This window comes from Notamacropus eugenii, chromosome 2 (assembly GCF_028372415.1).
Source record: "Notamacropus eugenii isolate mMacEug1 chromosome 2, mMacEug1.pri_v2, whole genome shotgun sequence".
Lineage (NCBI taxonomy): Eukaryota > Metazoa > Chordata > Mammalia > Diprotodontia > Macropodidae > Notamacropus > Notamacropus eugenii.
In genome coordinates this window covers 370,123,303-370,411,660 of record NC_092873.1, presented here as the reverse complement: position 1 = coordinate 370,411,660, position 288,358 = coordinate 370,123,303, and the positions used below count along the sequence as shown (strand labels likewise).

General features: G+C 41.2%; 5 protein-coding genes, 1 long non-coding RNA gene and 1 other non-coding gene across 21 annotated transcripts in view; 6 read left to right on the top strand and 1 right to left on the bottom strand.

Moving 5' to 3' along the window:
* The window catches only part of LOC140528721 (uncharacterized), a 7,907-nt gene extending 2,783 nt beyond the window's left edge, over positions 1 to 5,124 (bottom strand). Inside the window, exons 1-2 of the long non-coding RNA XR_011975280.1 lie at positions 4,474 to 5,124; positions 1 to 1,108 (exon numbers count right to left, since the gene is read on the bottom strand). The exon at positions 1 to 1,108 is cut by the window's left edge and continues 2,783 nt beyond it. This is a non-coding gene — a long non-coding RNA (uncharacterized lncRNA). The remainder of the gene's footprint in view (positions 1,109 to 4,473) is intronic.
* A 28,667-nt stretch (positions 5,125 to 33,791) lies between these two features.
* On the top strand, positions 33,792 to 40,913 carry SRSF1 (serine and arginine rich splicing factor 1). 2 transcript variants are annotated; one of them, XR_011975279.1, is made up of 5 exons: positions 33,792 to 36,587; positions 37,103 to 37,290; positions 37,880 to 38,052; positions 38,274 to 38,958; positions 39,898 to 40,913. XR_011975279.1 is itself a non-coding variant. In XM_072646814.1 (4 exons), the coding sequence occupies exons 1-4, from the start codon at positions 36,394 to 36,396 to the stop codon at positions 38,466 to 38,468; spliced, it is 750 nt and encodes a 249-aa protein (XP_072502915.1). In that variant the 5' UTR covers positions 33,792 to 36,393; the 3' UTR covers positions 38,469 to 40,913. The 2 variants fall into 2 exon arrangements, 1 of the variants encoding a protein (XP_072502915.1); XM_072646814.1 differs by having other exon boundaries at positions 38,274 to 40,913.
* A 21,064-nt stretch (positions 40,914 to 61,977) lies between these two features.
* VEZF1 (vascular endothelial zinc finger 1) lies at positions 61,978 to 76,588 on the top strand. Of its 8 annotated transcripts, none has more exons than XM_072646806.1 (7): positions 61,978 to 62,195; positions 67,096 to 67,790; positions 68,581 to 68,644; positions 69,482 to 69,683; positions 71,194 to 71,322; positions 73,628 to 73,672; positions 74,230 to 76,588. In XM_072646806.1, the coding sequence occupies exons 1-7, from the start codon at positions 62,163 to 62,165 to the stop codon at positions 74,655 to 74,657; spliced, it is 1,596 nt and encodes a 531-aa protein (XP_072502907.1). In that variant the 5' UTR covers positions 61,978 to 62,162; the 3' UTR covers positions 74,658 to 76,588. The 8 variants fall into 8 exon arrangements, with proteins under 8 accessions (XP_072502907.1, XP_072502908.1, XP_072502911.1 ...); XM_072646807.1 differs by having other exon boundaries at positions 61,980 to 62,195; positions 69,500 to 69,683; XM_072646804.1 differs by lacking the exon at positions 61,978 to 62,195 and adding an exon at positions 63,354 to 63,524.
* Positions 76,589 to 96,349: 19,761 nt separating this feature from the next.
* Positions 96,350 to 189,968, top strand: LOC140528719 (uncharacterized). Of its 2 annotated transcripts, XM_072646812.1 has the most exons (4): positions 96,359 to 96,687; positions 96,820 to 97,060; positions 134,482 to 134,533; positions 189,687 to 189,968. In XM_072646812.1, the coding sequence occupies exons 1-4, from the start codon at positions 96,430 to 96,432 to the stop codon at positions 189,796 to 189,798; spliced, it is 663 nt and encodes a 220-aa protein (XP_072502913.1). In that variant the 5' UTR covers positions 96,359 to 96,429; the 3' UTR covers positions 189,799 to 189,968. The 2 variants fall into 2 exon arrangements, with proteins under 2 accessions (XP_072502914.1, XP_072502913.1); XM_072646813.1 differs by lacking the exon at positions 134,482 to 134,533 and having other exon boundaries at positions 96,350 to 96,687.
* Positions 189,969 to 189,990: 22 nt separating this feature from the next.
* CUEDC1 (CUE domain containing 1) lies at positions 189,991 to 234,549 on the top strand. 6 transcript variants are annotated; one of them, XR_011975278.1, is made up of 11 exons: positions 189,995 to 190,346; positions 195,713 to 195,840; positions 204,573 to 204,699; positions 205,767 to 205,953; positions 206,333 to 206,416; positions 209,745 to 209,831; positions 211,392 to 211,485; positions 212,472 to 212,530; positions 214,069 to 214,139; positions 218,962 to 219,059; positions 219,613 to 222,834. XR_011975278.1 is itself a non-coding variant. In XM_072646799.1 (10 exons), exons 1-9 carry the CDS (start codon positions 190,050 to 190,052, stop codon positions 214,134 to 214,136), a joined length of 1,131 nt encoding a protein of 376 aa, XP_072502900.1. In that variant the 5' UTR covers positions 189,991 to 190,049; the 3' UTR covers positions 214,137 to 214,139; positions 219,613 to 222,834. The 6 variants fall into 6 exon arrangements, 5 of the variants coding, with proteins under 5 accessions (XP_072502900.1, XP_072502902.1, XP_072502903.1 ...); XM_072646799.1 differs by lacking the exon at positions 218,962 to 219,059 and having other exon boundaries at positions 189,991 to 190,346; XM_072646801.1 differs by lacking the exons at positions 218,962 to 219,059; positions 219,613 to 222,834 and adding an exon at positions 233,143 to 234,549.
* An 8,458-nt stretch (positions 234,550 to 243,007) lies between these two features.
* MRPS23 (mitochondrial ribosomal protein S23) lies at positions 243,008 to 247,154 on the top strand. Its single transcript, XM_072646798.1, has 5 exons — positions 243,008 to 243,280; positions 244,564 to 244,734; positions 246,020 to 246,097; positions 246,324 to 246,450; positions 246,839 to 247,154. Exons 1-5 carry the CDS (start codon positions 243,237 to 243,239, stop codon positions 246,860 to 246,862), a joined length of 444 nt encoding a protein of 147 aa, XP_072502899.1. The 5' UTR covers positions 243,008 to 243,236; the 3' UTR covers positions 246,863 to 247,154.
* A 23,447-nt stretch (positions 247,155 to 270,601) lies between these two features.
* On the top strand, positions 270,602 to 270,708 carry LOC140530506 (U6 spliceosomal RNA). The gene has a single exon (XR_011975944.1). It is a non-coding gene; the product is annotated as a U6 spliceosomal RNA (small nuclear RNA).
* The last annotated feature ends 17,650 nt before the right edge of the window (positions 270,709 to 288,358 follow it).

The following is a 288,358-nucleotide window of genomic DNA, read 5'->3' as shown; positions in this document are numbered from 1 at the left end:
TTATATGAATATGGGAAGGAAGCAAAGTTGACTGACACATTAGCAAATTACAGGGGGGCAGTCCCCTTGTCATAAGTATAGATACAGAGATTTAAATTAATGAACTGTCCATTTAGAGGTTCCATCTCATACAGCAGTCTGGGGAGAAGTATCATCTTATGCAGTTTTCTGATCTGGATGCTCCTTCAAACAGTCTTCAGCACAGCATCTCAGCATCTTCTTCTCTTCATCTTCTTGTAGAAATCCAGATGTCCACTCTCCTACAAAACTGAACTTAATACCATCTTAGATTACCATTCCTATAGCTCTTACAAAAATCAAAATTGAAACTTTGACAAATTGTCATTTTTTTTTAAAAGAAAAGAAAATTCACATTAAAATGCAGCTTCTACATTTCAGAGTAAGTCATTATTCATTCCCTCATGAGGAAGATGAGATTTCACTAAGGAGTAAATACCAGGCTCCAGTACTTATATAAATACAATAAATAATCATTTTTAACACAGTGCATATCACATCATAAAACAATTCCAACTTCTGATCATGTGATGCTTCTTTTAAAGCATTTACAATATAGTCCACAAACCATTTTTCATTTAACATTAACCAACTAAGACAAAATAATAACTATGCATGCTAGTCTCACAAGCCCTTAACGAATCATCTCCACACTATTACTAAGAATTAGAGGACCCTAACTTATTGTTGTTGGTCTAAAGTCCTAAACCTGTTAGCTCAATTTTAGACTTAACCTCAGATGTTCCCCTACCAACAATCTATTATTCAACAGATCTGGTATTATTACTTACAAAACTTCTGATTTTAGGAATTTGCCACTAAGAGTAGGGACATTGCAGGGAAACAACATCTCCCTTACTTCATGTCAGTTCCAGGCAGGAGTAGATTGTCAACTGGCATTCAGCCAGGCTTAAAGTCTACCAGGTGTCAGTGGGGAAATTGAGTCAGGAGAATCCTACCTCAGCCCAGGCTGAACAGCCGCTCTCCCAACCTTCCCATGAGATCACCTTTTTGCAGTTCATACCAGCATCTCACAGGCTTACTGGCATCATTGATCAGTGGTTCAGACCGCCTCTCTTGCTATCCACACCTGGAGTTAGATTCAGAAGAACAGTCAGTTAATAGTCCCACAAAAATCTTAAAATAACAAGCTCCAATAATCAGTTTCAAACATGACTAATTTCACATTGGCCAAGGAACATCTTTTGAAGAAAGTCTTAAGTAGCTTACATGCCTTTCTATACATGTTCTAGTTCCTGATTGAATAACAATCATAAGTCATTGCTCTAGTAGATTTATATCTGTTTCCCAAACTACTTTATCCCTTTCTAACCCTGCTCAATCTAAAAGAATGAGCTACACATGTGATAAGTTCAAACACTAACTTGAATTTTTATGTTCATGTAATGAATTCAAATCAAAACAATCATTTAACTTTCAATGCCAAATATTACCAGAGGATACCTTCCTCTAAGAAAATTAGACTGAAATTCTTTTTCCCAAACTGAAGATGTCTCTGATTTAGTCTCAATAATTAATTCAGTCAATTGTTTTAATACTAATTGCTTTTACATCATTTTGTAACATGTAAAGATCTCATTCCAAGTTGGGACCTTTATCCATTACCCCAAAAGAATTTTAGTCCCATTTGTCTAAAGGCCCTGGAAAACCTCACCTTGAAAACTCCTTGGTTTTTTTTTTTCCATGTGAACCAACTCTCCTAAGGTCCACTCTATCACTATGCCCAAGTCTATTCTACTTCTCACTCTTAATTCTATCAGTCCAAATCTCCAGTTTACTGGCCACTCCCATCAAGACCATTCCTGGAGCTCCCAGACCACCCGGGGCCACCCCCTCTTTTTTTTTTTTTTTAAGTGATTCCTTTCCCTGAATCCCCCTGTAAATAAAATACAATTACAGTTAACTTTAGATCCCAATCTTATTCTATGGAACAATGATACAACATCTATTTATTCCCATTAGATTTAGAAAGAATGTTCCCAGGGATTTTATTTACATCTTAGATCTTAAATTTGCCCTAAAAAGCCAATCACTGAAGATCATTTCTTATACATTTTCAAATTCTCACCAACGCAAGTTCTATATACAATCTCCTCAGCTGCTGGGGCTGTACTTGTTATTAGCCTGAGGACTGCTTCTTTCCCCCACATATTCACACAGTGTACCAGCTTCAGGTTTTTAGCATTAAAATTACAAATGGCAAACATAATTTTTTATAAGTGGTAACAAATTGTTTTAGCTATGAACCTGAACAATAAATTTCAGATGACATCAATTGTATTTTCATATCCTATTAGGGAAACTAAATTCTTCCCACTTTTGTAACTTACAAATACAAATTGGATAGGTAGGCCTTCCAAAAAAACATACGAAATATTTTACAAAGTATTTCTTAATACAAGAAATATTTCCTCTCTTATCAACAGTTTACAATTTATCACAATCCCCTTGAAACTAATTGACAGAAATCACAAGAAAAGACCTAAACCCAAAGCCTTTTCACATTTGCCCATAAACTTTCTTTTACAAACATAACTTTAGAGTAAATGCTTGATTCATGGCAAAAACAATTTTAGCTAAAATTTCCTTTTCAACAGCAGAAATAAACTTTTAACATAATACATGCTCAAATGAAACAGGCTTGAAAATCATACCTATATATATACCTATATATACCCTATATATATATATATACCTATATATATACCTATATATATAAAGTGTTCTCATTTTCTTAATAAGAATGCTACAACAAGGAAACTCTTATAAAAAAAATTCATAACAGCTCTTTTTAACCAATTCATTAATTAACTTAACAATGCAATTTCTAATACAATATTTAAATGAATTACCTAAAAATTTAAACTTATTTAAGTTTACTTAAAACTTAAAATAAGCCATTAATGTATTCAACTCCTTTTTTTAATGACAAATATAAGTTTCAAATTATCAAATTTCTATCACTTCTTTTTTTAAAACCCCAATCTATATGCAATAAATTACAAAATTTAAAATTGTGTAACAGTTACATTAGATTAATGTTGCATCTAACAAATACCTATCCTTTTGTTACTGGATCTAACATTTTTGGCAGAAATGCTACTGGGTGTCTCTGCCCTCCTCTTATTTGTGCCAGGATTCCCAAGGCCACCCCTTTCTGGCCCTCCCACTCTGCAAAGAAAAAGAAAAACCTAAACTTATTTTCTTTTTACTTCAAATACATTGTCTGGCATCAAATATATTTATCTAATTAAACCTAAATTCAAAACTCTCAGCTCTAAGTTGCTTACTTGAGATTTTCTTTTACTTTCTAATCTTCTGCTTACTTACACCAAACTTTAATAAATTCTAACCTGTCTTAAACATTAAATTAAGAATGACACATTCCACCTATTCACAATTCCAAATACAACCAGAATGAATTCAATTAACTTTCTGTTATTTCCCATTACACTAAAATTTCTTCTTTTGGGTAAGGCAGGAAATGGTTAAATGGTTGCTAGCATGCCTCTTTGATCTGAGAGAAAAAGATAAATTCCCTCCCTCCCTTTTGTACTTCTTCCAAGCCTTCTGATTACACAGTACCCCCGCTCATCATCTCTACCTGCTTAAATTCTCCTGCCTTTCCCTCAAGCCACTTTGAAACTGCGCATAACTTATTTCTTTCTACTTCTCCTACATTCTTTTACTTGCTGTTACCAACTATGTAAACTGAACAGTAAAATAATTTTTCTCTCCCTTTCTCTCCCTCCTTGTCCCTCCACCCCTCTGAAACTAATATGGAGGGGTTGAAGAAGGGGAGTAACAGGAATTTCAAGGACAGTTCAGCTCAGCCTTTCTGCTCCTGCTGGCTGGCTGGCTAAATTTACAAACTTATCAGATAAAAACAGAGACACACAGACTTTCATTCACACAGAAATACCAACACAACATATACAGACAAAACATTTAACAGAATAGAATAGTACATATAGGTTTAAAGTTTTGGCAAACCCAGTCCTCGGAGGCCAGATTGTGCCTCCTCCTCTGATATCTTTTCACCCCATATGAAACAACAATACTTAATCATCTTCTTCTTGTCCTTTCCTCTATAATTTGGTAACTTGTGCCAATTTTGTAATTGAGTTCCCAAAGGACTATTTACCGGTACTTCCTGACTCCATTCCGAAGCTCGGTGGGGTTTGGACTGCCCCTTCCCCATTCTTTTGGTCGAGGGTTGTCACCAACACATCCGAGTCTATGACTCAACAAATTTTGCTAGCTCCCTCGCTAGCTCTCAGTGGGGGTCGCCCACCCACCCACAGTCACCCAGCAAACTTTTTTTGGGGGGGCCCTTCACCCTGCAGTCCACCAATTTGGTTGGGAGTCGTCACCTTCTCCCCGAGTGTATCTAAGACTCAACGAATTGACCCCCAGGCCCCACCCCGAGCTTACCGCTGGGTCGTATACGCGAACAAGTTGCCTGACTGCAAACTTCAACACCAACCGGTTGGCATTTTTACACACTTCACAGCTTCGGAGTCTTTGGAGTCCCTATCTCTATTCTTTTCTGTCCTCACTGAGTTCCTCTGCTTTGGGTCGTTACCTTGCAGAGAGAGAGGCCCAGCAGCCCTTTTCAAGGACGATGGGGAAATCTCCCCACGGGCGCCCAGTCTTTGAACTGAGCTGTCAGCCGTCTCTCAGAAAGGTCACAGATCCCGGGCGAAGCCCCCAAACTGTGTGGGATGGCTCAGGTCCCTACATAAATCAATTACTCAGAGGCCTCTCAAAGTGATGACAGAAAAGTGATTTATTCGATTCTCGAGAAGCGGGGCTCACCTGTAGGAGTAGGAAAGCTGAAGACAAAGAAAAGGCAGTGATTTATATAGACTCCAATGCAAGTCCCTCCCCCCCCACTGACCATTATTCTCATTAGCTGAGAATATGATCTTACATTCTAGACATGAAATCTAACCAATCCCTTTTGAAATGAAGACATTGAAGAATTAGGTAAACTTTATCCAATCATTGAGACCCTAATGTACTACACAGTTTCATATCCTTATATGGAATTATTCTGTTCTAAAAATATAGTAACCTTGAGCCTCTCAGTCTCACCTCACCCCTGGGAGAAGAATTACAATCTGAGAAGTCTTCACTGAACCTATCCCACTCACCTTGTACAATGTTCTCCTGGTTCTGCTCACTCACTTTGCATCAGTTCATTTAAGTCTTCTCAGGTTTTTCTGAAAGCATTCTGCTTGTCATTTCTTATAGGACAGTAGTATTCCATCACAATCATATGCCACAATTTGTTCAGCCATTCCCCAATTGATGGACATTCCTTCAATTTCTAGTACTTTGCTACTACAAAAAGAGCTGCTATAAATATTTTTGTACACAAAGGTCCTATTCCTTTTCCTTTGATCTCTTTGGAATACAGACCTAGTAGTAGTATTGCTGGGACAAAGGGTATGCTCAGTTTTACAGCCCTTTGGGTATAGTTGTAAATTAAGCAGGGATTCTTCACCTTTTTTGTAAACACAATTTTGTAAATACCTTTTCTAAAACACAATTTTGAGAGGGGGTCCACAGGCCTCAATAACTGCCCACTGTGTCCCCTTACCATGCACCCCTCCCCAGGTGCCTCTTAATGGTACTTTCCCCCCAGTTCTCCTCACCCCTTTGGAAGATAGGAAGAGGAAAACAGATACTGGGATCTTTAAGGGCTTGAAATTAGTAATCCTATGAGCCAATTCCTTTCCTACAGGGTGCTTGGCTTCCTTGACCCCACTGTCCATTGTATTGTACTGGGGAGTAAAGCAAGCTACTTGGCCCCCATCCCAAGAGCCACAGGGCAGTGAGGTGGGGCAAGCAGTCTGGCTAGCCTGGCTAGCAGTCAGTTTGTTTTTAACTCCACCCCTCCCCCTCTCCCTGAAGTTGTGCCATCTCCGGTTATTTATTGCTGGGATGCCCAGTGGGACACAATAAGGTAGCCCTGGTTTGTAAGAAATTCTATATTGTTTTTTTTTTTAAGTCTTTGACAGTTTTGTGAAACCTCTGGAACTCTTCTCAAAATTGAGTTTTAAAACTAATAAAATATTTAGAATACAAAGAAAAGGGGCAGTTGGGTGGTGCAGTGGATAGAGCACTGACCTTGAATTAGGAAGACCTTTATTCAAATGTGACCTCTGACACTTACTAGCTATGTGACTCTGGGCAAGTCACTTAACCCCAATTGCTGCCCCACAAAAAATTTAAAAAAAGAAAAGAAAATAAACTATAGTGAAATAACAGAAATCAAAATACTCAAAAAAGTTAAAATATCCCAGATTAATAACTCCTTAAACGATCTACATTCTGTCTTCACATTTCCTCCTTAATCAGCAATAGCCTCTTGTCTCTTGTTTTCACCCTGCTCCCCCTTGTCTCCCTCCTTTCTGCTACACCAGGAGTTCTTAACCTGGGGTTTCCAGATCCTTTGGGGTTCAGATTTCAAGGGATGTTTAAAGAAATCTGTGAACTTAGATGAGAAAACATTACACTTTTATTTTTACTTTAATTAGTTTCTTTTGTATTCCTATATATTTTATATCTTTAAAAACATTATTCTGAGAAGGGTGCCATAGGTTTGACCAGATTTTCAAAGGAGTCTACAACACACAAAAAAGGTTAAGATTCCCTCCTTATGCCATGTAACTAAGGCTCATGGAATTGTCTAACAGAGTAAGGAGTAAGAGGTAAAGGCCTCCCTTAGCTAGCTCCCAGGATCAGTGGTGCAGAATTTTTCTCTTTTCTGGGAAAATAGTAGAGGTTCTCAGCCCTCTGCAATTTTCCATCCATATTTTTCTCTCTTTCCTTAAGAAATTGCTACTTTAATTACTATCTTTTAGGGACAGAGGCCTTTAGCTACCCACTGGTCATTTCTACCTGGATTATGCAGTGCTAGCTAAACATTCCTCACAGGAAACTCATCATCTTGTCCTTCAAAATCTTCTCATCTTCCTGACTTCTCTACTTTGTGAATGGCTCCGGGTCCCTTAAAGCATTTTAAAAGACTCCTCCTTCTCCCCCACAGCTTATATCCAATCAGTCACCAAGTCCTGTCTAATCCTGGTGGTATTGTCTGATGCCTAAATTGGGATCTTATCTCCTCATACCCAAATTACTCCCTTACTCTAGTCTTTCCCCTTTGTGATATTTTCCCCCAGACTAGTTTCAAAATGGGTGACTGGTGGCATAGTGGTGGCACAATGCTGAGCCTGGAGTCAGGAAGACTTCTCTTCAAATTCAGCCTCAGATACTTCCTAGTGGTGTGACCCTGGACAAGTCACTTAATCCTGTGTACCTCAATTTCCCCATCTGTAAAATGAGCTGGAGAAGCAAATGGCAAACCATTTCAGTATCTTTGCTAAGAAAACTTGAAATTAGGTTATGAAGAGTCTGATACAGTTAAACAGCAAGTCTCAAAATACTGCTTTTCTCATCTTGCTATCCTGATTCAGCAGATTTAGTAGATTCACTTTGGTCCAAGAAGCATGGTATAATGGATAAAAGGTTAGCTTTGAGATTAGGAATGTCTGGATTTAATTCCTGCCCCTGATTTCAATTTCTTCCTTCCTAATCTTGACCTTATATACCAGTTCAACTCTACACTATTTTCTACTATTGAATCCCTTCCCCTCTGCCCTTGTCCCATTTCTGCTTATTGTTTGCCCTTCATTTTTGAAGAGGACTGATGATATCACAAAGATGAAGGATGATGTTTTGACTTGTGTGTGAATTGGACTTAAATGAAGCAGAGTTGCACAAAGTCGTCAGCTTCACTTTCTCTTCCAGAGTCATTGAAGTTCAGTGGCAAGACAAAAATCAAGTCAACTGGTGATGGCCAAGGACCTATTGCTTCTCATGGCCTTGTCAATCCCCAGTTCTTGATTACTCCCACTCACATACTCCTAAATGGAACTACAAAAAATCAAACAACTGAACAGAATGAATATACTACAAATTTGTTACCTAACCTCACTGGGCCCTCACTATAGCAAGGTGATCTTTTTACTTCTTTTTAATTGACTTTCTCACCTAGCATCTCATTCAAGGCCCTTTGTAGGCTGGCTCCTACCCACCTTTCTAGAAGCTTTTTCTTACCACAAATCCTCCACTATGGTTAGACTAGTGTGTTCTGTGTCCCCAGATTCACTTCATTCATTCTTACCTTTCTGCTTCTAAATGCCCACCTGCCCCTAGCTACGGTGGTCTTCTCTAGAAAATAACAGACACCTTAATTATGTTGTAGGTAAGCAATAACAAGGATCTGAAGTGCAGTGTTAACCCTTTCATTCAGCAAATTCTTCAAATTCCTTCTAAAACAATTTAAGATTAATTTTGTTCTTTTGTTTGCCAGCAAAGATTATGTGCTGACTCTCAAAGTAAATAATAATGCCTCCCATTTTTATAGTACTTTAAGATTAACAAAGTATTTCCTGTAGCAGAGGGGACAGTATTTTTAATATATTTTTGGACTTAATTCATCAAAATGTGGACCTGAAGTCCCACTGAGCATTACAAAGGCACTTTGTTCCAGTCTACATTTGCCCAGGTCAAAGAAAGCTCCATTCTGGGTCACTGGAAAGTGGAATTTTAAATAAGGTAAAAACTGAATATGAACAGCAAAGATGGCAACCCTAGAAACCTTCAAAACCAAACTCGGGGAAATGTGTGTGTGTGTGTGTGTGTGTGTGTGTGTGTGTGTGTGTGTGTGTGTGTGTGTGTATGCTGTAATATACATACTTCAATATGGGTAACATATTACAAATGTAACATTTGAAATACATATCCTAAAACATGTTAATATTATATAAAACATCTATCATGTATAAAATATATTACATGTATAGTTAAAAAATTTTTTTGCTAAAGAATATCTTGTCTTCTCTCTTGGCACTCTGATGCCGGCAATGAGATTTTTCTGTCTCTTTTGCCAGCAAGAGGACCACTACTGAACTGATTCTTTGTTCCTGAATTCCTCTAAAAGTATATATAAGTGATGCTCTTTCATGTTCAAAATATGAGTGTACAAAAAGACCCTGATTTGGAAGTGTAGGATCAATAAAAAGTCAATCAAGCTTCGGAAATACATGGGAAAAGGATGGATTCAACATGTTTTATATAAAAGGGCATAACTAGACAAGTCACAACAGAGACTCTGATGGATGACTGGAAAAAGATGATCGAGGGTGAAGGAAAATGAAGATGCTTTTAAGTAAATGAGAAGACGCAATCCCACTGGATTACTAGAATGCAAAATCAGATCAGAAAGAGCATAAAGTTTTATTTCTTTTAATACTTACAACTGAAACAAATGTCAAAAGGCCCTGCAGACTTTGGACTCAGCCAGACTGGGTTCAATCCTGGGGTTATACTAAAAAAAAGTCTATCTCTTTTGGCTCATTGTCCCCACCCAGAGTTTATTCAGGGAAAATCCCCTAATATAGTTTATGTATTGCTCACATCTTGCTAGGTTTCCACAAATGTGGGTAGCAGGTAGTATAAGCACTCAAGGTAACAAATGACAGTCAGATATAGATCAGTCTGAATTTCAGCCTGAAGAAAATGCAGAAGGTACACAGGACTACTGGAAGCCTATAAACAGAGACAGAATGAATGAATAAATAAATGAATGAAAAAGCATTTGTTATTTACTTACTATGTTCCAAACACTGTGTTAAGCAATGGGGATACAGATAGGAAAGTTAAACAATCCCTCCTAAGTGGTTCTTGTGCTAATTGGAGGAGACATCACTAATTGGAAGTTTCAGCTGCATGTGAAATGGAAAAACCCAGTGATTTTGCTTCTGATTTTTTTAAAAAGACAATTGGAGTTAAATGACTTGCCCAGAGTCACACAGCTAATAAGTGTCTAAGGCTGGAGTTGAACTCAAGAGAAAGAGTTTTCCTGACTCCAAGTCCAGCACTCTATCCACTGTGCCACCTAGCTGTTCTTATCATGTGACTTCATTCTTATATCCTGATTACAGGGCTGATGTTCTATCCATTGTGCTACCGAACTGCTCTCTGTTTCTGATACTGAACCTGTTAAAGTCCTTAGCTTGAAAATGCCATGGTCTCTCTATTCTGGGCCATCTCCAGTTGTCCTGATCCATACCTGACCACTGGACCCAGATGGCTGTGGAGGAGAAAGTGAGGTTGGTGACTTTACACAGCCCTCCCTCACTTAAATCCAATTCACTTGCATGTCATGGCATTGCCTCCCTGATATCACAGTCCTCTTCAAGAACAAAGAACAAACAGTAGCAGCAAGCAATTGAACCATTTGACAATGCCCAAAACTTTGGTGATAAGAACTTTCTTTCGAAGCTAAGGCTGCAACACTTGCAGAAGCAATGGCTAGGTTGCATCTCCACAAAGGTTGTTTCCCTGGATGATGGCTGCAGGAGCCAGGCTGGAAGCAGGACCATTGGGGGATAGGGGTGGGGGAAGCAGTTAGTTACTGCCTATCCTGGAGTTCTTGGGCTCTGATCATTACTGACAGTTGACAAGCAACTGCAATTGGATGACAGAGGCCATTTCTCCTCAAGGTCTGCTAACAAAGATAATGACTTTAGGGGTCAAGCTGGAAGCAATGGATACAGTTCTCCTTCCTCTGTGGTGGCCCTTATTTTTCTACCAGGGTCCTACCATCCTTATGGCTCAGTGCCACTCACTACTTAGGAATCCTCTTGGAATGGACTAAACTTGGTTTTGCCAGATGTATGACACTGACATCCATATGAATTCCTAGCTCTCCTGCCATGTCTTACATAGCCCTTCTAGGGGCAGCTAGGTGGTGCAGTGGATACAGCACCAGTGCAGGAGTCAGGAGGATCTGAGTTCAAATCTCACCTCAGACACTTGACACTCACTAGCTGTGTGACCTTGGGCAAGTCATTTAACCCCATTTGCCTCATCCTGGGTCATCTCCAGTCATCCTGATGAATATCTGGTCACTGAATTCAGACGGCTCTGGAGGAGAAGTGAGGCTGGTGACCTGCATGGCTATCCCTCACTCAAAAAAATAAAGTCAAGTGCAAGTCATATCATCATTTCTCTGATGTCACGGTCTTCTTCGGCAACTAAGGACAAACACACATAGTCCTTTCCAATTCATGATGCTCCCTGGTGATTTGGACTGACTCAAGAAGTCAAATGCACTTTGAGACTGCTAAGTAGGTAACTTCTCATTAGTCTTGCACAACAACCTTGAGAAGGAGATGCTAATATTATTCCTATTTTACAGATGAAAAAAGCATGCAGATCACCTTTAGAAAGCTTAAACAATTTGTTCAGGGCTTTCTAACTAGTGCCTAGGTAGCATTTGAACCCAGCTCAAAGGATTTATCATTTACCCACTGTGCTATGCCTTTTATTTTCTCTGGGCCATAGTTTTTTTATCTGTAAAATGTAGTGGGTGGACAATAGGATCACTTCCAGCTCTGATCGTCTATGTCTCAAAAAAAAAAAGTCTGAAGATACTAAAATAAAGTGTTTATGAGAAGCCTCATAGAGCAATCATTAGAAAAAGCTTAAAAATTGAAAGAAAAAAAAGAAGTGAAGGGATTGCACTCATGGTAACAGACTTTCCCAGTGAATAAAAAGACAAGTTTAGTCAGGGGAAGAGTGTCAAATGAGTATGAAAAGGAAATTTTTACCTGGAACAGAGGAGGGGATCTGAGACTCAGAAAAGAAAGACTGGTGACTTCTCAATGATCTCATAAATAGCCATGAAATAATTATGAGTTGTATTGGGAGATAAGTAATGGGATTATCCAGTAAAGAAAACCTGAATAAGGCAAGAATCAGGCTAAAACTTTGGCAGATTTAGGAATAAAACCTAGAGTAACAGTTTTCAAGCAGAGGTTCTTTTTTTTTTTTTTTTTGTATCATGGACTCCTTTGGCAGTCTCATGAAGTCTATGGGTCGTTTCTTAAGAACAATGTTTGAAAACAATTGAAGGAAGTACTTAATTTTAACAGGGCAGAATGACCAGGCCTGGAGTCAGGAAGCCTCATCTTCCAGAGTTCAAATCTGGCTTCAGACACTTACTAGCTATTTGATCCTGGGCAAGTCACTTAACCTAATTTGTCTCAGTTTCTTCATCTTTAAAATGAGCTGGAGAAGGCAATGACAAACCACTCCAGCATCTTTACCAAGGAAACCTCAAATGGGGTCGCAAAGAGTCATGAAAGAGCCGCTGAAAAACAGCTTAACAACAAGAAAACTGAATTTCAGTTAGGTTTTAGTGAAAACAAAGATGTAATTTTTTTCCCTATCCAACCTCACAGACCCCCTAAAATCAATCCATGGAGTCTTTGGATTTCTGTAAATTCCAGTGATGCAATTCTAATAAAGCTGCCTCCATCCCTGATATTCTAACTTCCTTATAGGCCTCACTCAACAGCAGGTCCCCTGCCCCTACCTAATCACTGCCCTCAGATACAATTCACATATTTGAACAGTTGTGTTCTTTTACTCAAGCACAATCACATCATCCATTTAGCCCAAGACAGGACCACAATACCCAACTATCTGTCTTGACCAGACAGGACTACAATAGCTAGCCAATAGGAGGGCAGCATGGCTAGAATGTTTAACCACGGAACCATAGAAGCGACCCGTCCCCTATTACCTAATCCCTTAACCAACCCTTTTTTAATATTCATAATTTCTGTTATGTAATTGCATCTTTAACCTATAAATATCCATCTTGCTTTGTCTGAAGTTGCTGGTTGCTCTTGGAACTTAGCCTGTTTCATTAGAGGTGTCAATCTCAATAAATGCCTACACTTGGCTTAGAGGTGTTCGGACTGAATTCTTTGAGACAGTTCCACCACAACACATCATGAAACTACAACACCAGGTTAAGAGCCTTTGCTTTAGAGTTTTGTAAATTATGATCCTATTGCATCCTACCTCCTCTATCAGATGGTCCTTTCTGTATAATGGAAGTGCCTCCCATTATATCACTTAGTTTTCATCTCTATTGTCTTCTTCCTTACTACCTACAAATATACACGTCTCCTTCATCCAGAAAAAATCCCTTACTTGATCCTTTCATCCCTGCTATCATCTTTCTAGATTGTGCAGTTCATCTCCTCAAAAAGTCCTTATACAAGTATAGCCTCCTCTTTCAATATAGCTTCCAACCTTATCATTACATTAACACTGCTCACTTTCAAAGTCACCAACGATCTCTTTAGAGTTCTGTCCTGGGTACCCTTCTCATCTCCCTCTATACCACTTCACTTGGTGATCTTATCAGTTCCCATGAGTTTAATTACCATCTCCATGCATTTCATTCTGAAGTCTACCTTACTTGCCCCAACCTCTCCACTGACCTCCAATCTTGAATTTACAACTGCCTTTCAGACATCTCAAACAGGATGAATAGTAGACATCTTTTTTTTTTTTTTTTGAGGCAATCAGGATTAAGTGACTTGCCCAGGGTCACATAGCTAGTAAGTGTCTGAGGCCAGAAGATATCTTAAACTCAACATGTCCAAAACAGAACTTATTTTCTGTCCCACTAAAATTTCCCCTGTTCCTATCTTCCCTATCACTGTGAAAGCAATACCATCTTCCCAGTCTCTCAGGCTTGAAACCTAGAAGTCATCCTGGATTCCTCACTATCTCTCACCCTCCTTCCTCCTCCCCTCCCCATCCAAGCTGTTGCCAAGGCCTATTTATTTTGTCTCTTCAACATTTTTTGTGTATACTCCCTTCTCTCCTCTTACACCACTCTAGTGTAGGCCTTGATCATATCATGCCTAGGCTATTTCAATAGCCTACTGGTGGGTCTGCCTGCCTCAAGTCTCTCCCTTACTCCTTGCCATATACTCTTCAATCCAGTGGCATTGGTCTCCTCTGGCTGTTTCATGAACAAGACACTCCATTTCTCTTCTCCTGGCATTTTTTTTCTGGTTGCTCCCCATGCCTGGAATGAACTCCATCCTCAACTCTACCTGCTGACTTCCCTGGTTTCCTTTAAGTCCCAACTAAAAGCCCACCTTTTACTAGAAGCATTTTCCACTTCTTAATTCTAGTGCCTTCCCTCTGTTAATTACCTCTTATTTATCCTATATAGGACTTGCTTTATAAATATATTTGTTTGCTTATTGTCTCCCCCATTTGACTGTAAGCTCCTTGAAAACTTGAGAAGGAAAGAGAATGAGTCAGTTAATAAACGTTCATTTCAAATTTATCTTGTATATATCTTTTTTGTGCATGCTTGTTTGCATGCTGTCTCCCTATAATGTTAATGGGATTTAAGATCTTGCCTACCCATTTAGGAGACCTCACATGGGGCCCATTATGGGAAGCTTGTTGAGGGGAGGTTTGTTTGCTTGAAGGTTTTCATACCTTTTGGTAATTAGGCACTGAGCATGGGTTATGGTACCTTCTGGCTTTCTAGATATACTTTGAGGTGAGGTTTTGCTTTGGGGCTCACTCATTGGAAAAAGGTTTGTGTGATCTGACCAGATAAGACTCTGGGTAGCCATTAAGGAGCCCCCTGTCTTTGAAAACCTGTTTGTTGGTGCTTCTGTCTCTGGTAATTATGTATGGAGGTAATGATCAGACAGTTGGATCTGTCTATTGATCTGTGATGTATGTATTGTTTATGGTCAGGTAGTTAGAAGCCCTATCTGTTAGTCTTTATGTCATTTTCTCTGTTAGTAATTTCTTCTTGTAACTTCTGTCGTATTTTCTCTGAAGTTTATCATGCTGACATTTTCCCCTGAACTTGATATATGTGTTGGATTAAAGTAAGATAGATGATTGACTACTTAAAAGTTGCTTTCCTTTAAGAAAAGCAGATTCAAGAACCTGTACTAGCAGGTCATCCTGGATATGCTAGGGTACTTGCTCTTACACTCCCCAATTAGAGCTCCTTGAGAGCAAGGACTATTTTTTACCTTTCTAAAGATCCTCAGCACTTAACTCAGCACTTGGTACATAGTAGGCTTTTAATAAATATTGATTGATTGATTAGTTGATTGATTAGCTAAACTTCATCAAACTACTTCATGTACCCTGAAGTATAGGAAAATAGATTTGCAATTCAAATTGCTCTAGGAATTCAATTTGTAGGAAAAGAGAGAAATAAAAGAGGGAGGGCTTTGATTCTAAGGATTCAAGTCTTTAGAGGCAAAAAGCCTAATGCTCAGATTCTTTGGGGTACAACATATTAACAAGCAGAGGACTGAACTGTTTTCTCAGAACTTGTCAGTAAAACCCAACAAAGTGTCAAAGGAACAGAAGAAAACATGACCCTCATGGAAAGGTTTTATCGTCTTGCCAGTTTCTCCCCAGTTAAATCAAATCTCTCACTTTAGAAAAAAAATAAAACCAAGGGAAAGACAATAACCAATCATCCATTCAACTCAATAAAAAGCTTTCCAATTGAGCAAGGGTATGTCAGTTTCCATGTTATTGACAAATTGAGGGGACACATCATCCTTGGCACATGCAGGCAGTGCAAAAAGCTGTATATAGGCAACAGTCTTGTTTCAGCCTTTACCCCATTCTCCCATTTGTTAAAACTGTCAGGTAAGTAATAAAACTAACTATGATTTTATTTCTTTTCTTTTCCCTGGACAACCCCTGGGGATACCAATGTAACTATTGACCAAAGGTTAGAAACAAAAGAAAGAAAAACCAAGGACAAGTGTGTAAATGGGAATAGAGATCACACTGAGTCTATGGTCTCTCTTTTTTTTTAATTATATCTTTTTTGAAATACTTTATTTTTCTTCAATTACCCATAAAAACATTTTTTAACATTTATTTTTAAAAATTTTTGAGTTCCAAATTCTCTCCTTTCCTTTTAAACTTTTCCCCTCCTTGAGACAGTAAGCAATTTGCTATGGGGAACCTGTGATTTCATCAACCCCAGAACTAGATTCACTATGCCACCTAATGCAACACCAACGCAATACCTACAGTAGCCACTATGGATATGCAGGTGTATTTGCAGGGTAAATTTGTAAAACATAAACTCTCTTCTTCAAAGACAAAACCAAAACATTTATTCAGATACCAGAAAGCCAATTCTACCATGGTAACAAGAAGGTTTGTAGACATTACTAATAGAGGGAGGACTGACATCCTCAAGACTTCCCTCAGTCAGATCTCCCCACAAACAAGCTCCCTTAGGCAAAAATGCCCCTCTCTCATCCAGGCTAGCTGCTCCGCTTGCTCTTTCCCTCTCAGCTCCACCTCATTCTCGCCTCCTGATCTGTCCATTCAGCAAGCTCCCCCCACCATCAGCTTCATGTGACTCAAGCTGTGGGCTGGGTCAGAGCTTAAAGCAGGTCATATAAGGCTGTTACCAGGCAGGGAAGATCTTCAAATTACCTTAACATTATACCTAGCTATTTAAGGAAATCTGTAATGAGAAAATGCCCTCTAGTAATGCAAATTAACCTCCTTCTCTGCAATTTATAATCTTAGACAAGTCTAGAAGACAAAGTTTTGGGTCACACATAAGAATTTGAAACTAAGTATTCCTGAGTCCAAGGCTGGACCTTTACCCATTCTGCCAAAGGAAAGTTATAGATAATTCAGGAAAATAAAAAGTTGCCCCTTTGGAGATAGATCTATAAAGTAATGGTTCCTAAAGATACTAACACCATGGCAAGACTTAGGCACCAAATTGAGTCCTATCTTTCAATATTTTCTGAATATACAATCAAGATATCTTGTCAAAGAAATTCTGTTTCCTGATCTGTTCATTTATTTTCAAAATTATAAAAATTCAGTCACATGTAAGTTCTATAAAGTTAACTGATAACCTTTATTTAAAAACACACATACATTATGTTCAAAGTAATATAAAACTCAGCAGAAGATTTGTAATCCTGGAAAATTTGGGATATGTGGCCATCACACTTTGGGAAGAGGGTACAAAGCGCTTACTGGAATAATAACTTTTCTAGAATTCTTTGGAAATTGCCTTCAGAGTCCATTTATGAGCTAGAGGGGAAAAAAATCAGGCTCACTATTTTAGAGTCTTATCTTGCCTAAGCAGCTTTTATGAAGGAAAAATGGGACAATTTGCACATGGTTATTTTGGAAAACCATTACATCATAAGTCTTCAGTTATTTTTGAAAAGTACTATCCAAAAACTTCATATTTTTAAAAACTTAAGAAAAATAACATACAATATCACTTCCCAAAAGGTAGCTACCATGATCAGAAGAGCAGATTTGGGCTAGATTTGGAGTGAGGAAGACCTTAGTTCAGATTCTACCTTTGGCAGTAGCTGAATGACCACTCAAAGTTATTTTCTCTTATCTCTAAAATGGGAGAAATAAAGCTTGCAGTAGCTAACTCACCATTTCATTCTAAGGTCCAAATGACAATAAGGTATATAAAGTATTTTTTCAAAATTTAAAGTATGATTACAGGGGGTCTCTAACATCTTAATGTCATCTAAAGTTTCAACAGCTTACAAGTACAGGATGTCCCCAAAGTCTTAGCACAGTTCTTTTTTTAACTTCTTTATTTTTTTTATTTTATTTTTTTAAGTCAATGAGGATTAAGTGACTTGTCCAGAGTCACACAGCTAGTAAGTGGCTGAGGCCAGATTTTAACTCAGGTCCTCCAGACTCCAGGGCCAATGCTTTATCTACTATACCACCTAGCTGCCCCCTTAGTATAGTTCTTATACCTGCACTAAGGTATATAGTTCTTATACCTGTATATAAATATATAAGTTCTTATACCTTCACTTAAATGCATTAAAACCTTGGGGTTATCCTGTCCCCAACTAAGAGATTAAGTGACTTGCCTTGGTGTACACAAGTATGTAAGTATGTGTCAGGCGCAGAACTTGAACCCAGCTCTTCCTGAGTTCAAGGCTGGACTTCCACACATTCTGCCAAAGGAAGGGTGTAAATAATTCCAAGAAATAAAACATTGACCCTTAGGAGTTATGATTATGAAGTAATGATTCCTAAAACATTACCACAAAGGTCTTAATACCATTTGAAGCTTCAATAGTTTACAACTATGGGATGTCCCAAAAGTACAGTTCTTAACTCTTCACTGTGTGTATTCATCCTTCATTGCTGAAGAAGACCATGCCATCAGAGAAATGATGACATGACTTGCACTTGACTTTGTTTTGAGCGAGGGAGGGTTGTACAGGTCACCAACCACACTTGTCCTCCAGAGCCATCTAATCCAGTGACCAGATATTCATCAAGATGCCTGGAGATGACTCAGGATGAGGCAATTGGGGTTAAGTGACTTGCCCAAGGTCACACAGCTAGTGAGTGTCAAGTGTCTGAGGTGAGATTTGAACTGAGGTCCTCCTAACTCCTGTACTGGTGCTCTATCCACTGCACCACCTAGCTACCCAACTAACTCTTCACTAAGACTTAAATGAAGGGGCAGCTGGGTGGAACAGTGGATAGAGTGCTGGGACCAGGGTCAGGAGACTGCTCTTCCTTACTTCAAATGCAGCCTCAGGCACTTATTGGCTGTGTGACCCTGGGCAAATCACTTGACCCTGCTTGCCTCAGTTTCCTCACCTGTAAAATGAGCTGGAGAAGGAAATGGCAAACCACTCCAGTATCTTGGCAAAGAAAATTCCAAATGGGGTCACAAAGAATTGGCCAGGATTGGAAACTAAACTAAAAACAATCCACCAATTGATGAGTAAGCATTTATTAAGTGCCTACTATGTGCCAGTTATCATTATAGGCACTGGACAGAGCTTTCCTTCAAGGAGTTCACACGCCATTAGAGTGATATAACATAATTCAAGCATAGATTCAAAATAGATACACAATGATTTAGGGAAATGCTAACAAGTATGAAAATCAGGGAAAGCCCCTTGAAAGATGTGAAATTTATTCTGAGCCTTGAATAGAGATGGGGATTCCAAGAAGCAACAGCAATGCTTTAGGCACATGACTTTAGAAACTGTGGAAGATGGGATCAGAAAGGCATGGGACATGAGGGAGGAAGACCAGTAAGGAGGATATTGCAATAGTTTTGGCCAGAGGTGTTAACAGGGTGGCAGCCATATGAGTAAAATATTAGAGTCTCTTAAATTGTGGAAGTGTTCGTTTCAGGTGCCTCACTTGTGATTCTTCTCTTCTGAGAGGCAGCATGGCATGGTGGATAGAAAGTTGGCCTTGAAGTCAGAAGGGCCTGGGCTCAAGTCCTGTCTCTGACACATACTGGCTGAATAATGCTTCTCAGTGTTATGGGCAACTCTCTAAGACTATAAGAGGCAGGGAAAACACTAATCTGCATTAATAGAGGGAATTTTCCCATGTTCATTATGTGTACTAACAATCCTAGGTTCAGCCCCTATCTCTATGACCTTCTTATGAGGCCTATAAAGATACATTTGCATCTTTGGACTGGTAGGTGATGGCACAGTGGATAGAACAGTGGTCAGGAAGACCTAAGCTCAAATCTAGCTTCTGACACTTGCTAGCTGCACAATGCTGGACAAGATACTTAACCTCTATCTGCCTCAATTTCCTCATAAGTAAAATGGAGATAATAAAAATACCTGCTTCCCAGGGTAGTTTTGAGGATAATTTTTCTAAAGTACTTTGCAAACCTTTAAGTGCTACGTAAATGCTAACTAATATTATATCGACTGGGCTTGACTCTGTTTCATTTATGCTTAGGTAACTGAGTTCTTCATTGGAATCTCAATTTGTTTCTTCTTTTTCTCTTCAGATTGATAAATATGGATTTCTGACCACTGACTCCTCCATAAGAAAAATAGTCCTGGCTTCCCACTTATTTGGGATCAAGTCACATCTTCATTTGACAGTAAGTACATCCTTTGAGATCTTTCTTTGCTTAGCCCTTGACTAACTTGATTTTTCTGTTAATGTGAAATTAACATTGTTAGTCTTTACCATATTTTTTCAGCATAAATGGTTTAAAAAAAGATAACAGAATCAGATGGCATTTTAGCAACCAAAAAACCCACACAATTCTTTTGATCAATCAACATTTATTAAGTGCCTACTATGTGGTAGGCACTGTTTGAAGTACTAAACCCTTTAATAATTATAATATAAAACATTTTTATACAAATGAAGGTAGATTAGATAACTGTTTATGGGTGAGCAGGGCCAATATAATAAAAATGACAATTCTACCTAAACTGATATACTTATTCAATGCCATCTTGATGTATGCATAGTATGGTTTTATATATATTTATATCTCTATGTCAAATCATGGCCTTCTCTAGTGTAGAGTAAGGAAGGTGGGAAGGAGACAGTTTGGAACTTAAAGTGTAACAAAAATTAAATGAAAGAGAAGTGCTTCCTCAAATTAGGAAATATTAAACATTAATTCAGCCCTTGATTTTGGAGGAAATAAATTTTAAAAAAAGAAAGAAAGAACAAAGAAAGGGACTTGAAATAAAGGCCAGTAGTAAATAGGAATATAAAGACTTGATATTGAAAATATCTTTTTTTTGTAATAAATCATTACAGTACAAGTTTTCTAGCAGAAACACATCCTCTTGGTAATAATAAGACAACAGCTATGGGTAGAGATGATGAAGAGTGAGAAGAATCAGACATGCAAAAGATATTTCTAATAGAAGATTGCAAAGAAAATATATGTGATAATTTATTTAGTATTGAATTCTGAAATGAAAAAAAAAATCCTTATTCTAATCATTGCATCTACCTAATAGCAGCAGTGTGACTGATGTTTCCATAGAAACATGCTATTCGTTTAACCTCCCACATTTCCCAGAGAATAGTCAGTTGGGGAACAGTAATATTTATTTGAATGTTTACTCTCTCCAAAGCCCTATAACAGGTGCTGAGGGAAGTTGGAAGAAATAAAAGCAAGTTCCCATCCTCATGAATGTTTCCATTTCTGGGAGGAAAGAGGACAAATATTGAAGGGAATGAAAAGATAAATGATATTTACATATGTGACTTGTGGCTCAGGATCTCATATCTAAGCTCATCTGGACCAAGTTCAATCCTTGTAGCACCTCAGTATTTACTCAACAATGTTTTGACTGTTACTCCTGGTTGAGCCATTGGAAATATCTGAAATCTAGGTCACATCTCTCTAAGGATTCTGCTTCCTGCTCCCCATATAAGCACGTAGGTTCATGATATTATAATAATAATAGTAGCTAGTATTTATATAGTGCTTTGCAAATATTATTTTATCCTCACAACAACCCTGGGAGCTAGGTGTTGTTATTATCCCCATTTTATAGATGAGAAAACTGAGGTAAACAGAGGTTAAGTGGTTTGCCCAGGGTAAGTAAGTAAGATTCCTACAGCTAGTATCTGTGGCATCTTCTTGACTCCTGTCTAGCTATAGTACCATGGCTCTATCTTCAACACACCTAGCTACCTCAACTGACAAAAAACAGGCTTATTCAAAACAGGAATAAACTAGCAGGCCCTTCATTCTGGGTTCAACACCATTGGCTTAGAGATCACAGTCTAGGTACTTCTTCACAATTCAACACTTAACAAATGAACTCAGTGAAGGGACAGTGTCATTCTCAAGCTCATCTCTGCTTAATTTTGGAATTTACTTGCCTCCTTCTGCTAGCCCTACTCCAGTTGTGTCAACTATATCACCAAAGAGAAGCATGTCATCATAATGAAACGAAAGTGAGCTCTAGAAAGAGTTCATTCACCAAGGACTTGACCAAGTACCTAAACTGACAGTTTGGAGAAAAGTGTCCAAGTGCCTAGACTGGCCTAGATTGCATTCTGCAATTAAAAACCCAGGCCATGCTCCCAGGAGATGCTGAGTTTCACTTAAATCTTAAGAGTGTAACTCCTGGGAATTTTGAGCCTGATTGAAATCCATTCACCCTCTCGTTGCCTTCTTGAGAGGATGCCTTGCTGTGTGCACAGGGGAGAACAGCATTTCAAACCCAAGATAGGAATGGGTCACTTTCCCCTTGCCACACTCCTAACCTGGTACCACTCCCTCCTGTCAACATCTCCTTGATGACTACTGGTTATTATCTTTGGGAGAATTACTTCTTCCTCTGAGAAAAGAAAAAAAGGAGAAGCTGAAATCAGCTGCTCCATCTGCTCTTGAGGATGGATGATGTAGCATGTTACCCATCTTCTGACAGAGGGATATGGTGGATAATTGATAATAACTGAGGAAACAATCTGAGCTATACGATTTATTGGCAAAACAGGCATAATAAAGGAGTCAGTGAACTCCCCAGTCAGTTCAATGGCCTTGAATGCAGATTGAGACAAGTTTTTATGTATTAAAAACAATGAATCAAGTAAGACCAATTAATTAAAGATAAAAGCAAACAACTAGAATACAAAATAAGGTAATCTGATTTCTAATTGGAAGAAAGATTAGGGACTTTCCAAGTTCTCCTGGTTCTCCTCACTGCATTCATCAGTTCATTTAAGTCTTCCTGTGTTTTTCTGAAACTTTCATCTTTTCTTATAGCACAATAGTAGTCCATCACATTGAAAGAGTGTAACTTGTTCAGTCATTCTCTAGCTGATGGACATCCCTTTAGTTTCCAGTTCTTTGTCGCTATAAAGAGCTGCTAAAAACATCATTGTACATACAGCACTTTTTCTTCCTTCTTTGGTGTCTTGGAGCAGAAGACTGGTATCACTGCATTAAGGTTATGCACATTTTAGTAATTTGGGGGCCATAGCCTCAAACTTATTTCCAGAATGGCTGGATTGATTTACAGCTCCATCAATCAATGTGTCTGTATTCCCTAAGCTCCTCCAACACTGATCATCTTCCCTTTTTGGTCAACTTTGCCAAACTGATGAGTGTGAAGTAGAACCTCAGAGTTATCTTAATTTGTATTTCTCTAATTATTGATTCGGAGTATTTTTTTTTCATATAACCACAGTAGTTTGGATATCTTCTTTTGAGAACTGTATTTTCATATCCCTTCTCCAAGGTTTATTTGTTGCAAAGGTTTCTTCTATTTTGTTTTGTTTTTTCAGTTGGGGATGAGGAATATTTAAGAGGGGAGAGGTGTCAGCTGTAGTGTTGCCAAAAAAGAAAATAGAATCATTGAAGCATTTAAAAGCAAATGCACAAAAGAGAATAAAAGGAAGTTTAGAAAGAAACACAGATATGCAGGACAACTTTGAAAGTAATAATGTGTTACATATACTTTTTAAATGAAAAGCAAAATCTCAGCAATATAATGATTCAAGATAACTCTAAAGGACTTATCATGAAAAATGCTAGCCATCCCCAGAGAAATAACTGATGGTGTCTGAATACAAATTGGAGGATACTTTTTTAAACTTTTTTCTTGAGTTTTTTTTGGGGGGGGTCTGTTTTCTTTCACAATATAACTATTATGGAAATGTTTTCCATGACTACACATATACTATATCAAATTGCTTGCCTTCTCAAGGGTCAGGTGGTTGAAAAGGAAGGAAGGGAGAGAATTTGAAACTCAAAAGTTTTAAAAATGAGTATTAAAAATTGTTTTTACAAGTAACTAGGGAAAAACAAAATAGTAAAAAATTTTTAAAAAAGAAAAAAGAAAGCAAAGTGTATGCCATAAATATTCATTGTTTCTGTTTTACTTTGCATATGAAAAATATTGTCTTTGGGGGGGTATGAAGTGCAAAGTTTAAAACATTAAATTAAAAGTGAAAAGTTGTTGGGGTTTAGCCCAGGCAAGGCTCATCAAATCATCCTGTTGAAATGACCAGGCTGAAGCTTACCTGAGTCTTGACCAACAGTGTGGGACAGAGACCACCTATGACTGAGCTAAAGGAAGAAAAGGCATCTACTCAGTACTAGAAGTCTAAGGCAGCAGCAGCATACAAGTAAGAGTAAAACAGATGTGAAATCCAGAAGGACCCTCACCCATCATGGTCTATTTACCAAGTGCCTGCTGGACAAATTGTTCTGAAGCTCAATGAGTAGAAAAAGAAGATGCTTTTTTTTTCTGTTCATTTTATTCTTGTCATTAATAAATTTGTTCTTTGTTAAATGGTTTTATAAACCTCAGAGCTAGCAGGAGAAACAAGGAAGTGGAAAAAAGGGAAGTACAGCAATTAAGTCTTAATAATGGTTCCATTGCTTGTTAGGTAAAAACTAGTGTAGCCTATGTGTCAGGGACCTTGGCAGGAGTTCTTCCCAATACAGCCCCACAGGACATAAAACAGTGCCTTACATTCAGTGGCAATTTAACAAATATCTGTTGATTAAATGTGCTGCTTCAAAATTGTCCCACGTTCACCCAATGTGCATTACCATCACCCACCACAGCTTTTACTGGCTGGTTGTCAATTTGTCAATTAAATTTAATTTAATACTACAGAAAACTAACAGGTTTTTTTCCCTAGCTCTAATTTGTGATTTCATCCAACTGGTGAAAATGTGGAAATATCCTTAACCTTTGCCATTGTCTCTCCTCAGAGTAACTTACAGGGTTTTTTTTCCTCCTTCAAATTTATTTATTTATTTGTTTTCAATTTTCAACAATCACTTCCATAAGTTTTAAATTTTCTCCTCCTCCCTCACCAAGGCTGCATGCAATCTTATATGATCTCTACACATACATTCTTATTAAACACATCTTCACATTAGTCATGTTGCATAGAAGAATTAAAATGAATGGGATGAGTAAAAAGTAAACAAAACCAAATGTAACAAAAGAGAAAATAGTCTGCTTCATTCTGAGTTCCAACTCCATAGTTCTTTCTCTGGATGTGGATGGCATTTTGCATCATGAGTCCTTTGGAAATGTTTTAGGTCCTTGCATTGCTGTTAAGGACTAAGTCTATCAAAAACAGTCTTTGCAAGTAACATACAGTCTTAAGAGAGTTGTTTGAGGGCACTGGGATATAAAGTGACTTGTCTAAAATGACATAGTATATGTTAGAGGAAGGACCTGAACTCAGCTTTCTGACTCCAATGGCTGGCCTTTTGTCTACTATAGCACTGTCTGCCTTCTAACAAAGCTTATATTTTAGAATTTAGATATTTTTGTGTTCTAATAAGCATTTTCAGCTTAAGCATTTCCTACTTGGCTTCACTCCTTTGGATGTCTCCAATTTGCCCCCCCCCAAACCTGTCTCTTTTCAGCCTCCTTTTGTGTGTAGTCTTTCCAAGTATTATATTCTAAGCACCTTGAAGGCAAAAACTGTCTTTTTCCCCTCCATATGTATCACCAGAACTTAACACAATGCCTGGCACATAGTAGGCACTTAAAATAAATGTTTATTGATTGACTATAATTGCCATATCAAAATATGGGCTTCCTCTTTGCCTCTCTTAAAATCTCATCTTCTACAGGACACTTTTCCCAATTCCTCTTAATTCTAGAGCCTTTCCTATGTTATTTCCTATTTATCCTGTACATAACTTGCTCTGTATATCTTTATCTGCATGTTATCTCTCCTATGAGAGTATCGGCTTCTCTATGGCAGGGACTGTCTTTTGCCTCTTTTTGTATATCCAGCCTTTAACACAGTGCCTGGCACATAGTAGGTGCTTAATAAGTTTTTATTGGTTGATTGACTGAATTGAAATGAAAGCATCTAGAAAGTTTCATCTTCTGAATAAAACTTGTCCACAAGTGATATCACTTTCTTAATAAGTCTCCTAACTACTTGCATTTAAAGACAAAAGTAAATCTAATTGATAATGTTTTATTCACTCTAAAAAACCTACCTTGCCTTCCTCTTAATAGCAATAAAATCAGAAAATAAATTGTGATTACATTAAATTACATTGCCATGAATAAATCCAAGCAAATTCTTGATTGTTTTATTGGTCCTGAATGAAAATTTACTGAAATTAAAATTACTTATGCTTAAATTACTTTAATGATCCTTGATGCAATCAACATAAGTTGTACCAGAACAGGAAAATAATTTTAAAAATAGTAAAGGAGGAAGGGTGTGACTTAGGAAAATGATCAGAACAGGAAGAAACAAGGCATCTTCTAGATGTTTAGGAATTATGTGTTGCTTGGTTTAAATTTATTAGTGAATTTAAAATCATATAGGGGAAATATTGGGCTTTGTTAAGCACATAGCAGGTATTCAGTACATATTAGTTTAAAGAAATCAATCATTTGGCAAATATTTATTAAGCATTTACTGTGTGCTATGTATGTGCTATAGGTAACTAGGTGGCACAGTAGATAGAGCCCAGGGTTTGGAATCAGGCAGAACATCCTCATGAGTTCAAATTCAGCCTCAGACACTTACTGGCTGTGTGACCCTGGAAAGTTGCTTAACCTTGTTTGTCTCAGTTTCCTCATCTGTAAAATGAGTTGGAGAAGGAAAAGGCAAATCACTCTAGTAACTTTACCAAGGAACCCTGAATGGGGTCACAAAGAGTCTCAAACCACTCAACAACAACATACATGTGTTATACATGTACACAAAGCATACAAAGGAAAGGGAAAAAATAGCTCCTGCCTTCAAGGACCTTACAGTCTGTGGAGGAGACAACATATATATTAATAGATACATAAAAGCTCCACACAGAGTAGATGGAAGGCAATCTCAAAGGCAGATGGCCCTTGAGAGGCAGCATGGTACAAGAGATATTTGGCCGGCCTTGAAGTCAGGAAAATCTAGGTTGATGTCCTGGCTCTGACACATACAAACTGTACTATAATTCACTTAACCTATCATTGTCCCTAGGCAAATGATTAGTGCAGTGCCTAACACGTGGTAGGTGCTTAATACATGCTGACTATGAGTTTTGTGTGTATTTCATTTTCATTGTTAATCCTTTTTCCTCCTATTGATTCACAATTCAGCTTCAGCTCCACCCCTCCATCATCTCCTCTCTAATACTGTACACAGCTGTGCCACCATCCTCATCTTTTCCCATTCCTCCCCCATCCCCTCTTCCCCTGGAACCTTGACTCTGTCCATGGTTGCTGGGCTGTATTGGGTGAGTCTTCACCCTCTCTTGCCTGGAAACAGGACTACACTTCACTTCAAGGCATCTCTACACCATGCTGTCTTTACTCCCTCACCAGAACCTCATACTCCTCGGGAAACTAGACCTCCATGTTATTTCCAGGTCATCTGCACACCATTCCCAGCTCTGCTCTGCTTTCCAGCTCTCCTTTATGTACAGTCATCCTTCCACTCATTAAAATGTAATCTCCTTAAGGTTTATCAACTATGCCAATGATTCTCAAATCTACCTCTCCTCCCAATCTCTCTGCTGACCTTCAATCCTTCATCTCCAATTGCCTTTTAGACATCAAAAGCTGGATGTCCAGTAGACATCTTAAACTCACTATGTCCAAAATATGACTCATTTGTCTCTTCCCCTAAACCTATCCTTCCTGCTACCTTCCCTATTATTGCAGAGGTCAACACCATCCTCCCAGTCCCTCAGGCTCACAACCTAGAAGTCATACGAGGAGGATGCAACCAATGTGGTAGAGTAAAGGACTAGCCTGAGCTCTCCCCCAAACTACTCTAAATACCTTTGAAAAATGACTCTAAACAAATTCTAGAGCAGTAGAATCCACAAAAAGATGGAATGAAACAATTTTCCAACCCAAGACAACTTGGAAGATCTACAGGAAAGGTCTGTTGCATCAGGAGAAGGGAGGAGTATTGTTTAGTGCAGCCCCAACCCCAGAAAAGGAGCTAGCCTTGGGAGTGACTGAATCAGCAGTAGTGGCAGCTGCTTCTAGAGTTCTCAGCAAAGATAGTAAGGGGTCAAACAACTGGTCAGAAGGAAATTACAGGGGTCTTTTTGCTAGCATTGAGGCAAGACTCTGTGGCTTTGCCTATACTCAGATCCAGGTAACAGTCCTAGGGCAAGACGGAGCACTAGCATAGTGGAACTTGTGGCCACAGTAGAGTGAGACCCTCCTCACAGTTCCAGGACAGAAAAGAGTGCTTGTGGTTGCTCACAGACCAGAGCACAGGCCAGGAGAGTACCAAACACCTCTCCTTAGATCATTCCACCTTGGAAGAACTGAAAACTTACAGGTCCCTAGAAAACAGCTGCATAAAACCCTGGAAGCTTGAGATAGTGTGCCCTCCACCCTGGAAGCAGAACTCTACTTTAACAAAGAGTTAAGACACCATCAGCAGGGGCAGAGACAGTGACTGCTACTGGAGTTCTAGGTACACAGATTGTGGGGGGATCATGCAGCTGACAGTATACCCCCCACCCCCACTGGAAGCAGAGATCTACCTTGACAAAGAGCTCAAAAGTCAAGTAAATGGCTGGGGAAATGAGTAAAAACCAGAAAAAGAATCAGACTATAGAATCTTACTTTGGTGACAAGGAGGATCAAAGCATGCAAACAGAAGAGAACAAAGTTAAAGCACCTCCATTAAAAGCCTCCAAGAAAAATATGAATTGGTCTCAGGCCATGGAAGAGCTCAAAAAGGATTTTGAAAATCAAGTAAGAAAAGTAGAGCAAAAATTAGGAAGAGAAATGAGACTGATGCAAGAAAATCATGAAAAGTGAGTCAACTGCTTGCTAAAGGAGACCCAAAAAAATGCTGAAGAAAATAATACTTTAAAAAATAGACTAACCCAAATGCAAAAGAGATCCAAAAAGTCAACGAGGAAAAGAATGTTCTAACAAGCAGAATTGGCTTGATGGAAAAGGAGGTCCAAAAGTTCACTGAAGAAAATAATTCCTTAAAGATTAGAATAAGGCAGATGGAAGCTAATGACTTTATGAAAAATCAAGAAATTATAAAATAAAACCAAAAGAATGAAAAAATAGCAGACAATTTGAAATATCTCAATGGAAAAACAACTGACCTGAAAAATAGATCCAGGAGAGACAATTTAAAAATTATGGGACTACTTGAAAGCCATGATCAAAAAAAAGAGCCTAGGCATCATATTTCATGAAATTATCAAGGAAAACAGCCCTGATATTCTAGAACCAGAGGGTAAAATAAATATTGAAAGGATCCACTGATTACCTCCTGAAAGAGATCTGAAAAGAAAAACTCCTAGGAACATTGTGGACAAATTTCAAAGTTCCCAGGTCAAGGAGAAAACATTGTAATCTGCTAGAAAGAAACAATTTGAGTGTTGTGGAAATACAATGAGGATAACACAAGATCTAGCAGCTTCTACATCAAGGGATTGCAGGGCTTGGAATATGATATTCCAGAAGTCAAATGAACTAGGATTAAAACCAAGAATCACCTACCCAGCAAAACTGAGTATAATACTTCAGGGGAAAAAAATGGTCATTCAATGAAATAGAGGACTTTTAAGCATTCTTGATAAAAAGATCAGAGCTGAATAGAAAATTTGACTTTCAAATACAAGACTCAAAAGAAGCATAAAACAATAAACAGAAAAGGACAATCATAATGGACTTAATAAGGTTAAATTGTTTACATTCCTACATGGGAAGGTAATATTTGTAACTCATAAGACCTTTCTCATTATTAGGGTAGTTAGAAGGAGTATGTATAGCTAGAGGGCACAGGTGTGAGTTGAATATGAAGGGAAGACATCTAAAAAATAAAATTAAGCAGTAAGAGAGCAATATGCTAGGAGAAAGAGAAAGGGAGAAGTAGAATGGGGTAAATTATCTCATAAAAGAGGCATGAAAAAGCCTTTACAGTGGAGGGGAAGAGCGGGGAGGTGAGGGGGAGTGAGTGAACCTTACTCTCATCAGAACTGGCTCAAACAGGGAATAACATATACATTCAATTGGGTATAGAAACTAATTTTAACCTACAGGAAAGTAGGAGGGGAAGGGGGATAAAAGGGGAGGTTGATAAAAGGGAGGCAGGTTGGGGGAGGGGGTAGTTAGAAGCAAAACACTTTTCAGGAAGGACGAGGTGAAAGGAGAGAGAGAATAGAATAAGCAATGCGGGGTGAAAGGATGGAGAGAAATACAGTTAGCAATAGCGACTGTGAACAAAAATTTGAAACAAGTTTTTCTGATAAAGGCCTCATTTTTCAAACATAAAGAGAACTGAGTCAAATTGATAAAAATAAGAGCCATTCCCCAATTGATAAATGATCAAAAAATGATCAGTTTTCAGATGAAGTAATCAAAGCTATCTATAGCCATATTAAAAATATTACTTGCTACTGATGGAGAAATGGAAATTAAAACAATTATGAGGCACTCCTCATAGCTATTAGACTGCCTAATAGGACAGAAAAGGTAAATGACAAATATTGGAGGGGATATGGGAAAAATGAAACATTAATATGCTGTCAGTAGAGTTGTAAACTGAGTCAACCATTCTGTAGCGCAATTTGGAACTATGTCCAAAGGGCTATAAAACCATGCACACCCTTTGACTTAGCAATACTAGGTCTGTATGCCAAAAGAGATAAAAACCAAAAAGGACCCATATCTACAAAAATATTTATAGCAGCTCTCTTCTTGAGGCAAAGAATTGGAAATTGAGGGGATGCTCACCAATTGGGGAATGGCTAAATAAGTTGTGGCATACAATTATGATGGAATAGTATTGTACTACAAGAAATGATGAGCGGGATACTCTCAGAAAAACTTGGAAAAGACTCACATGAGCTGATCCAAAGTGAAATGTACTGTGTACAAAGTGGCAGCAATATTGTAAGATGATCAGCTTATAACTTAAGATACATATATATATGTGTGTATATATATATATGTGTATATAAGATAACTTAGCTATTCTTAGCAATACAATGATCCAAGACAATTCTGAAGAACTTATGATGAAGGATGCTCTCCATCCCCAGAGAAAGAACTGATGTGCCTGAATACAGATTGAAGCATACTTTTTTTAACTTTCTTCTTGAGGTTTTTTTCTCTGTGATTTCTTTTACAACATGATTATTATGAAAATGTTGTGCATGACTGCACATGTATAACCTATGTTGAATTGCTTGCCTTCTCAACGGGGCGGGGGGGGGGGGCTGGGGGTGGAGAAGGAAGCGGGGAGAGAATTTGGGACCAAAAGTTTTAAAAACAAAAGTGAACTGGGGAAAAATAAAAATGAATGAAATGAATGAATGAATGAAAAATAAAATGAATACAAATTTAAATAAAAAGCCATCCTAGAATTCCTCACTATCTCTAACCTCCACTATCCTCATATACCACATCCCCCAACCTCCCCTCTTGACTCTGCCCTGTATCAATGTGTTGCCAAAGCTTGTCAATTTGACCTTTGCAACATTTCTTGAATATTTCCCCCTCTCTCCTCAGACACAACCACTATTCTAGTGCAGGCCCTCATCACTTGATACCTGGACTATTGCAACAGTGGGTCAGCGTGCCTCAAATCTCTCCCCAGCTCATTCATTCTCCATTCAGCAACTCAAGTGAATTGCCTAAAACACAGGTCTGACCATACCATCCCTCTCTACTCAATAAATTCCAGTGGTTCCCTATCACTTCCAGAAGCCTCTGGTTGGTGTTCAAAGCCCTCCATAACCCTAGACCCCCTCCGACCCTTCCAGTCTTCTTATACCTTACTAACAAGTACAATTACTCTTCAAAGGATCCAGTGATACAGACTTCCTTGCTATTTCCAGAAAGAGACACTCCATCTCAGCACCAGGCAATCTCTTTGTCTCCCATGACTGCAATGCTTTTCCTCCTCCACTCAGATGACCGATCTCCCTGGCTCCTTTAAGTTCCTACTAAAATTCCACTTTCTACAGGAAGCCTTCCATTTGTCCTGCATATAGCTTGCTTTGGGTATATATATATATATATATATATATATATATATATATATATATATATATATATATATATATATATATATATATATATGTGTGTGTGTGTGTATATATGTATATGTATATGTATGTATACATATATATAATATATATTTGTCTGTAAGGTGTCTCTCCAATTATAAACTTCTTGAGGGCAAGGTCTCTTTTTGCATCCTCAGCACTTAGCACAGAGCTTGGAACACAGTAAGCACTGAAATGTTTTTTGATTGTCAAGTTATTCTATTTCTACTCCCTTTCATAGGCGAATTTATAGGAAAAGTTGTCTACATTCATTGCCTCCTCTTCTCTTACTCGTTTCTCACCACCCTTCAGTTTGGATTCCAAATTTATCATTCAACTGAAACTTGCTCTCCAGTTACCAACCATCTCTTAAGTGTCCACTCAAATGGCCTTTTCTCCGTCCTCATCATTCTTGATCTCCATCCTTTTCTCTTTGGGTTTTTATGCACTGCTGTATCTCCCTTTTCCTCTTACCTGTTAGATTCTTCCTCAGTCTCCTTTGCTTGATCATCATCAATGTCATAGGATTATAGATATAAATGGGGCTGAGAGGTCATTGATTCCAACCCCTTCATTTTTCAGAGGAGAAAACTGAGTCTGAGAAACATAATATTAAGTAGCATTTAAATGGTGTTTTAATGTTTGCAAAACCTTTTACAGATATTCTTATCATGTTTATCCTCACAACAACTATGGGAGTAAGTGCTATTATTATCCTCATTTTTCAGATGAAGAAACTGAGGCCCACAGAGGTTAAGTGTATTTATCAGGGTCACAGAGCTAGTAGGGCCTTTCAAACTCCAGACCCAATGCTCTCTCTCCTGTGCTACCTAGTTACCCGAGGTTAAGTAATTTGCCCAATGTCACACAGTTAATAAGTATCTGGTGGCAAAATTTAAATTCAGGATTTAGTAACTCCAAATGCAGTTCTCTGTCCATCAAGTTTACTATGGGTATACCTCAAGGCTTTATCCTGGGTCCTCACCTTTTCTATAGCTATACACTCTTTTGGTTATCTCATTGACTTCCATGAGTTTAATTAAGATAATATCTTTGAAGATAACTCTGGGCCAAACCTTACTGAGCTCTGGCCTTTCATTCCCAACTGCTTGCTCCACATTTCCAGTGTATGATTTGTAGACTTCTCAAATGCAACATGTCTAAAACAACATCCATCTTTGTCTCCAAACCTACTCCTCTTCCAAACTTTCCTCTTTCTTTAAAATGGACTAGCATCTTTCTAATCACTCAGGTTTCTGACCTCAGTTATTCTTCAGGTTTCACTTCCTTCTCACCTGGAATATTAAAAGACTTGCCAAAGCTTCTTGTCTCCAAAACATCCTTCTTATTATTCTTTTTTCTTCATTCCCATGGCCACCATCCCTTGTCTGGGCTACTGCAGTAGCTTCCTAAGTGTTCTGTTTCAAATCTCTAAATGACCCATCCTCCGCAGAGCTGCCCAATTGATATTCCCAATGCATGAGTCTGACCATGTCATCTCCACCCCTGCTATAAAAAGCTCCAGTGTTTCCAGCACAAAATACAAACCGCCTTTATTTGGCATTTAAAACCCTTCATCACTTAGCTCAGGCAGGTAGAAGGATAGACTCATCTTTAAGTTCAAATCCGGCCTCAGACACTTATTAGCTATGTGACCCTGGGCAAGTCATTTAATTCTGTTTGTCTCAGTTTCCTCATCTGTAGAATAAACGGAGAAGGAGATGACAAACCCCTCCAGTATCTTTGCCAAGAAAACCCCCCAAAACCATCTAGTTCTAATCAACCTTTCCAGATTTATGACATCATACAATCTGTGTTCCTGCCAGTCTACTTGCTCTTTCTCATCCATGATAATCCATTTTCCATCTCTATGGTTTTTTGCTGGCTCTTCTCTGTGCCTGAAATGTTCTCCTTCCTCATCTCTACCTCTAACAATCCCTTGTTTCCTTCAAGGGTTAGTTCAAGTGCCCCCTTCTAAAGTCGAGTTTTTCGAAGCTGTCATCCCACCCTGCTGCTATTACTGGGGCTTTGCTAAAATTATTTTGTAGCAATTATACACACACATATGTATGTATATGTGTATATGTGTTTATATACACATACTTCATGTTTACGAATGTGTGTATGTGCCTTTTCTCTTTAGTAGAAGCTAAGGTCCTCGACATCAAGAACTGTTTCTTTTTTTGTCTTTACATCACATTGCTGTTCAGTTGTTTCTCTTTTGTGATGCTATTTACAGATTTTGGGAATTTAATGTTGTGGTTTGCTATTTCCTTCTCTAGCTCATTTTACAGATGAAGAAAGCGAGGCACACAAGTTAAGTGACTTGCCCAAGGTCATACGGCTAATAAGGGTCTGAGGCCAGATTTGAACTCAGGAAGATAAGTCTTTTTCTTGACTTCAGGCCTAGCACTCTATCCCATGAGCAACCTAGTAGAGTTGCTTATATACTTAGCATTTAGTAAAGTACATGTTAATTAGTGCTTAATAAATGCTTGAATGACTGATGAGTTGCCAAAATGCTGTAGGGTGTTTCCTCACTGGTACTTACCTACAGAAATTACGTTATAGAAAAAACAATTCCCTCTTTGTATCATTCATCACATCCCTGACAGGGCAGTGATTTTTCCCATATAAAAATAACTTAAAAGGGGAAGGGGTAGCATAGTAACAGCTAGTGTCCGCCCTCCAGATTAATTCCAATTTATATTATGCCTATCTAGTTATTTACTTGTTGTTCCTGGCTCCACTCACATTAGATTGTAAACTCCCTGAGGGCAAGGATTATTTTTTCTTTACCTTTCTTTGTACTTAACCAGCCGACATATTGGTACTTTGGCTGTTCACCTTTCTGAGCTAGTTTCAGCATTTGTAATTAGCGGTGAGACTGGTCTCCACCCACAGTTTAGCACTGAAAGGGTCACAAATGGAAAAAGTTTAAGAAGTCCAGAACTAGATGACATCTAAGGCCCTTCCAAGTTTCCTATTTTTTGTTCTATATTTGGGGAGAAAGGTTGGAAAGCTACAAAAACTACCTCACTCAAGGATGGGAAAGCTGGCTAGCATTTCATAAATGTAAAGTCAACGTCCAACCCGGTTTTACAGATGGAGAAACTGAAGAGGTCAGAGGATGGGGAAGTAAAGCAACTTCAAGGTCTCTGTTCCAGGACTTACAGGCAAGTCTCCTGAATCTTAAAAAATCTTGTACTCTTTGAAAAAACACCAAACATGAAGTGTCTACTATATAATGAGCACTGGAGTTGGAGGGAAAAACTGAGCTACCTAGCTCTAAATTTCAACTCCCTATAGGCTGAAAGTGTTTTTTAATTATAAATGTTTTCTAGTCACAGTCATGAACGCAAAAAAATAATTAAATGACAATGTGTTGTCAAACTAAAGATTATCATGGCCACACACTTTTCATTAGAAAGTCTCGTTACATACTTAACACCAAGTCAGATGAAAATAATTTTTTATAATTAATAATAATAATATTTTTAACTCCCCCCCAATTATTTTAAGATCTTTTTACTGAAGGTCTCTGCTAATAAATCTACCTGAATTCCCTTTTTTCTCAATGACATGTAAAAATAACTTTTTTTTAAACATTTCGAGTTCCAAATTCTCTCCCTCTCTTCCCTCCTCTAAGTACATACACTGTCAAGCAAATGTGTTTTTCACGTAAATGTGCAGATTTTTTTAAGTTCCCAGGTAACAGCAAAAAATAGGTAGAAGAGGGTTCTGCCCTCAAGAAGCTTACGTTCGTCATCCCCTTATATACTAGCAAATCAACCTATTTGCGTAGGTGGGTGGGCAAAGCAGTTGGCGGCCAGGTGGGTTCGTGCCACACCTCCAGCTGCGTAATGACGTCAACGTGAAACACGCAAAGAGAGTCCGGCAAAGCCCCCTTCTGAGCTAGGAAATTGCCACGCGGCCCCCATTAAAGACTCCGCACGCACCTCTGCACACGCATCTCCGCCCCCAGACCGCGGCGCCGACTTGAAGCTCCAGTCCCCGCCCACTCCCCACCCCTGCCGCTTTACTCCACTTTTGTCCCCGCCCCTCAGCGTTTTCCCGCCAAGGGCCGTTACTGCCGCGCGGAATTGTGGGCCGGTGCTGCCCGCTGCCGGGTCTATTTCAGTCCTCCCCGAGGCGCCAAACCGCCCAGCAGACGCGGCTTCCTCAGTCCCGAGAAGAACGACTTGGCCCGACGTAAACTAGTAGCCCCCCACTAAGGATAACACCTGTCGGTGTTTTCATCCTACTACTGGGTTTTGCCACGCGGAAGTTCGACGACTCGATATATCCTACCGGCGCGGGACTTTTTTTTTTTTAAGTTCTCCTGTCGCCGCGGAGGGTGACGCCGGACGCGCGTGCGCAACGAACCCCGTAGAGGTGCCCGTTGCGTTCCTGCGCGTGCGCAGCGTGTCCGCGAGTCCGCCTGCTGTCTCCCCTCCCCCGTATCCGTGCGCGGAGCAGGCAGATAAGGGCGCCATTTTGGAGCAGCCGCGGGAGACGTGGTGTAGCTTGCAGGGCTTCCTCCGCTGTGTGTTTGTAGGGTGGGGGAGGGAACTCGGGCTCTCTAGTCCGCGCCTTTCTTCGTCGTCGCTACCGCCATGTCGGGAGGAGGAGTGATCCGCGGCCCGGCTGGGAACAACGATTGCCGCATCTATGTGGGCAACCTTCCCCCGGATATCCGCACCAAGGACATAGAGGACGTGTTCTACAAGTACGGCGCCATCCGCGACATAGATCTTAAGAACCGTCGCGGAGGGCCCCCCTTCGCCTTTGTGGAGTTCGAGGACCCGCGGTGAGGAGGCCCGGGACGGAGCTGGCTGGGGAGGGGTGCTGGAGCGCGCGGGCCCGCCCTGCAGACTGTGAAGAGGGAGAGCCGGGGCCTGCGCTGAGAAAACAGACGCGTGGTGGCGGACAGGCAGAGGGGAGCAGTCCGAAAGCCCTGGGGACAGCAAGGAGCGCCTACCCGTTCCTGGCTGGCTGCCCTGGGCCCCCCTAGGTGGGGCCACGTGGACGCCACGGGGGGAACCTGGGCTCCCGCCGACCTAGGGCGGGAAGGCGAGCCCACCGCCGGGGGAAGACTCGCGGGGCAGCCCGAGACGGCGTGCCCGGGTGGGGGAGGGGCCGCGGCCGGCCTTTCGATGCCGAGCCTGTGGGCTGCTTCTCTCGAATCCCTCCTCCTAAACTCCCCCCTCGTGGATCTTGTGCGCATGTGCGAGGCCTGGGCCGCGGCCGCTTTTCCGTTTCTCCCGACTTGGACTGCCCGGGATTTGCTCATGTCGCGTGTGTGCTTTATTTTCTCCAATTTAGGGACGCGGAAGATGCAGTGTACGGGCGTGACGGTTACGATTACGATGGATATCGGCTCCGTGTGGAGTTTCCCCGAAGTGGTCGGGGTACTGGCCGAGGGGGGGGTGGCGGCGGTGGTGGCGGTGGAGCCCCTCGAGGCCGCTATGGCCCCCCATCCAGGCGATCTGAATACAGAGTGGTCGTATCTGGTGAGTTTTCCTTTTCCTTTGCAGGCTAAGGGGGGGAGAAAATTGCACAATAAACGGTTTATTCAGGACTATGCTAATCGCTATAATTACCCCTCCCCCCCGCATATTTTCGTGGTGGTTTAATTTAGCTCCTAAATTATTCGGTGTTTCCAGATCAAGAAAAGCTAGGTTCATAAGCCCTGATTGACACATGCTGGCTTTGTTACCCTAGTTAAATCACTTCTCAGTCCCCTAAGGGACTTTTTTTTTTTTTTTTAAAGCTACGAACTGCTGACAGTGCTACCATTGCTAGAGCAATCTGTTAAATAGGGAGCAATCTTGCACCATCAAATCAGTCTTAGTACACAGTCCTAGATTGTTAGGAAAGTATTTTATCTGAAATAGGCTTCATTAGTGCAGTGTGGTATGAACACACTAAGATTTTGCAAATAATCTGTTATTTTTTTTTACTCCAGGTACTTAGTTACTCTGAGTGTACACTTGTGTTCCCATTAGTACCTCTGCTTAAATGGGTGCTTTCTAAATGGAAGATTTAAAAGAAAAAAACTGTAATTTTTGGGATTAACAGTTTTTACTTATTTTGATTCAGGGCTGCCTCCAAGTGGAAGTTGGCAGGATTTAAAGGATCACATGCGTGAAGCAGGTGATGTATGTTATGCTGATGTTTACCGAGATGGAACTGGTGTCGTGGAGTTTGTTCGGAAGGAAGATATGACCTACGCAGTTCGAAAACTGGATAACACTAAGTTTAGATCTCATGAGGTAGGTTATACATTTTCTCTTTTTTTGGGCCTGAGTTGGATACAAGGGGCTTAACAATGGGACTTGAAAGGTAAGGACCCAGGCAAAAATGTTCTTTGTTTTTTATGGATGGAGACAAAATAACATTCCTGGTTCTGTCTGATATTTTATGGCACTGTATTCAGTCAAGCATGCCTTTGAAGACATAGATCTTTCAATCGAAAGTTCTGTCTATTCAATAGGGAGAAACTGCCTACATCCGTGTTAAAGTTGATGGGCCAAGAAGTCCAAGTTATGGAAGATCTCGATCTCGAAGCCGTAGTCGTAGCAGAAGCCGTAGTCGAAGCAACAGCAGGAGTCGAAGTTACTCCCCAAGAAGAAGCAGAGGATCTCCACGCTACTCCCCCCGTCATAGTAGATCTCGTTCTCGCACATAAAGATCATTGGTGACTTTTTGTAGAACCCCATGTTGTATACAGTTTTCCTTTACTCAGTACAATCTTTCATTTTTTTAATTCAAACTGTTTTATTCAAAATGGGCTGGTGTTGAATTGCATTCTTGTGTAATATCCCTTTGCTCCTAACATCAACATTCCCCTCATGTCTTTGGTAAATTGTATTTTAAGTGATGTTGTAGGCAGGATTGTTTAAATTTAATTACCCATGCTCTTCAGACTGTGATATTGCTGTGTAAATGTCTGTGTTCCTATGGTGTGTATGCACTGGGATGTTGGGAATGTTTGGTTATCTTGTCTTACCTGGGGGAATTCTTATGTTTTATCTTGCCTTTTCATGTGTCTTTCTGTAGACATATCTGAAGAGATGGATTAAGAATGCTTTGGATTAAGGATTGTGGAGCACATTTCAATCATTTTAGGATTGTCAAAAGGAGGATTGAGGAGGATCAGATCAATAATGGAGGCAATGGTATGACTCCAAGTGCTATTGTCACAGATGAAATTGGCAGTATTGACCTTATACTAGAAGGCAGTGGTTGAAACTTGAGTATTTACATCTACCATAAGACATCTGCAATGTTTTATATTGTAGTTAACCTTGAGCTACAATTGCTCTGCTCCTTAAAACCCTGGCAATTGTGGCAGAGATTACATTGCCCATTTATAGCAATTTTGACTCATTTTGCTCCCCCTTTTTGTTTTTTTGTTTGTTTTAGTAGGGACTAATGTGGGAAGGACCGACTATATAATTTGTCACTATGCTTAGTTACAACTGTTAATGTAACCTGCTGTTGGTGTACATGTGGGTACAGGGTATCTTAATTCCAAACAGATAGAGTATAATATCAATACTGCTAAAACTGCATGTCCTCTGTGTGACTGATATAGCGTTGCTATTTCATTTTTAAGCATCGAAATGAAAGCAAAATATAGAACTCCGAAATGTTGGTGTAGATAACCTAGTTGGGAATAATATCTTAAATCTCACCTCACCCTTCCCCAGATATGTTTTTAAAACAGAGAATTTATTTTAATTTACAGATTAAATTGCAGATGGGAGCGCTAGCTTTAGTTTAGAACTAGGTGGGTAGCTATAGCAGTAAACTTTTTCAGCTACATAACTTTTTGCAACCACAAAACCTGTAATACACTGTACAGTAACAAATGTTGGCATTATCAGTTGAGCTGTAAATATACAATGCTTCTTCCAATTAGTCTCTATAATAATTAAGTTTCTTAAAATTTATCTGAACTTCACCATTCAAAAGCTTGTTTTGGGGAATTGATAGTTATTGATGTACATCTGTTAAATTGATGACAGACATAACTCATCATTCCCCAGAAACCTTTTTTTGATTACAGTATCTAACATTTTGCCTCCTCTTTTTTGGTTTTGCTGGTTATAAAGGTTTGGATTGGAGAGGGCTCACTGGATCCCAATCCTTGGAGCTGGATCATTGGATTCAAATCATAATGTGGATAGGATAGGGAGGATGAATTACAAGGATTCATGGAGCGGGATCAGATTACCAGGAACATAGGAGTGGATTCCTGCCCCAACCAAACCGCATACGTGTGGATTTTTTTTTATTCAACTTAATTGGCTATTCCAAAGATTTTTTTCCTATTTTTGACGATTGGAGCCCTTAAGATGCACGATGGAATTGTGTTTTGCATTTTTTGGTAAAAGGAGCAAAGCGAGGACCTGGAGAGGTACGCTGGAGCAATCTCCTTGGAAGGATTCAGCACGAGTAGATGGTAAACATATAAAGGGGAAAAGGGGGGGTTTGTTTAAAGTGAAATAGTAAATCAGTAAGTCACTTCTCTAAATTTAAAAAAAAAAAAACAAATTCGGAGTTGAAGAATAAGTAGGTTTCCAATTGGCTATTGCCATTTTTCTTTGAAAAATAAAACATTTTTTAAAAAACATGCATGGTTGTCCTTTTTCATCTTGATGTGAGACAGCAGTTTTTAGTAAACTGGTGAGAAGTCTAATTCCTTAATTTTAAATTGACCAGATATCATGGGTTTCAGTATTTTTTCTTCCCAATTGAGCAATTTCAGACCACTCCAAAAAATTAGGCTAGCATTTGTTGTACCTTCTTTAGTAACATTACTGAAAAGGCTATAGAGAAGCCAACCAAATGGTGGGAAATTATAGGATATGACTAATGAGAAGCCCTAGTGAGATAATCTCATATTATTTTGAAAGTAATAATTAAGTAGATTAAGGTAATGTAGAATTGAATGGTGATTGTAAATTGAATTAAACATTTGTTTACCTGTGACTCGCAGGCATTTTACTGGGAGGCTGCTATATAAAATGTTGATTTCATCATATTCTCTACCTTGGTCTTTTAAAACAAGTATTGATTTCATTTGAAAAATCAAGAGTTGAAAATAAAAGGCTGAATTTTGTTGGAATTTGGTTGTACTTTTAATAAATTAAACTGATCAGCCTGGGCAGACACAGTTTTGACATTGGCTAGCAGCTTTTTTTTTTTTTTAAACGATCATTAGAACTGTTCTTGAACTTCAGCTAGTTGTTTCCTGGCAAATTTCAGCATCTGTTAATAGTTATCGCTAAAAGCCATAGAGTAGCCTGGAGGGCCTTGGAATAAGAAAGACCTGGGTTCAAGATCTACCATTAAAATGACTTTGCTCCACATCCCAGGCAATTCTCAAAAGACTTAAGTAACATAAAATTTCCTTTCCCTGCTCCCCCCCCCCCCCCAATATTATTTTCAACTTGTTGACTAGCTCAGTTCCCACTTAGGGGTTCAATCTCAAATCCCACTAGTACCAATTGAACTCCTTATTCCTTTTATTTTGACTTTGGAATCAAAGGTTAGTTTATTGCTACAATGAATAATAGCTGTCATCATTAATGGCCTAACATAACCATTTGAAAGGAACTCTTAAATGGCTGGAAATAAGCTTTAAAATCAATCATAACCTACCTGAGATCACACAAGTAAGTGGCAGAACAAAGTTCTGACTCCAAATCTTTAGTGTTGTGCCACCATTCTGCCTTCTAAGTTTGGAACAGTTTGTCTGAAATGAAGTTCAAGTACAGTGTACAACTCAACAAGGATTAGTTAGCACCAACTACTTACCAAGCTGAACAGGAGTAGAAAGAATTACCAAGTTACTATTTGGAGAGAATATTGGTGGAAATTTATGTAAGCAACCAAGTACTGCATTTGCTTTTACTGACGATGCAGACAAAATCCTACTCTCAAATGAGTAATCTTTCCTACTCTAAATCCGTTTGATAGCATAATATGTTGAGGTCAGTTCAAGGCAGGCACTTGAGGTAAAAGTATTTCTAGTCTAGTAGTTACATTTGACCAGAGCAGTCAGAAATTGAAAGCTAAACTGAGAAAAACACAAGGTGCTCAATTTTCTGTGTTTGGAAATAGAATTAGGGTAAAGGGTACAAGGAATTCAATGAAAACACTGTCCTATCAAACTAAATTAATAAAAGCTTGTTATTTCTTCTTGGCCTCTGAATGAACTGTACCTGGATTGCTGGGGGGAGGCTATAATTAGTCCCAACATTTCTAACCTAGGAGAAATTTAAGAAGCATTTTATTTTTCATATGATTTGGGAGCAACCCACCCTGTCACAACCCAACTGGAAATTTAAAAGGTAAGAAGTTTAATTTGATTATGGTCTAGATTTTATTTTGTACTTGTATGTATATCTTCCAAATGAGTTAATCTTTTGATAAAAATTTGAACCATGTTTTATCCATATTAAGAGACAAGCTGTATTAAAGAAATAGTTTTGGTTAGTATGCTGAAGAGCCATATCTGTTCATTGTGTCCATTTTCATTTCTATTGATGATTTCCAGTTTTGATACCATATTTTGTGTGAGCATTGAGTGTTTGTGACAAGGCATATAGTTATCTTGCCTGAGTTAATGTTGCAAGTGGCACCAGTTGTATACTTCCTATGAGAGCAGAGCTCAATTTTATTACATCACTTTGAAAATGGAATGTCTGATTCTTTTATTTTGCCATTTTCACTGTCATCAGTTAGCCAAAACAAGGTTTTTACCCCAGACAAATAACCAATTGATTCTCTTCCGTGTCTGCTGGGGTTATTCTGTTATATCAATCAAACATCAAGCTTAGCAGAATTCTGATCTTAGATGTGAATACAAACTTTAAGGAATCAGGTCACAACCCCTTGCTATAACCTATGTTTTGAGATCCTAACTGTTATTAAAAAATAAAGCCCTTGAGAGGAAAAAAGCTGTTTTCATGTAACAAATTCCTATCTTACATCCTGCCATCGTTTTCCCATGTAGCAGTGCTATGATCTCAACTATCATAGAAAAATGAGCATTGTTATTGGTCACTGCTGATATTTGTTTTCCACTTGTGAAATTGGCACGCACACGTCAGATTTCAGATTTTGGTATTCCTTAGGTGGAATTGGATGATTGTGCAATCTATAGGAAAAATCTTGCTGTCTTTATAGTGCTTTTTAACCTACTTAAGGTGTTAATAGCATAAAACAGCTTATGTTTTAGGCTTAGGCCCAAGAAGTTTCAGCATACTGAAACCAAGCACTTTGGAGGTGCTTCTTGCCAGCTATGAAATTTGCCTGACAGAATACTTAGACAAAACTTAAGTCTTGTGATTCTTTTGGGGGAGGAAGAGTTTTTGTTTCTCTACTGACAAAACATAAATATCTATCCATAATGAGGTGATAGATATTGTGAAACAGACACGTTTGATGAGGCTAAAGATTTTTCATAAGGTCTTGTACTTTGCATCTCTGTAGTTAGGGCTGCTGTGGTTTATCATGTTTCCATTATATCTATGTCATCTTAGGCAAAGCATGAAATCTAAATGTATTACCTTATAGTCTGCCCTTCATTTCAAACTATGGCTATAGCTATAGTTTTAAGTCAGAATTTGAGTCATCTGAACGACAGATATATGACTTTTCAAATCTGATTCTCCATTACTCAGTAATTTTCACTTATATCAAGGAGTGGCTTGAAATTCTCTAACTTGAAATGTTAAGTTTGAAGTTACTTTCAGAACAATTTTTGTGGAGATCCACTCCAAACCACAAGGGGGAGCCAGTACTTTCTGTAAAAGCTCCCTACTATAAAGAAGTAAATTTGGTTTCCATACCACTGTTGCTTATTGAATAGAAGCAGAGGGAATATTCTTTACTACCATTCCTTTTTGTTCATCCTATGTTTTATTTGCGTATGAACTCTTAATACTAGTTCTGAGCCAACTCTTCTATTTCAATTTGGATTTGAATGGGTAATTTAGGGCCCAAATGTAATTGGACTGTTACGATGACATCCCCTTGCAACAAGTGACTTATTTGGAGGGATAAGTACAAGAATAACAGTGCTGTGAAGAAGGAATTTAGGAGTGAATTAGTCTTTTTTGAAGACCTTTTGTAAATATTTCTGTGATTTGAAGTTGAGGACAGGACTTCTTCCAGACCATTAGGATACCTGGTTAGTCAGTGACTATCCTTAAGGTAAGTACTGTAGCATCACCAGTTTCAGAAGCTGAGGCCTGCAGGCCAAATACATTGGTCCTTTGTGACAATTTTCTGTCCCCTTTGATCTAGAATTAGGTGTATACTATTGAATCATTGAACATTTTAAGAATGTCTTTTCAGAACAAAGCCCAAATCATACTTGAACAACCCCTGAATTATGCTTAGTTTTAAATAAGGCCATCTAAAAATGTTTTAAGGGAGTATAGTATAGGATCATTGAAGGGAATGGAAAGGAGGAGCATCTACAAGAAAAAAGAATTGTAAGAAATTTTTGTAAGATTCAATTGTAAGAAAATTTTAACTTTTGTATGCGAAGTTGGGGTGGGAACAAATCATTCCTTGAAAAACTTTGAATTGGGTTGGTTAAGAATGAACTACTGAGTTGTGCACCAATAGTGACTTTTTGCTAAGAAGGTGCCTTCTGTTACAAAAGTTAAACCTAGATGTTCACCCCAAGAATTGTGGTGAATTTCAATTTTCCAAGGAATGGAAATGACCAAATTTTGTTAGTTTTTGCAGGGTGCCACACAATTAAAAATATAGGCACATACAAAAGAAATGAGAAGGTGGGGTAAGCTGAAGATTTATATATAAACATGCCTTTTTCACATGTGCCTAGTACTCAACATAGTACTTTATTACTTCCATGTTAAACAACAGACATGTAATGTAGCCTTGGGATTGTGTCAGTGTGGCAGGAAGGGTCCATCAAGATTGGTGCTAGAGGCGATAGGTGTTCAGAAGGTAACTGAACTTAACCTATATTCAAGGACTGCCAATTTCCTAGTTTGTGGTCTTGGCAAATTGATTTACTAATAAGCAACCATATTGTTTTAAAGCACTTTTTTTTCTGACTCCCTCAAAAACTGAAATGTGAATTACTACTTATCCATTCTCATGGAGATTCTGGTTATGTGCTAAACTTGGGTTGTGACTTCATTTTTTTCCTCAATTGATAGGACCCAAAGATAGATGAGGAAGGTTCTATTTTTTATATCCATATCTCCTATGCCTTGCACTTTAGTAGCGGGAATTTAATACGTTTTTCCAAAGTCAAGATTAAAGAATTTTTGAGAAAAATTAATGGAGAGAAGGAAGGTTATGAATGAAAAGTCAAGGAAATGAACTAGCACTTAAGACACTTGCAGGAAAGGTAAGATTTAGAAAACCGATGATCTGGTGAAGGAATAAGGGGATGGCAATTGAAATCAGAACAAAATTAAGACTGTGTGGACCAGGACGGATCTTAAAAAGACAATCCACTTTTAAGTGGTAGAAGGTGGAAGGCCCTTAGTAAAAAGAGTCTTGACTTCACTGAAACAATGGGAAAAGGTATTCAAAAGCATAGTTTGGCATCTACTAAGTGACAGAAAAGTATAGGAAGGGAGGTAGGTCATTGTTGACCTTGGCAAATCAAGCTGGGAACCAGATTACATCCATTTAGGGGTTAATGGAAGGTTGTGGACTAAATTTTTTGTTGATAGCTTGATTCTTAAGGCATGTTGAGCCCTTACTTAGCCTCTTGCTCCTAGAGAGCCATCACTTCCTAACGGTGTTTCAGAAAGCAAGAAAGCAAAATTCATCAACACATGAGGGAAAAAAAATCGACATATTCAATGTGCCACACTTGTGGAACCTGACTTGCAAGAGTGGAAGAAGGTGTCTCATCTCTTTATAATTTAAAAATGTTCAGCTTAGGGGCTTTTTAGTTTGTTTTTAATTTTTTCCCCATTTACTAGTTAGATATATTTTCCTGACTTCACTTAATTTGTTTATAATTAGTTCATGTAAGAATTCCTGTGCCTCTCTAACATGTTTTTACAGCACAATATTTTCCTACATTCACATGCCACAATTTTTTTTTTTTTTTTTGCTGTTTCTCAGTTGTGACCTGGTTCCCAATTCTTTAATACTGCAAAATACCATTGGGTCTTATGCTTAGCATAAGACTTATGCATGAATCAAAGAATGTTGACATAATGTTTGCATGATTCCAGATTGCTTTCCAGAATAGTTAAACACGTTTGTTTTTTGTTATGTGCTTTAATTTTTTTTTTAATTCTCTGAAGATTCCATACCCTTTAGGTGCTTACCTCCATACATATCTGTAAAATATCAAGGACTTTCCAACACAGTTATCCACTAATTATTTTTAAAAACACATTTCTCCCTTCTAAAGCAATGTGTCATCATTGACTATTCTTCCAAACTCTTCAGTATCTTCAAAGGACTACCAAAATGCTATTCTCATTCTACCTTAATTACTTCTGCTACTTACCAGCTTCTGTTGTAATCAGGTTGGACCCACTGACCATTCTACCTTATATTTCTACCTTTGCACTTTTGCTTATGAGGATTCTCTCATCTAAATTGCCTTTCTGTCTCTTCATGTCAAGACCAGACTCAGCCTTGCTTTCCCTAGATATTAAGATTTCCTGTTTCTTTATCCTTTGAAATTCTGTTGTAGTCAGTACTAGCATAGATATTTCATGTTTTTTTTATACATGAGGCACTAAAAATCTTAAGCTCCTGTAACCCAGGAAATAATATTTTAACCTCTTGTAATCTACGTAACACCAAGCACATTGCCTAGGTATATAAAAAAGTTAAAGTTAAATTTTGTTTTTAGTTCTGAATCTGAGCCACCATTCAATCAAAATCTTATCCCTATGAAACAGGTTTCTGCTTCCATCTGCACTTTTTTTTTCCCCAAAATTTCTCTTAAATTATTGTTTCCAAATATATCAGTTTCCCTTCCTTTACCTTATACAGCAACAAAAACAACTCATGGGAACTAACCACATCCAAGTGTTGAAAGATTTTATGAAGTTAAAACGCTACCTCTCAAAAAAAAAGGTTTGGTTTTGTTTTGTTTTTGGAACCAGGTTTGATCATTAAAACTGCATGGCCTTCAGTTTGTCTCATTCCTATTTTCCTGATTCTGCTTTTTATCAAAACTCCAGGTGTTGTATTTCTTATTGCAATTAGTCCAATATCTAAACATACAATAGTTCATTTAACCATTCCCCAGTTGATGGATGTCTACTTTATTCCCAGTAACACAAATATTATTTTTTTGCTATGAACATTTTGATATATGTGAGTCCTCTCTTTAAAGAGCCTTCTCCACAAGAATTGTCTTATTGCACCCTTGCTTCCCCCAATGACTGACTTGGTGAAGTTCATTTAGCTACTTGTCCTTTTAGGTCTGATAATAATTCATGCAGAAGCCACCTACTTGAAGAGTGTTATATTCTTTTTCTGCCAGTGTTTTCAGTATATCCTTAAAGTCTAGACTTTCTGGGACTGAATGAGATTACTCGGTTTAGAGAAGATGGGAAGCATGTCGCTTAGGGATCTAGGGAAAGATCTTGGCAGAACCAAGTCATCACCCTTCTGCCCCTTTCCCTTGACCCTGCCCTTTATCCTGATAGAGCGTCAGCTTAGTTTAGCAAATCCTCCAAAAGCCAAGAGACCCGGTTCTTTCATGCTCCTGTTTTAATCGGATGTTTTGCTTGTCTTAGTGCTTCTGAGAACCCGTTCTTGAATAACCTCACAATATTGCCAAATAGGCACCACATTGTGCTTACTAGAGTAGGAAAAACATAATCAATACACCTGAGTTTAAATCTAGATTCTGACAGTGAACCTGGATAAATAACATTTCTCTGAAACAATTTTCTCATGCAAAAAATGGGAATAGCATAGCTACCTAACCTCACTAGGTTGTAAAGAGAAAAGTACTTTGTGAACCACTAAATGGAGAGGTGTTGTCATTAGTATCTACTTCAAAGAGAATCTGTGAAACAAGGTATTTCTAAAGTATTTTGCAAACTTTAAAATACTAAAATGTTAGGTGTTTCTTTTCATTGTTATGTAGTAGTATTTATGGTCTTAGTTGCCTGGGCCATCAAGAGTTAAAATGATTTGTTCATGGTGATGCAGCTAGTACATATCTGGTAGAACTGGATCTTTGATCTTAATGACTCCAAGGAGAGCCTTTTGTGGACTGCACTACAGTTGCCATCTGCTTATATGTTGATTTACGATTTTAGTTGTTTTTTGCATAGATATCTTGCTCCCCTGTTGTCTTATGCTATATTGTAGGCAAGAATTACATTTTTGCTTTTTGTATATTTCTCCATTCTGTCAGGTGCAGTGCCATCCAAAGATCTGCAGGAAATTCTGGTTGATTGAGATGCCAGGCAACAAAGTGCAGACCTGGGATGCAATTTCACCCAACAGTCTGATAAAGAGCCTTTGGTATTCTCAATGTCCCCCAAAATAAGAAAAAGTACCTTATTGACCTCTGTTTAGTAGCAAGTTGTAGGGATACCTTCATTTCTTCTTTCCCATGCTTTACTAAGCCTATCTCCCGTTCTCCCATACAGATCAGTCAAAGGACAGGGAAACACTGTCCAGGTCCCATGCCATGCAGGTCAGGGAAATTCTAGGAACGGAAGAAACCTGAGGTGCTCAACCCACCCAGTATGCCTCTTGGAGCTGTCTCCTACCCTGTGTAGCCTTCTGAGTTGCTTCTAGAAAATTGGCAATGTCTACATGATGCCACCAGGGTGTCCCATGGTGCTGTTTCTGATCTGCTTCCTTCCTGTCAGAACTAGTAACTATACTTTGTAGGCAGGGGGAGGAGATTTAGTCTGGGTAGGTTGGGTTTGGCACAGAACCCAACAGCAAGAAAAGAAATGTCTAGTTTTAGATATCCTCAGAGCAATGCATAGCCAGTTCCCTGTTCTTAATAGAGCCCTTTTATGACCCCTCTGGTCAAAATAATGCCAGGAAAAACTAGTAGGCATATGTATGACCCGGCCTTGCCTGACCACCCATATACTGACCCTAGGTAACAACCCCAGCAGGTGGCAGCAATAGGAGATCTGAGTACATGTCTGTGTATATGTAAGCTCCACATCATCAAACTGACTGATTTCTCTGATTCAGCTGAGAACTTGAGTCCAAATGTGCAATGTCATACCCTTTCCAATGTGAAATGAAAAACCCTTGTCGCTCAGTCTGACCCTACAGCTTAACAACTCAGGTGCTAATTTCCTTGTGCCTCAATCTATATCTTGATGAAATTGGACCTTTGTGATTCTGATACACATGTTCTTTGACATTTTTCAAATGAGTTATTTGATGAAAGGATCATGGTTTTTTCATCTTGTTTTCTCTCTTGCTGAAATCGTTTATAATCTCCCTCTATCTGCTTGAAATCTGTCCCTGACTTTCCTGTCTACCCTTATAACAATTTTCAGGGTCATTTTAATCTGGAATTATTTTTAAATTAACTTTTTCAAGTAGTATTTCTCTCCTACCTTCCCTCCCTTGAAACAGAAAAAAATCCATTTTTAATAAATGGGCAATTAAGCAAAACAATTTCCCACAGTAGCTATGTCCAAAAAAAAAAGTGTCATTCTGGGTATGTAACGCACCTCTTAAAAATTAAATAGCATCAGTGATCCTCTGGAATCATCATAGTTAAGCAGAGTTCTTAAGTCCAAGCTGTTCACTTTTACAGTGTTTTTCTTATGGTACAAATTGTTCTTCTGATTCTGCTTACCTTATTTCTGCATCAGTTCATGTAAGTCTTCTAGGTTTTTTCTGAAATTGCCCATTTCATAATTTCTTAGAGTATAAGAGTTCTGTTGCATCCATATACCATACTTTGTTCAGCCATTACTCAATTGGTGAACTTTTAGCTTCCAGTTTGTTGTCCCTACAAAAAAATGGTATAAATATTTTTATTCCTATTTATCCTTTTCTTTCTTTGATCTCTTTGGAAGAGAGGCCCTGTTGAGATGCTGATGGACCAGGCTGGAATTCTTAACACAGGGAACTCCTAGACAACTTGGAGTGTGATCCATATTTTACCACTAGGTTTTGGTTGTTTCCCCAGGGATCATTCACCAAGCCAAAAGGGGAAAGTAAGTTCGCTAAGGCAAAATCGAGAAAATTTTCTTGTCTCTCAATACCAGAAGAGTTTCCATCCTAAAGGTCCCAAGCCATTTTCTTGAAGAAATTTCTCCATGAGACAAATTACTGCTTTCCCAGAGAGCTAGGTTGCGCTGTATCTCTTTTACATTTTTGTATGCAAGATTGGGTTGACCTGGTTTCATAGAAAACCCAAGCTTCTAAAGTAGTAACAAGAGAATGTTTCAAATTTGCATGCATTAATATATTACTCTGTAAAATAAGAGAGTTCATATTTATATAGCTGTGGAATTTTATACACATGTATTTACATACGTTGATTTTATCTTCACAATGCTGTGTAATATAGGTAGCATAAATAGGCTTTTTACAGCTGAAGAAACTAAGGCTTGAGTGATGAAGTGAAAAAGTCATACAGCTATGATTTGTTCAGAGCCAACATTCAAATCCAGGTCGCCTGCCTCTGAGGACTGTGCATTTTCCATTCACTGCTCTGCCTCTCTGAGAAGTTCTGTTGTGTTCTGGTTGTGTTGTCCTGCCAACCAGTGTGTAAACCTTACAAAGGCAAGGTTTCTAGATCTATCCCTGCCTCTATAGTGTCTGGGTAAAATGCTCAATACTGCATTCAGTAGGTGCTCAAACATTTGGCTGATTGGATTGGCTCTTTACCCTCTGTTGAGCACCTGGTTCCTAACAGAAGATGTGTTGGAACAAGAATTTATGAAGTTGGCTTTTGTCTACTCCCATAGAGGTGAATGGGCTTGGCAACAAGGAATACATTGCTATCTCTGCCTACCTGAATGGAAAAGAGCAAAGAGGAAAGTTGTTCCTTTATTCATGAAGAGGACCAATGACAGGAGGGCAATGTCTTGACTTGCAAGTGTATTAATTGGATTTAAATGAGGCAGAGCTGTGCAAGGTGATCAGCTCTATTCTCTCCTCCAGAGTCAGTGGAGTCCAGTGTCAAGACATAGGTCAGAACCACTGGCTATGTATGGCCCAAGATGCAAGGAGGAAAAGAGACAAAGAAGGAAGAAACGAAGACATGCATAGAATGAAAAGGAAAGCATGAAGATGAGTGGAGAGAGAAGACAAACTCCAGCCGAGAACAGTGAGTGTAAGACAAACGCTGACCTTCACTCTTATCACCTGCCGGAGTTGAGTTTGATTTATGTTAGAAAGTCAAGAAGCCTCAGATGGTAAAATCCCACTGACTTCTTCAGTTCTGGTCCTCTCTTCCTCCCTAAATCCGTACTTCAAAGTATTTGGGGTTTGCCAGCTCAAACTCCATCACCAGCCTAAGATCTCCAGTTCCTTTGCTGTAGTCCATTTGAATTCCTTCCTTCCTTCTTTCCTTTCTTCCTTTCTTTTTCTTTGTCTTTCTCTCCTTTCTTAAGCAGAGTTTGTCTTCCAGTAGTTATAGAGGGAGGTCTGAGTGGTGCCTATTCCACCACAGGTAGTTTTCATCTTTCCTTCAGAGTGGAGATATGGCCTCCAAGAATGGTTGGTATGGGTGTGGCCATGTGAATTTTAATTGCCAATACATTCCACCCCTATCAAGTGTTCTGCCTGACCTAAGATATTTAAACACTTTCCACTATGAAGACCCCCCCTTTCTGTAGCCTACTCAGTTCCAATAACCTCTCCACCCAAATTTTATAACCTGGTCTAAGTGAGAGAGCTAGGGGTACTGCATTTCAATATATAGTGATATAAATCTGTGATGACTCAGAAAACTGTTCCAACCCAGAATACCTACTCCACTCACACTTGAAGAGAGGACTCTGGCCTCACTTTCCCAGAGGGTGGTCTGCTATGTCTCTCCCTCAAGGCTCAAAGAGTACCCTGAAGTGTTTAGCATGTTTCTACTGCCATCATCTGAAGTCTCCACTAGCTCTTTCCACCACTGTTAGGTGCCAGTTACAAGCACTCCAGTTACATTCAACCACTAAATATCAATTAGCTTTTACAAAGGGATGTTTAAAGTTATAACAATAACAAAAATACAATATAACATTTTTCCTTCACCTCAGGCATACATGCTCCCCATCCCACTTTAGTCTCTGGAGAATAGATTCAAATTTTTTACATAGCATTGGTTCCACCAGATTTACAACTAGATGACTGCCAAATGAGTCCTAATCTCAGCCACAACTGGGCCCAGTCCTGAAGGTCACTTCTTGCCTCTCTGGGCACCAATGCTGAGCTTTCTATCCCCACTCTCTAATCCCTTCACCTAAAATGGCAGGGGGTGGGGGGAGGAAGGGAAGCACACAGAAGCCAAGGACCAAGGCCTGTTACATTTGGCCTCATGGGAGAGGGGAAAAAACCCCAAGATCTCTGTTTACAACATTGTCTAACCAGATGCCATCAGCGAAGGAGTGAAACCACTAGAGTATAGCTCAAGAGAATGACTCAGACCAACCAAGATGTTGAAGAGAATCCCAGTTCAGGCTATACGGCTAATGAAAAAAAAAAAAAGGCTTCCCCTAATGTGATTTGCACCCCAGAACAAGATACAGAAAATCTTTACATGCTTCAAGATCCCTTCAATGTACTTCTGTCACACTTAATCTCAGTTCTTATGGGAGTAGACTCCTTAGCTTCTCTTAAGAGAAATACAGAGGCAATCTGTGCATGTGCCAGAACTCAATAAAACACTCAAGACAGCTGTAAGTAATAGATATTAGCAAGTAATAGTTCTGCTCTTTGTATTTGCAGTTCATCATGTACCTTGAGACTTCTGGTTATGAGAATTAAGTGGCAGTCACCCACTATTTACTTTTGTTCTTGGGGTTCTATAGCTTTAGAGCAATCTAGCATTTATTATGTACCTATTATATGTCAAACACTGCAAAGACAAAAGTGAGAAATTGCTCTGGAGCTTACATTCTAATGGAGGAGACAATATGTGCATTTAAGCATTTATAGAACATATGCAAGATGAATACAAGATAGTATTGAAAGGGCAGTCACTAACAGCTCTGGAGGTGAAGAAAGGCCTCATTTAGATAGCAATTCAAAGTAAGTTTTAAAGTTGTAAAGAAAACCAATGATTCTAAGAGGAGGTAGAGGTAGAATATCCCAGATAAGGAGGAACAGTCTCTGAAAAGGTAGGTGATGTGAGATAATTTGAGTCTCCTACATAAAGAACAGCAAGTAGACCAGTATAACTGGACCCCCATGGAGGAAGTGAAAGGGAATAATGTATAAGAAGACTGCAAAGATAAAAAGAGAAACTAGGTTGTTAAGTTAAATGCAAGACAGGAATTTATATTTGATATTAGAAGTAACAAGGAGCCATTGGAGTTTTTTAATGGGGAGGTGGGAGAGTGACAAGGTCAGACCAGTACTTTGGTGTAATCACTTGGGCAGCTGTGTGAATAGATTAGTGTGGGAAAACAATTGAAGCAGGGAGACCAAATAGGAGTCTGTTAGAATAATCCAAGTGAGACGTGATGAGAGCCTGAACTAGGTTGGTGGCTATAAGTGGAGAGAAGGAAATAGGGAAGAGATACATATCTACATAAAATAAGGCACTAATTGGATATGTGGGGTGAAAGTGAAGTGTCCAGGATAACATAGATTGTAAGCCTGGGTGACTGGAAGAATGATGATATTCTTGGCAATAAGTTCAGGAGAAGGAAGAGTATGTGGAAAAATACAATAAATTTTGATGTCTTGCCTGCAAGACATCTAGTAGAAAATGTCCTATAGACAGTTGGTGATGTGGGACTAGAGTGCATTAGAGAGACATAGGGTAAATACATAGATCTGGGAGTGAGCTACATAAGCATAATAAAGCCATGATTGCTGATTAGTCACCAAGTAAAAGTACAGAGAGGAAAGGGCTCAGAACAGAGCCTTGGTCCAAACCCATACTTGGTGGATGTGGCATGATTCTCCAGCAAAGGAATACTAAAGAGTGGTTAGAAAGGTAAGAGAATTTGAAGAAAGTAGTGCCACAAATACCCAAAGGAGACTATTAAGAAGGGTGATCAATTGTCAAATATGTAGAAGTCAAGAGGAAACAAGACTAAGAGGAGGCCCTTAGATCTGACAAACTGGTAAGTGAAAAGGGAGAGCAATTTTAATTGAATGATGAGTTTGGAAGCCAGATTATAGAGAATTTAAAAGGGAATAAAGGAAGTGGAGGTACAGAGTGCAGATCAGAAGTTTGCCTGAGAAAGGGCAGAGAGATATTGTATGATAGCTAGTGGGGATGTTAGGAGCTGTTAATTTGTGCAGGGATTGAGTTTACAACCTTGACCCCATTAGTGCTCTAACCAAATTTTACTCCTCTGCCTACAAGGCAACATTATTTCCCAAAGCCTTCTGCCCCAGGCTTAGGATATTTGCAATAGTGGGAAGTAGGTATACAAAGGATGAAATTGTGCCTTAAGGGTAAGTTTTTCTAGTCATATTGAATTCCTTGATACTTTGTTAAGACCTGTTTTAGTTTCTTCCAGATAGAGGCCTGGGCTTAATTTTGCCTAAACACTGGATTTTCCTCCCCAGGTATCCACCCAGAAGTCATAAAAATGGAATAATGACGTTACCAATGCCCATTATAGAGTTAGCATGGATTATTTTAACTCCTTCCAAGAAGACATGAGCTGAGCCTATTCTGGTCCTGTAGGTTGTGGTAGGTCTATCTTGCTGGAAGGACAGGACTAGAAGGAAGAAATAGTGTTTAAACTGTTTCAGAAATTAAATTGATGTTTACTTAAAAATCCTATTTCCCAACCACCAACCCCATATATAGCAGGGAAATAATTTTAATATTGCTAGGAAGTACCGATGCCATATTTCAGCACAAGGCACATAGTAGGTACCCAATACACATTGATCATATGATAATGTCCTGAAAGTTTGGCAGTTCTTTTTGGTCCTCTGTAGACAGTGAACACTCACTTATCTACTTTCTAATTTGATGTTGTAAATAAGGCTTCTCTCTATCTTTTGAATATGATGTGGAAGTATCTGGTTAGATTTCAGTGAACTTCATCATCACAGATTGAAATAGTGCTTTATCACCATTTGATGGCTCACTCCATGTTATCAGTGGCCAGAAGCAGAGTTAATTGGAGTCAAATTAGTCTCCTTAGGTAAATTGATTAATACAATCAATTTCCTAACAATTGCCCATTGAAGGGGGGAAGGGGTTGAGGCTTCTAGTGCTAACGTGGGGCAGCTTGGTGGTGCAGTGGATAGAACACCAATGCAGGAGTCAGGAGAACCTGAGTTCAAATCTGTCCTCAGACACTTGACACTAGCTGTGTGACCTTGGGCAAGTCACTTAACCCCAACTGCCTCATCCTGGGTCATCTCCAGTCATCCTGATGAATATCTAGTCACTGGATTCAGATGGCTCTGGAGGAGAAGTGAGGCTGGTGACCTTCACAGCCCTCCCTCACTCAAGACAAAGTCAAGTGCAAGTCATGTCATTATTTCTCTGATGGCATGGTCTTCTTCAGCAATGAAGGACAAACACATACTAACATGTAATGTAAGTACTCGTAATGAGTACTTGTGTGCAGTACTTTGTACTAACTGCTAGGAAGAATACAAAAAAAAAAAAGGACTGAGAAATCCTAATTGAAAGTGGAGAATAGGGAAGTCATGATTTCCATCACAGGAGAATAATTTTTTAAAAAATAGATATTTAATGATTTTTTTTTTACAACATCCATATTTCCTTCTTTATCCTTTCTCATTTCTCCTCCCTCCTCCCAGAGAACACTCTTATAACAAAGTGGGTTTTTTTTTTTTAATAATAAAGAGGAAGAAAAGGAAAGAAATCAGCAAAGCCTATTAAAACAATGGAAAAAAAATGACTTTTTGTTGATGCAATGTTCTACACCCAGGGACCACTCCATATACACATGGAGGGGATATGTCTTCTCATGACTTATTTTGGGGGGCTTGCTTATTCTTTGTGATTTTGCAACATTCAGCTTCTATTGATTTATATTGGTCTTTTCCATTTTCATTGCTATAGCCATTGTGTATGTTATTTGCCTGGTTCTGCTGTCACCACTTTTTATCAGTTCATGTAAGTCTTTCCATGCTTCTCTATTCATAAAATTCATTGTTTCTTACAGAATGAAAATTACCATCAGATACCACAACTTATTTAGCCATTGCCCATCAAAACAAGCATCTACTTTGTTTCCAGTTACTTTTCTATGACCAAAAAAAAAGTGTTGTTATAAATATTTTGGTATGTATTTGACTTTTTTGTTCATTGATCTTCTTGGAGTATATGTCTGACAGTGGGATCTCTGAGTCAAAGGGTATTGATATTTTAGCCACTTTCTTCCCAGAATGGCCATACCAAATCATACTTGTATCAGCAATGCAATAGTATGCCTGTCTTTCTACACTTTCAACACTGACCAGTCCCATCTTTTGTCATCTTTGCCAATTTGCTGGAAGTGAGGTAAAACCTCTGTCATTGTGACTTACCTTTTTCTTGTTAGTGATTTGGAGCATTCTTTCATATAGTTGTTAATAGTTTGTGATTCTTTTTTTTTTTAAACTGTTCATATCTTTTGATCACTTATCTAATGGGGAGGAGTTGTAGTGTCTTGATTGGAAAACATAGTCCCTGTTCTTAGGGAGCCTTTAGTCTCACCTTTTGAAAACTCCAGGTTATAAGGAGATAGGGGAAGGGTAGAAAGTTTCTAGCTGCCAAGAAGTCTGGTCTGATGAATAAATACAGATAGTTTCTGTTCTTAAGGAGTTTACAATCTGAATGTACTCAGGCAAAACTAACCTGGCTTCCTCCCAAAGATATAGAAGATTTGATAACTTTTAGCCCATCTTTAGCTTACCTGTTGAAACAGAAGTAGCTGGTGATGACACTTCAGGCAGTAGAATTGAAACATGGAACTTCTGTCCATGATAGCCACAGGCAATCAGCCCTGGGGCTCACTGTGGTGACTACCTATAGTGGGATTTGCTTCTCCTTTTCTCACTGGGTGAGGTGGTCTAGTGATACCATGAAAAGCTAGCTCCCTTTTCATTCCTATTCTTGTGTAATTTAGGCAGAAATTGAAGGGTCACATTTCTTGTTGACTGATCCTTTTTGGTCTTATCACTCAACATCGAAGACTTTTAGAGTTTCTGTGTAATAGTGACTCTGTCACAATTCCAAGGTTTTCTGCATGAAGAATTAGTCCGAGTTAGACTTTTCAGCTAAATCCTCAGTACACATTGCTCATCTGGTTGGAACCTAGCTGAAATAAGATAATCTCATCTCTGTCTAGGATAGTGGGGTTTTGGGGGTTTTTTTCGGGAGGAGATGTTCCAGATGGAACTAAGTTATTCTTTCCACTTCTTAGAAGTTTGAGTCTGTAATCCAAATCCTTAGTGCATTTAGTACCTTAAAAATCCTTTCCAAAACAGAAAGAAACTTTCTATAGTTTGTTTTCCAATGTTTCTTAATATTAGTGTTTTTAGAAAATCTGGAAGTCTGAATGTAAACCTACTTTTGGTAATGTATCATTAGCTATTAATCTCTAGAGGTTTAGAAAGGGAGATACCTGCCACTTAGAGAAAGTGAAAATATTATTGTGCCAACAATAAATGATTAATGGAAAGTTTCAAAGGAAACTGGGAAGATTTCTATGAACTGATGCAGAGTGAAGTGAGCAACATTATAGATGAAATGTAGCTTGAAGTATTTGAGAATGCTGATCAATATAATAATAAATCCTCAGTTTAAAGGACTAAAGATGAAGTGTACCACCCACACCTTATGAAAATTAAAATGCAGAATGAGATATTTATGATCTGTATACATATGTATGTGTACACACACACACATGACCAATATATATGTTATGAGGGTTTTATTTATTTTTTTAATTGTCCCGTGGGCAGATGGGCAGCAGGAAGGAGAGAGAATAGATGCAAAATAAAATAATAAAATACATGACTAGTCCCAAACTCACCAAGAACTGGTATTCACTAATCCCAAAAGCAATATTTGTCCAGGTCAAGTGATTGCATGCCCCCCACCCCCCTTTTTGAAACTATAGGTTAAAATCTCAGATCAAAGATCATAGATTTATAAGGGGCCTTAAGCTAATAAATATTAGTTCCATTGTAATTAAGTGCCTGATAAGCACTAAGACTGTGTGTGTGTGTGGGGGGGGGGGGGTTGCATATAAAGTTTTGATAAGACAGTTCTTCCCTTAAGGAGATTACAAGTCTGATATAAAGATAAGACCAACACAGATAGCTATCATACACAATCTTAAATTCACTGGGGTTACAAAACAAAAGGCCATGTTATTGGAGTTACAAAACAAAAGATCTGAGGATGTAATTAACTAGGGGAAGGGGGAGCGGGTTAAGAGAATGCTTCACGAGAAAGGGAACATTTGCAACAAGCTTTAAAGTACTGGTAGAATCTCCACAGGTAAAGAGAGGTAGAAGGTATTCCAGATGTAGGGAACAGTCTGAGCATAGGCATAAGATCATCAAAGTGTGTTAGAAAGTTGTTTAGTTTCGGTGAAACTGAGTCCATGTAGTTTTATGAAATACACTGTGAAAGGTAAAGTGACTCAAGGTTCTTGAGTGTTTTGAATTTCAAGAGGAGGAATTTAAACTTTAGTTGAAAGGCAAGATGTCATTGAAGATTTAAGTGGAAGATCTGTGGGTAAGAAGGATGATTCTGACAATAATATGAAGGATGAAGTACAGGGAGAAAGAGAAGAGAAACTTGGATTAATGAGGGGGGAGGGTGGGTAATGAGGATCTGTACTAGGGATTATGGCAATGGGAATAGAGAGGAAGGAAAAGATGCAAGAAATGTTTTGGAGATGGAAGGGACTGCAACTGATAAGGGATGAGGAAGAGGGACAAATGAACAATAGTCAAAAGTTACGAACAAAGAAGATGAAAACTGATTCCCACAGCTCTGGAGAGGTGGGCTTCATTGTCCTAGCCAAAAAACATCTGTGTCACCCAGACAGCCTCTTCTATTGAAGCCCCCTACCTACATAGATCTCTTCCACAGAATGTTCAATAATAGGTTAAGTGGTCTTGACAGTGAGTTGGAATAGAGTGGGCATGGAAAGACCTTAGCAAGCTCATCATGTCAGGGGAGTAGACCAGGACAAGGACTCTTCGTTAAAGGTAGGGGATAGGGCCAAATTGAGATTTGGGGAGGGAAAAAGGATTTCAAGGATTTTTACTTTGGATGCTCAACATTTCTAATCTAACTACTTGTCATATATGAAAGATGCCACCACGGGGCATGGCATATCTAAGTTATGTTTTCCTCAGAGGGATTGGATTTATTGTGCTAAGTCATTCATACTTTTTCATGGAACAAGCTGGCTAGGATTGGATATGTCATCTGCAGCTATGGAAAAGAGCAAAGCTAGCTGACTCTTCTGGGAATGGAGCTCATGACCTGGTTTCAGTATATATTTCTAGTGGCAGCTGTAGCTGCGGGGGTTGGTTGCTTTTGGAATTTCTCCCTTCTCTTTCTGGAATCATGATTTCTAATGCATCACCTGACTATGGAAAGTGGTTTGGTTTCTTCTTTAGAGGTAGGGGAAAATGGGAGAATTTCAGGGAGTGAGGGATTCCTTGACTTTGCTTTGTTTGAATGAAGGGTAGAACTAAACACTTTTTATCAGAGGATAAGAAGTCAGAAGTTCTTGCTTCTGAATTCTAACTCTGAAGTAATGAGAACTCAGATGTTTTCACTTAACCTCTGTTTCCTGCTTGTGGGGGGGGGGGGAACCCCTCCCCAGAGGTGCTGTCAGTGATTGTTGAGGAAGGTTTAGAGATCCTATGACAAATACTGGAGAGTCTGAATGGATCCAGGAGAGTCTTCGTTATCATTAGGATAATGGCCATCATTAAGTGTTAATTTTCATATCTTGAAGGTTCAATTTCACCCCTGGCTGAAGGGATGTAGGAAGGGAAGAACACAACTTTAAAGAGAGGACTTTAGGAGGCAGAGGGAACTTACTGAGGTGCAAAAAAGAGGAGCTTTGCAGCCCAAGGAAAAAAGACCTGAGGATCACTTAACGTTCACGATTTGATCGAGACTTTCAAATGTTTTTAAGTAGGAGCTATTTTAAATCCTTGTGCTTGTACCCCGGTTCTCCCGTTTTCCCCTAGTCCTTGTGAACAAGAGCCTCTGTTTCCTGAGCAAGTTGGGGGATTGAGAAGGGAGCAGGGAGGATAGTTATTCTCAAGGTGTGAGACCCTTGGGATGGTGAGTGTGCAGGGGCTATGGGGGTCAGTTAGGGAATTCAGCTGAGGGAACTGTTGGAGTCTCTGATTACCCCATAGCTCATTGTTCTCTGTCCCCTCTTGTCTGCCCTTGTGTGTTACCTGCAGCGCCCAGTGAACCTAGCTGCAGTCTATTTTCTCAGCCAAAGCTACTCATCTATCCCCAAGGGCTGCAGGCAGTGCCTAATGGGGAACCTCCTCCAAAAGAAACTAGATCAGCATTTCTCTGTCCCTTTTCTCTGGTACCAGAGAAGGAGGGAGGGAGAAGGTTGTACCTGTGTGGTGGATGGAGAGGAAGCATGGGCTGTCAGCTTGGTACTATCCCTCTTAATTCCTCGGCACTTCTAAAAGTAATATTCTGCTACTGTATTTAATCCTTCAACAGCGAGTGTATGGGTTGGGGGGAAGGATAGAGTTGGAGCCTGGGGTAATGAGAGTATCCAGAAGTAATGGATGTGAAGTAGAAAGGCAATTAGTATGAACGATGTGTATAATGTAGTCATTTGAAAACTGAGGTATTTTTCTTCAATTAGTTTATTAAAATATCGCAGAAACACGCGGTGCCACTTCCATGTCCCTCCCCAAAAGCTTCGAGACACTTTTCACTAATAGCTTGTCTATAATATTCTCAGTTCTGTCGCCAGCTAACTAAAGAAAGGAAAGAAAAAGTTCTGGGAATGATCCTCAAGAATGGGGAACAGAGAACGGAGGCGAATCTTAGTTTTAAAGCCCAAGCCTCACCTTGGGCCTCTTTATAAGCCGGCTCCGGACTGCACGGAGCCTGGGGCACCCTCACCCTGGTCCTGACCAGGGTCCGTGCCATGGCATGGGAGGGGGTGGGGTCGGGCCCCGGGGCTCACTTCCTCTTCTCTCTTCCACCTTTGCTCCCTTTTATTTTCTTTATTTTTGGAGGGGGCGGTGGGTGGGATGTCACACCTCCAGCATGGAGTGAGCAGACGGAAAAGTTCGGGAATGAGTTGTGCAGCAAACTCGGGTGTCATCCCGAGGTAGGGGACGAGTGGCGGGCCCTGCCCCTGCCCCCCGACCAAGTGCTGCCTTCGCTTCCGAAGCGGAGGGGAGGGCGCGGGAAGCCGAGCATCCTTCCCCACGTCGGAGTGGCTCTGCGCGGGGCGCCGCGCGGCTCAGCCTCCTCCACCCAGGCCTCGGGCGGCTGCGGCTGCGGCTGCAGCCTCGGGCGCGCTGGCGTGTCTGCGCGTGTCAGCGCGCGCGGGCGGCGGGGGCCCCGGGCGCCCCCAGGGCCAGGGGGTTTCCTCAGGTTGGGGCGGGGGGTGGGCGGGAGCGCCTCCGGGCTAAGCCGCCGCCGGCGCCGGGGCCCGGGCTCCGCTTCCGCCGAAGGTCAGGGCGGAGCGGGGCGCGGCGTGGGGAGGGAGAGGGCTGCGCGCCGTGGCTGCGGCGGGGAGCGGGCGGCCGTCTGGCCTGCGCCCCGCGGGGCAGCGCCAGACCCTGGCGTCCTCCATCTTCTCTCCTGAGCCTCCCCCTGCTCCCGCTGCCTGAGCCGCGGACCGCAGCATCCCACACCCCCGCGGGGGGGGACGCCGCGGCGCCTCCCCGCCCCCGGCCCCACCCCAGCCCCCCCGCCGGGGGCCCGACCCCCCACCGGGCAGCCCTCAAGGGCGCCCCGCTCGGGCGCGCGGGCGGCGGGGGGGCGCGGGCAGAGCGGCGGGGGCCGGGGGCGGCGGCGGCCCCGCCGGGGCTCCCCTCCCGCCCGCGCTCGCCGCCGCGGTGGTGCGTCCCGGAGGTTACCGGAAGTGGCCGCGCTCGGCGCTGCCATGTTGAGGAGCCGCCGCCGCTGCCGCCGCCGCCGCCGCCGCCGCCGCTTTGTTGTCGCCTCCTCCGGCTGAGGAGGCTCCCCGAGCGGGGGGAGCGGGGAGGAGGGGGCTCGGCCGCCGCCGCCGCCGCCGCCATGGAGGCCAACTGGACCGCGTTCCTGTTCCAGGTACTGGGGGCCCCCCCGGGGGGCGGGGGGGGCGCAGGGGGGCCGGGCCCCGGGCGGGCGGCGGGCGGGCGCTCCTCCTCCCCTCCTCCCCGCCCGCCCGCCCGCTTGCCTGCCTGCCTGCCTGCTTGCCGGCTCCGCGCCCCAGCCCCAGCCGGGCCGGGCCCCGGCCTCTAATCCCCCTTTGTTTTTCCGCCAGCCCGCCCCAGAGCGGCGGGGTGACCGAGGTGTGAAGAGGCGGCCTCCCGGGGCGCGAGGGTGTGTGTGCGTGTGCCCTGGCGGGGAGGGGGCTCCCCGCGGCCTGGGGGTGACCCCCCGGGCCTCCCGCGGGCACTCACCCCCTTCCCCTCCCGCTCCGAAGGAGAAGGGAGGAGGTCGGCCCGCTGTCACCCGTCCGCCAGCCCGGCGGCTGCCCTAGGGAAGGGACGGGCGCGCGGCAGTAGCGCCCCAGGACCCGGGGGGAGTGCGGACCGAGTGCCCCCCAGTCCATCATCCCGCCCAAGTTTCCCAGCCCCTCTTTTCTCCTCGCTCCCTTTTGCCTGCTCTCCTTTCTCTTTCCCTCCTCTCTGCGCTCCCTCTTTTTTGTTGCTACCCCCCTCAGCGCAGGCCATCCCCGAGTGTGCTCGGGGTGTTCCCGGACCCCCCAGCAGTCCCTGTCGTGCCCCCTCCCAGGACCTGCCCCGTTGGAGGGGTTCGCTCTGATCAGTGTCTGTGTCTCTTAACTTATCGACTGGATTTGAAATGGTCCTTTTCCCAAAGCCCCTGCGCCGGGACTGGACCGCAGCTGACACCCCCTTCCTCTCCCGCATCCTTCCTAGGCCCCCCTCCCATTCTGCCTGGGGAATCCCTCCCCCGGGAGGCGAGGATGGGGGGCCAGGGTCCTGCATGAAGCGGCTCCTGCGCTCCTCCTGCAGCCCTTGTCTCTGACCGCGCACATTTCCTCTGAGCCGGGGAGCGCCAGAGAAAGAAAGGGAAGGAGACTGGGAAAGATCCCGCTTGCAAAGCCCCCAGATGAGTCACCCCTTGGGGTGTTTTTCTTCTCTTTCTTTCCCGAAGCCACCCGCTTTCCGCAAGAAACCGTGAAAGTCATTTGTATGGCCGATTTACTAACTGGCTTTACTTTGGGGAGGCGGCGGGGAGAAGAGGGGGGAAATGATGCTGTTCGGCGAGGAACCGAAAAGATGACCCTGTCTGGATGCCCTGGGATGGATTTTTATTTATTTACTTTTCTGTTTCATTCCAATTTACAAACGAAGCGTTTAGTGGGCAGTGCTGATGAGCTCACTGGGAAACTTCGGAACAGAAAGAGGGCAGGAAACTCATCACTTTAAAGTGCGTTCCTCCCACTTCTCTGTTATTTTCCTTTGAATAACTTCGTGAAACCCCAGACTCCTGCAGCTCTTGAGCCCTTTTACTGAGTTAACCAGGAACGGATGTAGAATTTTTAATAAATTTATTCTCTAAACCACTTTACCCACTTCAGTGGTCTTGATCTGAGAGCTGAAGAATCCAACACATCTGTAGTTTTTTTTAATTTAAAAAAAGTGTTTGATACCTGCAAAGCTGTGTTGTGTGGGTAGTCTGGGGTTAGGTTGTTTATTTGTTTTCAGCCTTTATAAACACAGGTTTCTTGAAATGAAAGTTTTCGACCTTACGGGACTCCTGAAATTCTTTGTCTCCCACCCAATCTGATCTGTTTTTATTTTATTACATCTTGATGAGTTTGGTGGTCAGTATGTTCCATATACGTTTTTAAAAAATATAGTGAGTGTTTGTTAGAGAAGAAACAATATATAACTATTGAATGTCCAGGTGGTATTAAAAGTGACAAATATCCTCTCTAGAAAAACCTTTCAGACATTCATTAAAAATATGTTTAATAAGCCTCTGGAGTAGTTTTGATATGATGAATGATTTAGATGACTACATAAACTTAATTGGAGATTGTGAAAATAAAAAGTACCTTGTATTAGGGGAAAATCCATAATTATTAATATTTATAAAGCTAATTACTACTTAAAACATTATATCATTTTAAATTTTATTTTCCTTGGACAGATTTCATGTTAAGATATCATTGATTAATTGTTTATTAATAGATTTTATGAGATCTCACACATAAAATTATTTCAGGCTTTTTAAAAAGCAGATATCGACTTCGTAGGTAGATGGGAGAAATAAAATCTTGGTCCAGAATTTGGCTGTTCAGATAGTTTTCATTAAATTATGAAAAAACTGATTTGATATAGATTTGGAGAGAGATACTTGACTGGATGTAGAAAATATTTCAGGAATTTCTGTTGAAAGGTATTGAATAAGTCCACCCTATTTAGACTTTAAATGATTTCCACTGAGGAAATGGAGTAAATTATATTGTTTCTATTAGCATCTTATCGCATTTATATTTTAAAACAATTTAACACCTGCTTACTTTGCAAATACAGTGCAGAAAGTGAAAGCCATAGCTGTTAAAATGTTTGATGGATGATTCTCCTAACAGGACATTCAAGATATGACTCACTGATGCTAATTTGTTTCAGTACAAAATCTTTTACCCTCTGGCACTGGAGATTTCACGGTGCCATATCCTACCACCCTGAGTGATGAAATAACATTTTTGTTTTGTTTCTCACCAACTGGATTCAAGGAAAGCTCAGGCAGGGGTTAAAAGCACCACAGTTGAAAGGGATAGAAAAAAATTAAAATTTTGATTTGATGATGATTCTAGTCAAATAAAAGCCTGTCCTGCAGATGGATTTTTTAAAAAGTGTATTTTACCGTAGTCAGGCAGCAATTGTTGCGTTAGTCTGTCCCTACTGCTGATATGGGGGATAGGGAGTGTGTGTGTGTGGGGAGCCAGTTCTCTCATTAAGAAGATTTCTTATACAGGATTTTGGGAATGAAGGAGTGATTTGTTCAACAGCACAGACATTCTTAATAATTTCATTTAAGAAATGATCAAGGAAATTCCTAGGACCCTTTTGAAAGTGAGCCTCAGCAGTTCTGTGAAAGTATTTACATGGATATCTATATTGATAAAATAGGACTAAGTGCTTTTAGTGCTCAGCCATCCTAATGGTTCTTTAGTATTGAAAAATGCCTCTAAACTACCTGAACCTTGTCCAAACAATTTGCATTCTCTACTATCTGATCTGTCAGATGGCTTTGAAATTGTGTATCTTGACCAATCTTCAAATTTAACTATTTGTATACTGTATATAAATTTGGGAATCTTAGAATCTGATTGAGAAAAGGGTAGGATTAGACTGCAGATCTCTAGGCTTTCAATGTCACCCAGTGAGATTCTTAAATCTCATATAGAGACCAAGAGAAACTCCATAAAAAAGTATGCTGCAAGTCAGTACGAACACTAAGTCCAGAGATGCCCTGAACTGAAGTACATACAAAGTTTCTGAGAGCTTCCCAGGACTCAGAGGGAGGTGAAGTCAAAGGTACTAAACCTGCTAATTGAAATTAAGTCTGTGGATAATCACACTGTGCGGTCATGTGGGACACTGATTTTAAGTTTAGCTTTGGCACTCTCCTCAAATAAACTGGGATTAATAGTGGGTATTCTTCTTATCCTTTTGGGGAAAAATTGTATGCATGCATATGAATGTATGATTACATGTCTTTGTTTTTCTGTCCTGAAGGAGGCTAGCAAAATGACTGCAGGATTTGTGATTGTAGGTTGAGAAAACGATAAATAAGCTTCTAAAGTCAGGTTGTGGGAGAAGGCCTAGGCTGTTTGTGTCCTCCTAGGAATATGGAAACCTAAACTTTGGAGTCTGAAACCATTGCCTCAGTCTCAGATCATTTTTGATAAAGGAAAACATATTAGGAAAACTGTTTCAGAAAGAAACCTATCACATCTTAAAGTATTTGTTAGCATGGAGATACTTTGAATCTTGGCAGAATAAAAACAGCATGGTAACACAAATACCAACAGGAAAAGTTGGGCTTTATAGCTGATGGAAATTTCTAGGCAGCCTATGAATTCCTCAGTTTTTGTGGAAGGTTATTTTTTGGGATAGAGGGATGAGGAGGAATGCATATTAGAACAAAGCACTTGTCTAATATTTTAACAAAAACGAACTTCTGGAGAAATACAGACTAAAAGGAGAAATTTATCATTGTTATGGTTTTTTTCTTTAACCTGCCTTTGACTGTTTCAGTGGCTTGGACAACCAGTTTAGTACAGCTTTAGGAAGTGGACTTAGCATCAGATGAATTACATAATGGTTAGAAGTACCTTGCTGTGGAATCTCCTAACATATACCTCACAGGTTGTACAAAAACAGGTTTAATTTCAGCCCGATCTCTGGTAGGGTTAAGCGAAAATTTTAAAAGTAAACTTACCGCTAATATACATGCTCAGAACACTAGATGCCATTCATCACTTAGCAATAACAGCACTTTTGCTTAATCACCAAGGATTTTCTGATGAGAAAGGAGAAGACACGAGCCTTTTCTCTCCTATTTAATTTGCAAGTTGATGCTTTAGTAGTGTTTTATATTTCAGTGAGGGGCTAAGTATATATCTGTAGTGTAATTTTTTGGATAAGTTATTTAAATGTGGCTTTAGCACTGACAGAGTAATGCAAAGATACTTTATCAGCTAGTGCATCCCTTCTGAACTAAGGTAGTCTGGTAGTTGAGTCAGCTGTTTAAAAGTGAGAGCAACTTTATCGCAGGAGTGACAAAAGTCTGTGTACTCTGTGGTCATTTAAATGCTGTGTGCTGGGGTTTCTGAGTTACTGCAGCTTTGATTAACCCCTGTTACAGAGAGTATGTTTTCAAGGTCTTCCATTTTTTTCCTTGGGTTTATGTTGTCCGGAGCATGTTGAATTTTGAAGGCTGTTGTGAGTGGTTGTGTTTCTTAAGTGTAAATATTTGGTTTTAGGCCCATGAAGCCTCCCATCACCAACAGCAGGCAGCACAGAACAGCTTGCTGCCCCTCCTGAGCTCTGCTGTGGAGCCCCCTGATCAGAAGCCGTTGCTTCCATTACCAATAACTCAGAAACCTCAGGCACCACCAGAAACATTAAAGGATGCCATTGGGATTAAGAAAGAAAAACCTAAAACCTCCTTTGTGTGCAATTACTGCAGTAAAGCTTTCAGGGACAGTTACCACCTGAGACGCCATCAGTCCTGCCACACTGGGATAAAGTTAGTGTCACGGCAAAAGAAAACCCCTACCACAGTGGTACCCCTTATCTCCACCATCGCCGGAGACAACAGCCGAACTTCGTTGGTCTCAACCATTGCAGGCATCTTGTCAACAGTCACTACATCTTCCTCTGGCACTAACCCTAGCAGCAGTGCCAGTTCCACTGTTATGCCAGTGACACAGACAGTCAAGAAGCCCAGTAAGCCAGTCAAGAAGAACCATGCTTGTGAGATGTGTGGGAAGGCCTTCCGAGATGTCTACCACCTGAACCGGCACAAGCTCTCTCATTCAGATGAGAAGCCCTTTGAATGTCCTATTTGCAATCAGCGCTTCAAGAGGAAGGATCGGATGACTTACCATGTGAGGTCTCATGAAGGAGGCATCACCAAACCATATACTTGCAGTGTTTGTGGGAAAGGCTTCTCGAGGTACTGGGTTTTTTTTCTTTTTAAACCTATGTTCTCAGTGAACTTCATTTTTGTCACCCTGAAGATGGGGGAGGGGGATTATTTTAATAATGGGTATGGGTAAACTTGGATTACCACGTGAAATTGGTGATAGATACTGAGATCTTCTATCTCTAGGTCAGTGGTTCCAGTTTGGTTCAGTTGAAAGGTGGTCAGCACCTTACTTTGTTTAGGAAGTGCCCTGGTAGATTCAGCCCTGAATTTAGTGTAAAGGCATATATTGCCATGACAATTGAATGCCTGGGTGTAGGAGGTACAGACCCGTATAAACCAAGGAAGTATTCCTCCAGAGAAGGGGGAGTTAACTTTTGATGAGGTACTTGGGAAAATACTTCTTTCTTCCTGTCTGAATGCTGAGACTTTTCACTAATTTTTCTTGGATGAGATGAACTCTAAGGCTCCTTCCAACTCTTAAAATCTTATGGTCTTATTTTTAAAAACCTTTAAAATTAGTATAGTTATATCCTTTAGGTCACATATTATTAGGGCTATAATTTTGGCCATATTTTAAATGTGTAGGATAAAGATTTTAGTGTAATTTGATGCTGGAGAAGAGACAGTCTTCAGGTTAGTAGGGAAAGTTTTTATTTGTGAAAGGAAAAGTGTCATTAATGCTGCCAACTTTCTTTAAACTAAAGATATTCCACTTCTCTTCTCCTCTTCCCTCTCCAAAGGCGAAAGGCATAATATAAGCATCATAGTTGGTGCCATCTCTGTGTTCCATTACATGTTGTACCTTTCTCTTTCACAGGCCTGACCACTTGAGCTGTCACGTAAAACATGTCCATTCGACAGAGAGACCCTTCAAATGCCAAGTAAGAGTTAAAATGACTTATCCTTAGTATGTCAGTTAATGCACATGGTCCAGAAAGTGTAAGCTAATCACATCTCTCAGATTCTGAATGATCTGGAAATGACTAACTTGAATAATGTGGTCCATTTTAATGCTAGTTTAATAATAATAAAAAGACAGTTTCTATTTCTGTGATAAGGCCTTTTAAAAATTGAAATATTTTACCTTGTCCCTTTATTTTGTCCCTTTACTTTGGAAACACCATCTTTGTTAGTAGAAAAATAACTTACTCTTACAAAGGTCTGTTTGTATTTGGATAAGAAGGAGGTAAGGAGGGTTTAAAATAAGTTTCTGGGTTGGTAACTGAGATTTGTGAAGAAATAACCTGAATTTTCTCCTAAGTTCTCTTCTTACCAGGTTTAAAAAAATATTCCTTTGTACTGTTATGAGAGGTTGATTGATAGTTAGCTAATGATTTTGTGTAGCATAAAAAAGGTTATTAACAGTTAGGGAAAATTAAATGCTGAATGCTAAAACAAAAGACTTTTTTAGGCGTTAGTTACTCTAGTTTGTTGCTGAAAGTCTTTGACCTAATGTGATTGATTAGTCACTACAAACAAGGTGTAATATGTACAAATTACTTAAATTCAAAGGAAAATCCAAAAGAGAAATTTTTTTTCCTTTCCCCGAAATGGAAGGGACTGACATCCATAAAAGATTTAAAATCACCATTTATAAGACACAAATTGGCAAAATTTTACTAACTCTTATCTGTCTGAGTAATGTGGGCATAGCGACACATAGATAGTACAGCGTGCTTCGAAATGAGTGGAACAGGATAGTCTATATTTAAAAAAAGTTTTCCTCCCTCATGCAGACATGCACTGCTGCCTTTGCCACCAAAGACAGACTGCGGACACATATGGTTCGCCATGAAGGAAAGGTATCTTGTAATATCTGTGGTAAACTTCTGAGTGCAGCGTATATCACCAGCCACTTAAAGACACATGGGCAGAGCCAAAGTATCAACTGTAATACATGTAAACAAGGCATCAATAAAAGTAGGTGAAACTTTTTTATGCTGTATGTATTTTAAATTGCTTTTTAAATAATGTACCAAAGATGTTCAAATCATGCTTTGAGTTCCATATATTCTTGGTCAGCTTAAGTATTTTCGCTTTTTACTGAAACCTCCCAGGGTGCCTCAGAAGAAGAATGTCATAGTGCTAGACATTTCTAACCTATACACAAGAAACACTGGCTCAGGAGCTCCATTACTTTCAGATCTTATGTTTGTCCACATTGATTTGCAAGCCTCATTTGTTATGTATGCCCATGTTAGAAATAGCATAATTATCTGATCACTCTTTTCCAATGAATCATTTTTCCCAGGCACTGTAATGAAAAGTCAATGTATTAAAACTCAGGGAGTAGAAAGCGACTGTTGTCTTCCTGCTTATCCTCATTATTGATGACTGTTTTAAAAGTAAAAAGCAAGTCCAATATACTGTTGATCACTACCTGATTGAGTTAAGGTCACAGCCTTAAAAAATAACTTTCAAAGTAAACTGATGTTTCTGGAGTTGTAGGTTTTTTCTTTTTAAAATTGTTTTCTCAGTGAACTTAAAAATTTAATCTCCCTGAAAAGGTAAGAGTTGCTGTCTCTGTCTCTTCCTCTCTCTAGAATGGGTATAGGCAGGCAAGCAGAGCTGAATTACCAGAGGAGATTGTAATAGAAACTTAAGCTCTCATACCTGTAGGTCAAGTTTGACTCAGTTGAAAAGTTATGATAAAACCATTTCCAGCCTCAAACTAGCATGTAATTTCTTGTTGAAGTTGAAGAATAATGAAACTGATTTATGTGTCAAAGTTTAAGTTGGAGACTTAGTATTTCCCATGCACCAATTATTGATGATGTTGCTTGCTACTGCTACTGCTAAATAATTTTCTGTTTATACAGGCTTTTTTTCTTTATAATTTCTGTACTAATTTGAAGTAAAACTTTTTATGACTTTTTTATATTTGAAATACTTCAGCAAAAACAACAAATCCTCAAAAGACTGATGATTAAAAATGAAACACTTTATTTTTATATTAAACTTAATGAATTTAACTTATTTTAATACCTATACAGAGTGAATAAATCAAATTAAGTGTTTTTTATTTTATTAGGGGTATTTTAAAGTTGAATTTTTAACGTGCTTCCTTATAGTCAAGAAAAAGCATTTTGATAAACAGATTGATTACCCCTAACAATTGTTCATTAAATTCCCTTTAAAAGACATTATTAGCATTTTGAAATAGTAAAGAGCTTTTTTGGATTGCTTGGTCTGAGTGTTTCCAGTGTCCCTGCTCTCCTGTTTTGTGTTCATTTCTTATCTTTTGACTGATATGGTCATTAGCCATAGAAGAGATGAGTTTTGGAGGAAGCTATCTCAACAAACTGCAAAGATCATGAAGAGTGATACAAGTGGATATTAGTATTTAAGAGTGTCTCTTTAGGAATTTTGAAACAAAGCAAAACTTTTCAAGGTGAATTTTATGTTTTGTGTTTGTATTTGATTGGAGTAGCATGTATGAATGAAGAGACCAGCAACCAGAAGCAGCAGCAGCAGCAGCAGCAGCATGTGACCAGCTGGCCAGGGAAGCAAGTAGAGACACTGAGGTTATGGGAAGAAGCTGTCAAGGCAAGGAAGAAAGGTAAGAAGAGGTTTATGGCATCTCCTCTGTACATAGAGAAGTGTTTTAATTTAGTATGTCAAATAATCAAGTAAGAGGCTATATATAGAGAAGGGTGTTAAGTTTGTGGATTGTAAAATATTGAATGCAGAAAAAAAATCCAGTAAAGTTTTATTTTTGACAGTAAAGTATCTGAATATCTTCTTTCCTTATTGGAAAACTGGAATCTCAGTATATCTTTCTGGGTTTCTTTAGTCTGTATTTGTTATAAATTTGGAGGCAAATTTGTTTCTTGGATAGGTGCTCAATAACTTTCCTTCTTTGTTATCTAAGAACCGAATTTGGCCATCAACATCCTTGCATTTTTGTCTACTTTTTTCTTTCAAAAACATTCTCATTTTTAATGTTGGATGACACATCACTTTTGTACTTTTGTCAGGCATTGGATAATTCATTTCCTTTGTGTCCCATCTTTCCACTATATCCCTTCCTGTTCTCGCTTCCCTGTGTCTCTTCCCCTCTTCTCCCTATCAACTATAGTGCCGATTTCTTCCCTATTTTTGGTTTTGATGTTAGTATTGTTGTTCAGTGGGGTTCTCTAGGATCAGCATAAAATATTCCTCAGTTCAAAAGTTTATTTTAATGGATGAAAAATTGAGAATCATTTGCTTTTTCTCTTGTATATATCATCTTAAAGAATCAGTTAAAGTACTAATTGCTCAGTGTCGCTTTTCATCTTACTGATCAGAGCTTTGACTTCTGAGCTGTCACAGGGTTACTTCAGATAAGCGTATTTGTCAGCATACATCCAATTTATGGGATAGTTCCCCTCACCTTGTGACAGGTTTATAGACACCTGCCTTTCCTCCAGTCCCCATTACTTTTAATTTGTTAGAAATCTCCTGCGTATGTTGCTCCACTGTAACGTCCTATGTCCTGTAGTTTCTTTCATCCTTTGCTTTTGTGTAGGGTGGCTGCTCTTCCCTTACCTCAGATCCCTTCTAAACACCTAACGATTTCACTGAAGATAGTGGGGATAGCACCCATTTTCTCAATGGAGAAAAAGAATGCATTATTCCAGACAGGCCTTCCTCAAGTGCTGCTTTTTCCTGTCTTCCAAATGTAATTATTTGTCATTGTTTTGACAAATTGCTAGTGATGAGAATAGATGAGTTGGGAGTGGGGGAAGAATATTGAACTATGATCATTAATACAAGTATTTAAAGTGGCTGTTTGCTTATTAGCTGAAAAAATGATATTCAGAGAACATTTTATTTAGAGGTCAAGGGTCATAGATGTTAATCCAGTCATATTAAAGGGACACTGTCAGGCTTGAGAAATAAAGACCCCAAAAATTACTTTTTGTAGGATAATATCAGAGTGAATACATCTTAATTAGCTATGTTACCATCACCTCTTCTATTAGATACTGTATTTCACGTTGCTTATGTCATAGCTGTCAAGGCTCATCCTTCGACCCCCATGTAACAAAATGCTGTTGTGTTCCCATTCATTGCACACTGCCTATAGATATCAGAAAGCTCTGTATCAATGTTCAGCTTGATAACATTTGAGAGAATAGGTGAACCTTGATAAGTGTTAGACCATCAACTAAATTGACAGTGTCCCTTTAAGTAGTGAGGCTAATGTTACAGTAACAACATAATAAAGTGTTTGGAGAATTTGTGCAGCCTGTATTGAATTAACCAGGGAATTGACTTATTAACTCTTTCATGGACAAAGCATCCACACTCTGAGTGACATGGCCCACTTGTAGAACAAGCGTGCAAACACCAAATTTAGCCTCAAATTCATTTTAGCTTCAGTTTACACCATTTCATTTTGTTAGTCACATCACTGGTATCCCACCCATGCCCTTCTTAGGAGTTCTGTACTCTGGCTAACCAGCAGGTGGTGCTGACTTTTGTGGGGGTGGGGGTTGGGTTATCTTCCAAGTGTCCAGCCACAGCTGGATGAGGGAAGGACTAGGAATCCTCCAGCTCACTGGCGGGTCTCCTTGTCTGGGCCACTGGTTGACCCTTTTCTGTATGCTTAGTGGTATGTGTGATGTGTGCAAGTATATTGTGTTAGGATTAAACTAGCTTATTAAGTTAATATATAAATAATATGGGAAATGGGAGTGGGATTGAAGAGGGGGTGGAGCATAGATCTAAGGGGAAAGTGGGTTTTTTAATATACTTAAGAAACTTAATTGTTATCAGGTATATTTAGCACAAGTGATTTTTCTAAGACTGAAATAAGCAGATAATTACTGAAACAGCTTTGCTTATCAGTCCCTAATAACGGCTTTTTAAAACCTTCACAGAATGTCAGTTCACCTTTGAGAAGGCTATAGAGTACGTACCATTCGGTATGTACACACTCTCTCCACTACTTACAATGTGCCTCATGAGAGGATTTTTCTGATTGTACGATACGATACTGTGTAACCAGCGGCCCAGCTCTGTGTAAACCAGCCCCTCTCACCTGCTGGTGGTTGGCTCTTCCCAGGAAAGCGTTTAGAATTCAGACGAACTGCATGAAGTGATAGTGAGAATACTTAGCCCTACTGCGGTGCCTCTGCCCCCAGAGTGCCATGCAGAAGTTAACTCATCCTCACACCACCACTGTGAGGTTAGGTAAGTAAGTTTGACTCCCCCCTTGTGGGGGGAATCCTAGACTGAGAGGCTGAGCAACTTGCCTCAATCCTAAAGGGAGTTAGTATCAGAGACAAGATTAGTAGTCTGGAGTACCTGCCTCCCCGACCCTGTGCTCAGAAGGCACCTCTGTCATGGTTGAAAAAATGTTATTATTTAACTTATTAAATATTTGTGACTTTTAATTTTTTTAAAAATTGATTTAGAAGATTTTTTGAAATTTCATTTATGGTTTTGAGAGTCTAAAGGTCTTTTTGTCTTCTCATTTTAGAAGCTGCTAACCTGTGCCAAACCTCCACGGCTGCTACAACACCTGTGACTCTTACTACTCCATTCAATATAACTTCTTCTGTGTCATCTGGGACGATGTCAAACCCAGTCACAGTGGCAGCTGCAATGAGCATGAGAAGTCCAGTAAATGTTTCAAGTGCAGTTAATATAACCAGCCCAATGAATATAGGGCACCCTGTAACTATAACCAGTCCACTCTCCATGACCTCTCCACTAACACTCACCACCCCAGTCAATCTCCCCACCCCAGTCACTGCCCCAGTGAATATAGCACACCCAGTCACTATCACATCTCCAATGAACCTACCCACACCAATGACATTAGCTGCCCCACTAAATATAGCAATGAGACCTGTAGAGAGCATGCCTTTCTTACCCCAAGCTTTGCCCACATCACCACCTTGGTAAACAGTGTTATTAAAAAAAAAAAAAGTTAAATATTTACCAGCAACATTTTTTAGTTTATTAAAGCAAAAGTCAAACCAAGAAATTGGGAGAGCTTATTACACTAGTTAATAAAAGACTAAGGTAGCATTTTTCTCCAATTTGGAATTTTTCAAAGTAGGGTGTATAAAGTGATCACTGGACCACTTCCGTTTAAGCAGGTTTTTCCTTTAGCTCACAGCAACGTTGAAATGGAATAGTAGTTAATGAGATGAAATACCACAAATAAAATCAGACATATTAAGTGAAACACACATGTGCAAAAAAGTAGCATTACTATTTTTATCCCAGAAATTATCCTGACTAGGAAATCATTTTATTTTAAACACTAGCAGAACTCTTCCTCTCCCAAATAGGGTGGATGGCTGATTTTTAACCTGCCAATTACGAGAGCTAGTGTAGAATTATCTACATTTAATGTTTTTATGAGTAAATGCATTACATTGTCATAATAAAATGCATTTCAGAGAATATGCATTTTACCTTTGGGAATATGTTAATTTCAGGCAGCATTCCCTATGGGAAAGGTGATACCAGCTCTGATATGCAAAGCATATGATAATTTATCATTCTAACTTCAACATATAATAGGGATTGTGACCTGATATTTGGAGATGTAAATATTGCTCAGCATATTAATCCTGATGGAGTATAGCATTGTAGTTGACTTTTTAAAAAAAAAGACAAAAATAAAAATTGTGTTTGGTAAGGAAAGGCTGCTCCTCACAGAGGAGGAGACAAAAGTATGTGGACAGGGAGGCTCCTGGCCTACCTAGACCTCTGGGACTCTTATTCAAGAGCCAAGGAGTACTTTGGAATACTTAAGAAATATTGCTTTAAAATTGGAAGACGCTGGAGGCACTTAGATGTGATGTATATGCCCCCCTCTCTCCCAATCGGAACCTGTTGATATTGCAACAGGGACAGATGTGTTAGTTGCTCACTAGAAGTTTTGTCTTATATTAAATTGTATACAGTTTTTATTCTAACCACTAACTAGGTAGTATGCCCCTTCAGGACAAGCAGAGTGTGTGTCTTTTTTTTTTTAATTTCTCTTTCCCCAGTTTTCTTAATCAAGTGTTGTGCAGATCTGTTGACTTTTGTAAATATTTACAACCTCATCACTTTTTTCCTTAATTTTTTTTTTTAATTAAAGAAAACACTTCTCTCAGCTTTGTGGTGTTTTCAGGGAGGCAGCTGTCTGAGCTCCCTGCAGAAGCCCTGCAATGGTCACACACGTTGAGACATGTGCTTTTTGTTTCTTAGCAGAATGTTTTTTCTGTACGTAACATAGAAACCAAAAGCTAGGAAAACAGATACTCTTTAGATCATCATGCCACACATTAATGTTTTAAAAACATTGTTTAAAAAAAATCCAAAACCAAGACTCTACACAGTCTTTTTTTAAGTTGCAATTTGTGTGTGTTTTGTTTTTGTTTTTAATCTTGCAGTTGAGAGAAATGGAAATTAGTTGTGTTAATCTTGCAGAATGTTTGCAGGACTATCAAACTGGACGACTTCCGTTTGTACCCCTCTGTGTCAGTCCAAACATCAAAATACCTTGCTTTCTGAGGCAGACTTCCTACATCAGGGACAGGTATCTGTGTCATTATACAAAACAGTTCTAGGGGGTTGAACTACATAGTAAAAAATAAAATAAAATAAAATAAATAGAACTTAGTGTAAAATAATTTTATAAATGATCTTTTGTACTTTAGGACATTAAATTGTACAACTTTTGTATATATAAAAGCTTAGGAACTTTCTGTTTAGCAGGAAGGCAACACATTCCTACACTTTTAATGTATATGTTTGTTATAATGTCCATGTAAACATATGCCCTATGTTTGTGCCTTTTTAATTAGTTTGTCTCAATAAACAAATGTAGAGAAAAATATGTAGCTATGACTTTGTTACAACTGTTCTTATCCACAGTTCAAAGATCTGTTTGTTTTTAATACATAGAGCATTATGTGTGGACTACTGGAAGGACTAGAGCAGGGAAGACCCATGTCCAGCTTTGCTGAGGTCTGGAATGGGCTGCCCAATGGCTACACCTGGGGAACAAGCTCAAGTCCTAGCATGCAGTCCCAAAGCTAGGATCTGGCTTTGCCTGCTGGCATCTGGCAACTTTATGGTCAGGCTTGCCCCTGGAAAAGAGGCTTGGGGAAGGAAGCAGGAGAGGCCTCTTGACAATTCATGAAGCCCAAGACTTCCTTGAGAGTGGCCCCCAGGTAGCAGTCCTCAGTTGGGAAAGGGTTGGGCCCCCTTGGGCTAGAATGTGGTCATTTGAACCCTGAGAGTATTAGTTCTTTAAAAAACAAAAGTGGAGATATTTACTAGAAATGATTTATCAACTCGTTGTATAATAAACAGGAGTGAGACTTCATTGTATGACTTCAGTTAAAATGCTATTTCGTATGCACTCTTTATTCACTTAAGAAGCTTGTCGGCAATAATAAACCACATTGTGTCTTTTTGGGGGAGTGGGAGAGGCAAAAGTGGGGTAGAGTGGAGAGCACTGAGAAGGGGGATGGATGCACAGAGAAGGAAATTTACTGTGTGTTGGTGCCTGAGTTGAGTTTCTACTGCTGATGAACTGGCTCAAGTGAGTAACGAAGGCCTGACCCACAGTGTTCTATGAGAAGGCAGTGTGTGTTCTTCCTTTTGGGTTGTAACCTAGTTGAGCTTCCCTTTATCAGATTGGCAGCTAAACAGTTGTATTAGATAATCCTCCAATCTGACATCCAGCCTGTTACGCTCTAGGGCTCGCTGCTTGGCCTACAATCGCTTTTTATTGTGTATCATTTCCCTCCTAAGGTGTGCTCCTAAATGAAGGTTTTGATGTACACAGATGATTTTACCTGTCAATACTAGCACTGTATTACTAACATGCAAAATACTGCAAATTTATTTTGACAAATTAAAGTTAACCAGTCACAAATGTCATGGATTGCTTAATACCTCAGAAGCTTCATTAATTTACTATGATGGAGAGAGACTTTGAAGCATGACTTCTGGAGGCGGGAATGTATTTAAATTGGGAGGAGGAAGGAATAAAAGGGGTTTGTGTGGCTTGACGACTCAGTATTGGCATGGTGTCCCATTGGTCTACAAACTGGGGAGGCCTACTCCAGAGTAGCCCCAGCCAATGTTTCAAACCAGCAGTTTTAGGGGTTCAGGCTAGTGCCTACCCACAGAACAAATGGCAAATAATCCACTTCTATATCCATGCTTTGCTTCTTAGCTGTCCTCCCCTCAATTTTCTTTGACCTGAAGATGGGTTGACATATTCCAAAGATCCATTTCATTAAAAAAAGGTTTAAAATATAGGTAGTCTATTTTTTCCAGAATTAAGTGCACAATGGGTAAACCATTTTAAACGAGATTTCCAACCTTTAAAATATACTTGCTCTTGCTACCTCCTCATGAAATCAGAAAAACTGGACAATGCAGTTTTCTTTGTGGGTTTTTTGTTTTTGTTTGGTCAGCAATGGGGAGATATCATGGCATGATAATTATCAGTGTAGTTTAGAAGTGTCCTTAGTGTCAGTGGAATCTCAGCTCTCCCAGAAGAGATTTGTTTGATGACTGGGACTACTTGCTGTTTTCAGGGTGCCTTTGGTACCTGGAGTTCTGTAGTGATGTCCAGTTGTGGGATTTTTACTGTGGAATCTTCAGAAGTCATTGTGGAAAAAGCCAGGGCAAGATTTTTTGGTTGAACTTTTCATACTTTTGAAAGTAAATGAGAAGATGCTTTTAAATTATTCTTCCTGGCCACTTTTCTTTCTCACATCCCAATTTTTGTGTCATCAGTCTGATATACTTGCTGACTTTCCTGGACTCTTGGTCCCTTTTTGGTTTCATTTTGGAAGATGGCTCCTCCATAGTACTGGAAAACCTGGGGTCAGATCTGCCATGTCCTAGCTGTGTGGCCTTGGTCAAAGCACTCTCTGGACCTCACTTTCTTCATCTGAAAGATAACGTCTTAGGTCCCTTTTAGTTTTTATTCTTTGATCCTGTGACTCCCCATTGGCTTTGTAATCTCTCCCACAGTTGTCTAAATCCTGATAGATTACTGGAGGATTATTACCCATTCCTTGTAAAAGCAGAGAACCAATAGATCTCTGAGACTAAAGCCAGGTCTTGGTTCTCTAGTTTATGGATTAGAATGGTTTGTGTAGCCCAGATTTCTAGGTTCTCTTGGTCACACACTTTGGGGCCATCTTGTTTTTGTCCATTCTTGGGAAAGGTTTGGTGGTGGAACAGGTTGGAAGGGAAGTTTGGGATTTCATTCTTCACATTTCAAGAGACCCTTCCCTTAGGTCTAACTACCTCCAATCAAGAGCCATTTGGATTAGCTTCACCTGGAAGAATATTTAGAATAGGTCTTGATTGACTGTGTTTTTAGGAGTACTTTTATGTGATAAACATTCTAGAAAGGTGGTATGAAAATCGAAGTTTGAATTTCTGGACCCAAATTTGATTTTTCACATTGGCCTACATCATTCCAGAGATTATATCCTTTCCTTTTTTCAGTAAACCATTTGTATTGTGAATGATCACTCTGTTGGTATGTTCAACAGGACCAGATTTTCAAATCCAGAATTTTCTTAGTGGAGTTCACTATATAGTAGATATACGCTCTCCAACCCCATTTTTCTGGTCCATACCTATGGTTTCATTGGTGTTGTAAACTCCTGGTGAATACACACACACACTAATCCAGACCAGTAATTGCTCTGCAATTTATAGTTTTAGAGCCTTGCTGGGGGCACTGAGAGGTTAAATAAATTGCCCAGGTCACAGCCAATATGAGTCAGGCAGAATGGCTCATCCCCACTTGCCAAGAGCTAAATATAAATATTGGGACTTCAGAAACCTTTTTCTTTTTCAGACATTGAACTCCTGTAGCAGTCTCATGGGACTGAAGAGAATCCAAGTAATGACAACTTTTTAACGAAATGCACTTCTTAAAGATTCCCACAACATGTCTTATGATAGAATAAACTAAAGCTATTGGCCATGGAGGCCTGAAGGTGACACACTGACAGCTGGGGTTTGTATTTTTTTTTTTTTTTGCCAATCCTAGAGCAGAATAGAGCCAGTGAAGCTTGAAACTGACCCAAAAGGGATGCCTAAAGTCCTGCTCAAGTGCCAAACTTGTATGTTGGATTCCTAGCACCTTTGATGGGAAACAGGTGAGAGAAACCTGTAAAGCCAACCAGGATAACTTTCTAAGTGGAAGTGATAAGGAAGGAAGAAAGAAAAATTGAAAAATATACCTTGGTGCTTCCTGTGTTACAGGACAACCAGGACATCTCTCCCTACCATTCTGCATATGATAGCTGAAGCCCCTGAATGCTGAGAAAGCTTGTTAGTTCAGAGTGGCCGTGATCATTTCAGCCCCAGTCAATATTTAGAGCAGAAAAATCACTTCTCCCAAATGGAAAGAGGATAAAATCGGTAGCAAAACAGACAGGCCAACTTCAGGTAATTAAGAGGGTATTCCCAACAACAGGGATCATTAGAGGGATCACTCTCCCCTCTTGAAGTCACCAGAGGTGCTTTCTCCCTACTACTCCTACTCCCATTAAATCACTGTACTATATACAGGCATTTCCCTATGCCAATTCAGTAACATCAAATATGAGAGATTTTATCACTGCTCAGCTAAACTAAAATATTCCAGTGTTGGTCATAATCTCCTGCTAGGGGAGGGAGAATGATGGTGACTGAGGATAGGAAATTATAAGGTTTGCTCTGAAGTCCCCCATTTGCTCCCAGTTTAGTAGACACTCATTATTATGTGCCAGGCACTAGGGGTTGTGAAGAAAAAATAGGAGTGAGTCCCTGCCACCAAGGAACTTAACATTATTTGGATCGATACAACTTATACATACAAGGTAATTTAAGAGAGGAGAGAACACTAACATCTGCAGGGGCTTGGCGAGGGAAGGGGAGTTAGGGTGAATGAATAATGGAAAGATTCACCAAGAAAGTAGCCCCTGGGCTGAGTCTTGAGGGAAAATAAAGCAAGGATTCTAAGAATGGAGAGGTCATAGGATCATCAAAAAGAATGTCAGGTATTTGGAGGTTGTCTAGTCCAACCCTTTCATTTTATAGATGAAACTAAAATGCAAACTAAGATCCAAATATATTAATACTAATTCATATTCTATAGGTATTCTAAAGTTCACACATTGCCATACTACATTATCTTGGAACTGGGACTCAAACTAGGTTCTCTGATTTCAAACCCATTTCTCTTTCCAACTCACCACACCACAGGTTTGCTCTGGGGATGGGTGGCACCTTGAGTGAGTGCATAGAAACTAGAGGTTAAATGTCGTTAGGAACTATCCAGCAGTACAGTTTGGCCAAACTATAGAAGGCGTGAAAAGGACTAGACTGTGGGAGACTAAGGATGCTCTGGCTGTCCCCACTATGGACAACTTTTGCTTGGCATAGTGGAGATGAACAAAGGCAGACAATGGGCCCTGGTAGGGGTGGGGGCCTACCAGAGAGCTTTGATGACTCATTCCTGGAAGACCTGAAACCCTGTAGACACTCAGCCTCAGTCCTGTCCTTTTCAGGTTCCTGGCTTGCTCTGGGGGGTGCTTCTTGGCCTAAATGAGGAGACTGATGAACAACCTACTCTCACCCCACTAGTGTCGTGCCCAGGACTTTTGCAATCAAGCACGATTTGTCCGGTTGATTGTATTGGTGTAGGAAAGGCAAAAGGAAGAGCCCTGCCAAAACTAATGAAGGCATTCTATAGGACAGTTTTTGAAAGTGTTATTGGTGTCTTTTTTTTTTTTTTACTTTACCAAAATTTTCCCCAACATGCTTCCCTTTTGCCCTCCCAGACGGTCAACCCATATAACAAATAATATTTTTAAAGACAAAAAAAGAAGAGGAAAAATCAGCAAAATTGATCAATATATGGAAAAGACCTGAAAACATGCTTTCTGGATTTTCCAAATTAACTATCCTATCATCAGCAGATGGGAATAGTTTTATCTCCTCTTTACCTACCTTAACACCTTTAATTTCTTCCTCATCTTCTTTCTATTGCCCGCATTTCTGGAACTATATCAAATAATAGTGAGGAGAGTGGACATCGTTGAAAATATGACTTTTATTGCTTCCAAGTGTAGCTCATGATGTTGAAGGACATTGTTGTGATCTTCATTAGATCTAAGAGAACCAGGGAGACTAAGAGAAGTGCGGGAGGAGATGGCATTTCCCTTCCTAGGGATCTTTTAGCAACCTTTCTGGTCTGGGATGGCTTGGGGGTCATCTTGGCCTAGAGTAGAATGGACAAGATGACCTCTTAAAAATTGCTTTCCAGCACTAGGGACTTTTAAATTTCATGATCTAAGAATTGGCTCTTCTAGAGCTGGCTACTTTCTTTCCTCAGGGGAATCCAAGTCTATAGGGCAGGCTTGGGTTGATTGAAATCATGTGAAAAGTAAAAAATAACAACAAAAAAAATCAGATTTAAATGGTCTTTGCATACATTATCTCATTTCATCCTCCCATTAACCCTCTGAAGTAGGTGCTATTATTAATTCCATTTTACTGGAGTGCAGAGAAGTTAAATGATTTGTTTAGGCTCACACAGCTAGTTAACGTCTGAGACAGGATTCAAACCTATGACCACAAACCAAGATTTTTGGCTATAATCATGGAGCCTCATGGCTTAGCTCTATACAGGTGCTGAGAGACTACCAGTAACTTAGGCATTTTGCTTACTTTTCCTCACTGGGACTTCTGAATCCCCTGAAATCATTGAACTTCTAGTCTGGCCCTTGGGTGAAGACCCTTATCAACATTACCAAAAGGAACCTCCCCAGTGAGTGTTCTGTTGCTATTAGGGGAAGAGAGAGGAAGAGGAGTGTTGAAAAATGAAAGAACAGCAGTGGTCTGAGACCCTGGACATTCTTCTCCATCTGTCACCTCTCCAAGGATGGGCTCAGACTCCTTTGGAGATACTGCTTCATTTGAGTTCTCTCTTCTTCTGCACTCCTGAACTGTTTCCACAGGAGATTTTATAGGTTTCTCTTTGACTTTCATGATCCCAAGAGTCGAGGAGTCTGTCCTTGTCTCTAGTTGAAATCCATCTTTTGCAATGGAAACAGTCATACGTACTTTTAAGTCATCTTCTGCTGCATCTTCCTTCCTAGCAGGACCATTCTCTCCTCTTCTCAGAGAAAAGAAAAGTGAGACTGATAGCAAAATTGGCCCCCCAAAAAGTCAGGAAATCCTTCCATACTCCCTACTGAGCAGGCTCACTAGTTCTGCCAAGTCTGATCCTCAGCACTGTTTCCTAACTTCCTCTGCTCTCCTCTCCTGAATTCACCGACTCCTCTGAGATGAGGGTAAGCACAGACTATTATTGTCAGCATGGTTACTACCACAGAGTAGGTCAGTCAATCAAAAAATCTGGGTGGTCTTTTATTTTTTTAACTATATGAATTTTAAGAAGTGAAAGTCTTACATGCCTGTACAAGTTAGCCACATACTGAGTAGTCCTCAGGTAGATGTTTGGGAAACATGAAATTAACTTATCAAATTATTTTCTTCCATGACAAGGCAGGCTAAGTCAGCACCAAGAGCATCCAATAGATGAAGGAAACAGGTCTACGAAAGGGTAGTGGGGGATGAGAAATGGGAGTAGAAGACAAGCATTGCATTTTATAAGCTTTGTCATTTTGCCAAGGGATAGCCCTGTTCTTAAATGAAGCCCAGTGGCCTCTGAGGCTTGGGGTGAAAGTTGGGAGGGTAACAGATCTTGTCTCTGGTTCAGAAATAACACCAGACTCAGCCCAGCTTGGAGGAGTGCCATTTTTTTTTTTCATTTAAGGAGAGGCAGGAGGAGGAAGAAAGCTGCATTCCTGGGTTTTCCCACCGGCCTTGTAGGAAATAGGAGAGCTCAAGGAAAACAAACTGTGAGCACATGGGCCTGTGTACTCTCCACTTTTGTCCAGGACAACAATATAGTGCCTTGGTAACCAGCCGTTGTGTAACTCCAGTGAAGACTTTTCATGAAAGAACATAATGTTTCAACATTTCCATTGGGTAGGGAGAGAGCTGGGGGCCCTGGCAAGAAGCCCCCATTTGCTACTAGTAGCAATAGTAATAAACGGGGCCAGAGCCCCAGGCTCCTTTTCTTTCTCCTTCCTTCCCTTTCGAGAATAGTATTCTCATCTCAGCATGTTTTCTTCTCAAAGTCTGCAGGAGTGGGACAATCTCTCTTTTCTTCTCTTCTTTCTCTTCCTCTTCCTCCTCCTTCTGCTCCTTCCTCTTCCTCCTCCTGGATCCTCCTCATCTTTTTGAATGGAATTCAGATAGAAATTTGTCCTAGGGCAAATCACTATCCTCCTAATTTTTTTTTAAATTTAATATGCTGCAAATTATTGCCTAGGTGGGTAAAACCTTTTTGTAATTGTAATAAAAGCTTTTTGTAACTGAGTATAAGTATTGGATTGAAAACTTATCCTCTGTAGATTTCACTCTTTAGGAAGAGCCCATCCTGTTCCTATGTGACTTGGGTTTCTTCTGCTAAGTCTTATGTTTTGAAAGTTTTTTACTCCATGTACCTTGGATATTGAGTATTTGATATGAAAACATCTATTTAAAACACTGTTCATACATTCTTTATGGATCAATATTTGTCAGGATGATAGTGGGCAACACTTCTGTTTATAATAAAGATCTCATTCTGCTGTGGCTTTGATCACTAAGTCCAGGCTGACTGCTTTGTTTGGGGTCATCTGTGACACGACTCCCCACCATTAGCAGAAATAATTAAGAGAGATCAGGGCACACTATATGTGTCACATGGTTAGCAGGACACCGGACACTTGTCTACATGACTTCTGGTGCTCTCCAACCCAGGTCGATAGTTAGACATCAGTGAAAGAAAAAGTTAGTTGCCAGAGATTTAACCCAAACTGGACACCATAACAAAATCTCCTCCTGCATTGAATTCTAAAACACATGGAATGGGATGCAAGCATAAATCCAGAGAACTTTCCCTACCCACATACACACACATGCATGCACATATGCATATTCATACACATAATCACATATACATATTACCCACACCCACATGCTCACACACATGCATTCACACAATACACATACACAGTATATCCATAAATAGACACACACATATATATACACATTCATTGACATAATCCATGCACATGTACACCTGTACACTCACAACATACATGTACACATATACTCATACACATATATACATCTACAGGTACACATATTCATGCATATACACACACTGATTCACACAAAGAAACACACATACATAAACATTCATACTCACACAATACACACGCACATACACACACACATACATATCTATACACATACCCAGACCCTTATACATATATTCATGTACTCACACAATACACATAACATACCTACATATACATACACATTCACTGATACAATCCATATGCACATATACATACATAATACACTTACACATATATATAAACACACTTACACATACATATATTCACAATGTATCTATTTTCTGAGTTATAAAATAATTCAGACAAATGTAAATCATTAATCCTGGTTTACATCACCTTGGGAATCCCAAAGGCCCTTAAGGATAAAATTGTGGAAATGTTATTCAAAATATAGGATTCACTCTTTAAAACCCATTGGATTGTTCGTGTGACCTCTGTCTCTAATACCACTTCCAAAGCCCACATATATACATATATGTATATAAACACACGCTCACGAACTCACAAAATTCACATATTTACATATACACATACTCATGTACATATATACACACATGTACTTACATTCACACACATGTAGATATACACATGTACATGCAAAAATGCACCCAGACACCTACATACATACATACACACATACACGGAGTTCTTAACTTGGGGTCCATGAATATAATTTTAAAAATATTTTGAGAACTATTTTTCAGTAAAACTGGTTTAGAGAGAGAGAATTTCATATAATTTTCTCCCCTCAAAAGCACTGTGAAGTTAAGTAAGTTAGGTCTTAGTATGGAAATCTTACAGAGAAGAGAACTGAGGTTCAAAGAATTTGAAGAGATTTCCTAACACCTTGTGGTTCTTAAGTAGCAGAGTTGGAATCTGAATCCACATTACCACAACCACAGGATAAACTGAAGAGGTGCCCAGAGAGACCTGAATTCAAATCCTGCCTCTGACCCATCCTGGGTGTGTGACTCCTGGAAGTTACTTAAACTCTCAATGCTCATGCAACTCTCTAAGACAGGTAAGAGAGAAGGTGCTGATCTGTACGGGGAGGGGGAATTTCTCATGTCAATAAAATGATAGGTCTAGTCCTTAGTCTATTATTAACAATAGTAACATCTAGCCTATTAATAATATTATAAACGAGACTTTTACATATCATTTTCTACTACCATAAAGCCTTTTATGTATTATCACACTTATTGAGTCCCTTTAAGGCTTAAAAAGCGCTTTTCCCTACAGCAACACCATGTGAGTATCATTAGAACTATTTTACAGTTGAAGAAATAGGCTCAGAGAGATCATGTCCCACAACCAGTTAGTATCAGTCAAGATTTGAACAACTCTGCTGACTCCAAGTCTAACCCTCTTCCCACTGCCCCACACTGCCTTTACTTATTTTATTCTCACAGCAGATATCACAAGTATCATCTCCATATTACAGATGAATAAACTGAAATTTGAAGAGGTCAAAGGACTCCCAGAGTCACAACTAGAACCCAGACCTTTGAACTCCACAAGGGCTCCAGAGGGAACCCTAGAAATGATAGCTCATTTCCATATAGAGTAAGTAGTTGTATCTCTTTTTTGAAAAAGCTTCAAGCACTTAGACAAACATAATGAATTGGGGAAAAGAAAATATGGTTTCTATAAGGGGAAAAAATTGCCTGAGAGTCTGTGAGAGCTCTCTGAGAAGATCAACAGCAAGAGTGAGATACAGTATTTTTTGACCTTCAGAAAGTCTATGGAAAGATTCCAGTCTAAAGAAAATTAAATAAATCGATTCACTATGGTGTTACAGGGAGTATTTTATCATCACTAGGGAGACCTTCGTTCACATCTGGCATCAGACACTGATTAGCTGTGTGACCTGGGAAAGTCATTTAATTTCTGTCAGCCTCAGTTCCCTCATCTGTAAAATGGGGTAATAATAGTACTATACTTCCCGATGTAGTTGTGAGAATTAAATGAGGTAATATTTGTAAAGCACTTTGCAAACCTAAAGCTTTATATAAATGCTGACTTTTAATTATTGCTGCTAAAAATAGGAAATTAGTTTAAACAAAGGAGACAGGGTTGGGATGAATAGGGTTGGGATTCTGCGTATATAGTACAGAGAAATGTAAAGAACTGGGATCTCCTAGAGACTAGTGCTGAGTCAGATGAGTCTTGATGATGATATTAAAAGTTTTTTCCTAATTTTTTAGAAAACACATAGTTAGAGGAGGCTTTGCATATAAAAATCCCCAGGTTTTCAGTTTCTACCAGACTCTCCCAGACCAGTAGATGCCACACTCACAGGGCTAAACTACAGGAAGACCTTGTAAATGAGCAGAGAGGTGGTAGATGAATTTTAATGTGGACAAGTATAAAGGAAAGCCTTCAGGGAGAACTAGACCAAACTATACTTTCAGGATGACAAGCTCTGAGTTATCAGTTAGAATATTGGAGACAGACTTTAGAAACAACATAGACTCTTACCCTGAGAAAACTATCAGTTCAATGTACAAGAGAAAAAATAAAGGGACGGGCATTATCAGAAAGAATATTGGGAACAGGCCAGAAAACATTGTCCTTTGAATAGAACCTGGTCACTTTCCTCTCAGCTGGTATGTCCTAGCACCAACTACCCAAGGAGTTGATGCATGCGGGCAAACTTGTCATAGCTCTGGAAGGAGCTGGGGTGGGGCTGAGGTGAAAGTTTGGAAGTAGAACTGCTGGTGTTTGTGTTTTTTATTCAAGAGCAAACAAACAGATTTTTAGACAAAAAATGATGGTATCTGGAACACAGTCCTCTGCAACCAACAATGACACAAGAAGGAGTGAATGTAATGCAAAAAAAGAGTGCTAGCTTTGGAGTTGTGAGATCTGGGTTCGAATGATGTCTGTACCATTTATTATCTGAGGACCCGGGGCAAGTCATTTACCTTTTGGGGTCCTCAGTTTTCCTTATCTTTAAAAACAAGAGGTGGTGGATTATATGACTTATAAGGTCCCATCCAGCTCTGAATTTACGGGTTGGTGAAGAGTAAGAGAAGAAATGTTAAAATTATCTAGGGTAGGAATTCTTAATGTAAAATGCATGAACATCTTCTCTTTAATAGTCTAACACCTATATCAATATAGTTGATTTTCTTTGTAATCCTATGTATTTTATTTTATGTATTTAAAAACATTATATTAAGAAGGGGACTATAGGCTTCACCTGGCTGATTAAGGGGTCCATGCCATAAAAAAGCTTAAGAACACCTGATCTTGAGGAGTGAGGGGATATGATGGACATCTTGTCTCTTAGGCTTGTGACTTCCTTGGTTCTACATTTGGGCATATGGGAAACTAACTCTGGAAAGGATTAGAAAAACTTTCTGGGTTTATTCCCTCTGGTCCTAAAGTATAGATCACAGATTATAGGTAGTAGTCCAAATTCCTATCTCCCTACATCCTGACACTTTTAAAAAAATATATTGGCTATATGTCCTCTACACGTCTCTCTAAATCAAAGGAACCATAAACCCTTAAAAAGTATATGGGTTAGAGTGGTGAGGCAAAAGGGAAAGAGAAGGACATATCTTCATCTGCATCAGGAATGCAAATTTTACACACACACACACACACACACACACACACACACACACACACACACACACACACACACGGAGAGAGAGAGAGAGAGAATCCAAACAATTGAGTGTCTGCTATCTACAAGGGAATGTACTTAAGGCTGGGGGCAAAAGGTAAAGTTAGTCCCTTTGAGGAGCTTACTTCTTTTTTTTATAATGAATTATTTGTTTTCAGTTTTCAAGAATCACTGCCATACATTTTAAATTTTCTCTCCCTCCCTCCCCTCTCTGTCCCCAAGATGACATGCAATCTTTTATTTTTGCTTTATTTGTTTTCAATGTTCTACAATCACTTCCATATAACTTAGATTTTTTTCCCTTCTCTCCCCCTCTTTCCCCCCTCTCTCCACCCTCTTTCCCTGAAACAGCATAAAATTTTATACAGGTTCTACACATACATTTCTATTAAATATACTTTCACCTTAGTCATGTTGTATAGAAGAATTAAAATGAATGGGAGAAATCATAAAACAAACCAAAACATAATATAAAAGAAAATGATCTGCTACATTCTGTGACTGAATTCCATAGTTCTTTCTCTGGATATGGAAGACATTTTGCCTTAAGATACCATTGGGAATTTTTAAAGTCCTTGCATTGCAGTGAAGTTCTAAGTCTACCAGAAAAAAATTCTCGCACACTGTGGTTGTTACTGTGTACAAAGTTCTCCTGGTTTTGCTCATTTCACTCAGCATCAGTTCATGTAAGTCTTTCCAGATCTCTCTGAAGTCTTCCTGTTCATCATTTCTTATAGCACAATAGTATTCCATTACATTCATATACCACAATTTATTCAGCCATTCCCCAATTGATGGACATCCCCTTGATTTCCAGTTTTTGGCCACCACAAAGAGAGCTGCTATAAATATTTTTGTACATGTGGGACCCTTTCCCATTTTTATGATCTCTTGGGGATACAGTCCTAAAGGCAATATTGCTGGGTCAAAGGGTATGCACATTTTTGTAGCATAGCTCCAAATTGCTCCCCAGAATGGTTGGATCAGCTCACAGCTCCATCAACAATGAATTGGTGTTCCAACTCTCCCACATCTTCGCCAACATTTATCATCATCCTGTTTTTTCATGTTAGCCAATCTGATAGGTGTGATGTGTTGTCTCAGAGTTGTTTTGATTTGCATCTCTCTAATTAATAGTGATTTAGAGCATTTTTTCATATGATGATAGATAGCTTTAATTTCTTTCTCTGAAAACTGCCTGTTCGTATCCTTTGACCATTTATCAATTGAGGAATGCCTTGTACTCTTGTACACTTGACTCAGTTCGCTATATATTTTAGAAATGAGGCCTTTATCACAGACACTAGTTGCAAAAATGCTTTCCTAGTTTTCTGCTTCCCTCCTAATCTTGGTTGTATTGGGTTTGTTTGTATAAAAACTTTTCAGTTTAATGTAATAAAAATGATCCATTTTGCACTTCATAATGTTTTCTGTTTCTTGTTTAGTCAAAAATTCTTACCTTCTCCATAAATCTGATAAATACACTATTCCTTGCTCCACTAATTTGTTTATAGTATCAATCTTTATACCGAGATCATGTACCCATTTGAACTTTATTCTTGTGTATGATGTCAAGCATTGGTTTATGCCTAGTTTCCACCCCACTCTTGTCCAGTTTTCCCAGCAATTTTTGTCTAACAGTGAGTTCTTATCCCAGAAGCTGGGGTCCTTGCGTTTATCAAACAGTAGATTTCTATATTCCAAGACACAGTAGTCAATGAATATAGCAATCTACTGTTTGATGGCATACAATCTTATATGGGTTCTAAACATGCATTCTTATTAAACACATTCTCACATTAGTCATGTTGCATAGAAGAATTCAAATGCATGGGAGAAACCATGAGAAAAACCAAAACAAAACAAAGCATAACAAAAAAGAAAATAATCTGCTTCATTCTGCACTCCAACTCCATAGTTCTTTCTCTGGGATGTGGATGGCATTTTACATCATAAATCTTTTGGAAATGTTTTAGGTCTTTGCATTGCTGTGAAGGGCTAAGTTTATCACATACAGTCCTTGCACACTGTGGCTATTACTGTGTGTAATGTTCTGGTTCTGCTCATTTCACTTAGCATCAGTTCATAGAAATCTTTCCAGATTTTTCTGAAGTCCTCCTGTTCATCATTTCTTATAGAACGATAGGATTCCATTACATTCATATACCACAACTTGTTCAACCATTCCCCAATTGATGGGCATCCCCTTTATTTACAGTTTTTGGCCACCATGAAAAGAGCTGCTATAAATATTTTTGTACATGTGGGTCCTTTCCCCATTTTTATGATCTCTTTGGGATACAGCCTTAGAAGTAGTATTGCCAAGTCAAAGGGTATGCAGATTTTTATAGCCTTTTGGGCATAGTTCCAAATTGCTCTCCATTATGGTTGGATCAGCAAGGAGCCTACTTCTTACTGGAGGAAGAGAGGGATATAGTATTTTAATTGTCACGTTTATACAGTATACAATTTCCCTATGTGTCAAATGAGAGAATTGGACCATGAGATCCCTTCCAGCTCCAAATCCAATGATATTTGCCATTGAGTTCTGACTATGCTCTTATTCATACTCATGGTCTTTTGAGTTTTCTCTCAGATTGCTCTACTCTGCTCACAAACTTAACTCAGCATTTATAGCAGCAGGGAAAAGCTGAAATTGAGAAGGTCCCAAGGGACCCTGTATTATAAAGTAGGATCACAGTCATGAAAATTCTATTTGGAGTATAAAACTAAACCATGTGGCTTTTTGCATACTCCAGGAAAAATTGCTCATCAAATGGATTTAGCTCTAAAAAATCTTCTCAACGCCTCCTGGAGATGTTTGGGACCCTGAGGATAGAGCTGGCATGGAGTCAAAAGAAGGCTCTTGGTAATTCTCCTACTTCCCCTTTTCCTCAATCTTCTGCTTTTTTCCTACTGATTTTTTAACTGATATAATTTCCAGCAATTGTTCCTCTAAGCCTGAGTGAAGGACCCATCTGGGATCTAAAGCTTAGTCAGTGACCAAAAGGGTCACTGAGAGATGCCTGGTAGGTCTACATAGGCTGTAGCAGATCATTACTAATAATAGCTGACATTTTTGTGTTAGAACTCTTCGGTTCAAATACCACTCTTGATATCTATCTACTTGGTACCCAAAGTGAGTCACTTAACCTCATAGTGTCCCAGGAAATTCTTAAAGATTTTGAGCTGCAGAGAATTGTTTCAAGAGAAAATTAGCTGTTGGCAGTTGAGTTGAGCTACAAAGAGAGACCCAGGGAGCCCAGTTGAGCAACCAAAGCAGATGCTAGGCTCGGGGGAGAAAACAATGAGGTCTCCAGGAGAAAAAAAGCATGGAGAGAGGGCATTCAGGCTTGGAGACATGAGTTGTCTTGACTACATATGTTTTCTATATTTATGACTCACTGCTATTGTGCTCTTCATACTTTATACCCAATTTTCCCATGAGTACCATGTATATCTGTGGGAAAGTATATCTCAAGTTTATGGAAGAGTTTTAAGACTGCATTGGTAACCATTACTAGGTCTATACCACAAGGAGATAAAAGAAAATGGAGAAAGACCCATATGTACAAAAATATTTATAGTAGCTCTTTTTGTGGTAGCAAAGAATTGGAAATTGAAGGGATGCCCATCAATCGAGGAATGGTTGAACAAGTTATGTTATATGAATGTGATGGAATACTATTGTGCTATAAGAAAAGATGAAGGGGATAGTTTCAGAAAAATCTAGGAAGACTTATATGAACAGATGCAAAGTGAAATGAGCAGAACCAGGAGAATAATCTACACAGTAACAGAAATATTATAAAGATAATCAACTGTGAAAGACTCTGATTGATACAATGATCCACCACAATTTTAAAGGACTCATGATATAAAATGCTACCTACCTCCAAGTAGAGAACTGATAGTTTCAGAGTGAAAAGTGAAGCACATTTTTATTTTGTTTCTTTATTTTCCTTGCTTTTGTGGCTAACGTGAAAACGTTATGTTATGTTATGCATGTATGTATGTTATATATGTATAATGGTCATCATATTTGTCTTCTCAATAGGTGAGGGAGAGGGTGGATGCACGTAGAGAATGTGGAACTGCAATTTAAAATTAAATCAAAATGAAAAATGAAAAAAAAAACTCCGCTGTGTTAGTAAAGTAAATTTCCCCACTAGGAGTTCCTTACACCAAAGAAATCATAGATCCAATAAACAAAACAAAACAAGAAAATGACCTCAAAATATTTAAAGGCAGAGTCAGCCTGGCAGAATAGATTGAATTCCAGCCTTGAAACCAGGAGGACTTATGTCCAAATCCTGCTTTTAATAAGTCCTGATAGTCTGCAAATCACTTAACCTCTCAGTATCTCAGGCAACCTCTAAGACTGCAAGTTGTGGATCTGCTTTGGTAGAGGGTTTTCTCCCTGGGATGAAGCACCACTGAAATCAGAGGTCCAGAACAAACATTTATATAGGGTTTTAAAGTTTGCTCTATTTTGCATATATGTGATTGGATCCTCACAACAATCCAGTGAAGTAGGGAGGAGGGTGCCATTGTCCCAGTTTTACAGATAAAGAAACTGAGGCAGAGAGAGATTGAGTAAGGGTAGGGGTTGTTTAATTTTTTATTTTTGTATCCCCAGGACTTGCGCAGTGCTTGGCAAATAGTAGCCACTTAATCAAATAGCTTGTTGATTGGATAGGGTCACCAAGCTAACAAATATCAGGGTGATATTCAGCCAGAAATTCTTCTTCTTCCCAGTCAAACATACTTTAATAACAATTTACATAATGTTTTATGTTTTTAAAAGTATTTTGTATATCTTTATCTCATTTGATCCTTACGTAGCACCGTCTCTGGGCTATTCTCTCCAAATGATCGCTCAGATTTTTTGAGCTGGTTTCTTGGTACAGAGTGACTATGCTCATACCAAGATTCTAGAATAGAAGTTCTCAAAGTGTGGCCCAAGAGCCACTGGGAATCCCCAAGACCCCTTCAGGGTGTCTGTGAGGTCAAAGCTATTTTTATTATTTTTTCAAATAATAACACTAAGACATTTTAATTTTGAATAAATACCAATACATATATCCCATATAAACAAAACCTCTTTGGGAGGGTCCTCAATAATTTTTAAGAGTGTAAAGGGGTCCTAAGGTAAAAAAATTACTGTTCCTCCATGGGACATGACCTTTCAAAACTATAGATGAAAATCCCCCTGCCTCCTAGTGAACTTCTCTTTAATAGGTCAGTCAGTTGATACCATTAGTTCAAAGCAAAAACATTTACCAAGATGTCATAGAAGGGGAAGGAAATAAACACTTATTAAATGCCTACTGTATCCCAAGCACTGTGCTATATGGATGATGCACTTGATTCTCACCACAACTCTGTGATGTAGGTGCTACTTTATCCTCATTTTATAATTTGAAGAAATCGAGGAAGACAGAGCTTAAGTCACTTGCCAAGGGTCACACAGTTAGTAAATGTCTGAGGCCAGGTTTGAACTCAAGTTATCCTGACTCCAGGCCCAGCACTCCCTCCATGATGCCACCTACCTGTAACAACTAGCTTTAAAATGTTCTCCCCTTAAACATAAGGTGCACTCTCCCAGAAACACACACAGTACCCATGGGAAGAATGGGTGCAGTAGAAGTGAGGCAAACATGTAGGGAACACATGGCACTCTAGTACTTAAGGGCTTATTATTTGTTTGATAAGCAAATTATCCTGGACTGCCAAAAGCCTTTCTTTTCTCATGGAGAGTTCATACTACTCTACCCTCTACCCTGCCCTGCCTTTGTTTGGCTGGGTTGTTCAGTTGGGCTCCCTGGGTCTGCCTCTTTTAACTGCTCAACTCTCCAGTGCTTAGCTCTCTTCTCAGCTGCCACAAGTCTCAGTCCTTGAATGCTACTTTTCCCTGTCCATCCAGAATCCTTATGCTTCTTGCTTAGAACTGCTTGATTTTCTGAATTGCTCCCTGCTGGTTGCAGTGTCTCCAGCAGAGAAAGTACCTCCAAAGCTAGCCTACTGTAATGTGGCTGACTTTCACTACAAGTGAAAATCCCCTCTCTCCTTCCTGCTTTCTGATAGAGGTGTGTGTGGGGTGTCATACTCTATAAATATGTTCCCTGACCCAAACGCTGAAATTGCTGTGTAGGGATGACAAGCTTGTCTTTTTTTAAAAACTGTATTTATGTCTTTTATTTTTATATCACCTGTATTTCCCACTGCATCCATCCTCCATCCCCTCCCAGAGAGCTACTCTTTATCGAAAAGGATTTTTAAAAAGAGGAAGAAAGAAAAAAAAGTTCTGCCAAACTAACTTAAAAAGTCTGACATACACAGTGTTCCATACCATTGGTCTCTCTATCCTTACAAAGAAGTGGAAGGATTTGTTATTTCATACCTCTTCTTGAGGGCCAAGCTTGGTCATTATAATTTTGCCTCATTAAGTTATGATAATTCCATTGTGTGTTTTTAAAATTTACATTGTTATAGTCACTATGCATATTTTTCTTGGTTCTGCTTACGTACTTTTGCATCAGTTCTTATAAGGCTTTCCTTCTTTCTCTCTAGTTATCAGGTTCTTTATTTCATATAGCACAGTAATATTCCATTACTCTCATGCACAATTTGTTTAGCCTTTCTCCAATCGATGGGCTTCTACCTTATTTATAATTCTTTGTGACCACAAATAGTGCTGCTATTTTGGTGGACAAGGAGCCTTTCTTTTTATCATTGATCTTCTTGGGGGAACATGGCAGGCTGGTATTTGAAAGGCTACCCTGGACATGGCCAATCTTTGTCTTTCCTATTCAGTCAGAAAACCTTTTCATGCTGCAAGGAGATGATGGGGCATCTTTTAAAAAAATGTATTTAATGCTTATTTAATATGTCTTCACCTCTGTTATGTGCCCCTTACTCTCTGTAATTACATCAGCTAGCAGGTGAGGAGAGAGGGTGCCAAATCCCTTGCTCCCACTGCACCTAAAACAAGCCTGTGAGGTAGGAGCTATTATCTCCATTTTACAGAAGAGGAAACTGAGGCAGATTGAGGTGGTGATTTGCCTTAGGATCTAGTAAGTATTGGGTCTAATATTTGAGCTCAGGTCTTTCTCACTACAAGTCCAGTGATTTAACATCTCTACCACCTACTTGTCTCCATGTTTTCTACTACATCAGGGTGCCTCTCAAATATTATCAAAATTACTAAAGGAAATAGTGTAAAATATATGAATTTGGGCTGCAAGAGACCTTAGAGATCACCTAGTCAACAACCTCATTTTCAAATGAAACTGAGGCCCAGAGATGAACTGACTTGCTCAAGGTCACCCAGCTATTAAGATGCAGAATCTGAATTCCAACCCAGGTCACATGCCACACTCTCGTGGGCACCTCCAGGCCTCACTGTTATTCAGGAAATATATCACATGAAAAGGTGAGTGAGGGCTAACAAATGTAAGCCTTGAGTGTCCCATTGCTACCTGGTACTTAAAAAACAAAACCAAACTTGAGAAAGGCCTTCAGCTCATACTTTATGGAAGATTTATGGGAGGAAACCGTCAGACTCATACAGGATAAGAAAGCGTGGGTGAGATGCAGTCTGCACTCCTGGGAGTCAGCACCCAGTTCTGTGAGTGTCACGGATCCATGGGGGTTGGGGAGGGGGAGGGGTGAAACACAAAAAACAAGTTTCTTCTCCCCTCAGGCCTTGCAGCTGGCTCCTTCCTTCTCTCTAGGGCCTTGGTCCCTCTTCCTCCAATTTCCCTTTCCTTTCTCAGTTCTCCTCCCTCCCAGGGAATGGGGGAGGGGTGTGATGCTTGGCTCTATGGTCCCTCCTCCTCTACCCCCACCCCCACCCCCAGCATCCCCAGTTCAGGTCCTAATCCTCCCAACCTCGAACCAAAAAGACCTGGGAGGGGGGTGGGAGATAAAAAGGTGGGGTTACCTAAAAGGAGAGACTCGCTGTGTGCCCCCTCCCACTGAAGGCGCCCCCTCCTTCCTCTCTGGTTGTGGAGGCCTTCTGGCTATTCCCCGAAATCCAATCTCATGCGAAGCGCCCAGGAAGGCCAGGGTGAGCAGGGCCTGGGGGCGGGGGATCCCCTGTGCCCTGGCTGGCTCTCTCCCCCTCCCCTCCGCCCCCCGCCCCCGCCCGCCCCCAGCCCCGCTCCTCCCGCTCAGTTCCACTTGTGGTCTCCGCCGGCAGGGCAGGGACAGCTGCATTTCTCGCAGCGGGCCACTAGGAAGCTTGCCGGCGCCTCGCATTCTCCTCCTTCTCCCGCCCCAGCCGGAGCCGGAGCCGAGCCGGAGCCGAGCCGGAGCCCGGGATTGCACCCCCTTCCCCAGCGCCGCGTCCCAGCACCGCCACCCCTTCCCGCCCGTGGCTTTCCGGGGCTCCATCCAGGCGCCAGGGAGGAGAGCGGAGCAGCGCCCCTCGCTTGTCTTGGGTAAGCGCCCCCTCCTCCCCGCTTTCCTTTCCTCTCCCCCTCCCTGGGCTCGGCCCCTTGGCTGTCCTGGCACCCCCACCCCCTTCAGTGCCCAACGTGGGGCCGGGCCCCAGCCTGGGAGCCGTGGGGAGCGGATGGGACGTGGAGGCGGTGCGGGGATGAACGTCGCGTCGCGAATGGACTGCCAGTTCCTGTGGCCGTGGAACGTTCCCGGGAGCCGCGTGCCGGCAGGCCCCCTCCCAGCAGCCCCATGCCCTTTCGCCTCGATCCCCTGCTCCCCGGTTCCAGCCCCAAATACCCAGCGATGTGTGTGTGTGCTCGCTTGTGCGCGCGTGTGTGTGCGTGTGTGTGTGTGCATGGACATGAGGGCGGGAGGGTGGTCGCGCGCGGGCAGCGTCGGGAAGGGAATAGAGGCCTCGGTGGGGCTAGGGCCGTCTCCCCGCCCCCCTCGCCCTGTGCCCCTTTCTAGTTGCTCCCCTCTTTGTACGGGTGCCCCGCACACACCCTCCTCCCTGTTTTCTTAGGCCAGGGTGCAGAGTCGGGGCGCCGGCTCGGTGGACCTGGAGAAAGGAGGGGCGCGGGCGCTAGGGCTGAGTCTCCCCGGTAGGGGAGGAGAGGGAAAGGCTTCCTCTCTCCCTTGCTATAGGTCAGGCGAGCCCTTTCCCCCCACCCTCTCCCCAGAGAGGCAAATCTCTGCTCAGCCTGAGAAGGGAAAGTTCAGAGCTTCTGCCTCCCCCATGCTCTCTCTCCTGTCTCATCAGCCTCTGTTCATTATTCATCCTTCTGTCTCTCTGCTCCAGCACTTTGATGATTTGATTTTATTCTGGGTTTCCCCCCCTTCCTTCTCATTTTTCTCTCTTCTGCATTGTTGCTTTAAAACTCCTCTCCCCCACCCCCCAACATTCTCCCCACTTTTTTCCTTTTTATTAAAAAAGAGCCATAGGAAACAAGCACCCCAAATGGACAGAGGTGTAAAGGAATGTGGGGGTTCTTTTCTTTTGCTGGAGATGGGGGGAGTTTCCTAAGTGAAGTTTCAAGAGAGAAGGAAAGGTAAGATCAAGGAAAAACGTGCATCTTCATGTTCGGGATGAAAAGTACCGAATATGGAATTCGCATCCAGGGCTCTCTCTGAGACATTGGTGTCAGGCTGAGCCATAGTGGATTCATTGGCAGCTACCTGTTTTGGTTCTTCAAACTCTGGGAGCCAACGCAAGTAAAATCGTGGTGCCTGAATGAAGAGCATGCTTTCATTGCCTAGCTACTTTCCTTGGAGACAGGGGCAATGTTCACCAGATTGAGTGGCCAGTTTCTCTCCTTTTGTCAGGAGACTGGGGAGTTATTTCATCCACTTAAGTCAGTCACCTTGGTCTTTTCTTCTCATGGAAGAAGACCAATGTTTGATCTACCATGTTGCCATGGGGTTTCCTAAGGGAAATCCTAGCCTGTTTTTGTTTTGTTTGGGCAACAAATCTAAAGTGAAGGTAGGTTTGGAAGAACTCTGATCCCTTTGCCTTTCCAGCAGAGTAAAGTGGGTGTGGGTATGGGTCAAAGTAGGGCTGTGGAGGGTTCTGCATTTTGCTAAGCAGGAGAGTGTGAGTATGTGACTTGCAGCTGGGAATATGGAGATGAGATTAGAGGAACACATTGGCCATTTAGTTGGTGGATTGTGAAAGGTTGCAGATGAATACTCAAAGGAAGTTGTGTAAATATTAGATCCTAGGCTGTCAGGGATGGTTAAGAGTATGACTGCTTGGTGGCAAGGAGAATGGTAAAATTACCATTGGGTTTTGTGGTTCAACTGAGTCCCTTGAAGGCAAATTTATCAAAGAGAGTTTTTGACACCTGAGTTAATGACCCCAATGGAAAGAGCTGGTATCTTGTCTCACACAGGGTAACTTTGTGTGTGTGTGTGTGTGTGTGTGTGTGTGTGTGTTTTCTCTTGATCATCTTTCTTCTCAACCCTGGACTTCTGAAGAGGACTGGGAAGACAAGGGAATGTTGGACAAATTCCCTGTTCTGGAAATGGCTTGTGTAGCCATGGACAGATGGCACCCCTCTCTGTGTACAGTGACTTCCCTGTCTGTTCAGTGGGGTGTCTGTGGGCACTCAGAAGGCTGCTAAATTATTAGAAGGGGGGTGGTTGAGGAGAGACTTTTCCATCTGCCACTGACTGTCCAAAGGAGTCAGCTCCATCCCCTGTCAGAGTTTCATTTTCTTCATGTGGGAAATTGTGGTGAGGTCATTTCAGGGAGGAGGGTAGGTGATGACATTGAATAATGTGTGCAAATGATTGGCAGGAAGCTTGTGAGAAAGAAGGAGGTTATGAAGAGGGTTTGCCTGGAGGCAGGGGATACTTGGGGTAGAGAGACTCTGGAGCAAAAGGAAGTTGCACATGGAGATCTAGTGGCTTCTGGGGGTGAATGGGGTAGGAGATAAAGGCCCTTCAGTACCCTGACCAGCCCAAAGAGTGAGTGAGCTGTCCTCTTGAGTTCTTATCTGTACCTCATGTACTCAGAGGCACAGTAGTGGACAGCTGAACTTGTGTCTGGCAAGATTGCTGTTCTGGAATCTGACTTCCTAGAAGTGTATCCGTAAGAGCCTTTGTTCAAGGCATCTGTCTCTGAGCTTCTACCCAGGTACTTACTGAGCATCCTTCCCCATCCTCCACATCCCGTCAGGGTGATTCTGGGTCATTTGGTCTTTGTAGTTAGTTCAGTACTGTTCTCATAACAGAAGTTCTTATTTTGTTTTTTCAGGATGCTTAATAATCTTCCATTTTTGGTCTTTTCAGCCTATATTTATTTATTTATTTTTTGGACAATGGCAAAAAGCATGGAAAGATATAGAATGGAGCCTTGGAGGGAGAAAATTGGGGAATAAGTTTGCACTTCTGCCAGTGACTTGAAGATGACTGAAGTTCCCTAAATCTCCTGGTTTTTTTTTCTCATACTTCAACTTCAGTGAGGAAATCAGAATTTTTTTGCTTCTCCTTCTATTTCATGAGAATCATGGGTCATTGTGGTACAAGGATACCTGAAGGAGATATCCAAACATTGTACACTACCCTCAGTCTATGTACAGAGGGGAGAAGTTTAACTGAGGGTCTCCCAAGGTGAATCTAAACTTTGAACATAGGGACTGCTTTTTGTTTGTTTTTTTCTCTTTGCATCCATAGCATCCAGTACAGTGCCTTGCACATAATAAGCAAGTAATGTGTTTGTGGAATTGAGTTCTACTTTTTTCCTCAACATCATTAAAACTTCAGTTTCCCTTCCCCTAGGGACCATGGCCCTTTCTGATTCTTTCTACAGATGGGAAGCTATACCGTGGGGGAAAAACCCCAAAAAACAAAACAAAACAAAAACACTGCTGCTACTTTGTCACCAAACCCTATTCACACTTGCGAGATGATTTCTCTCTTGGTCATGTTGCAACTAGAACTTAAAAGTCCTTTCAAACTCCCAGTTCTCCTTCTCCCAGAGGGGTTTGGTGGTGGGCTTCTCATCTTTCACAGTGCTGTTTTCTTGCTGGTCTTTTTGCTCTTACAAAGCATCCCATTCCATGCCCTTTCCTCACTCCTTCAGTGAATTACACACCACTGACCTTTCAACTAGATACCTAGTACACTGAAAGTATATATGACCTTCAGTGCTGGCCCCAACAGTGCAGTGCCCCTTCTCGATTCTCATGGTCCCTGGGGATATTACTAACTCTACCCCAAGTATAATTCCACCAAATTCTATCTCTTTGCAGGAGTCAACCCCCCCCCCCTTTCTGCCACAAAAGCAGTATCTGACTGACTCTTCCCTTCACCCACTTTCCCCTTTTCAGACCCTCCTCCTCTATTTTCCTCTGTAGACATTTGGAGATGTTAACAGAGAAAAGGGAAAGTCCTCCCTTGTACCCTCCCTCATATATCACAACATTCCATTTCTAGCTTTCAGAACAATCTCCAAGAAATGAAGAGGGGGTAGCCACACTAAATCATTGCCAGCTATTTGCAGTCTCTTTTTGGAGACCTCTACCCACAACCCCATATAGTCTAAGATATATAGCCAGTTTCTCAGGTATTCTAGACACATCCCCACAAGTTGGATTTTCTGTTTTAGGCACAAGCCTCTCAAGTTAAACTGAGTCCAGATAATTAAATAAATAGCATATACAGAGTAAATTCAAGGTAATGTCAGGAGACAGAGCAGTGACAAGCTAGAAAGATTAGGAAACGCCTTATGTAAGAGCTGGCACCTTGAAGAGCTCTTTGGGTAAGAGGGAAATGTATGCCAACCCTTGGGGACTAACTGGGTGGGGAGATGGAGACTGCTGTGAACTTGCAGAGGATCTAGTAGGTAGGCCAGTTTGGTTGGAATATAGAGTGCATAAAGAGGAGTAATTAGAAGTAAGATTGGAAAGATTGGATTCATTCATTTATTCATGGAAAGATGGGTGGGAGCCAGATTGTGGAGGGCTTTAAATGCCAGGCTGAGAATTTTGCGTTTTATCCTAGAAGCAACAGTCAGCAAACATTTATTAAGCTACTGTTTTGTGCCAGGAACTGTGCTAAGAGGAATACAAAAGAAGACAAAAAATAATCCCTGCTCCTAAGGGCTGTGTAGAGGTGGAAGGAAGAAGGGAGGAAGGGAAGGAGAAAGAGAGAGACAGAGAGAGGGAAAAAGGGAGAGGAGAGAGAGAAGGAGAGAGGGGGGATGGGAGGGGGAGAAAGGGGGAAAGGGAAGCAGAGAGAGAAGGGAGGGAGAGAGAGAGGGAAAGGAGGGGGCAGAGAGAGAAGAGCAGGGAAAAAGAGGGAGAAAGGGAGAAAAGGAGAGGGAGGGAGAGAAAAGGAGGGGAGGGGAAAGGGAGAAAGGGACAGGGGACAGAGGGGAGGAGGGGAAGAGGGAGAGAGAGGAGAGAAGAGAACAGAGGAGAAGAAGAGGGAGAGAGAGGGAGGAAAAGAGAGGGGGAAGGAGAGAGGAAGAAGAGAAGAGAGGGAAAGACAAATCTGAGTTTTAGGAAATACGGTTTGGCCTCTGTAGGAGATGAATTAGAGGGAGAAGAGTTTGGAGGCAGGGGAGCCAATTATGAGGCTGGTGTTAGAGTGAAAGAGCAAGAAGGGAGGGGTTTGCTTGATTTTCTAAATCCTGTGACTCTCCTGTTGGGCTGGGGTGTGAAGTGGAAGTGCGGTTACTTGCTTGATACACTTTGTGGCTTTTCATAGATCTAGAAACATTGTAGCCTCATGTAGCTCAGCCTGCACTTTGAGCGGTGAAGAGGGGAGAAAAGGCTGAGGACTCTTACATAAGAAGGAATGGACTTACTGTTCTCCTTCCCTCCCAAGGAATGTATCAAATTGCAGGGGAAGGAGTTTAAATTTAGATGAGTTATAAGGAAAACTTTTAAAGGAAGGTGTGAGGTTATCACAACAGGTGATTTGTGTGAGATTTTGGGAAATGCCTATGAAGGGCTTTGGAAAGGAGGGAATTTGGTAGGAGAGATTTACCTCTGCTTTAGGGTTGGTGGTTTGTTCTGGAGACAGAGACATGGATCAGATCTCTTTTGTTTACAGGGCCCTAAGAGAGGATTCAGAGTATTTTAGAGCTGGGAAAGCTCTCCTCTAGGCCAACTCTCTCACTTGACAGGAGGAAAAAGGAAATGTGGAAAAGGAAGTGACTTGACCTCACCCAAAGAGTGGACATTTTTCAGATCAGGGCACAGGTTTCCAGAATCCTGGTTCAATGCTCATTCCACCAGAGCAAGGTAGTTAGTTACACATGAGTCCATGGACTCTTGACATATTTAGCAAGACTTATGCTGCTGAAAGAAATGGACAAGAATGTCCTATTAGTGCTTTAAATTTGCTAGTGAGGAGAACCACAAAAAAAAAAACAACAAAAAAACCCCCAAAACTGGGTGGTTACTGGAGATATGCTATGAGTGGTGAAATAGTTTATCCAATTTTAATGGAGAAGAAATAGCAGGGAACCTCCTGGTTCTTTCTTCTTGAATTTATTGTATTATATACATGGGGAGGGGGAAAGCAAATTGGCATCCCTGATTATTTTTTGCATAAACTAATAATAATACCAATTTACCCTGCCAGAGCAGCTAAATAGCTGAAGAAATGAGAAGGAACCCCAAAGTCTGTTGAAGGATCTTAGGAAAGCAGCTCAGTATTTAACAAATGACCCCTGAATAATTCACAAAGTTTATAATTTGTTGATGGATCTTTAAGAGTGTTAATTGTATGTCCATCCATCCTAATTCTTGGTTTCATTATTAGCCTTTTGGTCCCTAGAAGAAACATGAAGGATTTTTTTTCAGACTTGTGGAAAATATGCAGAAATAACTAGCTCTACATTGAGCCTGCTGAGGTAGGCCTGAAGAGCAAAGAAAGAAGAAAGATGTCCTATTTCAGATGGAGAAGCTGATTAAAATTGAGCCAAATATGAACTGATGTTGATAATGAGTTGAAAACTCAGGGCAGTGAACTTGGAGACCCAGGGTGAAACCAAATTGACTGGTGGAGAAATGTGGAGAAATAATGTCAGTGTTAAGCAAAAGGGCAACCGGAGGACAAGACTTCCTCCTTTCCTTTCTGCTTTCCAGCCCTGTCACCCTCAGTTCATTGGGAAATCATCTTGTTGTCATAGGATACTTAGTAAGAAAATTTCTGCCATCAGTGCCACTTCAGCCTCCCCTTTGAGAGCTCATTTGCTTTGTATGGCCAACAAGCTGGGCTGGAATTCACAAAGTTGAAAGGAAGCCTCTCCTTTGCCAAAGACAGCTGTGGATAAGCGATAAACTCTGATATGAGTTCACTTTTTCTCTTTTATGAAATGGACATTGATTTCAGTTCAGGCTATGCCAGGAGAGGAGAGAGGAGGTGAGGAGAGGGGAGAATTTTATTTAACCATTGGTTTATTCTGCTGAAAGGGAGGAGAAAGTAGAGGTGTGGGGGGAGAGGAAGGGGTCTGTGATATAGAGGAACAGAGTAAGGATGAAGAGAGAGAACAGGTGTTTGGAAAGAAGTGGTTGATTGGGCAGCTAGGTAGAACAGTGGTCAGAATCCTGGATTGTTGAGTCAGGAGCATGTAAGTTCAAATCCTGCTTCAGACATTTAACTGTATGACCCTGGACAAAATCATCCAACCTATCTAAGCTTTAGGTTCCTCATCTATAAAATGGGTGTAATAATATCACTTACCTCCCAGGGTTGTTGTGAGAATCAACACAAAAAAATAAACATGTGTAAATTAACATGTATAAACATGTGTAAAGCATTTTGAAAACCTTTAAGTAATATATAAATGCTAATAATATTCTTATTACTATACCTTGGAGATAAGGGTGGAAGTTTTATATGGAAAAGGTGAGCGGTAAATGTGTGTATATACCTGGAGGACTGCAAAAAAAAAATGGACTGCCTGTCCTCCTTTTTAAAAATAAAACCCATTTGTAATGAGCCAGTGGAGGTCACATGGAATTTTAAAAAACCATTAGGTTACCTAGGTGATAGGGATTTTTCAGCATAGGAAATTTGCTTATATGGGAGAATGAGGACTAGAGTGAAGTAAAAAGGTATCATCTGTATTATCAGTTTTCATCATTAGGCTCTTTAGGGCATTTGATTTGCAATGAATTATTTGCAGAAATAGTTTGGAGGAAGCTAGCTGATGATTGGCTTGTGAAATACTATCTACTAGTTAAGAAAACCTTTGGTACAGGGGGAAAAATGTTGGCCTGGACATTATGAGGTCTGGGTTATGGCCCCAGTCCTTTATGCTAACATAGCCTATTACCCTCTAACTTATAGCATACTTATTTGGGTTGATAATGTTGGGTGTGTGAGGGGGAGTTAAATGAAATGCTCAGTCACACAACAGGTTAAGGTTAAACATGAGATTTAAACCCAGGCCTTCCTTACTTCATGTCTAGCACTCTATCCATTACACCATGCTGCTGCTTGCCTTTAGTGAAGCAGGTGAATATTTAGTTCACAATATTATAGGTCTGGAGGAGAAGGAGATGTATGTTTATATTTATATGATAATCTTGTTGTATATTGGAAAAGAGTAGCAAATTGTGTATAGTAGATTTGCATTTTAATGTACAATCATGTTTTTTTCAAACATTATTTCTTTTTAGCTTTCAACATTCACTTCCATAAGATTTTGAGTTCTAAATTTTCTCCCCATCTCTCTCCTGCCCCTACCCCAAGATGGCATGCAATTTGATATAGACTCTACATATACATTCATATTAAAGCTATTTTCACATTAGTCATATAATCATCTTTTTAAAAATTGTGCTATGTTATGGAAATGCTTGTTTTATTCCATAAATTAAAAATTCAATTAAGAAAAAAAAAAGAAAGAGGCTTTAAAAGGTCATCTAGTCCAGACTAGTTATCTGGCCTTTTCACAGATGAAGAACCTAAACTGACTTCCCCAAAGTCTCAAAATATGGGGCAAAACAGGAATCTGAATCTCTCTCTCCTGACTTCACATTCAGGACTTTCTCTGCTACTCTCTGATAAATGTTTGGTGAACTGAATTGGAACAAAATTAAGACATAGGCCTGGCCATTCAGAACTTAGTCTAATTGAAGAGACAAGCCAGATGTGACAGAGCCAGGAAGAGTCACAGGATGACATGCTACAATTTCTGATAACTGAATTTTAAAAGATCAAGACAAGATGAGTCACATCCTTAAGCAATAAAATGATGTCAGCTAAGAAAAAACTAAGAAGTTCACAAAAATCATTTTTCAGTTTTAGATTGCACTGAGTAACCTCCTTTTTAAAATAAAGGGGTTGTACCAGATTAGGAGTTGTTAATATCAAGTCCACAGATAGATCTCAGAGTATTTACATCTTTATTTCAATGTTATTGGTTTCCTGTGGTAATCCTGTGTGTTTTATTTTATCTATTTAAATAAACTATTCTTTGAAGGAGTCCATAGGTTTCACCAGACTGTCAAAGTTAAGTTAAGAATCTCATGCACCAGGGGACCTCTGAGGTCCTTTCCAACTCTATTGTTACATAATTCTATAATATGCATTCACCATAACCTTTTTTTCTGACATAACTATCTATCAGGTACAATTAAAAAAAAATCATCTCTATGGTATATCCAACAAGTAATTAGCCAACTTGGATGGGAATTAACTACTTCCCAGGGCAGCTCATTCCACATCTGGATAGCTATAACTGACCCTGGGCAAATTGTTTAACCACTATTTGTCTCAGTTTCCTCAACTATAAAATGGAAATTAATAATAGCACTCACCTCCCAGCATTGTCATGGGGATCAAATGAGATGTTTTTAAAGTACATAGCACACAGTAGGTGATTAATAAATGCTTCTTTCCTTCCTTTCTATAATTACTAGGAAGTTTTTCCTCCCATCAAACCTGAATTTAACTATAACTTTGACCTATTGCTCCTAGTTCTGCCCATTGGGGCCCACCAGACCTCATCCAGTCCCTTTTCCATGAGACAGACAGCCCTTCAGAGATATGAAGATAGCTTTTTCATTATTTCAGATTGTGAACTTCTTGAGAGCAGAGGACTGTCTCTGGCCTTTCTTTGCATACCTAGAGGTTAACACAGTGCCTGGCTTCCAGAAGCCACCTAAGGAATGCTTGCTGACATCACTAAGTTTTTGATCCTCCAATTAAACTTCTGTAGTTCTTTCAGCCCATCTTTACTGGCTTGAAGTTCAGAACCTTCACCATTCTCTTTTACCTCCTCTGGACAGTTGTTGATTTATGATTGCCCTTGTTAGGATGTGGCACTTGAAAGTGGCCCTGGTCCTCTAGTTGTGGTTTAACCAGGGTTGGGTATAGTGGAATGCACCCTCAGATCACTGATGGTTTACTGGAGGCTTCATCACATTTTGACCTCATATTGAAATTTTAGTCCTATAAAACTCACTAGATCTTCTCTTCAACAATGCCTTCACCATCTTCCTTACTTTTATAGATGAAGAAACTGATACACAGGATGATTAGGTGAATTCTTGAGATATATAGTTTATCTAGATTTCAGCAAGTTAATAGAGTTATCTCCTGCTATTCATTTGAGAAAATGAAGAGATGTGGACTAGACAAATTACAATTCAATGGAACTTGGTTGAATGGCTAAGCCCAGATAACAGTCATATTTCTATGTCAGTTTCGAAGGAAGTCTCTGGTGAAGAGTGTCAGGGATTTGTGTTTTGTTCCTGTGCCAGTCAGCATTCTTGTCAATGTCTCCAATAAAACCATAGATGGGAGACACAGCAAATGAGAAGATAACATAAAGCTGAGAAGGATAGCTAAAACACTAGATGACAGGGGTCAGGATTCAAAAGCATCTCGGCAAGCTAGAATATTAGGTCAAAATACTTAAGATAAACTATAATAAGAATAAATATGAGTTATCATATTTAGGTCATAAATAAATTTTGAGATCTTGAGATAAAATGGAGATATCTATCTCCTCAGGTTGTTATGAGGATCAAATGGGATAATATGTAGTACTAGTGCCTGGAACATAATATGTGCCTAATAAATACTTCTTTCCATCCTGTAATCTTCATCTACTTAAAAAAAACACCCATGTGACAATATGGGAGCTATTATTAATAAAACCTCAAGTTTTGGTGGCATTCTCTCAGTTCCTAAAAGGCAGTGAGGGTTGTCAGTTTGGAGGTAGTTTAGGTGCTTTACAAGGCAACAGGAGATATTGGGAAAGGAGAAGTTGACATGACATTTAATATGGTAGCTGGTCATGGCTTATTTTTAGGCAGGACATCTAGGGTGAATATTTTATAAATGTTTTCTTTCACCTCCACAAAATAAATAATACAGACTTGTATTATATTGTTGTTTAGTCATGTCCAATTCTTTGGGACCCCATTTGAAATTACCTTGGTAAAGGTGCTGGAGTGGTTTGCCATCTCCTTCTCTAGTTCACTTTACTGATGAGAAAACTGAGGCAAACAGGGTGAAGTGATTTACCCAGGGTCATGTAGATGTAAATGTCTAGGGTCAGATTTGAACTCATGAAGATGAGTCTTCCTAACCCTAAACATACTATGTGGAGCATAATAAATACATGCAAAGAATATAATATCAAATATATAGTCACCTTCTACATGAGGCATTTCCTTATCCTCACCCCCCACTGTCTTGTATTTAGTATTTATTTTGTACATGCTTATATGGGTATGTCTCTTCCAAGAGAGTATAACTTCTTGGAAGGCAGGGATTGTTTCAGCCTTGGCCCTTATAATTCTAGTACCTAACCTAGTGCCTGGAGCATTATAGGTGCTTGATTAATATTCCCTGAATGATTGCTTGATGTATAGACATATGGAAGCATGGATTGGTAAAGCTGGAGAGGAGCTTAGAGGTCATCTGTTTCAACCTTTTCATTTTACAGATGAGGAAGCTAAATGATTTACCCAAAGCCTCCCAGCTTGTTACTGATGTATCAGGGACCAGAATTTAGATTCCCTTCATTTCTAATTTATTGTTCTTCATATCACACCATAAGAAGAGAATAGCTGAAATTAACAGCACTTTGAGGTGTACAAAGTGCTTTACATATGTTATTTGATTGGATCCTCATAACCACCCTGGGAGGTAGGTGCAATTATTATCTCCGTTTGACAGATGAGGAAACTGAGGCTCAGGGAGGCCAGGGTCACACAACTAGTAAATGTTTGAGACAGGATTTAAACTCAGATCTTCCTGGTTCCAAGTTCAGCATTTTTCTAATATGCACTACTTAGTTGATGTTACCACACTGCCAGGATCCTCAAATTCATCACCTACTGGCCCATCAATTAATCATTCATTAAGTGCCTACTTTATACCAATCACTGTGCTAGGGTCATGTCTTTGGTGATGAGCTTCTTTGAACTTACTTGGTTCAGATGAATTCCATTGCTGAAGGCTTACCAGAAGACACACTTTCAGGTGAGACCTTCCAGGGTGTACAACAGGCTGTCATCATTTTCCAGAACTCAGGCTTATGCCTACCTCATGATGAGGCATTAGAGGAGAACTTTAGTGGAGGGTTGTTTTTTTTCTGTTCAAATCATGGTCTTAAAATATGTGAAAAGTTTATAAGAGTTCATAAAGCAATTCTCCATCTCTACCCAAGACAAAACAGGAATAAATGGCCTTTGTGTGCAATTAATCTGTCAACATTTATTAAGCATGCCTGTTATGTGTCAGGCACTGTACTAAATGATGGAGATACAAAAAGAGGCAAAAGACAGTCCCTGCCCTGAAGGAACTTGCAATCTGATGGGGGAGACAACTTGCAAACACATATACACAAAGCAAGCTATGTACAGAATAAAGAGGAAATAATAGATGAAAAGTCCTGGATTTTAGAGGGGTTTGGGGAAGGCTTCCTGTAAAAGGTAGAATTTTAATTGGGACTTAAAGAAATCCAACAAGGTCAGTAGTCAGAGTGGAGGAGGGAGAGCATTCTAGGCAAGGGAGACAGCCAGAAAGAATGCCCAGAGCTAAGAGACAGATCGATTTGTCCATTGAACCACAAGGAGGCCAGTGTCACTGGATCAAAGAATACATGTCAGAGGGTAAGGTGTGAAAAGACTGGAAAAGTAGAAGGGGGTAGGTTATGAAGGGCTTTGAACACCAAGCAGAACATTTTGTATTTGCTTTTGGAGGCCATAGGAAGCCACTGGAATTTACTGAGTGGGCGGGTGACATGATCAGACCTGTGCTTTAGGCAAATCACTTCGGTGGTGGAATGGAGGATAGATGGAAGTGGGAAGAGACTTGAGGCAGGCAGACCCCAACAGGGCATAGTAGAAATCTGGGTACTGTTGGACCATCTGAGCAGTGGTACTTATCGGCCAAATAGTTTATTTCCATGAGCAAATTACTTTATTGTATCTGGGTGTCTTCTAACAGCCTGAATGTTAGCATTTGCTGAAAGTTTGGACTTTGTCGATGAATGTTTGAAACACGGAGCATTCTGCTTTAATTTTTTTTAGATTGAAAGTATCTTTTTCAGAGAGTCGCAGTGGCAAAACAGACATTTGGGTGCAATGAAAACGTTTTTACAAATGTTTCCACAGGCTGGCTACTGATTATCAAGGCTGAAGATAGTGCAGACATTTACAAAAAAAAAAAAAATTCTTGGCTGAATTCCACAAGTAGTCAGTTAGGACATGCTTGCGGAAACATATTTCAGAACATTTGCACTGACTGACCCTCTTCAAATGTGTGATAGCAGAGGTAGAGCCATGCAAAACAGTTTTTAAGTCTACAAGTGTTTTGTTGTTTAGTCATGTGCAACTCTTCGTGACCCCATTTGGGGTTTTCTTGGCAAAGATCCAGGGGTGGTTTGTCATTTCCTTCTCCAGCTCAATTGACAGATGAGGAAACTGAGGGAAACAGAATTAAGTGACTTGCCCCAAATCACACAGCTAGTAAGTATCTGAGGCCAGATATGAACTCAGGAGGATGTCTTCCGGACACCAGGCTGGAGACTCTATCCACTGTGCCACCTAGCTGCCCCCTACAAGCATTTACTTAATGATGATTACTTTATACACATGACCCTATTGTTCAGGATATAGAAGGAAAAAATGGAACAGTCCTTACCCTCAAGGAGCTCATGCCAGGTAGTTTGAGGAGAGATGCAAAAGTTAGAATCAACTTTGAATTTTTAGGGGACATTGGGGGTTGTTTTTGTTTAAAAAAAACAACACAATCTTGTTTGTCTGATTTTGTGACTTCCCTGAGTCGCTTAGAATTGTTGCTTTAGCTCTATTTGACAAAGTATAGTGAAATAAAATTAAATTTGAGAATTTCATGCTACTTGCTTGAGACAAAAGAAGGTTCCTTAGGATATTCTAAAATTAGAGTTAGGAGTCATTGTGGTTGTGTTTGTGTGTGTGTATGTGTGTGTGTGCGTGTGCATGCATGCACACACGCACTTGAGTGCGTGTTTGTGTTCAGTTTGAGGGAGCTGGAGTTTCCTAGAGATTCTCCATCCTTTTTAGCTCAGCTGCTTTTATGCATGTTGTCTTTCCCAGAGGCTGGAGGAGGAATGATATGAACTCTGGAGGTACTTTAAATATGAATGCCACTTAAAGGGTGGAGAGAGATTGAGGGTGGGCAACGGAGACACAGATAAGATTATTTCAGGGAACTTTGGGGGGAAATAGCCATTTTCCAACTGGGACTGAGTAGAGAACACAGTGAAATAGAAAGGAACTTGTTTGGTGCCTGGAAGTAAGAGACACTTCCCTCTTCCCTGCTTGTACAGGACCCAATCTTTAAACCTTCAACGAACACTCTCCTGTTTTAGTTTTGGTAGTCAGAGGAAACTGCCAACTGAAGCAACATCTTGAGCCAAGAAATGAAAAAGTGTATAAAGCACTTTTTGAAACTTTTTTCCCTATTCTGTCACATCAAGGTGGGGGGAGGGGATAGGAAAGAATGTAATGTGAAGCTGTTTCTATTTGACCGGGGAAAAGCCTATGTGCCTCAGTGCCTCTCTCTGCTCTTCTGAGCTGCTGGCTTCATGTGAGGATGATTCATTCTGTTAGTTTTCATCTTGGAGTGGGAGAGAGTGACCTGGAATTAGACCGAAGTCAAACCCTTCAGGGCTTGACTCCTAGCATCAGACACACTAAGTTCCCAAGGTCCAGTGTTCTTGTTATTTTTTCTAAGGGTAAGATCCTTCCAGATGCCTTAGTTGAGTGCCTCCTAGTTTTTTCTCCCCAAGCACCTAAACTGGACACCAATGATGTTTTATATGACCACAAAGTCTCAAAAGGAACTTTACTTAAATAAACTAAAATGCACGTACAACAAAGATTACTATGGAGGCAAATGCAAAAATTCACCAAAAAACAGTAGTGACTGACAATAAAGACCATCAGCTGCTTGCTCCTGTCACAAGTAACACTTTGAAGGGGTCACTGGTTGATTGCCTTGAGCAGATCACCATCATTAACTCTGAGCAGATAGCCAAACCCCAAACCACCAAAGCCCCTTTACCTGTTGACTTCAGCTGGTCCTATGCTGCTTTGTATCCTCTTCCCTTTCTCACAATGTATACATTTTTTTTTACGTTCTACATTCTTGACCTGAAAGTGCCTAGGTAGGAAATAAAGATGGTTTGGCTACTGCTGATGGTGACCTGGTCATGACAGTGAATAAGTTTACTTGTTAACTAGTAGTGGTAAACAAAAAAGTACCAGATGGTAATCTGGTCATGACAGCTAGCAAGTCCACTGAACGATGGAAGTACTCATTCATCAAAAGAAAGAAGGCACTATGGGACAGTGGAAAGAGCAGTGGGGTCTAGAGTAAGAGACCTGGGTTCAAATCCTGCCCCTGCTACCTAATATCTTTATGACTTTAGAAAATTCACTCCTTCTTTCTAGACCACAGTGTCCTCATCTATAAAATGAAGGGAGCTGAACTAAATGGTCCTGCAAGTCCCTTCCAGTTCTAAATCTATTATCCTATTACCCTCACTTGTCATGTCATGGAAAGATGCAAAGAGTACTAACTCAAGTCAAAGATAATGGGTTCAAATCTCACCTCTGACACTACCTGGATGACCTTACTATTTGTGTGTTATAGGACAAGTTCCTTAACTTGCTTGGGCCTCATTTTCCTTAGCTATAGGAGGAGGGAGTTGAACTACATTGACTCTGATGTCCTTTCTTTGTCTAGAACTATAGTTACTATGGATGTGCCCCATATTCCATTATGTGTTTGTCTGGGAAGTTGAGGAGATTCTTTTTCTTGGAGCCCTTCATGACCTTTATAGTTGAAGATCTTGATTAGGTCCTTAAAAAAGGTTGGGAATCAGTCCCTTAGAGAAGCTTCTTGTGGATGCCACCTGGAATATGAGCTATTTCTTAGACCCTTTCCATTTAAAATGGCCTGGATCATTGGTGTCAAACACATGGCCCATGAGCCAAATGCAGCTAATAAAACTCCTGAGTGTGGCCCAAACCAGATGACAACGTAATTGGGAACCACTTCTAGGTCTGTATCCTAAAGAGATCATAAAAATGAGAAAAGAACCCACATGCACAAAAATATTCATATCAGCTCTTTTTGTGGTGACCAAGAACTAGAAATCGAGGGGATGCCCATCAATTGGCGAATGGCTGAACAAGTTGTGGTATATGAATGTAAAGGGATACTCTTGGTCCATGAGAAATGATGAGCAGGACTTCAGAAAAACCTGAAAAGACTTATATGAACTGATGCTGAGTGAAGTGAGCAGACTCAAGAGAACACTGTACACAGTAACAGCAACATTGTTCAGATGACCAACTTTGATAGACTTAGCTCTTCACAGCAATGCAAGAATCTAAGACAACTCCAAAAGACTCATGATGAAAAAAGCTATCCACATCAGAAAAAGAACTATGGTGTCTCAATGCAGAATTGAAGCATACTATTTGCCCTTTCTTTTTTGTTCTTTCTCATGGTTTCCTCCTATTGGTTCTAATTCTTTTTTACATGACTTATGTGAAAGTAATGTATATAGAGAGAGCCTATTTCAGACATTTAGGGTAGGGGAAGGGGAGAGGGGAAAATTTAGAACTCAAAATCTTATGGAAATGAATGTTGAAAATTAAAAATTAATTTAAAATGTTATTGGGAAATACTTGACAAAATAAAAAATACAATTAAACACAGGTAGCATCACATTTTAGAACTAAATGAAAATGTAGTTCACAAGGATCCTTATTTATGGTTTAATGGTCCCTCTTTCTATTTGACTTTGACACCTTTGGTCAATTGACAGAATATTCTCCATGGTCATCCTCTTTCTAAGCTCTCTACTTGACCTCACTGCACATAGACTCCACAATATTTGCATTTCTCTGTAGTTTTCTTTTGCCTGTCACCTCTACGCAATTGCCATCATAGCCATGGGACCTGAAGCTGGATAGGACCATAGAAATCATTTAGTTCAGTTGCCTCATTTTACTGAAGAGTAAACTGAGGTCCACGGAGCCTAAGTGTCCGAGATTTGGACCTATATCATCTGACTTCAAACCCACTGTTTTTTTCTTTGGTACTATACTGCTTCCCCATCTATTCTGTGCCTTTCAAGACCCTTCCTGTTTGGAGAAGTCTTGGGGATATCTTCCTCTTCCCAGTCAATTAAAAATATATTTTATTGATATCTTTGGTTTTATATGAAGTCATTTATGAACATAGTGCTACCTACTCTCCAGTTGAATTTTCTTCTTCTTTTTTTTTTAACAAAAATAAGCAGTTAAGAAAAAAATAACTGATACTATGACAAAATCTGACAACGTGGATAATCTTCTATCCCTAGAATGTCATACCTGTCTGCTAAGAGGAAGGAGATTTATTTAATTCTCTGTCCTAGAGCACCAAGACTGATTATTATAATTGCTCAGCTTGATTTCCTTTTCATTTACTTAATTGTAATCTTGTGTACTCTTTTCCTGGTTCTGCATCATTTCCTTTATTCTGTATCAGTTCACACAAGTCTTCTTGTATTTCCCTTAATTCCATATAATCATCATTTTCCTAGAGGCAGGATATGTAGTAGTTTGAAGTAAGTGTCAGAGGTAGAATTTACCCAGTGTCTAGCCGGAACTCATTGCTTTTTCCACTCTCCCATAGTGCTTCTCTCATTACTATGTTGAATGAGGGTCAGCAGGTACTTCTTTTGGCTTTAGCTGATATTTGGAGTGTAGTAGATAAAGAACTGGCCTTCAAGTCAGTAAGATTTGAGTTCAAATCTCACCCTGGTCCATACTGACAAGTCGCTTAATCTGTGGGTGCTTTGGGCAACTCTCCAGGCAACAGATATTAACTTTTCTGTTATTTTCATGGACTCCCTTAGTAGTTTGGAGTAGCCTATATATAGGCCTCCTTGCAGTAATACTTTTATAATAGAAGTGATCATCCATCATGGTTGGGGTCAGAGAAGGGAGTTGGAAGGGTAGAGGGGGAACCTTAGTGGTTTGAAGATTTTCAGGCAAGGATAGACCAAGTGAAAGGCTATCTACTGCAGGGAGAAGGAAGTTAGTTCTGCTTGAGGATAGTGACAGTTGAGCTGTATCACTCTTTGATTTCCCTGATCTCAGTTTCCTCATCTATAAAAGGAGGAGGTTGGGTGAGGTGGTGTCTTGAGATGGTGTCATCAGCTCAGCGTCTGTGGTCTTTTTGTCTGTGGCTGCTCCACTTTTTGTTTTGTTTTGTTTGTTTGTTTGTTTTCACCATCCTGACTTCCTAGTAGGGTAATGTTCGTTATCCATCTTTCCTCAGAGTCTGCTTGAAGGATGCTTTCTCCCCCGTGTTCTCTGCCAAGGGAAACACTCTCTTCTTTCTGGGGGCCGCTGCCAAATCGAGGGCTTACTTACCCTGACATCAGGATACACTGAGTTGCTAAAATGTCTTTATTCTTGCTTCCTTGAGTTTTCACTTTGCCAAGGGCTCTTTGTCCAGCCTGGGGTTGCTAGTTTCTTTTGCCACTGTTTCTTACCGAATTTTTTAGTCAAAGATAGGGCCTGTGGGCAACAGTGTAGCATATGAGGGTCTGTGTATTCACAGATTGCTAAGGAACTTCCCTTGCCAATTTAGCTCTGAGTTGAATGGTCTTGGGTCTTCAAAGGAAGGGTTTTTGGTTTTCTTCTGAGACTTGCTCAGTTGGAAGAAAGAACTAAAGGAAACTTCTGGCTAAGTCCAGGTCATCTGTGTGTGTGTGTGTGTGTGTATGTATGTGTGTACGTGTGTGTGTTTCGCATGTTTCAAGTAGGCATATATGAAGGGAGTGTTTAGGACTAGCCAAACCCTTTTCAGGACTGCTTTCCTACCTTTGGTGTCCACCTGATTGACCCACCTCTCACCTGTGGCTCTGAGGAACTGTAGCACAGTGCTATACCCTGGTACACTGTCTCAGCAGATGAGCTAAACCAGGTCTCAAACCTGTTGGTGAGTTGGGAGGTATCTACCCCAAACATGTGAAGACTTCTTCTGGTGGAATGAGTGGATGAGAACAATTTATTCCTATGCCCATGAAGGCAGCTGAAGCTGGGGCTGTGGAGTACTTCCTATTTAGTCAGTCATTGAAGATGCCAAGGTCATCCACTGCATCCTGAGCCATCACCAGTTATCCTGATTTTTGTCTCACCACTGGACTTCCATGATTCTGGAAGGGAGAGTGAGGCTGATGACTTTGTGCAACTCTGCCTCACAAATCCAATTCATTTCTGAGTCAAGACATCACCTGTGATGTTATTATTCCTCTTTGAAAACTAAGGACGAATGACAACAACTGTGTTAAGATTTTGGGCCTGAAAGTTAGGAGGCCTGAGTTTTAGTCCAGGTTCTGTATGTGACATAGAACAAGTAAATGTCTCACCTTTGGGCCTCATCTCCTGAGTTTCTGTGAGGGGAGAATTATGGCATAGCAGAATTTGGAGCCCGAGGGACTGATTTCCAGTCCCAACACTGACACTTACTTTGTAATCTGTATAACCTTAGATAAGTCACTTTAAGACTCTTGCCTCAGTTTCCTAATCTGTAAAATGAAAGGGTTACTTTAGAGGACCTCTCAAGTCCTTTTGAGTTCTGAATTTATGATTCTATGATCCTTTGATCATCTGTCAAATAAGGAGTTGGAAATCAATATTCTCTTTAAAGCCCCATAGACTGAGGATTGGGCATCTCTAAGATTTTTGGGGGCTGGTATTGGGTAGACATCTCAAGTCTCTTACATGAATATGTGTGAGTGTGTGTGTGTGTGTGTGTGTGTGTGTGTGTATACACTGCCTCCCAAAAGTCCTATTAAAATTTAAGCTATTAAAGCTTAAAACTATACTAAGACTTTTGGAAGACCCTATGTATTTGTGTGATACAGACACACACATATGCATACATATATATGTGTATGTGTTACATACACACCTATAAGTGTATATAATATGTGTGTGTATGTATGTATGTATGTGGCATCAGCTGGTCAGACTGCTGCCCCCTCCCATCTCCAGGACTCTGTTCCTCCTTTTCACCCAGACAGAGGGAAACACTCCCCCTCCCCCACATATATACACAAAACAAAGGGCCCAGGTAATATTGGACTGGCCAGATCAGTGAAAAAAATAAGGCATTGCATCCTAGAATTTTAGAGATTTCACCCCAGAATCACATATAGAGGGTACAAGGCCCTTTCTTGGAAGGTATTTACTTGTCTGGTTCTACAGTAGCCCTCAAGGTTTAGGGTAATGAAAGTGCTTCCTGCTGAAGAAACATGGAGAGGAGATGGGCGGATGAAAAATAAATAAATAAGCCCCTTCTGACCACAGAGCAATTTGCGGACTGAATTATTTAGAGAATGTGCTCGTTATCAGTTCTCTGGGGGGAGAGTGCAAGGGCGGAATATGCAGTTAGGAAGGCCTTTGAGTCTGTGTCTGAACATTTCCCCTAAAGTCTGGCTTGGCAAGGAATCCTCCCCAGGCATAGTGAAGGGCTGGGGAGGGAGAGAGGAAGCTCTTAGCAGAGATGAGCTTGTGTACAGAAAAGCTTCCTTCTGCAAGGGAGTTGAACATTAGGGAGTTGTCCTCCCCTCTTGAATTGTTGGTGTTGCATTCATGGCAGCAGGTTTCCTGCTGTCATTCTCTCCAGACTTGTCTGGCCTGGCCTGGTCTGAGAGGTTAAGGCAGAGGTAGTGGGTGTGAATGGTCGGTCAGATGAAAAGTCCTCTATCCTCCCTCCCTCCCTCCTCTGCTTAGGGTTTGTGCTTGATGAATCACTGCTGGACTCTCCCGTAATGAATTACATAAATAAATAAATCCCATTAACAGCTGGCTCTGTGTTCTACTCTGATTGTGCTACTGCCTGACTGGAGTGGTGGGGTGGGGACCAGAGGGCTGAAATCTGGGTAGAGGGGAGCAGGGCTGCTCCTTAAAGGAAGCTAGCTAGTACTCCTTCAGCGGGGGAAGCAATATTTGCTTTAGAGACCCTTTTCCTGCTCTAGCCCCAGATCTGGAATCTGTTCAGAGACCCTTCCTTCTCAGCAGTATGGGTACAGTTCATGACTTCACAATCTGAGGGACCACTTGGCCGGAACTTGGGGGAGTGTTGATCCAATTCAGGCCCTGGATACTGGCAAGCATCCTAGTCATGGCACAGATGCTAGAAAGCTCCCTGCTCCACCCCAGCTTCAAAGGCTTGGGGGCCTTTGGATAGATTGGTTTAGGAGAAGGACTCTAAACCTGGGGTACATGAACTATGAAAGGGCCTAATGGATAGATTTCAGGGGCTTGTGGACTCAAGGGAAAATTTCACCTTCTTTTCAATGTAATTGACTCCCTTTGTAAGTCCAGGGTATTTTACTATACATACTTTATAATGACATTTCTGAGAAAGGATCCCTAACTGTCAAAAGGGGACCATGACACACCAAAAGGTTACCATTCCCTGGTTTAGGGGAGGGAAACTGTTAGGACCTTGCCAAGCTTGATCTGGGAGAGATTGGGGGTGGGGGGTGGGGAGAGGGAAGGCTCTTGTTGCCATGGCAATCTCTTTCCTTCCCTTCTATAGGGGTAAACACTTTACTCTCAAAGGGGGCCTTGTCTCCCTATGAGGACCTTTCAGTTCAAGCTTGTTGGGCCTTTCAAACCTAGATTTTGGTGGATTGACAAGAGGAGGAGGAGGAAGAGAGTTAGAATGGGGCCTGGCTAGAACTGGGAAGAATGCTCTGAATTTGGGGGTTATTCCCTCCAAGGATGGAGCTCCTAGTCTAGCTCCAACTAAAGGAGAAAAGGAGCTTAAGGATGGGGAATGTTTCATCTCCAAGCAACAGTTTGTTTTCTGTCAGGAGGGTAGGGCAGGAAGGAGGAGGGAAAGAAACAGCTCTCCCCACCCCACTCCATAAAGACATAAGCTACTTGACAAGTCCCAGTATGGAAAACTCTGGCTTCTGAGTAATTTCAGGACTGAAATCTAGAGAGAAACAGTGAACTGTCTAAAACTGGGATTGTCTGAAATGACCTTGGTTGGGGGGGTGAGGCTTGCTTGCTTCTTCAGTTGGTCATGAATTGCAAATAAGCCTCAATTTAAAAGGTAAATCTGCATCAAATTTGATGTTACCAAAGATGGCAAAATCTTCCTTTTAATATGTCCAGTATTACCACTGTAATAATAATCAGGAAGGAGAATACCCCCATTTTCTTGTATCTTAAACTCAGCTCTTTGTAGGTTTTCCATTGCTTAATTCTGGCCTGAAGATAGCCTTGGTATAAAAATATGGGAGCCAGCATAACCCGGTTCTTTCCTTTACATTATTGTGATTGTAATGTGTGCTATTCTCCTGGTTCAGCTTACTTCATTTTGGATCAGTTCAAGTCAATCTTCCCATGTTTTTCTGAATTCCAGCTTATCATTTCTTAGAAACAGCATGGTATAAGTTTCTAAACTATGAGAGTGGGCACCCCAGTGAGCTCACCAGATACTGTGGGATATTTTAAAATTTCAACATAACTATTTAATAAAGGGAAAATTTTGGTATTTCTTTTGGCCTGGGGCATTGTTGGAAATGACTGTTTGGAAAAATTTACTGAGAAATTAAGGATAGCCTATGTGGAGAAAGTCTGAGAACTTCTAGATAGTTGGCCTTGAAGCTAGGAAGACCTGAATTCAAGCCCCTCTGAAACATGCTGGCTTTGTGACCCTGGACAAGTCACTTACTTCTCAGTGCTCTAGGACTATATAACTCTCTAAGATAATAATTAATTTAAAAGGTACCACTCTGCACTGGTGGACAGTTTCCTTACCTGAACTTTTTTTATACCTGAAATTGTAGGTCCAATCCCTGTCTCCTACTTGGCATAAGTAAGCCCTCACTGGGAGTTTCCTGTATCAATGAAATCATAGATTTAGTTTCTATCCCTTCATTTCTTACTGAACACAATATTCCATTAAATTCCAAGTCTATAGCTTGTTCCTATTAAATTTCAATATTATGGCTTGTTCTCATTTAACTTTTAAAGAAGAAGCATTATTCCTGATGGTCCAGTTCCTACTCTAGTCCCTATCCTTTCTAGATTGGGGGGTGAGGGACGGGAAAGGCATATTAACTTCTTATCCCTCAGATGGTTACTTCTTAAAAGGTACTTATATTAGTACAATAATCTTGAAATTGTCTCTTTGTTCTATTTTTCAGGTCAGTTGTTTTTCCAATGAGATATTTCACATTGTCTTCTATTTTCTCATTCTTTTCATTTTGTTTTATAATTTCTTGATTTTTCATAAAGTCACTAGCTTCCATCTGCTCCATTCTAATTTTGAAGGAATTATCTTCTTCAATGAGCTTTTGAACCTCCTTTTTCATTTGGCCAATTCTGCTTTTTAAGTCATTCTTCTCCTCATTGGCTTTTTGGATCTCTTTTGCCATTTGGGTTAGTCTATTTTTTAGGGTATTATTTTCTTGAACATTTTTCATGATTTTTTTGCATCACTCTCATTTCTCTTCCCAATTTTTCCTCTACTTCTCTTACTTCATTTTCAAAATCCTTTTTGAGCTCTTGCATGGCCTGAGACTAATTCATATTTTTCTTGGAGGCTTTGGATGTAGGAACTTTGACTTTGTTGTTTTCTTCTGGTTGTATGTTTTGATCTTCCTTGGCACCAAAGTAAGATTCTATAGTCTGATTTTTTTTTTCCAGTTTTTACTCATGTCCCCAGTCATTTACTTGACTTTTGGGCTCTTTGTAAAGGTAGTTCTCTGCTTCCAGTGGGGATGGGGGGTGTACTGTCAGCCTCTTGATCCCCCCACAATCTGTGGGCCTAGAGCTCCAGAAACAGTCACTGCTGCTGCTGTGGCTGCTGTGGGCTCTGCTGCCCTAGGGCTGGGGCTGGACAGTGCTACTCTCTCACACAGGTCTGACACGTTTTTTTCCACTGATCTTCCAAGTTGTTCTCTGTGTTTTGGGGTCAAGAAGTCTGGAAAATGTCACAGCTGCCAGTGATTCAATCCCCGGAGGCCTGATCAGGTCCCGTCTGTGCCATCTGTGCTGGCAGTGTGGCCCATGCTGGACTGTGCTCTGCTCCCAGCCTGGTACAATATACCATCCTGTTGACCTTCTTGGTTGTCTTGGGCTGGAGATTTGCTTCACACCATCATCTGTGGGTTCTGCAGCTCCAGGATTTGTTTAGAGTCATTTTTTACAAGTATTTTACAGGTATTTGGGGTTTTGGAGGAGAACTCAAACAAGTCTCTACTTTTACTATGCCGTCTTGGTTCTGCCCCAGGTTACTCATATATTTAGGGGAAACTAGGGAGTGTGTGAGCAATTGACCCAATGTTAAATCTTTTATTCAGCCTGTGTTTGAGAACTGAGGAATCAACTGTGAAGGATAAATCTTGTCTACAGGAGAGCTCTGTGTGAGCTTAGGCATGGGAAGAAAGAGAAAGGACTTGAGTAGCCCTGACTCACATTTGTTAATGTTGGCCAGGTCTCTCCACCAGGTTGTCAGAAGCTTCTTAGGATCCCCAGAGCCTAGGGTGGGTTGGGACAGGATCCCAGCCAAAGAGGAATACTTAAAGGAGCCGATTTCTGGGAATGGGTTTATTTATTTTGTCATTGTAAGGTTGAGGGAACTAGTAGACACTGCTGATTAGACTGGAGGTTCCAGAGATGACACCATCTCCTTCCCTGTCCTATCCCCCCTGGGAGCTAGAAGGTGTGAGGCCCAAATAAATGTATATATAAATAGGCTAGGTCCCTGGCCACCCATTGGAAAGTTTCCTCACACCAGAAGGAGGGTGTGAAGGCATAAGAATCCATTCAGAGCTCAAACGCTGGCAACAAAATCAGGTGGCTGGTATACCTCTGGGCCTTCCTAATTGAAATTAGAAGGGATGTAAATTCTTCCTTATCTTATGGTGCTCAGTTTTCTGTGGAGAGACTTTTTCTCTGGCCCCTAAACCTATTTAAAGTGATGCCATAGCATATTCTGGCTGTATTCTGTGAGAATAGGGAGATTCATTAACTTTCAAATATTTTGGTTTTGTTGGTCATGAAATATTAATTGTGTGTCCACTGTGCCACAGAGTGAAATAATTAGGCACCATGGGGAGAGGGAAGATACCAAAGAAAGAAAAGCTATGGTCCCTCCCTTTAGAAGTGTATTGTCTATTTGGGGAAAGGAGAAAAAGGAATAGAACAGGTAGATATATACGGACAAAATATATTAAAAGTCCATGCGAAAGTTCAAAAGTACATTTCTCTATACCCTAGTAACTCTAGGCTATAAGGAGTTTCGGTACCTAAATGGTGAGAGGAACCTGGAATAAGTGGATCAGGAAGACGTTAACAAACACTTATTAAGTGTCTGCTGCATGCAAGGTACTCTGCTAAGGGTACAGAGAGAAAAATCACAGTCTTTGCCATATATTATACTGGGGCATCTTTAAGATTAATTTTGAGTAGTTTTGGGGGAAAGGAGGGACATGATTTGGTAAAGAGAAGTAGGAAAGAATGACACAAATACAAGGACTGATGTGTACAAAGCAGGCTTCAGGAGGTCAGAAGTTGTAACTTTGCTGCTTCTTGGGGATCAGAAGTAGCTTCAGAGTTTTATGAGAATTCCCTGAGATACAGACTTGTCTTTTTGATCTAGGCCCCTGGTTGGGTCACTTGGAGCAGATAGGGCATCTTTTCTTTTTTTCTTAATTAATTTTTAGTTTTCATTATTTGCTTTTATAAGATTTTGAGTTCCAAATTTTCCTCCTTCCCTCTCCTCTCCTCTCCCCAAGATGGCATGCAGTCTGATAGAGGCTATATATATATGATCATATTAAACATATTTCCACATTAGTCATGTTGTGAAAGAAGAATCAGAACAAAAGGGGAAAAACCACGAGAAAGAAAAAACAAAAAACAACAAAAGAAAGAGAAAATATTGTGCTTTGATCTACATTGACACTCCATCATTCTTTTTCTGGATGTGAACAGAATTTTCCATCATTAGTGTTTTGGAGTTGTCTTAGATCCTTGCATTTCTGAGAAGAGTTAAGCCTATCAAAGTCAGTCACCATGCAATGTTGCTGTCACTGTGTACAGTGTTCTCCTGGTTCTGCTCATTTCACTCAGCATCAGTTCATGCAAGTCTTTCCAGGTTTTTCTGAAATTTGTAGGGCATCTTTTCCTAGGCCAGATGTTACCAACCTGTTGCATCTTTGTGCCTTTTCTCCCCAATCCTTCTCTTCTCTCCCCATCCCCACCCAGAATGGGCTCTTCTCTCCTTCTCCATCTGTTGAAATCTTTCTCTTTGTTACAGGCTCAAATCAAGGGCCAAATCCTCCCTGAATCCTCTCTGACTGCAACGCCCACCCCCATCTCCCACTGTGAAAATGTTCTCTCCCAAGTTTCCCATTTCTTTACCTCCCACTCATTCCATGTTCAATAAGCAATTATTAAGTGCCATTTTTATACTCAAGACAGTTTATATTTTCCTAAGGTACAAAGTCCTCCTTAATCTTAGTTCTGTCCCTCTGAGACTATCCTTAATTTATCCTGTATATGTCTAGTGTGGAAGTAGCTGTTTCCATGATGTCTCCCCCTTGAGAGTAGGGACTGTTCTGACTTTTTTTTTTTTTGCATCCACAGCACCTAGCACAGTGTATGGTATAGAGTAGGTGCTCAATGAATGTTTGATGATGACTGACTTATCAGCTCTAAATCAATAATCCTATATTTGTGCTCTTCCTGCTCCCTTACCAATAGATCATGACTTCTGTTATTTCTAGGGTGCTTTAAGATTTACAAAGAACATACTGCATGCCTGCCCTATGATATAGGTATGCAGATATTATTATCCATGTTTTATTCATGAAGCATCTGAGTCCCAGAGAAGCTAAACAACATAGCCAAGATCATACAGCTAGTAAGTGTCATCAGAACTCAAGCCCGGGTCTTGTGAGTTCAAGTCCATCATTTTTGTCACCTACCAGAGAGCAGGGACTGCTTCCCTCTTGTCTTCGTATCCCTACCATCTAGCACAGTGCCAGGTACTTTGTAGACTCTTAATAAATACTTATTGGATGATTGATTAAGAGCAGGGTTTGTTTCCTATCTCTTTGTATCCCCAGCTCCCAACACAGTGCCTTTGCCCTCCAAAGTCACTTAATAAATGTTTGTTGAATTATTGAAGCAGGGGTCTAGTGACAAGAGTCACCATCTAACTTAATCAATTCTACTCCTCTCTTGGGTTTTCTCCTCATTTGTCTTGTCCAGCAAAATCTCCCAGCATCTCTGAATATGTGAAAAACACTGCTAATGAAATAACTTTCCCATTTATCTTCTGGCTCCAGAGACAGACAAGAAAGAAGAACTAGGTAGCTCTTCGTCTTGTTGGAATTAACAGCTTCTCAGTTCGCTTATCCTGTTATATTCCTTTTATGTAGAGGAAAAAAGGAAAAAGGGCCCTCCCAGAGTTGTCCCTCTAATTAATGGGAGAGCCAGCGTCTCTAGCTCATGTGGTCATAGCGAGATCAGGGGATCATAGATCCAGAAATGAAAGGGATCTCAGAGACCTCCTCATTTTACAGATGAGGAAACTGAGGCCCAGAGAGGTTAAGGGGCTTGCCTAAGATCACATGATACAGGTAATAAGTATTGAAGGCTGTATTTAAACCTGGGTCCTCTGATCCCAGAGCCCTTAGCTCCTTTCACAGGTGAATGCCATCTCTGAGATTAGAAGGAAAGAAGAATGTTTTGATTGTCAAGAGAAGAGAACCAGTGACCTGATGGAGACTGGAATCTCCCTCTCCATCAGATGGACTGCAGTCTTTTTCAGAGGCAAAGTGATATATGGAATGACTTGTGTAGTGGATAGGATATTGTTCTTTGAAGTCAAGAGGCCTTAATCAGATACTTCTGGGCTGCGTGACCCTGGATAGGTCACTTACCCTCCCTGTGTCTCAGTTTACTGATCTCTAAGGTGAGGAGTTTGGACATTATTTCTAAGCTCACTTCCAGCTCTAAATCTATGATTTCAACTCTGACTTCTGTGGGTACAGTCAGGTGATACAGTGGATAGAGCACTGGGTCTGGAGTCAGGAAGACTTGATTTAGAATCTTATCTCAGATACTTACTAGCTGTTTGACCCTGGACAAGTCAATTAGTGCTATTTGCCTCAGTTTCCTCATCTGTAAAATGAGCTAGAGAAGGAAATTACAAACCACTTAGTATCTTTGCCAAGAAAACCCCAAAAGCTGTCACAAAGAATTGGACATGACTGGACAATCATGAGCTCTGAAAGATCCTTTGTAAATATGGGATTGTAGGGTTTATCCCATAGAATATTTTTCCTTCTGAGACCTTTGGGGGAATTTTTTAAAAAATGCATTGCAAATGCAAAAGCATTCTGGATATATAAAGGAGTAGTATTGGGAGAGAGCAATCTTTGCCTATAAGTTCTTGAAAACACCCCCTCAAGCCAGGCATATTCTGATGGACACAATTCTCTTATTTTCTCTTTGGACATCTGCAAACCATTCTGAAATGTTTTCCTCTTCTCAAGTCTTGCCAGGACCCTGGGACCCAAGGGACAAATTAAATTCACAGCTCACTCTGTTCTTTGGAGAGATACTACTCCTGAGGGCCTTAGCTTGTGGTTGGAGATCAGTACCTTTCAGATGCTTCCCACAAGTTGACTCTTGTCAGCTTTTGACTTGCCTCACAGCCAGCCCTGAATATGGTGAAACTGTCCTTAGATCTATCTTTCTTATTTTTTTGCCCTCTTTCAGGGTGTGGGACTTGCATTCAAGAAGACCTATGTTTGGATTCTGGCTCAAATTCTTATTGATTGTGACCTTGAACAAGTCACTTAATCTCAGTTTCTATTTCCTTCCCTGTAAAATGAAGGAATTTATATTACAGCATTGACCTCCAGAAGTTGTTGTCAGGGGCTGATAAGGAGCACTTTGCTACCCTTAAAACATTATATAAATGTCAGCTATCATAATGATCAATTATAAGGTCCAAGATAATTTCAGAGGTCTCACTTATCTTGGTTTGTTTTGATACAGTTAGGTTACTACATGACTGGGCTTGAGGTGGGGATGGGAGGAGAGAGAGAATGGTTGAGAACATTATTTGAATGTCCTTATTCCTTATATTCATTGCCATCAGCTTTTGAAAATGCTAGATAGATGTAGACTCTTGTTATTGGATCAACATTGATCCTAAAAATCCAATTGGTCTGTGACAGCTACCATTATTTCCTGTTACGTTTTGGTAGTTTGATCTGACTTCTGGTTTACCTAGATCCATTGATGGTTAGAGTGAGAAGGGACCTTAGAGAACATCTAACCCTTTCATTTGGTAGAGAGAGAGAAATGGAAGTGAAGGGATGGGAAGTCAAGTCACTGTGCCTAAGTGATGGATACAAATACAAGCAACAGACATTGAAGAAGAAGTAACATGACTAGTCACACAAGTAATTGTTGGTAGAGCTGGAATCCCCACACAGGTTCCTGGATTACAGGTCTAGCACTTTGCTGTTCAACATTCAACAAGCATTTATTAGGTACCTACTAGACAGTACTTCCAACTTCCAACTGAAGAAGAGGTTTTGAGGGCCATTAGGCTCCTTTCATGTGGCAAAACACCTGGTGCTGATTCTATTCCAGCTGAGATTTACAAGGTAGGGGGACCATTGCTCATGCAAAAGCTGACTGAAATTTTCTGGGTTATATGGCAAGAGGAGGTTATCCCCCAGGAATTCAAGGATGCCTCCATTGTCCATCTCTATAAGGGTAAAGGGAATAGATTTTCCCGTGACAATCACAGAAAGATCTCTCTCGGTCATTGCTGGCCAAATTCTTGCTAGAGTCCTTCACCTGAAAGAAGGTCATACACCTGAGAGCCAGTGTGGCTTTAGAAAGGTCCAAGGAACAGGCGATATGGTGTTTGCTGACTGATAACTCCAGGAGAAATGCCAGGAGCAGAACAGAGGTCTGTACATAACGTTTGTAGTTCTGACCAAGGCCTTTGACACTGTTAGTCATGAGGGCTTATGGAAAATTATGCCAAAACTTGGTTGCCCAGAGAAGTTTATCAATATTGTACGTTTCTGGATAATGGGTTTCTGGATAATGGACAAAGCTCTCGTGCCTTCCCAGTCACCAATGGAGTGAAACACGGCTGTGTGCTTGCTCCCATGATTTTTGGCATGATGTTTTCAGCCATGTCGACAAATGCTTTCAATGAGGATGAACATGGTATCAAGATCAACTACCATACTGATGGTAAGTTCTTCAATTTGAAAAGGTTACAAGCCAAGACCAAAGTGGAGGGAGTGTTGGTGCATGATTTTCTGTTTGCAGATGATTGTGCACTCAATGCAGCCTCTGAAGCTGAGATACGACAAAGTATGGATCAATTCTCTGCTGCCTGTGCTAATTTTGGCCTAATAATTAACACTAAAAAAACACAGGTGCTCCATCAGCCACCACCACACCATCCATTCATGGAACCATCAGTTACAACAAATGGAGAAGTTTTGAATGCTGTGGATAAGTTCACTTACCTTGGTAGTGTACTTTTCAGGGGTGTACACATTGACAATGAAGTTGATGCATGCATTACTAGAGTTAGCTCAGTGTTTGGGAAGCTCTGAAGAAAGGTTTGGGAGAGAAGAGGTATTAGACTGACTACCAAACTGAAGGTCTACAGAGCTGTTGTGCTGACCTCATTGTTATATGCTTGTGAAACATGGACAGTCTACCAACGCCATGCCAGGAAACTGAATAGCTTCCATTTGAACTGTCTTAGGAAGATTCTGAGGATCACCTGGCATGATAAGGTACCAGGCACTGAAGTCCTTGCTTGAGCTGAACTGCCAAGTATTCAAACTATGCTTCAAAGAGCCCAACTCCGAAGAGCTGGCCACATTGTTCAAATGCAAAATGTACGCTTACCAAAAAGACTACTTTGTGGAGAACTTGCATGGGGCAGGCGATCACATGGGGGCCAGAAGAAACAATACAAAGAGACTCTCAAGGTCTCTCTCAAGAACTTTGGATTTGACTATGCAACATGGGAGACACTGACACAGGACCACTCAGCGTGGTGTGCCCACATAAGAAAAGGTGCTGTGCTCTTTGAGCAAAGCAGAATTGAGACAGCACAAAGTAAACATAGGATGCACAAATTTGGGATATCCACCTCAAATATTCACACAGGCTATTTGTACCCAACCTGTGGTAGAGCATTCCGAGCTTGCATTGGTCTGATCAGCCACAGTCGGACACATTGAAATTTCACTTTACTATGGTGATGTTATTTTGGTCCTCTTCGAAGATGAAGGACAACAACCAACCAACTAGACAGTACCATTATTAAGTGCCTACAACATTCAGGCACTGTGTTAGGTGCTGAAGTTATTAAAAAGATGAAAATGAACCCTTTGCCACCTGTCCCTTAGAAAGTGCACTGAGAAGAGAACATTATATGAGCAGTGATTATGTGAGAGGCAGTCCTTACATTTCAATAGACCTCGGATAATAAACATGGAAGAAATCATATAAATGCAGTCTTTGTGATCAAGGCATCTAATAGAGAATAGACCTCTCTGCTCAATGAAAATTTGCACTAGAGAAATTAGAAGATATTTAGGAAAAACTTTAGTGTTCAGATATTTATATTTAAAGAATGAACACATGGGAGAAACTGGTTAAATGTGGCATTTATGGAAAAACTTTTATCCTGAGCTCACATGTTTAATGCTCATAATAAAGTATACTCAGGAATAGCATCTTATATAATGCACTTTTAAAAAAAAGTCTATGCCTACTAGGTGCTTACCATCTAATAATGGGAGGTGGGGTAGAGAGATGGAGAAGCAACATGTTCAATAAATAAGGGACAGCTAGGTGGTGCAGTGGATAGAGCACTAGTGCAGGAGTCAGGAGGACTTGAGTTCAAATCTCACCTCAGACATTTGACACTCACTAGCTGTGTGACCTTGGGCAACTCACTTAACTCCAACTTGGAGTTAACTCATCCTGTGTCATCTCCAGTCATCCTGCTGAATATCTGGTCACTGGATTCAGATGTCTCTGGAGAAGAAGTGAGGCTGGTGGCCTGCACAGCCCTCCCTCACTCAAAACAAAGTCAAGTGCAAGTCATGTCATTATTTCTCTGATGGCATGGTCTTCTTTGGCAATGAAGGATGAACACACAATAAATAAAATGGTATAAATTAAGTAATTATAGTAAAATTTAGAAAATCTATACAAAATAACTTTGGGAAGGGAGAGGAAGATTAGGATTTGCTTCCTGTGCTTAGTGACATTTGAGCTGCTTTGAGCATCTCTGTGAGGGGAGGAAAGGATGCATTCTAGGCATGGGAGACAACTATTACAAAGGTATAGTGTGTGAAGGTGGAATGTTACATATGGAGAATAGTACACAGACTAGTTTGGGTGAATCATAGAATGTAAGCAGGAGAACAGTGGTCAATAAACTAGGGAATCTAGACTGGAGCTAGATTGTAAAGGTGTTTAAAAACCCAACAGAGGGGTTTTTTTCTTTTTTTTTTTCTTTGATCCTGGAGACTATAGAAAGCCACTGGAACTTCTTAAGCAAAGGAGTTACATGATTATGTTTTAGGAATATCATTTTGACATCTATGTGGATTGGAAATGGAGAGAGGTTTGAGGCAGGGAGGTTTATTAAGAGGCTATTGAAATAATCTAGGTAAGAGCTGATGAAGGATTGGACTAGTGTGATTATAGAAAGAGTGGAAAGAAAGGATTGATGTGAGAGAACAAGATCAGCAACCGATTGGTTGTGGGAAGGTGATTCAGAATGGAAAGTTGAGGATGATGACTGAATTTAGGAACCTGGATTACAGGGTGGAGGTATAAGAGTTAAGAAGAAAGGTGGGTTTACGGGAAAATAGAATGAGATTTGTTTGGATGTTCTGAATTTGAGATGACTATGAATATCCATCTGAGCAGAGATCTCTAGCAGTTAATCATAATATAGGACTGGAGCCCAAGAGAGAGATGAGGGCTGGATATGTGGATATGGGAATCATCTCCATAGAGGTGGTCATTAAACTTATGGGAGTTGGTGAGATTACCCAGAGCCCCAGAACAGTGCTCTTGGGATATGCTGAGGCATAGGGACAGGACAGAGACGATAATCTAGCAAAAGAGACTAAGAAGTAGTAGCCAGGTAGGAAAATTAGGAGAGATCAATGTCACCAAAACCCAGGGAACAGAGAGGATCTAAAAGAAGGCATGATTTTCTGTGCCAAATATTGAAGAGAGGTCAGAAGGACTTTTGAGACTAGGCCATTTAGGTTTAGCAATGAAGAGGCTGTTTATGACCTTGGAGAGCACCGTTTCATTTGGATGGTGGGATCAGAAGCTGATCAGGAAGCAACAGATACAGATGCTTTTATGATCTTGTTGATCTTTATTTTTTGAAATATTTTATTTTTTCACATTACATGGAAAGACATTTTTTAAACACCCATTTTCCAAGATGCTATCCACATCCAGAAAAAGAACTATGAAGTCTGAATGCAGATTGAAGCATACTATTTGCTCTCCCTCTCCCTCTCCCTCTCTCTCTCTCTCTCTTTGTTTTTTCTTCTTTTTTTGTAGTTCCTCCCATTGGTTCTAATTCTTCTTTACAACATAACTAATGTGAAAATATGTTTAATATGAAGGCATATGTAGAGGCTATATCAGATTGCACACAGTCTTGGGAAGGAGGGAGGGAGAGTGGAATCTTATGGAAGTGAATGTTGCAAACTAAAAATTAATTAATTTAAAAAAACATTCATTTTTCAAAAGTTTTGAGTTCCAAATTTTCTCACTCTCTCCCTCACCTCCCCCCTCCCTAAGACAGTAAGCAATTTGATATAGGTTATGTATATGCAATCATGTAAAACGTTTCCATATTAGTCATGTTGTGAAAGAAGATACAGACCATGGGAATAAAACCACACACACAGACACACACAGACACACACACACAAAGTGAAAATAGTATTCTTTGATCTACATTCAGACTCTATCAGTTCTTTCTCTGGATGATACAGATTTTTTTTCTTCAGTAACAGTGTCTATGAAGGAAAGGGAAAAGAGATATTAGATGAAAGCTTTGAGGGGACAACAGGGTCAAGTAAAAGGTTTTTGTTGTTTGTTTTTCAAGATTTGGAAGATCTGGACATGCTTATAGGTGGAAAAGAAAGAGCCATTGGATAAACTGAAATTAAACAATATCTGCTAGGATTTACATAGAACTTTAGGATTTAGTTCTTTACACATATTATCTCATTTGATCTTCACAACATCCCTGTAAGGGAGTAGCTGGCATTTATATGAGGTTCGCAAAGTGCTGTGTAAGATATGTTGATCTCATTTGATCTCACAACAACCTGTGAGGTAGGTGCTAATGATCTGCATTTTATAAATGAGGAAACTGAGGTGCACAGGAGATACTATTATCATCCCCATTTTACAGATGAAAAAATTGAGGATTGGAGAGGGAAAATAGTTTGCCAGCATCACACATAGAGGCACTGTCAGAGGGAGAATATGAACTCAGGTCATCTTGATTCTAAGCCTATCCCTCTAATCCACTATGCTGCCTAGCCGCCTTAAAGATCGGAGGTCTATGATTGGATGAGCAACCTTGGGGGGCAGTTTATGATTGGAAGGGTAAACTTGGCAAGAGGGGGTGAGATTAAGGGCATAAGTAGATGGGTTGGCCCTGGCAAGGACAGTATTCTTAACTTGGGATTCGTGAACTTGTTTTTAAAACACATTTTGATAATTTTATTTATTTCAAGATAATTGTTTTCCTTTGTAATTCTATGTATTTTATTTTGTGCTTTTAAAATCATCATTCTGAGAAGGGATTCGTAAGCTTCTTCAGACTACCAAAAGGACAAAAGAATTGAAGTCCCCCCTGTATTAGAACAAAGGAGGAGTGGGGAATGATACTATATTAAGATAACCAAGATCTGAATGGAAATCTTGGACAGTATTTAAAGCAAAATGCCTTAAGGTGGACAAAAGGGAAACAATATTACTTTATCAAAGAGCCGCGAGAAATCCTTGCCCAGGGCTTTGGGTATTGACCCATATTGAACCTTTCTCTCAGGGAGAGAGAACTGGGCTGGCCATCCTCTGAAAAGCAAAAGCAGGTCAGGCTGATCTCTCCAGTGGCATGGTGCCAAGGACTCACATTGCCATTGCTCCCTTCTGTCCTGGCAAAACTCAGACCACCTATCTTCCCCACCCCCACCGCCCTCTTCCAGTTACTATCCACATCACCTTAAACAAGTTAATTTTCCTTTGGACCTTCACTTTCTTATGTACCATTGAGAGGGGGTGGACAGCCCTCTGATTTTAGACTCCTATATTACAGGAGGAGGTGGATGGCTTTAGAACTGCAGGTGCTCATCAGACTAATTTCTTTTGAATGACTAAGAACAGACCCCCCTGAAGGGCCTCTGGCTCCTGGTGGGGGAACGTTCCGTGGCCCTCAGGAGTCTGAGTTGCACTTGTTAATTATAATTCTCCATGCTTCCTTGTTGCTTTTGGCTTAAGGGGTGAGGAAGTGAGGGACTTGGTAGCACTACTGAACATAGGAACACAAACCTACAGGGCTAAGGGGAGGGCGGGGTGGGAGGATGGGAGGAATGAGGAGCAGCATTTTTTTCCTCCCTAATTAACTATGTCTCTCTTGCTCCATATCCTTGCTGCCTCAGCAACCCTTCTCCTTGACAGTTAGCAGGAGTGTTATAGAGGGTCACAGGGCAGCTGGCAGGGCATCAGGGAAATGCCTCCTTGGGGGGAAGAAGGGGTGTTTCCCTTTCCCATCAACCTCCCCCAGAAGGAGGGCATTCTTTCTCGCCAGTTCTCTCTACCTTTCAGAGTAGGATAAGCTGCTCTCAAACCCCCTTCACAGGCCTAAGTTAAAGCTCGGAGCTTCTCTGCTGTAATGCTCAGTCCTAATGACATGGAGTTAAAGGATTCCCAACAGTTTGCCCCTCACTGGGCCCTTAATTACATTAAAACACAAAAGCCGCACTGCCGGCTGGGTTCTCCTGGTGGATTGCAGAGCCTGTCCTAGGGAACAATTGGGGCTCTGTTCTCATGGCCTGCTTTCCCCCAGCTGCGCCTCCCTTTCATCTCCATCTCTTTCCCAGGGACTCAGGACTCATTCCCAGGAGGGTGGAATCTCAGCGTTCCAACCTTCCGACTTCTTGCCTAGTTTTGTTAGTTTTGTCCTTTCTTCTCCCCCCCTCCACCTTTTCCCCTTGTGATACAAAGGGTCTCAGTACATTCTAGAACAAGGCTTATTAACCTGGGGTCTGTGAACTTGTGTTTTGTGTTTTTTTATTTCAATAATTATCCAAATATAATTGTTTTCTTTTGTAATCTTAAGTATTTTATTTTTATGCATTTAACCACATTCTGAGAAGAGGTCCACAGATTTCACCCAGCTAATACCAAAGATCAAGAATGTTGATCTAGAACCTAAGGCTCACTTTCATTTCTTCTTTCCAGAATCAACTCTATTATTTATTTGTTCATTATGGGCAGGGTTATGATCCAGAAACAAAGTGTATGGTATGAGTGGGTGAATAAAAATAATCTATGCTAATCTGCTACTTTGTTTTTACTTCTAATTTGCATGTTATTCACTTACAATCAAAATGTCAGCCTCTCAACACCCACCTAGTCCTCTCCCCCAATCTTGTATCCTTTTCTCAATGTGCTCTGTCACAGCCCCTGCTGTGTCGGATGGAGTTGGCTAAAACCTGGAAGAATAATTGACTGTATTCTATCTAGATGAAATGCTAGGTCAGTGACAAAATAGATTTCCTTCTTTCCTAGCATCTCTCTCTCTTCCAAATCAAGAATCCTTTGGTCCAGGGAGAAAGGATGATATGACAAGAAAGGGCATTTCTTGAATTTGAACACTTTCTTGGTGAAAATGACGTCTGACCCAGTAGGGGTGGCTGAAGCATTCTCTTGGCAGTCATAACGAGCTCATCACTTCCAGTGAGAACACACTTAAGCTATGTCTGTAAACAAGCAGGTGGCCTGTTCAGATTTTGAGGAGGGGGGTCCCTGATGGGATTCTGTTTTTAACACATCCCCTTTATACTGTACCATCCACAGGAGGGTGCTGAATCATTAGGCTAAAGGGGACTGAGGTGTCATTCTCTCTCCCTCTCCTCCCCCCCCCCCCCCCATCTTACTGCTGACAGGAAAAATACCTGAAAACTTCTAGGTAGTTGACTCTGCCTTTGTGTAGTCCTCTCTTTCCCCGCCCTCTACATCTCATTGTTTAGAATTCACTACTTATTTTATTTTATTTTTTTTTGCCTCTCTTCCTCTAGGGTTCGGCTCAGGTTTTGCCTGCTCCAGGAAACCTTCATGGATTCTCTCTAGGTAAGAGTGGTTTCCTCAGATTTTCCAAGAGCATTTTGTCTTCTCACTTTTTTTGCCCTATCATACTCTACCTTAACACTTCCTTGTGGACAAAGTATATCCATCTCAGGAGATTATAAGCTTTCTGAGGGCAGGAAGAGTGCATTTTTTGGTCTTTGCACAGAGTAGGTATTTAATAAATGAATTTCCAGAAAAGAACATTCTGGGATCTCCTTGGATAATGCATTCCAATGTCTCCCAACCCTTGTAACACAAGCTACAATAATGATAGCTGCCATGTAGGATTTTAAGGTTTATAAAGCAATTTACTTACATTATGTCATTTGATTCTCAGGTAGGTATTATTAATCCCCATTTTATGGGTGGAAAAATATGGAGAGTGTGCCAAGGAGGAGCCTGATCAAGTTTAACAAGGTTAAAAGATGAGGCTTTGTTCTGACCTGGAAAATGTCTTCCTGTACAAGGTATAAACATAAGATCTTCAGTGAAGAGCTGGAAGGGACCTTAGAGATCATGAAGAGATTCTTGTCATTTTATAGCTGAGGAAGCTGAGTTCCAGAGAGGTTAAATCACTACATAAGGAGGAAGTAGTTAAACTAAGTTTGGAACCCTAGTCTTCCATACCATCCTGCTGGCAGTATCAGTTTTTAAAAACATTTTAAGTTAATTCAGTTTTAATTTAATTTAATTTTAAATTCTGAACTGTCTCCCTCCCTCTCCATCCTGCGCTAGAGAAGGCTGTCATCTCTCTCTCTGTCTCTCTCTCTGTCTCTGTCTCTCTGTCTCTGTCTCTGTCTCTCTCTCTCTCTCTCACACACACACACACACACACACACACACACACACACTCTCACATACATACAAACATAAAACCATACTATACATACTTCTATTTATCAATTCTTTCTCCGGAGGTAGGTAGCATCTCTTCCTTCATAGATCCTTTATAGTATTTGAATATTTATAATACTCAAAATAGCTTAGTTGTTCACAGTTATTCTTCAAACAACATTGCTCTTACTATATACAATGTTCTCTTGGTTCTGCTCATTTCCCTGCTTTATTTCATGCAAATCTTTCTGTGTTTTTCTAAAATCAACCAATCACTTTTGAGAAAGATTGATTGTTGTGGCTAGTCGTACACTTGCACTTGATTCCTGGACTTGAGTTTTCCAAAAAAAGAACAGAAAAACTGATGGAAAAACCCAGAGCTATGGCAGTCAGAGAGAAGCCAGTTCTCTGAAGGAAGTCGTCGTAGATCTATAGTCCCTCCAGGGAAGCGTATGTATCCGGTAACCATGTGGCCCCAGGAAAGGAGGGAACCAGATGGCTCTAGAGATGGCAGGCAGCAGAGAGAAGGAGCAGAAGAACATCTCAGAGCTGCAGGGCCAGGCTGGGGACCTCTAGGAATTTGAGCCAGGCAGCTGTGGAGTAGTGGTGGCAGAGAGAGAGGGCAATGAAAAAGAGGAGGGACTTTTGGATCAGGGCTCCTGCAGGGAAGAGGAAGAGGGACGAGTTCCTGGACCAAGCTGGAGCCAGAGCCAAGGGGCAGTGAGGCTCCATCATGCTGAAGAACCTGACTGGTGACAGATCTCATTAGTACATGAGAGCAGGCTAGGGCTACTTTGCCTAGATTTTAACAAAGCTTTTGATGAACTACCAATTTTGTGGAGAAAATGGAGAGTTATGGATTAGATGATAATGCAATCAGGTCAATGAGAACCATTTGGAAGGCTGGACTCAAAGATAAGCTGTTAATGGTTTCTAGGGGTATACCCCAGGGATCTGCACTTGACCCTGTACTGTTTAAAATGTCAGTGACTTCGATAAAGGAATAGATGATGAGCTCAGCAAATCTGAAAATGCCACAAAACTGGAAGAGATAACACAGTGGATTATAGTCAGGATCCAAAAGGATCTTAACAGGTCAGTTCATTGGATGGAATTTACTTAGATGAAATTCAGAAGAGATGAATGTAAAGCCTTGCACTTGGGTACAAGAAATCAATTTTACAAGTATCAAATGGTGAAGAATCCAGCAGTTGTTCTGAGAAAGGTCTGGTGGGGTTTTTTTTCATGAATTGCAAGCTTAATATGAGCCAGCAGTATGACATGGCAGTGAATAAAAGCTTATTCATATGGGGCTGCATTAAGAGGAGCGTTACTTCCAGGAATAGCCTCACTGTACTCTGCCTTAGTCAGAATTCACCTGGAGTATTGTGTTCAGTTCTGAACTCCACATTTCAAAAAGGTCATTACACAGCTGGAGAGTGTTCAGAGGAGGGCAACTAGGTTGGGGAAAGGCCTTGAGCCCATGTTATGGGAAGATCAGTTACATTAACTAAGCATGTTAAGTTGGGCAAGTAGGAGACTCAAGGGAGATATGAAAGCTGCCTTCAAGTACCTGAAGGGCTATCACGTGGAGCAGGGATTCATTTTGTTGTTTTTGACTCTCTGAAGGAGGAACTGGAGCAATGGGTAGAAGTTGCAAAGATGCCAGTTTTAGTCTTGATATTGGGAAAAAATAAAAAATAAAATGATAATTTAACAATTAGAAATGTCCAAAAATAGAATAACTTGCCATGACAGGATTCTCCAAGATTCTCTCTTCTTGGAGGTCTCCAAGAAGACATTGGACAACTTCTTTTTGGCATATTTTAATGATATGGGCGTGTGTGTGTGTGTATGTGTGTGTGTGTGTGTGTGTGTGGATGTGGATGTGGGTATATGGGTTGGCCTAGGTGTCTGCTGTGATTCCCTTCTAACTCCCAAATTCTTTGATTCTGGTACAGATGACAGGGAAGGGATTTTACCTGGGCCTTAACCAGGGTAGGAAGTGTTGGTGAAGGTGGGCTTCGCTGGAAGGGGTACCTTGATTCTAGCTACCCTGAGTACTTTCTGCTATTAGGTGAGGGAATCTTAGTCATTCTAGAACTGTAAGTCTGAAGGTGACAATATAGGAACCCAGAGGCAGGTGACTCAGTGGATAGGATGCTGGAGTAAGGAAAACCTGAGTCCAAAGTCAGCCTCAGACACTTACTTGCTGTGTGACTCTGAGCAAGTCACTTAACCTCTGTCTTCATTAATTTCCTCAACTGTAAAATGGGGATCATTAATAACACCTACCTCCCAGGATTGTTATAAGGATCAGATGAGATAATATTCATAAAATGTAATGATAAGAGAAGCCTACTAAGAAGAAAAATGGACTTGGAGTCAAGAAGAACCTGGTTTCAAGGTGACATACACTGGTTGGATGACCTGGACACATGCCTAGTGGGTGCTTAATACTTGTTTCCTTCCTTGGAAGGTAGATGTTTACTAGAGAGGGAAGGAGAATTGTTTTGACTGTTGATGGGCTCAGATGTGAGTCCTTTCCATTTAAGACTTTTGCCAACTTAAATAAAGCCCATCCTTTATTTGATTATTGTTGATGTATTGTTAGCCTGAGTGCTTGCATGGTAACTGAAAGTCCTTTTACCTTTTCTGTAGAGACCGTGACATTTTAAACTATATTCTGATAATGATTCCATCCCTCATCTAAAATGTTTGCTTTATATAATCCCTAGCTTGCTTTAAAGTATAGATCAAGTGTTAACTCCTAACTTAGGTCTTTCCTGAAAAATGATTAGTGTTCTTTCCTTCCTGACTTTTTTTTGTTCAGTAGTTTCAGTCATGTCTGACTCTTCATGACTCCATTTGGGGTTTTCTTGGCAGAGATACCAGAGTGGTTTGCCACTTTCTTTTTCAGCTCATTTTACGGATGAGGAAAGTAAGACAAATAGGGTAGTTAAATGACTTGCCCAGGGTCACACAGCTAGTAAGTGTCTGAGGCCAGATGTGAACTCAGGAAGATGAGTCTTCCTGACTCCAGGCCCTATGCTCTAGCCACTGTGCCACCTAGCTGCTCTTTATTCTTTCCTTCTTAAAATTACTTGATATATGCTTGGTTATTATTTGTTTACATGTATTCCCTCTCTCCCCCCTCTCCCAGAAGAGGATACAAGATCCTTGAGATCAAAGACTGCTTAGTTTTGCATCCCCAGTGCCTTGCACATAGTAGATTCTTTATATATATTTTATTCAATTGAATGATCTCCCAGGGAAATGAAAATAACCAAAATTTGGGGCAAAAATAACCAAAATTCAGATGTTTCCAGGTTATACCCTAGGTGGGGAGATTGGTCACAATAATTCTTGAGAGTCCTTCAAGATCGAACCTTTATATAAACTCAGAGCTGTAGATTCTATGCTTTGGGTTAAATTTAGAACTGGGAAAGTCTTACCTAAATCTGAGCAGTGTAGGCTCTGTTGAAATAGGACCTTCCTTCCCTGAACTTTGTTCTTCCTTATTCCCTAAGGTAGAAAGGGGTTCAGGCAGGAGATTTAAAACCAATCAAGCAGGTGATTCAGCGGTTAGAATGATGGATTAGGAAGGCTGGAGTTCAAATCTGGCTTCAGAGGCTTACTTGTTGTGTGACCTAGGGCAAGTCATTTGACCTCTGCCTGCCTCAGTTTTCTCATCTGTAAAATGAGGATAAAAATAACATAGGATTGTTGGGAAGATCAAATGAGATAATATTTGCAAAGCTCTCTGTAAATCTTGACATGATGTGTAAATGGCAGCCATTCTTCTGTCCACGTTGCTTCCCTTCACCAGTCCACAAGCCAATGAGAAGAAAAGGCTGCTGAGAGAGTGTCTGGGCTCTTTGGAGGATATTTACTTGTAATGCTAGGCAAATGATCAAGCTCAGCCCCCTTAATTAATGTTCCTTTGGAGACAGCTGGTGCAGTTCCTTCCCTGTTAACCCCCCACCTTCCTTCTCTCTCATTTGCACATGGCTTAGTGACTGACCTGCCTTTCTTGCTGTTTCCGGTAGTCCCCAGAGGTTCCCAGGGCCCCATATGGGAAAGCTGGTCTCTTTTATGTTCGCCCTGTCAGAGGGTGTGTGATATGAAACAAGGAGTCCCTGTGAGCTCTGGGCTCTCTGAGGGATGGCAGCCCTCTGAGCCCCAGCTGCCCCCTCGCTTGAGGTCAAGCACTGGATTCAATTGTGATTCGGTTTGTCATCTATCCTCTTCCATGTCTTTGGGGTCTATTAAAGGGCTAATGGGCTTTCCAGTCTGCACCAGTGGAAAATTAGGCCCTGTGGGAAAGGTATCCTAACTGGGTGGTGAGCCAGGCACCATAAGCCGTGAGGGTCATCCGCAGCTTTTCATCTCTGCAGACAACCCAGGGTGAGCTGGATTCCCTGTACTTAGGTGGATTTCCTTCATTCTATAGGTAAAAAATGTGGTTCTTTGCCCCTGTAGAGTGAAGGAGGGATTTATACCCCAGGAAGGTATTCTAAGTTCAGTGTTTCAATTTCTTATTTTCAGGATGAGTGAAATGTATGTTTTCCCATTCCCCTTTTTATCGAAAGCTTCAAAACTTTACAAGTGATCATAGGATCATATGTATAGGGCTGAAAGAGACCTCAGAGGCCATCTTTTTGGCCATGTTATTTTACAGATGAGGAAGCTGAGGCTTAGGGAGATCTAGCAACTTGCTCAATATTACATGAGTGGTGAGTGTATGGTGGGAGGAAAGGTATAGTAGGCATCATTTTGTTGGACTTTATTGATCTAATGTTGCTAATAAGATACCCATTCTATGTTGGGGCAGGAAGGGAAAGGGATTAAGTAGATTTCTCAGCATCCTGTCTTGAGCCTTTGAAAAGCACAGGTTCCCCAGCCAGGCTCTAGATTCTGATCTCTGCCCCCAAGCACCTTGGTCTTTGAGATGGAGAAACCAGTTGAAGCATCAACTGGAGGGTACTGCTGCTGCTTCAGGTTCCATTCAACAATCATTAAGCAACTACTGCATACCAAGCATTGTGGATACCAAAAATTGAAACTGTTGTTGCCCTCAGGGACCTTACATTCTACTAGGGGGGAAATAATTTACAGAGATAAATAAATACATAATATACCTAAAGTAAATAAATATAGAAAAATAGTGTGACCTAGTGAGAGAAGAGTCAAGAAGTCCTGGGTTCAATCTCATGTCTGCCATAGAACTGGTATTGATGTGCATTGGGGAAGTTCTTTTTGAACTACCTACACTCATGTACAGGAAAGCTTGGTGGTACAGTGACTAGAGCTCTGGGCCTGGAGGCAGGAAGACCTGAGTTCAAATCAGGCCCTAAGCATTTACTAACTGTGTGACCCTGGGCATGTCACTTATCCCTATTTGCCTCAGTTTCCTCATATGTATAATGATCTGGAGAAGGAAATGGCAAACCACTCCAGTATCTTTCCCAAGAAAACCCCAAACAGTGTCATGGAGAGTCCAGTATGACTGAACTACAACATCACCACCCATGTATTTATAGGTCCTATTAAAAACATATACATACACATGTACAATGGGCACTAGACCATATTGTTGGCAATATTAATAATAGCTTTTATTTGTATAGTGCTTTAAGTTTTGTAAAGCACTTTTACAAACATTTCATTAGGCGTGTATATATATATATATATATATATATATATATATACACACCTATTGTACATATTTGGAACATATTGTATACATATATACACATAATTGGATGGAGGAACACCAATAACTGGGGATCAATTAGTCAGTCAACAAGCCTTCATTAAGTGCTTACCATGTGCCAGGAGATCTGAAGAACACAGTTGCTGCTTTCCTAGTCTAGGAGGTAGTCCTGGAGGGTGGACCTGGCCTGAGGTTGCCTGAGGGCAGCCTGATGGCACTCCTTGTCTGAATTCTTTCTAGACTTCCTCTTGGCATGGTGGTTCTTTCTCTGCCTCAGCCCCAATTGCTTTTCATCTATTCCCTTCCCTCCTATTTGCTTCCCAACCTTAGCCAGGAACTTCCCCATAAAAGGGGGTGGGGTGGGATGGGATAGAGTGAGGTGGGGAACTGGTGCTGTTTGTACTTTTTTAGAGTCAGAGAGACCAGCGATGGCCTTTACTGTTGGCACCTCCATCCAGGCTGGCACAGGAAGATGTGTCGACTGTGCTGGGGGAGGGAGTTGGTTATTTTTACAGCCTGTGCTCACAGGATGGCAATGACAGAGATAACCAGTAGTGTTTATATTTACTTCACGACAACTCGGCGTTGGGGGTGGTATAAGTGTTATCACCCCTCATTTTACTGGGAGGAAACTCAGCCTCAGAAAGATTGGTTAGATAGTTCAGAGAGTTTTCTCCTGACTCCAAATCCAGTACTCTTTCCTCTATGCCCCATGATGCCTCTTAATCAGCTCTAACCACAAGGAAGGAAAGGCAACCTTCGACCCTAAATATGCATATTAATACCCCTTAATCCCACTACTGATGATGGTTAATAATATTGCACTGAATAACATTATCCTTTGTTCCTCAAGTGCAAAAAATGTCAGACTGTTCTTTACTTACACCTCCCCTTTCCTTGTTCAGGAAATTTCAGCACCTCCCTTTTGCCTTTAGGGAAAAAACGTAAACTTTTGTTTGATATTTAAAGACCTTCATGGCTTCAGTCTATTGTTCCAGATTGATTTCATCTCTTCCCCCATTCCTGTTTTCCCCCAACCCCCACCTTTTCCCTCCCCGAAATCCAAATAAAAGTCTCTCCATTCCTATCAAACTGTTCTACTTGCTGGTTCCTGTCCATTTGGCACGGACCTCTGCCTTTGCATAGACTGTCTCTTGCATGTCAGAAATGCCCTCCCTCCTGAGCTCCACATCTTGGAATCCCGAACTCCTTTCAAGGGCACTATGACGACTTCTGTTCAGATTTTTGAGTCTTGAGGTCTCAGTTTAAGGTCACATAATATATCCCCCTGCTTCTATGAACCCCTAAATCCAATCTAGTCTGCAAAAATAATATCCATGCAGTGGCTTACCCAGCAACTTCCTCACAAGAGTGCTTTAACTTCAGAAATTCAGTAATGTTTCAATTCAGTAACAACACCAGAGTGCTGTGCTGGGTACTTGAAGTGTTACACCTAAGAAACTATCCCTACCTTCAAGAAGTTTACATCTTAATTGGCATCCAGGTGGTACAGTGGAGCCAGGAAGACCCAAGTTGGAATCCACCTTCAGATAGTTACTACCCATGTGACCCTGGGCAAGTCACTTACCCTCAGTTTCCTCATCTGTAAAATGGGGATAATATTAGCACCTGCCTCCCAGGAATGCTGTAAGGATCAAATGAGAGAATATTGTGAAGTGCTTTGCAAACCTTAAAGCACCATACGAATGCTAGCTATTATTATTGTTATCATCAATAGTGTGACAGAAAGTCCTCTATCTCTTCTGCTGCAATTGAAACCTGCTTCCTCATTATTGATGCACAGTCACGCTTCAGATTTAGTGGTAATTGAAACCTGTAATGGTTGGAATTGATTCACCTTGGAAAACCTGGCAGAGAATCATTTTCTAACTCAGACTGCATTAATTTTTCAGAATGAATGTGGCTTTATGCCAGACTAACTATATGACCTTGGGTAAGTCACTTCTCCTGTCAAATCAAAGGGTCAAAATAGGAGTTCTTTAAGGTACCTTTGAGCTCCAATAGCCAGTGGGCTAGGATAGTAGTTCCCAGCCTCTTCAAGTATGAGGAGCCCATAGTTAATGTAAAAAAAAATTCACAGACCCCACGTGATAGTAATCAGCACGATTAGTATTGCTATTATACTACTAATAATATTAGTACTATTTGTACTACTTAATTCGTCCTATTAACATCTGTTGCTTGAGAAAGTAAAAGATGCAAAAAGCTTGAGTTTAGTAGTACTTAAAAATGAATGAGCATTTGATAGATCACAATAACTTCTCTAGATAATCGAACTATGTATATAGGTTAGATAGATTATTCTGGATATGGAGTCAGAGGATATGTAGTTCTAATCCCAGGCTCTTCACTCATGTGACTTTGGGCAAGTCTCTTAATCCCCCTGGGTCTCAGTTTCCTTCTTCCTAAAGTAAGGAGGTTGGGGTGGGTCAAAGGTTCTTAACCTTCTTTGTGTCATGAACCTATACCCCTTCTCAGAATTGTGTTTTTAAATGCTTAAAAGAAACAGGATTGAAGATGACACAAATTATGTTGAAATAAAAATGAATTTTTCCTCCATCCAAGTTCATGGACTCCTGAAATCTATCAGAAGACTCCAAGTTCAGAATCTCTGGTCTAGATAATTACTAAGGTGTCTTCCAGATCTTTGGTCCTATAATTCTGTTTTTCTTAGTCCCCATGAGATAGGTTTGTATATTTATGGATTCCCATATTAACCTGCAAACCCCTGGCTCTTCAACTACCAGAGTGGAAGACACTGATTTAGATGAAAAAAACTGGGGAGACTGACTAGGGTTGGAAAGGCAGAGGCAGCAGAACAAGGAGGTAGATGGCATTGGGGGACAAGGGGAGGACAGCTTCTAGGTGGGGAATTATACATGTGGAGGAGGGTGCTGCTTCTGAAACCAAATCCAGAACAACAGCTTCAGAACAGGAAGGGACTTTGGAAACCGTCTAGCCCAACCCCCTCATTTTATTTATTTATTTTTCTAGTTCTAAATTCATTTTTACTTTATTTTCAGTTCCAAATTCTCTCTCCCCTCTCCCCTCACCCGTTGAGAAGGCAAGAAAAACAAATCCATCACAAATATGTGTAGTCATGGAAAACGTCTCCCCCCTTAGCTATGTTTTCCTTCCCCCCCCTCCAAAAATAAAGCAAGAAAAAGAAGAAAAAAACATGCTTTGATGTGCACTGAGTCTGTCAGCTCTCTGTCTGGAGGTGGCTAGCATGTTTCATCTTGAGTCCTTTAGAATTATGGAGGGTCATTGTGTTGATCAGAGTTCCTAAGTCTTTCAAAGTTGATGATCTTTACAATGCTGCTGTCACTGTGTCAATTCCAATCCCGTTGTTTTAGAGTTAAGGAAACAGAGCTCCTCTCTTTCCTGGGCCCCCAGGAAAATAAACAGAATTCTGAAACAAAATGTCCTGCCTCTAGAAAGGAGACGGGAAACTGCTGGTGTGATTATGAGAGGCATGGAAAGGGAAAATCACCCTGACGTTGAGAAATAGGCTTTTCTTTTTCCTTTTTTTCTTTTGAACAACATCCAAACAGAACTCTGAAGCTGGAAAGAGATTCGAAGCTGGCCCTGGGCTCCCACAGAGCCTAAATCCAGGTTATACCGCCTGGATATCTTCCTTATAAAGTCATGAACAAACCACTGTGTTTAGGGAGTGGAAGGCTGGGAGGAGGGTGAATTTCATACCACTTTCCTTCCTTTATTTTAAATTAAAAGAAAGAAAAACCTCCTTCTCCATGCTCTGTGCTCTCTCCTTCCTTTCTCGGGGGACCTTGGAGGGTGGTGGTGGGTGTATTCTTGGATGGCTACATGTAATAGAATACAGAAAGCTCTAGGTTATCTCCCCATGTGTTATCCACACTTTATTTTTAGTCCCAGACCAGCTAGCCCAATTCTACTGTCAGTTGTGGGTGTTCAAGGAATGAAAACATTTCAGATGTTACCCTCAGTAAAAATATAAGCAGGATGGGAAGTTGAGTGGGAAAAAAAAATATGACCCAAGGCTTTCCAAAAACCAAATATAAATCCTCTCCCTTGCCCCCACTCCCCACCTGTTGTTTTGGGTTACCCATGGTAGCTGACCTCTGCATTAGCTCTGATAACAAGTCTTGTGAGGGTAGCCCTAGGGAGGAGCCAGGCAGGTGAAAGAGAAAGGGGAAAGTCTTTGGAGAAGACCCCAGGGTTTGCCTTTTAACTGCTATACAATCCTAGGCTAAGTCTTTGAATTCCCTGGGACAGCTGCTGTGGAGTCAGGGCTGAATCAGTTCTTCCATTTGGCGGGCCAGTCATTTCATTCACTTATTGATCACTTAGACTTAGTTTTGCCAATGCAGGTTGGCACCTTTCATCAGAGGGATCCAAATTCCTTAGCAGAAAGGTTTTCCTCAGGTTCACAGTACCCTTGATGCAGTAGGTGAGGGGTGGGAGTTGAGGGAGTGAAGTGATACTGTTTCTCTTTTACTGCAAGGGAAACCAAGGCACTGAGTGAATTCCTTGGAACAACTTCGTCCAGCCCAGTACTTCATTTAGGATCCAACACCCATGTTCTCTGCTACCCCTCCTTGTTCTGATTCTATCATTTAGAGAAATTCATCCTTCCTGGGAAAGGGACTCTTCCCTGAGTCATCCATGCTAGGATAGCAGGTGGTATGTACCCCAGACTTGGGTATCAGGAGAGTGGAACAGGATTGTACAGGATACCTCCTGCTACAACTCTTCTGTCTTCGTGCCCATTGCTGTTATCCTGAAACTTAGAACATTTTGGCAAAAAGTAACAACATGGCCTGTAAACATTAAGATAAAAACAGTACAAATTGTAAAAGACTGAGAATGATAAGAGGAAGAAACTTTGTAGTTCATTGTGAAAACTTGTGCGTGCTGGCCCATGTAAATAAATTGCCGCTGTTGTGGCAATCACACAAAAATGATTGACGGCATGTCCTGATAATTGGTTCAGAAATGTGGTCACCTTCACTAGATCCCTCTTTCTGACTCCCAAGTTATTGAGTGATTTAGGGCAGGTTACAAGCTCTTTGTGCCCCAGTATTTTTCAGGGGAAATGCTTATTTCTGGCCCTCTGAGAGCATCTGCTGAGTACTGGTCATAATATGTAATTGCTAGTATCAATATAGTTTTTCAGCCATTTATTATCTCTTGATCCTTACAGCAGTCCTGTGAGGTAAGTGCTGTTATTATCTCATTTAATACTTGCTACAAGCCTTTGAGTTAAGAGCAATTGTTATTCCCATTTTAGATGAGGAATCAGGTCCAGAGAAATTAAATGACTCACTCAGGTTCACACAGCTAGTAAATGTCGAAGTAGGGACTGATTTAAGTCTTCCTGATTAGAAATAGTGTCTAGTACTCTATGCAACTTAGCTGCCCCAGATGAGGAGATAAATGGGAAAGGACCTAGAACTTTGAGAAAGAGAAAAGCTCTAGTTCAGGTTTTAAACTCCCCAAATGCAAGGACTATGTCGATCCAATTTGCAAGGTACTCAGAACCCAGAACAGCACCTTGTTTACAAATGGCTATTTAATAAATTTCTCTTGATGAATGATAATGATAAAAGTCCAAGGGACTATCTATTATTATCACTCCCCAATTGCTTAGTTTGCTTTCTGGCATCTTCTCCTGGATCTGACCCTGGGAAATTTCAAACCATCTTCTTGTTGCCTTGGGGGAGAAAGCTCAGGCTTCCCAGTTTTACTTTCCCTGTTTTATAGTTTTGTCCTGACTGGGAATGCCCACTTCTCTCCACTGAACCCATTCTTCCACCCATTTCCTTGGGGGGAGTCCCTGCACATGAACTTGATTTAGTTATGCTTTGCATCCATAAAATCTTACTGGATCACCAGCTTCCTTTATAATTTAACTGATGCTCTAACTTCTTATTAATTGTCCCTTGGCCAAAACTTAGGGACTTTGGCCATGTTTTCACCTCTTCTCCACTACCCTCTTCCCCCAAGTAACTGATGATTTATAAACAAACCCTTGATGACACTGGGAGGTTTTGCTACTTAAAGGAATCCTTTGGTTAACCAGACAGGATTTTTTTCTTCAAATGACTTTTCTTAAACTGGGTTCACCTGTAATCTGTCCCCATATGAAGAGAGTTACTTCCCTTTTTCCTGGCTCTGTAGAAGGGCCCTGGGGGAGTCCTGGCTGTTCACTTTTCATTCCTTCTTCCATCTTAGTGGTCAGGCTTGACCCTTTCCAAAACCTTGGGCCTGAGGGTGGTGGTGTTGGGGTTTGTTTTGTGTGTTCTGTGTGTTTTTCCTTTGCTCCACTAATCTGGTCTCCATGGAAACAGGTGCAGCCTTTGTGTTTCTTTTCGCTTTGGGCAAATCAATGGTGATTTTTCTTTGTGTCTCTCTCACCCCTCCCCCTTTTTATACTCAAACAACGAGCTTTAGGCTTTGCGGATCTGTATGTATTCTGGAATTGATGGGGAGAGACACCCTCTTCCTGTGCCGAAGAAACAGGTGAAGTTGGGGAGGAATGAAAATTGGTTGCTTTTTTTTTTTTTACCCCTTTTGACTTTTTGTAAACTCTGAAGGAGAGGCTTCCAGTGGGTTTTCACACTTGCTGGTAGGCAGCTAGGGGAGGGGGAAGAAGGGTAGAAAGGAAGTCAAAGGACCTGAGTTTGAATCCCAGCCCCATCACTTATGACCTCTTGGACCTTGAGCACTTCTGGACACTAGTTTCTTCCTCAACAAAATAAAGGGGGTATGATAATCTCTTCCAGCACTAAATCCATGACCCCATCTCCACAGTCTCAATGTTTTTGTAGTCCATTCTCTTTGTGTCTTGAATTTGTTATATTTACAAGATTCTTTTAGAAAGGCTAATATGAGAAGAATGAAGCCCATGATGGATAGCCTGGAGGGACTGAGGAATGTAGGGTCCTAGCCTCTGCTTAGGGATCTACCTCATGACCTTGGGGCAAGCCCTTTAACAATGATTCTTTTAACACCTCTCTCTCTTCTGGAATGTGAGGTGGTGAAGGTCACTTTTAGCTCAAAAGTTCCATGATTCCTTGAAATGAGAAGCTAACAGACATGACATCAGTAGAAGGGATTTTGAGCTCTTGAGAAAGGTAGCCTTATTGTCGTAAGATTTTGATTTGGGGGCTTGGGAACCTGTGATTTCACTAGTGGAGAGAAATTCCTCTTATACAAGTTAGCAACTCATCTAGAATTTATAATTTTAGAAAAAGAGTCCTTAACGTGATATCTATGAGCTTATTTTAAAAAATATATAATTGGTTTCCTTTGTAATCCAATGGATTATATTTTGTGTATTCAAAACTGTTATTCTGAGAAGGGATCCATTCATCAGACTCCTAAGGGGGTCCATGACACAGAAAAACTCAAGAACCCTTGTTTTAGAGACTAGCCTGTGGGCACAGAGAGGTTAAGTGACTGGCTCTAGGTCACACAGCACCTGTGTAGTCAGGGGTGGAATGTGATGTGATACCCCTACCTTTTATGATTCCCACACTGGTTTTCTAACCACTACTCCCCACAGATGCCTGATTTGATACATGGCATTTTATCAGTCCTCGAGTCTCCCTTGTCCCTTCCAGGTTTCTTGAGAGGCTATGGCCAAAGAACCCATTACCTGGTACCTAACCATCTGGCTATGGTAAACCTTTTAAAGTTATCATAAGAACAGTATGACTCTGGACTTGCTGGAGCTGATAATCGAAGTCCTGTCTATTGGGGTTGGACCTTCCAGAGTCTACCCTCTGATGGGGTAGCCTTCTTGGATCTTTATCCACAGAGGAAGACTGATGTGATGGGTAACATATAACTTTTGTGTCTCATGATTGTTATATGGCTGATCTAAATGATAATAGTATAGTTTATGCATTTTTTTTTTTATGCTAGAAGAGCTTCCTTACCAGGATGAAACAGCAATGAGAGATAGGAACCACTACTTTAGGGAACCTTGGCCATAGTCTCACATCCATCACCCTATGCCGTCCCCATGTGTCACATAACTCATGGCAAAAAATAACCCAAGGGATCTGGGTTGTGGGAGTCCTCTGCTCCTGGTCAGAACACAACATGCTTTGGCCCCCGAAAAGCCTTCAGCAGTAACTGTGCCCTCCCTTGTCCTCAAAGCGGTTCAGCTTTCCCATTAGAGAGAGAAAGGTGGGGGTAGTGGAAGGAGGAGGGTGAACTGAGGTGACTCTGAAAACAGCACCATTGGAGCTTTTAAAGGACTTAGTTTTCTGGGTGAGCTATACTTATCCGCAGTCATCACTGTCACTATTTGCTTGATTAACCAAATGATCTGGTGAGCAGAATTGGTAATATAATAGTAATTTAGCGATAACACATGAATATGTTAAAAACCAAAGTGATTATAATTAATCTTGTTGCATTTTGTCAGGAGTTGAATCCCAGGCCCTGCAGTTTTTTTCGTTTAAAAACTATGACCTCTTTAAAAAAACTTCTTGATCTACCCACACTTCTTGACCAAGGCTATGTTTAATTTCAAGTTTTCCCTTATGGTCTAAAAGTGCCAGACATGGGTCAAGAGTACAGAGTCTCTCATGAGACCTCATGAAACTGACAGACTCTGATTGACTTAGGGTCAGCTCACAAGTCTCCTTTTCCTCCACACAGACAGAAGCAATGTAACCCATATGGAGAGTTCTCTCTCAAAAGAAAGGCTTTTCCGTTCGGTTCAGTGCCTAATGCTAGTGTTCACCCTATGTAATTATCTCCAATTTATCCTGTATACAGCTTGTTTATATGTATCTTCATGCTCGGCGCAGCGTCTGGACATAGCAGGCATTTGATAAATACTTCTGAATGACTTGCATTCAAAAAACAATTAAGCATCTCCCATCAAGGGTCTTACCTAATTTAAGGGTGAGTGGAAAAGTAGACCTAAATATGGTAGAATGCAATAAGATCCAGATAATTCCAATTCCTGGCAGCTCTTGGAATGGTTAAATACTTTCACACGTGTACCTTAAATTCCTTCTGGTACTTAATCACTAAGCAGACCAGCTTTGCGGCTAGAGAATTTAGTCGAGACGACCTGGGTTCAAGTCCTGCCACGGTACATTTGTCAAGACAAATCATTTAACTCCTAGGCACCTTTCTAAGACCTTAAGTTTCAGAGAAAGTGCCAACTTACGGCGGTAGAAGGAATTTCCTCCCCCAGGGCATTCCTTCCACCAGTGCAATCACTGGTCCAGTCCCTATGCTCTACTTCACTTAAGCCTATTCATTACTTCTTGCTCAGTCTTTTTTGGGAGCTGGAAAATAAAGGATTAACGTTTTACTCGAAGGCTTTAAATCATGCATCCATCCTTTCGTTCTCTAGGCTGAATGGTGGTTTGACTTTATTTAAATGATCACCTCTTAACCTTCTCTTTTCCAGGCTAAAAAATGCCTATTCTATTAACTTTTCTTTGCAGGTCTTATTGTCCAGTCCACTTTTGCTCTTTCTCTGCCTTTCCCTCCAAGCTCTCCCAAAGAGGTCTCTAAACTATCGAATATTCTCCTTTGGGGATATGGGGAAATCTAGGTGATATAAAAATGAAATATGTCAATAAAATCTACTTTATAAAGAAAAAGAATACCCCTCTTCATCATTTCCCTCTAGAACAGAGAGATTCCAGCCCAGAAAACTTTAGGATTCCATGGCTATATGGTTCTCAGGAGTGAGTGGTGGCTCTCAGGCACTGCCTGATTCTGGCTTCTGTCCCTTATGCTATGCCTTAACCCCTCTATCTCCCCCCACCCATCACCCTGGCAATGTCTTTCATAGGAACTGGGGAAAAACTAACTTCTCTGTGCCTCCATCATGGCAGAGAAAGGTCATTTTACTCAAAGGCTGAGACTGGGGTTACTTCTGTCCTCTCTTTTAAAACATTATACTTTAATAGCCAGCAGGCAGAACAACAGCTGCTGGTTCTTCCAACCTTTCTCAACATTTTATGGAGTCTGGTCCCAGAGCTGAGCCACTGAAGGAAGATTAAGATTGAATGAGATGGAGTTGAGAAGAAAGTACATTCCAGACTTGGTGGGGAGATCAATCCATCAATCAATCAGTATTGATAAAGTCCTTAATTATTGTAAGACACTGTGTTAGGTGGTAGGGATACAAAGAAAAGCATGAAATAATCCTTGCCCTCAGGGAGCTTTTATTCTGTTGGAGAAAACAAACAAACAAAAAAAAGGGAACAAAAATGTGCTCTTGTAAGTCTATTCAAAATACATACAATGTAAATGAAGGTAATTGGGGGTGGAGTGGAAAGCACTACCTGCTTTGTCTGGAGAGGGAAAATGTCAGAAAAGACCTCATGGAGGATACAGAACTTGAGTTTTGCTTTGAAGCAAGCTAGGGATTCTAAGAGACAGAGGCGAGGAAGGAGGGCATTCCAGGCATGAGGTAAACACAAGGATGTGGGAAATGGAAGGTTAGGGGAAGGGCTAGTAATCCAATTTGCCCGGAATATAGAGTGTAGGAAGAGGAGTTGGGTGAAATAAAGCTGGAAAGGTAGGTCCTTGAATAGTGGAGAGGGGACTGGAATGCAAAAGGAATTTGTTTTTCCCAGAGTCGGATCACTTAGAAGGGGAGGCAGGGACGAGAGGAGTCTTTTACATCAGCTGGACTCTCTGCTACAATCTTGAATGTAGATATTGATGAATGGCTTTCTGAGCATCTCTAGACCTCCAGACCATCCTCCCAGCCCTCTCAGCACCCCCGTTACTCTTTCAGGTTTTGCTTTCCTCCCTGCCTTTCTGATAGAGTTTGCTGTTAACTCAGGTAACAAGCTAAACAAAGTAATTTAAAGAGACCTGGCCTCCAAGGATCTCTAGTGGTCTGTGTCCTGTTTATAATCCTGTAAGGATTATTAGATAGTACCTTTCTTCTGTTTTGATAAACTCTTGTTTGCTATGAGCAAAAGAAGAACTGATATTAGCAAGCCAGGGATGACACCATCAAGTACATTACAGCCAGAAAAGGAGGCAAATCAATTGTGTGATGAGAGCATGGGAAAACAGATGCAGATGCTCAGCTTTAGAGTTCATACTAGAGTTCATAGAATAATAACTAACATTAATGCAGCCCTTTAAGGTTTGCAAAATACTTTACAAATATCATCCTATTTGATTCCCACACAGCCATGAGAGGTAGCTTCTCTTAGCCCCGTTTTACAGACGAAGAAACTGAGACAGATGCAGGTGAAGTGACTTGCCCAGGTTCACCCAGTGAGACTGGATTTGAACTCGGATCTTCTTGACTCCAAACCCAGTGCTCTATCACACTGCGCCCCCTAGCTGCTAATATTTAAAGAACCTGAGGAAGGTCTCCAGTGACTTGGCTGCCACTTGACCTTTCAGAGCTCTGGGCTTTCCTCTAAGACTGAAAGTTGCAAAGGTGCGGACCGCCATTGTTAGAAGGAGTTTCCTCACCAGGAGTTCCTTATGCCCAAAATAAAACAAAAAACTCAACCAACTCCCCCTATCCCTGCGCCCCCACCTCCCCCCCGCCCCAAGATCTAGGCCCTATGCCCTTCTTAGCTCAAATTTATTCCTTCTCGCTCAGTGTGTAAGGGAATTGGAAAATAAAGGGACACCATGCTTAATGTTTTTATGCTTTTCCTTGATGATGGGTTTAAATGAGTAGCTTGTTCTAGCTTCCAGAGAATTTATAGAAGGACCACCCAGGATGAGAAGGCATGGGCCATGATTTGGATAGCTCCATTTGTATGTTCCAAAGGTATCTTCATCATCACACTCAAAACAGATCCCATTTCCTTCCTTCCTTTCTTCCTTCCTTTTTTCCTTCTTTCTCTTTCTTTCTTTTTTTTCTTTCTTCCTTCCTTCCTTCCTTCCTTCCTTCCTTTCTTTCTTTTTCTTTCTTTCTTTCTGTCTGTATGTCTTCCTTTCTTTCTTTCTTTCTTTTTCTTTCTTTCTTCTTTCTGATCTTCCTGGCTTCCCGATATTTCTGTTGAGGGCAGGCAACATCATTCTTCCAGTCACTTAGGTCTTAAATGTAGGTGTCATTCTCTCTTCTTCCCTTTCTCTTTGCCTCCCCTTCCCTCATCTCTGATCAGTCACCAAGTCTTGTCAATTCTGCATCTTTGCCCTCTCTTCAATCTGTCCCCTTCTTTTGATTCATATCACAGCCATGCTAGTTCAGGCCCTCATTATCTCTCTCCTGGACTATTGCAATAGACTCCTAGCTGAGATGCCTGCTTTCAGTCTTTCCCCTCTCTATCCCTTCTTCCATATAATTGCCATTTGATATTCTTACAACACACATCTGCCCAAGTCACTCCCATACTCAAGAAGCTTTTAGTATAAAATTGCCTTTAGCATAAAATAAAAACCCCTCTGGCATTTAAAGCCCTTCAAAATCTGGCTTTAGCCTGCTTTTCCAGGCTGATTACACATTATTCTACTTCACTAGTTCTAAGTTCTGACCAAACCAGCCTACGTTGCTATTCACCATACTTGACATTCTATCTTTCCTTACCATGGGCTGCCTTTTATTAATGCCTGGGATGCTTTTGCTCCTTATGTTTTGCAACCTCTATATCTCTACTTAAAAAAATTAACTAAGCTTTTTTTTTCTGTCAACAAGCATTTGTGTGTTCTCTTTCACTCCCATCTCCCTCCATTGGGGGAAAAAAGATAAAAACAAAACTCTTGTATTAGATATGCATAGTAAAACAAACACATTCCCATATTAGCGACGTCCATAAATCTATGTCTCATTCTGCCCTCTGAGTCTACCCACTCTGGCCAGAGGTGGGTAGCCTGTTTCATTATTGATCCTCCAGAATCCCAGTTGGTCATTGAGTTGGTCAGAGTTCCTAAGTCTTTCCCATATCCCTTTAAAGTTCAGTTCAACTATGGTCTCTTTCAGGAGGCCTTTCCTGATTCCCCCAGTTATCAATGTCTCCACCCTCCAGCTAATTATGTAAGATTGTGTAACAATATCTAACATAACATAACAAACATAGCATAACACGGATTGAGGGCTAGAAAGGGGGAACTGTTCATTTATGTTGCATATATCCGGTATTCGCTTATCTGTGAATGGGTACTATCCTCCAAAAGACAAAAGTTTCACTTCTTTGTTGTCATATCCTTAAGAGGTGACTAATATTTCCTTTTTAGTGGACTGATGATCTCTACTGGTAGAAGTGAGTATCCACATTGATACCATGATGGGCCTAACACAATATCAAAATATTTGTATGATGCTTTTTAATTTTTTGAATAAAAATAGCTAACATTTCTATAGCACTTAATAAATTCTTCTCAATTGATTCTCATAGAACATTTCAACAAGGTGTTGTGATTATCTCTATTTTGAGAATGACTACACTTGTGTATTTTCTCCTCATGATATTTCTGTAAAACAAGCAGGTTGGGTAGTAGTATCCCCACTTTACAGATAACGGATCTGGGATACAAAGAGATGAAATTATTTGCCCAGGGGTGTGTAGCAGTCAACACATCCCAAAGGATCCACAGTTTTAGTCTTGCCCAGGGTGCCCTGCTAAGCTCAAAGGACCTGGGCCCCAAGGGCCTTCCTGTTGGCATGGCAAAGTGGGGGCATGAAGATCTGATTGGTCTTTGTATGTCATCTCTTGCTGAGCTCCAGGACTATATTGGCCCAGTTGGTGGTTGCCTGGATGCTTTTCCAGCCTCACATCTGTTCATAAAATAATTACTGCCCATAAATCCCATCCCTGAGCACAGAGAAGCAGCTTAACTGGGAAACAACAAGGACATCTCCCACAGTGACAGACGGCTAAGCCTAAGCTCCCTTTCTCGAAGGTGTTTGAGTGTGTGTGCACAAACACCAGAGTCATGGTGCAGCGGGTCTGGAGTCAGGAAGACCCAAATTCTAATTCTGCCTTTGATGCTAGCTGGGGGACTCTCCCTGGGCAAGTTACTTAACCTCTCTCTGCCTCAGTCTTCTCATCTCTATTTTATTTATTTATTTACTTTTAGATTATGACATTCATTTTCACAAAATTTTGAGCTCCAATTTTTCTCCCTATCTCTCCCCTCCCCCCACCCCATAACACCTTGCATTCTTATTACCCCTTCCCTCAATGTGCCCTCCCTTCTGTTACCCCCCACCCTTCCCTTATCCCCATCTTCTCCCTTTTCTTGTAGGGCAAGATAGATTTCTATGTTCCATTACCTGCATTTCTTATTTCCCAGTTATATGCAATAACAATTCTCAGCATTCATTTCTAATGCTTTGAATTCCAACTTCTGTCCCTTCCTCCCTCCCCATCCATCCCCACTGAGAAGGCAAGCAATTCAATACAGGCTATGTATGTGTCATTTTGCAAAAGACTTCCATAATAGTCATGTTGTGTAAGACCAACTGTATTTCCCTCCATCCTACCCTGTCCCCCCTTTATTCTCTTCTCTCATTTGACCATGTCCCTTCCCAAAAGTGTTTACTTCTAGTTACTCCCTTCTCCCATTTGCCCTTCCTTCTATCATCACCTTCACCCCACTTTTCCCCTTCTCCCCTACTTTCCTGTAGTGTAAGATAGATTTTCATACCAAATGTAGTGATCATGTTATTCCCTCCTTATGCCATATGTGCAGAGAGTAAGCTTCACTTTTCCCCTCTCACCTCCTCCTTTTTGTTCTCCATTGAGAAAGATTTTTCTTATCTCTTTTATGAGTGATAAGTTGCCCCATTCCATTTCTCCCTTTCTCTTCCCAATATATTCCTCTCTCACCCCTAAATTTTATTTTTTTATATAGATATCATCTCTTCTGATTCAACTCAACCTGTGCTCTCCGTGTGTGTGTGTGTGTGTGTGTGTGTGTGTGTGTGTGTGTAGTCCTTCTACCTGTCCAAATACTGAGAAAAGTCTCAAGAGTTACAAATATTATCTTTCCATGTAGGAATGTAAACAGTTCAGCTTTAGAAAGTCCTTTATGATTTCTCTTTCCTGTTTACCTTTTCATGCTTCTCTTCATTCTTGTGTTTGAAAGTCAAATTTTCTCGTCAGTTCTGGTCTTTTCATCAAGAATGCTTGAAAGTCCTCTATATCATTGAATGACCATTTTTTCCCTTGAAGTATTATACTCAGTTTTGCTGGGGTAGGTGATTCTTGGTTTTAATCCCAGTTCCTTTGAATTCTGGAATATCCTATTCCAAGCCCTTCGATCTCCTAATGTAGAAGCTGCCAGATCCTGTGTTATCCTGATTGTATTTCCACAATACTTGAATTGTTTCTTTCTGGCTGCTTGCAATATTTTCTCCTTGACCTGGGAACTCTGAAATTTGGCCACAATATTCCTAGGAGTTTCTCTTTTTGGGTCTCTTTCAGGAGGTGATTGTGGATTCTTTCAATATTTATTTTGCCTTCTCATCTCTAAAATGAAGATTAAAGCATCTACCTCCTCCCAGAGTTGTTATGAGGATCAAATGATATAATATTTGTAAAGTGCTTACTTAGAACAGTGTCTGGCACATAATAGGGGCTTAATAAATGCTTGTTTCCTTCTTTCCTGAGTCCCAGTCCAGTATTTTCTCCACATGCTAGAGGGCAGGGATTATTTCACTTTAGCCTTTATATCTCTCATACATATTAGGTACTTAATAAGTAGCTCTGATTCACAACATGCTGCTTTGCTGAAGAAGGACCTTAAGAGATCTGGTCTGACCTAGTTGTTTTCCAGAGAAAGAAACTGAGACCAGAGAGGAATTTGTATGGCTATGTTCATTAATACAAGGGATGGGTGTTTTTTCTTGCTGTCACTATGAGTATGACAGTAATTGTAGGTGTCTGGATGTCTGTGTATTTGTGTCTGGGTGTACATATCAGTCCATGGGGGTATAAATCAGATTTGACTTGACAGATACTTATGGAATGAATACCATAATCCTGTTGGGTAGACAAGACTGCCATATTTGAAACAGAGAGCCTAAGTCTAAGACTATACATTTTATTTCATTAAAATGTTATTTATTTTATTCTAAACTTAATAAAATAAGAATTTCTGTAACATGAATTTATATATTTTATTTTATTAAGAAATAAAACAAGCACTTGTATAACATAAGACTATACATTTTAACTACATGTGTTCTCAAGGTCCCTTCCTAGGGGCCTCTTCTTTTCTCTCCACACCGTTTTTCTGGGTGATCCCATCAGCTCCATGATCTCAGTGATCATCTCTATGCAGAATAACTCTCTGATGTCTGTTTTCTTTCCTGAGCTTCAGCCCCAGATCACCTATTGGACCTTTTCAAGTGTATGTGCAGTAGACATCTCATATTCAGCATGTCCAAAGCAGAGCTCTTTTATCCAGTAACATCCCTTCATTTTACTTTTCTTTTTTTATTGCTATCTTGTTTTTACATCAGTTTCATGTCCAAATGTATCCTTTTCCCCTCCCCTATCCACTTTATCTCTTTATAACAAATAATTTAAGAAGAAAGAAGAAACAAATGCAATCCAGCAAAACTAATCATTGCTTTGAAAGAGACTGACAAGAGATGCACTTACATCCCATGGTCTCTCACTTCTGCAAAGGAGGGAGAGAGGTGCATTTTCTCTAATTTTCTCTCGGGCTAAACTTGGACATGGCAGCTGAGTGGCTCAGTGTATAGCATGACAGACCTGAAGTCAGGAAGTCCAAATGTGACGTCAGAGACTTTGTTAGCCGAGTGACACTGGGCAAGTCATTTAACATCTGTTTGCCTTAATCCACTGGAGAAGCAAAAGGCAAATTACTCTAGAATCTTTTTTTTTTGGGGGGGGGGGATTAATTTGCTTTATTTTATTTATTTGTTTATTTATTTTTATATAACTTTCAACATTCATTTTCGCAGAATTTTGGGTTCCAAATTTTCTCCCCTTTTGTCCCCTCCCCCCACCCCAAAACAGCAAGCATTCTAATTGTCCCTATCACTAATCTGCCCTCTCTTCTATCATCTCTCTCTGCCCTTGTCTCCATCTTCTCTTTTGTCCTGTAGAGCCAAATAACTTTCTATACCCCTTTACCTGTATTTCTTGTTTCTTAGTAGCAAGAACAGTACTCGACAGTTGTTCCTAAAACTTTGAGTTCCAACTTCTCTTCCTTCCTCCCTCCCCATCCCTTCCCTTTGGAAGGCAAGCAATTCAATATAGGCCATATCTGTGTAGTTTTGCAAATGACTTCCATAATAGTTGTGTTGTATAAGACTAACTATATTTCCCTCCATCCTATCCTGACCCCCATTACTTCTATTTTCTCTTTTGATCCTGTCCCTCCCCATGAGTGTTGACCTCAAATTGCTCCCTCCTCCCCATGCCCTCCCTTCCATCATCCCCCCCACCCTGCTTATCCCCTTATCCCCCACTTTCCTGTATTGTAAGATAGTTTTTCATACCAAAATGAGTGTGCATTTTCTTCCTTCCTTTAGTGGAATGTGATGAGAGTAAACTTCATGTTTTTCTCTCACCTCCCCTCTTTTTCCCTCCACTAAGAAGTCTTTTGCTTGCCTCTTTTATGAGAGATAATTTGCCCCATTCCATTTCTCCCTTTCTCCTCCCAATATATTTCTCTCTCACTGCTTGATTTCATTTTTTAAAGATATGATCCCATCCTCTTCAATTCACTCTGTCTCTATGTGTGTGTGTGTGCGTGTGTGTGTGTGTAATCCCACCCAGTACCCAGATACTGAAAAGTTTCAAGAGTTACAAATATTGTCTTTCCATGTAGGAATGTAAACGGTTCAACTTTAGTAAGTCCCTTATGACTTCTCTTTGCTGTTTACCTTTTCATGCTTCTCTTCCTTCTTGTGTTTGAAAGTCAAATTTTCTTTTCAGCTCTGATCTTTTCATCAAGAATGCTTGAAAGTCCTCTATTTCTTTGAAAGACCAATTTTTCCCCTGAAGTATTATACTCAGTTTTGCTGGGTAGGTGATTCTTGGTTTTAGTCCTAGTTCCTTTGACTTCTGGAATATCATATTCCACACCCTTTGATCCCTTAATGTAGAAGCTGCTAGATCTTGTGTTATCCTGATTGTATTTCCCCAATACTTGAATTGTTTCTTTCTAGCTGCTTGCAATATTTTCTCCTTGACCTGGGAACTCTGGAATTTGGCCACAATGTTCCTAGGAGTTTCTCTTTTTGGGTCTCTTTCAGGCGGTGATCTGTGGATTCCTTGAATACTTATTTTGCCCTCTGGTTCTAAAATCTCGGGGCAGTTTTCCTTGGTAATTTCATGAAAGATGATGTCTAGGCTCTTTTTTTGATCATGACTTTCAGGTAGGCCCATAATTTTTAAATCATCTCTCCTGGATCTATTTTCCAGGTCAGTTGTTTTTCCAATGAGATATTTCACATTATCTTCCATTTTGTCATTCTTTTGGTTTTGTTTTGTGATTTCTTGGTTTCTCATAAAGTCATTGGCCTCCATCTGTTCCATTCTAATTTTGAAAGAACTATTTTCTTCAGTGAGCTTTTGAATCTCCTTTTCCATTTGGCTAATTCTGCTTTTTAAAGCATTCTTCTCCTCATTGGCTTTTTGAACCTCTTTTGCCAGTTGAGTTAGCCTATTTTTCAAGGTGTTATTTTCTTCAGCATTTTTTTGGGTCTTGCCAGGCCTAGAGGCCTGTGGGCTACCCGAGTCTTCCCTTACCTCTATCGGAGGTCTTCGGCTGGCCAAACCGGATGCTTGTATGAGAGAAAGGACGTTCCAGAGTCGAACAAGGGTTGAGCTTTATTTCAGGGTCTAGTTACAAGTGCAGGGGAATTCTTCCTTAGGAGGGAGCGAAGAATCTCCCAAGGAGGCAAAGATCTTACAACAAGACATTGGAAGTAGAAGTATAAGTGGGGAGAGAGGGGGAGGGGAGAGAGGAGAGAGGAAAAGCGGAGCCTTCTGTCCTGTCCACTCCACGCCCCTCCACCCAAGAGCGCTTTCAGGCTTTCCTGATCCTACTTAAGCTCTCCAGCCGCATAGTTTGCATCTGAATACCGTGCCTGTTAGGTAACTAGGTGTGCCCAGATCCGGGACAATCTCGAGGGCGGGGAGAGCTCTCTCCCATCACGTTTCTCACGGGAAGAGGCGGAAATACACGAGATAGCTTGGTTCACCTCGATTCCCAGTCGTTTCCTGGGGGGGCCTCGTGAGAACTCTAAAATTTAGAAGTTCCCACCTTTACCCGCCCGAGACTGTCCACATGGAATTGAGCTTCCAACCCCAGCAGGGTCTCCTTTAGCAGGGTGTGGACCTGCTTTTCATGCTTTACTTGCATCTCTCTCATTTCTCTTCCCAGTTTTTCCTTCACCTCTCTAACTTGATTTTCAAAATCCTTTTTGAGCTCTTCCATGGCTTGAGCCCATTGGGTGGGCTGGGATACAGAAGCCTTGACTGCTGTGTTTTTCCCTGATAGTAACCATTGTTCTTCCTCATCAGAAAGGAAGGGAGGAAATACCTGTTCACCAAGAAAGTAACCTTCTATAGTCTTGGTTTTTTTCCCTTTTCTGGGCATTTTCCCAGCCAGTGACTTGACTTCTGAGTATTCTCTTCACACCCACTTTGCCTCCAGATCCTCCCAGCCAGCCCTTGGGGTCTGAGATTCAAATGCTGCTTCCCAGCCTCAGGGCTTTGGGTGGGGGCAGGGCTGCTATTCAATGTGAGATTAAGTTCAGGTGCTCAGGTGAGGGCAGGGCTACCTCATGGGCTCAGTTCCCTAAGGGGGTTTATGCAGAGACCTTCAACAATGGATCCTGGCTCCTGCCTGCTTGGGGAGCCCTGGTCTGCTCCCGCCTCCACTGCTGCCTTCCGAGGGGGCCTGAGTTATGGGGGGACCCCACTCCCCTCTTGGCAAGCCGAGAAGACCCTCTCACCAACCTTTGGGGCCCATGGGTGGAGGGACCTGCCCGGCCGCTGGAGATTTAGTCCCTGAAGCCTGTTCAGATCCGCTTCTCTTGGTGCCATGGCCAAGGCAGAGCTGGGCTCTGCTCTGGGTCCGGGGTGTGACGGACCTTTTGCGAGAGGCTTTCAGGGCTCTCTGGAACAGAAATCTCCTCCACTCCATTGTTCTGTGGCTTCTGCTGCTCCAGAATTTGTTGGGAGTTCTTCTTTACAGATATTTTATGGGCTGTGGGTTTGGAGCTAGCGTATGTGTGTCTTTCTACTCCACCATCTTGGCTCCACTCCCCATACTCTAGAATCTTTGCCAAGAAAACTTCATGGATAGTACTGGCATGGTATGGTCCCTGTGAGGTAGGAGCTATTATTGTTCCCATTTTATAGATGCAGAAACTTGAGATTGAGAAGTGGAGATTGAGAAGTGAAAGGACTTCCCCAAGGTCATATACATAGTAGGTTGTTCAGAGGAAGATTTGGAGTCAAGTGTCCCTGCTCCAAGTCCAACACTAACTTGTCATATTCATTATTTCTTTTAGCACAGTAATAATATATAGTAATGTACCACAATTTGTTTAGATATTCTCCTTGGAGAAATTGATGACTTAGGAAGGAAAGTGCTGCCACAGACATAAACACCGCTTTCTCTATGTAGGGAGCATCTATACCTCAGTCTGCCATTTTGGGTGGTTCACTGGTACAAAGAGAGAAAGATACCACCACCTTTTGTATTGTAGAGTCACTTTTCAATTTGTTTCCTTATCCAGAAATCTCGAAAATGCTGTTTAAGCTGGAGCCAGAGTCTCATTCACTTACCCCACAGCCTCCTTCTCCCTAGGGGCTTATCCCAAGGAGACCAAGCATTTTACAGGATTACATAAGAGAACTTGCCTAATAAGGATTAGGATGATGGTCATGGTGGTGATGACTGAAAGGGGGTAGCAGCTATTAGGAATACTGATCTTTTCTATTTAGAACAGACTAGGAAAGGTGTTTCTCCTCTTTTCCCCCTCCCTCCCCTATGTGTTTTATTAAACATGTTATAGAAAATGCTTTTATTTTTCCTACTGCAGGCTATTATAATGATCTTTCTTTCTAGTCTATATTTCATCTATTCATCCTTTAACATAACTGCCATAGAGTATTCCTAATGAACCTGTCTGAGAATCTTTTCTCCCTTACTCAGAAACCTTACTCAGAAACAAGTTTCTTACCTTGGGATTTTTGGCTCCCCATAATCTGGTTAACCTACTTTCCCAGACTGACTTCACTTTATTCCCCTTTATGAATTCTATAATCCAGCAAATTGGACTACTCTGCTTTCCATTCTTTAAAAAATCTTTTTAATATTTTTAATTTCACATCACCTACATTTCCCACTATATTCTTTCCCCACCCCCTCACAGAGAACTATCCCTTATAATAAGGAACTTTTTTATAAACAAGAAACAAGGGGAAAAGTTCCAAACCCAACCAATAAATTAAAAACGTCTGATGTATATGCAGTATTCCATACCCATGATTCTCAATTTTAGCAAGGAGAAGTGGGAATGGTCATTATCTTCTTTCTCTTCTTTGGGAACCAGACTAAATGCCATAGTGGAGAAAGAACTGGACCTGAAATCAGGAAGACCTCTGGTCTCAGATACTTATTAGCTGTATGACCCTCAGATACTTATTAGCTGTATGACCCTGGGCAGGTCACTTTCTGCCTTAGTTTCCTTCTCTGTAAAAATAGTATAATAATAACACCTACCTCTCAGGGTTTTTGTGAGGATCAAATGAGATAATATCTTTCTAAATTCAGTTTTATTTTCAGTTCTTAATTCTCTCCCCATCCATTGAGAAGGCAAGAAAAGTAAAATCCATTATGGACATATAATCATTCAGAACAAATTTCCAAATTAGCCATATCCAAAAGGAAAAAGAAATAAAAGAAAATTTGCGTCACTATGCAACCTGAGTTAATCAACTCTATATGGAAGGGGGATAGCAGGTTTTGTGAGATAATATTTGTAAAATACTTTGCAAACCTTAAAGCACTACGTAAATGCCAGCTACCATCATCATCATCAGTTTCACAATGCTGAGTTTTGATTGTTTCTTTCATTATTGTTCTTTTTTAAAGACAGAGTTTCCTGTCTTCTCTATGTCATAGCTCCCTTGGACAATCTGGTGAAGTCTGTGGACCCTCCCCTGAATGGTGTTTTTAAATCCATAAACTAAAATCCATAGGATTACAAATGAAGCCAATTATCGTGAAATAAAGATACAATCTTTTCCCGGACAAGTTCACAGCCCTCCCTCCCTCCTAAAATCTGTCCAGAGGGGTCCATGGGCCCCAGATTTTACAGTTTTGTTGTTCTATATGTTGTTTTCCTGGATCTCCTTATCTCACTTAACATCAGCTCATAGAAGGCTTCCTAAGATTCTCTTTACAGCATGGTAATATTCCATGACATTCATGTATCACTATTTGTTTATCTCTTCCCCAATCAAGAGGCATCTATTTTGTTCCCAGATGTTGCTACTGTAAAAGTGCTGGGTAAATATGGGTCTTTCACTTCAGTTACTGCCCTTATTGCTAGCATTAGAATCTTTGGGTCAGAGAGTATGGGGGTTTTAGTCTCTTTCCTGCCCTCTATCCTAGTCCCTGCTCTATTTTTATCAATCTCTGCTCACCTCCATCACCCATTTTTGTAATATTCCCTTTCCTCAACTTTACCTATTGAAACCCCCTCTTCCATCAGGGACTAACTCAGGTACTATTTCCTCCAAAAACATCTTACATGATCCCCCTTTCAAAATATCCCTCTCTTACCTCTTCCTGGATTGAAAATTCCCCTCCCCATCTCACATTTTCTTAGAGAACTTATGAGATAATAGATCATAACTTTAGAGTTGGAAGGAATCTTAGAGGCCATCAAGTCTTTTTACAGATGAGGAAACTGAGGCAGAGAGTACCACAAGTAGAATTTTAACACATCTTCCTGAATCTAAAAATTCCATGTTTTAACCAATACATCAGGCTGTATCCACTTTTTTTGGATGTCCCCTTTGCCTTTAATATCTCCCACTTTAGGTGGTATTATACTTTTGTATTAACTTGTATACTTGCAATGGACCCTCCTCCTTTGGACTGAAAGTTCCTTGAGGGTAGTGACTGTGTCTTTTATCTTTTTTGAATTGCCAGTATCAAGAGAAGTGTCCTGTACATTGTAGATATTAATTGTTAAATTTTCTTCTCAATTTTTCTTTCTGTAAGCTGTAATTACAAGTGTTTTTACCTGGGGCAAAAACTCTGCAAGCCTGTACTGGGGCACATGCATGCATGTGTGTGTGTGTGTGTGTGTGTGTGTGTGTGTGTGTGTGTGTATGTGTGTAGCTACACAAACAACCACTCCTGTTTTTGTGTTGGGAGGAAGAACAGTTTAGTTCTCACCCCTACAGGGTTTGCGAAAGGCAGACTCTAAAGAGAGGTGTCATGGTGATGAGACCTTACTGGTGGTGGCTGTGTCTCAAGTCAGTAAAGGACCAACAGGTTGAGTATGGAATCAGTGGTTTCCTTAGAGACAAAATGAACCAGATGAATTGGTGGGTGACCTATATGCTACTTTTGATGGCCAAGTCTGAACTTCAGTTTCCACCTTTGCAAAATGAAGGGATTGTACTTTTCTTTCTGCTGTCTAGTTCAAACTGTCCATGAACAGGAAGCCCCTTTGCAGCATTTTCCCAAAGCAGTCATACAGCTTCTTTTTGGACTCCAGTCATGGGGAACTCACTCCTTTCTTGAAGAAAAAACTGGCCTGTAGTATCCAAAAAAATCAGCCAGAGATATCTTTACTCTTTGCCTACGTTTATTGCTTTCTGTCCCTGGAAGTTCTTTATCTACAAACCCATCCTGGGTAGCCATGATGAGACCAAGACCAGGCCTGGGAGGGGAACCAACTACTTCTGGATTTCCTCCCCATCAGAGAAAGTTGCTTCCAGGTGCCCAGAACAGGAAATCTTCCTTCCCACTCCTCACACCTCCCTTCTCTCCCCTTTCCTTCCCCTCCCCTTACCCCGGAGAGATAAGAATTATAGATTAGATCTCCTGGCAGAGAGTTGGAGAGATAGGACAAGAGGAGGGATGATAACAGACTGGTTCATTCCTAGCTTTTATCAAGAGTTCTTTCAAGACAGAATAAGTGCATTCCTCAAAACAAGCCTAGTAAGCTTGGTTGTACAAGGCTTATTACCCCCATTTTACAGATGAGGAAATGGAGGCCTGGACAGGTTCAGTGTCTAGTTGGGAGCCTGTAGGAGTATGTTCCCCAAAAGTTGACACACCCTTCACTGAAGACCTGCTTATTCTACAGTTCATCAAGGGTGAAGACTCTCTTTGAGAATTTGTCTGAGAGGCCCAGAATTTAAATGGACTCTGGGCTGATGCTGGGGAGGTGGTGGAGCTAGATTGATAACAGAAAACCTTAGCCTTTTTTGGAGGAAGGAGGGGCTGCTAGTGGTCTCATATGAATTCTTTAAAAAGCAAATAGACCACTCTGTGCAGCCTTAAAGGGAGCTCTTTTCTCTGGGTGACCATATATTCCCTTCCCCCTCCAACCTACCCTATTTCTTTTTGGTATGCCTTTGCCAGCATATGCTGCAGGAACCAAACTAACCAGCTGCTGCCTAATTTGATTTTGAGACTTGCTCCCTACTGCTGGTTGTAATAGGATTCTCAGTTACAGGAAAGAAATGACATTTTTAAAGAGGTGTCCTAGAAGCCATGTTATAATGCTGTGAGTGGTAGCTTTGGGAGAAGTTCCTTGCTAAATATTGTTTCCTGTTTTTCTTTTCTCTTGTCAATATAATGATGACTAACATTTATAAAATACTTTAAGGTTTACATAAGACTTTAAATATATTATCTCTTTTGATACCCTGTGAGGTAGGTGCCATTATTGCTCCCATTTTACAGATGAGGAAACTGAGATTGAGAGCAGTTAAATGACTTACCCAATTACATAACTTCTAAGTGTCTATGACAGGATTCACATTCAACACTGAGAAATAGATGCTATTATTATTATTTTCATTTTACAGTTGAGGAAACTGAGGTAGACAGCAGTTATTAAATGACTTGCCCAGGATCACATAACTTGCAAGTTTCTGAAGCAGGATTTGAACTTGGGTTTTGTCCATTGGCTCTCACCTGTCTTCCTAGGGAATTTAGCCTGAGAAGACTTGGAAGGGGGGACACATTAGGTATCTTTAAGAATTAAAAGGGCTATCACAAGGATTAGGTTCTTCCTTCCTGACCACAGAAGGTAGAATTAGGAGAAGGTAGAAATGTGAGAAAAGCTGGTTTCTGCTTGAAATATCAGGCAAAGCTTCTTAGCAGTTAGAGCTATGTCAAAGTGGAATAGACATTGAAGACAGGGATGTTGCTGTTCAGTGGCTCAGTTGTATCTGACTCTTTGAGACCCCTGTACACCATACATATGGTCCATGAAGTTTTCTTGGCAAAGATTCTGGACTGGTCTGCCATTCTTTTCTCCAGTAGGTTAAGGCAAACAGGGATTAAGTAATTTACCCAGGGTCACACAGCCAATAAGTGTTTGAGATTGGATTTGAACTCAGGTCTTTACTCCAGGTCCAGCTATCTGTTGAGCTGTCTACCTGTCCTGAAGATAGGTCATTGGAAGCCTACTGGAAGATGACTTAAAGAGGGGACTCTGAGGGCCTCTTCCAACTCCCTAACTCTTTAAGGATCAATGATCAACATAGCAGAAATGTGGAAAGTCAGCTGCCTCATCAGCTCACTGCCTTACTGCCTTTCTTTTTCCTGGGAAGTGGCAAATATACCTTATAATGATAATAATCATGACTAGCAAAGCACTTTACATAGGTCATCTCATGTGATCCTCCCAACAGCCCTGGAAGGCATTCTTCTCATTTTACAGATGAGGAAAGTGACTCAAAGAGAGATGATATGATTTTCCCAGAACCAGACAACTCGTAAGTGGGAGAGTTGGGATTTGAACTCTGGCTCTCTGGGTCTCATACCTACCATTTTTCTTAAATTGCCTCTTGTTGACCAACGTACATGTCTTCCCCTTCCTCACAATCCTTTCCCTCCCTCCCCCATCAGAAAATGCCCATTTTCTTTGGTGCCTGCTAAATTCAGAATAAAAATGAAAGAGAATGGATTTTCAGGTGTCATTGTACATGTGTTACATTATCCACGTGAGCTTCTCTCTGGCCAGCCCCATGTATACTTGGCCCCACCTGCCATGTTTCTCTGTGCAAATCTGTGGCTGTGCTTTTGATTAGACCATCCCAGGGTCTCTTCCTATCCTTCTCTGAAAGTTCAGTGATAGAATGCTTTTTTAGGAGTAAAAGTTTCAAACCTGTTTCTGAATGTTAGTGATTTCCAAGGGATAGCCTCTTTCTGTCCCTGTCAGATTCACGTGAAGCTAACACCCAGCTAGGGATAGAAATATTGAGGACAGGCTTTGTGCTATTGATGGAAGGTGTCTGGAAGTGAGGAGGGGCTGGGAGGCTATGTTCAGTGCATTTTAACTGTGCAGCCACCTTTGGAGGTGCCCAGGAGACAGAGTACCCTGGCCCTCTGATAACACCCATCCTCAAGAGAGAGTCTGGAAGCTTCCTCTCAGATTGGCTGATTTTGATGGCACTTGGAAAGGCTCCTGTTTGTCTTCTTTCTCGCAATTAAATTTTCCCTAGTGTGCACATGTGTTTGAGAGTGTCAGAAATAGAACCACACACAGATCCTAATTCATCATAACCTCCTTCCCCTCCCACCCCAAGTTCTGGTGACTCTAATAGGAAACTAGGAACCAGCTTCTTTGTGCAACCACAACCTCAGCAGACCTTTATCAGGATTTTAGGACTTAGAACTGGAAGGGATCTTAAAGCTCATCTCATTCAGGGGTTCTTCCCCTCTTTTGTGTCATAGATCCTCTTGGTAGTCTGGCAAAACTTGCGGACCTCCTCTTAGAATCATTCATGGTCCTGACAAATCAGGTCTGGTTCATGATTTTCAGTAAGCAAACTACATATTTCACTTCAAGGTTAGTGAAAATAAAGATGTCATTTTTTTCTCATCAAAACTCATAGATCCCCTGAAATCTGTCTATGGACCTCTTGGGACCTCAGGTTAAGAGTGTCTGATCTAGTTCAGCTCTTTTCATTTTACAGATTAGAAAAAGGGCCCAGAGAATCTAAGTAATTTAGCTAAGATCAGAAAGGAAGCAGTCAAGTAGCAAACCTGAGATTAAAATTCCCACAGACTGCAAATCCAGTATTTGGAATCTTCTGCCTCAGTTTTCCTTCTTGCCCTAATGCTTGTTTACTCTCTGACCCAGAGAAATGTCACTTCTGTTCCACAGAGAAGGTTCTTTCCCCTCTGGGTCCCACTTTTTGACCTGGCAGAGAATTATGATTGCCTGGCCTTCTCTGGGAGGTGTGTTTGTGTTAAACCCAGGCGCAGGCAGACACAAGCCCCTCTATAAAGGTGGGAACACAAATACAGTGATGGACAGTGAGTAATTTCTCATGGGAGAGGATGATTTTTTTTCTCCATGATCTATTTATATGTTCTTAAATGACTAATGAAACTAGTCTGGGATCAGCAGGGTTTTTTTTTGCCACAGTTCTGACAGATGTTTCCAAATGTGGAAGTTGGGTTTTGATGATTAGTTTCTGTTTCTCTCATTCTCTTTTTCTTTATCTCCTTCAAGTATGACAGGTAAAAGGAGATATCAGACAAATGGAGAGGCCCACATATACACATGCGATAATGGGCTCCAGCAAATACCACGTGGCATGGGGTCAGATCAGCTCTGTTGTCAGCCCCTCCTCTTTCCACACACTCTGATCCACTTGCTGAGATGTGGCAGTGGGAGTATTGCCAGCAGCATCTGGATGTCCCTGTCCCTGGAATCCTGCTGGGGTTTTTGTTGTTATTTTTCAAACTTTCCTCTTAGAGGTTCAGACCCTTAAGTTTAGCATTCTTGGTGGGAAGGCCCCCTAGGAAAAATGAGTCACATCATCTCATTCCTGTGTTTGCAATACATCAGTTTCCTGAGTACCTTTGCTTGTAGCATTTATGACAGGGGATTCTAGTTGCCCAGCCTGGGAGTCTGGGGTCTTGGCAGGGGCATGGAGAGGGGAAGCAGAATGGATGAAGGACCTGTCACAGCTATGACTCCAAGAAGTTAGAGCCTGACTTCTAGGAGGTCTCTGCTTTCTCTTCTTGGCAGGAAATGACAAAAAACAAACCAAAACAACCACCTTTACTTGATGGTTTTTTCAGGCATCTTTCTTTTTAAAGCACCTTTATCTAAGCATCCTAGCTTATGGTTATGTTGGAGTCTGTTCTCCCAGCTCTGCTCTTCTTGGTTTTTTCTTGTGTGTCCCTCCTCGTAGTAGTCTGTCTCCCACCTTCTCATCCTCCCGTGAGGCTGTGGCAACCTTGAGATGGAGAAGATCAGAGGATGGGGAGCTGGGAGAGACCTTAGAGAGGCCTCTTATTTTATACAGGACTGAATGTAAGCTCTTTCACTTTTTCTTTGTAGCCCCCTGTGGCTGGCTTATGGCAGATGTTTAATAAGCACTTGTTGATTGATAGATTGACTGAAAAAACTAAGACCCAAAGAGGTCTTGTCACTTGTCCAGGATTACACACACAGATTACAAAGTCAAGACCTGAACCCAGATCCTCTAACTCCAAATACATTGCACTTCCCACCACACCATTATTACTCTTCAAAGTCCAGCTCACCTTGACTCTGTGGAAGGAGTTAATCTTAATGGAACCCAAGTGCTGCCTTCCAAGCAAGAAGGGGAACCATAATGGGCCCTTAGTGTATTTGGGCTAATCTCTTCTGCTAGACATTGACATCTAGGCCAATTTAGCAGGCTCTTTGTCTGGTGATAATTTATTGAACACCTTCTGGGGATCAGAGCCTACAGTGGGGGATGGGAGGCAGGGGATAACGATCCAGGAGTTTATAAAGTAGCCTGTAGTCCTAACTAATCTAGGCTTAAAAATGGGTTGCTGGTATTTCACAGGTGGATAATTGATTGGGAGCTGATTATAATAAGAATGGTCCCTCCGTTCGAGGAGATTATGGTTTAACAGGGGAGACAAGTCAAGAAATGGAAAATTGTAGGAGCACTTACACTATTTATCCCATATTTGGTTCAATTGTTGCATTTATTAGTAACAGTTTTAGAGAAAACATATGGAAGAGGGATATACAACTGCAGTGAATTATGTATGTAATGCAGAGCTATGAGTAGAAATGCTCTCCCTGCTTATCTCCACCTCTTGCTTCTCTTGACTTCCTTCAAAGACTCAGCTCAAATCTCACCACCTGCAGGAGGCCTTTCCCAGCCCCTTCAGCTGCTAATACCTTCCTTCTGAGACCATCTTCCATCTACTCGGCAGGTATCTTGTAGACACCTAGTTATTTATATGTTGTTTCTCCCATTATAATGTGAGCTTCCTGAGGGCAGAATCTGTTTTCCCCTTTCCTGTGTATCCTTATCACTTAGTATAGAACCTGGCTCATAGTAGGTGCTTAATAAACACTCATTGACCAACTAACTAGAATGGTGTAGTTGGGGCTTTGTTTCAGGGTGCCAAATTCAGAGGGCACTGAAAGTGCTTGTAACCTCTCTGCAGTATAACCATAGGAGCTCTTACTATATAGCTTAACCTTCTTTTTGTTGAAATGAATTCATCCCTGGCTATCTCCAACATCCCCCCGCCCCCTTCATCTTCCCTGGAGGCATTGTTCAGAATAATGGCAGGGTGAGACACAGAAACACAGAAACACACACACACACACACACACACACACACACACACAGAAATTCTGTGCACGTGAGTAGTATCCATGCTGAGGTACACAGATATTGGCTATTCTCTGGGGTCTCAGGGTTAGTGTGGGAACCTGACACTCTGCCATGATCACTCTTTTTTCCTCTAGCACCCTAGGCATCCAGCTCTCAGTTCTGATGGTGGATAAGGCTCTGCTTTAGACAGTGGGTGACCAAGACTTAAGTAAAAAATGGTGTCTGGAGCAGATGCATATAGAGGCACCTCTGACTAAAGGATTGGTTGCTTTCTACTCTAGATACTGATGGGTCTCACACATCTAAGGAAGAAGGAACTATATGCTCTTAGGTGATCTAGCATTCCCTACCTTGTGTGTTGTGGGAAATAGAAAATTACCCTGACCCTTATCAAAGTGATTTATAGGTGAGTTATATAGCACCAAGTGTGGTTTGTTAATTGCTAATTATGGCTTTGATAGTAGATAGAAGCTGATTCCATAAGCCTGGTATGTATAGGCATCAGGGAAGACTAACACCTCTGGCATGAGGGCTGCTGAGTTCTTTCCAGGGTTGTTTGTCCACCTGCCACCCAAGTCTTACCTGCGGCTCCAAGAAACTATAGCCTATGTAGTGGCCATGCCCCAGTAATCCATTTTGACAGACAGGTTAAGCTAGACTGTCGGTAACCAGTGGGCCTCAAACCTGTCAGTGAGTTGGGGGGTATCTACCCCAAACATGTGAAGACTTCCCTTGGCAGATTGGGTGGATGAGAACAATTTGTTCCAAACAGGCATGATGGAGGCTGAACAGGTGCTGCGGGGCACTTGGAGCTTAGATAATGAAGACAGCAAGGTCATCCACTGCATCAGAAGCCATCGTTAGTCATCTTGACTTATCTCTTGCCACTGGACTTTGATGACTCTGGAAGAGAGAATGAGGCTGATGACTTTGCACAAGGCTGCCTCACTTAAATCCAGTTTATGCATGAATCAAAACTGGAGAGGCTGGTAGGTAGTACAGTGGATAGAGCACTAGGCCTGGAGTCAGGAAGATCTGAGTTCAAATTTGACTTCAGAAACTTACTAGCTATGTGGTATTCTAGGCAAGTCACTTCACGTTTTTGCCTCAGTCTCCTCTTCTGTAAAATGAACTGGAGAAGGAAATGGTAAACCACTCTGGTGTCTTTGCAAAGAAAACCCCAACTGGATCATGAAGAGTTGGATGCAACTGAATTGACTGAAGAATAGCAGCAAAGGTAGGTAGTGTAGTGAGAAGCTTGTTAGATTTGGAGTCAGGAGAAATCTGGGTTTGAATCCTGTGGATGACAGTTACTAGTTGTGTAGATCTTTTTCTTTCTTTTTAGTTTTCAGTATTCACTTTTATAAGACTCTGAGTTCTACATTTCACCCCCCCCCCCCACTACCCTCCCCAAGATGGCATGCAATCTGATATAGGTTATACATGTACAATCATAATAAACGTTTCCATATTGGTCATGTTGTAAAAGAAGAATCAGAACAAAAGAGTGTGTGTGTTCATCCTTCATTGCCGAAGAAGACCATGGATCAGAGAAATAATGACATGACTTGCACTTGACTTTGTTTTGAGTGAGGGAAGGCTGTGCAGGTCACCAGCCTCACTTCTCCTCCAGAGCCATCTGAATTCATTGACTAGATATTCAGCAGGATGACTGGAGATGACCCAGGATGAGGCAATTGGGGTTAAGTGACTTGCCCAAGGTCACACAGCTAGTGAGTGTCAAGTGTCTGAGGTGAGATTTGAACTCAGGTCCTCTTGACTCCTGCACTGGTGCTCTATCCACTGCACCACCTACCTGCCCCAGAACAAAAGGGAAAAATCATAAGAAAGAAAAAACAAACCAAAAAAGAGAAAAGAATCTGCTTCGATCTTCATTCAGACTCCATAGTTCTTTCTCTGGATGTAGATAGCATTTTCCATCAGGAGTCTTTTGGAATTGTTTGGATCATTGCGTTGTTGAGAAGAGTTGAGCCTATCAAAGTTGGTCATCGCACAATGTTGCTGTTGCTGTGTGCAATGTTGTCCTGGTTCTGCTCACTTCACTCTAGGTGTGTGAATCTTGACAAGTCACTAACTTTTCTGTGCCTCAGTTTCCGCATCTGTAAAATGGGGACAATAACCCCAGTAGCACCTACTTCACAGGTTTGTTGTTAGTATCAAAAGTCAGTGTAGGTAAAGGGTTTTATAAACCTTCAAATACAATAGAAACAAAAACTGTTATCTTTATTACTTCTATATGACATCACAGACATAAATAAGGGGTTGGGTGGTTCCACTGAATGGAGTGACTACAGTTGTGTGGAGCTCATTGTTGGATCGTGGGAGCACAGATTAGAGCAGGGTCTTGAAGGTAAATTTGTCTTTTTTAATTACTTTTTTACTGAGCTGAGGAAAAAGGGAGGCAGTATGGGGCTGTGCATGTGGTTCAGAGGCCCAAGATTCAAATCCTATCCCTGCTATGTACTACTATGTACTTGGTCAAGTCAGAAGTCATTCTCCTTGTCTCAGTTTCCTCATCTGCAAAATGAAGGGAATGGGCTACGTGACTTCTGAGGTTACTTCCAGCTCTAAACCTAGGATCCAATGCTCCATGACCTTTCTTCCTAGCCCCTTGTCCCCCTACTTCATCATATACGTTAGGATTTATTCCCCAAAGACAGATCCTTATTTCTGTAATTTTGATTCAACCTCTGCCTCCCCTTTGTTGGCATCCCTGGAAGATGGAGATCAGCCATCAGGAGATTGCTTCTACCCATTTTACAGAGAGGTAAACTGAGATCTCGAGCAATGGAGGCATATATAATGTTGGAGCTTGGGAGATGTCTTCCAAACTGTCTTCTCCCTCTTTGTCCAGGTAAGACCAGAGTGCTTCCCTCTTGGCTGTCCTGATGCTGTTCCCCTGCTGGTCAAAGATAGTGGGAATCCCACTTCTCTCAGCAGCTTTTCCTCAAAGGCTTTTGGATGCCATGTACGGATCCTACTGAGCGCTGAGCCCTTGAGGAAAATGAGAAGTGGGTGTATATGCTTTGGATCCAGGAAGCTTTTGAGGTCCCAATGCCCTGCTTCCTGGTTCTGGCTATTATTGTCAGGTCAGTCTGACTTTATGAGCACGAGTCATAAAAAGCCTTTTGTGCACAGATGGGAAAAGATAAACGGGATTCTTGGGAGTTGCCCAGCTTTGCCACAAAGCTAGGTTTAGGACGGTAGCCTATGGAATAGCTTATTCAATACACATCCAGAGATTATGAAGAACCTACTAGGTGCAAACACATTCTAGGTACTGGGGATACCAAGACAAAATAAATAGTGTTTGCCAGCCAAGCTTCTTACCTTCTAATGAAGGTATGGGGCAGGGGACAAAGAATCTGTGTGTGTGCGTATGTGTATGTGAGTGTGTGTGTGTGTGATGGCTCCCATGCTCCAGAAAGGTGTGATATAAAAAGATATAATTGACTTCAGTATTGGGGGGGAGGGCTGCAGAATGGAGAGTAGGGTTGGATAGGGTTTACCTGGGAGGAGACAAATTCACAGCAGTATCTCATAGGGCAGTGGGGCAGCTATGGGTCCTCTTGCCTTCTACTCTGCTGAAGACCCTTCTCCCCAGAAGGTACTATTTTTCTTGAATTAAGGTTTGTGCCTTAATGCCTTGGTGTGTATGAAAGACTGCCTTTTGTGAGAATGAGTTTGAGTGTGTGAGCTTGTGTGGGATGTATGAGAGTTAGTGAGCAGCTACATGGCACAGTGAATAAAATGCTGGACCTGGAGTCAGGAAGACCTGAACTCAATTCATGCCTCAGACACTTACTAATTGTGTGCAAGACACAACCTCAGGCTCTCAGCCTCAGTTTTTACATCTGTAAAATGGGGGGGAGTAGCAATAGAACCCACCTCAAAGAATTGTCATGAAGACCAAATGTGATAAAGTACCTAAACCTTTGGCAAACTTTAAAGCCTTATATAAATGCTAAATATTTTTTCAACAGAATACAAATATGTGTGATGAGTGTGCCCATAGTAGGTGTTTAATAAAATACTTGTTGATTGATGGATACACAGGAAAAATATTTGTGTATGTAACAACGTGAGTGTGCATGCATGTCAAGTGGGTACCTTGGTGGGCTGCCTCCACATTTCCCTGGCTCTAGAGAATGAGCTTTTTTGCAGACACAATCTCCAGAGAGTGTGAGTGTTGATGGGAATTGCTGAGACTTCTGCTCTAAGGGACACTTAAACAATTCCATCTGTTGTTTGAGCTGAGGCAGACATTTGTAAGTGGAATTTCTGATGGTATATCCTGGCTTGCCCATGTTGCAGGGAGAAGGGGATGGAGGGTCTTGCTCCATAGATGTTTTCTTGTTCACTTACTGGTCAGGGACTCTAAAAACCAGGCAGAAGGAGAGACAGGGTTCATTCACATTCCCTTGCTCCCATCCCAAGTGACTGATTTCCTTAGCAGCTGAAGTCATCTTTTCAGAAGGGGCTGATTTTGAAAACAGAGCAGCTCCGTGTTAAAACTCTTCCATTGGTTTCGTGGTGTGATGCAAAGAACACCGGACAAGTGAAGACACGAGTTCTTGCCCTCACTGTCATCACTGACTTCTTGTGTGTGTCCTTGGGCAAAAACTTCCTCATCTCTCTGGCTCTCAGTTTCTTCATCTGTTCAATGGGGTGAGAGGTTAAATTAGATGATTTCTTAATTCCCTTTTAACTTAGAATTCTGTCATTCTGTGCGTCCTTGCTAAATCAGATTGGGCATATCTCCAGGACTAGGTCATGGGGCAAAGTATATAGGAACTGAAAGGCCACTACTGTATACAATGATAGAGAAACGCAAATCGGGTAGAGTCTCCCTTGATCCATTGCCCTCAAGGATGATGGATGTCTCTTCCTTCTCCCACCTTTATCACCAGTCTAAAACTAAACTAATCATTCCCCACCTCCAAGACACCTCCCTTTCAGAGTTTTCCGGCCCTTATTGACCTTTGTTTTCCCTTTGCCTTCATGCCAGGTCAGTTAAAATTATTTCCTACTTTTGCTTGTTTATGTTGTTTCCATCTTCTGTAGACCCTTGTAGAGCATTGACTCTGAAGCCTGAAATCTCTCTCTGATACTTACTCCTTGTACAGCTTTGGGCAAGTCACACCTCAGTTTCTTCATCTGCAAAAATGAGGGGGTTAGGCTGGCTGGCCTCTGAAGTACCTTCTAATTCTGTCTCTATAATCTAACCACCGGTGTGTGCTCAGCCCCTTCTTACCTGGGTGACCTGAGGGAAACCTCTCGGGACCTCACACCTGTCAGGTGCTTTAAGAGATATCCTTATCACTTCACCCCTGAATTGGGCCATAGCTTCCTTTGCTAATCTCCCTGACTCTAATCTTTCCCTAGCACCCTTCGGTCCATATTATAATTTTCTCCAGAGTAATTTTCATAAGATAGGAGGATCTACAGAGAGCTGGAAGGGAGATCAACTCATTTAGTACCTACCAATGAGCTACAAGATGAGCTCATTTTTAATAACTGTGGCCGACAGAGGTCAATCTACTTGTCCAGAGTCATATAGTCAGCATGAGGGAGGACCAGGGGTCAAAATCAGGTTCTCCAGACCCAGCCTTCCTTTTGCTATATCATAAGACAGGGGAACGGGGTGGGGTGAAAAGGGGGAGGAAGGCTGAACGGTTAACTGTTGCTTCTTCTCAAGCAGTAGTTGTTCAGCATGACCCAGGCACGATGAGATCATGGTTGGATCCCAACCAACTCTATGTCTATGTAACTTGAGCTGGTTGCTGGTTGCTCCTTTGCTCTAGGCTGAGTGAGAGTTGAGTTTGCTCCCACAGTCCGGGTGATTCCCCTTCTAACTTATGCCCGCCCTCCAGCTCCCTCCCAGAAATTGCCAACCATCTGGGAGGAGGGGGTGAGAAGGTGGAGGAAGAGGAGGAAGAAGAGGAAAAGAGAAGGGTGGGGGTGATGATTACTGGCTCTTTCTGGCTTCGGTTGATATCTTTGATCTTGACTCTCCCAGGTGCCTGGATTAAACGTCTGGGCTAAGACTGGTGTGTTTGGGTGTGTGCACTGTGAGATGGGAGGAGAGCATGTTGTGGAGATGATCCCAAATTAGCTCCCTGCCTCTGGAGAGACAACCTGGAGTAGAAGGACGGGTGTTAAGTATGGAGTCAGAGGACTTGGGTTGGAATGCCAGCTCTGCACCAACATGACCGAGCTTCAGTTTCTTCATCTGGGAAGTGAAGGGATGGCAGCAGATAGATGCTGTTTGGGACCTTTTCTGTTCTAGAGCTCATGATCTAATGAAGCGGGAAACATCTAGCAATCCAGCACAGGACTAAGTAGGCAGTAACTAGGGAGAAAAGATTATATGTGGAGAGGTTAAAATAAAAACCCACCTTTAAATATTAATTTTTACAAATGTAAACCTTTTTAATATCTATTTCCCTTGTTTATTGTTATGTATTTTGTTAAAAAAAACAATTAATAATAGCTAACATTTATGTATCACTTTAAGGTTTGTAAAATGATTCATGTGCTATCTCATTTGATCATGATAAGTTGGGTGTGTCATAGTCAAAGGCTCAAAGCCTCCAGGGGGCAATAATCCATAGAAGGAGAAATGCTCAATCTTGGAGCAAAGGGACAAAGTTTAAACCTTGCCTACCATACACATGTATCCCTCCTATGGGAAGATATGAAAACAAAGAGACTTAAAGGGTCTTGGGAAGACCCTGGGACAGAAGGGGTTTTTATTCTCTCCTCTGGAGATTCTTCATCTACCCGCCTGGTTTCCAACCTCAGATTCTCCTGGGAACATTAGTGTACCTTAGAGCAGGTAAATATGGTAGCAATACAGTGAGAAAAGTGCTGGTTTGGGAGTCAAGTACCTGATTTTGCATACTGGCCCTGCCACTCAAGGTTTTTGTGGTCTGGGGCAAGTCACTCAGTTTTTCTGGACCTCAATTTCCTCATCTTTAAAATATGGGGTTTGTCCTATTTGATTTTTACTGCCTCCTACTGTTCTAAATCTATGATCCCTCCTGGCAAAGGTAGCTTCGTTTTTGTCTCTGTATTTCCAGCTCTAGTACACTTCTCAGTACAGGTTGTTTGGTCCTGTCTGATTTTGTGACTCCATTTGGGGTTTTCTTGGTAGAGATACTGGAGTGGTTTTCCATTTCCTTCTCCAGCTCATTTTACAGATGAGGAAATTGAGGCAAACAGGGTTAAGTGACTTATCCAGGGTCACATAGCTAGGAAGTATCAGATCAGATAGGAATTTGGGTCTTCCTGATTCTAGGCCTGGTGCTCTATCCTAGCACCATAATAAATGCTTAATAAGTACCTGTTAATTGAGTTTGATTAATTGATTTATTGCTTTTATTACCCCAACCTAGAAAATCAGCATAGTAAGAGTAGGTAGGGAGAGAATTGTCCTCAGAGTCAGGAAGATCTGAATTCAAGTCTAGCCTCTGAAGCATTCTATGACCCTGGGCAAGTCACTTAACTTTCCAATGTCTCTAAGACTGTAAAGTGCAGAACTGTTATTTGCACATATTAGTACAGGTTTTCTTCAAAGATAGTGCACTCTAAACCAATGAGATCATAGATTTGAACTCAGGTGTAATAATAAGCAAATACTTATTGAATTTAAATTGAGCTAGTCTTTGCTCGGGTGCCAAGAGCAGGAGGTAAATCTATTTCTTTCCTATTGAATTGGTTTCCTCCTATTTCAACTGTAAGAGTGTAGAAGGAGGTTCATTGTCAATTGCCTTCTTGGGGGAGAGAAACAGACCAACCACACGACTGCTTCTGAACCTGATCTCTTCTGTCCCCATGACTTCACCGCCTTAGGGATGAGGCAGAAAAAGTTGTTACATGGGACAGGATGCAAATTGGGCAAGTAGGACTGGAAGCTTTTGTGTGGATCTCTCCCAGGTCAGTATCGATGGGGCTCACTACTTCCCCTGTCTGGGTAACTGACAGAAAGGGGAAAAATGCCAGTCCAGTAAGACTGGAATTAAAACCCAGCCTCAGGATTCTCTGGGGCTGGGGTGGATTAGAGATGGATTGTCTACTCTTATAAAGGCTTGAGCAGGTGTCCACTCCTTCCACAGGAAACTCCTCCCCCTCTCCAACCAGCTGAAGTCTTCCATCTAGATTTTTAGGGGCCCACTCTCTCTCACTGTCTTGTCTATCTGTCTGTCTCCTCCTCTCCCCTTTGGGGCACTTCCTCTGTTTATATCAGTTTTTATCAAATTCCTTTTCCCTCTTTGTGGTTTCCCTTTCAATGTAAGTTTCTTTCTCTGTCGATTTATCCATCGCCTCAGTTTCCCTCTGTGTCTATCTTCTGTCCATTTCTTTTTCTTTGTCCCTCTCTGTCCCTCTCTCTCCTTTCCACCTTTCTGTGCCCCTCTCATCCCTGCCCCCTCCCGGCAGCGGCGGCGGTCAGGGGCACAGGTGTGGCAGCTGAGCAGCTGGGGGCGGGGGGGAGGGGAGGGCATGAGGCCGGCTTTGTTGCAGCCCCGACAGCTGCGGACGTTTGAGCCCGGTTGATAATTTATGAGCCGAGTTTCCATTAAGCCGTTTCCGTGCCTTCGGCAGGAGAGGGAGGCTGGGCATTTAAAGGTCAGCCGGCTTTTGAAGCTGCAGCGACATTAATAGCTTGGGAAGAAAACAAGCTGGCCCCGGAGCAGGAGGACAAGGCTTCTCTGTCGGGGCTGCTCCCACCCTCCCCTCCCCTCTCTCTGGGGACACACACACTCAAACACACTGACAAACAGACACATTCCTCCCAGTTCCCTTCTCCAGCACCCCAGGCTGCCTCTGCCCTCTCTCTTGGGCTGTGTGTACTGTTGGGCAGGAACTTGGGCTGCCCAGGGCCCACTTGGGGATTCCCTCACACACACTGTCCACTGGCGAGTGGACTGTGTAGGAGTAATTTATACTCTGCCCTGGGGCTCAGCAGTGCCATAATTCAGAAGGCTCTGCCATCCCTTTGAAAAGCCCCAAGTGCTCAGCCCAGCCTATGATTCTCAGACTTGTCACAATGCTTCAGTTCCTGATGGAAATAAGCAGTTCTCCCTTTTGGGGTGGGGCAGCCTCGTTTAGGTCCAGCCCAGGAGTGGGGGTGCTATCTGAGAGGGCTGTAGGACCAAAATCTGAACCATTGGCCTTTTCCATAGGGTTATAGAATTTGGAGCTAGAAGGGACCTCAAACGCCAACCAGTTCAGCCCCTTTGGGATTTACCTGCGTTCCACAGATAGTAACTAATAGACCCTGGGATTCAGCTTCAGGTGGTCTGATTCCAAAGTCATCGTTTTTCCACTCCACCAAAAATGTCTCTTTAATCCATACAGGTTTGAACTGATAAAAGAGAGGCAGTAGAAAAAATTATATTAAGCAAAATCATTTTACAGATGAAGAGACTGAGGCAAATAGGGTTATCCCACAAGATCACACAGCTACTAAGTCTGAGGCTGGGTTTGAACTTCCTGACTCCAGACCCAGCACTTTATCCACAGTGCCCCCTAGCTGCCCACTGGAGTGAGTGAACTAGGGTTCAAATCCCATCTCCACTACTGAAACGTCTGTATGTGTGACCTGGGATAAATCACTTCCTTGGGTCTCAGTTTCCTTATCTGTAAAGTGAGAGGATTAAATCAGATGGCTTCTAAAACTGCTTCCAGCTCTAAAATCTATAATTCTATAATTATTTCAATGGAAGAAAAATTTATTAGCCACTCACTATGTTAATAATGGCCACAGGCCAAATGCCAGGTCTGAGTCTCTGAAACCTTAATTGGTATTGAGAGAATGGTACTTACCTGCTTTAGGAAAATTGTTCATCCCTGGTTCCAGATTAGTTGAGAATTGAAAACTGATAATGAACAAGCATTTATTGAGGTTTTGTTTGTTTGTTTTTTGGTACCAGTCATTGTTCTAGACTCTAGATACAAAGAAAGGCAAAAATTACCCCTGCTCTCAAGGAACTCACAGTCTAATGACAATATGTACGAATGTAATCTGTTTTGAGCCCTAACCCACTTTGCACTGGATTTCTTGTCTAGAAAGATGAGTCAAAACTACAAACCCCAGAATGCTTAGCCTGATTGAGTCTTAGCTGTTTTCCCTTCCTTTCTGAGGTTTACAACAGCCCCACCCACCTGCTGGGATTCCCTCAAAACAGATATTACATTCAAATAGGTAAACACAAGATATCTATATCTATATCTATATATGTATATATATCTATATCTATATATATATGTATATATATATATAGAGAGAGAGAGAGAGAGAGATGTTAGTAACTCTAGAGGGAATAAAGTTTAGACATGGGCAGTGCACCGTATGGGAGACTGACACTGGAAAGTCTGCTTGTGTGTGTAATGACAGTCAGAGAGAGAGAAAGGAAAAGAGACAGAGAAACAAAAAGGGAGGGGAAGAGAGATAGACAGAAAGAGAAAGGAAAGAAGAGAGACTGAAAGGGGGGTGAAGAGATGGAGAGAGAGACAGACAGACAGAAAGATTAAGGAAAGGAGAGAGAGAGACAGAAGGGGGAGACTGAGATAGACAGAGAGACAGAAAGGGGAAGGAGGCAGAGAAAGGGAGGGGGAGAGAGACAAAGGGAAGTGAATTACTTAACATTCCTGAATCTTGATGCCCTCATCTGAAAAATGAAGGGACTGGGTTAGAGAACCTATAAGGTCCTTTCTGGCTTGTGATGTGTGCCTACGCAGCCTCTGGGATCTCTTTTAGGTGTAAGTGGATATTTTGCAAGCTGTTGAGGGATATGGGTTCAGTGAGAGATGCCCTGGTGAAGGTGTTTACATTATAGACATATGGCATGGTTGAATACAGTCACAACCCACGTCACAGGTGTTAAGTTCCCTGGGGAAGCCCACTCCTTCCCAATCTTTCCATTTTCTATCTCTGCTGACTTTGTGAGATTAGGATCTTCCCCTACTTTCTTTTCTTTTCTTTTTTAAGATAGCTCTTCCCCTCACCCCAGGGTGTAAGTGAAACAGCCACTCATGGGCCCAATCCCACTACTGATTCAATGGAAAGTATAATCTGCACCCCTTTCCCGACCTGGACTGGTTCTCCCACCTTTGGGCAGCCAAGTGGTCCCCTCTCCCTGCCAGGGTGTGGGTGGGGTAGCTCACCATACCAGTACCAGACTTAGACATTCCATCAGCTTTCCCTGTCACAGCTCAGCCCTTCTAACCTCAAACCATTCACCAGCCTCAGCCTTGCCAGGAATGCCACATTACCCAGTCTCCTGCCTCTCTCACTGTAGGGACCAAGGGCCTCTGAAAAGATAAACTGAAATGTTCAAACCTACAGGGTCTGCAGATGTTTCTTCAAGTCAGCCCTGACTTCTCTTGGGATTGAGGGATCAGACTTGTTTGGGGAGGAGGGACCATCTCCCAGTTACATCAGCTGAAGGCCCATGTTCCAGTCCAAGTGATAACCCTTTTGAGTCCTGTGCATACTGAAGGCCTCTGGGTCTCTTTCCTTTTGCAACTGTTGGCTCAGTGGATAGAGATCTGGGCCTAGAGCAAGGAATCCCTAAGTTAAAATCTAGCCTCAGAAATTTACTAGATGTGTGACCTTAGGCAAGTCACTTAACCTCTCCCTTAGCTTCCTCCACTCTAAAATAGGGATGATAATAATAGCACCTACATCGCAGAATTGTTGTGAGAATCAAATGAGATAATAGTTGTAAACAGTGCTTGGCAAAGTCATTGTTCAGTTGTGTCCAACTCTTCGTGACCCAGTTTGGGGTTTTCTTGGCAAAGAGAGTAGAGTCGTTTGCCATTTCCTTCTCCAGCTTGTTTTATAGATGAGGAGATTTCAGCAAACAAGATTAAATAACTTGCCCAAGGTCACACAGTTAAGTATCCAAGGTCAGATCTGTACTCAGGAAGATGGGTCTTCTTGACTCCAGGCCGGGCCTTTAACCACTGCACCACCCTGGCAAATACAAATCTTAATCTCTTCCACCTTATTATGCAAGTGACAGTAGTAATGCCTGCCAGCCCGGTCCTCTTCGAGAGGGGTTTGTTGTAAGAACAGGAGAGAGAGGGGTTGAATGTATTGAAAAAGGGACAGACCTTTTCCAAAGGTTCATCATTACGGCTAGCCTTTGGGAACGGTCCCTCCTTAGAGTCCAACCCTTATCCCAGGCACAGTGGGGATACCCTACAACCCAGGGACAGCCAGCCAGTTGTTAGACAGAGATGATCTCCACAGATTCCCAAGTCTGATCTCCTTTTTTTAAAAGTGTGGTGACTCCATCAAACTGTTAAAGACACACAACAGCAAAAGTCTCCTTCATTTCCCTGCCTTGGGACCAAGCCATTGGTCTATTCCAAGATTGTTGGCCAACTCTGTGCTTTCTCTGTTAGAAGGTCAACAGAGTTATACACAAGTATCCTTGAGTCTGTGACTAGGAGGGCTCTTCTTTAGCCTCTGCTTCTCAGTCCTCTGTTCTCTGCATCCTTGGTCTTTATTCTTCTCATCCAAGGGACTTTGGGGGATCATAGTCCTCTCATTTTTGTTGTGATAATGATGGTGATGGTGATGATGATAACTGACACTGGACATAGCATCTTTACATCCATTATTTCACATGAGCCTCACAACCACCCAGAGGTAGGCAGGCTGCATTTTTGCTTCCATTTTGCAGATGAGGAAAGTGAAATTGAGAAGATGATTAATTTGCTCAAGGGCCCAGCTGGTGGTTGTCACTACCTTTTCAGTTGAGCTAGGAAGAACTCAGGAAAAAAAGTCTTGCAACTGTCTCTACTTTCTCCTTTTCTCCTCCTTCTTTCACATTTTCCTTTAGCTCTATAACCATGCCCTAGGCCCAGGCCTCAAGTGCTACTTTTAAGGTGTTGTTAAAGGTGGCAAAGGTTGTTTAAAGGAACTGGTCCAAAAAAAAAAAAACCCAACAAAAACAAAAAAGCAAGGTCCTTATGGGCAGCAGTTGGTAGTTAATCACAAGCATGCTGAGGTTATTATGATAGATCAGCTATTATGTATGGAAATTGAACTTTTATAAATCAAATCCTATTTATTTATTGAACAAATATTTATTACATACCTAGGTTAGGATTGGGGAACCTGTGGTCTTCTAAATCCTTAAGTGTGGCCTTTTTACTGTAGCCTTTAAGGCCACAGGTTCCCCACTCCTGACCTAGGATATGCTGGTGGTGATGATCAGGGTGTGTTAATCCTTCATAGCCAAAGAAGACCGTGCCATCAGAGAAATGATGACATGACTTGCACTTGATTTTGTTTTGAATGAGGGAGGGCTGGGCAGGTCACCAGCCTCACTTCTCCTCCAGAGCCATCTGAATCCAGTGACCAGATATTCATCAGGAGGCCTGGAGATGACCCAGGATGAGGCAATTGGGGTTAAGTGACATGCCCAAGGTCACACAGCTAGTGAGTGTCGTGTCTGAGGTGAGATTTGAACTCAGGTCCTCCTGATTCCTGCACTGGTGCTGTATCCACTGCCCCACCTAGATGCCCCTAATGATCAGGGTAAGGTAAAGAGCTTAGATAAGCCCTGGTCCTTGCCCTCTAGTTACTTACAATCAACAAGAAAGATAAGAAAGCTAATAATTCACACAATTACACAAGGAGTGTTTTAAAGTCTTTCTTTCAAGTTCAATCCTTAAGATACTGCCTGGCACATAGTGAGTGCTTAATAAATGCTTATTGATTGACTTTTAAAATTTTTTAAAATTGCATATTATTTTATTTTCATAACAAACTGCCTTTTTTCTATTCTGCCTCCTCTTCCCCTCCCCTCCAGAAGCAAGAAAAAGAAAACCCCTGGTTTAAACTTGTATAATCAAGCAAAACAAATTCCTGAATTTACCATGTTAAAAAATATATATGTTTCAGTCTGTGCTCTGAATCCATTACCTGTCTATCAGGTGTATAGTCTGTTTTATTTTTTTCATGAATCCCCTATAATTGTGGTGGGTTATTGTGTTGTTCAGATTTCCTCAGTCTTGAAGGTTGTTTGTATTTATAATATTATTATTGTTGCTGTTGTATAAATTGTTCTCCTGGTTCTGCTTACTTCACTTTGCATCAGTTCACTTAAGTCTTCTCAGGTCTCTCTGAAACCATTATCTTCATTATTTCTTCAAGCACAATAGTATTCCATCACATTCATATATCACAATTTGTTCAACCATTTCCCAATTGATGGGTGCCTCTTGAGTTTCCAGTTCTTTGCTACCATGATAAGAAGTGCTTATAATTACTTTTATGCATAAAGGAGGCTTTTCTTCTTTCCTTGATCTCTTTGGGGTATAGACCTAGTAAGTGGTATGGCAGAGTCAAAGGATATATATGTATATATATATATATGTGTATATAGTTTAGTAACTTTTTAGCCATAGTTTCAAATTGCTTTCCAGAATGACTGGACCAGTTTAAAGTTCCACCAACAATGCATTAACATACCAGTTTTTCCACAGCCCCACCAGCATTTGTCCTTTTCCTCATGTCTGTAGGATATGAGATGGAACCACTGAATTGTTTTAATTTGCCTTTCTCTTATTATGTTGAACGATTTTTAAAAAGTGCTCTGCTGATTCAGTAGGGTAGTTTTTAAAATAATTTATGGCATTTATTACATACTTTTAAAATACAATTAGCATGAAATGCATTCATAGTAATATTCGTGCTTTCATAAATAGTCCTCTTTTGTGTTCTGTGTACATATGTGGAAATGCTCTTTTTCTGGTATTTAAGTTCAAAATTAAAAATTAAATTAAAAACAAACAAAAACCAAAGTGCTATGGGACCATGAACAAGTTGCTTTACTCTGTTGACATCTCTTCTAGGTATGGTGTCCCTTTATTAGAATGGGAGCTCTGTGAGAGTAGGGACTATCTTGCTTTACTATTTGTATCCCCTGTGCTTAACAAAGCATCCTTTGAGCCTCAGTTTCCACATTTCTACCATGGTGATAATGATCTTTCACAAGAGAATGGCTGTGAAGAAAGTACTTTGTAACTTTAAAGTACTATAAATTTGGAGCTGTCATTGTTTACCATAGCTGCTTAATCAATATTTGTTGCATGATTGCTGCTTGGAGCATCTCCAAGGCTACTTACTCCTGGCTCCAATATTGTAGAAGTCTTTGAAGTGACTCCCTAAAGTGTCTTTAGTGCCAAGCTTCCCAGATTGTCCCTTAACCCTACTTTTCTTTGGTCATGATCATTGACTGCAGGAGATGCTGGATGTTTCTGAAAGACCCTGGGATGTTTGTTTGGTTTGGCAGGGGAACCAAAGGTACCCAGACTAGATAATATCTGGATTCAGGGTGGGAAGGGAATTCGGACTCCTGGGCAAGACTAGCCAGCTGGGGGAACTGAATTTAGATCTGTTAGCAGCCTTAGGAGAGGGTATAGCCTCTCAAAGGTGGCCCCTCTGCATAATGAAAGTGTCCTACACAGGCCTTCCCAGTCTCCTATGTTGAAGCTTGCTGGATCTCCATTGGAATGGTCTGAACTGCAGAGGTTGGTAGACCACCAGGGGGAAAGGGCTCAGCTAGGGCTCTAAAGATGTGTACAGCTGATGTTTTCCCTCCAGATGGTCAAGGAAGGGGGGAGAATCTTGGCTCTTCCCTCTAGGGGGACTGTGTGGGGCACTGAAAGCTCCTCCATCTCCCTTATTAAATTACCTGGGGCGAGAAGGAGACAGACAGCTTTACTGCCTGCCTAAGTCCATTAGCATAAGGACCATAACTCTCAAGCATGATTTATATACATGTGAAGTGGCAGAGCTGAGCCTAGCAAGGCTTTTTCTCTGGCTGAAGAGGATGAGTAAGAGAGCCCAGAATTTGAGCCCTCTCTGAGACTGACCTGAACACAGCTGCTCTGAACATGGTTTCCGGACAAAGACATTACCTTTTGGAGCCTGAACAGAATCTAAAGCTGTCTTGATGTTGGTTGGGACAGTTTCCTGGTGGGGGAGGCAGGATGATGATGATGATGATGATGATGATGTGTGTGTGTTTGTGTAAAGAGAGAGAAACCTTCGGTAAGAGATTAGTTTTGTGTTTTAAGATGACAAAATTTTATACCCAACTTGATATCCATGATGATATAATGGCCCTCTTGGAATAGAATCACAGAAGATGAAAGGCAGGGCCCTTCATTTTCTCATAATCATCTAATCCAACCTCCTCTTTTTACAGAGGAGGAAACTGAGGTGCAGTGGATAAAGTTGATGCCATAGTGGCTAGAGCACTGGGTCTGGAGTAAGGAAGACCTGAGTTCAAATTTATCCTCAGACACTTCCTAGCTGTGTGACCTTGGGCAAGTCACTTAGCCTTTGTTTGGCTCAGTTTCCTCATATGTAAACTGGGTGTGATAACAGCACCTACCTCTCAGGGTTGTTGTGAGGATCAAATGAGATAATATTTGCAAAGTGTTTAGCATATAGTAGGTGTTATATGAATGTTAGCTATTCTCAATATTATTCAAAGTTACCACAACTGGTAGTAGCAGAGCTGGAGCTAGAACCCAGATCTTCAGACTCCCATTCATCTGTCTTTCCATTATCCTATTCTGTTCGTTTCGGGAGTTTCAGCAATCATCCTGTTTCTCTTTCAACTCCCTTGTACAGGTACAGGCCAGATCAGATCATAGCCTTGGATGACCCTCTCTAGTCATATTAAAGCTTCTGTATCCATTCCAGAAGGCTTGTAGTTGGTTGAGCATGTTTATACATTTTTGTCACGTTCATTCATTTGTTCAGCAAATATTTACTGAGACTCATCCGTGTGCTTACTGCTAGAGGTGAAGGGAGTGTGTGATGTGTGTATATGTGTGCTCGTCAGGAGAGGGGGGAGGATACCAAGATGTGTATTTACTGTCTTAGAGCATGTAACTAATCCCTTACTGAAGGTACTCAGGTCTTTGCCTGGAGATATCATTTTACACTGACCCTTACAGCCTCAGTCTTCATCAGACTTCATCAGCAAACCTAGGCAAAGGTTTATATTTAACCTTCAAAATCTGGGGGTAGGAGAGGGAGACAAGAAGCCAGGCCATTATATCGATTTGTTCCCACTGCAAACACTTCCATATAAAACAAATGCTTAGATGATTAACCTACCTCCTGTGAAAGTGAAACAGGTTTCCACTTGTCTCCTCATGTTTAGTACATTATATGAGAGAAAGAACAACTCCAAAGTTCCTTGGAGTCAAGGAATCTCTATTTATTCAAAGAGTAACACAATTCATATAAGTCTTGTAACTCAAATTTTCTAAATTAGATTTTTAAAATTATAGTTGTAACCAAATCTCAGTTACTTGCACTTGGGGAAGAGAGCTGGGGCAGGAAGACTCCAGAAGTCATAGCTCTAGAGTCAGAGGGAAACTCAGAAATCTTCTGATCCAATGCTCTCATTTTACAAATAAGGACACTGAGTAATATGCGTGAGAGACGGGATTTAGAACCTCAGAATCAATGCTTTTCCCACTGTACCATGTCAGAACATGCCAACCAATCAACTGGCAGTACTGGGCACTGTGCCTTCCTGTTGAAGATTTGCATTCCTAATCATGTTTTAACTATTGTTAATATAAGTTTTGGGCACTCACCAACTGACATTTGGGTCACAGAGGTCTACAGTGGAACCAGATGGCAGGGAAGAAACCATCCAAGACAACCAAAATGATTCTAGCTAATCTAGAGCATAGAAAATATACATTTGAGAGATGGAACACATCAGAGGCAGTGTGTTGTAGGGCAAAGAGTACTGACCTTAAGAGACAGAGGAATTGGATTCAAATCCTAGCTCTGCCACTTCTATTTGGACCTGTGATCTTGGCCAAGTCATTTATTTCTCTGGGTCTCTGTTTGCTCAGTTGGAAAATAAGGGAATTGGACTAATTTATTTCTAAGCCCTCTTCTAGCTTTTAAGTCTATAACTTGATGAAAATTCAGTTTAGTCTGACTTCATCAGCTTAATCTTAAAAATAAGATGTAAATATATATATATGTATGTATGATTTTTAGTATTCCATAGAAACCCTTTCACATTGAGGAATGGCTCTTAATCTTGTATCAGTTCCTTATATATCTTGGATATGGAACTTTACCAGAGAAACTTATTAAACAGATTTTCCCCCAAGTTCTTTATTCCCTTCTAATTTTTAGTACATTGGATTTATGTCTACCAAAATTTTGAAATTTTACAGAATCAAAATGATTCTTTTTATCTTGAATAATTCTATCTGTTGTTTGTCCATTTACCCAAATAAACTCAGATTTCTTTTGAGAATGGGGATTTTCTCTTTATCATCATGCTGGGAACTCCCAAGTTATAGTTAGCAATTATATCTTCAAGTTATAATTGATTATTTTGTCATTGTTTTACTCATGAACTCTTTCCCTATCCATAGGTCTGAAAGGCAGTTTCTTCCTTGCTCCTCTAATGTGCGTATTATGTGTATATCTAAGTCATATATCCATTTGGAGCTCATGCTGGTGTATAGTACGAGGTGCTGGTCTAAATCTAAATTCTGCCCGATTCTTGTCTGGTTTTCCTATCAGTTTTTGTCAACAAATTCCTCCCCCAATATTTCTTAGAAATAAATCTACTTCTCAGATAGGAAAATGACAGGTCTAATCTGACATCTTTGGAGGAAAAAATGAATTTCAGTGGACTGACCATGTTGTGTTATCATTAACATCAACATTGCTGCCTGTTCTTCACCACTGACTTGTATCCCCTTTCTGTTCCAGGTGGAAAACATCATTGGATTTGGGTTCAACATGTCACAACATTCAGGCTGACAGTCAAGGCATCATTGGACAATCCTGCCTGTCCCCATCACCTCATTGTCAGGCTGGATGACGCCAAACACCCAGAACAACTCCCTGAGGACCACTTCACAGCATGACCACTTAGCCTCCTGACTGGAAGGCCCCGCCACCCCCCCCTGCCCTGTTCCCACCTCCCACCCCAGGTGGTGAGGGAGTGAAATTTCAGAGCAGTGGGGGGGGGGGGGGGGTGGCAGCAGTGGAGGTGGGGGGAAGGGGTGGGTGGGCTGGGGGGAATCGATTTCAGCTCCAGGTTGAAACATTTTCCCAGAACAGTTCTGCAAAATGACAAGCCTGTTCCGCAGGAGCGGCAGCAATGGTGGGTCCCGGGGTGGGGGGAGCGCCTCGGCCCAGGAACTCAATAACAGCCGGCCTGCTCGGCAAGTCCGGCGCCTGGAGTTCAACCAGGCCATGGAGGACTTCAAGACCATGTTCCCTAACATGGACTATGACATCATTGAGTGTGTGCTGCGTGCCAACAATGGCGCCGTTGATGCCACCATCGACCAATTGCTGCAGATGAATCTGGATGGGAGCAGCTATGATGATAGCTCTGACTCGGATGGCAGCATCCCCCCCGAGGTGAGGGGGTACCCTGTGCACCTTAGCAGGCCACACTAGCTCTGCTTTACAAAAAGAAGAAAACACACCCATGTCAGTGTAGTGTGTAGACATCTAGACTCAAGAGACCTGGGTTCAAATCTTGACTCTGAAGCTTATTAGCTGTGTGTCCATGGGGGAGCCAACCTTCTCAGCCTCTGTTTCCTCATCTGTAAAATGGGGCTAGTGCTTGTGTTCCTCACAAGGCTATTGTGAGGAAAGCTTATCATTATTATTTATTTAACATTTATTAATATATTTTATATTTATATATTTAATATTTTATGTAATATTTATATAGCATATAGTAACAAATTTATTGTTTATCAGTTATATATTATAAATTCATGTATTATATATAACATATTTATATGATATATTTATTAATTTGTATATTATATTATATATTTATAGCTTTCTATTTATATACAGCATATTTATTTATTATTACTTTATTTTAAACTTAAATATGTAATTATTATTATTTTTTAAAAATACATGAAGCAAAAATCATATACCTCTCCATCAGGGTCCCACCTTTTCATACTGTATGTCAACTAAGGGGTCAGTAACATACTGTGCACAGAGACCCCTGCTTGAAAAATGCATAGTCTATAAAGAAGTAAGATAAGATACATAGATGTGGGAAACAATTCCAGGGTACAAAGAATGTCTAAATGAATGAAAATGAATGTAGTCTCTTGTCCTCCTCACCCTTTTCAGTCATTTGCTGAGTCCTTCAGCTTTTCCTTCGAAGTATCTCTGGCACCTGATCCCATACCTGTCTTTTCCATTCCTCCTGTTACCACTCAAATTCGGGTCCCTATTAGCTTGTGCCTGGACTGTGATGATCACTTCTAGCTGGTTCCATCTCTATAATCTCTCTCCTTCTTCCTATCTTCTCTATGTGCAGTTTTCCTTAAAACACCTCCATCTCTGCTCCAAAGTTTTCAACAGCTCCCTCTTGCTCATAGAATAAAGTTAGTTCGACATTCAAGGCCTGTTGCAATCAATTCCCGGCTTATTTTTCCTGCCTTATCTCTCACTTTTCCCTATTTAATCCATCTACTCTGGCCAAATTGGTTCATCTACTATCCCCTTTCATCTTTTCTCTCTTTCTCATTCATCCTTTTTCCCTTAAAAACACATATAACCATAATCTAGACTTATCAAAATTCTATTAATTTCTCCTGGTTTAGTTCAAAGGTCACCTCCTTCTGGCCCATGGTACTATGTCCTTCTTCTGAAACCCCATGCCTCTTGCTGGCTGGACTGCTCATATACTGCCTGCCTACCTCCCAACTATTGCCTTCTGCAATGGCTATTTATTTGGAGTCTTATCTCCTCAATTAGATCATAAACTAAACTATACCCATTGGTGTAGTGGAGAGATGGCTAGATTGGGAGGCAGAGGACCTGAGTTCCGTTTCTGTTTTAGGCACCTATTTCTTATCCCTCTAGCTTTGAATGAGGCACTTCCATTCTCTGGGACTCAATTTTCTCCCCTGTAAGATGAGGTTGGTTGGATTAGGTGATCCCTAATGTCCCTTCCAGTGTTGAGTCTATGACCCTAAGCTTCTGGTGGACGAGAACTATGTAGTACCCATTTTTGGAGGTCTTTTTTTGCTTTGCTCTGCCCAGAGAGAACAAAAGCTGCCTGGAGTCCCTTTCCCAGCTTCCCTAAGAACACCCTTGCTTGCTATCAAAAATCCCCCCCTGTCAGTTTAGAGGGGGCCACATCACAGACTTACAAATCTCAAACAGAGAGGGACCCAACATGTCATCCAGCCCAACACCCTCATTTTAAAGATGAGAAAACTGAGGCCCAGGCATGTTAATAACTTGTTCAAGATCACACAAGTGGTAAGCATTATAGGTGGGATTTGAACCCATGTCCCTCTACCTCAAAGTCAGAAGCCCACTATTCTTTCTGCAGGTGTGTGCGCATGGGAGCTTGTGTGGGCACGCCAGTGTGTGCGTGTGTGTGTGTGTGTGTGTGCGTGACTGAGTGTGCACGAGCATGTGTGGGTATGAGGGAGAGAGAGAGGGAGAATTCCTCTAGCTCAATAAATACTTAGCAAATGCAAAGCATAAGGCTAGATACCATTTACCATGTTGATTCTGAAAGGTGCTTCTCACTCTAATCTCTGATAATTTTTCCCCATATTGATTTATTTTAACTTAGCCTAGTAAATAGGGCCATATTTCTTTCTTTTTTCCCCCATCCCATAAAATATCCTCCAGAGCTTCCCACAGTGACCTTTGCCCTATTAATGATGCATAGAATAACCTGGTATGATGAGAAAGTGGGAGAGGCTAGGCCTCACTGTGTTTTCCACTTTTCCCAAGATTTTTGCTTTACTTGAATGAATGGGCTCGGTGCCCCACCTTCTCTGCAACGTTCCCCCCGCTCCAATCCTTCGATGCTCTCCCCCACCCCATCACTTCCCAGCTCTCTGTGTCTACCACTTGGCCTGGATCTACTGAGCCAGAGTCCTTCAGTAAATTTATTAGCAGCAGCTGGAATGACAATAACGGCTAACTGTAAGCCTCCCCCTTCCCCCAGGGGCTGATGGATGGTGTACCGGGCTGTGGGGTATCCTTGCCATTGAAAAATATCACCTGTCAGGCAAACGACAGAAAAACAAGCCATCCTAGAGCATCTGGCATCCATTTATCACTCACGCTGAGTTAAACAAGAAGGCTGCAAAGCCAAAAGCTTCAGCACATTTTTGAACGAGAAGAATAAACATATTGCTCTGGGGAGGGAGACAGGGGGATTCCAGAGATGGGAGCGGGATTAGTGTTGGCCAGAGGAGTGCTGCTGGAGCTGTTGTGGTCTCTCGTTTTCTTTTTCTCCAAATTGGGGCCAGGGCCTAGGCCCCTCTGATAGAAGCATCTGTTTTCTGCTGCTTTGGGAATGAGTGATACTGAGAGACTGGAGGCCCTGGGAGAGAAAATCTGATTGCAGCTTCAAAGCTACCAGGCCTTGAGGGAGCACACACAATCTGATTTTGGCTAGGTTCCTCTAGGAGGAGGAGTCTAGTTCATCAGCCTTTCTGAGGAAGGACAAGAGAGGCCCAGCTTTCTGGGGGTGGGAATGGTAGGGGTGGAGAGGGGAATAAGCAGCTTCCTGACCCCCCTGATCCCTGGGGCAAAGAAGAGCAGACTGGCCCCAAAAGGAGCTGTCCCAGGTAGTTAGTTCATTTACAAAGGAGGAAAGGTGCAGGGTGGTCTCCTATGAGTGGAATTCTGGCTCAGTTTATCATCCTGACCTAACCTGATGACCCTGAAAGCAAAGAGGGCAAGATGTGTGGGAAGCTAGCAGCTACTGATAGCCCAACCTCTCCCCTTCTTGAAATATTGGGGTGGAGCAGACCTGGCCAGCTAAGTGGTCAAGTGCATTCTTGCTTGTGAAAACAGCTGTGCAAATAGTTTCTGTCTCAAAGGAAAAATGTTGGTGCATTCCACAGGACAACCACTGGTGCATATCCATAGGTGCCATTCATGTATATGAGAGAGAGAGAAAGAGAGAGAGAGAGAGAGAGAGAGAGAGTATGTGTGTGTTCGTGTGTGTTCTTGAATGCTGTGTACCTCTGTGTATGTTTTACATTAGGACCCAGAACTGTGTTAAGGAAATCCAGTCCCTATTCACCCCTCCTCTCCACTAAGGAAATCCAGTCTGCCCCCATTCTCAGACTCCCACAACCCATGGCCAGTCTGATCTTTCGAATGTGGTAGCTTTAGGGAGCAAACCAGTTAAAAGCAGCATTTGAACTTAGGGCCTTAATACCTTAGATTCATTCCATGTTTTTCAGTTTGCAATGCAATTACTTTACTTCCAATGATCTTATCCAGGAGCATGGGTAATACAAGGATTATTTCCCTCCCTCCCCCCCAATAATACAGATGAGGGAAACTAGTTGAGAAGTTGAGTGACTTAGCCATGATCATACACCTACTAAATGTCAGAGAGTGAAAACTAGAAACCAGAACTTTACAGAGTACTTACTATGTGCCCGCAACTGTGTTAAGCACTAGGGATAAAAATAAAGGCAAAAACAGCCCTTGCTTTCCATGAACTATTGGGAAAGTCTGAGTTGGCACAGTGGATAGAATATGGGACATGGAGTCAGGAAGCCCTGAGTTTGAAAATCCTGCCTCAGACACTTACTAGCTGTAGGACCTTGGGCAAGAATCCTTGACTTCTTTCAGCCTCCCTTTCCCCCTCAGTAAAAAGAAGATAATAATAGCAGCTACCTTCCAGAATTGTTGTGAGGATAAAATGAGATAGAGATACTTTGCAAACCTTAAGGACTTAAGTTATTATGATGATGTATAAAAAAGGCACGTACAAGATGATACACGGTATCCATAACTGCAGAGGGGAAGGCTGTAGCAAAGTTTCCCTCAATAAGGGGCTTCCGAATTCCCTATAGGAGATGATATGTTGGGTTGTCTCTTTGCCTGATTTCTTCATTTCCTGGGGATCCCTGGGAGGATCTCTGGTCATTTTCTCCACCACCAGCAGTAGTAACAGAAAGAGGGAACAGAATTACTGAGAAAAATCAAAACTAGGGAGAGGAAGAGAGAAGGAGGCTAATTATGCATGCTGAGGTTGGAGTATCTATGTAGAGATTGTTTTCAGTCCTCCCTTGGGACTAGACAATGCTTACCAATACTCAGAAACCACTTTCTCTGTCACCTAAAGTAAAGAGAATCGGTAGTGATGGGGGGTTAAGAAAGCTTCTATCCCTTGGGCTCTCTCCTCATCTTCTCTCCCCAGTTCCCAGAAGTTGACAAAGTGGCTTCTATCAGAGGAGTGCCCTCTGCCCAGCTCAGCCTTTGCCAAGGTGGTAAAATGGGGTCTTGTGGATCAATGGGGGATGCAGAGTTAGATACTATGTTTATAGGCTGAGACCTTGTTTTGGTGACTTGCTAATTGACTTTGAGTAAGTCCTTCCCCAACTCCCTTCTAAGACCTTGAGTTTCCTCATTGCTAAGGGGGAGGGGCTAATCATCCTTCATGTCCCTGTCTCATTGGGGTTGTTGTCAAGATAAGACAAAATAGTTAGACCTTCGATAGAGCTTGAAGAGATCTAAGAAGTCAGCTAGTCCAACCCTATTGTTGCATATATGAAAAACAGGTACAGAAGGTTACATGAATTGTCCACATCAGACAGGTGGTAAGAATCAGAAGTGGCTCTTGAACCCAGGGCCTCTGACTCTAGAATCAATGTCCTTTTCACCAGAACACACTGCCAGATGTGGAATCACTTAAAGTGCTATTGTAATGCAAAAATTGATCCTATTATTACTGTATCATCTCATTTTGCTCTCTGGTTTAGATTTTGGAAAGGACTTTGGAACCAGATAGCTCTGATGAAGAACCACCACCAGTGTATTCACCTCCTGCCTACCACATGCACATGTTTGATAGGCCTTATCCCCTGGCTCCCCCAACCCCACCTCCCAGGTAAGAATTTATTTTGTCTTCTTCCATTGGCTGTAGGTGGGATGAACCAATATGGTGAGGAACAAAGAACAGTTCCCTAGTAGTATCATAGTGGCTTGTTCTAACAAGAACAAGAAAGGATAGATTTCAACTCTAGCAGAGGGAATTCAAGTTGGGAATTAAAGAATTGGTGAGATGCTGAAGCCTATGTGTGAAGGAGACCTGCCTGCCCCACCCTCTCACCATTGTTCGCCTGCAGTCCTACTGGGTGCTGGATTGGCAGCCAGTTTCACTGGAATGTAGAGTGTGTGTATGTGTGCGTGCGTGCGTGCGTGCGTGTGTGTGTGTATGTGTGTGTGTGTGTGTATGTGTGTGTGTGTGAAGGCGGGTGATACACAGTAAGCCTAGAAATATAGGCTGGGGCCAGACTGTAAAGAACTTTGAATGCCAAATAGAACTTTGTATTTTATGCTAGAGGCAAAAAGTCACAGGTGCGTTTTCAGCAAGAAGGTAATGTAGTTAGACCTGTATTTTAGGAATATTGACTGAGAAGATGTGTGTAGAATGGAGAGGGGAATTAGACGGCAGCTAGGTGGTACCTTGGACAGAGAGCAGGAAGATTTGAGTTCATATCCAGCCTCAGACACTTACTAAGTAAGCTGTGTGATCCTGGGCAAGTTACTTCACTGCTATCTGCCTCAGTTTGCTCATCTGTAAAATGGATATAATAATACCTACCTCCCAGGTTTGTTGTGAGGATCAAATGAGATTGTAATTATAAAGTGTTTAGCATAGTACCTGGCACATAGTAGGTGCTATATAAATGTTAGCTTTATTATTATTAATTATTATTGTTGTCATGGAGGCAAGGATAGATTGAGAAGGAGTCATTAAAACCTGAATGTTGGCAATCCAAGCTCTGAAAGGGAGAAGCAGGTCATAGGGGAATAAGGGAATAGGGGTGGGCTCTGCAGGACAGTTTAGTTCAAAGGGACTCCTTTAGAGTCACAATCTTAGAGAGTTGCTTGGGGCACTGAGAGGTTAAGTAATCTACCCAAGTCACACAGCCTGTTGAGCATGGTGGCAGGGGGGAGGGTGTTCTCAAAGTTTTTGTTCTTAGGACCCCTTTACAGCTAAAAATGATTGAGGACCACAAAGAGCTTTTGTTTATGTGGTTTATATCTGCCCAAAAAAGGCACCTAGGTGGTACAGTGGATAGAGCACTGGGCTCAGTAGAATCAGGAGGACTTATCTTCATGAGTTCAAACTGAGCAAGGTTTCTGGTTCTGTCATGTGTGAGATCTTAGGCAAGTCATTTCAGTGGGCAGCAGCTTTCTTCTCTCTCAAATGAAGCAATTGCACAATATAGTCCCTATGATCCAGTCCAAGCCTAAAAGCCCAAGACTGCCATGACTTTTAAAGAAAGGAGAGTTAGCTCTTTATCTCCAGCAAATCACTGGGAGGCAGTGAGATGAACTTAGAAGGTCTTTCAAGGCCTCTTCCAGACCAAAACTGTTCCACAGTTTGGGAATATGGAACTAATTAACTTGTTGACAGAGTTCTGTGGGGAGGTCAGACACCACAAATGACTATATTTTCCAGGCTGCAGCATTCTATTATAGAATTACTAGGCAACTGGAATAATTTTTTTTTTGTCCCGAAGTAGCTAAAGCCTTTTTAATGGTCACCAAAGGTAGAGGTATTGATGGAGAATGGTTTTATTCTTGTCAGATGCTTCCTTTGAAAAGTCCTAGGGAATCCCAGAATAGCCAAGGCATGTGTGTGTGTGTGTGTGTGTGTGTGTGTGTGTGTGTGTGTGTGTGTGTGTGTGTGTGTGTGTGCTTGCACTTAGGCCTTTGGGGGACACCACAAATAGATCATTGATCTAGAGTTGAAAGGTATCTCAGAGGTCCCATAAGCACATTCTGTTTTACAGATGAGGAAACTGAGGCCCGTGGAGATTAAGTTACTTACTCAAGGTTATATAGGTAGTAAGATCAGAGGTAGGTTAAAAAGAGCATTTTGAGGCTCTGTGGGAGTAGCAGGGATTTTTACACGGGTCCCTAGTTTGAGCCCTCACCTAACTTTCTAGCCTGCAAACTGGGCTTACAATCTGTGCACTTGAGCTCAGGGTGAGTGATCTCTTCTGCTCCTCAGGGACTGTCAGTGCTTTGTAGAAACTGAAGCTGCTATCCACAAAGCCGGGTTATGCTGACCATCTTTTCTGTTCTTTTTTTGGGGGAGCAGGGAAGAAATTCAATTAAATCCTGCTGTTTATAGAGAAGGAAAAAAATTAAACCTCATTATTAACACCAAAGAACTTGAAAGTGGGTACACTTAATTGGCTTAATTAATACCAAAGAACTTGAAAGTGGGTGCATTCATTCATGTAACTATTGAAAGTACCTGTAATTTCAGTCAGTATAATAAAACATCCTAGATAAATATAATGACAGGTAATTACTAAGCTCAGGTAGAGGGATAAGCACCTGGGATTTCATTGGTTTGGGGACTCCCAGGTGATGAAATGCGCTCCATTAATGCAGACACCTTCTCTTCAACTTAAAATCTTAGAGAGATGCTTGGGGCAATGAGAGGTTAAATAATTTGCCCCAAGTCACACAGCCTTGAGCATCAGAGGAGGGGGGGTTCTCAAATTTTTTATTCTTAGGACCCCTTTGCAGCTAAAAATGATTGAGGACCACAAAGAGATTTTGTTTATGTAGGTTATATCTGCTCGAAAAAGGCAGCTAGGTGGTACAGTGGATAGAGCACTGGGCTCAGTGGAATCAGGAAGACTAATCTTCATGAGTTCAAATCTGACCTCAGACACTTACTAGCTATGTGATCCTGGGCAAGTCACTTAATCCGGTTTGCCTCAGTTTTCTCATCTGTCAAATAAACTGGAGAAGGAAACAACAACCCACTCCAGTATCTTTGCCAAGAAAATGGGGTCATAAGGGGTATGACACAACTGAACAAAAACATATTTGTCAATATTTGCTGCAATAGAAATTAAGATGATTCATTTAAAAATGTATTAATTCATTTAAAAACAATAAACCCATTCCATGTTAATATAAGTAGCATTTTAGTGAAAAATAACTATTTTCCAAAACACAATCGGTGAGAAGAGTGGCACTGTTTTACATAGTTTTGCAAATCTCTTTTAATGTCTGGTTTAATGGAAGACAGCTGGATCCTCATCGGCTGCTGCATTCCATCTGTTGAGATAATGTTGTTTTGGTTAAAGTATATGAAGAAAATCTGGCCTCACACAGACATGTAGTTGGAAAAGGGGGAAGTATTTTAATAGGCAAATAACATCTGAGTATTATTATGAAAATAGTTTTGACCTCTAGGACCCCTTAAAAAGGTCTCAGGGACCCCCAGAGGTCAAGGGACCACACACTGAGAACCTCAGAGTTAGAGGGAGGACTGGAACCTGAGTCTTTTTAACTGTAAGGGCCGCTCTCTCCTATCTCCCATGCTGCCTCTCCAAGGTATAAACATGTAAATTTGTTTGTTTAGAACCTCAGTAAAGACTTCATGTTTACTTTAGTGAATGGTGGTATGTGATTACAGGATGGGAGCTTTCTTCGAAGAGCCATCTGAGGCATATGGTCCAGTAGACTTTTAAATGGTTACTGTTGCTTGCTTCTAGACCTCCTGAGTCATTTCTTTGGGGATGTCATGGCCATTTCCCCCCTAAATCTATTTAGTGCACCTGCAAGCCACCCCTGGGTACTCCTCTCCAAGTCTTCCACTCCAGCTAACTTCTCTTTCTGTTGGCCAACATTCTGGTATTCCTGCTCCCACTACTGAAATCACCTGGAAGGTCCCTTCCAGCGCCACAGTCATGAGTCCATGAACCTTTGAAATTAAGGCCAGAACTGCAAAGATTGCTTCTGGTTGAGCTTCTTGCCTCCGTTCAGGCTGTTTACTACCCCCACGCCCACCCCCAAGAGATGAATGGAGCTTGGTAAATGCTGTGGCTCCTTCAATCTCTTCTCCCTAGTTTTTGTTACTAATATACAGAAGCGCGATGACTTTTTTAAAAAAAATTAGTTTATTTTTAGTTTTCAACATTCACTTCCATAAGTTTTAAATTTTCTTCCCCTCCTTCTCCTCCCCCCTCCCCAAGACAGCATGCAATCTGATATAGGCTACACTGATGATGTTTTTGCCACTTTTATATCTGGCTACTTTGCTGAAGCAGTCATCTCTTGAGTTTTTTTCAGAGGGGGGCAGTTAAGAAAAACTCATTCTTCAGTTCAGGGGTTTTCATCTTTTTGTGTGTTGTGTACATAAGATCTATGGACTCTTTCTCCAAATAAGGTTTTTGAATGCATAAAATCAATTACATAGGATTATATAGGAAATTTGGGCAGTGAGATAGCTCAGTGGATAGAGTACTGGGCCTGGAGGAGTCAGGAAGACCTGAGTTCAAATTCAGCCTCAGATACTTATTATAACTGTGTGACCCTGGGAAAGTCACTTTACCCTGTTTGCCTCAGTTTTCTCATCTGTAAAATGAGTTGGAAAGGAAAATGACAAACCACTACAGTAACTTTGCCAAGAAAACCCCTAATGGGGTCATGGAGAGCGGGACATGACTGAAAAAATGACTCAATAACAAATAACAGGAGTCTAATTAGAACTGATTCCCACATCTGCTAGGGCCTTCTTCAAAATTACCTTATATTGACTTCGCATGTACTTATATGTGTGTATATCATTTCCCAGAGAGAATGTAAACTCCCTGAGGGCAAGGACTATTTAAATTTGGTCTTTGTATCTCCAATGCCATAGTGCTAGCATAGTAACAGGGGCCTGATTTGTTTGTTGTTTAATAATAGCAAACATTTATATAGCGCTTACTATGCCAGGCACTATGATAAACACTTTACAATGACTGTTTCATTTGATCCTCACAACAATCCTTGGAGGTAGGTGCTATTATTTTGTCTCCATTTTACAGTTGAGGAAATTGAGGCAGACAGAGGTTAAGTGACTTGCCCAGGGTCACATAGCTAATAAGTGACTGAGACTGGATTTGAACTCAAAGTACTCATGTCTCCTAGCCCAGTATTCCTCTCTACCACACCACCCAGATGCCCTCATTGATTAAATGGCTCTGGACAGGAAGTCTGGAGACCTGGGTTCTAGTTCTGCATTTGCCACTAATTTATTAAGTGACTCTGGGCAAGTCTGTTTCCTTTCCTGGGTCTGTTTATTGATTCAATTAGACTAGATGATCTCTAAAGCCTCTTCCTGTTTCATGATTTGTGACTCATCCTAGAACCTAAGTGGGAGGGTTTGGCATTGCTTTATTAAATGGTCTCTAGTCAGTCAGTCATTATGAACTTGTTAAGGACCTACTATGCACCTACCAAGCTAAGCACTGGGGGGGGGGGGGGGGTTATAAAAAAAGGCCAAGGATAGCTCTGGTTCTCAAAGACTTCACAGTCTAATGGGAGACAGCATGCCGACTGCTGTGCACAAACAAGCTACATGCAGGATGGGTCAGAAATAATCAGCAGAGGGAAGGCCCTAGAATTAAGAAGGATTGGGAAAGGCTTCCTGTAGGAGGTGGGATTTTAGCTGGGACTGGAAGGAAGTCAGGGAAGGCAGGAGGCAGAGAGGAGGAGGGAGAGCCTTACAGGCATAGGGGACAGGAAGCGCAAACGAGATGGAGTTTCTCATTTGAGGACCGGCCAGAAGGCTGGTGTCAGTGCATCTAAGAGTTATGTGGGAGTGGGGATGGAGGTGTATGGGGGTGAGGGGGAACAGTAGGGAGTAAGAAGATAGGAAAGGTGGTGGTGGGCTAGGTAATGAAATGTTCTGAATGCCAAACAGAGATGATGACGTACCAGGAGCTTGGGGTATAGGGATGTATCAGACCTAGGGCCTGTCCCCAAATAGCTTACAATTTACCTGGGGGAGCGGCAAGGGAGGGGGAAATACTAAGTGCATAAATACGGGTTTACTGACTGCCCTTTATCTCAAAGTAATGCTGCAAATGACGGATCTATGGAATCAAGTATTATTACAAAGGGAAAAAATGTTTTGTCTTGGCTGCCTGGAGTTTTCCCGGTAAAATTACAGCCGTGGCATTCCCCCTCCACCCCCTTCTTAGCTCATTTTTGACATTCCATTCAGACCAGAGCTGATTTTTGAGACTCTAGTTATCCCAGGGCCCCAGCTCAATTTTTATGAGCCGAGCTTGGCTCCTCTGGGGTTCGCCTCTCGAAGCTCCAAGGTGCCAGTAGCTAGGGTAGGGTTTCCTGATTGTCCCCTCCCAACCCCCAAGTACTCAAAGGAAGGAGTGGGTGGGGCTTGTGGCTGAGGCCTGAGCCTTGTCTGACCTCTAATAGATGTCTCTGTCCTTCCCAGTGACCCTCTTGTCAGCCTCCAGTGAGGGACTGCTCACTGCTCTGCATAAACAGCTCTGGGACTTTTGCCTCCGATTCTTGGCTGGGTCAGATGTGGTATCGGGCTGGGCTGCAGACACATTTAACAGATGAGAACACTGAAGTGAAGGAAATAGAAGACATATGTGGCAGAGAGGGATGGGCGGATAATTCCCTCTACCTCTCCCATCCTGAACCCAAAGGACATCAGCACATCACACTGAGAGGATCTGACTCCCAGGGGGGATTGACAGGGAATTTCAGAGACCAAGCCACAAAAATGTAATAATAATTTTTATAATAATGATAATTATAGTGGATGCTTATGAAGCTTTAAGATTTATAGATGATTTCACATTTATTATTTCATTTGATTCTTATAAAACCCCTATGAATACATGCTAATTATTATCCTCATTTTACAGATGAGGAAACTGAGGTATATACAAGTTAAGTGACTTGCTCAGGGTCACACATATATTAAGTGCCTAAATTAGGATTCTCATATAGATCTACCAATCTGTCCACTAGGCCAAACTGCCTCTTATGTTGTGGAGAAGGAAGCAGTGGATTGAGATATCCAGGTTCTAGTCTCAGCTTTGTCACTAACCAGCTGGGAACCAACTTCCAGGTCTTGGTTGCTTTCTCTGTGAAATTAAGGACTTGGATTTAATGGTCAATAAAGTCCTCAGCTAGGTGATGTGGTAGTAGAGCACTGGGCCTGGAGTCAAAAAGACCTGAGTTCAAATCCAGCCTCAGACCCTTACTAACTGTGTGGCCCTGGGCAAGTCTCTTAACCTTGTCTGCCTCAATTTCATCACCTGTAAAATGAGCTGGAGAAGGAATTGACAAACCACTCCAGTATCTTTGCCAGGAAAACTGCAAATGGGGTCATAGAGAGTTGGGCACAATGAAAATGACTCAGTAACAAAGTCCTCTGCAGCTCTAACATGTCCTAGCTCTGTGCTTCCTTAGGTGTTTGTTCAATGTGCCTAGCATCAATTGAACCAGGTGATTCTCCTATGTTTCCTGTGTGGTATATGGAAAGAACTTTAGTTCTGGGTGCAAATCCTAGCTCTGAGGCTGACTACCTTGTCACTTTGAGCAAGTCACTTAACTTCTCTGGGCCTTAGTTTCCTTATCTGCAAAATGAGGGGATGGATTACATAGTCTCCGAGATCTCCATCTGCTCTAAATCTCTGACCCCATGAAAGGGGCAAGAAGCTTCTACAAGATGAGAGATACCCAGGGAAAGCTTCTTTCTAATGGAAGAGTCACTCTTCAAGGGAGGAGGCTGAGGAAATCAAAACCAGGCCAAGGAAATGAACACTGCTTCCCCCCCCCCACCCCAACATCAAGGCTGGTTTGTCCATGTGTCATTTCCCTTATTCAGCAAACCATATGTCTTGTGGGAGCTGTGGGGCTCTGTCCTGCATGCCACAAAGGAAGTATGGAAAGGAATGTCTCCTAGTCCACAGATTAGAAAAGGATGGTTCTCACCAGTGGCAGAGCCCTCTGACTTCCCTCTGCCCTGGCAGTACCTGCTGTCTCTGGGCATCAGGAAGGGGCAAGGGTAGTGCTGTTTCCTGCTTACTTTCAGGGGTAGAGCATAAAACCGCTCCATTAGAATAGCTTTGCCTCTTTAACCTCTTCCTCTGGATAAACTAACCCACTTCCTTATTTTTCCAAATTAATGTGACATAGAATCTCTCTCCACTCCTTTTTGGTGTAACAAGTAATAATAAGAATTCCTTGCAATCTTAAAATACCTTCATGTGTCAGTCAGTAAATAAATAAAGTAAAGTAAATAAAGATTTATTAAGCACTTACCGTGTGACAAGCACTGTTAAAGTGCTGGGGATACATACATGAAAAAGAAAGATGGTCTCTGTCTTCAAGGAGTTTACAATCTAATGGGGGGTGAGTGGGAAGAGAACACACAAAAGGAAGCTGGAAAAGTAGGGGAGGAAAGGGAAGGTATCTGGCACATTGGCATGATGGAGAAGTCCGAAGGAATGCAGCCAGGTGGAAAATGTGCATCATCTCATTAGAGCCTTTCAGGAACTTGTACAGGGACTTTGTAGTCCTGGCTAGGACAAACCCAGCTCTCTCAATCCCCAGATCAGGGGGTCTGTGACAATCCTCTGGTTTCTATGAAGCATAGCTTAGCTTGGTATGCATTTCTAAAGTCAGGGCATGAGGATGGATGGCATCCAGTGGCACTGCCCATTTCCTCCCAAATTCCATCTCATTGGCAATATGCACTCTGATTAGGCACCCATTGATTCCTCCAGCCTTTAGCCTCACTAGTTTGTCCCTCTTTTACTTGTTCCCCTACAGGATAGATGTGCCTAGTGCTGGGGTCACCCCAACACAGAGGCGCTATCGCAACTGGAACCCCCCACTTCTGGGCAACCTCCCTGATGACTTCCTTCGAATTCTGCCCCAGCAGCTGGATAGTTTGCAGGTAAGAGGGGAAAGGAGCCCATGCAAGGGGCAGGTAGCTGAGGGTAAGGTAGGTGCTAAAAGTAGAAGTCAAAGATGGCCAGTCCTTTCCAGTCTTCTACCTACCTCTAGTCCACCAGACCAGAGGTTCTATTTTGTTGACAGAAAGACAAGAGATTTGGTCTCTGCCCATTTCATTTCCTGATTTTCTGGGCTCAGACTATTCACGATGGGGTTCAGGGGAAGTGACCCCAAACAAGAAACCTCTTCTCAGTTTCCTGGCTTGGTCTAAATATCCTGGCAGGCCAGGTAGATATAAAAATACTTAGGGTACATGCTAGGAAAGCAGGGGTTTGGGAACCCCCTTATTGGAAAATTTCCATCCTGGGTAGGACTTAGGCAAGGGGATGTGGCCAGGGGACAATAAGGTTATTTGCCCACAGAACATGTGCCTGAGGACTTGGGATTGGCAATGAGGAGGGTAGAGCCATGCCATATCATAAGACACATGCTTGTGACCACCTCACCTGCTCTGGAGACAACTGAATCCGCCTGATTTGGGGAAGAGTGTTAGAACCCATTTAATTTAGGACTATCCTGTGAAAAATCATGTGTAAAGACAGTGTGGGGAAAAGCTCTGGGTCTGGACTGAGAAGGCCTGAGTTTGACCTCAGCAAGTTACTTTGTCTCTTTGGATCTCAGTCTCCTCATCCTTAAAATGAAGATTTTGGATTAAATAGCCTTTAATTTCCCTTCCAGTTCTAAATTTATTTTTCTATAATTTTCTAACTACAGAGTAGCTTCCCAGTCCATGGGCAGTAACCAAGGGGTGTGTGTGTGTGTGTCAAGGGTGTGTGTGTGTGTGTGTGTCTGTGTGTGTGTGTGTGTGTGTGTGTGTGTGTGTGTGTGTGTGTGTACCAGTACCCTGAGGCACATTTCCTTGGGGCTGGATTACTTCTTTTCTCCTAACGTAACTGGACTGGGAGCATGCAGTTGAGCGTATCATTGGATCCTGGGGAAAGAGCTTATTGGATCTCTGTGTGTGGCTGCGTATACACGCCCATGCCAGTACCTGTCTCTCTCCTGCAGAGTACCCAGAGTGGCCCCCCAAAGCTAGGGCTTACGGAGGTCAGCCAACCCATGGCGGGAAACCTGGAGGAGGAGTGCCGCTGGAAGCAGTACCTGGAGGACGAGCGGATTGCCCTCTTCCTACAGAATGAAGAATTCATGAAAGAGCTTCAACGGAACCGAGACTTCCTCCTTGCCCTCGAGAGGGGTAGGAGGCTGGGAATGGAGGGAGGAAAGGACTTTGTGCTTTTCACAAATTTCCTCATAGAGTGTACAATGGTTAGGACACTTTGTAGCCCAGAGTATCTTTAACTTAGGGTCCAATTTGTTTTTTAGAAAATCTTTTTTTTTAATTTAGATAACTATGTTTCAATATATTTTGTTTCTTTTATAATCTGACATTTTATTTTGTGCATTTAAAAATATTATATTGAGGAGAGGTCCATAGGTTTCTTCAGATTGCCAAAGAAGTTTGTGACATGGCAAAGGTGAAGACCTCTTTCTTTATCCAGACCTTCAGTCTGTCTACCTAGCTTCTGGGCACCCAGCCTGGAAGGTCACCTGACGGGATCTCTTTTCTTTTTCAGATCGATTGAAATACGAGTCCCAGAAATCCAAATCCAGCAGCATGGCTGTCAGTAATGACTTTGGTTCTCCATCCACTGTCACAGGTAATCCCCCAATGACCCCAGCAGCCTCTCCTGCCTAAGGCCCAGACTGGACAAGGGCCTTCCCAAAGGAGTGCCCATCCCCCCAACCCCCCACTCCTCTGCCTAGCCCCCTCCCCAACCCTTACTTTTTTTCCTTGTTAGTTGTTGCATATTTGGAGCCTGGAGCAAAGGGAGGATGGAGAATAAGAAGGTCTTTCCTTAAAGATGGGGAAGTGAACTAGGCTGATGAGTGGGAAAATTTGTTGTTGTTGAGTCATTTCAGTCATGTCTGACTCTTCATGACCCCATTTGGGGTTTTTCCTGGTATGGATACTAGAGTGGTTTATCATTTCCTTCTCCAGCTATTTGACAAATGAGGAACTCAGGCAAACAGGGTTAAGTGACTTGCTTAGAGTCATATAGCTAGTAAGTGTCTGAAGCTGGATTTGAACTCATGAAGATGAGTCTTCCTGATTCTAAGCCCAGTGCTCTATTTACTACACTACCTAAGCTATATGGAGGTAGTAGAAAAAAGGGACTTAATTTATTCTAATTCCAGGGAGAGTGATTTGAGGTGGTGGGAGCAGAGAAGAGAGCAGAGGCAAAGAGATAAGTTCAACATGAGAGACACTAAGCGTATTGGCCTATACAGAGAAAATAGGTCACAGTACATAAGCTTTGTAATATATTGTTATAGCTAGAATTTTGTTTAGGATTTTTGCATCCATATTCATTAATGAAATTGATACTCTTCCTAATGAAGAGTGGGAAGCTGGAAGAGATTTGAAAGGTCAAGGAGGGGGCCACTTCCAAGTGCCAGTCACTTTTCTTCTACTTCCTAGGAAACACATTTAATTTTCTCCTGATTCTCCATCTCAGTCAGCTATTAGTCTAAGGTCCTGGCCCCAGGACTGTCTAGATCAGGGATTCTTAGCCTAGGGTCCATGAACTTGCTTTTTAAAAAAATATATTTTGATAACTCTATTTCAATGTAATTTATTTTTCTGTGTATTTAAAAACATCATTCTAAGAAGAGTTCCATAGACTTCACCTGCTTGCCAAAAGGGTCCATGACACACTACAAAGATTAAGAATCCTTGGTCAAGGAAGCAAAGGATTCACTTAGTAGTTGGCCAAGGCCTTTTAAAACTGCGTGACACCTGGGAGGTTACTTTCACATCTCTGAGCCTTGGTTTGCTCATTTGTAAATGGGGATGATAATACATACTTACCTTGCAGTTGTTGGGAGGAAAGTACTTTGTGAGTGGTTTTCAATCCCTGGGCTAAATGGGCAGAGATGGCATGAGTAGTTCGTAGAGAGGGAAGCTTAGAGTCAAGAAAGGCGTGTGTGCAAGACTATGTGATTTGGAGCAAGTGTCTTAGGCAACTCTACAAAACTCAAAGTTGTAGACTAGTTGCTGATCTTCCTTGGTGGAAGGAGTTGCCTTGCTGGGAGTTCCCCAATGTCAGGGAAATCACACTATACTTTCCCCCTCTTCTCCAGTTAAAAGTTCTCTCCTTTTAGGAGCCATCTCAGATCCTTCTTTCTCTGCACACTCTGCCCTCTGAGTGGATACCTATCTACCTGCTAGAGGGAATGAATCACTGAATAAAGCATTTATTAAGCACTTACTAGTAGCAAAGCATAGGGAATATGAATACAAAAGCAAGGGGCAACCAGGTAGTGCAGCAGGTGGAGCACTAGTCCAGGAACCAGGAGGACATCAGTTCAAATCCAGCCTCAGAAGTTTATAAGCTGTGTGATCCTTAGTCACTTAACCCCGTGTGTATTAATAATAAACTAACAGTAAGGCATTTAGGAAGTTTTCTCTGTCAATGAGATCCCAAGTCAGCTCCAAAAAGTAAACATGAGCTCTTATTTATTACATTATTAATAAGTATACTAAAAGTCAGGCTTTGTCTTCTTTGGGCCCTATGATCTGGGAGTCCTTAGTTAATGTTGAATCTCAGCCCCCGATAGTTCTCCTGTCTCAGAGAAAGAAAGCTTCTTTTAGATAGAAGCTCTAAGCTGCCTCTGTCAGACTTCCCCTACACGGGATCTAACATGGAGGGGGAGTGGGGGAGGGGATGAAGTTTTCCCCTAACTGGAGGGAGGGCAGAAGGATTGTGCTCTAAACTGAGCCCAGCTTGGAGAGAGAAAATCCAGGAGAACTGATTAGTAAGCAGAAGGCTGAGGAGCTTAGATGTAGCCAGAGATACGTCAGGGTGTTTTAATGACCTTTCTGTCCTTGATTCTGAATTAACCAAAGGCATTGGGGCTGCTGAGAATGTGATAATGACCTCAGGGTGGGATTTAGGAGGCCAGGTGACCTTGGGATTAATGAGTCACCAAAACAGGGTTTGGGGGAGGAATGAAAAGGACTGTGGCTAGTTTCTGTATAGGGAGGAGAGACAGATGTACAGGTGGCACATCTGACTCACCCCCTTCCCCTTTATTTTCCTTTCCACTCTTGCCTCTGACACTGTGGTCCTTTATCCCAGAGGAAACTGCTCTTTTCCATCTCTCCATTCCATTTCTATGTACTCCATTTCTCCAAAGAGAAAGAGTATATGGTAGCAGCAGCTTATCCCTCTTGGGAAGGAAGATTTGTGACTCAGAGTGGGCTCATGCCTTCACATCCCAGGTCATCAGTTAGCTTCAGGCACAGGTCAGAGGAGAAGGAGGGGACAGACAGAATCTGAGGAATGGAAGGCACTCATCTGGAAAGTACCATGTCCTTGTAGCTTTCCTTGAAAGAAGATCATTTTCATCACCTGCCATTGAAGCCCACTCTATTTTTGGATAGCTCTAGTTTCTAGGGATGTTTTTCCTAACTTCATGTCTAAATTGGCCTCTTCGCTCCTGGTTTTGCCAAACAGGACAAGTCTAATCCCTTCTGCATATGGGATAGCCATTCACATACTTGAAGACAGTTTCATGTTCTCCCGCTGCCCCAATCTTCTCCTCATCCTAGACATTCCTATTTCCTTCAGCCAATTAAACAAGAAAAGGGAATTCCAGAATAGAGGAAGAAGAAGGTTGCAGTATCTGTGTTATTGTGTCTTCCTGCTTTCAACTCCCTAAAGGCAGAAAATAATTTCTATTTTATCTCATATCCCACATGGATCTGCAATTTTGAACTTTTCCAGTCTACAGTCAAGACTTGGTGACCAATTGACTTAGGGGAGATGCTGTCACAGCCTGTCACAGGCCTACCCTCTCCATTTAAGGGGTCTCAGAATACAGCAGCTCCTCCTTAGCTTGCCTTAGGAGGACCTGTCTCTCCCTTGGTATCTTAGGAATTGTGAGCTCTTGGGTGATGCCATTCACTCTAGTGCCTCTTTTTAGGTGATGCTGCCTTGGGAGCCAGTGAAGCCAACCCTGCTGTGTCTGAAGATGCCTTATTCAGGGACAAGTTGAAGCACATGGGGAAATGTGAGTGCCCACTGGGGACAGCAGGGCTCAGGTACTCCCCTCTGCTGAAGGCCTTCCCTGTCTATGTGAGGTACATGGGGGAGGAGGGAAGAGGGAAGGAGAAGAGGACCACCCAAGATTCTGCCCCTTAGCCAATTCATGATTGTTTGTAGGAAGGTCTTAATGCCAGGCTGGCTTCCCCTAGTGGTTTCCCCCTTTTCCCACTCCACCTCCCCCAACCCCCACCCTCCCAGCATTTCCTGCACACCAGCTAATCAGCATGTGCTTGGGGAATGCAAACTCATGTTCACATCATCTTGAGCCAAACAATCGGACATGCTTAGGAAAGTAAATCTGGTGCTGCAGCCAAGCCCCTCCCCATCTCTTAATACCCCGCCCCACCCCACCCCACCCCACTTACAGTCTGGTCCCCTGGTGGAAAGTCAAACCTTGTACTTCACAGTCCAAAAGGAATTTTTTTTTAAAGGATCCCTGGTTCCCAATTATCTGCCCCGCGCCTCCCCTTCCTTCCTGTGCAGTTTTTAAAAGTCCTTCTTGAGCCTGTACCCGGCTGCCTGAGCGCCCCTCCACCCTCAGCTCTTTTCAGTCTTTTTCCATGGTAGGCTGTGCCAACCTCCCATCTCTCCTGTCCTGCTCTCCCTCCTGTGCCCCCAATGTACCAAAGATCGGGTGATTCAGGCTCCATTTCAGGGAAGATCAGGGATTAGTCATGGAAATCCTAGAACCAACCCTGCTTGCTGGGGAGGGAGGGGGAGGGAGCAGAGGAGGGAGGGGGAAGACACTCGGCTTGTTCTGGAGGAGTTAGGAAGAGGAATGCCCGGATCTTTGGCTTGTTTGCCTTGGCCTTTGGGGTGTCCTATGCTGCCCCTGCTGGCCAAGTTTCAGATAGCATCCCTTCTTAAGCAGCAGCTGTCCCTGTATCCTCTTTGACCCTTTCACCTTCTGGCAATCTCTCCCCACAGCTCCTGGCACTGCCCAATGCTCTCTCTCTTCTCCAGTCTTTTGCCCTTCCCTCAGCCCCAACCCTGCGCTCTCCTTCTCTCTTAGTCTGGTGCTTTCTTCCTCCTCTCTCTAGACTTCTCCTTTTCCTCACCCCCCTCCCTGTGCCCACTTCCTCTCTCCTAACCCTGTGTTTTCCTCTCCTCCAGCTGTGTGTCCTTCTCCTCTCTTAGACTTGTTTCCCCTTTCCTCTCACCCAGCCCTGTGTCCTCCTCCTCTCTTAGACCTGTTCTTCCTTTCCTCTCACCCAGCCTTGTGCCCTCATCCTCTCTTAGACCCGTTCCCCCTTTTCTCTTGCCCAGCCTTGTGCCCTCCTCCTCTCTTAGACCTGTTCTCCCTTTCTTCTCACCCAGCCCTGTGCCCTCCTCCTCCTCTCGCCCAGCTCTGTATCCATTTTCCGTGTCCCTTCTACAGTTAAACTTCAAAGAAGGGGAAACTAGAAGAAAAACTGGGCTAGACTTCTTTCTCTGCCCCTCTAATTCAGAGAGGGTTAAGTCCCTGGGCCCCTCAGTGCCAACAAGAATCATTTACACTTCCCTGTCCCTCCTGTTTTGCTCACAGCCACACGGAGGAAGTTGTTTGAACTTGCCAGGGCCTTCTCTGAGAAGACCAAGATGAGGAAGACAAAAAGAAAACAGTTGTTGAAGCACCAGTCGTATCCTTTCCAGCTCCTCCCTGGCCGGGAAGGGTGTGTGTGTGTGTGTGTGTGTGTGTGTGTGTGTGTGTGTGTGTGTGTGTGTGTGTGTGTGTGTGTGTGGTGTGGTATGTATGTGGTATGTGTGTGTGGTATGTGTGTGTGGTGTGTGTGTGTGATGTGTATGTATGTGTATTCAAAATAGAGGTTGTGAATGTGAGTTCTTAAAACAGGTGAGACACCCACCTGGATTCTATGTGGCTGGCTATGTCCCCAAGTCATTCTGGAGTACCTAACCCCATTTCTTAGTAAGTTCAGTTCATCATTTGGCTATCCCTCATTACCAGTAATTCCCTCCTTTCATATTGCCTAGTCCCAGTGTTTGAATGGTGAGGAGATGAGATGAGGACAGGATATGGGAATAGAGATGACCCAAGGAGCCATCCCACATCTTTTAAGGGGGTCTTGAAGGCATCTCACAATCTGGGAACATCTGTATCTTTGTACCAATGATTTCATTGTCTTGTTTCACCAATTGACGTGATTCATAAGCCTCTTTACTTCCTTACTTCAAATACATCAAGCTCAAGCCCCATCTTTTGTCTCATATGTACTAAGAAGAGGGTTTTCTTTTATCCCTATCAAGTCCTTGCCTGGGTACAGTCCAGAATAGGGATTCTGTAATTATGAGCATGCTGAATAAGAAATGAAGGTCCTGGAGAATATTATGAGAAATGGGAGCCATAGATTGTAATATGGGAAGAGGGGATGTCACAGCTACCTCATACCAACCATCATGCTCTGTAGCCAATCTTTCCTTTAAGGGGGAGGAGTCAGGGGAGGGAGGATAGGATAACTACAGTAGAAGACACTCTGGGACCTAGACTGGGAACCTGCTGAGAGGACATGGATAGGCAACTAGTAGGTGGGTGGCTGGAGGGAGTGGAGTGGGATTAGACAGCAGCATGGGCCAGGTCACTGAATGGTTTTCCTTAATGCAAGGGCAGGTTGGGGACAGCAGCATCTACAGCTAATCTCCTGGATGATGTAGAAGGCCATGCCTGTGGTGAGGACTTAACCTTTGGGGACTGAGAAGGGAGGAGGGGCAAAATTTCCAGGAGCAGAGAGCTGACATTTGGGTTCTTGTCCAACATGGTCAACACCTTGAAACTGATGATTTTGAGCCAGGATCCTGGAAGGGTTCCATGCACATGGCAAGGTTGGGGATGCACAGAGAGACTGGAGAAGGAGCTTGAGGGGAGTAATTAGTAGAAGTTTGCCAGCTGGAACCCAGAAGCACCAGATAAACTACCCTGCCCTCCAAAGCTCCAGCCATTAATAAAACCTCCTCTTACCTTCATACTTTTTCCTTTGAACACACAATGACAAAAGAACTAGTAAACTTGGAGCTAAGATCAAAGGGTCATAGGCACCTCAGAGGCCATAGAGTCTGTCTCCTCCTTTTTACAATTGGGGAAACTGAGGCCCAGGGGAGTTAAGTATCTTTCCCAAATTTACACAGGTAGTAAGCAGCACAGGCAGGATTTGAATCCAGATCCTTTGATTGAATCAGTGTTCTTCCCACAGTACCCTATTGTGTCCATGGTCAGCAGGTAGGATAGGTGGGACATAGTCTCTCTCTTCCTACTCCAGTAACCTGCAGACTGAATTAACATGAAAACCTTCACTGGTGCCCTGGGCTCTAAAACAAACATAGTGGTTCTTTTAGCTTGAATCATCCTAAACTTCTGAGGCTTGGGTGGGCTGAAAAGTGCTGCTTCCTCCAAATCCACAACCTAATCCCAACCTCATGCTCAGGCTACCAAGGGAGACATACCTTATTTGATGCCTACCCTGGGCTGATGGAGAAGCTTCTCAGTCAGTGAAATACCTCCAGGAGGCTGCTGTAAGGGAGAATGGAGGGGTTTTTGTTTGGGGGGAGTTCTAGGGTGGTGGAATACAGTCCAGGGCTCAGATTTAGGACATAGAAGAGATGGTCCATCATAGAATCACAGAAGTTAAAGAGTTGGGAGAAAATCTAGTGGGCAAGTAGTTCAAACCATATGTGAATGGAATCCCCATTATAACATACCCAACAAGTAGATGTCCAGATACTTTTTGAAGACCTCCAAGGACGGTGGTCCCATCACTTCTGGAGTCAGCCTGTTGCATTTTAGTTTGATCGACTCTTAATTATTTGCTTTTATGGAATGGGGTAGTTGTATGGCTTGTGACCATCCATGGATAATAGGGGAATTTTATGTGATGTGGAAGGATTTGAATGCTGGAAGGGACCTTAAGACCTATTGTTCAATTCTTTCAGTTTTTCATTGAGGAAACTGAGGCCCAGAAAAGTCAAAATACTGCCTTCAAGTCATAGCTATGACTAGACCCTAGGTCACTACAGGGTCACAAGACACAAATATGTCATGGTGTGAGGTTAAGTAGTAAGGTCAATACATGTGAAAAGCAGATGGGGTGGGGGGAAATGGAGGCATTTCTCTTTCCTAGACTGAGAATACTTCTTATTGGGGTGGGTCTGTATGTGGGGTATGAATGAGAGGGGAAGATGAGACCTACATGAGTACCTTTCTTGTCTTTCAGATGAAGACTTCCGGGCAAGGAAGCAGGAGGCACTCAAGGAGGAGGAAGCACCCAGAGAAGGGCAGTAAGAGGTGAGCTGAGGGCGTTTGAGACTGGAGGATTTACCACACCTTACCCAGGGCATCCTTCTGAGTCATCCCATATCATCTCATATAATCAGCATGTACCCCTGAGAGTGCCAAATTTGGACGCAAACTCCAGCTGATGTGATGGGTCTGTACCTGGGCAAATAATGGAGTCATATTCTAGTTCTGTTTCCTATTACCTTTGTGACTTTTGGCAAGTCCTTTAAATTCTCTTGGACTCAGTTTCCTCATATGCAAAATGAAGGGTTAGAGTAGATGGTCTCAGAAGTATTTTGTAGCTCTAACCCCTGTGAACCTGTGATCCTCCTTCTCTTCCCTCATAGATATAACTCTTCTGGGGTCCTAGACCCTGCTTTGGGACCACTTTTGGTCAGCAGCTCACTAATTATTCATTCTCAAACCAAATATTTATTTAGCACTCCATTCTGCACAAGGCTAGTTGCTATGGGAGATAAAAACATTAAAAAAAAGACATGGGACCCTTGAGTGAAGTGAACAGAACCACGAGAACACTGTACACAGTAACAGCAACATTATGTGATGACCAGCTTTGAGAGACCTAGCTCTTCTCAGCAACACAACAATCGAAGACAATTCCAAAAGACTCATGCCATCCACGTCCGGAGAAAGAACTATGGAGTCTGAATGCAGACCAAAGCATATGATTTTCTTTCTCTTTCTTTTTTCTTTCTCATGCTTTTCCCCTTTAGTTCTGATTTTTCTTTCACAACATAACTAATGTGGAAATATGTTTGATATGATCATACATGCATAGCTTATATCTGGTTGCATACTGTCTTGGGAAGGGGGAAGAGGAAGGAGGAAGAAAAAAATTGGAACTCAAAATCTTATAAAAGTGAATGTTGAAAACTATCTTTACATGTAAATGGAAAAAATAAAATACTATTAAGTGGAAAAAACAAACAAAAAAGACAAAAAAGACATAGGACCCACTCCCATGCATCTCACAGTTCATACCAGATACGTACACAACCATAGCACAGAATATAATGTCAAAGGGTATCTGCACAGGCACAAAATGCCATGTGCGTCCAAAAGAAGGAGACATCATTTCCAAGAATCACCAAAGAATACTTGATGGAGAAAGAGGCATCTGAGCCAGACCCTGAAGCATGGGTAGGAAGGGATTCCAGGCAAAGGGCATAGTGTGGACAAAGGCACAGAGGTGAAAAACCAGCACTACCTGAAGACTTTCATGAAGACTTTAATGTCCCAAGTCTTTCTTTCTCTTTCTCTTACTGCAGCTCTTCCTCGCGCTGCCCCCCATGTAACTGGCCCTTTGGCGGTGAAAAAGGATACATTGTTTCTTCCCTTCAGCTACCATTTAAGCACTAGAGACAGGGATAGCAGCAATAGAAGACCAAACCCTGAGGAAGCTGAAACTCACCAAGTCATAGCATCCCAGTTAGAAGGAATCTCAGCTGTCATCTCATCCAGCCCATAATTGAACAAAAATTTCTTCTAGATCACACTGACCCAGTGCTCCTGCAGCCTTTGCTTGAAGACCTTCAGTGTGGAGGAACCCACTCCCTCCCAAGTAGCCCATCCCATTTTGGAACAGCTCTCAGTAGTAGGAAGTCTGTCCTGACATCAAGTCTATACATTGCCGCTTTGCAATTTCCTCTCGTTGCTCCCAGAGCCAAAAGTTTAATCTAATCTGAGAAACTGTTTTGTTCTTAATATGACAGCCTCTCAAATACTTGAAGACAGCACTCATTTTCCCTTAAGCCTTCTCTTTTTCTAGGCTAAACATCTCCAATTCCTTTAACCAATCTCAGACTACTCAAGAAGAAAAACTATCCAAACTTGAAACATTTAGAGCAGGGGTTTTTCACCTGGGGTCTTTGAACCTGTTTAAAAAATATTTTGATAAGTATTTTGATATGATTCGTTTCCTTTGTAAGTCTATGGTTCTTATTTTTATGCATTTAAAAACATTTATTCTGAGAAGCGCTGCATAGGCTTCACCAGACTGCCAAAGAGCTCCAGAAACTGAAACAGTTTAGGAACCCCTGGTCTAGAGAGCCAACTGAAGGTAGCCATTTGGAGACATCGGTTCTCCTTGGGGCCTTGCTTTGATAAAGTGGGCCTGATCAGCCATCTAAGAGAGCCACCTCCCTCTACTCCAGTTATAGCTGCTCCTCATTCAGAGGTGTCTCTCTCTGTGCCCCCAAACTGGTCTTGTTTCTGGATTGTTGTCACCTTTAGCAGATAGATAGCATAAGTAGACTGTGTAATAATACTGGAGCGCATGTGGTAGTGTTCTGTATAGACATCATGAAGGATGTACTATCTCTGTCCTCAGGGAGCTTATAGGTGAAGAAGTAATAAAATAAACATGTAAAGTACTAAGCAAAGACCAGAGATTACCTATAACCTGTCTGTGTCAGCACTGCTCTCTCACCTGGACCCTCACTGTGACTCAACAAGTCTTTTGGATATCTCTTCTTGACTCCCTATCATACTCCCCGTTCTTCAGTCTCTTTCCCCCAGCAGATAATATGACTTCCTACTTGTCTGAGGTGGAATTCATCTAGTGTGAGTTTCCTCGACAGTTGTTTTCCATATTTCACAATGTCTCCTATGTTTACCCATCCTTTCCTGCTTTCCTCTATTCTCACAGGAACAAGAATCCCTTCTCTTTGCCAAGGTTAACCCTGCCTATTGTACTCTGATCCCATCTTTGGCTGTCTCCTCCAGCTGCTCTGTCTCTCTCTCTGTCTCTCTATCTCTCTCTGTCTCCTCCCTTCTTTCCTCTCTCTTCCCTTTCTCTCTCTCTCTCTTTCTCTCTCCCTCTCTGTCCTTTCTCTTTCTTTCCCCATCCCTCCCTGCTCCCCTCTCTGTTTCTCTCTGTCTCTCCATCTCTCTCTCTGTCTCCTCCCTTCTTTCCTCTCTCTTCTCTTTCTCTCTCTTTCCCTTCCCCCTCCCTTCCTGTCCCCCCCCTCCATTTCTCTCTGTCTCTCTCCCTCATCTCTGACTCTCTCTTCCTCTGTCTATCAGTCTCTCTCTTGGATTTTCACTTTCTCCCTCTCAATTGTTTCCTTCCTTCTGACCCACAAACAGTGCTTAGATCTCCGCAGTCCTAAAAAAGCTTCTTTTTATCCTTGCACTCTTTTTAAATGCTATATTTTATCTTTTAATTTCAGTGCTAAAATTCTCAATAGTCATCAAAATTCACTCTTCTTTATGGACTTATCCTATTTATTTACTCCTTTGTTCTATTTGATCTGACTTCTTGCAGTTTTCACTTTGATCTAAATCACTTGTGACTATCTAATATTTAAATCCAATTGGTTTTCTCAGTCCTTGTCCTCCATGACTTCTCTGCAACATTTTACACTTTTGATGATCTCTTGGTTTTGAAATTCTTTTCTTGACTTCACTATATACACCTGTTTCTTCTTCTGCTTCTTAGTTCATTCTTTCTTTTTCTTTTCTAGTAGCTCTTCTTCTTTCCCCACAATGTGAGTGTTGACAAAGGTTCCATCCTTGGTCCTTTTCTCTTCTCTTTCCATACTTTCTTCCATTGCAATTTCATCAGCTCCCATGGCCTCAGTTATCATTTTTTATGCTATTACTCCTCAGATTTATATTTCTAGTCTTTCTTTTCTCCCTCCCAAATTTCTCATTTCCAGCAGCCCAGTAGACATCTCTCATAGCTGGTAGACATCTCTACTGAAACTCCTTGTGTTTAAAAATGAACTTAACCATTGCCTTCTCCAAACCATTTCCTCCTCCTAATGGCCCCATCCATATTTGTTAGTGGAATCACCATTCTACTAGTTACTCATGCTTGAAACCTCAAAGTCATCCTTGTTTTTCCCTTCTTTCTCTCCAAATCCATGAGTCCTATGGTATTTATTGCCCTTACATGCGTACTTCCATTCTCATCAGAGCCTCCATTGCCTTTAAAAATTAATTTTATTATTTAAAAATATTTTTATGTTTTATTGCTGCCTTTTTTTAATATTACGGTCATTTCTAGCTATTCCCCTCTTCCACCCAGTGAGTGTCCCTTTGTAACAAAGAAAAACCAGCCGACACATGTGACTGCATATGTAACATTGTGCATTCACAGTCTCCTATCTCTCTGAGGAAAGGAAGGAGGTGCATTCCTTGGGGCCAAGATTAGTCATTACAGTTACTCAGCATTCAGCTCTCTTTTAATGTTTTTTTTTCTTTCCCATTTATATGATTGTAGTCATTGTGATGATTTTTTCCTGGTTTTGCTCACCTCACCTTGTGTTAGTTTTTACAAGTCTTCTCATGTTCCTCTGAATTCCACGTCCATTGCTTCTTATTGTCTGATGCAATTGGACAATTATATTCCTAATATTCCTTTACATTCATTAGCCACAGTCTGTTCAGCTATTCCAGAACTGGTGGATGCTCATTTCGTTTCTAATATTTTGCTGCCACAAAAGCTGCTACAAACATTTTGGTAAATAATGGGGCATTTTTTTTTTCCTTTCCTACTTTTGGCCTCCTTGGGGTAGATGTACAGCAATGGAATCTTTGGGTCAATAGATACGGATTTTTAAATCACTTTTCCCCCCACATAATTCCAAATTGTTTTCCAGAACAGTTGGATGCTTAATTACCTTTTGTTCAAACTATCAAAAAGTGACCTCATAACTATTTTCCCAAACTAGTTTCTTTTCCCTTTCAGTTTATTCTATTCATGGCTGCTAGAAAGATTCTCCTTAAGGAAACTGCTTATGGTTTTCAGTAGCGTCCAACTCTTCTTGACTTCATTTTTGACCTCTTTTTTTTTTTTTTGGCAAAGGTACTGGAGTTGTTTGCCATTTCCTTCTCCAGCACATTTTACAGATGAGGAAACTGAGGCAAACAGGGTTAAGTGACTTGCCCAGGGTTACACAGCTAGTAAGTATCTAAGGCCAGATTTGAACTCATGAAAATGAGTCTTCCTGACTCCAGGCCCAGCACTTTATCCACTGTTTATGTTATTCCTCCACTCAGAAACTTTCAATAGCTCCCTATTGTCTCCTGAATAAAGTCCAATCTCTTACTCTTGCCCCTACATACTTAGTCTCTAGCAAACTTGAACTATTCACATATATCTAATCTCCTATGTCTGTGCCAATAGTCATGCTGTTCCCTCTCCCTAAAAATCCTTCCCTACCACTCTCATCTTCACCTGTCAAAACAAAAGCTCAGATCAAATGCCACTATTTCCATGTGAAACTCAATAGGTAGAAGAACCCTGGGAGCTGGGAGACTACCGAGAGCTCTGATAGTCCCCAAAGAAGGGTGTTCAAAATCTTTTCCTTGTTGAGTTCATGGACTTGACAGTCCATGCTGTCAAGGGATCTCCTTCAGGTCTAGTGCTCAGGGAAACTCACTTAGTAGTAGAGGTCATTTAGAAATCCCTCTCTTCCACCTACTCCAACAAAACACATTTTATTTTTTCCCCCAGGTGCTGGAGTTCACCACAAAGGAAATATCCCAATGGGGCAGCCAAATAGTGAAGGCTGTCCTTAGCTGCCCAGATCTGCTGCAGTAAGAAAGAGGGTGTTTGAGCATCGAGGCACCAAGTTTCTCCGGCTAGGGCACTCTCTGCTCCTCCGAAGCCTTGCTTTCAACTGCCTCTTGTCCTTCTCCTCTTGTGCAGGGTTTTGGAACTTTGGTATTGCCATGTTGTGATTGGGGAAAGCACCTGGCGCCCCACCAAGGGCAGCAGCCAATCACAGTTTTCTCTTGTAGCTGTGTTGTTTTAGGGGCAATGAGTGGAGGGGAACTTTCCCCTCCCTGTTGTTTCTTTTTAATGTCTCTCTGTAGCCTCTTGGCTTTCCTTTCCTCCCTCCCACCATTCCTCTCCTAAAGGAGCAGGTCCAATCAATGGGAGGGCTGGACACATAAAGCACAGACCCAGGTAAATGTATAGGCAAGGACAAAATGGAGCCTCTTCTTCCCCCCTCAACTACCCATCTCTCTCTCAGACTAGTCTCAGCTACATTGAAGAGTCTGATACATGATCTAATCCTCCCTGCCCCACTCCCAGCACCCTGCTCTCTTCTTTCCTGGGCCCCTGGCTACTGTTTTTCAGGATGAGACCCATTTTCTATCTTCATCCCCTCCCCAGAGGTCCCTCAGCCACAAGGATGAAGAAATAGTGTCAGATGGGAAAAACCACACTTGGATTGGGGTTGCTGAAGGGGATAATGACCTGACACAAGAACCCCAGAGCCACTAAGTGGGAGTGGTACAAGAAAGCATACCTGGGAGTAGTGTCCTGAGGGTCTTCTCTAAGGTTGCTACTCCCGGAGAAAGGGGCATAGAAGGGTAGCTCTAGAACTGGAAATGACGTTAGAGTCATTCAATTCAACACACTCATTTTCGAGATGAGTTAATTGGGGCCCAGAGAGGTTCACTGATTCACCCAAGGTTATACAAGTATTCTTTTTTTTTTTTTTTTTGCAGAAATGGGATTTGAACTCAGATTCTATGACTCTAAGTTCAGAGTTCCATGTTTAGTACTTTCCCCACTGTTTCATAAGCAGAGAAATAGTGTCATAGGGAGAGCTATCTGCTGTCACATTGGAGTTTGGTGGTGATGGTGGTGATAGGGGGCCTTCTCTAATAGTCTGGAGGTAGGACAAGGGCAGACTGGAGCACTTGCTTCCCTTACTCCTGTTGGAAAATAGAATGGGGGCAAGTGGTCCAATGTGGAATCAGTGGAGGCAGAGAGCTCTTGGGCATGGTGACAGTGCTCTGCTTTAGATTGACTTCTGGGCTAGACTCCTAAGCTCAGGGTCCCCTGCCAGACCAAGCTGGTGTGGGAAAAGCCAAGGGAAGGGAGAGGGGCTGTAGGATAGAATGCTAGAGTGTAGTTGGCAGCGAAGGGGCCCGGGTTTCCCCTATCCTCAGGGGAGCACTGGTGTTAAGCTAGTTAACCCCAGGTCCTAAGGGAGGAGTTCAATGCCTATAAGCAGAAAATGCTAAACTGTGAGATCTTCAGAGATAGAAAGAGCAGTATTTTTATACAGTGTTCAGCGGCAAGGGGTGGAGCTGCCCTGGGTATTACCTGCTTAGCCCTGAAAGCTGGCCTCAGAGCAGAAGGGCAGGCTGAGTCCTGTTTGGGGTGGAGAAGAAACCTGTTCTCTAGAGGAAGCTCTCTAGGGGGACTGCCTACCCACCCACTGGCTCACCTACTCACTGTCCCAGGGAGTTCACTCTCTTTGCCTCTTCACATTAGTGGGTTGGCACCAGGATGGGGAGAAGTTGATCTGAGGAATCATGAGGCTTGGAAAGGAGAGAGCTTTGGGGGAGGGGCTTCCAGTTTCACTAAAGCATTAAATCTGTACTGCCCAGTATGGAACTTGGGCTTGTTAACACTGGGGTAGGAGGAGGAAGACTAGAGTTGATTTGGGGGGTCCTCTGTTAGCACTAAGCCAAGATAAAATGATGAGATTATTCTTGTAGTATTCTTTCCCCTAGTGAGGAGAGAGAGAGAGAGAGAGAGAGAGAGAGAGAGAGAGAGAGAGAGAGAGAGAGAGAGAGAGAGAGAGAGACTATGTGGTTATGTGAGAGGGGACAGGGTTTAGAGACTCATAATTTCTCCTTTTCCATCCCCCAAGTTGAAGTGCAGTGCTTTCTTCCCCAAACCCTGGGGGGCCCAAAGAAGAAAGGATTACACAGTGGGAGGCCCCCCCTGGCCAGTGGTTGGGCCTGGAATGTGCTCAGGTCTGCTGGCTGGCAGGCCCAGGCCCTGGAATGTGCCTGCAGCTACCAGGGGGAGAGGAACCGCTTATGAAATGTAACCAAGTTTGGAAGTGTGTGCAGAGGTTGCTAGGGGTGAAGCTGGAGTGGGGCCACAGGTAACAGAAGGCGCCTTGGCACAGGAATGAATAATTCACAGCTGAGGAGGGGAAGGCCACCTTTTTTTTCCTCCTTTCTATTTCTCTTCTCCCTCCCTTTTGCTCTTCTCCCTTTCCTTCATAGCTGCCAAACTCTCCTCCTCACCCAGATCCCTTACCCAGCAAGGATCTGTTTGGTTTTGAGGTTTCCCCCAGGCTTCCCCATCTCCTTGTGCCTTCCTTCTAGCTTTGCATGAATAAGGAGAAGACAGCAAGGCTCCAAAGTTGCCTGACCCTTCTATCTGGAGGTCAACACTCCCATTCCCAGCCAGTCAGAGGGACAGCTTTTTCCCTTTCCACAATAACAATTTGGGACAAGCTAAAAGCCCAAGAGAAATCTGAAGATTCCCATCCTGGAGCTCCTGGAATCTATTATTCCCCATAGGACAGGGAAAGGACCTGCCTTGGCAATCATGTTATCCCAAACTAAATGGAAAACAAAATGCCACCCTGCCCCAGGCTCTCTTGACCCTCAGAAAGAGGGGAGAGAAGGATGCTGGGCTGGAAGTAGCCAAAGCAAGCTACATTCAGAGACTCATTCCTCCTGCAAATGAAAAGCTGTTCACTTCTAACAAAGTTTGTGCAGTGAGGAATACATGAAAATTCTTTTAAACAAACAAACCCCCATGCACTTGGGGAATTCATAAGGTGGAAACCCAATCTTGAGCTTTGTGAGTGTTGGTTGCTATGTTAGGTTTTGTTTTCACATGTGGTGTTGTTGTTGTTTTTTCTTAAAGATGTTTAATAGGAATTCATATAATAAAGTCATGGTGTACTCTTAACTTGCAGTCATGGTCTGGGTTGAGGGGGCCCAGCAGGACAAAGACTGGGGACAAGACTGACCTCAAGGGATCTGGGGCCCAGGACAACCGCTTCTTTTCTTCCTCTTTTCCTGCTTCTTTCCTACTTTCTTACCCCAGCTTTTTATCCAGCAAGGTGCATTTCTAAGGGGTTAAGAGACTCCTTTCACAAGGACAGTGATACCTGTTTCCAGGTTGGTGGACTCTTAATTATCTGCTTGGCTTCTCCCATCACCAAGCACCTTTCTCCAGGCTGTGCTCTTCCTGTCACCCAGCCTGTGTTTGCTTAGGGAAGATAAACTCCTTTTGCTTAAGCAAAACACAACTGGGAAAGCTGGTCTGTTACAAAAGCATTATATAATTTTACTCCCAAGTCAAGTAGAATTTTTTTTTAGATTGGGGTCTTTTGGAACAAAGTCACTGACTCCATGCAAGTGGTTGATCACCTAGTACTTGGATCCGTTCAAAGGGTAAATACAGGTGTTTGGGACTAAGGCAAGGAAAGGCAACAGGCATGTATTGGTTGCTTATTATGTGCCAGGCACTGTGCTGAGTTCTGGGGATACAAATACAAACAAAAAAGAAACACAGTCCTTGACCTCAAGGAGTATTCTACAGGGGAAAGACAACACAGAAAAAGTAGCTAAGAAGATGTGTAGGGTGGAAGGTACTGGGGTGGGGGCACGGTGTGGAAGTATAGAGAGTCAGAAATAGAGCTGGGAGGGGGATGGCTGGCTGGCCGACCGGGGTCTTTCCCTGAAATAGAGAGCCCCACCTTAAAAATTCATTAATAGGAGAAGGGGGCAGGCCTGCCACAGGGATGAACTAGGGCATGATAGCAGCTGAGTCATGGAAATGAAGTCCAGGAGGAGAATAGGCTCTGTAGTCAGGTTTGGGGATGTGGTGATTTCTAAGATTTCCTCTCAGACTCCTGAAATCCTTGGCCTTTTCTACTTCTGGGAATGGGGTGAGGGGTCTAGTTCCTACTAGGGATGACTAGAGCAGCTTCATCTTCCCGAGAAAAGGACACAGGGGCTTGGAGATGCAGGAGAGAGTTTCAAGCAGAGGGAGCAAAGTGGGAGAAGGCAGCTGGGATGGAGCAGCACTGAACCTAAGTGTCATGCAGAGAAGAAATAGGTAAGTGCCCACAAGGTCACGCTGTGAAATGGAAGGACACCTTAAAAGTATCTCCCTAGTGGCTGTGTTGGTCTAACTTTGCCACCATTAGAATTGTCTGGGTTAAGAAACAGGTTCTGAGAGGGGGCCATTAAAATGCAAATGTTAACTGGGATAGTAACATATTAACTGGGTTAATATCTATTATCAGAGGATAGATTAGTTCCTGTTTCCCAAACTGCTCTGTGGAATTCCGATTCTCTGTGCACTAGGAATAGGGGTTCCACAAGAATATTTCAGTTCATTATTTTTAAAGTAGCTCCCATGTGTAAGAAGGGAAGAGATACAAAGATAAAAGCAGTGTTCTTGTCTTCAAAGAGCTTACCTTCTTGGGGGAAGAGGAGGGGGTGAATGAAATGCACATACAAGTAAATACGGAGCATATGTAAAGTAAGTTAAAGAGGGATAGTTGTAATAATAATTTGGATTGAGGAGCTGGGACCAGGAAAGGCCTCATGTTAGAAGGCAGTTCCTGAGTAAGTTCTTGAAGAAAGTCAGGGATTGGAGTCTGGGTAGAGGCGGTGAGGAGAGAATATATTCCAGACTCCAGACAAGCCCAAAGGCAGGAAATGTAAGGTCATGTATCAGCACCAGCTAACAGACCATTTTGACTGTGACCAAGAATGGGGAGTAATAAGAAATAAGACTGTAACAGTAGGTCAGAGTCAGATTGTGAAGAACTTGAAATGTCAGGCTGAGGATTTTTCATTTTATCCTAATGGCAGTGGGGAGACATGAAAAGTTTTTTAGTAAAGATATTTTTTCCCTTCAAAAGTATAAAATATATACATTAACAACACTCATGTGTAGTAGTTTTTTGGTATAAAACAGCTTTAATTTCCTCAATGTTGCTTTAACATTTCCCCCACTTCCTTTGTTCTTGGTCATTCTATTTGTGGTTCATCCCCTCCCTGTGCCCCCACAACCCAGCATTTATGGGCTTCCTAATATTTCAAGTCCATAATTATATGATAGCTAAATTCATTTGGGAAATGCTGGGTTAGTTTTTTTGACTTATCTGGAAATGGGTTAATTTTGATGGGAAGGGAGGGGAATAGAAAAGTGAATTTGGGGATTTTTGGGTGATGGGGGCAAATGCTGTTCAGGGGCAAAAGGGACCAAAAGAAGGTGCTAAAGACTTAAAAGAACTCCCACCAACAACATTTTTGCCTAGGGTTGGTTCTGCAGCTAAAACTGAACCTGTTCCTTCTGTCCCTGTGCTCTCCATAAGCATGGAGTGTGTGGGAAGACTGTGGACATAGTGGGCATGTGGGGGGGGGGGGGGGGTAGACCATGGGAAGGGAGAAACAGACATCTCAGTTTTCATTTCTGATGGTCACAGGTAGTACGGAGGCCCTAAAATCCAACTGGCAGTCAATATGGCCTTAGATGGAGGGCGAGAGGGGAGAAAGGTAGTGGACAGTCAGTGAGGCTGGGGAGGGGAACCCAAGAATCTAGAAATGCCTCTTTCAGAACAACAGCCGTTCTTGGAATGTCTCAGAAGTCAAATTCCTGGAAATGCTTTCTCTTGTGAAAAGCCTATTCACTCCCCGGGGCGATAACCTTGGCATTAGCTGCTGTAGCCATAAAGAGTCCCTGGGACAGGCCAGCTGCAGAAGAAAGTAGAAAAGTTAAGAGCAGCTGGGAGATTGACTGCCACCTGGTGGCTCTTGTAGAAGTAATCACACCTGGATGCTCCAAAGGCTGAATCACCTCTTTCCCCTATGGGAAGCCAAAAGGCATCTGGATTCTAATCTTCTCCACCCCGCTCCCCGCAGGGATCAAAGGCACATAGATTTGGAGCTAGAAATGATCTTAAAGGTCATCTAGTTCAGGCCCCTCATTTTGCAGGTCCAGAGAATTTCTTGCCCAAAGTCACACAGTAGGGGTCAAAATTTAGGCTTCTCTTACAGATCTAGACTTAGAATTTGGGAACTAGACAAGATATTAGAGATCATTTAGTCACATAATATAAATCAGAAGGTAGCCCAGAGACCAGCATGCTCGACTGAGGACACCCTGTTGCTACATGCCCAACAAAAGATGGTCACCCAACCTTCCCTGAAGACCCGTGATGAAGAGGAGTTCACTTCCTTTGAAAGCACCCATTCTGCTTCGGGGGAGCTCTAGTTGTTAGAAAGTTTTTTCTTACAGTAAACCTAAATATTTATTTTTGAAACTTCTAACTCACTCCGAATTCTGCTCTCTGGGACTAAGTGGAACAATTCTAATCCTACTTTCATGTGATAGTCTTTCAAATGCTTGAATATAGCTACCACAGCTTCCTTAAATCTTTGCTTTTCCAGGCTAAATATTCTCATTTCCTTAAATTTAAACCATGTTTGATATGATCTCAAAGACTTTCACCAGCAACCAAGTGACACAGTGAAGGACTTGGAGTCAGGAAGATCTGAGTTCAAATTTTACCTCAGTTTCTTATTAGTCATGTGACCTCATACAAGTTACTTAACCTATATGCCTCAGTTTCCTTATCTGTAAAATGAGGAATAATAACACCTTAGCACCCACTGTGAGGACAAAATGAGATATTTGGAAAATGCTTCCAAGCCTTAACGTGCTGTATAAATGTTAGCTATTGTTGTTATTGTTATTCACCAATTTGGCCACGCTCTCCTGGATCAATTCCTCTACATATTGTAATGAAAGACATTGGCCTTTCCTAAAATATGGCACCAAGATCTGAATGGTCTAGTCCAGATAATGGGGTCTGACCTGGACAGAGTAGAGTGTAGTGGGCTATTGCCCTCTTAATGTAGCCAAAGTTCAGTCCCTGTCTCTTTTTTTATCTGCCACATCAGTGCTGTTGACTTGTACTGAACTTTGCTGTATGTGAAAACTCCAAGATCTTTTCCCAATGAACAGCATCATTTGCACAGAATGAAACTGAAGTGATTTACTCAAGACCACACAGCTGCTTAATGGCCAACCTAGACATAGGCACAGTTCTCTTGGCTCCTGGTACAGTGTTTTGTTTTGTTTTTAAGTCAGTGAAATGTAGTGGGATGAGTATAGGATGTGGTATTAGAATTGGGTCTAAATTTCAGCAAAGGCTGTTAAGTCTGTGCAAGTCATTTAACTTTTCTGGAATCTTTGTTTTCTCCTCTGCACAATGGGGAATTAGGATCACTCACTGCACCTGAAAGCTTTTGGTGTGAATTCTTTCATCTGGTGGCAAAGTTATATCCAAGATCCTTGGATCCCTTGGTAGTTACAACCTCTCTGGGAATGATAATGTGCTACCTCTGAATACACAACGGAGAAGAGAAAAAGGAAAAAGCCTGTACACAAGGGAGCAGCTAAGTGGTTCAGTGGATAGAGTGCTGAGATCTGGAGTCACAAAGACATGAGTTGAAATATGATTTCAAGCTGTGTGACTTGGCTAGTTACTTAACCCTTCTTGCCTCAGTTTTCTCATCTGTAAAATGAGCTGGAGAGGGAAATGGCAAAGCACTCCCGAATTTGTCAAGAAATACCCCATGAAGAGTCAGACATGACTGAAACAACTGAACAACAACTTTTGTATGTCCCAAGGAGCTTTATTATGGGATGTTCTCTCCAGATGACTGGAGATGGCATTGGGATGCTGTGGTTCCCCAAATTTGCATCCAGATTGGGTGGGACAGTTTCCTGCCTTTCTCTTTTTGTACAGTAAAAGTTCCATCTCTGAAATATTTTATGAATGTTCTCTCCTTTGGGGGGGAAGGGTTCCAGGACGGTGATTGTTGGGGAGCTAGGTATTCTCTTACTTCAGTTTCCATATATATGCTTTGAGAACTTTGAACACAATAATTGGCCAAGGGGAAGAAGATGTGGAATTAGAATGTTTCCCAGTTTACTCAAAATTTGCCAACCAGAAGGATGGGGAGGAAAGGGTTATCTAGCCCAAGGTGATACAGGACTATTTGGGAATCAGGTGGACACTAGGCTACAAAGTTATGCTTAGGGAAACAAAAAGAGACTTCTCAACTAGTTTTAGGGATGAGAACAAAAGGAAGGCAGAAACAATTAAAATGATAGATAGTAGCCAGTTTATATGGGCATAAATATTTTCCAGGAGGTCAGTCTCAAAACTGCCTGACCAGTGCTAGAGGGTGGTCTTGGGTTGTTCCTCCACTAAAGATCAAAGTGCCTATAACTCCCCCCTCACCCCTTGGGATTCTACCTGTATGAATGCTAACTCATATTCTAGGGCAAGGGTCCTTATCTCTCCCTCCCTCCCCTTCCCCCCCTCCCCTCCGTATGTGATGGACCTCTCTGACAATCTGTGAAGCCTATGGACCTCTTCTTAGAATGTTTTTTAAATTAACAGAAAGAAATGTTAAATATCATTTAGAGTTTAGTGAAAATAAAGATGCATTTTTTCTTCTATTCAACTTAATGGATCCCCTGAAATTGATCCATGTAGCCCTAGAGGGGTTTGTGACTCCCAATTTCTTTGGAAAGAGAGGAACAGACTTTAAAATACAAGGATCCTCACAGGGTGGGGGTGGAGCTCAATATAGCTATGTATAAATGTGTGTGTATGTACTTTCTGGCAAGCAACATCAGTTCATTGACATTCCTCAGAGGAAAGATGGTGTTTGTGGTTACAAATTTCCAAGAAGCAAACCTAGCCTCATATGCAGCATAAGAACGGTCATGGAAAACACACATCAGGAACTCTGAAATGAATCGTGGCTGTGATCATTTAACAGGCCTGGCAACAAACAGAAGTGGTGATACTTGTATCACTTAGAGGCCTCCTAGGAAAGTGCTTTGCAAAAGTTGAAGCTGTATTTGGCTATTGTCTCCTTTACACTCCCTGGGGAAGATACAAGGGGATACCAAAGGAAGCGACAGTAACTCCTAGCTGAGCTTAGGAGACTGCCTCCAGCCTCAATTCAGTTCAGCAAACATTCATTGTCTGCTGTGTGCAAGGCATTGTAGTAAGAGCTGGGGTAGACAAAATCCCTGCCCTGAAAGAACTTACCTTCTAAATGGTATATTCACAGATAAACAGAAGGCAAAGCAACTTATAAAATCCTTTCTGACCCCATCTATCTGTTAATGTTTTTTCTCTCTCTCTCTTAAAATTACTTTATATTTATTAATATTGGTACATAGACCCGAAGGAAAGAGGTTGGATTTGGAGTCACAGGACCTGAGTTCAAATTCTGCCTCTTCTACATACTGCCTGTGTGACCTTTAGTAAGTCATATAACCTCTCAGCTTCAGTTTCCCCATCTGTAAAATGTGGTATTTGGATTAGATGATCTCAAACGTCCCTTTCAAAATGACCCTATGCTGTATCCCTTAAGCAAAATGCAAATCGAAGACAGAAAGGATTTCATTTTTGTCTTTTTATCCCCAGCACCTAGTAAATGTTTGATACATTTGAACTGAATTTAATGTTGAGTTTGAAATACCTTATGAAATATTCAGGCACATGTGTCCAGCAGAAAGCTAGCAATGCAAGACCAGGGGTCAAGGGAGAGAGAAAATACTGTACTAAGTCTACAGATTTGGGAATCATCAGCATAGATCTAATACTTGAACCCAAGGGAAATGATGAGGTCACCAAGGGAGAGCAGAGAGCAAAGAAGAATAACGAGGACACAGCCCTGAAGAGATACCCTTGCCAAGGGTGTGGGAGGTGAAAAATTAGTCAGCAAAGAAAAATGAGGAACCAGGAGGCAGACTGGAGGAGAAAAGGAGAAAGCAATGTCAAAGGAGAAGGTTTCAGGAGTGGGGTGTGGTCAAGTGTCCAAAGCTACACAAAAGTCAGAAGATTAGAGCTGAGAAAAGGCCACAAGGACACAGCAACCTTGGAGAGAACAGCAGCAAGAGAATGTTGGGTTGGGACTCAGGGACCAGAAGTCAGACTGCAATGGGTTTGAGGAGGTGGAGGCAGTGAATGCTGACCATTTTCTCTAGGAGTTTGGCAATAAGAGGAAGGGAAGACATAGGATAATAGCTTCCTCTAAATTTGGCAAGATCAAGTAAAGAATTTAAAAAAAGTTTTTTCAAGCAACAAAAACCTATTTCTCCCCCCCCCCCCCGCTGTTTTCAAAAGGAAAACCAAAACCCTTGTAACAAATATGCATAGTCAAACAAATTCTTGTGTTCGTCCTGTCCAAAAATATGTCTCAGTCTGCACCCTGAGTCCCTCATTTCTCTGGCAGCAGAGCTACATCGTTGGTTGTCTGCCCTTTGCATTAATCAGAGTTCCTAGGTCTTTCAAAATTGTTTGCCTCTACAATGTTGTTATTGTATAAATTGTTTTATTTGTTCAAATTAAGGATTTTTTTAAGTCTGTGGTAGAACTGAGAAAGAAGGGAGCCAGTAGATATGGAAAGATAGAAGATGAAAGAGGAGAGAAGGGGAAGGATCCATGGGAAAGCTACTGGACGCATTGGGTAGAGAAGGAACCAAGAGCAAGAGCAGAAGAGGTAGCCTTGGAAAGAAGAGGATGTATTTAGGGATAAGAGTAAAAGAAAGGGAGAAACAATTAAAATGACATAGGTATATGGAATAGTAGCCAATTTTGTATAAGCATAAATCTTCCCTAGGAGGCCAGCCTCAAGATTGCCTGACCAGTACCAGAGGGTGGCCTTGGACCACTCCCTCCTGGAGAGATCAAAGGCTTACAGAGGTGCTATCTCTTCCTCAGAGAGAGCAATAGAAGAGGAAAAGGGTGAAGGTGTATGGGGGATTTAAGTGTGGAATAAACAAGATGAGGAAAGCTTATCTTAGGTATCTAGTTTTCCTCTGTAAAGGACACCCACTGGATATCTACTGAGAGGAAAGAGGATGGTGTTGGAGGCTTGAAGATAGAAGAAAAGGTTTGGGATAGCTGTTGAGGAGAATGAGAAGGCACCAAATAATTGTGCAGTAGTAAGGGCCCAGATGAGATGGGATAACCTGAATTTCTAGTGGAACTACTCAGCATAATGAGATGAAGATCTGAGTTTGAATTATGCTTCAGAGGCTATGTGACCTTGGGGAAGTCACTTAACTAGACCCCAGTTTCCTCATCTGAAAAATAAGAGGGTTAGACTCTAAGATCCCTCCCAACTCTAAATCTGTGGTCCTGTGACTTCCTCCAGGACTATTCAGCAGTTTCTGAAGATGTGGAAAAGAAAATGTGTGAGTGTGTGTTTGGGGGTGGGGGATGAGAGGGGAGTATGACACAGGATTGAGGATAGTGGGAAATGAATGGCATTAGGAAAAGAGGGCAAGAAGTTAAAGGAAAAGGGCAATGTATAAATGAATTGGTTACCTACAGGGTCACATTAAGGAAGGAAAATGAAGCCAGAGCAAGGATGACAGACTGGGTAAACAGGAAGGGATGAGGGACTGAAGGTTATGCTAAGGATGAAGAATAGTTTGGAAGGAATGAGGCCAAGGTGAAAGGACAAGAGATTGTTATCTGAGGAAAAAATTCAGAATTCAAAATATTGGGAATGGCAGTTATGGGTGATTGTGAGATCTAAGGTATGGCTATCCATGTGGGTGACTGAGCTGGAGGGAGGGGTGTGGACACTGAGGAGGTAGGTGAACTGGGAGTCCAGGGCTCTTGAAGGGATGTCAACACATGCACTGAAGTATGAGAGCAGAGATGGAGTGGGGGGGGGGGGGGGTGGTGCGGGAGGAAGGTGGACAGGAAGACTGAATTCATACAGAAAGAAGGGTTAATAGCCTCAGAGCTGGTAGCTCACTACAGGAAGAATCTGGATGGGGTGATTCAGACATTTGAAGTGAACCTCGGAAGAGAGGGTAGCTGGGTAAGGATGCAAAAGAAGGCTCCAGAGGGGGCAGTGGGCAATAAGGAGGATGGTGTCCATTTGTCCTGGGCTTGTGAGTGTGTAGACGGTAAGGGAATGAGAGAAGGATCAGTCAGCCTTCAACATTTCCCCTACCTGTCTCAGACTCAGAGTTGGAAGGGCCTTAATAGTTATCCAGTTACCTCCCTGTTTTACAATTGAGGAAACCAAGGCCCAGATAGTAAAAGTGATTTGCCCAAGGTTACATAGGTAATAAAAGTCAGTCAGGATTGGAACTCTGCTCCTCTGACTCTAGGCTCTAGGAGTCCTTCCACTGTTCAACTCTGCCTTTCTTCTTAGGAGCCTTCCTTCTTTGTCTCTTCATCTGGCTCACTCCCCTATATTCTCCACCCCTTCCCATTTGACCCTGTCTTCTAACTTCCTGCATTATCTCTCCTTCAACTCTTTTACACAGTCAGGACACAAATATGCAGTGTTTACTAGTTGCTAGTGCTTGGTTGGCATTATGGACATGTCAAAGTGGTCTGATTTCTGCCCTCAAGGAAACCACTGGGAGGAGGGAGAGAGGGCCTAGAGAACACATTCATTCAGCAAACATCTACTAAGTAGTATGTGTTAGGCCCTGGGGAGGGGCAGGAAGAGCTAAAACCAGGACAAGGATCTTACTGGTAGCAGGGAGAGAGTAATAAATGACAGCTAAGTGTGAGATCACATTCCTGGGGCCACAGATGTTTAGAAGGAAAGATTCATGAAGAGTGATACCTCTATTAATGAAAAGGGTATATATACCCTCCAGGTATATATATCCTGCCCTAGACCTTCTACTTTGTTATCAATTTCATTATCTTAGGATCCCATGATTTAGAGCCTTCTAGAAGGACTCTAGAAGATCATGGAAGTCCATTTTAGAGATGAGAAAGCTGAGGTCCAGAAAGGATAAATGACTTGCCCAAAGTCACATAAGTAGTAAGTGCGGCTCAAATGCAGACCCATCAAATCCATAGGTAATGTTTTTTTCCCCCTATATTATACTGACTCTCTAATCACTTCATTAAAAAAAAAAAGATTTACTGACTCCTTTTATACAAGTCACTTCCCAATATAATCCCTGACAGATAATGACATAGTGTCATTATTTGTCATTTCTAGTGGAACTACTCAGCATAATGAGGTGAAGACCTGAGTTTGAATCCTGCCTCAGATACTTAGCAACTATGTGACCTTGAGGAAGTCACTTAACTGAATCCCAGTTTCCTCATCTGAAAAATAAAAGGGTTAGACTCTAAGATCCCTCCCAACTCTAAATCTGTGGTCCTGTGACTTCCTCCAGCACTATTCAGCAGTTTCTGAAGATGTGGAAACGACCTGAAGATATGCATGTGTGTGTGTGTGTGTGTGTGTGTGTGTGTGCACATAACAAATTTGTTATAGAAATGACAAATAAGTGTCATAAAGGAAAAGTTAAATTAAGTCAGTCCACTCAGAAGCTAGGTCTGATGGTGCACGCACGTGACACTCTGTACCCTTGTTCTTCCACATCTTTGCCAAAAGGAGAGAAGCATGTTTGTTCCATCATCTGCCCTCGGAAGCAAGACTAGTCATTCGACTGACTCTGAATTCATACTTCCTTTATTTTTGTTTTCATTTACATTCTTGGAGTCACTGTGCATATTGTCCTTCTGTGTCAGCTCACTTCCTTCCACACCAGTTCATACAAGTCTAGACACATTTCTCTGAATTCCTCCCATCCATTATTTCTTGTGTTATAATAGTAGTCCGTCACATCCACATAGTAGCAGCTAGGTGGTACCACAATGCACAGAACACTGGCCTGGGAGTCAAGAAGACTCATCTTCGAGAGTTCAAATCCTGCCTCAAATACTTACTAGCTTTGTGACCCTGGGCAAGTCACTTAACTCTGTTTGCTTCCTAAGATAAGCTGGAGAAGGAAAAGGTAACTCCAATATCTTTTCTAAAAAAACCCAAAATGGGGCTGTGAAGAGTTGGACATGACTGAAATGATACCACGACTACCATCACCACCACCAATCACCATGAACATCCATAATACAATGATTTATACAGTCATTCTGCCATTGATGGGCTCCCATAATGCTCCCAGTTGTTGTTTTGCTAATATAAAAAGTGCTGCTATGAACACACCCCTTCATTTGTACAGAGGAGGAAACTGAGGACCAGTGAAGGGAACAAGATTATAAAAGTAGTAACAGAACTGGCAAAAGCTAGAGATTAAAAAAATAGGCTGAGAAGGCTTTGTAACTTTGCAGAGAGTCAGACGAACAGGCAGAAGCTGTCCCTGTGTTTATCACTGAGCTCTGTTCTGCATTCTCCTATAATAATAACTAGTATTTATATTAGCACTTTAAGGTTTGCAAAGCATTTTACCATTATCTCACTTGATCCCCACAACAATTCTGGGAAGTAAATGCTATCATTACCCCCATTGTACATGTGAAAGAACTAAGACAGACAGAGGTTCAGTGTTTGCCCAAAGTCACAATTAGTTAGCGTCTGAGGCTGTGTTTGAATTCAGGTTTTCCTCTATTCACTGTGCCCTCTATCCATTGTGCCACCTAGCTTATTTGTGTGTGTGTGTGTGTGTGTGTGTGTGTGTGTGTGTGTGTATGAGAGAGAGAGAGAGAGAGAGAGAGAGAGAGAGAGAAGAAGAAGAAGAAGAAGAAGAAGAAGAAGAAGAAGAAGAAGAAGAAAAGAAAAAGAAGAAGGAGGAGGAGGAGGAGGAGGAAGAAAAAGGAGAGAGGGGAAGGAGGTAGGGAAAGGGGGAGAAGGAAGAAGGAGAAAAAGGGGAAGAGAGAGAGGAGGAGGAGGGGAGTGAGAGAGGGGGGAGGGAGGGAGGGGGAGAAAGAGATAGAGAGTGAGCACTTCCAAAGGACTTCAATCAATCAATAAACATCTATTAAGTAATTACTTTGAGCCAAGGCATTGTGCTAAACACTTCAGATACAAAAGGAGGTAAAAGACGGTTTTTGCCTTTAAGAAACTCACAATCTAATGGATCTGAGCTGAACCTTGAGTGATGATAAGTAAAATGTGGCTGCCTCAGAGCTGACTGGCAGCAAGAGGAGTTTCTGCATCAGAGAGAATAACCACCAGCAGAAGGATGAGCCCTAACCCTGGCTGGGCTTGCCAGAACACCTGGACCTAGAGGGAATTCTTGGGACGCCATGGAGAAGAGGTGAAATGTAAAATGCTTATTCAGCAGTCTTGCAAACTGCTCCATGTTCTGAAGTTTAAATCTCAACACCCTGGAAAAGTGTAACACTATTTGTGTTGCTGCTATGGTTGGTTTAAATTTTCTGTCAATGCACACTTGTGTGTATTTAGCATTTCTTTTATGTAAAGCAAATGAATTGCTCTCCTATACGTAATTCTATATCATACACTGGGTACTCTTCTCCTCCCACTTTTTGGGAGAGTCTACATAAGAACCAAATCTAAGCTTTAAGTAATTTCCCCACAGGGTGGATTAGGAATGTAGAGAGATAGAGCCAATTAGACAAAAGAGCCTGACCCCACTCCTCTGAGGGCCCGAACCCCCCAGGACTGAATGTGGTCCATATGCATGCATGGAATCCTTGATTGTGAAGAGAGAAAAGGTGAAAGCTCCAGCACCTCCAGCCCTGAAGTGAAAGTGGTTGTTATCGTTAGATGATGACTAAAGAGAAAGTTATCGTTAGATGATGACTAAAGAGAAAGGGAAGACTTACCTGAAATGATGCAGAGAGAAATGAAAAGAACTAGGAAAGTGATATACAATATAGTCCAATTACAGTGATTAAAGAACAATCACAAATGCCCCCAAAGAAGAGATATGAAGAGGCACCTCCCTCCACTTCTTTCAGGGATGGGGACGATGGGTGTGAGATACTGTACGTAATGAACTCAGTAGATGTGTGGGTTAGTTTTGCTTTCTTATTCATTGTTACAAGGAACCACACTACAGGAGGTATATAATGGGAACTGGAGCTATATCAAAACAAAAGATATCAATAAAAATTTTAATTCAAAAAGTACATATCACATACACTCCGCTGGTGGGCATCATCCAGCAACAGATGTTTACCCATTACCTCTGGGTTAGCCTGGTCCCTGGTCGGAGAGTCATGACATTTTTGCAGTGACTCTCAGTTCTGCACCTTCAGTATTCTCAGACTGGCCTGAAGGCTTGGTCTTGACTCCATGGATAGATGGTCTTGTTTCTAGCTCAATGAGTCACACTCTCTAGGTGGCCTCTGTTCCCTTGGGAGCCTCCACAGCTGGACAGCCTCTAGATTCAGCACTATCCAGGCAAGCATTTTCCTCAAACTACTGTACTTTTCTATTGTCAATAGGGTATTTTTTGGCTTGGTATGATCTGACTACTCTGGAAACCATTATGATTAATCAATTCCCCCTCCCCCTATTTTTATGGTTGTTCAGGTATCTTTACTGTCTATATCTATATTTCAAAGCTAGATCTGTATGCATACATTTATAGTAGTCATTCTGACATGGCTTGAGTTGCCTTGCGGGGTGTCCTTAAGTCAATAAGTTGTATTTCTTCCTACTTGGGGAAGACACAGAACTATTTATTGGGGTATCAGAATTGGAGAGTGGAGTTTTTAAAATTATGATGAAAATTTACAAATTTTTCTAGAGAGGAAGTCAGGGATAGAATTGGAGAAGGAGTTGGAGGGGGGAGAGAGAGAGACAGAGAGACACAGAGAGAGAGAAAAAAGAGAGAAGAAGAGGAAAGAGGAGGAGAGGGGAGGAAAGGAGAGAAGAGGAGAGGAGAAAGAGGTGAGGAGAGAATGGGATAAAAAAAGAGGAGAGAGAATAGAGGAGATGGAGTGACAGATGGAGAGAGAGAGAGAGAAAGAGAGAGAGAGAGAGAGAGAGAGAGAGAGAGAGAGAGAGAGAGAGAGAGAGCAGCTAAAAGATGATTTTGAAGAGGCTATTCTAAGCCTTGTTTATAGTTAGAGCCTCCCTTTCCCCCACCTTGGTCCAGCTTATTAAGGGAGTCCAGCGCAGAGTGAGTAAGTTGGAACAACACTGATTTTGAAGCCCTTTCTGCTTCTCCCTTATGTCTTACTGCTGCATTCAATGGAAGATACGATTCATTACCAAGTGTTTTCCTGCTGTTACAATTTTGCTTACAAATTACTTGCATTTTAAAAAAATTACTTACTTGATAAAGATAAGAGAATTATAGCTGTGTACTGAGTAGGTGTTTTTGCCCTGAGAGGGAAAGCCTGTGGATAACTGTTTAGTACAAATTCAGTGGGTTGAGGGGCTGACTTTCTGGCTTGTCAATCAATAGGTTACCTGGGGGCTCAGAACATTTTATGAATTTTACTTACAATTTGTATTTTTAAGCCTTCTAGGTTGCAGAGAAAGGAAGTCAAGTAGAACTTGGACCCTTGCCCCAAGTCTGGGGTGGGGGTTGGAGATAAGCATGATTAATTCTGCCCATTTCCATTGGAGGAGAGTGAAAAGTGATGTTCATTCAAACTGCCCTCCACAGTGACATCTGCTGGGGTGTTACATTCATTTACACAGACTGCAAGACTCAGGTTCTCTCTCCTGCTGCTCTTTTTTTGATATGCTCTTAAAGCAGAAACTGTTATCTTGGAAACTGGAGTTCCTGCAAGTTTATTGTTCTAGAATTTAAACTCTGCTATTTAGAACTTCTTTCTTAACTGTACAAAAAGTCAGTTTTAACCACAAGGGCTCTTGTCCTTGTCCAATTGTCATTGAAGAATTATGTCCAGGAGGGTATATATTTTAAGAGACGATCAATTACCAACCTGCAAAAGCTAACCAAGGACGGAAAGAAAGTTAGGGAACCTGAATGTTACTTTAGGTCAAGGCCGAGGCTTTTAGAAAAATGACTATCCCAGATTTCCATCTGAATAGTTCCTAGAACTACCCAAAACATGTTAAATAAACTGAGAAAAAAAAAGCCAACATCACAAGGAGTGGTTATGGTGAGTTATCTTAAAGCCATTATTATAAATTCTTCTACTCTACTTGGCACAAAGATAATGCTTTCAAAACCTAGGATACCCTCAGGTACACAAATCAAAGCTTCCAATCATAGGACTGCTCTTTCCAATTTTAAGATTTTAACTCAAACATTCTAAATCTAGCCTTCTTAGCTCTTTCTCCGTTTACATAGGCAAATACAATATCAGTATGCTGACAAAAACAGTAAGCTGAGTCAATTTTACACAAACCGATAATTATGACAATATCTGGAAACTCAAAAAGACTTTAAAAAATTTTCTGAGCTATTCAGGAAAACACATGAATGTATACTTATCTTAAACACATTTGAAGAATTTTATGAACTTGGGCTCTTTTTGCTTTGGCAATAGGAAGTCTTGGCAGATTGTGCTCAAGAACTTATATTCTCAGAGGTCTTTCTTTGAAAACAGGAATGTAACTTTAGCAAGTATACAGAATTAAAAAATTAATTATGCAGATGGTTAAATTTGTGCTGGAATAATTTCTTATAGGACCACAGATATAAAGATAAAAGCGTCCTTTGTTACCCTCCTACTCCAACTTCCTTTCACCATTTTCAAGATGAAGAAACTGGAACCTAAGAGGAGTGAATAATTTGTTCAGGATCATATAGGGAATTGGGACTTGAAGTCAGGTCCCTAACTCAAAATCCAGTGCTCCAAATACAATCTAAGTATAACATATTGATTATCTCCCTCACAGGATTATTTAAAAAATAAAAATAAAAGTGCTTTATAAACCTTAGATTGATCTACAGAGGCTACGCCAGTGTGTATATGCCTGTAGCTCTCTAAAAAACCTTCTGAAGACCTCAGGGACTTGGTGATTCAACATCTGAGTAAGTCAGAGATGACAAGTAAAGTCAGTTGTTTGAACAGTGCAGAGTGAAGGTGAAATACAAAATGCCTGGTCAGCAGTTTTGAACAATGGTTTATGTTAGCATGAGGCTTAAGTATCAGCCTCTCAGTGGATTGTAACATAGTCAGAAGCTGTTACCTGAAACACCTTTTTAATTGTTGTGTCAATGTGCACTGTTAGTGTTTTATGTTTAGTATTTCTTTTGTATTGCAAGAATACCTATCCCATATCTTATTTGTGTTGTACATTAAGCACCACTTTACTCTTTCCTTTTGGGAAGACCATAGATGAAAGCCCAAACCTAAATTCTAAATAATTTATATCTGAGGGGCAGGGGTGGAGGGGGGTGCTTTAAGGAGTCTTTAAAAAGCCAGCACTTTTAAGGAGTGTTAGAAAAGGGGATCTAGTCCACCACTTATTAGATGCAAGGCTCTCTTAGGATTGAATTTGGTCTGAATTGTGCACATAGGTATACAGCAGATGACTCTCTTAGAGAAGAGTCAGCACAGTGGCCCAGTTCCTTGGGCTAAATAGTGGTTCCTTAATGTTAGACTTGAAAGAAGTGCTAAGGGCTATCTTCAAAGAAATATAGGAGGTAGCATGGTGCAGTAGAACTTTGGGTTTTGGAGTCAGAGAATCTGGGTTTGAATCCTGCCTCTTTCTCTTCCTGTCTATGTGACCATGGGCAAATTACTCTCTGGGTCTCAGTTTCCTTATCTGTAAATGAAGGAGCTGGTCAAAATGACTTCTAGCATCTTTTCCAGTTCTAAGATATTATTGGATAATTTTTAGCTCAACACAAGTATGTAAATAATTTTTCATCTGAATGGGAATTAGCCTAAGGAGATAACTACTTTACAGAAGGAACTTAACTTTCGGAACTTCTAATAGCAGCTTATGCACACCAGAGACACGATGAGAAGATAAATACACAGTAGAGAGAGAGAGAGACAGAGAAAGAGAGAGAGAGAGACAGAGAGAGAGAGAGGGAGGGATGGAGAGGGAGAGGGAGAGAGAGAGGGGGGGAGAAAGAGAGGGAAGGAGGGAGGGAAGGAGAGGGAGAGAGGGAGAGAAGGAGAGGGAGGGAGGGAGAGAAGGAGAGGGAGGGAGGGGGGGGAGAGACAGAGAGAGAGAGAGAGAGAGAGAGAGAGAGAGAGAGTGAGAGAGAGAGAGAGAGAGAACGAGGGCAACAAGAAAGAGAGGGAAGGTGATAGAGATGACCCTATTCTTACCCCTCTGCCATTCCTGGTTCTATGAGAGAGGCAGAGGAGTAGTGCCACTAATGAATTCTGGGTATATTATATGTGCCCAAATTATTCAATGGTTGGATTTCTAACTTAATAGTCTATGGTGGAATATACCCACACCCACCATAGAGAAAAACAGACCCATGAAATTCAGTATACATGCAGTATGCTACTGATATAAATTTAAGTTACAAACTGCTTAAAAAGCTCATCAGAATCATATAAAGGTCTAATTTCCCTACCATTATAATGTGTGCCAAATTCACAATAACAGAATTGTACCACAGATATACTCACATACTAATACACAAAGTCACAAACATTTATATTATAATCTTATGCTGAATTTCATTCTTGGTTGCAAGGATGTAAATCAGCAACTACTTTATAATTAGAAATGTTTATACATTTTGTATGTATATATCTGTTGGCGCCAAATTCAAAGAATATTTTCTGCTGCCTGGACTTCTTAAAAAAATTTTTTTTGGACTGAAGTTGTCAACTTCTGCCTACTAGCATCTCTAGCATCAGAAACCTGATAATTTCTTCCCACATTCTTCTCAACTTGGTAGCTTGTTAAAGAAAGGAGAAATGAATGCATTTGAAATCAAATTAATTTTTTTTTGCAGCAATATCCCAAATCACTATACTATTTTTCTTTTTCTTATCATCCTTTCTTTCATTGATGATTGTGTTCAGGTTGCTGGCCATATCATTCTGGGTTGTCTCTTGAGCTTCTTTGAGTTTCAAAACATATTATTGTATTCCTTTCTGCAATTTTCAAAGGACACAGAGTAGTTTTGCATTATGAAAATTTCCTTTTCTTTATATCTGAAGGTTTTTCTCCTAGCTGCTTATGAAATTTGTTGTTTATCTTGGATTTGGTAAATTTAACCACTGTGTTGTAGTTTAAAGAAGAGTTTCTTGTTGGTTTTTTTTCTCCTGAAGGAGCTCTATAGATTTTTTCAGTTGATGCTTTATTTTCTGTATTCAGAAGATCTGAACAATTTTCTTGTATTATTCCTTACATGAGTACTTGAAGGATTAGAATTCTCCAGTATTAATTCATAAGGCTTTTACTTTGCTGGGCTTTTTGCTTTCTTGTCCTATGGATTCTGTGTAATTGTTTTACCTCTGACACATATTTCTTCCTTCCACCCCCACTCCCTGTTTTTGAGATTTAGTGAAGACTGGAGAAAATGTCTAGTGTGGCATCTTGGAGGTCACATGATTTGGAAACTGGTGTGTACCTTCTAATAGGGGTAGAAAATACATGAATCACAAATGTCACAAAACAACTTGAATAGACACATACATACCAGCTTTATCACTGAACCATAAATCTTCAAAGTTGAGGAAAATTAAACTTTAACCAATTTTTAAAAAAATGAATTAGTCTTCTCCTAACACTCTGTGACTCAAAGGCACTGTCTGGCGATGTGGGTGGGGTTATTTGCATACCTGTGAGGCATTGCAGGGAAAATACTGACAGCTCGATTTTTTTCAATGAGGCTAGTGTCCCAAGTGGGTTTGGAGGGAGTGGTAGAGAAAGAGTACGGAAAAGTCTCTGCCCTGAGGTTTGTGGCTTTGTCATTTTTTTCAAAATAAAATGCTCCCTAGTTGGCTTGGCACAGGACATCTGCAAATGAGGGATGGGGTAGTAGCCTAGGAGATACTCAATATGCTTTCCCTACCCCTGATGGGAAAACCAGAAGCTGAAAGAAGATAAATCTTCAGAAACAGAAATTTTAGATATGAACACTTGACTATCACCTAGAAGGAAACTAAATTAAATAAGTCTTTCATGCTGATTCACAGAACACTAATATAACTTATTGTGTAATAGAGTCAAATAAAGAGCTCTTTCCTTTGAACGCAGAGAACAGGTTTCACATTTCTTATATACCTCCTCTGCCAGCTTAGGCTATTAAACTTTATTGTGAACCAGCTCCAGAACTTTCAATGGGTCCACGTGTCCAAAATCCTCCTGGAGTGCTTGAGCTTGGGTAGAACCAACTGTCTTCTTCCAGTTTGGGCACAATCCTCAATTTCACAGTTCCGACCTCTTTCAACAGGAAGGTGCCCTCGTGATAGTGAAACTTGAATTTCTTAGTTTTATCCCATTTCTTCCTCGGCCTGCACCACTTTTCCCAGACCTTGCCGTCCATCATTCAGCTTCAACCCTGACACTGAATACGCAGGATTGCCCACCTCTGCGAGGAAGAGAAAGCACTGGTCCTAACCTCACCCCTCTCAGTTTCGGAGCGCAGGCACGGTATCGTGGGGCCCCGGGTTTCGAGTTGCAAGGGATCAAACCAAAGCCCCGGGAGCGTGACTTGCCCAAGGTCACACAGGCGGCAGGTGGAAGAGGCCAACTCTCCGATTCCACCTGTCATTTATGGCTGACCCTTGGGAGAATCACGTGACCAAAGCTAGGGACTCAGTTTCCTCACCCATTAAATGAGGGGGATAGGCTAAAAAGCGTCTGAGATGCATTCCAGGTCTACACTGGTGATCCTATGAAACTGGTTCTGCTCACTTGCCCCAGCACCCAGTCCTAGAGGTCTTTCCCACTGAATTCCTGCACTCTAAGGTGCTTTAGTAATTCTCCAATCAGCGCAGCCCGGGCTTTTCAAATCTCCCGCCTCCCAGAAGCCTTTACACCAATCAGAATCTTTGGCCGCTCACTCTATGGCCTCCTGGGAAATGGAGTCCAAGCGGTTTCTCCCACTGAGAATGCTTCATGGGCTTTCTGGGGAACGAAGTCTTGGAGATTTTGCCTAGTCCCTACATATAAAATGAGACGGCTCGGCTTAGGTCGTTCTCTCGTCCGGCGCCGACATTCTACATCCTAAGCGTCCCACTCGGCGCGGTTTCATTACTCCTGCCTGGCCCTAGCCTTTGTTGATTCTGGGATTGGAGGACTTCTGCCTGAGCGGGAACGAACCCCCCCCCCCGCCCCGCCCCCTCCCCGCCCCTTCCCCGCCCCTTCTCCTCGCCTTCCCCTCCCCCTCCCCGTTTCTCTGGTGGACTCGGCCATCTTCTGCTTTTGCTTGGCAACGTCCCCCCCCCCCCCCCCACTGCGTGCTCGGGGCCGCCCCGCCCCCTCCCTAGCGACGCGTGGAGGCCGAAGCTGGGATTGGCGCGCGCAGATCCTCTGCACCCTCTTGACCCTCCCGCCTCTGTTTCCGTTTCCGGTTCTCAGCTTCAGCCGAGCTGCTCTCGTGAGGGTGGCGGCAGGAGCTAGTTAAGGGTGTCTCTTAGAGGGGTCGTCATGGCGGGAAGCCGGCTGGAGACCATCGGCACGATCTTCACCCGGTGTGTGCGCGGAGAGCGCACGGGGCTCAGTCTGCGGGGGCGGGGTGTGGGGTCTCCACGGGGAGCTGGGGTGGGGGGACACACCCCCTGGGGCTTCCTGGGCCGGAGTCCCGGCGGAAACCCTCGTGGGAGGGCAGCGCTCCTTCTCTTGTAGCCGGGGGACTCACCGGCTAGCACGTGACCTTGAGCAAGTTTCGTCTCCCTGCGCCTCAGTTTCCCCACCTGTAAAATGATCGAGTGGTCGAGAGGCTTTATGGCACCGTGGAAAGAATGAGAAGACTTGGCGCCAGATGTTGTCTGGGTCGCTTAACACCTCTTTGACATTGGTCAAGTCACTTCGGCCCTCTGCCTCAGTTTACTTTTCTGTAAAGCGTGTGTGTGTGTGTGTGTGTGCGCGCGTGTGTGTGCTGGACTCGCTCGAAGCCTGTGGATCCTTTCCCACAATAACTTTTTCAAAGGTCCCTGAAAGGAATTGTTACATTCCGGTTACAGGCTGGTGAACACAAAGACGTAATTTTTTCCCACCCCAGTGCACAGAGACTTTGAGATCTCTCCGCGGCCCCTAAGTTAAGAACCCTTAGGCTAGGTGACCTCCGTGATTCGTCCGTGAGCTCTTGAGGGCAGAACTGTTTCCTCCTTTCTTTGTATCCTCAGCTTGTTGTGGTTGTTGGTTGTGTTTGTCCTTCATTCTCTAAGAGGATCATGACATCAAGATGATGACATGACTTGCAGTTGACTTTGATTTGAGGGAGAGAGAGCTGGGCAGGGTCACCAGCCTCACTTTCTTCTCCTGAGCCATCTGGGTCTAGTGGCCTGATATTCATCAGGACGACTGGAGATGGTCCAGGGTGCAATGGGAGACCCTGGTCCTTTCAGGCTAAGGTCTTATAGCATTGTTTCTTTGAATGAGATGCACCCATTCAATGAATAGGTTTCTGTAAGAAGTTGCTCAAGGGACGGCCCCTTTAATCAAAAAAAAAAAAATCAAACTGGGAGAAGACCTTCAGGGTTCCTCCTGGGTAAAAGAGAAACAGTTACAGCTAATGCTTAATAAAGGGTTGTTGATTGATCTCTTGTTGATTGAATCTTAGAAAGTTCCTTTCTAAATCCTGTGATCCTGGGAGATGTTTCCTGTACTTCTTACCATATAGGGAGGTAGAGGGATAAGTTCCCCCACCCATGGCTCCTCAGCGTTTGGGACTATTGCTTGTGACAAAGAGCAGCCCCTGGGGTCTTTTGCAAAAACTCACTTTTGGGTAAGCTGGTTCATTCTTTCTCTCAAGGACTCGGAACCTGATGCGGGCTGGGGTGATAAAGGAGAAGCCCCTGTGGTATGATGTATATGAGGCCTTTCCACCATTGAGGGAACCAGTGTTTCGGAGGCCCCGCCAGCGCTATGGCAAAGCCAAGGATCTGGTACCTGAGGTCCTGTACCAGGAAGATCGGATTAGAGCGTGAGTGATTGCACTGCTCACCCAGGGAAAGGAGGTGGCAGAGCCTAGCAGGGGGAAATTAAGTTAATACTCCATGAAACCATTCAAGAAATTGTAGCTAGGAACTGGAGCTTGAAAGGGAATTGAGATAGAAATTTTCTAATCTAGTCTCAGTCAAGGAGATCAATTTCTGTATAAGAAATACAGAAGCCATTGAAAAGAGGGTCTAGAATCCAGTCGCTGACAAAGAATTAAATGAGGTATATCTCCCTTTAACGCAGTTCTCACTGAAATGCCAAGACATGTGCAGAACCTTTCATTCCATCCTTCCCCAAAAAGGACCATATGACCATTGAGCGGACACATAGGACTGAATTTACTTTGTCTTTTATCCAGTTGGGGAGCTATCAGCAACTGCCTGAAACAGTTTCTGGAACAGTGATTTAGAGACTTTTACTGTGATCACATTCACTTCTCTTAATCATAGCTCAATAGGTAAGGAATATTTAATTGGCAGCTTAATACCTGAGGTTTTGCCTCAGTGAAACATTGCAGGACACCTCATTTATACTCCTTGTTATTTTGGTCTAGGAGACAATGACTTATAAACCATTATACTTTGATTTTATATGTCATATTTCTTCCACTGATGAGTTCTATATATAATCTCATCTGTCTTCATTTCTGCGAGTCAGAAGGACAGAGATATTCTATCCCTACTTTGAGAACATCATAGAAAGGAACTCAAGAAATTCAGTTTTATTATTTGGGGTTTTAAATAGTTGGCTCTTCAGCATTCTGCTGGGTTCCATTCCACTAATTTTTTAATACAATAATATAAAACACATACCTTTTAACCAGCTATTGTGTGCCAAACACTGCTAGGCACTGGAGGGGAAGCAGTTTTAACTAAAAGTCTCTATGGCTCATTATACATTAAGGGATTTTTGCCTGTTGATTTTGTGGAACACAAAGGAGCAAAAGACATTTTAGTGGAGTATTGCAGATTGTCCCTTTTAGCTCTTGATTTTTACTGAATATTATTGTTAATAATACTAACATCATAATACCTTACAAGTATGTAGTGCCTTTACATTTTTAAAATGCTTTGTCATGTAACTGAACGCCAGGAGAGTATAACTTGAAATGTGTTTCTTTTGCTGTCCGTAGGAACTGACAGCAGTGTGTGTTGGGCTATTTTGTATTGTTATATACTTCTCAAAGGTTGATTGATTACTCCTCCTTATGTATCAGTCATTGACATTGATTTCTGATTGGGGAGATAACACTAATTTTTATTCTCTAGGAAATTCTATTCAGTTTATGGATCTGGTCCCAAAATTTTCGATCTTTTCAACCCAAATTTTAAATCTTCCTGCCAGAGGTAAGAGATTTGTATGTGTATCAGTTCACATTTAATAATAAGTCGTTTGGCTGTGTGATAAGGTTATGAGTTTCATTTAAGAGGAGAAGAGGTTGGGATGTTTAGTATTGGGATGTTTAATAAGTATGCTTGGTGTTCTTTAGTAGCTGAGCAAAGAAAGTGTAATTTCCTGGGACAGAAAAACTGAAAAGGTTCCTATCTGAGAGGGGACTGCTTGGACTTTCAGATTTGTGGAGAAGTATATTGAGCTACAGAAAAAGGGAGAAACAAATGAAGATACGCTCTTTGTGGAAACAGGAAAGGCTTTGTTGGCAGAAGGCATAATTTTACGACGAAGAGGAGAAGGGGCGATTGTAAGTATCCCATACTGATCTTGGGTCAGTCTACTGTCAGAGAAATCAAAGAACATCTAGACCTCTTCTCCACCTTTCTCTTTTTTTCTCTATCCCTAGTTTCACTTTTAAACTACAGGTCAAATCCTATTACAGTGAATGCCAAAGGATGTATTGGAGTATTGTTATTTTGAATATTGCTTGAAAGATATGGGTCATTACCTGGGGTTGGAATGTAATGGTATTCATTTTAGTGGGTTTGGCCTGAAATATCAAAGCTTTGATGTGTTGTCTGTGTATTTAAGGCAACTCCATTAATTAATATAGATAAAATAAATCCATTAATGTGGTCAAAAATGTCAATATCTGTGACATACTCATGTCTGGTGTTGGTAATCTGTCTTTTTAGCATTTAGGGAAGTCAGAAACATGAAACAAGAACTGCAGATCAGAACTATATTGGAGGAAAAGTGACCTAGCCCCAGATGACCAGCCTTTGGAGTTCTCTGAAGAGAAGCTGAAAAATCTGTTTCTTCACCATTGAATTATACTTTTATATATCAATGCCTGATCTCTTTACAACCATACATAGTAGATCAGTATTGAATTGTTTTCTCATGGTTGAACTGGGAAAATATTTCTTAACTTACAAGTATTTACACTTGAATTTTGTATATTCACCCCTCTTTTGGGGTTTTCATTAAAGCCCATAACCCAGCAAGCAATTTTATGAATTTTTATTTTGTAGTTCTGCTTAACTATAAAACAAATTCAGTCTGAAACTGTCAATAGTCTGATAAAATCCTCATATATGGACTCACACAGTATTTTTAAGTGGATTCTTTTTTCAGACATGCTTGATTGGATTTCAGTGTTAGTTTGTAGATAGGATGAATTTTGCTGTTTGCTGTTTTTCCCTCATTTCATAATCTATCAATTGATTGTTCACATGGATTCAGTGTGTTCCCATGACAGATTTGTCACTCTTCTCAAATGATGCCTGCTATATTTGTTGCTATAAAGCTATCTGCCTTCTTTGTGGAAGACCAGGTTGACCTGCTTTCTAAAGTAACAGCCAGGGAGCTGAATGCATGGTTGATAGAGGGTGGAGGCTATAACTACTGTTCATGTCCCACGAAAGAGGGTTTGAAGAAGACCATTCAGTGAAAGATTGAATTTAGACAGTGTCCTTGAAAGCAGTCCAGGCAGAGAGAAAGGGACAGACTTGGTTGAAGCATACACACTCCCAGCTCCTAAAAAAGGAAGCATTCCACCCCAGATTTATGCTAAGGATGTGACTGCAAAACTTTAGTCCAAGAAATATATTTATAAATTTACTTGAATCTTATAAATTATACTTATAAATTTACTTAAATCTCCTCATCTATTTCCCTCACCACTTAGAAGCAGTGGAATGCTATTTTGAATTTATGGTAATTAATAACCTTGTTGTCCTGTAATGAAATTATTCAAGAGCAAATAGAAGTATCCCTTATCCTTTCAGAAACCCATCTTAAATTTCATCTAAATGAAGCTTTTTGTTAGAGCTAAAGTGGAGGGGGATGAGGGGAGTGAATTAATTTTCTTTGATAAACAGTGACATACTGTAATAATGCCATAAAAGTACTACTGTTAAGTCAAATGTGGAAGGAAATTAATTAGAATGTAGAAGAGATAATCCTTCCCCTCAGGGAACTCACAGTCTAAAGGAAAGATCAAAACAAATGGAACTGTCAGCAGGTACACTTTAGTCTCTAGGATACAAAGTTTCTGGCTTTCTCTTATAAAACTTGCCTTTGGTGAGTGTCTTAATAAAACAGGCTGTTAATCTGATGGTGAGGAAGCCTCAGGTTTGGGGGCGAGGCTGCCCCTGAAATACCTTCCCCCCATCTACAACACAATTTTGGAAAGAGAACAAAAATGAAATGTTGGCCCCATAGTTGTTTGGTTAACTCTGCTGCCAAGGCAAAATTAAAAGCGCAATTACTTGGGAAATTCAGTACCATCTATGCAGCCAATTTGGTCAAAATTAATCTGGTATTGAGTATCTATCATGAACTTAAGCATTCTGGTATACACCATAGAGGACTAAACAGTAAAAGGGCAATTCTAAAGTAGTAGTCATCAGAAATACTTAGTAGTGTTTAAAAATTGGGAAAGTAGAGCAATGGAACAGATTAGATATGCAAAAATCAATTGAACTCAACGTAATCAGTAATCCTGTATTAAGTAAATGCCCCCTATGTGCCGGCACTGTGCTGAATGCTGAGGATACAGAGGAAGGCATAAACATGGAGCTTGTAGTCTATTGGGGAATCAACCTTCAAACAACTACATACAAGACATGGACCATATAAGTGGGAGGTAATCTCAGAGTGGGGGGCACTAGCAGTTGGGGAGACAGGAAAGGCCTCTTGTAGAGGGTGGGATTTGAGCTGAATCTTGAAGCCAGGACACATGAAGAGGAGTGCATTCTGGGTATGAAGGAATGCAACGGTGTTTGGTAAGTCCAAGAACATAGTAAACTCCTTCAGGAGGGATTCCCTATTTGATGAGAACTAGGAAAGTTGGAAAACAATTTGTCAAAAAATTAAAGGTTTTGACCAGTGTCTTATACTATATACAAGTTACAAATGTATATTTGACTTAATTAAAAAGATAGAAAATGAATGAGAGTAACCAACTACTATAGTCATCAGGAAAAAAAAAGGGAGGCCCAACAGTGGACAAGTAGTAAGTGTTTATTATGTGTTGGGTTTTATGCTGAGCATGGGGGATGCAAAGAAAAAGCAAACAGTCTTTGCCTGAGGGAACTTACATCAAATTTTTTTGTTGCTGTTGATAGCGTTTTTTTTTAACAAAACCAGAATTTCTGTGAGAATTCCTTCTCTCCCCCCTCCCAGAGATCCATCTGATATAACCAAGTCTTTTTAAAAGAAAAAATGGAAGTCGGTAACGCTGATCAATACAAGCAGTGTACCATACCTGTGGACCTCTCACCGTACAAAGAAGTGGGGTGACGCTGTCTACTCATCTGTCTTCTTTGGAGCTGAACTTGTTCTTTGTAATTTTGCAACATTCCTTTCGATGGCTTTGTGGCTGTTCTGTTCACATTCAGTCATTTGTGTGTCTTTCCGCTGCTTAGTTCATTCTGCATCAGGTTGTATAAGTATTTCTGTGCTTGGCTATAGTCGTAGTTAACATTTCTTGGTATTCCAGTACGTTAATTTAGTGCAGTTTCTGTAGCTGTTCCTCTTTTGCTGGGCGTCTACTTCACTTGCAATTCACTGGAGAGCTTACATTCTAGTGGAGCGGACAACATGTACATAAATAGGTACCTTCCAAAGTAAATTATATAGAGTAGATGGAAGGTAACCTTAGAGGAGAAAGCCTCCTACAAAAGATAAAATAAATTACATGAGATTGAAAATGATTTTATTGCATCAAGGATAAGAAAGGGAATTGTGGATTGAAGTTTTCTTCCCCCACAAATATCTCAAGAGTCTGATGTCCAAGATAAATAGGAAATTAATCAATAGATAGGAGACCAAAAGCCAGGTCACCATAGAAGATACATGGTCAAAGTAGATGACCAGGTTTCAAATGAATTGGAAATTTAGCTTAATAATTAACAGTGCTCTACATTACCTATAGGAAATGCAAATGGAAACATCTCTGATCCTGGATCTCACCCAGAGATGAGTAGTAGAGGGTAAAGGGACTAAAGTTTAGGTCAGTGTTAGAGGAATGGCGAGAAGACAGACACAGACAAATACATTGGGAGCTATGAATGAGGTAAACCATTCTGGTAAACAATTTGGGATCATACTTAAAAAAGTGGCTAAAATGTCCATATATTTCGACCTAGAGATCCCACTGCTAGGCATATATCCCAAAGATATTAAGAAAAACCATCCCCAAAACAGAAAAGATCCCATGTGTACCAAAATATTTATAGCAGTACTTTTTTGTGAAAGCAAAGAGTTGAGGGTGAGTGTGTGTGTGTGTGTGTCTGTGTGTGTGTGTCTGCGTGTCTTAAGCACCAATTCATTTCAACAAACATTTATTAAGTGGCACTGTGCTAGGTGCTGAGTATATAAATAAGAAAAATACAGTCACTGCCCTGAAGGAGCTTATTGCTCTGCCCTCCAGCCCTCCAATCAGAGGGGAATAGCTGAACATGTACACGTAGATGTTCCAAAAAGACATGTCAACATTTATATAACACTTTAAGGCTTGCATTGCACCTTACAAATATTTCATTTTGTGCTCACTATAACCCTGAGAGGTAGGTGTTAGTGTTTCCATTTTTACTGATGAGGAAACTAAGGCAGATAAGTGAAGTGACCTTCAGTCACCCAGTTGGGACACTGCACCACCTAGCTGACTGTGCATGAACAGCTGCATGCAGAATGAAATAGAAACAATGTAAACAAGACTACAGCATGGAAAGATGGAAAGACCAATAAAGTGAAGCTGAATGTTGTGTCATTGTGGAGTGCTGAGGGACTATGGGTATGGAATGTTGCTTCTGCTGGCTGCTGTGTTGCTTAGCTTTGCTGTACTCCTTTTTTTCCCCTCCTCTCTTTTTACACAGAAAACCTTCATGGGAAAGGAGTGGGGATGGAAAAGATATATTTGGAAGTGAATATGAGATTTTTGAAAAGCATCAATAAAACAAGCAAAAATGATGGTCCTCTCCCTCAGAAGCCTAGTTCTAGATGAGTACATAGAATACGAACACAAACAATACAATAGAAAATAATATAAGATAGGACAGGCATATGCAGTGTATCTGATTTCATTGACCCAGGGGACCTCTGGGTGAAGACGCTCCTACCAATGCAGGTAGGCACCTTAGCCACAACCTAAAATCTTGAAGATTTGCCCAGAGCACTGAGAAATGACTTGCGCATGGTTATATAGTCAACATTTGTCAGAGACAGGACTGATACCCATGTCCTCCTGACTCTGAGGCCGCCTTTCTAAGCAATATACCATGCAGGGCAGACCAAAACTGTAAGTTTAGAGGGGAGAGAGATCAGAGAGGGCTAAGGTAATCAAGGAAGGCTTCAAGGAGGGGGGGGGTTAGGCTTGAACTGGGATTTGAAGGAGTACTGTATTGGAGTACTATACAGAGAAGGGAGAGGAGAGGCATGCCAAGTAGGAGGATGATAATAAGCAAAGACTTGGAGCTGGAAATTTCTAAGATGCATGTGGGAATTAAATTACCCTAAGAGTGGTGTAGGGTGAGTGTCAATAAGTAGAAGTAAGTTTGGAAGAGTTGTAGGCTAGGATTTAGGGTTGTAAGGGACGATAGTGGTTATTAGTTCAAAATCCTCATTTTACAGAGAAGGAAACAGTCCCAGAGGTGAAGTGATTTAACCACCTGGTAAAATTCTGGAGCTCTTTCCACTCCACTACCACACACTGACAACCATATTGGGCTGGATGATGGAGGCGTTAGAGCTAGGTAGATTAGCTGAGACTTAGTGAAAGAAATAGAAAGCTATTGAAAGTTTTTGAATAGGAATATAAGAAGATGAAGACTTTTTATTTTTAAAAGAAGATTAATCTGGCGATGATATAAAGAATGAATTGAAGGGGGAAAGACTAGTTAGACTAAGTAAGAAGCTGTTGTAGTAATTCAGATGTGATAGGAAAACATGAACCAAAGTGTTGGCAGTGGGAATGGAGGATGGAAGAGCCACTTGAAGGAATAAGAGACAGAATACAGCCTGGGTATGGGAATGAAGTGATTTCAAAATTATGAGTTTGGGTTATTGGGAGCCTGTAGGTGATCACTGACAGCAAGTTAGGAAAGGGAACAGGTCTTAACAGGAGAATGAATGGATTTAGCTTTGGACATGTGGAGCATGAGATAATGCCAGCACTTGCCTTTGGTACTTTGATGGATTTGTGATCTCATCAATGTGAATATCCTTCCCAATAGTACTGATTGCAGGCCATCCATGCCTCCTCATCCTATGTAACTCATCTGTACCCTCTTAGAAATCCTTCACAGGGGTCTACCCAACATGTTGGGAACTCTCTCTAGTTTTCTTGACATTGAATAAATACTAGGGGAGCAAGAGGATTCTTCGTACCTTGATTTCATGGTACAAAACTAATTTACATTCTTTTAGACAGATAAAATGCTAGACTTGGAGACAGGAAGACTATTTTCCTAATGTGTCACAGGCTAGTCATGTCCACCTTGCATCTCTTCATTTCCCTTTGTGTGACTCATACTTTTAATTCATTGAATCAGTGAATAATCATTTATTGAGCACCTACTATGTACTGAGCACTGTGCTAAGAGCTGGCGATACAAATAGAAAAAAAAATAAACAATCCCTACTCCATAGATTACTTACGTATATTTGAGTTTTCTCACCTGGGCCCTAAGAGATCGTTTTCTATTGGGTGAGAAAACTCAGACATACATAAGTACATGTAAACTAAATCCAAAGTAAATACAAAGTTGTTAGAGCCAAAGTAGTCAGGCAGCTAGGGCACTAGGAGTTGGGGGGGGGGGGGGGGAATCAGGCTTTTGGTAGAAGATGGTATTTGAACTATGTCTTGAAATAAGAGGGGCTCTGTGAGGTGGAGGTCAGGAGGGAGTGTGTTCTAGGAGTGAGGAACATCTAATATAAACATATAGAGATGGAGTACCATGTATGAGGAAGAGAAGTTCAGTTTGGCAGGGCTGTGGAGTATGGGAGAGGAGTAATATAGTACATGGCTACAGTAGATAGAATGGATCCAGGTTGTGAAGGGCTTTAAAAGCCAAACAGAGGAGTTTAGATTTTATCCTAGAGGCAGCGGGGAGTCACTGGTTTTTTGAACTGGGGAATGACAAAATAATGTCAGTACTTTAGGGAAATCAAATCACTGGCAGCTGTGTGGAAAATGGATTCGAGTGGGGAGAGATGAGCCCTGGAAACCAATTAAGAAGTTGTTGCAATGGTCTAGAGAGTGGGTGAGGGGTCCCCAAACTGGGTTTGGGCCATGGGAGTAGAGAAAAGGGGTCAGAAGTGAGAGATGTTGAGGATGTAGAAATGGCAAGATTTGTCTACTGATGTCTTGTGGGGTGAGTCAGAGGAACTGAAGGTAATACTGAGCTTATGAACTTGGAAGACTGATAGAATGATGATGCCTTCAACAAAAATAGGGAATTTTGGAAAAGGGCTGGGTTTTGGAGGAAAGTTAAGGGCTCTGTTTTGAAACAGCTGAGTTTGAGATATCTCTAGGACATCCAGTTGAAATATCCAGTAGGTAGCCAAGGATGGACTGAAGCTCAACAGAGGACCTAGATCTGCATCATCTACGTAGAGATAAAGATTGTGTTATTTTATGATTTACAGCCACTCAGAAACACCAAAAGGACTGTCATGTTGTAAAGATGGACCTTTGTTTTAGGGAGGAAGATTGAGGTCATTAAAAGTACTACATAATTTCCCAAAGACTGTTCTATTCATTTCTGCTCCCAGTCCAATGTCGGTTTATAGTGTCTGCCCAAGATAGAGGACAATGATAGACCAGTTCAAGGGGTTTGCAAAATGCTTAACCAAATATCAATAGATGCATAAAAATCTCTGAAAAAATACAACATTCTTTCCTATTAAAAACATTAGAAAGCACAATAATCAATAAAGCTTTTCTTAAAATGATAAGTAGTGTCTATCTAAAGCCAAGTGCAAGCATTATCTGTAGTGGGGATAAACTAGAAGCCTTTCCAAAATGATCAGGGGTGAAGCAAAGATGTCAATTATCCTCATTATTCAATATCATACTAGAAATGCTAGCTCTAACAGTAAGACAAGAAAAAGGAATTACAGGAATAAGAATAGATAATGAGGGGCCACAACTACTGCTCTTTGTAGATAATAGACTGTTATACTTAGAGAACCCTAAAGAGTCAGCTAAAAATCTTGTACAAAATTACAAGACACTTTTCACACAAATAAAGACAGATCTAAACAACTGGAGAAATATTATTTGCTCATGAGTAGGTTGAGCTAACATAATAAAAATGACAATTATACCTAAATTAATTTACTTATTTAGTGCCATACCAAACAGACTAACAAAGAATTATAGATCTAGAAAAAATAACAACATCTAGAACAACAAAAGATCAAGCATTCAAGGGAAGCAATGAAAAGGAAGATACAAAGGAAGGTGACCTAGCAGTATCAGATTTCAAACTATGTTATAAAACAGTAATCATCAAAATAATCTGGTACTGCCTAAGAAGTAGAGTGGTAGAACAGTGGAAGAGATTAGGTACACAATATGCCATAGCAAATGTTCATCGTAATCTAGTGTGTGATAAATAGCTCTCAGCTCTCAGCCACTACTCACCAACAAAAACTAGGATAATTGGAAAGCAGCCGGGCAGAAACTAGACATAGAACAACTTCTCTCATTATACTAAGATAATATCAAAATGGGTACATGAATTAGACATAAAGAGGGAAGTCAAAAGCAAATTAGGGGAGCCTGGAACATTTTTCTTGTCACTTCTATGGCTAAAGGAAAAGATTACAACCAAATGAGATAGAGAGGGCAGGTAAAATGGATAATTTTGAGAACTTTAAATTTAAAAGTTGTTGCACAAATAAAAATGGTTAGCAAGTTTCTCTGACAAAAGTCACATTTCCCAAATATATAGGAAACTGAACCAAATTTATAAAAAATAAGTCATTCCCTAAGTGACAAATGGTCAAAGTATGAACAAATGGTTTTCAGCAGAAGAAACCAAAGTTATCAATAGTCATATGAAAAAATGCTCTAAATCACTAATAACTAGAGACATACAAATTAAAACAACACTGAGGTACCACTTCATACCTATCAGAAAATGACGAATGCTGGAGGGGATATGGAAAAAATAGATACGCTAATGCACCAGTGGTGGAATTGTGAATTGGTCCAATCATTCTACGTCACAATTTGGAACTATGCCCAAAGGGCTATAAAACTGTGCATACCCTTTGAACCTACAATACTGCTACCAGGGCTATTTCCCAAAGAAATCAAACAAAAAGGAAAAAAAAAGACACATGTGGACAAAAATATTTATATAAGCTCTTTTAGTGGAGACAAAGAATTGGAGAATGACTGAATAGGTTGTGGTATAGGACTGTGATGGAATACTATTGTGCTATAAGAAAGAGTGGCTTTTGAAAAACCCAAGAAAGCTTGTATTAATTGATGCAAAGTGAAGTGAGCAGAACCAGGAGAACATTGTATACAAAAACAATATTATAATGTTGATCAACAGTGAAAGACTTAGCTACTTTGATCAATATAATGATCCAAGCTGGATCTAAAGGATTCATGAAAAATACTATCTACCTCCAGAGAGAGAAATGATGAACTCTGAATGCAGACTGAAGCATATTGGTTTTCATTTTGTTTTTCTTGCCTTTTTTTTTTTTTTTTTTTTGCAGCATGGCTAATATGGAAATGTTTTCCATGGCTTCACATGTATGATGAGGATCACATTTCTTCTCTTCCCAATGGATACAAGAGGGGCTGGAAGGAGGGAGAGAATTTGGAATGTAAAATTTAAAAAAATGAATGATAAAATTAAAATATGGTTAACCCCAACCTCCCCAAGACCTCCCCAAAACATTCACTCAAAAATATAGTAAACATTTAGAAACACTCCATTGAACTGAAAGGGAAAGCCAAAGATGATGATACTGATAATAATGAGTGCTTAAAGGTTTGTAAGGTGTTTCACCTTCACTCCCTCTTTTGATTAATAAATCAAAACAATAAATCACTAGCCAAGAGTTAATTGTTTAGTTTTTTAAATAGTTGAGTTTTCTGAGAGTATGAAGAGAAAGAAAAGTAGAAGATTGAGGACTGAGTCTTGGGTTTCACCCACATTTAAAGGGCAGAATGAGGAAGGTGAGTCAGAGAAGAAAATAAAAATCTAACCTCTTCTCTTCCATGTGGAAGAGAATTCTAAAATTCTTGGAAATGTTGGTCCTCAATACACTAGGTCATTACACAGATTTTTCTCGTTCATCGAGTTGGCCTTTGAATGGAAGTTGCCAAATAAACAGGCCAAATAATTAAAAAAAATTGGTTCTGAATAATGCCAAGTTCTCTAATGTTGGCATTGGCAATTATGATCCATTCATGTCCCTAAAGGTTTCCTGAATTATGTAAAATAATGTCCTTTTCTCCCTCCCTTCTCTCAATGACAGCTTGTCATTAAAAAAAAAGTCTCAAATCCTTCAATCCTACACCAGTCTTCTTCTTCCCCACAAAGTTCCAGTCAGATGGGGAATTGGATTTTCCTTACAGATGTCACAGCAGCCTGTTCCTGTTGTCTGGAAACCAAAATATGGTGGGCTATAGTTTTCCTGTCTCATATATCCTCCTCAGCTTTCAGCTGTGGCAGACTAGATTCGGAAGTGATCTGGCAGCTTTGTTGACAACCCATAAGTTCAGACAGATGACTGTGTGTGGTACTAACAGTGTGAAAAGTTGGCACTGTGCCCCTCCTAGAGAAACAGAGAATTGGAGGAATGATCTGATGAACTGTCCAAGATGGCAAAAGGGCTATTTCTTTGTCTCCATTCCTGAGATAAATTTCATTCCTGCAGAGCTATACCAGATCGATTCTGTTGGGGTTCATAAACAGGGATGAACCTGTATCCAGTAGTTGATGAGGCCAGTAATGCCTAAGCAGGGGTGCAGAATCAGTGAGCTACTTGGTAGAAGGTCACCTTGGCTCACCAAGAAAGGGCACTTAGCCTCCTGGAGGAGAAATAGGAAGTAGATAGTATTACTGTCAGGGAACTGGCAAGGTAAGTGGCAAGTCTACTCCTGATTGGTGGAACTCAGCACTGAAGCAGGCCCTGCCCTGGGATGCTGCGGTCAGACAAGCAGTTACTCTCCTGCAGTAGGCTCTAGGAGTGGAAAGTTTGCTGTAGGAGGGCTAGCAACATGCGTATTCTGTATTCTGGATTGTCTGTTACTGAAAGACAGGAAGTCAAGTATTCTGTCTGCCCCCAAAAAACAAAATCAAAACCCCACCCACAATTCAGAGAGGATGTATCTGGTAGTAGGGCTCAGGGGTTGGGTTGTCTAATTTTCCAGACCAGACTTCCAGTTGGGTGATGCCTCTGCTGGACTGCTACCTCAAATGTCAGTCCTCATGACCTTCTGGTTGCTCAGCTATTTTAATTAAAAGATGGTTCTAAGTACAACCCAGCAGTGAGTTATCTATTATTTATCCAGCATTTCCCTTCCAACAGCTAGAGAAAGGTCAGGGGCTTCAACAGCTGCTTTATTTTGGGTTAGCAGCTTAGATGAAAAAAGAGAGACAGTCAATCCTTGCTTCCCTCCTGTTTGGGCACAGGCAGGACATTGTTTAATAGTCATTGTGGCATTTAGGATCCTTGACCCCAAACCAGTGTGCCTGTGTGTGCCTCTGTGTGTATGTGTGTGTGTGTGTGTGTGTGTGTGTGTGTGTGTGTGTGTGTGTGTGTTTCCCTTGCTGTTGTACATTCTCTCCAAACGAACATCAGGTTGTGATGATGGGTAATGATGAGGTGTGGATTTATTTGCTAATGTCATGGCTAGAGACTGTGGGCGTGGGTGCCCACGAAGACCACGAGATGGCGCTGTGTCCTCACACTGGTCAGCTATAGCTCTGGTGCCTTGCAGAATTCCAGACCTGTCGAGGTTGGGGCGTGCCCTTATACCATCATGTTTTGGCTAAAAGTTAGGGATCAGAGGTCCTGGGGCGGAGTTGGGAGTGGGAGGGAGGTGGGATAGGGGACAATGAGACCTCCGTCTAGGGACCTGTGAAGTCACTGACAGTCTGTCCTTTTTGAAGGGCAGGACAGGGAGTAGCAATGTGCCCAACCCTTGGAAGTTGGTCCAGGTTACTGTTTCTTATCCTTATTACGTCTGTGACTAACCTGGACAACATGATGGGAAAGAGGCAAAGCGAGAGATCAACACTAGAGTAGACTTGCTGCTCAGTTGTTTGTCAGTCATTGTCTGACTCTTCGTGACCCCATTTAGGGTTTCTTAGCAAAGAGGCTGGAGGGGTTTACTATTTCCTTCTCCAGCTCATTTTACAGATGAGGAAACCGAGGTAAACCAGGTTAGGTGACTTGTCCAGCAACATACAGCCAGTAAGTGTCTGAGATCAGATTTGAATTCAGGAAGATGAGTCTTCCTAACTCTAGGCTATGCATGCTCCACTGTGTCAACTAGCTGCCCAGGGTAGACTTGGGGAAGGGTAAAGAAGGACAGAGTAGATAATAGGGATTTTTCCTTTTCCAGCTAATTAGCCAGCAATCTACCTACACCTTTTAGTACATTGGGTCTCACTTTCCTCATCTGTGAAAAGGGAATAATAGCACATGCCCTATCTACTTCCCAGGGTAGTTGTGAGAAAAGTTCTTTGGAAAATTGAGATCTCTATAGAAAGGTGAGTTATTATCATTCATGATTTCTCCTTCCCTTTTCCACAAACCATAGATGTGGTCACTGCTTAAGACCTTAGCCTCAAGACATTGTTGCTAAGGTCTCAGATGAGGTCAGCAGTTGCCTTGATCCATCTTCTTCAAAGCTGGATCCTTTCAAAGGATGATGCTTTGAATATGCTCCATGTGAAATTCAGAGAGGAGCAGTCCTTTCAGCTCTAAATCTTCTGGTGGGAGGAAAAAGAGGACAAAGAGGAAAAGAAAAAAGAAAAGGAGGAGGGAGGAGGAGAAGGAGGAAAGAGAGGGAGAAGAGGAAAAGGAAAAAGAGGAGAAGAAAGTGCTATAGTGGAAAGGGAACTGTCTCTAGATCCAAGAGACCTGGGTTCAAATCCCACTCCCAGTCATTACTGTTTCTATGAACCTAGACAAATCAGCTTCCCTGGGTCTCAGTTTCCTTATTTGTAAAATGAGGTTTGGACTAGCTGGTCTCTGAGAACTCCTTCAGCTTTATATCCATGATCCCAGTATCACTGAGACTCTACACTTGGAGCTGGGGTCAGGGTGAGGGTAGTAAGGGGCCCTCCTGGAGGCAGAGATCTGAAGGTCCAAGAGAATTTGCTCTACTCCCTCTTCCATCTCAGCTCCTCCACTTTAGGCTGCCTCTTAGTCTCCAAATGTTCCATGTAAACTATGTGCCTTCTGGGTGGCCTCTTGTTCTTTGCTCCAGGCTGGAGGGAGTAGGAAGGTGGGCCCCTCCTAAAAGTATCAAGAGCCAAGTATGCCACGGGGCGATTGATGTCATTGCAGAATTGGCCCAGATATCTGAGGACTATGAAATCATGGGAAGGGTAGCGGGATATGGGTAGATGAGTGGAAAAGTTGAGTGTTCTGATCCCGCAATTGAATCTGAGACTTTTCCAAAGGATGCACCAGTTCTTCAGATCCCCTCCCGGAGCTCTCAGCTTGAAAGCTGAGGATACTTGAGGTCATCTCTTGAATATTAAAAAGGAAGCCAGGCAGCTTTTGGGCTTTATCACCCAGCTTCTCTTTCCTTCCACCAGCCGAGACGCAATGGCCCTTTTCCATCACCCCAGCAGGAGTCATAGCCTCCTAGTTCCTAAAGGACCTTCTCTAAGTCATCACATTTCTCATGCCTGGCTACCCACCAAGAACCATCTTCCTGAACTGCCAAATCTTTCATTTTTGGTGTTAACAGAGACAGATTCTAAAGGCTTCCAGCCATCTAGGGGTAAAGCCAGACACATGGTGGGATGTCAGGGACAATATATGGAGTGCCAGTCTGGAGTCCTGTTATATGGGAAACTCAAGGCTATTTAATAATGATGATGATAGCCCACCACCACCACTAACATTACCCCCTGACATTTATGTAGCACTTCAACATTTGCAAAACATTTTATATATTTTATCTCATTTTAGCTTCCCAACAAGTGTGTGAGGTTATTAATAGTGCAGATATTATTGCCCTTGAATTACAGATAAAGGACCTAAGGCATTAGGTCCTAATTACCTAACGAGGTAATCTCGCAGTCAACCAACGTGATTAGTGGAGTTTCCATTTTTAAAGTAGGAAAATCAAGACCCTTAATGCCCTGATATTTGATGTGAGGTCATTCAGTCTGTTTGATTCAGGACCCTTGACTCCCAGTTTTCTTGATTACCTGAGGGGTTTACAGATAGATGCTTTTGGGGGAAAGAGTAGTGCACAGCTGAGGCTAGAACATTAATACATTAATATTGTAATGCAAATCACAAGTTGGGGAAGCTGACTTTAAATGAATGAAAAAAAATTAAGTACCTGCCATATATTAAGCACTGTACTAACTAATGGAGGTTCACATACAAAAGCTAGACTGTCTCTGCCCTCAAGAAAGCTTATCTTCCAATAGGGCAGCACACATAGGGAAAAGATGTCCAAGAAAGAGAGTTTCGGTTTAAGGAGTCACAGGGCAGTAGATTGTCGTATTATTTCCAAAAGCAATCGTAGTGTTAATTTCATTACTCTTCCTAGAGCAAGAGGTAGAAGGCTGGGATTAGGGAGTTTTTGTATGTGGTTGGCAGTGCGGATGGCAGGATGCCTAACGTGGATGGCCGGATAGGATGTAAAAACCTTGGTCTGGGAACTGGCTAGGTTTAGGGAGTTAAATGAGTTTGCTTTCACTTAACCCTCAGGATAGCTCAGCCCCAGGGTGGGCTTTCAAAAAGCAGGTGAATTTCCTTGGTGGAGTGGGGGTGGGGAATGATTTCCAGTCCAATTTGGAAGTTGTTCTTTGTTGCCAGCTGGTCAGCTTTTGGTATCCTTTTTGTCCCAGTAGGGCACTGATAGCAAGAAGATAGAGCTGGTCAAAGGGGGCCAGAATCGGGAACCTAGCTAAGTAGGAGAATTTGGCATATATTGATGTTCTAAATACGGCATTCTTAGGAGGTCTGTGAACTTGGATGTGAAAAAAGTTACATCTTTCTTTCAATATAATTAATTGTCTTTGCAGTTCCATGTGTTTTATTGTATGCATTTAAAAACATGATTCAGAGAAGGGTTTCATAGACTGCCAGAAAGGGTCCTTGACACACAAGAGGGGAAGCACCCCTTCTAGGCAGATAAGGTGTGAAGTCCAGAGAAATAGTCTCATAGGATCTTAGAGGTGGAAGGGTTCTCACAGGACCCTTCACTGAATCACTAATCCTGTTCATGGAATTTTTGACAAGTCGTCATCCAGCTTCCATTAGCTTCAAAGATCTTCAATGATGTGGAACACATGACCTCCAGAGCCAGCTAACTCTGCTTCTTGCAATGATCTAATTGTTAGGAACTTTTTTCTTTATACTGAATTAAAACCTACCTCTCTCTAACTTCTACTCATTGTCCTTAGTTCTACCTTCTGGAACCTTGAAGATAGTCATCACATCACAAGGTCATAGGATGTTAGGAGCACAGAGTTTACAGCTGGAAGAAAGTTTAGAGACTATTCCAATTTACTCATTTTACAGACTCTTACCTAAGTATTATTTTCTACAGGTTGAAAATTCCTGGTTCTTTGGTCCATGGATGGAATCAGTCTATGGTGGTTGTAGTCCTTTGTTCTTCAAGGGACCAAAATGACATCACTGTGCTGGGGCTGAGATACAGTGTGTCTGACTGTGACTGATAAGACCAATTTGAGCTTAAAAGAAATCAATCAGCCAATCAATCAGAAAGTATTTATTAGATTCCTACTGTGGTCTAGGCATTGTACTAGGCACCGTAATAGTTCTGAGTCTCTTCCCCTCCTTGGCTGCCCAGGGTATTAACATCCTTTCAAAAATTATTGCTCAGAACTGAACTAAACCTCAGTGTCTTGTGTAATAGCAAACTGATTTGAGAAATGAATAGATGCTATTAGGGAAATAGTTGTTAATGAGGGCACAATGCCCCACCTAGGTAATGCATGTGCATTTTGGCATCACAGGACTTGAATTCAAACGTGGTGAAAATCAAGTACCAGAGCAGGTCCAAAGCGAAGGTGATTTTGAGCAGAACTTTCAGCCTGCTCTGAAAATGACGGAACATAATTAGCCACCTCCACTGTAGATGGAGCCAGCTGTGGATCTGAGAAAGAGATTCTCAGACTTGTTATAGGAGGCCATGGAATCTCTCCCAGAAATCTTAAAGAACAGAACAGCTTGACCTCCGTCTGGCATGGCTCAGATGAAGACAGGAAGGAGGCTAGGGAGTAGATGGCCTTTTGAATGTCCCTTCAAATCTGAGAGTCTATAAGGTAGCCAAGATCATATTTTATTCAGGATGGACTGAAAGATGGAAGCAGCTGGCATAGTGGCTAGAGGGACAGCTTCAGAGGGGAAGGTTTGGGTTCAAATCCTCTGACACATCTTAGCTGTGTAGATAAGCCACCTATCCTCTTAGTAACTCCAGGTTCTTAGACTTTAAATTATGTATTAATTGCCTATTTGCATTGTTGAAAGGCGTTTCCACACCAAGGAGCTCTCCATGCCAATGACATTACAGGTCAGGGGAGAGAGACAGAGAGATATTGAGAGACAGAGACTGAAAGGTAGAGATATGGACAGACAGAGACAGACAAACAGGGGCCGAGAGAGACAGAGACAGGTGACAGAGAGAGGCTCATGTAAATAGACACATATATTTATACAGGAGGAGAGACCCCAGCGTGTTACGTAGGAGCTGACATCTACCACTTCAGGGCACTTCCTCTGTCAGTGAACCTGACTTTCTCTCCTGGCCACCATGGACTTATTGAGTAATATATTATAAGTGCGTCTCATTCTGATGATGTGTTATGGGTAAATCATTAAGGAGGCAGCTCACTGCAGTGAAATATTGGTATAATAGATCATCAGAGTGAAGTCTTCTACAGATGTACAGTCTTGCTCAAAGGGTGGTATCATTCAGGAAAGAATTAGCCCAGCAGCTTATCTGGTTTAATTACAGGATAAAAGGTATGTGAATGATAGGTCGGGCCTTTGGCACCAGCATTTTGATTCACAATATAAGAATATAATTGGGCTTCCTGAGAGAATTTCTGATTATTTTCAAACAGCCTTCTGCCTTATCATAGTAATACAACTTGTCATGTGGCTACCATTGTACCTTTTATCCAGGCATCTCCAGCCCCTTTCTCCCCTTGAATTATTTTTCTCTTTTCACAATTCTAGGTCCCAGAGTGAATCAAGTGGGATAAACTCCAAGAAGCCTGCCTCTCAGGCCCTCTGAATAATCTCCTGAGTGTAAAAATATTTCCATATATTGAAGGATTCTTGATTCCATTATTGCCCACTCTTTATTTATGGAGATCACAATCATTCTACCCCTCAGTACATGGTCTTTATGAATTATTGTGACCAAAAAACGCATTACCATGTAGCCAATTGGCTGCTGAAGAGACTCTTCAAATTTAGTTGTGTTGGTCCTTGGATGGAAGATATTGACAATCTGTTACTGGACCTGGACTTGAAGCCTTTCCAGTTTAGGCTTTGCTGGCATAGCCTTAGAGAGTCCAGGAGCATCTCTATGCCAAGAGTTGGAGTAGTATATCAGTATATGTTAACCTAGAAAAGATTCTAAAAATAAAATAAAATAAAATAAAATTTAAGCAACAAATCATCTGAATTGGGATTTAATCCAATCCACATAAAACTACTGATTCTACAAATGACATGCCTCATGCTGACAATCCCAGAAGACTCCTCATTGGAAAACTTACTGTCTGCCATTTTGTTTCCAGTCAGAGGTCTGATGAGCAAAGCTAACAAAATGCATCATGTTGCTTATTATTATGGAATCAAATTCAACCAAAATGACTCAGCTCCTTGAAAAATTATGAATAGGTAGACAGTAAAATGCTCCCATGAATTTGAATCATTTCACACAGCCCCTGTTATTAGGCAGGATACAGAAAATATGTGGCTCCTGCCCTCAGAATGTTTATGTGTAACAGGGCCCTAGCCTTATATAACGTTTTTCAGTGTTGGCAGTAGGGTTGTGCCTCACAGGACAGGGTCCTTTTGTTAGGGAGAGGCAGATATTTCCATCTCTTTTCTGTTTAAAAGAAGGAACAGAGGTTCCATGAAAGAGGTGGAATTCAAAGCTTCAGTTACTTTATTGTCCAATTGTAATAGACAAGTTTTCAGGGGATTGGCTCAAAGCTGTTTCAGACCTGGGTATAGGGTCTGAATAGGGTCTAAATCTAGTAGATTTAGAAGTAGAAGAGGCCATTGAATTCAACTCCTTCATTTTATAGATGAAGAAGTGGAGGTATCTATGGTAGGATACGAAACCAGCTTTTCATATCCATTCTGCTGTGTTGCCCTTTGGAGAGAGGTCCTTGGGAAAGAGTTTCCTTGACTGCCTTTGGAAACCAGAGTAAAAAGAGAACTTTAGAATAGAAGAGCCTCCCATCCATTAAGAGGGTCCAGATAGTAGTAAGATGAATTCTTCATTCCCTTTGCTGTTGTTCAGTCATGCCTGACTCTTCATATACTATTTGAAGTTTTTCTTGGCAAAGGTACTGGAGTGGTTTGCCATTTCCTTCTCCAGCTCATTTTACAATGAGGAAACTGAGGCAAACATGGTTAAGTGACTTGCCCAGGGTCACACAACTAGTAAGTGTCTGAGGCCATATTTGTGCTCAGGGAGATGAATCTCCCTCACTCTAGGCCCAGCATTCTATCCACTGTTCCACCTACCTGTCTTTCATTCCTATGGTTGACATATTTACTAAGGATTTCCAGATTTAAAAGCTAGGTTGGATGTCAAGAAATCAGACATGTTCTTTCTATTTGTTCTTGAGCAGTGCATTAGCAACATCATCTCCCATTTAAGTAATATCAGTCCGCTCCAGCAGAATGTAAACATCTTGAGGGCAAATGACTTTTAGTTTGTCAATCATGGAAGACATTTTTAGTTTACTAGAAGCATCCTATCTAATTTTATTTTGTCAGGAGAACAGGTGGAGGATGTAGAGTCATTCTGAGCTTGAGTTTCTGGGAGGGTTATAGAGCACTCAGGAGATGCTTTATTTTGTTGGCTTGAATAAGACTCTCTATTGACTTTTAAAATATTAAGCAGTCTGAGAAAGGAGAAAATGACCATGAGCTAAGGAAAATCATCATAGGCCCTGACCTTGTGCTACTATTGATTTTTGTAGAGTCATGACTTAAAGCAGGGTGGAAAGTGCAAGCTGATGACAGAGTATGACTACCAACCAAATTTTCCTCTCTGTGGAAGTCTCTAAGAGCAGAGAGATCCAGGATTTTCCCCAAACCTTTTGATGCACAGTGGTTGCTGCTACCTGTTGGCTCTAATGGAATAGGCATGGTAGCAGCAAACACCTAAGGTTTTGTGATTGACTGGTTAGATAACCAGTGATTTGTTGGGGACTCTTATTTTAGGGGGATGAATCAGCATAATTTGGGCTTTATTTCATGGATTGGTTGTTGTCCTTCGTCTTCGAAGAGGACCAAAATGACATCACCATGATAAAGTGAAAGTTCAGTGTGTCTGCTGTGGCTGATCAGACCAATACAAGCCAAGAATGCTCTACCACAGGTTGGGCTCAGATAGTGTGAGTATTTGAGGTGGATATGCCAAATTTGCGCATTCTGCCTTTACTTTGTGCTGTCTCAATTCTTCTTTGCTCAAAGAGCACAGCACCCTTTCCCATGTGGGCACGCTATGCTGAGTGGTCCTGTGCCAGTGTCTCCCATGTTGCATAGTCAAATCCAAAGTTCTTGAGATAGACCTTGAGAGTGTCCTTGTATTGCTCCTTCTGGTCACCATGTGATCACCTGCTCCATGTGAGTTCTCCATAAAATAATCTTTTTGGCAAGTGTACATTTTGCATTTGGACAACATGGCCAACCCATCAGAGTTGCACTCTCTGAAGCATAGTTTGAATACTTGGCAGTTCAACTTGAGCAAGGACTTCAGTGTCTGGTACCTTATCATGCCAGGTGATCCTCAGAATCTTCCTAAGACAGTTCAAATGGAAGCTATTCAGTTTCCTGGCATGGCTCTGGTAGACCATCCATGTTTCGCAAGCATATAACAATGAGGTCAGCACAACAGCTCTGTAGACCTTCAGTTTGGTAGTCAGTTTAATACCTCTTCTCTCCCAAACTTTTCTTTGGAGACTCCCAAACACTGAGCTAGCTCTGGCAATGTGTACATAAACCTCATTGTCAATGTGTACATCCCTGGAAAGTACACTACCAAGGTAAGTGAACTTAACCACAGTATTCAAAACTTATCCATTTGTTGTAACTGATGGTTCCATGTATGGATGGTGTGGTGGTGGCTGATGGAGCACCTGTGTTTTCTTGGTGTTAATTATTAGGCCAAAATTAGCACAGGCAGCAGAGAATTGATCCATATTTTGTTGCATCTCAGGCTGCATTGAATGCACAATCCTCTGCAAACAGAAAATCATGCACCAACATTCCTTCCACTTTGGTCTTGGCTTGTAGCCTTTTCAAATTGAAGAACTTACCATCAGTATGGTAGTTGACCTTGATGCCATGTTCATCCTCATCGAATGCATTTGTCAACATGGCTGAAAACATCATGCTAAAAAGCATAGGAGCAAGCATACAGCCCTGTTTCACTCCATTGGTAACTGGGAAGGCACGAGAACATTGTCCATTATCCAGAACCCGGACAAACCTGCCATCATGAAATTGACATACGATATTGATAAACTTCTCTGGGCAACCAAGCTTTGACATAATTTTCCATAAGCCGTCATGACCAATAGTGTCAAAGGCCTTGGTCAGATCCACAAACGTTGTGCACAGTCCTCTGTTCTGCTCCTGGCATTTCTCTTGGAATTGTTGGACAGCAAACACCATATCGACTGTTCCTCGGTCCTCTCTGAAGTCACACTGGCTCTCAGATATATGGCAAGAGGAGGTTATCCCCCAGGAGTTCCAGGATGTCTCCACTGTCCATCTCTATAAAGGTAAAGGGAATAGATGGTCCTACAACAATCACAGGGGGATCTCTCTCTTAGTCATTCCTGGCAAAATTCTTGCTAGAGTCCTCCTTAATAGGCTGATTTCATGGATTAGAATCGAAGCCAAATACCTATGGGCAGCCCACAGGTGCTGTCCAATATCAGTAAATGTTTCTTCAGTTTGTGATTTTCCAATTTTGGTGATCCTCATTTTTTTTTTTTTGCAATATCTGTATATTTTCTGTAATTTTTACTGACTTGCTTCATTCTGTTTCTATTTGCTTCCACATTGGGATTTCAAGGACATTGTGATCATTTACAGGAACAATGGGACAAAGTATTTGAAATTGGGACAGTTCTTGAATGCCTGGGAAGCATCATTGACAAAACTATGGAAGATTTTTTTTAGTGTACTGGAAACTGTCCTACTTATTTTTGTTTTGCAAGGAGGGATACAGAATAGGTGAAAGAGATGGGGCTATTCTGGGTCTGAGTTTCTGGGAGGATTCTAGAGTAGTTTTTTTTTTTTCTGTAGAGAATATTTGGTTATTTGTCATTTCACTTTTTCCCTACTTAATAGTATTTTATTTCTAATTACAATTAAAGATAGTTTTCAACATTCACTTTTATCAGATTTTGAATTCCAGACTTTTTTCTTCCTCCTTCCTCTCCCCCCTCCCCAAGAAGCAAACAATCTGATATAAGCTGTACAGGTACAATCAGATTAAACATATTCCCATGTTAATCATGTTGTGAAAAGAAGAATCAGAACAAAAGGGAAAAAAAGTGAGAAAGGAAAAACAAAAAAGGAGAAAAAAGCATGCTTTAAACTGCATTCAGACTCCATAGTTCTTTTTCTGGGTGTGGATAGCATCTTCCATCATGAGTCTTTTAGAGTTGTCTTAGATCATTGTATTACTGAGAAGAGGTAAGTCTATCAAAGTTGGTCATTGCACAATGTTGCTGTTACTGCGTACAAAGTTCTCCTGGTTCTGCTCATTTCACTTAGCATCAGTTCATGTAAGTCTTTCCAGGTCTTTCTGAAGTCCACCAGCTCACCATTTCTTATGGAACAATAGTTTTCCATTATATTCATATACCACAACTTGTTCAGCCATTCCCCAACTGATGGACATCCCCTCAATTTCTAATTCTTTGCCATCACAAAAGGAGCTGCTATAAATATTTTTGTACATGTGGGTCATTTTCCCTTTTTTAATGATCTCTTTGGGATACAGATCTAGTTGCTGGATCAAAGGGCATGCCCAGTTTTATAGCCCCTTGGGCATAGTTCCAAATTGTTCTCAAGAATGATTGGATCAATGTTATTTCACTTTTAGTAGGTTTGAAGAGCAAGAAGGATTTTTAGGTGATCTTTACAGAGTGTACAGTGTTTGTATTGGCTCCAGTAAAGTAACCATTATCTATGTTAAAGTTGTAGGTCATTTTCTTTCCTAGGAGAGACTTTAAAGTTACTAGAACCACACCTTTCTAGGGAAAATAAAGTATTTCTTTAAAAAAACAATGACAACAACAACAAAAGAAGAACTTCTATGTAAAAATAAAGGAGAAAAAGGACCTGAAGAGGCAAGATGTTGGATGGTGGAAGGATATGCTGAAGAAAAAGGGAAGAAAGACACTGAACTCTTGGAGCTAATAACAGTCATGAGGCTTTTTCTGAAGAGGTGAGTCCTGTCCTCTCTTAGGAAGAAGCAGCTGCTTGTCTTCCCAGGAATGATGAAATGGATTCATGGCAGCTGCCAGAGGAGGAAACATCTAGCAAGGGTCAAAAGAGATGGTGTGTATTGGTTGGTTCTCTCTGTCCAAAGATAACTGAGGCAGTTATTTGTTGACTTGATAAAAAAGAGAAAGGGTGGCTGCCTCCCATAGCCTTTGTCCAAGAAGCGAGAGAGAAATCTTCTATAAACACTCTCAAACCAGACAACTATTACTCACTTCTGGTGATTGAAATGGGTATAAATGATACTGCTAGAACAGAGGTCCTTCATCTGGAGGACCCAGTGGGGTCAAGGGATACATTCAGGAGTTCTGTGACCTAGGATCGGAAAAATCAAATGGAATCTTTGTTTTCACTAACCTCTAACTGAAATTTAGCATTTTCTTTAATCAAGAATGTAGACAACAAAACATTATCCTGATTTCAACAGGTTGCCAGAGAAGTCCATGGCAAGATAAAGGTGATGAAAGATGAAGATCCTCTGTGCTAGAAGGAATCTATTTTTCTTATTTTATTTTTTGATTCATGGAATAAAGCAGGCATTTCCATAACATAATACAGGGGAGGGGAACTTGCATCCTCAAGGCCACATGTGGCCCTCTGCATCCTCAAGTACTACCCTTTGATTGAGTCCAAACTTCGCAGAACAAATCCCCTTAATAAAAGAATTTGTCCTGTAAAACTTGGACTCAGTCAAAGGGCTGTACCTGAGGACCTAGAAGACCATGTGAGGCCTTGAAACTGCAGGTTCCCCACCCCTGACATTGTACAATAAAATGATGATTTTATTACATGAAGCTGAAAACCTACTATGCACGTCTTACTATTCCTTTCAAATATGTAACAAAATTATCATCTAAATTCTTTTCTTTTTTTCCCTTCTCTCCCTTCCCCCCACCCTAGAGATGTCTACCATTAGAAACAAATAGGTATATATGTAAAATTATTCCACACTTCTATTTATCAGTTCTTTCTCTGGATATAGATAAAGAATCTATTTTTTTTTAAATTTTCTTACTGTGAAAATCATCAACAAATGTGAAGATTTCGATATACAAAGAACAGAAATGAAGATTATACGTGAATCTTTAAATTTCTGTTACATAGTTTTAAAAGAAGTTCATTTAACATGATGGTAATAAAATGATCCTGTTGTCTATTTCCCCTTCTGAAGTTTTTTTTGCCAGAAGTGAGTTAGAAGGTGCTGCTAAAAATTTTGAAGACCTTGGGGCCAAACACATTTTCCTCAGCTTCTGATCAAAGGTAGGGGCATCAGAAGAGAAAATTAAATTTGGTAAGTGAATAATTAATTAAGAAGGTGGGGTCTAAGAATGAGATTTGGATTTATGGGTCACATCTTGAAATGTAGGGATGATAGGCTCCTGATTAGGGATGGAGTATGTCTAACAAAGACTGGTAAGAACCATTTTGCTTGGAATCTTGAAAAAATAAGCAAAAAGGATTTAAACTTAAAAAGAGGGTGAGTGCTTGCTTCGGCAGCACATATACTAAAATTGGAATGATACAGAGAAGATTAGCATGGCCCCTGCGCAAGGATGACACACAAATTCGTGAAGCGTTCCATATTATTTTTTTCTGTATTTAAGTTCCATCTTGCCTCCATGAAGGCACTCAGATGCAATCCAGCTCAGACTCTGTCTAGCTGGGATTCTATCTGGCCCGTTTGTGAATGCAAGTGTCACAAATGCTTAGGCTCCTTAAGAGGCAACCCAATTTGGTGAATCTTTAATAAACTTTGTTTCCTTTGGCTTTAAAAAAATAAAAATATAAAAAGAGGGTGAAAACTGCCTGTATATATCCACCAAGCTTATTACTACACATGGTAGGTACAACATAGGAAGCAAAATGTCTCTGGACTTGTCCAGTAAAGAGCTAGTAATAAAATCCCTGGCCTCAGATGTTTATAGACAGATGTACAAATCACGGTTTAAAAAGTTAGATGAATGAGGGATCCTAACTTAAGACTTCATAGGTGTAAGTGAAACCGAGTGAGATGAGCCCATGAATAGAATATGTTTCTATGGAAAGGTATTGCTTATTCCATATTCCTAATAGCAAAAGATTATTATTCCCATTTTACAGAGTGCTAACTTGGAGACAGAAAGACATAATGTCACTCTTTTTACTGTGCCACCTAGCTGCCTAAGTGAAAAGAAGAAATTTGGCATAGATTAGATCTGGCTTGAGCAGAGTTCAGAAAGTAGAGAGGTAGAGGTAGAGATCTTCTCCGCTCATTCAAAGGTAGAGATGATCAGCAAGATCCCATTGGAATAAAATTCTATAGGAGAAAACAACCCAGGAGAGATGGGAAGTGTTTAACCATCAAATACTAGGACAGAAAAGAGAAATCATGATGGGAGAAAAGGATAACATTATCTAAAGAGACCTGTGTGGATGTATAGCAAACAAACCAATCAATTTCAATTTAAAAAGACAAATGAAGAATATGAAAGCAAAGTCAGGTAATGGAGAAGAAACCAAAAGGTAGGAACACTAATGATTAAATACCAGAATGATATGATGCTGATAATGAAAGCGGAGAATAACCAAAATGGTTTTGGAGGTACTTTTAGATATAGTGGAAAAAAGAAGAGAATCATTGAAGGGATAAGTCAGGAACACCTAAGTTCAAATCCAGCCTCAGACACTTACTAGCTGTGTGACCCTGGGCAAATCACTTACTCCTGTTTGCCTCAGTTTCCTCATCTGTAAAATGATCTGGAGAAGAAAATGGCAAACCACTAAAGTATCTTTGCCAAGAAAACCCCAAATAGGGTCACGAAGAGTCAGACATGACTAAAAAAAGCCTGAATAACAACAGCAGACAATACTGAAAGGATAAAACTGCTGTGCAAGGTGAATGGGACAATGATAATGGATAATGAAGAACAGAGCTATTCAACTTTTATGTTCTTTGTTGTTTGTTTGGTTTTTTCCTGACAAGGAGAATGATCTTTTGTCTAGAAGAAGCAGAACCAAAATAGCTAAAGGGGAACCCAAATTCAAAACATCTGTAGTAGCTGCTCTTATTGAGTTCAAGACACCAGGGTCCGATGAACTTCATTCTCTGGAGATGAAAGAACTAGCAGTGATCCTTGAAAGACTATGAAAAATGGGACAGGTACTACAGGATTGGAAGAGGGCAAATGTTGCCTTGATTTTTTTTTAAAAGGACCCAGAATGGAGTCTGCAGAAATGGCCAATGAGCTCAAATTAAATTCCTAGCAAATGTCTAGAATGTATCATTAAAGGGATTGTTAATGAACAATTAGAAAAGAAAGCAGTAAAAAGAGAAAACTGGCATAGCTTTATCAAGAACAGGTCATGCCAGATTAATTTTATTCCCATTTTTTGTCAACATTGCTAAACTGGAAACTCAGGGGAATGCTATAGATATAGTTTATCTAGATTTTAGCAAAGCATTTGATAAAGTCTATCATGCTACTCTTGTAAACAAGATGAAGAGAAGTTGGCTAGATAATAGTATAATTAGATGATTTTGGAATTGGCTGAGCGGCCAGACTCAAAGAGTACTAGCTATTGCTTCAATGTCAATTTGGCATCTCCAGTGGAGTGTCCCAGAGATCTGTGTCATGCCTTGTACTATTGAATATTTTTATCAGTGACTCAGATAAAAGCACAGATGGTACCTGTAACATGTTTGCTGGTGACATAAAGCTAGGAAGGAGAGCTAACATACTGGATGACAGAGTCAGGATTCGAAAATATCTTAACAGGCTAGAGCACTGAGCTGAATCTAAACGTGCCATAACAGTTACCTTGTCTTTACTGATTATTTCAAAGCCTTTTACTCAGTTCTACACTCATATACTGCAAATATATGACAGACCTAAATATAGGAAGAACGCTAGAGTGTTATATACCCACATGAAAATTGTTCTCAAACATGCTACCAACATTGTAACATCAAAAATAATTGATGTAAAAAGTGGTGATTTTTGTAGTTAAATCTCATTATGGTTCCATCTGTCCTTAAATTCATGATCATCTCTCTTAAATAAAACTAAATATGGTTTCCAAGTTCTTGGAATAATAATGGTCACTAATGTAGTTGGAGTTTACTGTAGTTATACTGGAAAGTCCCTACCATATAGGCTAATTTGTTTTTTTCTTAAAAAGACAAGACTCAGTTGATCTAGGATTCTAAGGCTTAAGCCACTGGTATAGTTTCCCAATTGCCTCAAGGTTAAAACCCAGAGCATGAGTTGGCACTCCTTAGTCTTGATAGATGTTCTGATGTTGTTTTAGGCAATACACCCTTCTAACTGGACAGGCCATCATGGAAAATGTGGAAGTAAGGGAAGCTATGTCCAACTGAATTAACTGTGTATCTTTGTAAATACCCCTTTCCATGCTACTGTAAGGTATGTTTTTTTTTGTTTTGTTTTGTTTTTTTGTTTGTTTGTTAAATGCTATCTAGTCTATGAGTGTCATATTTCATTCCTATCTTGAGTCAGCCCTGGCTCAGGACACAAATTAAAAATGGGGTGGTGCTGAAACATCTTTTTAAACATTTGTATATGAATGAAATAAAAATATGTGGCTCTGCTCAAAAAACACATACTCGTTTATTTCATGGAATCTTTCTCCAGTGACAGCAAAATATCATTTAAATTCAACGAGGATATGTCTACCATTTCCTTGCATAATCTTCATTGATCACTAAGTCAGGCCTATTGAAGGATAATCCTTATGTAATATCAAGTGACTATGACCTGGTACTGAGTTGTCATTGTAAAGCCTTCAATTTACACAAACAAATCTACATGACTCAGTTCTTTTCTTGATGCTTCTTTAGAGACATCTTGTTGGCAAATGAGGATGTCACCCATAGAGGGCCTTTTGATGTAACCCACTTAAGATTTCGTACATTTGACAAACCCAGTGGCATAGACCTGCCACCAGCCTTTACTGTTTCCTAGTGAATTGATGTCTACTTGTTCTAAAAGTATTTTTGTGGGTGTTTGATATGTCATGTGCTCTAAGAATGTTTATCAATCCTCTTCTTCCTTTATGATTTGGAAGAGTTGTTCTTTTTCAGCACCCTGAGCTGCCTCAAGGAGATGGACCCTTTGTTTTGCTAATATTTTCTGGGATTTTGTTAGGCTACTTTCCAAATCTGTCACAATCCATTTTATCATCCTGAGAGCATACCTTAGGAATAGTATTGCATAACTGTTAATTGCTTTAAATATGTTCTTCCCACTGATGTTTGATTTTAGGATACCAATAAATTTCATGTTGTATTCAACTAGCCTTCTCCTTGATATCTTAATGCTGAACGTCTTGACTAGAGAAGAAACAAATTTTTTTTAGTTTTATTTATTTATTTTTAGATTACAACATTCATTTCCACAAATTTTTGAGTTCCAATTTTTCTCCCCATCTCTCCCCTCCCCCCACCCCATAACACCTTGCATTCTGATTACCCTTTACCTCAATGTGCCTTTCCTATCTATCACCCCCCACCCTTCCCTTATCCCCATCTTTTCTCTTTTCTTGTAGGGCAAGATAGATTTCTATACTCCATTACCTGTATTTCTTATTTCCCAGTTATATGCAATAACAATTCTCAACATTTGTTTCTAAAGCTTTGAATTCCAACTTCTCTCCCTTCCTCCCTCCCCACCCATCCCCACTGAGAAGACAAGTAATTCAATGCAGGCTATATATGTGTCATTTTGCAAAAGACTTCCATAATAGTCATGTTGTGTAAGACTAACTATATTTCCCTCCATCTTACCCTGTCCCCCATTTATTCTATTCTCTCATTTGACCTTGTCCTTTCCCAAAAGTGTTTGCTTCTAATTACTCCCTTCTCCCATTCACTCTTCCTTCTATCATCCCCCTCACCCCACTTGTCCCATTCTCCCCTACTTTCTTGTAGTGAAAGATAGATTTTTCATACCAAATTGAGTGTGCATGTTATTCCCTCCTTAAGCCACATGTGAAGAGAATAAGCTTCACTTTTCCGCTCTCATCTCCACCCTTTTCTCCTCCATTGAAAAATATTTTCCTTATCTCTTTTATGAGGGATAATTTACCCCATTCCATTTCTCCCTTCCTCCTCCCAATATATTCCTCTCTCACCCCTTAATTTTATTTTTTATAGATATCATCCCTTCTGATTCAACAACCTGTGCTCTCTCTCTGTGTGTGTGTGTGTGTGTGTGTGTGTATGTGTATGGTCCCTCCACCTATCCGAATATTGAGAAAAGTCTCAAGAGTTATAAATACTGTCTTTCTATGTAGGAATGTAAACAGTTCAGCTTTAGAAAGTCCTTTATGATTTCTCTTTCCTGTTTACATTTTCATGTTTCTCTTGATTCTTGTGTTTGAAAGTCAAATTTTCTCTTCAGTTCTGGTCTTTTCATCAAGAATGCTTGAGAGTCTTCTATGTCATTGAATGAACATTTTTTTCCCCCTGAAGTGTTATACTCAGTTTTGCTGGGTAGGTGATTCTTGGTTTTAATCTTAGTTCCTTTGACTTCTGAAATATCCTATTTCAACCCTTTGGTCCCTTAATGTGGAAGCTGCCAGATCTTGTGTTATTCTGATTGTATTTCCACAATACTCAAATTTTTTCTTTCTAGCTGCTTGCAATATTTTCTCCTTGACCTGGGAACTCTGAAATTTGGCCACAATATTCATAGGAGTTTCTCTTCTCAGGTTTCTTTCAGGAGACCATTGGTGGATTTTTTCAATATTTATTTTGCCCACTGGTTCTAGAACATCAGGGCAATTTTCCTTGATAATTTCATCAAAGATAATGTCTAGGGTCTCTTTTGATCATCATTTTCAGGTAGTCCCATAATTTTTAAATTGTCTCTCCTGGATCTATTTTCCAGGTCAGTTGTTTTTCCAATGAGATATTTCATATCATCTTCTATTTTTTCATTCTTTTGGTTTTGTTTTGTAATTTCTTAGTTTATCATAAAGTCATTAGCTTCCCTCAGCTCCGCTCTCATTTTTAAAGAACTATTTTCTTCAGTAAGCTTTTGAACCTCCTTTTCCATTTGGGTAATTCTGCTTTTTAAAGCCTTCTTCTCCTCATTGGCTTTTTGGACATCTTTTTCCAATTGAGTTAGCCTGTTTTTAAAGGTGTTATTTTCTTCAGCATTTTTTTGGGTCTCCTTTAGCAAGCTGTTGACTCGTTTTTCAAGTTCTTCCATGGCCTGAGCCCATTGCATATTCATTTTGGAGGTACTGGATGCAGAAGCCTTGACTTCCTCTGACAATATGCATTGTTCTTCCTCATCAGAAGGGATGGAAGGAAATACCTATTCACCAAGAAAGTAATCTTCTATCATCTTATTTTTTCCCCTTTTTGGGGCATTTTCCCAGCCAATTGCTTGACTTCTGAATCCTTTGTCAAGAGGAGGGCTCTAGTGCTTCTCCTCACCCCAGGATCATGCTCAGGGCTGAGGTTCAGATCAGCTGCTCAATTCCCCAGGGTCTTTAGGTGGTACAGCACCACCACCACTGCTGCCACCACAGTCACCTGGGGCCAGTGGTGGGGGGGACCCTGCTCCCCTCTCACCTAACCGGGAAAACCCTCTCACCAACCTTTGCAGTTTTCTTTGCCACTTGTGGGTTGAGGGATCTGAGACCCTCCCTGCTGGGGATTCTTCCCTGGAGGTCTGTTCTGGTCTTGTTCCTCCTGGTACCACAGCCAGGACTGGGCTTCAGTCCACTCAGCATCCTATGGGATAGACCTTTCCTGTTGGCCTTCCAGGTTACCTTTGGCTGGAAATCTCTTTTGCTCTGTCATTCTGTGACTTCTGCTGCTCTAGAATTTGTCAAGAGTCATTTTTTACAGGTATTTTATGGGCTGTGGGGGAAGAGATAAAATATGTGCATCTTTCTACTCTGCCATCTTGACTCCACCCCCCCCGAAAAAATATTTTTAAACAAAAATATTTGTTTACTTAATAGCAACAATAACTTAAAATGATAAAACCCTTTCTATTGTAGAACATTCAAAGGTGAGGTTATAAAGAAAGACGAGATGATGATGATGGAGGAGACAAATAAAGGGTGACAATAGCATGCTCTACTTGGCCAAGGTGACCTTCCTACCTGGGAGCATTAAGACCAAGGTATTTTTAGGTATCACCTTCACATATAAGTTCATTGTAACCTCCAGATTCAAGCTTGAAAACTTCAGTCTTTCCTAGAGACACATTAAAAATTTCTTTGCTATTAAAATCAAAATGATATTTTGTTATCAATGGGGAGAGATTCATTGAGTTGAAGGAACTGTTTGACTTGTTTTCTGGTGGAGCCCTACACTTCGTTGTCATGCATGTGCATTGACTGATTAATAGGATGTTTTGGTTTGATTTCTTCTTTAATTTGGAAACCATATTAGCCACATATAGGAGGTATGACAATGGTTTTAAGGCAGGGCTAGTTCTTGCTATGGCAATGTATGTCATATAAACTACTGTATACAAAACCTCAAATGTTTTTACATTTTCTGTCAAATACTGTGGGAGGATGTGCTTATATTTGATGGTTATAGCAGGTAAAAACTTTAAAATTTTTTATTCTGTTTTTGTACAATTGGTCTGATTGGTGGTTTCACGCCATAAGACTAAAAAAGGACTTTTGGAATTCCATTCTAAGTATGTCTGTCTCCATTTCAAAATCTTTTGAGACTTTGGTGATGTTTCTGTTATCTACTACATTATTAGGTATATTTTCCTGTGTTTGTATTAAGTGAAAATTTTCAGCATCCTCAGGTTCTTTAATTTTTCCCCTTTAGATTTTAGTAACTCCTCAGTTTCATCTCTTATTTCACCTAATCTCATCTTAGTGGTGAAATTTTTTTTTTTTATTATTGCTTAGCACTAGTGAGCAAGGTATTGCTATGTGACTTGGAGCTGAAAGTTCTTTTGACAAAAAGCTGTATGAAAGAAACCCTTGCCTAGAGCTGATGAGATCTGTTTCCAATTTTGTTACAATATAGTATTGGTTCTTAATTAGACTTAATTAATTAGAACATTCAGGCCTTCAGGCCTTCATTTTATACTTGGTTTTTGTCCAATCTATTTATTTATTTATTTTTCATATGACTTTAAATTATCTCTATGTATATATATAATTATCTATATGTATATATATAATATCTATATGTATATATAATTTTTGCAATTACATGTTAAAATAATTTTTAATTTTTTTAAGTTTGAATTTCAGATTCTAGTCCTCCCTCCTCTTCATATTCCTCCTTCCCTGAGATGGTAAGCAATCAAATAAAGATTATACATGTACAATATACATGTACAATCATGTAAAATATTTTCATATTTGTCATTTTGTTCAAGAAGACAAAAATGAAAGAAAATGAGAAATAGCAGTCTTCAATCATATTCAGACAATAGCAATTCTTTCTCTGGAGGCAGATAGTATACTTCATCATTAGTCCTTTGGAATTATCTTGGATCATTGTAGTGCTGAGAATAGCTTGGTCATTCACAATTCTTCATCAAACAATATTGCTGTTATGATACACAGTGTTCTCCTGGTTCTGTTCACCTCACTTTGCGTCAGTTCATGTAAGTCTTCAGGTTTTCCTGAAATCATCCTGTATGTCATTTCTTATAGCACAATAATATTCTATCACAACCATATACCACAACATGTTTAGTCATTTCCCAATTTATGGGTATCCCTTCTATTTCTAATTCTTAGCCACCACAAAAACAGCTGCTATAAATATTTTTGTACTAATAGGTCCTTTCTCCCTTTTTTATGTGTTTAGAATATAGACCTAGAAGTGGTATTATTGGATCAAAGTGTATGCACAGTTTTATAGCCCTTTGACCATAGTTCCAAATTGCTTTCCAAAATGGATGGATCAGTTCTTAACTCCACCAATAGGGCCTTAGTGTCCTAGTTTTCCCACATCCCTTCTAATATATTTTTCCTTTTTTGTTGTATTAGCCAATCTGATAGATGTGAGTTGGTACCTCAGAGTTGTTTTAATTTGTATTTCTCTAATTAATAGTAATTTAGAGCATCTTTTCATGTGATTATAGATAGCTTTGATTTCTTTGTCTAAAAACTGCTTGTTCATATCCTTTGATCGTTTATCAATTGGGGAATGACATATTCTTATAAATTTAATAAATTTATGTATCTAATATATATTATGTAATAATATAATACAAATGATAAATTCTCTATATATTTTAGAAATGAGACCTTTACCAGAAATACTTGGTTTTTGCCCATTTTAGTGGCGAGCACCATCTGAATTGAAGTATCCTCAGCAGATGGATTATTGGTATTTCTGATTTGCCTTCTTATGAATACTTAACATGAAGGAGTGCCATTCTTTTGGATATCCTTTATATCAAGCTGATGATAAGTTGATGATTTTGAATAGGGCCAGTCAGCAACTCTCATCTATTTCATTGACTCTTAAAGACAGTGCTAACTCTTGGACTGCTGACCCAATCAATAGTATCTTCAGAGTCCAGTTTTCTAGAATTTCTGGTTTCCTGCCAGCATCTCATAACATCACATAATGATTCTAGAGCACATGTGTCCCCTGGTTGACATCCCTCTATTTTGCAGTCATCTTCCTTATTGTGGCATTAATGATTGGTTGGACTTTGAGAGGGTGATTGAGGGTGATGATTATTATCTCATTTTATTTGATGGAGGTCATATAAAAATGATCCTTAGACTTTGTCTTCCACACTTGAACCAGGTAAGAAGGAAAGAGGGGCCTCAATGGTCTCATTAGCACCTTTTGTAAGCATTCTTGCTTCTGGCTTAGCAGCCATTCAAAAGGCTCCTCATCTTCAACTGACCATCAGATTAGAAATCATACCTGGGAAAGTCCACATAGGATCTCAACAGGCAGAGCACACAGCATCTGCTGATGAGGACTAGGCCCTTGACCAATCCCATTCCCCCTTTACTAGTAGCAGGGAGCAAAGACAAGCAGAGATTACTGCCCCACAGACTAGGTGCCCAGCCGTCTTCACAAGACCAGTCTAAACATCAATTTGGTGTCATTTCAGAGATGTGAGTTTACCCTCCATGCATTTGTTCTGACCTCATGTATGTCCTCTGCACATGTGTCTCTCATGTGTAATCTGTGCAGATATATGACACTTCTCACTGATAATGTATGTGTTTTTAGAAGAGTGTGTCCTAGGAATGTGGGGGTAATGTTCCAATGTGACTTTTAAAATATTATTCTATTTCATTAAATGCATTTACTTCAAAATAATTGTGTTCTCTGGTTGAGTACCAAAAATGCAGATACATCAGAAAAGGGGGGTCTATGAGCTGTGGTTTTGAGTGGATATGGACATACAGAATACTTTGACCTTGGGTAGCTATACTAAGAGCTCTCTGTGTGAGAAGAAGGTGAAGATGCCACATAGATTAGAGGTTATTGAGAAGGGGAAATCCTCAGGTTGATATCATTAGAGACTCCTGTGAATGTTAGGTATAGAAATAAGGAAGACAGCAAGAGGAAAGAGCACCTTTGGGGAGGAGAGAGAAGAAATGTGATTACTTTGATACTATGAAGGAACTGCCATTTTATTGACATGGGTGTACCTTTTAATAGTATGGATTGCAGCCTAGCCACATTTTCTCATACAGTAATACTGTGTGGCTACGAGTCATTGAATTCTATAGTCACTGATGAATGAAAATTGTGGGTCATCCCAAGTGGGTGAGTAGGTTGCAGGATATTGATCGTGAGGAATTATGCAGAAAATAAATATCATACGGATATCAAAAAAAAAACAGAAAAGGAGACTAGCCAGTCATATGGCAAAAAGCAAAGATAGTTGATAAGAGTCCATTTGCTGAAATGGTATTGACATAATGTTAAGAGATTTAGGAGAATATAGCACATTGTATCCCCTATGGAGGAATTATGGGAAGGCATAGATAAACATTTCACAGGAAGAAAAACACTTTGTGTTATTATTAAAAATTTGATCTTTTTCTGGATAATCATGTGTATTTTTAAATAAAGTGGACAGGTAGAAGATTAGCAAGCTACACACAGCAGTGAACATAAGTGTTTGCCAAAGTGAGCCTGAGACTGAATGTCAACTCTCTAGCTGCCTCTTCTGCTTTGTGTTTTCCCTGAGCAAAGGTGACTGAAAAGCAATCCTGAGATGGATGTTTCTAGGCTTGGTGGCTTCCCATGAGCTTGGTAGATTTGATATACTTGAATCAGGGACTGATTGCTCAAGTGTAGGTGATTCCTGCAATTCCACCTTTCTTGGAAGACAATACCTTTGAACAGTGAGTACTTTTCTGGAAAAGTGCCTATTAATTCCTTTTGGGGAGACCCTAGACACAAGCCATACCTATACCTTGCTTTAAAAGATTTTCCCCTGGAGTTCTACCCTGTGGTAAGAATGTAATAAACCACAGAGTATAAGAAACGCCTGTTTTCCATCTCTTTGGAAGTCAGACCTACCCCCAGGATGGGAATTTAGAATATAGTATAGTCCTTTGTGGTAGAAAGGGTCCCTCTGGAAATGAGTAACCCATGAGTAATATGCTGCAGGCAGCTAGCTGGCACAGTGTACAGAGTGCCGGCCTAGAGTCAGAAAGACTCATCTCTCTGAGTTCAAATCTGGTCTCATACACTTACTAACTGTGTGACCCTAGGCAAGTCACTTAATCCTGCTTGTCGCAGTTTCCTCATCTATAAAATGAGCTAGAGAAGAAAAGGGCAAACCATTCTAGTATTTCTGCCAAGAAAACCCTAAATGGGGTCACAAAGAGATTGAAACAACTGAACAACCACAATATGTTGCAATCTTTTTTCACCCACCACCCACTCTCCTTCACCTTCAGAGCTTATGGTGTTGTATGATTTCCAGCCAAATGACACTGGCAGAATATTGGCAATGCCGCGTAGTTTATAGTGTTCCCATAGAATACAAAGTCTTTGATGGTAAGAATTATCTTTCAATTTGGTCTTTCATTTACAAATATTTTCCCAACTGCTTATTGTGTCAGGGAAGTACCCCGGAGTTTCCAAAGTCTCCGGCAGCATAGCATAAGCTTTGGTACTTTCTACTAAAGTTTTTAAGTGCAGGTCTGCAGGTAGACTGTCTCTACTTTCAAGTAACAGTCCAAGTGCAGAGAGTCTCATCACCAAGGCACCTAGGAGAAAGCCTTTCAAATCTGGCCTCAGACACTTACTAGCTGTGTGACCCTGGGCAAGTCATTTAACCCTGCTTGCCTCAGTTTTTTTATTTGTAAAATGAGCTGGAGAAGGAAATGGAAAATCACTCTAGAATCTTTGCCAAGAAAACTTCAAAATGGGATCCTGAATAGTCAGACCAGACTGAAAAACAACAGACAGTGCTTCTGGAAAGGGCTTCTCAGTTGACTGTCCTATAGCTCTACTTACCAGCCCTGTGACTTCCCAAACCAGAATAACCTTCCCTAACTATCACTCCTCAAAATAGGTTTCTCCCTATTTAGTAAATAAGCTCCTTAAGAGAAGGGATTGTCTTTCTTTTATATCTGAATCCTTAGTGATTGGCATAGTAACTGGAATTTTACTATTGGAACCTCAGTGGGTGGGATATCAGTCTCTTCTCTATAATGAATGGTGTGGAATGGGATTAGTGATTATTCTATAGGGGAGATCCTTATTTAGTCAATTAAGCAACAGGCATTCACCATATTAAGCTCTTACATGTGTTAGGCACTTTTTCATTCATTCATTCAAGTATCTGGTTAAAAAAATTTGTGATGTTAGTTTTAGGTCAAATTTATGATAAGTCCATTTTAATCACCTTATTACATAGTTTTGCTTAACTTTAAAAAGAATTTATGGAAGGTACTAAGGGTAGGGACACGTTCTCAGCATCAAAGATTCTAGAGTTGGAAGTGACCCAAGAGACCCTCTAGTCCAATTCCATCATTGTACAGGTGAAGAATGTGGTGACTTGTTTGAGGTTGCAATATAATAAGTGAAAGATGAAGGATTTGAATCCAGGTCTTCTGGTTCCAAATCCACCCTCTTTCCACTCTACCACACAACATTTCATGGTTACTTATCGGGAAGTAACTGACCAGTCAAAACAAAATCTATCGGTAAGAATAAAAAAATCCCAGCAAAAATACGTGACAGGTGAATTGTTTTAATATAGTACTTGTATACTTTATAGTGTATGGGGATTCCTTGTATACTCCAAGTTTCCAATACCTTTTGGCCCATTTTATAGACAGACAGTATAATTTCATCATTTTATTTTTTTTTTATTTTTTATTTTTTAATGTTTAACAATCACTGCCATACAATTGCGATTTTATCCCTCCCCACCCACCCCCCACTACCTCCCTCCCTCCCCACGACTGCATACAATTCTGTATAGATTCTACCTATACTTTCCTATTGAGTATATTTTCACTATAGTCATGCTATGTAGTCAGACTAAGATAAATGAAAGAATCCGTATAACAAATCGGAACATGATACACAAACAGATACACATACACAAACATGATCTGCTACATTATGTGAGTGACTTCCATATTTCTCTCTCTGAGTGTGGAAGGCATTTTGCCTTGAGGTCCACCATTGGGATTTTTTTTTTTTTTCAGAAGTTCTTGTGTTATTACAAAAATCTAAGTCTACCAGAAAAAACTCTCACACACTGTGGTTGTTGCTGTGCATAAAGTTCTCCTGGTTCTGCTCCTTTCACTCAGCATCAGGTCATATAAGTCCTTCCAGGCCTCTCTGAAGTCTTCTTGTTCATCATTTCTTATGGCACAATAGTACTCCATTACATTCATATACCATAATTTATTCAGCCATTCCCCAATTGATGGACATCCCCCTGACTTCCAGTTTTTGGCAACTACATAGAGTGCTGCTATAAATATTTTTGTACATGTGGGACCCTTTCCCATTTTTATGATCTCTTGGGGATATAGTCCTAGTAGCGATATTGCTGGGTCAAAGGGTATGCACATTTTTGTAGCCCTTTGGGCATAGTTCCAAATTGCTCTCCAGAATGGTTGGATGCGCTCACAGCTCCACCAACAATGAATTAGTGTTCCAACTCTCCCACATCCTCTCCAGCATTTATCATTTTCTTGTTCTGTCATGTTTGCCAATCTTATAGGTGTGATGTGGTACCTCAGAGTTGTTTTGATTTGCATCTCTCTAACCAATAGTGATTTAGAGCATTTTTTCATATGATTATAGATAGCTTTAATTTCTTCCTCTGAAAATTGCCTGTTCATATCCTTTGACCATTTATCAATTGGGGAATGACTTGTATGATTATACATTTGGGTCAGTTCTCTATATATTCTAGAAATGAGGCCTTTATCCCCGAGCTTAGCTGTAAAAATTTTTTCCCAATTTACTACATCCCTCCGGATTTTGGTTGCATTGGGTTTGGTTGTGCAAAAACTTCTCAGTTTAATGTAATCAAAGTTATCCATTTTGCATTTCATAATGCATTCTATCTCTCCTTTAGTAAAGAATTCTTCCCTTCTCCATAGATCTGATAAATACACTATTCCTTGCTTCTCCAGTTTATTCATGGTATCAATCTTTATACCTAAATCATGTACCCATTTGGACTTTATTCTTGTGTACGGTGTCAGGTATGGGTCTATGCCTAATTTAATTTCATCATTTTAAAATGATGATAGGGGTTATAGTTAATTTTCCTTTGCTTTTATGACATGTCATTGGCTGCATCTGTGATTTATGTCATGATGAGTTCTTGGTTAGAAACGCAGCCACCAATAGCATCATTCCTATGGGAGAATATAATCTTGATGACAATCGACTTCTCAGCACTGTTCCCACAAATGAATCAGGGCATGAAGCCGGGACACTCTGGATTACTAGTATTCTCTGACAAGAACTGGGATTTGAGGTGGTAGAAGCGGAGCCCTGTTTTTGCAATGATGATACCACCTCAAAAATATTCCCTTTGTTGTACAAGTAAATAGACCTGCCAGACCTCACCTTCCTCACCTCCAGGTATACACAGACCAACATGAGTCTGCTGAGCACTGTGGCAATGGCTGAGCCTGCTTTTTTGGCACTTCTCTCACAAAACCCCAGTGATTGGGATCCAAGATGGATCTGCCTTATACCAAACTGCTCTACAATGAATAGTGTTAGAATGGGCTTGGGGAGTATTCTGTAGAGGGGATCCCTGTTCAATCAATCAATGAATCAATCCACCACCCACAAGTAGCTATTAGGTACTAAATAGGTGCCAGGTATTTTGATAATCCCCAGGGATGCAAAGAAAGAAAAAATACTATCCTTGTTCTCAAGATGTTTTTGCTGTAATAGGTGAAATAACATGTAAATAAAAATATATACAAGATATACACAGAGTAGATGAAAGAGATCTTTAGAGGAGAAGGTGTGGGTAATTCAGGACAAGGCAATATTAATGACCTCTGAGAGTCCATGATCTGTCCACTGGCCTCTGCTGTGGGCATCTTCCACAGTATCTGAGGAAAAAATCAGTGGTGGGAGCAGGGAGGAGAGCTTTGCTATGCAATGACATAAACATAGACCCCCTTCTCAGCCCTTTAGTCCTTACTCCCAGACTCTGCCTTCTGTACAGGGGGACTCTGGGAGTTCTTGCTCAGAGCATACCCTGGTCCAGAGGGCAGGCCCATTCTTAACATTTGTGGACCGCTATCTATGACCTCTTCTTCCGAATTTTCCTTGCTACCCTGGAATCTGGCCCCAGGGCCTTTCCTAAGAAGCAGCTTCTTTCGGATGCCTGCCCATCTCCCCCTTACCACAGGCCTCTCCAGAAACCTACTCGGATGCGCACTAATGCCATTATCTTCCTGAAATTAAAATCAAGCTTCAGCCTATAATGTTTCACTGAGAGGGAATTGGGGTTATATATTCCTGCGTGGAGCAGCATTCTATTTCAGTCATAGCATTTAATTATGATTGGTATGTTAGTGCCCACCGGAGCATAACAAATTGTCATTATGTTATTCTGCTGAGTCTAATTTAATTGGCAAGTTGTCACAAAAGCAATTATCCATCATTTATTATGTTGCCATAACCACATCCAGGAGAGCACCTGCTGTCTAAGAGGAGAAACGCTCCACAGTCTCTTAGTCCTGGATCCATTCCATTCACTCCTGTGGCACAAAGACACTTCCTCCCCTTCCATATTTCCAATTGTAGGCCCTCCTTTCTTACCTCAACTTCATGAAACTGGATGTGGGAGCTCCAGTTTTCCAAAGCAGATTGATTCATAGGCTGAGGAGTCTTGCATGGGAGTCCAGCCTGTTGGGATGGGGAAGGAGTGGGATGGAGGAGAAGAAGGAACAACCCTTTCTGCATTCTGTCAGGAGTATGGAAGCAGAAATGACTTCCTGTGAAGAAGGGAGCCTGACACAAACTGAGTCAGGCCCCTCTGCTGTCAGCCAGTCTGGCTGCCCCTCAATGATGGATCTGTAATCATGAATAGCTCTTTTCCTCTGAAGAAGATGATCCCATGAAGCAAGGATGATTTGGTCCACTCTAGTTCATTTATTTATTCATTCAACAACCATCTATTAACAATAATAGCTAGCTTTTTATAGTACGTTTAGGTTTTCATAGCATATTATCTCACTTGATCCTCACAATAGACCTGGAAGGTGGCTATTAATATTGTTTTCATTTTACAGATGAAGAAACTGTCTTAGAGAGATTATGCAGCTATTAAGTGTCTCAGGGAAGACTTGGACTCAAGTCTTCCTGATTACAGGTTCAGCATGCTATCCAATATATCAGCTTGCTGTCTCAATCTAGTCCCCTATAAGCACCTCCTCGGTACAGGTCCTAGGGAGGTATAAAGTTTAGCTGGTATACATTTTTATCCTTCCTGGTTGGAATTCTAGTCTTGTAAGGGAGTAAGACACAGGCACAGATAACCACCATGACACTGTATCTCAGTTAGGGAGTCTAAGGGCCAGAGACTTTCCAAGTAAGACTTCCTCATTCCCAGAGAAGGGCCATCTAGCATAGAGGAGAGAGTACTGACACTGGAGTCAGAAAGCCTTAAGATTCCATCAATAAGGACCTTAGAAACCATCTAGTTCCACCCCCTCATTTCATTGTATTTGTATGCCTAGTACTTGGTGCATAGCAGGCACTTATTAATTGATTAATTTATAGATGAGGAACCTGAGACTAAGGAAGGTTGAGTAACTTGCTCAAGGTCACACAGATAGTAAGTGACACAGGTAGGATTTGAATTCAGGACCACAGACTTCAAATCCAGTACTCTTCCATCTCAATGGTCAGCACAACCCAAGCCCCCCAGAAAATGAAAGATGCACTTATCCATTTTTCCCTGAACATAGCTTACATCAGTAAGTATGTATTCTTTAAAATCTAATCATTTCAGTTTTTCAGTAATGCATTTAGATTATTACTGTAACAAAAAATAATTGGGCACTATCAGAATATTATTTATATTCGACAACAAGTCAAATGGAAAAATCCTGCACCATCATTCCTCTGACACATATTAGCTGTATAACCTTGGGTAAATTTCTTCACCTTCCAACAGTGCACTGGATAATTCTCTAAGACTGTAAATTACAGACCAGTTGTCTGTCTGCACTGGTGAGAGGGGAAAACAGTTTCCACAATCGGAGTTTCCCCATATGGATGAAATCACAAGTCCAGATACACAAAAAAAACCCCATATCCCCAGACTAATGACTTTTAGATTCAGGATCGCCTAACACCATATCCCATTTGGACCAGAGAATTTCATCAATACAAAGGAGATTATATTTCTCTGTCCAGCATGAAGTTTCTCCTTTAAGGCTAGACTATTTCTATTTCACAAAGAGCAAGGGTTCTTAATCTGGAGTCTACAGACTCCCAAAAGTTCTGTGGGTAGATTACAGGACATTCATGAACTTAGATGGGAAAAAATTATGTCTTTATTTTCACTAAATTTTAGTTGAAATTTAGCATTTCCTACAATTACATATGAGAAGGGGTGTGTAGCTTTCACCAGATTGTATAAGGGATCTTTGACACAGAAAAGGTTTAGAACAACCTTGACCCTAAGGAAGATAAATTTGGAGAGATGGGCACAGGAAAGGAGCATTTTTGTCAGAATTGATGAGGGAGGGAGGAGTTGAACAGATGGACCCTACTGAGAGGATAGAGTGGGACTGGAATGTCC

Coding starts and splice junctions, on each gene's coding strand:
- SRSF1 (XM_072646814.1), top strand. CDS start 36,394: ATGTCGGGAGGAGGAGTGATCCGCGGCCCGGCTGGGAACAACGATTGC. Junction 36,588..37,102: donor GTGGAGTTCGAGGACCCGCG/GTGAGGAGGCCC, acceptor TCTCCAATTTAG/GGACGCGGAAGATGCAGTGT. Junction 37,291..37,879: donor ATACAGAGTGGTCGTATCTG/GTGAGTTTTCCT, acceptor ATTTTGATTCAG/GGCTGCCTCCAAGTGGAAGT.
- VEZF1 (XM_072646804.1), top strand. CDS start 63,468: ATGAGCTCACTGGGAAACTTCGGAACAGAAAGAGGGCAGGAAACTCAT. Junction 67,791..68,580: donor TGTGGGAAAGGCTTCTCGAG/GTACTGGGTTTT, acceptor TCTCTTTCACAG/GCCTGACCACTTGAGCTGTC. Junction 73,673..74,229: donor TATAGAGTACGTACCATTCG/GTATGTACACAC, acceptor TTCTCATTTTAG/AAGCTGCTAACCTGTGCCAA.
- LOC140528719 (XM_072646812.1), top strand. CDS start 96,430: ATGCTTGGCTCTATGGTCCCTCCTCCTCTACCCCCACCCCCACCCCCA. Junction 96,688..96,819: donor AAGCGCCCAGGAAGGCCAGG/GTGAGCAGGGCC, acceptor CTCCGCCGGCAG/GGCAGGGACAGCTGCATTTC. Junction 97,061..134,481: donor GCGCCCCTCGCTTGTCTTGG/GTAAGCGCCCCC, acceptor CTCTTCCTCTAG/GGTTCGGCTCAGGTTTTGCC.
- CUEDC1 (XM_072646801.1), top strand. CDS start 190,050: ATGACAAGCCTGTTCCGCAGGAGCGGCAGCAATGGTGGGTCCCGGGGT. Junction 209,832..211,391: donor GTTGAAGCACATGGGGAAAT/GTGAGTGCCCAC, acceptor TTTTGCTCACAG/CCACACGGAGGAAGTTGTTT. Junction 211,486..212,471: donor CAGTTGTTGAAGCACCAGTC/GTATCCTTTCCA, acceptor ATGCAAGGGCAG/GTTGGGGACAGCAGCATCTA.
- MRPS23 (XM_072646798.1), top strand. CDS start 243,237: ATGGCGGGAAGCCGGCTGGAGACCATCGGCACGATCTTCACCCG. Junction 243,281..244,563: donor ATCGGCACGATCTTCACCCG/GTGTGTGCGCGG, acceptor CTTTCTCTCAAG/GACTCGGAACCTGATGCGGG. Junction 246,451..246,838: donor GAAGAGGAGAAGGGGCGATT/GTAAGTATCCCA, acceptor CTGTCTTTTTAG/CATTTAGGGAAGTCAGAAAC.